At 43.8% G+C, this 288,358-nt stretch overlaps 1 protein-coding gene and 1 pseudogene across 1 annotated transcript; both read right to left on the bottom strand.

Annotated features, from left to right (window-relative positions):
* Positions 1-76,721: 76,721 nt before the first annotated feature.
* CABCOCO1 (ciliary associated calcium binding coiled-coil 1) lies at positions 76,722-267,915 on the bottom strand. Its single transcript, XM_086921774.1, has 8 exons — positions 267,854-267,915; positions 232,833-232,939; positions 212,776-212,945; positions 195,395-195,539; positions 173,558-173,630; positions 135,836-135,967; positions 94,603-94,728; positions 76,722-77,586 (listed from the first exon to the last, which is right to left on the bottom strand). The coding sequence occupies exons 1-8, from the start codon at positions 267,881-267,883 to the stop codon at positions 77,512-77,514; spliced, it is 858 nt and encodes a 285-aa protein (XP_086777900.1). The 5' UTR covers positions 267,884-267,915; the 3' UTR covers positions 76,722-77,511.
* Positions 198,369-200,361, bottom strand: LOC147710975 (cyclin-dependent kinase 11B pseudogene; annotated as a pseudogene).
* Positions 267,916-288,358: the final 20,443 nt, after the last annotated feature.

Here is a 288,358-nt window from a genome sequence, read left to right as displayed (position 1 = left end):
TAATGAGGGGGTAGTACCCACTTGAGGCACTTGGGATCACTCTTGGTGTGCCCATACTCATAACACTCATAGCACTTGGGACAAATTTGCCAGTTTTCTTATCATGCAAGCCTTTCTTCATGTGAGCAGATTGACTTTGGGACCTTTTCCCCTGAGAACTGTTTTGATGGCCTTGAGAGAATTATTTCTTTTATTTCCCCCCTCTTTCTTCTGGTGGGAACCCTGACCAACCTTTTGGGAGTCCCCCATATGCCTCCTTGGACACTTTAGTGCTGACACCGAGGTCTGCCTGCGCAGCAATTGTTTGGGGGTCAGTCAGCTTGGTATCTACCAGGTGTTTCTGCAGCTCTGTAAAACACATATTGAGCATTGGCACCCTCAAAATTAGGTGGTGCAGCCCAGTAAAAGTATCCTCTTTGCTGCCACTAACCCAGGCCTTCAGTGCCAGGATTAATCTAAGAAGTCAACCCATGACTTGTTTGCCAGTTTGTGGCTTTCCCTGAATTTCTGAAGGCACTTCTCAGGTGTCAGCCCAAATGTTGTGCCAAGAATGGCCTTCTTGTAAGCATACTTGGTCTAGTCTTCCATCACAGGTGTAAGGAGTGTGTTCCTGCCCACCATTGCCATGTAGCTCCATGAGCTACCCAACCCTCAGTACTCCTTTAGGACCTTGTGTACCCTCAGAGATACCTCCTATGCTGAGAACCATGTATCTATATCATCTTCCACCACATAACTGGCCAGCAGATCCTTGGGGATGCAGACCCCACCTCTCCATTGGGGGCTGCTTGTATACTGCCCCCAATATTACTGAATTCCACTTGCTTGGCTTTTATATCCAGCTCCTTGAGACTGAGTTCATGAGCCAGCCTCTTGTCTCCCATCCTTAGATTTCCCAGCTCCAGTCTAAGTTTTCTCTCCTTGCAGAAATCATTCAGCTCCCTCATGATTGATAGGTAGTTGAGATACAGGATTAGCCCCATCGTGGCAAGTTATCACATATGCATCAACAAAAAAGTCACATGTCTGTGAAGGTGAGGCAGGAAACAAATTTGGAAAAATTAAGAAATGAGAGAAAAAGGAGATTTTTTGTTTTAATGATTTCAAATATGGGATGGTAGTGTACACAGAATCAATGTATGGCACTTCACAAACACAAGTCCTACAACTATCATTTCCAAAAAGTCACGTTTAAAAACAAACATCCACAGGGTGATGCAGTCAATCATCAGCCTCAATTGCATTGCCTACTCTACCCTAGAATACAGTTTAGAAAGGGCTGGGGCAAGACTTTTTGTGCAGAGTGAGGCTTGGGGTGCAGTCGCCAATGTGAGCATCATGATTAGATACCTGATAGGTCAGATGGGGCAGCTAACAGAACTCCTAAGAGCCTGAAAATATCTACTGAGTGCCCAGAATGACATCCATGGGTCCTGAATTAACTCTGAAGCATCATCTGAGTTTCCTGACTCTACACTTTGGGGTGGTGCAGGATGGCTTCATGTCATTGACTGCAGCTGTGTCCTATATTAGCGCATGTAATTCGAGGTCCAGCACCATGCGCTACAGCCAGGCCCCAGTACCATCTGCACCTTGCAGCTCCGCAGAAAGAGGAACGCTACTGCTCAAGGAGCCACCTGTCTCTGCCCTTTCCCTCTGTTGGAACTCAGGACATCTCAGTGGCCCTGAGAAGGGGTCATTCATCTAGGCCAGTAAAAGTCAAAACCAAAAAATCTACCACCAATTGCTGTCCTAAGGTGAGAGTCTGGACTATTATCCTCATCTATCTTATAGGCACACATTTCCCATATGCTCATGGTCTGTTATCTGGAAAAGGATGGTAAATTGTTAGCAACATGTAATTTCATCCTCCAATAACCACGTTACCTTATTTCTACAAATCATATTGGGTATCAACTAATTGTGAAAAACATTATAAATAAATTCATTGAGGAATAAAAATATTGTGTCTAAGGACCGACTTCTTGTATTGTTTTTGTGAATAACATATTTGGTCACAACCAATACAACCTCCATATTAAAGTTAAAATGTTTGATAATTAATTAGCCAGGACATACATTACACATTTCCTGACAAAAAAATAATGATAGTGAAATTGACATCAGTACAGTGGCGACCGGCATAGCTCGTGGGTGGTGTGGCGGGCAGTTAGCGCAGTGGGGGGTTGCGCGGGAGGGTTGCGTTTATTAAAAAAACGAATAAATGTGCCTTCGCGCTGGGTCTTGCGTCTCTTCCCCTGCTCTTTTCCTTCTCGGACGGAAGCACAGCCAGGCCCCAATGACAAATCACAATGCTGCAATGCAGCATTGCGATTGATAGGCACCCATACTGCCCTGGCCAATGGTTCGATGCTCAACCAGAAAATAGGGGATTGGGCTTGTTCTCCAGGCAGGCTGTAATGCAGCCTGCATGGAGAATGGTGGAAGTGGGCATGACTGGTTTGGGCATCCCGAGAGGGCTGAACTAAACAGTCATTGCACACTTAGGAGTGGGCAAACCACTCCTTCCATGCCCTGCTCCTAGAGCGGAGCAGCCCCGCCGACCCGCAAAGCAGAACAAAGCATAAAATGATAATAACTTAAAGTTATTATTAGTTTAAGCTTCCACTTCACACTGCTTAAAAGCAGTGGGGCGACGCTAAACTGCCATAGCAGAGGAGCTGCAACTGCATCAGTATGTAAAACAATAGCAACTTTGGTTAGTCAAAATAAAAATTACTTTTTATTTTGTAACCGTAAAAAGCCTTGCAAGGTAGAAGGACATGTCTACAGATAGACCATACAGAGTAGACCCAACATTAAAAAGTACAGATCTGAATAGAAAAATAAAATATGACTTCCAATAAAAGGTATGTGAGGATTCCACCTATTGTGAAGTTATAAAGCCAATGTTCAGTGACAGCTGGCCTTCTAAATACAGCAGGAGTACAAATGGTAGTGATCATCAAATACATTGGGCTGTCCTCATGTTTTCACCAGACATTCTGCTCAGACACAGGCATAAGCTACACACATTTCCACAGATAGGCTACATCTAATGACATCAAGTCTGCGTTTTAGGCCTTGAAGCACACAGACAAAACATGCAACCAGTTCTTTTGATAAAACTCGTATACATAAGCATCACTCCATAGTGAGAGGATGTGTACGACTAAATGAGTCACAATCATCCCACCAGGGGTCAGGCAACTTTCACTGTAGATCTTCCCCAAACCTGTATCTCTGCAACAGTCCAGAAAAATATGCCAATAAGTTGTCAGAGCCCCAGCAGACGACAGGATGAAATGAACTAGGAAGGATTAAAAAAAGAAAAACTAACACGTTATTAGTCTAAGATTGTATGGGCAGTTGTTGTTGATAACAACATTTTTACAAGCCAACATAAAAGGCTATACAACACATCTCATCATCAAGCATGGTCATGAATATATTCAATTTCGCAAAAATATAATAGTCTAAATTCGAATACGTTATTCAGTACAAAAAAAAATGCAATCTAAATGGAAATCTGTTGACTAGTAGTCTATATTGTTAAACAGGATATGTCCATAGGGTGGACAAACAAATATCCCATTTATTACAGTCTCTTATCATCAGGCAAATATGTTTTTTTTAGGTTCATGCCTAAGGTCAGTGCCTGCATCCTCATCACTGTCATCTTGCTTACCATACAACTAACATCCCCCTGGGGTCCTACTGGGAATCGTCATCAGGCATGCTTGGTATACTCCTCTACAGGGCACTGTTGTGAAGCTTACAACAAAACAATCTTGCTTGCAAATCTTGCCAGGAAAGTAGATCATACCAGTCTTGTCCAGCCATGTGAACTGGGCCTTCAGGAGCCCACAAATATGCTCCACAGGACCACTCATTCAAACTTGGGCCTCATTGAAGCGTACATTCCCTGGCGTTCTTCGGCTCCTCAGAGGTATTAAAAGCCAGGTATTACTCTGATAACTCTGAAATACATAGTCACAAAAGCAAGCATAAATAAGTTGTTTGGAGGGGTGCATTTATAACAATACAAATGGCATAATCATAATGGCTGAGAATTACCAACAAGACAGACTCTCCTAGGTGCAAGCCTGACATCTGTTGTGTAATCCAGCTGTTCCACAGCATCAGTGAGCCATGTGTGCAATCTGGAAATCTTGCATAGACACCTGTGATGTAGTGACCCGCAATGCCAACCATCAGCAAAATGATGGAGTGGAAATGCTTTATATTGTAGTAAACTTGTGCTCAGTCATGAAGTGGCACCTGTGTAACGTGGGTTCCTTCTATAGCACCTGCAGTATAACAAAAGGTGGTGGCTGGGAGAATTGGTGCGCACAATACAATATTGGTACAAAGTATTTTTTGTGAAAGGTGAGTAAATACTGTCCATGTATCTTGTTTTTTGGTGCTCAGGAGGAGGGAGAGCCACCCGATCTTCCTTGGTTGGAAAAGAAACTTCTCCGCAATACTTGCAAGATCCAACATTTGGCCATTTGAGTGTTGACAAATTCTGGATCTTGCGATATGTATTTAATGAACTAGTACAAAAAGGTTATTTTCTCAATTTTGCAGATTACTGATTCGTTGTCTGGATATAGTACCACCCATTTCTCTTGTGCACATTTGAGATTACTTTTGAGGGTAAGCCCCCTTTCCTTTACAATATGAGGTGGCCATCTATAATTGAAGAAGTATGCAGTGCACATCTAACTATCACCTGTCTTGGGTTTAAAAGGCACTAGTGGTGAACTTGCACTTGTACAAAACAGTTGGCTTTGGCACTATATATTGTCTTACTCTTTTATTTATAATTCTTTACTTGTGCCCCAACACACATTTTCACTCCAGTATTTGAAATAATGACAGGAATCCTTACGGCACAACTTAGGTGATGGACCCTAGTGATTGGATATACTATTATATCCCTCCTTACGCTGACTTACTTGATCTTTCCCCATTCTTTACAATGCCGTTATCTTTGTGTTTCAGCCCTGATGAAGTCTGATGTTAAAATTTAAAATAACAGACAAAACACGTGTTGGCAAGGCAAAGAACTTAACAGACAAACAGCAATGTCAAGTGTTTGGATGCTCAAATAAAGGACAGTGGATACTGTAACCATTACACATCATTGATTCAATGAGTGCTCAGAGATTTTTTTCTAGCCCCTGCAGTATGTTGTATGCCTCACAATCCATAGAACCTGACCTCAACATTGCTCAGTAACATCTGTTAGAAATGCAATGTAGTTATTCATGCGCCCAAGCATTGCATCCAGCAGAAAAAAGGTGATTGAAGCATTCCATTAGTATCACCCACTGTATACTAGAAAAAGTCAGTCAAGTGGAAATGTAACATTACCATAAACTTTGCAATAGGAGTATGGCAGTCTGAAGTCTGGTGTCGAAACAATTAGGAATGCAATTGCTGTTCCAGTGCCTCCATGGTGTTGTTGATCAGCCTGTACTTCTTAATGATATGTCTTTCCTACATGGGCTGTAGTTCTATATATGGTTTTAACACATGGTCATTACATTGACATTTCCCTCTCTGTCTTGCATGAGGTAGATGATGGACATATCTGCAAAATGTAGGTGCAATGTCTAAATGATTTAAGTACACAAAAATTAGATGGACACATTTGTAAAAAATAATTATTTAGCCAAATGTGGAATCGCAGACACACAGACCATGACAACAATATGAGTAATTTAACTGACTTTAGTTACACTCGCTAATATATCATAACCAACCAATGTAACTATATATATTACTAAATAAGTACCTCCAGAATCACACTGAAATACAATGATTAAATATATGTTAAATTAAAAAGCTCACATTTTAACTTTTCAATATTTATGTGTTTTATTGACACATATGCCATTTCAACATTGATATATATTTTAGTTGAAATCTGTCAAAGCTGACAGATATTACACAGCATAGAGGGGAAATCTAGTGATTGTCATGGAGATGTTCTAGTTGCTATTGACAAAAGAAATTACACAGATACTTCTGTCAATAATGTACGAGCAGTCCACCATATTGTCAGTTATACTTGATACTGACAATGATGGTTTTTGTAAACAAACCAAACATTGCTGATATCTGATGTATCCACCATGTAAATGTAAATTGATAAAATGTAAATTGATACTTGTATAGTGCACTACTCACCCGCAAGGGTCTCAAGGCGCTTGTACGAATACCGCTGTGGAACCCATCCTGGCTTTCCCTGTGAGGTGTCCACTCCTGGGCACCCCCAAGGTGGAGGCCAGGCATCCTTAGCGTTGTGGGGGCCGTTGTGGAGATTAAGCAAGCTATTGCCCAGAGTTGCAGAGTGGGACTCCATGATTGGAATAGGCACCGAGGCGAGAATTATCAGGTCCATGGAATTTTGAGCCCAAGACCCACCGAGGCGGGGAATTGAACCCTGGTCCCGGGCTAGACCTCTGCATCAGGGTCTGCCACTCTAACCATTGAGCCACACTTCTCCACTCCATGGATGACAGATTAGTAAAACATGGTTGCACCTAACTTTTCCGGCAGCAGGAGTCCAGCTAGTCCACAGTACAAGTGTCGGTTGACAGAAAATCGGGTAATAATCTTTAAGCCTAAGAGGTCACTTACCCCCTAACCACTATCTGTAGCAGCCCTCCTCTGCTGTTGCTGCTCAGATAAATCTGCTGGATTCTGCCACTCCAGGGGAATCAGATATTAGGGGCCCCTGACCAACCACAACCCCCTATATGGTCCAGCAGAGAGGCAGGTTAGCTAAATACATGCAGTTTTTTCATTTTTGTTGATAAATTGGAATAACTAATATTGTTATTGAACTGACACTCTGCACCTAATGTTTACAATGCACACCCGCTCTGATAAAATTGACACCAACCCTCTTGTCCCTTAATGTAGATTTTATACACAGGATACTGCAACACAAATGTTGTGCATTACTGTGTGTCACATTTTAGTTTGGCAATTTAAAATGATATTTGGGTTACCTGGGAACATTAAAATGAAAGAACCCTGGGTGACGGTCCAGCTTGTCCAAGTCAAAAGACATGCCTTGCGACAGACCCACAGAGAAGTATTATTTGTAATACAGATCTGATCAGTACATTACTATGACAAAATTACTTGAATTTGGTCCACCAGGATTTCTGACATAATCCCCTCCCTCACCACGACTGTTGGAATAACAGCAAAAAAACTCAAAATAAAGGTAAAGAGTAGCTACTCTACCAGATATGTAGAAATATAAAGCACTACTCTGCAGGACAAGTGGTAAGGGCATGCAGGGCATCTGTATGGAATGGGGATACTTGGAGGTCACCCAAGGCAATACTAATCTAAGGGGCACGTTGAGGGATGTGAATGGTGCCGCAAAGCATGTCATGTTTTGCATTGAATGTGAGGACGAGGCGGGTTGCATTAGTTATTTAGGACAAGTCAGTATCTGAGCCAAGGGTGGCTGGCTATTGGAGTAAACTTTGTGACAACCATGGCAGTGGGGACACTTCTGTTGGAAAGAGCACAGTCCACTTGACTTTAAAGAAATAATTCATAAATGTCATTTTGGTGTACGGTGTACTCCATCACATTTTAGATGGAGTACCATCTCCATAAAAACCATAGGTCCCAAGTTAGAGTTTGGCAGAATGGTTACTCCATCACACCATAACGGATATCCCATTCACCTTATTAAGTGCCACAGTATGTAATGCACTTGTAATCGGGATGATGAGAAATCTGTTGTGTTATAACGGAATAATCCTTCTACCAAATAAAAATCAGGTCTAGAGTATGGTAGTTAACAGCATCACATAACATTGAGTGATGTCCTTCATATAGCTGTTGGCTGTCACTGACCCCCCCTATTTCGGTGCATTCTGGCAGTTCGCACCGTTACACAGTTTAGAAAATACTGATCTTATATATAACCCTTTTTTCAGTTTGGTCGCTGAAATACTTTGTGACAAACGTGACAGTTATACTGTCCATATTACAAGTGCCATATGATATACTACACCACACTACAACTGTATTTCATTGGATAGTATATCCGTCACATTAGTCACACAATCACAGTAAGCCAGACACCAACCAGTAAACCATGCCTGCACAATGGGTTCAATGTCAATATTGACAATGCTTTACACATTTTCTGACAGTAGCTTTGCATGTTAACATGCTAGCAATATGTGTACTAACATATGTATCCGTGGGATACTTAGCAAGCACGATTTAAAACCAATAAATAATTTGTTATATATTTTGAACATGTATGTGCTTCTCCATTGCAAAAATGGAGGGTATCCCATACGCTTTATTCCATGTAACATATGAAATAATGCACTTGTAAGGTGGCAGCTGAGCTATCTGCCACTTTACTGATGGAGTATTGCTTCCACCAAACTTGAAACTACACCCTTCATTAATTGGTTCATGAGGCCTAAACTCCTGTGATGCAGGGAAAAGTATTGATAATTCTCAGATCTCTAATAAACATGTGTGTTGCCGCTGTCATGCTATCTAATACTTAGTGACATGTGTAGTATCCTTTGGCCATTACTTGAGAAGATGCTTTTAGTAGACATCAAGGTCCTGGGCAAGTTAATGAGCAGGCTGTTGTCACAAATACAGGCTAGGCTTTTTCACACACACAGGTTTTGTTTGAGGTAAAGTCCATATAGTAATAAAGTGTGATGGCAGATAATTACAAATGTGAATGCATGGCATATGTGAGGAATATACACCAGACAGGGAACATCCCTGTCACTAAAAATAAAAATTCATGTTATTATTATGGACCTGATTTTGAGATTAGCAGATGGGATACTGCTTCACAAACATGGCAGTATCCACATCCAATGCATTATAAGTGTATTACAGTTGCAATATGGTGGACAGGATTTACATGACATTTATGACGGAGTTTCTCATCCATTAAACTCTAAAGATGGCAAAGTGTTTTTGTGTCTCAAACAATTCTGAATATTTTCTAAATGTTAGCTTGCATTAATACTTTTACATAAACCTATTTGGGCTTAATTTAGAGTTTAGCTGATGGGTACTCTGTCACAAACGTGACGGATATCACATCCTCCTTATTACAAGTGCAATAGGATAAAAAGCACATGCATGAGAAAAACTGGAAATTCATCATGTCTCATGAAATTAGGAAGGAGAATATGTCTGCACATTCCAGTCCTTCCAATAATCCAACATGCTTGACTTAGTCCTTGGCATCACACTCCCTAGAGTGTTAACATGCCACAAAAAAGCAAGGGGCTGGGAACTGCACATTTTTTGCAAGCTTTGGCTATAAACAGATTGTAATGCTTTTAAAGTGTCTTAGATAACTGGATAATTTACATTGTTTTCTCAGGCAGCAGCACACAAGGGAACAGGGCAGTCTTGACCCTATATGGGGATTTATTTATGAGCCCCTTGTGCTACCGGCGCGTCACTTTTTGCGATGCTTTGGTTGTGCAGGGGCCTGCTTTATATTTACCAGGCAGCAATAAGCCATTTTCTTTTGCTTAATGCTGCCTTGTAAATATTGTTCCCTTTATCTCAGTTTTCTGCGTTAAAGGGGCGTGCAATGGGTGTTTTGGGGGACGTTCCTGCCCCAGATGTATGAGAATCGTAACTCTGAGGCAGAGCCAAAAAATTACACCTCCCCAGGGGGGGCATAAGTGAGGCACATACAGGAGAAATATCTTTATTTCTCCTAATTTTTTCCTTTTTTTAATATGTGCAGCATCCCTTTCCTGCACAAAAATAATCCTCCCCGTAACATAGGCACCTTTGCATCATGGTGCAAAGGTGCCTGTGTTGGTGAATGGCAGCCCATTGTGCCCCAGTGCAGGGGAAAAGGACAGGAAGGCGCATATCTCTTAGATACAGTGCATTCCTGCCCGTTTCTTTTACAGTAGGGCAATCCAGCAGGAAGGCCTGCGGTGCTGCCCTACGGCAAAAACTCATAAATGAGGCCCAGGGGGTTTTAGGTTTGGCTTGACAGTGCAATTGTCAACTGATATTTTAACCTACACTAATATTATCCTACAGTTCTTTTCTTCAATACAAATACATATTCATTCCCATGTTGTTTATTTGTAATGCTTAACACTGCCAATGCTTGTTTAATCTATTAACACCATGGGCCTCATCTACTTGCACAGCACCGCAAGCCATTTAGCTGCGCTGTGCTTCTCCATTTTCAAAGCACAGGGATGCGTCATATCAACAACAATCGACTCATCCTGGTGCTTTGCCCTGTACTGGCGCACAATTGGCTGCAGTGGGTCAACACAGGCACCCATGCGTCATTTTGCAAGGGGGATGCAGGGATGATCGTTTTTGAGCAGGATGGAACGCCTTCCTGCACAAAAATAATAATTAATGGCACTTTCCTCTTTGTATATGTGCTGCTGAATGCAGCACGCCTAGAAAGAGGAAAACAGGAGGGAAAATAAAAGTATTGCTCCTCGTTGCGCCATTCCTACGTGCACCTTAGGAAGGCGGTTGATTCTGACGTATTCACAGTTTTACAAAATATTGTAAATCTGGAAAAGCGTCAAGTTCCATGGATTTTGCATGGCAACACCCAAAGCAACACCCATGGAACGCCCCCTTCACGTAGAGTAATCTGTGAAAGGGGCCCATATTTACAAGGCCACGAAAAGTCATGCAGGGTGACTTTACGTGTCCTTATAAATATGAGAACCTTATAAATATGCTCGTGCATCAAAAAGAGTAACGCTTTAGCAGCGCAATGGGCTCGTAAATAAGCCCCGATATATTTAAGCTGTTCTCGCCACAGGGACCCTCTGCCTACTTTTATGGAGGCTTGTTAAATGGCATACATATACATCTCCTTTTTTGTACAAATATTACCCCCATGCGATAGGTTCGTCCTAACCACTAAGGCAAACAACTCTGTAAAATGCAAACAAGGCTAATACAATAACGTTCTTTTTGTGTCACGTGTCAGTTAACCGTATTTTTAATATATTGTATGAGCATACTTTTTCTTTCATATGGGGAAACCATACATTGAATCAAATGTGGTTTAAGAATTTTTGTAAGTAAATCATTATGACTTTCACTGTTTCATTTTTATTTCATTCATGTAATATTCATGATTCCTTAAAAGGAGGAACTGTTTCCAAAAACAGTTGTTTACATCTTCCCAAAAATCTCCTTGCATGCTTGCGCTTATTTTAAAACAAGTTGTGAGAGTACATTATTGATGGTGGAGATAAACATAGGCATGGTACTCAAAGCACCTACTTAACGTCCTTCCATATCACTTTCTCCCGACGTCACATCCTGCCCCATCTTGGTAGGATTTGAGAGAAGGGAGGGTTTGTTCTGTTTGCTTGTGACCTGAATATTGGGACAAATGCGTACATTACTCACTGTCATGTCACTTTATATAATACCACTTCTTGCCCATTGCCTGGTGGTATGTGGGTAAGAGCCAGGTTGGCCTGGTTTGACCATTTTTGGTTCCGAAGTGGGGATAGACCATCTACATTACTTCATGCCATTTCACTTCCTAACCTCATTTAAAATCATGTCCCTTAAATTACATGCTGAAATGTGGATATGTTATTGAGGACTAGGCTAACTCTTTGGGACTTGAATGCTTAATTAACTGCCTATGCCACTTGCCTGTTATGCCCATTGTTCGAGATGTCAGTTTCTTTGCATTGTCTGGAGTTTGATGCTTGGAACCAGATGGTGGGCTTGGGTGCTTAAGTAATTTCCTGTGCATTGAATGGTTATGTGTGGGGGTGGAGTGGTTTTAGTACTTGGAATTTAGATGTTAGCTTTAGCTGCTTACATCAATTTGTGTTATGTCAATCATGGTGCAGGCTATGGATTAATGACTGATAAAACTTATTTTTTTAAGTTTAAAGTGAACGTTTATTAAAACAATTTGCAAGATTATGAATTAACAGAACATAAAAAATCATTACAAATATAATCATGAATCATGAAAAAAGAAAGAAAATACAATAAAACACCAGCAGAAAAGACATAAATGATAGCACTACGTAGGACAAATGCAAGATAAGCAGTAAAATATTCCAAGAAATAAAGCATAACATCATAAAATAGAATAAGAATTGGTAACAAAAACTACATCTTGGAGGTTTAGGTACTTCTCCAATTCGGGGTTTATGCGAGCTGGTAGTTTGAGCACATTTATCTGGAAAATGTGTGATTTGGAGCCATTGAAGATCTCTTTTAATAGCCAATAAAACAGGATGTATGTAAGTCCTATCAAGTCTATGGTGATAACATACACCATACCACCAAGCTTGAAAGGAGATTTGAGATCTGTGAAAGGATGAGCACAGGACCAACATTTGGGAGAAAGTGTGTGATCTAATTTATGAAGTCTGACAGGTGTAATAAAAAATCTATTATAGATAAAAAATAATGTTTGTGTTGGGTTATCCGCTCTAGAAGACTTTCTTATTTTAGACCAAATCTTATTCCAAATGGAAGTGGGAAAAGTTGATTGTAAATCTATTTCCCAACACATTTCAACGTCAGTTTTATCTCTATCCCCAGGAATTAGAGTTATATGTTTATATATTTGAGATGCAGAAGAAAGTGTATCTAATAACTTGCGAAGAGGAGAAGGAGAAAATGAGGGTATTTGTTCGGCAGAACGTGTGTGATATGTAACTTGTGTTACTGAGTTGAGTAAACTATATTTATTTTCATATGATGTCGGAAGTGAAAAAAGAGTTTGGGCTTCAGCAAAGGGAAGACTGGAGCCATCTTGATATAGTTGAGATACTTGTTTTAATCCTTTAGAATGCCGGTCTTTCCAAACAATAACTTAGATATTGATCTCAATCAAAACATTATACCAATTAGAAGAGGTTAAATATGTCTTCCTATATATTTTGAAGGACATCACAATGGGAGATGGAATTCTGCACGTATTCTTGAAATTTGGAGGAAAAAGACATTCCAACAAAGAAAAGGGAGTGAAACAGGATTTCTCTAAAACAGCCCATAAAGGTATAGGTATATTACCGTTTTCTTGTAATAAAAAAGCTGAGTGCTTAAGACAGAATGCCTGGTAATATTTGATGAAGTCTGGAAAATTAACACCACCCAAAAGTTTTGGTTTTTTAAGTTTACGAAATATAAAATAAGATAACTGGAACTAACATCATCTTGATGGAATCAAGACGACCACACCAGGATAAAAATAAGGGATTCTAATGAGAGGTAAGATCAGTTAATGTTACAGATAAAGAGTTCAAGTTCAAAGTGATAGAATTTTTAAAGGAGTCGGAGAACAATAATCCAAGATATTTAATTATTTAAAGTTAGATTCCAATGAAAAGAAGCTACACTGAAATCAGCGTGGAAACATAACTTATTTAAGGGACAAATTTCACGTTTATCTTCATATAGGGGGTCATTAGGATCGCGGACGGACTTGAGTCCGTCCGCGACCCCTGAGTAGGAGGGAACATCCGCATGGGCTGCGGCGTTCCCTCGGTGCAAATTAGGATGTGACCGCCAGGGTGGCGGTCACATCCTCTATTTTTAACATTGCGGCGGGTGGGGCTTCAAGCTGCACCCGCAGCAATGTTAAAAATGCACGCATTGCATTTGAATGTAGAAAGTGGCAGGCACCGCCCATAGGTACCCCCCATGTGCACCCCCCACCCCCCCTTCATCTAGGGGGCCCGCAATGGGCCCCCGCAGTGAAGTTACACATGCTTTTCCACGGCGGAAAAGCCGCCGCGGAAAAGCATGTTTCCAAGCCCATCCCAATCTGGCTGACGGTGTCTGAGAGACACCGTCACCATATTAGTGCTTTTCCGCCGCGGTTGTAAGCCAACCGCGGAGGAAAAGCTGCGGACGGAAACCAGGACCCACCAGCCATCCTAATGTGGCGGTGGGTCTTGGTGGGTCCGCAGAGGATTTTCCGCATCCTCTAGGCCGGCGGTGGCTTCCGCCGGCCCGGAGGATGCGGAAAATCCTCCATCCTAATCAGCCCCTTAATGTGTACCCCGAAACCTTTTCAAAATGATCTACTTCTAATAAAAAAGGCAGGTAAAGATGATTGGGGGTGAGACATAAATAACATAATAAGCTGAAATTTTAAGTTGAGAATTTCCATATGAAAAGCCTTTAATGTGGGGGTTAGAAGAAATCTTTATTAAAAAGGTTTCTAAGGCAAGAATAAATAATAAAAGGGAAGGAGGCAACCCTGATGTGCCCTCTATGTAGAGAGGGATCACTGACATAATATTGATTACAATAATATAGAATTACCAAAATATCAAGGAAAAAATATAGAATACAAAAAAATCGAATTCATATCTACAAACAGGTAAGTACAAAAATATTGAATCAAAAATAATGTTTTAAAAAATATAGTTAGTCAAAATATCAATTTTTTTTAAATGTCTTAAAAAAGTAATTTAAAATTGATAAATTAATAAATATTTTTAACTAAAACATACTTAAAAATACTTAAATAACCTTAAAATTATTAAATAATTAATTTATATATATATATATATATATATATATATATATATATATATATATATATATATATATATATATATATATATATATATATATATATATATATATAATATTAATAAAAAATATACAATATTTTTACCGTAGGATAGCGGGAGGGTAAAATTTACTATTACCACTCCAGTGAGTGCAACAGTGGGGAAAATGTTGGATAGCGTAGGGGTAAAAATTACTATTCCCACTCCAGTGAGTGCAACAGTAGGGAAAGCTTTGGATAGCGTAGGGGTAAAAATTACTATTACCACTCCAGAGAGCGCAACAGTAAGGAAAGCGTTGGATAGCGTAGGGGTAAAAATTACTATTCCCACTCCAGAGAGTGCAACAGTAGGGAAAGCGTTGGATAGCGTAGGGGTAAATATGACTATTGCCACTCCAGAGAGTGCAACAGTAGGGAAAGCGTTGGATAGCGTAGGGGTAAAAATTACTATTCCCACTCCAGAGAGTGCAACAGTAGGGAAAACGTTGGATAGCCTAGGGGTAAAAATGACTATTCCCACTCCAGAGAGTGCAACAGTAGGGAAAGTGTTGGACAGCCTAGGGGTAAAAATTACTATTCCCACTCTAGTGAGTTTAACAGTAGGGAAACTAAAGATTTAATATATTAATAAAAATAAATTAAATACAGACCTGGGGATCTGGGTTCGAGTCTCGGTAATAAAGCCAAAACCTCCTGTGATTCTGGGTAAATCACTTAATCTCCCCGTGCCTAAAATTAATGTGTTACAAAAGGGGGTGGTGATGGACGGAACATCTGAATCAATCAAACACACACACCCAGTCAAAAGATCTGGGTTTAATCCATCACTGTTCTTTAGCCCACTCTGCCACCCCAGTTCAGACATGGCTATATGCAAATCAGTCTGACCCTGTGCCTCATGGGAACAGTCCAGCCCGAACTGCCAAGCCATGTCTTCCCTGGACCGGAAACAAGCTTCCGAGGACCGGTTTCTGGCATTCCAGCCGTCTTCAGCCCGGCTTGCTTGAATCTAGTGGCAAAGTGAGCAAGGGACTCACGGCTGAGCATACCCTGCCACACTTATGGCAGCCAAAAGTGGTACAAAAGGGGGTGGTGATGGACGGAACATCTGAATCAATCAAACACTCACACCCAGTCAAAAGATCGGTGATGGATTAAACCCAGATCTTTTGACTGGGTGTGAGTGTTTGATTGATTTAGGAATACTAAATCTAAAGTGACAGGGGCATGATCTGAGATCAATATAGATCCTATATCAGATTTAACAACTCTCTGAGTAAGTATGTTGGAAATAAAAATATAATCTAGTCTAGATTGAGAAAAATGTACAGGGGAAAAGAAAGTAGATTCTTGAAGACTGGGGTTACATAATCTCCAAGCATCGATAAGAGATCGTTGGGAAAGAGTTGATGTAAATTGTAAATGTATGTGAGAGAGTATGAATTTGGATTTAGAGTGTCTATCTAAGAGAGGATAAAGAACCATGTTACAGTCGCCACCTACAATCAAATAATCATCAAATTAGATAATACTCCTGGCCAAAAAGACTTATCAGGTGTAGTAGGTGCATATGAATTAAAAATCATTACTGGAATCTTATCAACAAGCAAGGAAACGGAGACCCATCTACCAGCACAGTCTATATCTTGAGAAAGCATTTGTATATGACGACGCTTGTGGCATAAGATAGCCACCCCATTACGTTTTCCAGACCCTGGCGATGCAAAGATGGTTTAACTTAGCAATTTCTTTATCAACAATGTGTATTTCTTGCAACAAAACAATATCTCCTTTTAAAGAAGAAAGATGAGATAAACCCTTTGACGCTTAATAGGAGATCCTAAACCTTTAACATTCCAGGAAATGATTCTTATAGTAATTTATCACAAAACATTAACTTAAGAACATTAACATATATGAAAATAACTGGAACTGGTGCATTATCTGAGCAATAAGAAAAGTAGCATAACAGATCATTTTGAAACAGTAAGAATAAATTACAAAGACTTGCAAATAGGAAAACGAAAAGAAATAACGAATATAAGTTAAAGTAGAAATAAATTGGAAAAGGAATAATATACATATTGCTGTTTTTTTTAAAACACCAGATTAAGGAGAGAATAGACGAGACGTATAGAGGTAATTGATAAGAAAGAATAAAGGAAGAGAGAGAGTAAAGGAAAAAGAGAAAAGTTAGAGGAAAACCATACAAGGAAGAGGATCATATAAACAAAAAGATACTAAAACCATATACGAGATACAAAAAAATGACATACCAAAATCACACACAAAAGTTGAGGGTGGTGGAGCCACAAGGGGGATGGCACATCAACCGGAACTCCACTGACGAGAATAGGAGAAAATATCACCAAACGGACAGATAATCACACGAATGAACAAGAGGGAGTTGAACCTGATGAGAAAAAAATAAAGTAGATTATATATAAAATAGCAAATGCATTATAAAAGCCAACAACCAAAGCATTTTACCCAAGCGAAAAGACATAGCAACATTAAACACCAAAACTTGAAACGTCCATGTCTTCCTGTCTGCAATTTTCCAAAAATTGTTGAAGCAGGCGGGGATCTTCATATGTTGTAGTCTTATTTTTATATGTGACTTTAAAGATATAGGGATGAATAAGGCCAAATCTGGCATTGATATCACGTAATGTTGGCGTCATGTCCAAAAATTGCTTCCTTCTATCTGCTGTGGCTTTGGCACAATCCTGTGAGAAGAAAAGATTCGTACCTTGCCAAGAAATTCTACCTTTGGTCTTTGCTGCTTGAAAAACTCCCAGCAAATCTGTATATTCCAAAAAGTATAGTATCACTCCTCATAGTTTAGCTGATGAACTTGACGAGTGTGAGACATGACGCAAGCGATGAACGCGTTGGATATTCAAAAGTGGAGAGTTAGGAATGTCTAACAGTCATGGGAGGAAAGATTGAAAGAAGGAGAGCGGGTTGGTACTTTCAAGTCCCTTTATCAAGCAGTAATGAGAAGATTATTACGCCTGTTGCGATTTTCAAGGTTTTCAACCTGTTTCTGAAGATTTGAGATTTGCGACTGCATTGATGAAACTTGAAACACAGTAGACTGGAATTAATCCACTTTATTCTCCAATTGAACCACTCTACCTTCTATATTAGACCATTTGTCATCTAATTGCTGAAGACGTAAATTGGACTCCTCCATTTAAGGTTTAAGCACTCACATTTCTTCCAAGATTAACTCAATTGAAATAGGAGGAGGAGATATTGTTGGTGAAGGAGGATCCTGTTTGACTATCTTCACAGGCGATTGTGTCGAAGTGCCTGGTAGCATTGATAATGTCTTATGAGTGGGTAACGGAATATTAGAAACAGGTGGATTTGAAGAAATCTGACCAGAATCCACCATATTATCCTGAAGCAAACTGAAAGGATTATAGTCTGCCACCTGTGTAGAAGACATTGCTTTAGAACGCTGAGCAGACTTTGTCTTCCCCATACATGAAGGTTACATAGTAGTGAAAGCCAAGAATTTAAGGGGGAGAGTTGTGGTATAGTAAGTATCTTTACAAGAATTGTCAAGGAATATCAATATCTAACGCATTCCAAAAGTCAATGGAGAAAAGTATTGAGAACACATTAAAAACACCCTCATTAAAAATTATGAAAATACTGTAACAAAACATGTGTTTCTTATGTCTAGAATCATGTTGCCTCATTCTGTGAGGAGATTTCCCGCTCACGGCAAAAACAAAATGGCGGAAGTGAGTTTCAAAACCCTTGTGTCAGCACATAAAAGATAATAATACAATGCTGCTTACCGCAGGACCCCCACAAGTAGTTTCAAATGATGGACGGCATATTCATGGAGGCAGTAGTTCTCTGCCGAGCCATTCGTCATGGCGTTGAGCGCCGAAAAAGGAAAGAAGACTCCCATCCCGTTTCGGAGCTCATGAGAGAGCGGCCATTCCGCTCGGCGTCCAAGCCAGGCCCCCCAATTGATGACACTTATGATTAAGTGAGCTAAATCCTGGATTACAATGCAAGAATTAACCCAGAAGGAGGGGCATGTCCAACATATTTAACACCCTACCGACTTTTCAGTTAGATGAAGGATATCACAATATACGCCTGGTGCTGCAGTTTGTATCTTCATTTTCTTGCATGCAACACTAAACCAATACATTATCTTTGATAATATTTAGTTTTTCCCATATTATTCTGATTTTTATTGATGGCGCTTTTCAGCAGAGTTTGTGTTGTGTCAATCTTGAAAGTACAGGGTCTTATTTACAAGATTTTGCCGAAAGGGAGTGCTGCTGGCCTACCTGCAGTGCTGCCCTACGGCAAAAGAAAAGGACAGGAATGCACCATACCTATCAGATATGGTGCAATCCTATCCTTTTACCCTTTGCTGGAGCACAATGGGTTGCCATGCGCCAATGGCATGGTGCAAGGGTGCCAGCATTGCAGGGATTTTTGTGCCGGAAGGTAAACGTTTGTGCACAAAAACAATTATAAGAGGCTTTTTCCTCTTTCTATGTGTGCTGCTGAGTGCAGCACACATGGGCACGCCCCTTTAATGCAGAAAACTGTGTTAAAGGGAACGATATTTACAAGGCAGCATTAAGCCAACCAAAGTGGCTTAGTGCTGCCTGGTAAATATGGAGAAGACCTCTGCGCCACTGGAGGGTCTCAAAAAGTGACGCTCCGGTGACGCAGCCTCATTGTTAATGAGGCCCGTAGACTTTGAGATTGTTGCTGCCGGTTCTTGATCTGCTCTCTATCACTCTGAGTTTTAGCTGCTTTAGTACTTTTCATTTGTTGTTTTCTCTAAACACTTCCTCAGTATCACAACATTTCAGTTAGACATGCTTGTACATTTCAAAACACAAGTCATAGATTATTGTGATAGCAGGTGGGTATCTACAGCTGCTAATTAAAAATATATGAAAAGGGATTTATGATGACTGTCTAGCATATGATTTAGAAATGTTGGAATTTATTTTGGAGGTTTACAAGGACAGAGATATTATCGGTTAAAGATTTCTAGCTCCCTATTCTATGTGATGGTGTGCTTGTTTCTGAGGTTCTGATTATACCCTGCTCTTCATATAAGCCATGACTATGGCAGAAGACCTCTAGTACGCCAATACTCTTGCCTCTAGTCTGAACCATGTCATTTAAATATGACACTCTACCTACAATCCTGACCTTTTTGATACCTCTTACTCATGCTCTCAATATCACACCAATACTGGCAGCAAAAAGAGTACTCATAGTTTCTGTTCTTCTATTGACTTGATTTTTGTAGTTAATACTGATAAGAAGGCCCATCACTTTAGTCTGAAATAAGGCCTTTAAGGAGCATAAGGTTGCAATGGATCCAGTGACTTGTGTTACTTTGGAATATAAACTAAAGCCTAGAATAGTTTGAGATGGGATCATTAAATATCACACGCCTATGGATGATGAAAGTCTCAGAGTGCAATGAGTGCAAAAAGTGTAATTATAAGGTTTGTCTGTTGTGAAAAAAGAAAATGATGATGCAACAGTAGAGACATATGCTGAATATCTGCAAGGAAAAGGTGAACTGGGTGGCTCACAAGGGTCAATTGAGCCAGTAAAGCATACAATTCAGAATTATGAAAAGATTTTGATTCTCTGCATGCAGCAATGTGAAGTCCGGAATTTGACAAAAAAAATTACAAAATGAGTGTCTTCGGAAAGCTACAAATTGAGATACAAGTGGTATCCCGACAAGGCAATTGTCTCTACAAAACTAATCCATTTGCGGCTCTTCCATTGAGTTTTTTGTTTTTCTTATCAGCATTTAAGTGGGGCTTCCCTCTCTGCATGAACACACCTCACAAACACTTGCCTTCTGCCACATAATTCTGAAGAAAGTTGCCTCTTTTAGTAAGAAAGGTAGTCCCCCATATGTCCTGGAAAATGCACTGGGAACTACATCCTGACTAGATAGTAATTTCAGGTGATCTACTGGCATTCTTCTGCCATATATAGAAAGATTCCTGAGGTTACTTTGATTGTCATTGGTGGCTGCTTCAATTCCTGCTTAGAAATGTACTCTTCAGCCTCCATTATGATTCATGTTTCCATTTGAGCATAATTGTCCTTATGTTTTTTTTCCTATCCATGAACCTTCTCAGGTGTATGCATGGAAAACTGTGCTACACACAGTTTATCTGGTATACTCAAAGAAAAAACAGGTGACATTTACTGAGAGATCTTATTCCTTTGTGGAACTCTCCATTACGGAGAAATCTACATAGAGGGAATGGGTTCCACTGTGCAAACAAACATGTTTTTCTCATTGAGGAAATTATTTTCCCTGTGAAGAAACCACTTTCCAGATCTGGGAGTGATCCGTGGCCCTCCACACCCTGGCAGAGGAGTTACATATGTCCAATGCTGCAGTGCATTTAAGACTCTTTTAAGACCCTTTCGATGGTGGAAATGGGTGGGAAAGGAGTTTGGGAATGCTCACAAACATATTTGATTGTGGGCATTCCAAACTGCAAGGGCAAAATGTGCCTTGGACCACCTACTTACCATCCCTTAAGTGGTATTTGCAGCTGCAGAGATCTTTTCACATAAGGGAGAGATATCTGCCCCATAAATGAGTTTACACTCCTGGAATGGGAACAGCTGGGACTCCAAGTGGTAGGGGATTTGTACATGGAAGGGGATTGATGCCCTTTCAGACGATACAGGAAAGGTATGGTCTCCCTGAGGGTAGCTTTTTAACACACGCAGCAGTCACAGCCACAATTCAGAAGCACTGGAAAGGTGGACAGATGGAACCGGCGACCACTATGGCCTGCCAATACGTTGTGATGGCTGCGGGTACCATTAAGGCCGTCACGTGCCTTCAATCTCGGATGTTACACAAGGGGCCTGCGCCCGTTGGCCGACCTGAAATTAAAATGGGAAACAAGTATAGGCCGCGTCATACCTGATGCGACGTGGGGCCACATTCTTAAGAGAGCTTGGAAGGGAAGTCGTAATGCACGATTTCAACAGGTACATTCTTCATATTACACCGAGCCTACCTGACCCCGGGGAAGATTAGGAAATATTTCCAGGTCCAGGACGCGGCGTGCCCTAGATGTTTGGAGCTGGATGTGGAGCTGGAGCATTTGCTGTGGGACTGTCCGAATATGGGGCGATATTGGGCGGATGTGGGAGACCTCCTAAATGCCGTAACGGACAGACAATTAGAATACGATATGGCAACTTGTTTGTTGCACTGGTTCCCGCATACAGCTAAGACTAAAATAACTAGCAAGTTTATTGACCTGGGGCTATTTCTGGCTAAGCGAGAAATAACTTGACACTGGAAATCAAGGGAAGGTCCATCAAGCAAGCGCTGGCGCACGGAGTTGTGTAAATGGGCTAGTGGTGAGAGTGTCATTAGATTTCGCCAGGCTAAGCGAGTAGCTAATGAAAAGGTTCTGGAGATGGCGAGAGCTTGGGAGGCACTGGTTCAGGCTCTGAGGGATTTACAAACGGAAGAAGGGGACTCATAAGTGATATTCGTGCATGTGATCATTGCTCAGTAACTACCATTGTAAATATTGGTCTATATAGCGGATATTGTGTTGTACTAAGTGAATCTGTAATGAGCCCACACCAACGATAAAAGGGGGGGATCCAAGGGGAGTTGGGTGTAAAGCATGGAGACATATTTGATGGAAGTGGATGATGTGATAACCATTTCAGATTGTATGACGGAAAATTTTAATAAAATATGTTTAAAATAAATAAAATAAATGAGTTTACACCTGCCAAGGGTCTCTGCCGGGTTTATTTGTATGAATTCACTGCAGTTAAAAAAGATAACTTTGGCCATAGGTTTATGACCAAATGTATCTTTGTGAATAATCACCTCTAGCATTCATTTTGTATTCCTGTTTTCCACGTATTTGTCTTTGAATAGAAAGATAAGTAAATTATGTCATCATTCATTCTCTCTTAACTGCTGAGAAAGCTATTCTTATAGTGTTATTATTTACTGGTATAATAGTCTATGTTTTAAACTACATAATTTATGTTCGAGTGTGCCAGAACTTAGGTGAAGTTAAAATATTCTTGTGTGGGAAGTTTACCTCCCCTTTCTCATGATCCTTGTTAGGCCTGGCGTGTTTCCCCTGTCTTTTTGCTTCTGACCTCCTGGTTTTAGTTGTACTCTGGATATAGTTTTTGCTGGTTTAGTGTTTCTGCACACTTTAATACTGCTGATCAGTACTAAAGTGCTCCTACTGTAAATTGTGGTTATGGATGGTGTTTCCATAATTCTCTGATTCACTACTAAGTCCCTAGTACAGGGAACTGTGTGTGCCCAGGGCCTGTAAATCAAATTCTACTAGTGGGCCTGCAGCACTTGTGGTGCCACGCACACAAGTAGCTTTTCAAAGGTGTCTCAGACTTGTGCACCAATAATGTAAATGTAATGTAAATTGATACTTGTGTAGCGCACTACTCACCCGCAAGGGTCTCAAGGCGCTTGTACGAATACCGCTGTGGAACCCGTCCTGGCTTTCCCTGTGAGGCGTCCACTCCTGGGCACCCCCAGGGTGAAGGCCAGGCATCCTTAGCGTTTGGGGGGGCCGTTGTGGAGATTAAGCAAGCTATTGCCCAGAGTTGCAGAGTGGGACTCCATGACTGGAATAGGCACCGAGGCGAGAATTATCAGGTCCGTGGAAATTTTGAGCCCAAGACCCGCCGAGGCGGGGAATTGAACCCTGGTCCCAGGCTAGACCTCTGCATCAGGGTCTGCCACTCTAACCATTGAGCCACACTTCTCCAATAATCAGGCCGTTCCATTCCCTTTTCTTACATCTAGTCACTCCTAAGGTAGGCCCATGGGCAGGGTGCCATGTATGCAAAAGGTGGGACATGTAGTGGTGTACCTTTGCATCCTAATAGTGAAATACTGTGCTATTCGTTTTCACCGTTGAAAGCCTATCTCTCCCATAGGTTAACATGGAAGTTGCTTGGTAACAATTTACCAAGGTATCTTGCCAGTGTGAGCTGATGGAAAAATGGAGTTTAGTATGCCGGAACTCAGGATTTAATTAGTAAACATAAGTTTTATATTGTGTGTTTGAAAATACCACTTTGGAAAGTAGACACTTTCTTGCTTAACTATCCTGTGTGCCTCAACCTTTGGTGTATTCCCTGTGTGGGTTTAGAGTGACAGTGAAGAAATAGAAACCTTCTAAGGGGTTCACTGATACGCCTGGTCCTTTAACCCAACAAATAAGAAATTGTCACGGAAGCTGTAATATAAATCAATGCATTTATTAACCTCACATGAGGGAGACTGCGTCATGCGGTACCCTCAGGCCACTGTAGGAGCCAGTCTAAGGAGTACAGAGTATAGGGGCCTTATCTATGCATAGATTACATATTCAGCATGAAACCAAGGGGAGGTCCTGGCACATACAAGCATGGTTTTATTACTAATATGGGTATACAAAATTTGCTTTCTCAATAAAGTGGAAGGGGAGACCAAACTGAACACATCAGGAAGAATAGCCTGCTAGTTCTATACTAGGAGAAGGTGCATTCTTCCAGCTAGGCCTTTCTGAGCATGTGCAGGGCTCTGGAAGAGGGAGAAAGCACATGGCGAGCACATGGCTAAATAAAATGGCTGCCAAGAATAAAATGGCTTCCAGCTCATGCTAACAGCGACTCCTGCAATCACTTACAGATGGTTTTAGCATGAGCTAAAGACATTCCTATGATCTAGTAGGATCATAAAAAATATTTTGCACATTTATTCTCATAAATTCATCAATATCCTAATTCATTCCTAGGTGGGCATTTTTCTTTCTAAACATTTCAGTAAGCGGGTATATATAAGGTATAAGCAGGAGTACAAAGGGAACAGAGCATTGGGTCATACAGATAGCAGGAGAGAGTAATGACTATTATCACAAACAGAACTATCAATATTTTTCCAGCCCTAAGCAAAAAGCAAATCCTAAAACGATCTAGACCAATTCTATGTAAAAAAACAGTGTTCCTTTTATAAGGGCTAGAGTATCAATCATTATAGTCAAGAAAGGGCAAAGTCACATTTGTCAACTGCTCAGAAGAATGTCTTTCTCGCAGAAAAAACATTATTCCTAATACAAATATTAAAGCAGTCAGACATATTATTACAAAAACAATCCTGGCTCCAGGGGACCAGGAGGACCACACAGGGCCATAGGAATTGGGATGAGGAGCCGCAAAGGGCTGCTCCTCCTCAAAAATGGGACGACTAAAGGGGTACATTACTAACAAAAAGAAGTCCTTGGGAAATTGAAGCTGCTGTACAACCAACCAAAGAGGAGTCTTCTCCCTGTGTCCATTTGTGCCTCACAGGCAGGCTCTTGTTGTTCCCAAGGTGGAGCTGCACAACTCGCAACTCAGGAATCATGGCCCAGTTTGAGAAAAAAAAGTCTTTCTTTCAGGATAGGACAATCACCCCCCCCCCCCCCCACCCTACCCCACCAGTGCAAATGCCCTCAACTATTCACTAACCTGTCCAGTGTCTCAGGCAGTGCACCAGTTTTATTCACTTTGATCTAACAGGCACAAAGGGCACAGCACCTGTACCCTGAACTCAAGTCCTTCCCTAACTCCTGTATTGCTCTGCTGGTGCACTGCTCTTTTGTTGGGGCCAAAGATTATATCCAGTATGCCCAGGCACTCTTGATCAACAAATAAAGGTGCAAACTTTTCATTCACTTTGGGACCAGGATCCAGGGGCCTGATGCTAGGGTCACCTCAAGCAAAAGCCTCCTTGCCGTTCTGGTCGGTCTGTGATTCTCCCAGCTGGGCATCAAAAACTTGATCCACGACTTCTCCTTTCTGATTTGTGACCCCGTCTTTCGCCCAAGACAGAGGCAGGGTTACACACTTCACATCCCAGTGCTTCCGCCTACACTGAGGTCCTAGTTGTCAGCAACGCCTGTGCTGGTTACCTTCACCTTGGCTTCAAGCTGGACTGGTGCTGACTCCCCAGGCTGAATCTGACGTCCGGGCCCCTCTGGCAATGGTTGTAAGGCAGCAAAGCAACTGCCTGCACAGCGACCCAAGGGCACTGCATGCTGCACCGCTACACTTCACACATATTGTAAATACATTGTTTATTTATTTATACAGTGTCTCCATTTCATTTATATCAGAAATTAAAAAATCATTTAATATTATGATTAATTTACATTTTTTGTATAGTATTTTCTTGGCATTTAAACAATTCCATACATTCAACAATGGCATGATAAATTATGAATCTCATTCATAAATCAATTGCCACCATTATCAATGCATGTGTAGCTTCATAGGCTGACACCAGTAAACCATTATACAGTTTGGCATCTCACAACATCTAAGAACTTACAATGGTAAAAAAAAAAAACATAGATTCCCCTCCCAACTAAACTCCTTTTATCATCCCATTTCCTGAGCTAACCAACCCAAACTTCTGAGATTCTTGGGGCTTCCCCTTTCTACAGTTTTCACAAACACCTGAAGACAGTCCAATTTAATGCAGACATTATTTGCCTTGAAAAGACCCAGGGCTCTCAACTTTGTTAGATAGTCCTGCTCCAGTGGCAAAGAGATACATCAATGCACCAAAGGGTTCAACATTTTCTCAAATGTCTTGATGGTTTGTTGACTATGATGTATGATCTTTTCAAGGGCCACAGTTTGCCATGAGTCTGCTATCTACAGTGCAAAGACAAAGAGATGAACGACGGAGCGCTGAAACGTTTCAGACACTCATCCCCAGTCACAGATCTGGGTTGAATCCATCATGGTTCTTTAGCTCACTTCGCCACCCCAGTTCAGACACAGCTATATGCAAATCAGTCTTGACTCTGTGCCTTATGGGAACAGTCCAGCCCGAACTGCCAAGCCATGTCTTCCCTGGACCGAAAACAAGCATCCTGGGACAGGTTTCTGGGTAACACCCTTCAGCAGCCAGGCTAGCTTGAATCCAGTGGCAAAGTGAGCAAGGGACCCACGTCTGGGCATACCCCGCCAACTTAGGGTGAACAAAGCAAACACACAGAGATGATGGACGGAGCACTGAAACTTTTCAGACACTCATCCCCAGTCTCAGATGTAGGTTGAATTAATCATCGTTCTATAGCTAACTTCGCCACCGCAGTTCAGACACAGCTATATGAAAATCAGTTTTGACCCTGTGCCTCATGGGAACAGTCCAGCCTGAACTACCAAGCCATGTCTACCCTGGACCGGAAACCAGCATCCTGGGACAGATTTCGGGCTAACAGCCCTCATCAGCCAGGCTAGTTTGAATCCAGTGGCAATTTGTGCTGCATTTCTCTATAGATAGTTATCGATTTGGACTCATTGCCCTTATTGCTGCTTTTAACTATTGAGCTTCTATGGGCTTATACAGTTCCTCTCGCCAATTCTGGGGAATATTTATGTCTAGAGCTTGGTCCAGAAATGTACTCATTTCACTTTTAGCTGTCAATGCGGCTATAAAGACTCGATTTTACAAAGGTATCTCACATCACCTTTTCTTCCTTTGTGGGGCTGGCTGCTGTCTTAATTACTGCTATATAGGATTTCGCTCTTTGGTCTCTGAGTCGAATAGCTAAAAGTCTGTCTGCATTATTACCCCTCATACAAGGAGACTGCTTCAATTTGAGAAGCTTAAACTTTGCTTTCTCATTTCACAATACTTGGAGTTGGCCTTTTTTTGTGGTTATATCTTTAACCAGCTGAGCAAAGGAGAGCTCTTGTGTTTCTTTCCTAATTTGCTTTATTAATTTGGATTCTACTAGGAGGTTATATGGACAGTCTCTATGTGAAACTGCTAAGGGTATGACACTTATTGAACCTTTAAATGCATCCCAATGGGTAGGTAAATTTGGTATCGCAGGGATCATTTCTGGCCACATAATTTCGTATGCCTTTCCTATGTGCCTCAGTATGAGCCAGGTCCATGAAAAATAGCATCTGCATCTTCCATCTTAGGTATATGACTATAGCTTCATTGGCATCTTCTCCCATGCAGTTTGGAACAGATCTGTAATGACACAAGTGACAATATTTGATTCTTTCATATCCTGTTGAAGGTTTCTAATGCAAATATTTTACCGGTGTAATCTATTTTCTAAGTACTTATTTATTTCAAAGGTTTTATAGAGCGCGAATATGACCTGACAGGGTATCAGAGCGTTGTACATGTAATCAAACCATAAAAGAAGTTAAGCAGACATAGGGTGATCAACATAGGTATAAGGAGACAAAGTAAAACATGGTGAAGAGGTAGATCTGGGCTGTAAAGCATGAGCTAAAAGTTAGTTTGGTAACTTCAAGTCTATAGTTGCAGGCAGCTTTTCAGGAACAGCCCTTTGAGTTAATTTTTTAATGAGGCGATAGAGGAGTCAGCTCTGATTTCCGGGAGAAGAGCGTTCAAAATTCTTGGATCAAGGCCGGAGAAGGCGCGGTTCTAAGTTTTCTTCATCTTGAATTTATGCAATTTCAGTAGTGGAGTGTTTGAGCTTCAGACCAGATAGTTCGGGGTTTTTGCCAGGTAATTTGGAGTGCTATAATGAAGCGCTTTGTGCATCAGGCAGACTAGTTTGAACTGCATCCTTGCTTCAATAGTGAGCCAATTAAGTTGAGTTAGATCTGGTGAGACATGATCTTGTTTTCTTGATCCGATGATGGTTCTGGCCACTGAGTTCAACGTAGCCCTAAGGGGGGGCCAGTCAGGCTTTAAGAAGCCCGCCAGGGTTGCAATTCCTTAGCCGAGGCGGGAGATGACTAGGAATTGTAATGCTAAATGCATGTCATCCGTCAGCAAAAAAGGTTGAGTTTCCTTAAGGTGTTGAGTTGGTAATTGGCTCCTCTGGTGGTTGCACCAATGTGGTTTTGCATATTCAGGTGTTTCTCCAGAGTTGTGCCTAAAGACTTAGCGGAGTCCACAACATGAAGAGCGTAGTTCAGCGCTGTTAGTAGTTTGAACCAGTCTTGAATGAGTGCAGAGGGATTTTGGGGAGCAATCGGGAGTAATTCAGTCTTGAGAGTATTAACCATAAGTGGCCAGATGTAATGCCATTTTTGCATGTGCAAACAGGTTTGCGAACCCGTTTGTGGAAAAAACAGCATTGGGAATGTACAAACCATATTTTGTGAGTAGCAATTTTTGCGACTCGCAAAATAGGGTTTTGCGACCCGCTATTAAGAAGGGGCGTTCCCAGGGACCAATACCTGCCCCATGTACCTTTAAGGAAAAGGGCTGCATAAAAGAAACTGCTTTATTTAAAAGCAGTCCCAGACATGATGGTCTGCTGATCCCAGCAGGCTACCATCCCTGGGAGGGCCTGCCATTCCCAATGGGGTCGCAAATTGTGAGAGGCTCATTAATATTCATGATCCTCTCAATTTTGGACCCCATTGGGGATCACTAACAGTGTGAAATACACTGTTGTACATTGGAAATAGCACCTCGCAAATTTCGAGTCGCCAAAAACTTGCAAAGTACGAGACTCTATTTTCACAGCCGTACATCTGGCCCAAGGTGATTATGACTTAGCCAATGTTGGGTTTTCAGCAGAGCAGAGTTAAGAGTTTTGATATCATCTGGTGATGAGATTTGTAGGTATAATTTAGTGTTGTCGGCATACATGTGGTATTGAATGTTTGTGCAGTTCAGAATTTCGGTGAGGGGTTCCATGAGTAGGTTAAAAAATGTGGGTGAGAGGTTGGATCCTTGGGACACTCCAATTGGTGCCGGCATACTGTTAGATAGAAAGTGGCTGATTTTGATTCTTTGTGTTCTGTTGTGAAGGAATGAGGCAGACCAAGTTGAAACTGGGCTGGATAGCCCCATCCTTTTTTCGAGGAGATAAATTAAGTTATCATGTTTCACCATGTTGAATGCCAATGAGATACCGAGATGTATGAGAATGCAGAGTTTGTTCTGGTCAAGTAATCTCAAGGCGTCTTCTACGATGCGCAATCAGGGCAGTTTTGGTACGGTGTCCAGATTTGGAACCTGATTTGAATAAGTCCAGGAGGTGAAACTGTTCTAAGTGATTAGAGAGTTGTTTGTGAATGCATTTCTCAAGTAGCTTCGGTAAGGTCATGCTATTGTCCGGAAGATGTTGGGAACAGATAGTACTGCTAAGCTGTTAGGATCAGATAGGCTTCTTTAGGATGGGAAAGACTTGTCCTATTTTGAGGCAGTCAGGAGTCAGGCCCTGCATGACAGATTTGTGGCCAATCTTAGACCGGAATGGGAGCACAGAGGATCTGAGCTCTATGAGGCACTTGGCGGGCAGCGGATTATTGAAATGACTTGAAGGTTTCAGGAAGTTTGTAATTTTGAATAGTTTGTCAACATCTGGTAGTGAGAAGATGTTCCACACCGCATTAATTTTTTGGAGTATACTTCATGTATCCTGAGATAGGGGAACTCATTATGGGTAGACATGGAGAGGGAGTAGGTTGGGCTGGGAAATGTGTGATTGGTATGGTGAGTTGTAGTTCTAGCTCAATTTTTCTTGTTTTGTCTCTGAAGTGTGTAGAGAAGTCCTCACCACTGGGGAGTGAGTTGTTAGCTGAAGAGAGCTATTTGCTTAAGTGCTTTGCTTGTTGTTTGATTATTTCAAAGAGTTTTAGGGTCTGTTTTTGGCATTGGCAAGTTGTGAATTAAAGTGATTGGCTTTGATGCAATTAATGTGCTTGTGTAACACACTTCTTGTCTTCCTCATCTGCCTGAGGTGCATTATGGAGGGAGAGTTTATCCATGATCTCTCTGCTACCCTTAGTTTGTGTCCGCCAGCCTCGCCCTCGCCCTCGCCGACGTCCCACAAATCCAGCGTACCACCTCCGGAGGCAGATCCTTCTCCTTCCTCGCTGACAAGACCTGGAACACCCTCCCCACCCACCAGCGGCAGACCCAGGACCTGCTCACCTTCAGGAAGCTCCTCAAGACCTGGTTCTTTGAGCAGTAGCAGCAGCCACCCCCACCCTCAGCACCTTGAGACACTCATGAGTAAGTAGTGCGCTTTACCAGTTCTGTGATTGATTGATTGATTGATTGATTGATTGTCCTTCATTGTTAGAGGGATATTGCAAGATTGGTGAACGAGTCAATCAGAAACTGTGAGGGGTTTTCATTATAGGATTGTATCGGAGCAAGGACGTTAAGAGTTTTCACCATTGGGCTCTCCGTTAGTGAAGAAGATTAGGTCATTAACAACAATACCCTTGGAAGTGCAAAAGTATGCATCCAAGATAAGCGTTTCAGGGTGTAGTTTGAGTAGGTCATGTTTGAAGTTCTTTGCAGCATTTTTCGATAGATTAGTGGGCAGACAATTTTAAAAGTATTAAGGTCCACCTGCGACAACAGGTTGTTGTTGGGGCAGGAATTATTTGGAGCCATGCTGGAAAGGGAAGCAAATGATGAGATACGTGTGAAATTTTGAGTTTGAGGATAGCATTTGTCCAGGACTACTATAACAAGGCCTACTGTACTTCCGTAGCAAAGGGTTGCATTTCAGTCAGAGTAAAAGTAAATTCCATAATTAGAAGTATCCTTTGCTCAAGGTTCATCTTTATGGGGTCTAATCCCATAAAACGTCGGGAAAGTAGTGTGGGACTTAAATGTGCAGCATTGAATTGGTCAGATTGTGTGTGTTAGAAAAAGAACCTGGGACTGGGATGAACAAAGGAGGAGACAACATTACTAGATGGCTGCTCAATTTATGCAGCCTAGAACAGTCCTACCTTTCTTTTGACGAAGTGGTTTGATTCCCATAGCCCTGCTTTGCTTTCAGTGCTTGAGTTCTAGAACCAGTCTTGAGTCTGTTTCAGAGGAGCTGGATTGGTGCCATTTTGAGAGGTGAGGCCTTCGATTCAGGCTGTGAGAGAAAGACCCATCCAAAATGGCCTCTGACCCTTATTGGAAAAACAGTAGTGGTCTTTGGGCCAGATGTACTGCCGATTTTGTATGCGCACATGGGTTTGTGAACCCGTTTGCAAATGCAAAAACAGCATGGGCCATGTGCAAAGCCTATTTAGCGAGTCGCAATGTATTTGCAACTCGCTAAATAGGTTTGCGACTTGCTATTAGGAAGGGGCGTTCCCTTCCTAATAGCGAGCACAAGCCTATGTATGAATGTTTTGCGTCCACAATTGCGGGCGCAAAACACTCGCAAATTACCACCCTCTTCAAGAGGGTCATAATGCCCTTGCAAATTCAAGGGAAAATATTTTTAAGGGCAGGCAGTGGTCCCAGGGACCAGTACCTGCCCTTACAAAATGAAACAAAAACATTTCATTTAAAAAAAAAAGGCATCCCATATTCCCATATATTGTGGAGAAGTGTGGCTCAGGGGTTAGAGGCGGCAGACCCGGAAGCTGAGATCGGCCCTGGACCAGGGTTCAATTCCCCGCCTCGACGGGGGTTGGGCTCAATAATTCCACAGACTCGATAATTCTCGCTCCGGTGCCTACTCGACTCATGGGTTCACACTCTGCGACTCTGGGCAATAGCTTGCTTAATCTCCACAACGGCCCCTCGCGGAGGGATGCCTGGCTTTCACCTTGTGGATACCCTGCCGGGGCTGTCTCACAGGGGAATACCAGGACGGGTTCCCTAAGCAAGCGCATAGATGCCTGCGATGTGGGCGATTTGCGCTATATAAATACATGCACATTTACATTTACATTTACATTTACATTTACATGCACATTTACATTTACATTTACATTTACATTCCTTTAAGGAAAACGGGCTGCATAAAAAAAAATACTGCTTTATTTAAAAGCAGTCCCAGACATGGTGGTCTGCTAAGCCCAGTAGGCCACCATAACTGGGAGTGCCTGCCGTTCACAATGGGGTCGCAAATTGCGAGAGGCTCATTAATATTCATGAGCCTCTCAATTTGCGACCCTATTGGGAATCGCATACTGTGTGATACACACTGTTGTACATTCCAAATAGTGCCTCGCAAATTGCAAGTTGCACAAAACTCGCAATTTGCGAGGCACTTTATGCTCTCTGCCCCATTTCTTGTCTTTGTCCCTTGCACGTATTGCTTTCTACCTTTATCTATTAGAATGCCCCATCTCAGAATCGCTCATGTTGAAAATCCTGTGGGAGCAGCCAAGATGGTCACTCCAATGGGAGGGGGGAACCAAGATGAACCAACTGATGGGGGAAGGATGCCATTCCGTAGCACCAACAGGCGTGGTCTAGACTTTGTTAGCTAGGATGGCGACTGCCTGGATCTCATGTCGTGAAATGAGGACCACAAATAGATCATCTATAATGCCACCCCATGGTTTCCTGTGTACCTATTCATTATTATGGGGAAGATGGAGGAATATTTCCCTTCAGTCACCTCCATCAGGTCCACAGCGCTCCACTATCCCTTGCAACTCGCAAGGTCTCCAGTCTGATAGCCTTCAATAGGCAAGTTCTATGGGTCTAAGCCTTAACACAAAGATTGGAGATGCTCTCCCCTCATAATTCTCAACAGTCTGTGCTACTGATTTTCTTACAATCAGCTGCAGAGGCCACTAGCTCACAAATGTGCCTGTGGGAGTGAATTTGTTGTTTTCTAGGTACCTCAATGCAGTTGGGCCTCGCCATGATGTTCACTACTCTCTTTGCACGCCATGCCATGTGGGCTGATAACGCTTCACAGTTTAGTTTGTTTGCCCACCACCATCATTGGGGAGGCTGCAGTTCGCTCTCTGCCAATCGTGTCAAGCTTCCTCCTCTTTCCCATCTTCAAGCACAGTCTGTGCAACTGCCTTTCATATTTTGTTTGTGGCTCATCAATGCTTTCTGGCAGTTTCGGCCCTTATTCGAAGATGGGAGGCAGAGCTCAACATGCTGCTGTCACCATCTTCGGCTGGAGTCTAATATTTATAATCATTTTCTTCAATGAAGTATAAACAAAACAGAAATTATTTGTATATGTATTAATACAATATCAAGATAAAAATATATAATGTTTATTGTTTTAATTCATTGAAATGTTGATTTAGTATTGTACTTACTAGCCATTATTTCTCAAGAAATTGTTCTGAATGTAAGGTTACAAATTAATATTCCAGACCAAAAACATTAATAAAAGTGTATATCGTTGGGTATGAGAGGTGCAATTATACCACTCTAACTCTAAATCCCCCAAAATTGGGTAAAGAGAAATATTTGGAGAAGTAAGATTTATTATTTTAATTCCAGTCAAACAAACTCTTGGGAAAGTACATTGTTATCAGGAGAAAATATAATATTATTTCAACTCCAGGTCCCCAAACTATAGGCAAATTGCCAAATTTTGTTAAGATTTATTATTGAACATTGTGGAAAGTATTTTAAGGGAAGGTGGTGGGGTCAAACTATACTACTTCAACTCCAAATTCCAAATAATAAGGAAAGTGTGTTACTTCAAGAGGTATGATTTTTTGGGGAAAGTGTATAAGTATGTTTCATTCTAACTACAAAAACGATGCACATTGGGAAAGTGCATAGGTTGCAAGGGAAAGAGTTTAGATTAGCAAACACGGTACGCTGTATGCCAAGCTCTTGGTCTGCTTAGTTCCTGTAGAGATGGGCAGACCATAATATTTCCGTTGATGGAGTACTCATTGGCTCTGTTGATGGAAACCTTCCTCTTTATTGCTCAACAAAGTTGAAACTGTTGAAGAAAGAGCATTATACCACCCGGTCATTTTAGACTAGATGGTGTAATGTCCTTTTTGTTTGCCAGGCTGCTACAAAAAGCCTGGATGTGAGTAGCAGAAATAAACAATACTGATTTTTACACCATGGGCGAAAACTTGCAAAGTGTGAGAGTCATTTGTTTTTTGTTTTCCCAAAAACAAATATCCCTTTTGGGAGCATGTTTTTAGAAAAACATTTTTTTTAAAGATTTGGTGGAATGCCATTAAAATGTATGTCAGCTGTCCGCCAAACTCTTTGTACCATGAAATGAACCACCATGACAACATTTCCCTTCAAGGTACAGAGGTGACCACTGGGCTGGCAGTTATCTCTAAATTTGATGGGTGGTACTCCATCAGTATGGATACATTGATGGACTAAGTAATCAGTTTGTCAGACCTAAAATCAGGCCCATACCACTCTAACACAAGTCCAATGAGCATAGGGGAAGGAGTATAACGATGAGGGTAGGCTTGGATACTATTCTAATTCCAAACCCCTGAACACGGGGAAAACTGCATAATGTGAGGGTGAGAATTACTACTCGAACTCCAGTTCATCAGACATTATAAATCAGGAATATAGTAACATAAGTAGGTTATTGTAACTCCACACCATCAAACACTTGGGAAAATGCATAATGTTAAGGGGTTTGATGTACTATTCTAAATCCGGTCAAAAAAACAGTAATGCAAGTGTTTTAATTTGAGGGAATTGGGGAACAATACTATTCTAACCCATAACATTTTTGCACTTTTAAAACAAAAAAAAATTGAGACACAAATATACTATTTTTTGTTAAAAAGCAGAAACTCCAAAGATGTTATAAAGCAATATTTAAAAGAAAGGACACAAGTCAAAACAATATAACACATTAAATATACTAAAAACAGTGCTTATTTTACTAAAAATACCTACACTAGGAAATCTACCAACATTTTTTTAAATTAATTTGAATAATTAAAACACAGCTCCCAATCAAAACCTGGCCAGTAAAGGCCTCTCCTAGGTATTTGCAATAGGTTAATAGGGTGCCATCCCATCAGTTGGTTTTAACATATAGAAACAACTAACAGAGGCTTTTACAAACTCCAAGATGTCTCCGTATTTTGGCTTCTTGACATTAGATCGAGCTTTCAATTCAAAAACTCAAGGTTTGGCGAATAGCTCTGGTCTCCTAAAGGTTTTACACATATGTTTAATATATTTAATCTATGAAAAACCATTTCACTCATAGTCTTTATTTTTTTGCCCTGTTTAACTTTGTGACTAGATGCACCCAACCTGAATACCACAATAAAATAGGTGAACATGATTTGGGTCTTCCAAATAACCCGGACCAAATTTGATATAGAAAAGACTTCTACAGAACTTATTTTCCTTTATTTCACATGTGAGAAGGCTGAGTGACCCTAAACACCCACCCAACAACAGACTCTTGAAAGATGCCTAGTCCAAAGATTAGCAGCCTTATTCATGAAGGCTAAATCGGCTCGCAAAGGGCCGAATTCTGAGAATCCGGCCCTTTGCGAGTGCGATTTTTGCATTTGGGATTCAGCATCCCAAATGCAAAAATCGGTAATTGCTAAATCGCTAAATTGCGAGGAATTACATTTAAGGAATCTCTATTTGAGATTCCTTAAATGCAATTCATGAAGCATTTGAAAATTGCGAAAATGCAATTTTGGGCCGCTATTTACCGAGAGGTCAGACCTCTCGGTAAATAGCAAAAACTTAGAAAAATGCTTTTGAAAGCATTTTTCTAAGTTGCATGTTGCACACACACATGTCCTTTGGACATGTGTGTGCGCAACACCTGTTTCAATTTGCATTTAAGGGGTGCTACAGGGTGTCCTTTGGACACCCCTGGCACCCTTTAAATCGCTATCTTATTTGCGAGTAGCAAATTGCTAATCGCAAATAAGGAATACTCCCCATGCATTCCTATGGGCCTTTTGGCCCATAGGAATGCATGGGGAGTTATTCCTTATTTGCGATTAGCAATTAGCTAATCGCAAATAAGGAATCAGTGGGAATCGCAATTATTATTGCGATTCCTACATGATTACCGTTTTGCGAGTCTCAAATAGCGATTCCTTATGATTCGCTATTTGAGCCTCGCAAAACGGCCCGATCATGAATCAGGCTGTTACTCCCCATTCTGGTTAAAAAATAAATTAAATACAGCCCCATGTGGCTGAATGAATGTAAGTTTTCTAGAGCAAGGTAGATCTTCTTATTATCAAACAATGACAAGTAAGAAAAAGATAAACCTTCCTCTAATAGCTGACTCTAATAAATGTTCTTATTCTGAAAGGCTTTGTGAACATAGGGCCTGCTTACGTGTTTGGCGGTGAGGCAGGGGGTGGCCATGCAAGTGCCCCTCTGCCAAAACTGTAGTCAGACTACCCACTGGATCAAGAGTTGAATCCTGGTGGGTGGTGCTGTGACAGGGGTTCCATGGCGGAGACTTTCTAAGGCCCAACAGAGAGTCTTTAGAAAGGCACCACAATGGGAGCACCACAGCACGTCCCTGCATGGCATAGTCTGTGAAGTCCATGTCGTGAAGGAACAGGGTGTGCATACATTCAAAGGGGGGCACACCATGCGCCCCCCTGCATGCACCCACAGGTGCTGAGTCAACAGGGGGCTCTTTAGGGACCCCTTTGTTTCCTCACTGCCACACTTTTCATGACGGTGAGGAAACCCATAATATGCTTGACAGTGCCTCAGAGGCACCGCTAAGCATATTGCCTACCTCCAACTGCTGCGTCACCGCTGAGGATCTAGGATCCTCGGCGGTTGCAGCGGTCCTTTAATAGTCTGACCGTCAAACTCGTAATAGGGCCTTCAGACCAATAGTTTGGTTGTACCTGCACCACCAACGCAGCTATGGCAGTCCATAGGATCGCCGTAGTTGTAATCAGTCCCACATTCATGATAAATGTCTTCAAAATTGTTGATGTCTAAATCGAAATTGTTTGAGAAGGACACATGTCTCTCAAGCAACTTATTTAGCCCATTTGTGGTGAAGGACATGAATACTGCATCATCTGCTATAAGAGAAGCAGGATTGCCTCGTTCCCAATTCTTGGGGTGTGATGCATTCCCTTAACAATGACTTCAAGCCATTAGTATATAGAATGACTAAAATCCTCTGCCCAGGTTGAAAATACTTGAACCCTCGCCAGACTTCTCTTGATATAGAAGACCCAAGTGCAAACACCGAAAACTATGGTTTAAATCCAGACACTGCTCAGACTGTAAAACTTGCTGAGTCCGCGTCAGAGGCTACAAACTTGCATGTACAATGGAAATTATGGAATATTTCCAGTCCTGCATTGCTGATTCCTCCAACTCTACAATAGAAGCTTTTCCATATCAACAAGGAACTGTCATCTGCCAGTGCCCTAAAAAAAAATTCTGCTCTTCCATCTGATAACAAAATGTCATGCTTCAGCAATACAACTAGTTCTCTAAAACTCTGAATAACGGATACAAGCAATCACCCAACAGAACATTACCATCCCACTCCCTTCCAGCCAGAGGAGGCACTCTATGAGAATATGAGTCTGTAATAGAATCCGAAGTCAGGAACATCCAGTTCACACTCAAGATGACCTCTCTGTTGTGGAACATTACCAACACCAAAGACATCAAGCATGCACTCCCACTGTTATTATCAAATATGCCCAACCTAATAAATTGTTATTTAGCAAGTGCGGAAATGGCTCAGTCCTTCAAGCATGCTAACATTACTCTTTTTGCAAAGAAATAAATGGTGGATCCTGCTGTCCTAGCCAACTACAGGCTTATCTAGAGTCTTGCTTTTGTTACTAATGTCCTTGATACTGTTGTCTCATGCCAGTTCTCCTCTCATCTGGAGTCCAAGTGCCTCCTCAGAGACTTTACACGTGTATTTAGGATTCAAACACATAGGTGAGCGCCCATTTCCACAGTGACAATAGTCCGCATTTGCACTGATATTATTTAATATATTTCCACCTTCGAAACTGAAGACCAGCAGCTTTTCATTGATTGACGGGATATCTTGACTGGTATTGGTGGTACCGGTTTGGTGTGGTTCTTTCTCTTCCTGAATGATTTGAGTAAAATTAGATCACTTCCTCTCAGCAACTGCCGACATGCTCCATGGTGTTCCTTAATGCACTGCCATGTCATCTATCTTATCCAATGCCTATATGCCCCCCTTAGCAGTCATCTTTGTGGTTGGGTACCAAATATACGTTGGTGACAACCAGCTCCACCTAAAGCTGGCAACCTTCCCAAGTGATCCTATTGTTGCTCTAGTACAACAACTGACTGTGCCTTAATGGAAAAGACCGAAATTTGTCTTTGTGGCTTTGTCAGCCCATCCCCTCTCACCATCCATCAGCCAATGATTAGGTCTCCCACGTGCCTCCGTGAACCAAGCATGCAAAATTGGTGTGATCTTTAATAGAGATCTCTCATTCTCCCAACAGATAAATGCTGTCTTCAAAACCACATTGCTCTAACTTCACTAACTGAAAGGGATCCTGCTGCTACTACCCTGCTTACAGAAAGCAAGGCCATGCCCCGTCTGCCCGACTGTAATGCCTCCATACATCCCTCGGCGGGGTCCAATAAGTGCAAAAATACGCTGCTCGACTTGTGTTTAACCTCAAACATAATGACCATGTTAATCCTGCTCTCAGATGCCTCTACTGATTTCCTCTGAATGAAATAACTTCATTTATAATTCTCCACATTGTTCACAAGACACTAAATTATAGCACTGCTAGCTACACTGTCAGACTATTTATTCCTTTTCAACCACACAGTTTGTCATCAGGGCACTTACCTCTGTAAATAGCCTACTCACTTAAGACTTGAGAAAGACTACTTCAAATTTGGGAAATCTGTGAAGATACATCTTTCCACCATGGCATGCCCCCAAGAAGTTGCACACTTAGCTTGAAACACTCTGCAAGTCAAACACCCAAAATCGATCTGTTAGTAACACCCAGGCTCTGGGTAGCTGCACAAACACAGCTTTGGCATTTCAGTGGGACACTATGACATTGAAGTTGAAGGACCATTGGATGTTCCATCTACTGCTGGCTTCTGCAAGTCCGCCCTTTTGCTCCTTGAGTTCTTTGGGGCCCCTTTTGGTGGTTTGCAGAGCGTTATAATACCATAAAGCCCTGTTTGCCTGTTTGCGGGGCCACTTACTCACCGGACACCATACCCTGCCGCCACAAGGTCCAGCCGCCAGCATTGCCATTCCGGGACTTCAATACCCGGCAGTACCAGCGGCAAGCGTGGCACGCACGCCGCCCACTACCACAGCAAGCGCCAGGAGGCGCTCATAAGGACTACAGGGCTCCGGTGGAGCGGGAGCCCTGTTTGCCTGTTTGCGGGGCCACTTACTCACCGGACACCATACCCTGCCGCCACAGAGTCCAGGCGCCAGCACCGCCATTCTGGGACTTCAATACCCGGCAGTACCAGTGGCAACCGCGGCGCGCACGCCGCCCACGATCCCAGCAAGTGCCAGGAGGGGCTTCTAAGGACTACAGGGCTCCCGCGTCGCGGGATGCGCGCGGGCAGCACCGGGCGAAGCCCGGGCCAAGGGCGGGCCCGTCTGAGCCCGTCCAGGACCGTCCGAGGCCAGGCTGGGCCACCCCCCTGACATTGCCACCATAAACCAGCCGGCCCCTGCAGTGGTGAGTGGGGTTTCGACTGTATTTATCTTATGTCTGGGGAAAATAACATTATGGGCAAACGAAACCCAACCGCCGCAGTACGTAACACCACGTCTATTGACACCATTCTGGAAAGGGCGATGGATATAGTCAGCACCGAGATTGAGCTGACTGAGAGGTGCCTGTCGCTGGGCTTAACAAAACCTCATTCTGCCGAACAAAATGAGAATATCAATGCTAGTGACTGCCAATTAATGACACACAGTGGCCCACATTTAATAACTGGAGAAAATACTGGAGAAAACACACTAGGCGCTGGGGAACTTGGGCACACAGGGGCAACAGTAGACTCTGAATCCGGGAGCTGCCCAACCGACACCTTAGCATCAGCAACCACAACCATATCCCCTAACCCAGAAATATGTGGAGCAAAAAGAAAAAGGAAGACACCGAAATCAGTCTGCTCCAAACGGAAACAACCTCCACGTTTGAACTTCCAGCATACTACACTAAATACATGGATTCAGGGCCCAAAAACCCCAGTTGCCCTAATCCCTGGCAGTGACCCAATACACTCAGCTTCATTGGAAATTTTAAATAACTCTGTACATACTCAGACGGAACCTATACAGACTTCTTTTTCTAATTTCACACTAGGGGACACTGCTATTGACATTATTATAGACACACTGTATGATCGGGTTAAAGTGCTTGTGGATAAAAAGCTTGCAAATCTATGGAAGCGTTTAGATCGCTTGGAATCCCTAACAACTACTAGGGCAAAATCCCCCAGTAATGAACCCAAACAGTTTTCCCAACTGGGCAGCTCTCAGGACAAATCAGCCCAGAGTGAGCTACAATCATCCCTAACCTCAAAAGCAGCCTCTTGTTTCTTGTGATGTTAATAGTAAAACTAGAGATACGATTCCTTTAAAATCACACACTGACCCTGTTAATATTCAAAATATAATTTCTTCTGTTTTATCATATCCCCAAATTGATGCTCATGCCATCTCCACAGCCTGTAAGAGTGCTGCTGGCATTAATAATAGTGGGCATGTCGAGACAAATAAGGATGTTTTAAGTCTACCCCCAGTGTCCTGTCCATATGTCCTGATTCTTGCAGGGGTACCCCCATTAGAGACGAACAAATCTGAGTCCTGGGAACAATTACAAAATAAAAGTGTGGATTGGTTGGCCAAATATAAAGGGTATAGGAGGTCTGATATATATGATATTCTAATGGTACAAAGGGTGGGCTGGGTTGGACCTGCGAGAAAATCTATTTGGGCGATTGTATTGTTATCAATTTCCACCGACCGAGCCTTGTTAGAGCAATACTGGCAGCAAGAGAGATTAACTGCCCCCTACCTACAAACATCTGTACACTACCCCTTGGCTTTTTTTATAGACCATCATTCGAACAGCAATCATTAATCGTCCCGTCCTTCCAGTCGACTTTGAATTTGAATTTAAAAGAATTTATAAAGCGCGCATACACCATGCGGTTTCTTGGCGCTGGGGGATACTAGTGCCAGGAGTACAGAGGGCTAGGGAGAGAAGGCTTGCTGGAACGGAAAGGTTTTAAGAGCCCTACGAAACTCCATATAGGTTCTCTGCCATTTCCGATCTTGATTCCCTCGATTGACCTTTAATTGAACCTCAATTGACTGAACTACCCCTATGGCACCTATGGAGACCATCCCAGTTAATAACGAACCTGTGGGTGAAACTAGCCTTGTTAATGATCGCCCCGATTCATTATTACAGGTCCTGAGCTGGAATGTGGCCTGATTGGCTTCTCAATTAAATCTCGATGAATGGGTTAACATGGTTAATAAATACGACATCCTTATGTTCCAGGAGACTTGGGCAACTAAAGAGCTATATCTTGAAGAATATGAATGTTTTAATACTATCTACCCCCATCCCAAGCAGGGTAGACCCCCAGGTGGCCTATCGACGTGGGTTAGTATTGCATCGGGTGGCAGCGTGAAACCAATTCCCACCAAAAATGCCAATTTTCAAGCTTTGATATGTTCAAGGGGGGTTTTCTATTTGCTTTATTAATTTCTATAAAAATGATTTTCTAACCACACCCAACGCAAACTTTGTCAATCTTTTCAATTTTATTTTAGATATGGATAAATTGCTGGGAAAGCAAAGATTGGCAGGGATATGTTTGGGGGGTGATTTTAATGCGAAGATTGCAGGAGGAAATACCCTGAATCCCATCCAACATATCTCAATCAACCCGTGCAAAAGGGGGTATGAATTAATAGATCATTTATCAAATAGCAGCTTTCTAAATGTTATAGACATTGCAGCCGTAAAGAATGAGGATAGTCCAATACCCACTTATAGAGGTCTTGGCCGAGCCTCAACTACAGACTATGTTTTTATATCAGCTTTATTAGAAGACCATTTAGCTGCGGCAGAGGTTAAAGCATCCATCTTTGGGGATCATAATCCAATCTTAGTCTCTTTTAGGGTTGCCCTTAGACCCGCCTTTAGAAAGGAGCCAGGGTCCGATAACATAGAATCATCGACAGACAACCTAAGAGTTAAATGGAAAGGCATGGACTGCCCTAGGGTGTTTCAAATGATGGTAAAAACCTATTCATCACTTTGTGAGACTTGCCTCATGTTGGTCAATCCTAACCCAGAGGCAGTTTCTGCTGTTGTCCTACTATGTGCAGGCATTAAAAAAATTGATCTTGAGACCTGTAGTTCCACCCAAGTCCGACCCTAGGTGGTTTAACACTTGTTCTAGGGCAAATAGGGAACTCAGAGTCACCCTATGATCTTCCCCGAGAGATTCTAACCTTATTAGATCATTAAAGTATACTTATAAAAAAGCAGTGAAGTATAGGCAAGATGTGATTTTAAAAGAGCACTGGAGTAACAATACAAATGGATTTGGTCAGCCGCCAAGTCACTGAGAGCGTTTGGCAATACACTTACCCCGATAAGCTGTAATATATCAAGTGAAGCGTGGGAAGCTCACTTTTCAAAAATATATGCTGCTTCATCTCAGTGTGAAGATACTTTTGACAACCCCGCTGCTGCCCAAATCCAAATTTCTTTATCTGAAGTTGAGGATGCAATTAATCAGCGCCTGGGCAATAAAGCCCCGGGCCCGGACGGGCTACCAATCGATCTTATAAAAGGCCAGAGTTCTGGGCCCCGTTGCTACTCAATGTTTTTAATAATCTGACAACAACTAAAATCCCCAATACTTGGTCTACATCTGTATTTGTTCCCATTTTTAAAAAGGGGGACAGATCCAACCCGAGCTACTACAGGCCAATCTCTCTAATTGATAACACTCTTAAGATATTGGGGAGGGTCTTATTTAATAAAATCTGAACTTGGGCAGAGGAAGAAAATATACTAAACAAATGTCAGCTGGGCTTCCGAAGTCATTTTGGAAAGGTGGAGCAGTGTCTTAATCTAAATTTAATTATAGGAAAATATACCATCGCTCCACACTGCCCCCTTTACCTAGCATTTATGGATCTTACCTCCGCTTTTGATTTTGTTAATAGATCTCGGCTCTGGCAACGCCTTTTAGATTATTGGTTGAATAAAGACTTGGTGTATTTTTTAGCATACCTGAACAGGGATTTAAGGGCTAGGGTGAGAATAAGCACGAACGGGGCAGTCTCAGGGGACATAGTGGTCAGAAGAGGCGTTAGACAAGGGTGTGTTCTTGCTCCACTCTTGTTTATTTTCCTATCAATGAGTTACATAATGCGCTGTCTGACCCAACTACAGATGTCCCAATGATTAATGGTAATAAACTGCCTGCCCTATTATATGCAGATGGTGCAGTTTTAATGGGACGTACACCCAATGCTCTGCAAATTTTAGTTCGGGGTTTTGTAGTTTTTATGAATAGTTTGGATCTTTGTACAAATTTTAAGAAATCCTTTTTAATGTGCTGCAGCCCCAAAAACGCCCTATTAATGTCATTATCTCGGGATCAGATACCCTGTTACGCACCCATACTTTCCCGTACTTGGGTTTACAATTTTCAGAAGATGGGTCCTGGGCACCTCATTTGGCTTATGGACGGACCAAATTTCTGAAAGCTGTCAATTCGATAATAAGCTTCCCTCGACCGAAAAGAATCGAGGTAATATTGCCCCTACTTAAAATCTATAAGACACAATGTGTACCAATTATGACTTATGGTGCTGAAATTTGGGGGTATATAAACCTGAAAAGTGGTCAGGCTGAAGAAAATATATTTTGCAGGAGAATTTTGGGGCTACCAATTTCATCATCTACTTTTGCCTGCCATAATGAGTTAAAACTATCTTACTTAGAGGATTATATTAGGTCCCGCCCTGTCATGTTTTGGCTGAAGGTCTGGCAAAACCCAGCAGCTTCGCTAACAAGGGAGATCATAGTAGACTGCGTAAAATGTGACAGGGGAGGTGACATACCGTGGCTCGCAGAAGTACAGGCACATCTGACAAGAGTCAATCTTGGTCATATTTTTCATAAATTAGACCAACTGGATGGAATTGATAAACACGCATTTACAATGCAACGGTCTCGCCTTTGCCAAAGTTAGAGCTATTGGCATTGTAAATGACAACATTTTTATTTATGTGTTGGTTTTGAAAGAAGATAAATAAATGGCATTGCCATTTACAATGTCAATAGCTTAATCCCTCGCAAATGCGAGGCCTATTGGATTTGCACCCCCACTCACACACACAGAGAGCCACACACACAGAGCCCCCACACACACACAGAGCCCCCCCACACACAGAGCCCCCCCACACACACACAGAGCCCCCCCACACATACACACACAGAGCCCCTCCCCACACACAGAGAGAGCTCCCCCCACACACACAGAGAGCTCCCCCCACACACACACACAGAGCTCCCCCCCACACACACAGAGAGCTCCCCCCCACACACACACAGAGCCCCCCCACACACACACACAGAGCCCCACACACAGAGCCCCCCCACACACACACACAGAGCCCCCACACACACAAAGAGAGCCCCCCCCACACACACAGAGAGCCACACACACACACACACAGAGCCACACACACACAGAGCCAATCAGTGAACCCCTGAAGCCCAATGCTTCAGGGGTTCACACGTAAATCAGGAGCATGAGTTTACTCAATCACCCACTTTATTTAAAGGACTGACGAATTCGCAGTTCTTTGCCAGCTGTCCCTCAGAGGAGGTAATTGTCATCAGCAAAAGGCGTCAGGGAAAATATCCCGCGATTTAACGTGTGGAAAATATAAGCCTTACAACCAAAACAAATCTGATAGGATCCTGCGGTGGGGGTGTGGGGTGTTCAAATCACAAAGATCTGCATTCCGAGAAACAATATTTTAAACTAGGCAAACTCTGAGAAACAAAACAGTTTAATTCAGCCATTTACCAAATGAAAATCCTATGCAAATAAGAAGCCACTGTATTCAAAATTCTTACTGGCCATAACAGCTCTGATGAATAAGACTCTAAAGAAAGAGTGAACCACTTCAGATTACAAAAGCTTCGTGCAATATGATTGAAGCAGTCAAAGGGCAATTTCTGGACACGCCAGCGTCTAATAGTTGAATGCAAAGATAACTCCATACATAGAAGCTATGGACCAAACTGAAACATGAAAGGGTCCAATCAGATCTTTGACCTGTCACCCAGGAGAATTCAAAGATGGTTGATGCAAGACTATACACGACAGATATGAAAAACGCATTGATAATTTGAGCTATCAATGTTTCGCCTCGTCCATCACCAGTTTCTGAACCCCCCTGAAATCCATACTTGTTCCTTTTAACAAAGATTTGATAGTAAGTAGTGCGTTTGTTATGTAAATGCGAATGAATGCTATTTATAAATGTATTGTTGGTTTGTTTACATAAACAATCCCCAATTCACCCCTTCAAAATATTTTGAAGTAAGGTAACAGACATCCGAATCCTGAGTCCAAGATGCAATGTGTTCTCTAGTGTAATATTTTGGTGACCTCTAGTCAAATAAAGATGCTCTGAACACGAAGCTGTAGAGAATGCGGACTGTTAGTTTCCCGCAAACTTAAAATTAAGATGATAAAAAGTGAGCTTGAGACCGACAGGCACCACAGATGCCAAGTAGTTCTATCACGCGTGACAGTCTTTTGCTTATCAGCAGTAGTAGCATATCGGAACGTACAGCCAATAGCTGCAACAGAAACAAAGATATGAGTCCTACTATCCAAGGTACTCGTGGATAACGCAACAGCTCTGTTTAATGGAGTTGTGCGTGACAGAAAGGGGTAACTTCGCAGAGCAAAGTAGAAAACGCACAGTGATATATTATCCTGGTAACTGCAGAAGGGAACAACTGAACATTTAAATCACCCAAGAAACATGACAAACCGCACATGCGCGGTGGAACTATATAGCTCACCGTAACTGATTGAAATTACATAAAGAAGCAACAACTGTTGCTACAAAGACAACAGGGCGTCAGACTCTTGGAATGTCCTGCCTGCATGCCAACCTCATCCCTCCAGTACCTGCTACCGGCTGCCCCCGGCGGGGGCAGTTGAGCCAGCGGGGTGGGATCTTCAGGTGGGACATGCTGCTGGAGCTGAGCTCCTTGCCACTTTGTGCCGGCAGCTCGGTCTCCCCTCTAAGAGTCTATGTCAGGTCTCGTGCCTCGCTAGTGTGCGTGGTCTCGTGCCTTAGCTTAAGGCCCCCTCTGTCAGTGGGCGCCAGTCAGACTCGCAGTGTTCGCTTCATTCACAGTGGGACTCAGATCCAGCCACAAAAACAAACACGCCAAACTCTCAGCGTGCACCACGGCCGGCGACAGCTTCCAGCTCCAGAGCCGCCGCTTCCGGGCGAGACTCACAGACAGCTGAAGGAAGGGGGGAGACGTCTCTGCAGTGCTGTCTAGCTCGTGTGGACACCCGCACCCCGCTGCAAGGACTACTCTACTGATTCGTTTATATCCTCGGCCACTTCAAATAACGCTCTTTAAATTTGACAAGGTTACAGCGAGCTGCTTAAAGAGTAATAAAACAGCCTATATAAAAGTCAGCAGGGGGTTTTGTAGAATACCGTCCTCAGTGCTTAGTTTCTAAAATATTAAGTGCAGGTGCTCAAATTTTTGTAGGAGGCCACACCCACGTCCTCGGATCCACCCACTTCCTCTCCTGGCTCCACCCTCTTCCTCTCTTGGCTCCACCAACTTTCGCCACTGGTTCCACCCGTCTATTTCCCGGATTCCAAAGTGGTCTTGGCTAACAATTAAAGACTGGCAGAGGAAGGAGTTGCCCATGACACTACCAGTTGGCAGCTCACCACTTCCAAAACCACTCCCCCACACTCAGTTAACCCCTTGTATGCTTGTGACGGAACTGCTCCGTCACAAGCCACGGGTGAGCTGTGCTTGTGAAGGAACGGTTCCGTCACGGCCCGCTCGGCGCGCCTGCTTGGCGCTGATTTCGCGCCTGCGCGGCGCATTCCATTGAGCGGGCGCGTTCGTGACGGAACCGTTCCGTCACAAGCATAGCTCACCCGCGAGCCGTGACGGAGCGGTTCCGTCACAAGCACGTGACCACCGCGTGGCCGCCCTACCCCCTTAGCGCTGCGGCGGAATAGCCGCCGCAGCGAAGAGGTTAAGCACACCAATGTATTTGAGCCTGCTCCTCAGGAAGGTGAAACTCCAGTGACGACTACCTGTTTAGTCTATGTAGTAGCATTATGGTACGGCACGGTTGGTGAGCTGTCCTGAATAGTGGCCAATTGGACCCACAATGAGTGGTACCTTTAGCCAGTACAACCAGGTTCTTAGTGCTGAAGCAACAATGCACAGAAAAATAAGGGTCTTGAAGCCTCGCTCCTTGCATACTGTATTGTAGCTAGAAGCTCTGTGGGGGCTCTAGGCAAACAGCACCATTTGCTGTTCAATGCTCAGTGCAGTAAGAGTCAGTTCTTAACTGAGGGAGTAACAGTAGCTGCAGCCGACTCTAAGCAGCAGGATATTTAGGGTTCTTTAAAGAGCAGTTACGGTGCTATGGAATCTACAACAGTACCGCAGACAGTAGAATGAGACCAGGAATGTCCTAAGGGGTCTAGGAAATCGAGTTTAAAGCCTCTAGTAAAGCCAGCCTTGGGATGAGCAAAGACACTCCCCCATGTGTACAGCCAAAGCGCTGCAGAAAAAAATGCATGCTGCATACGGCTCAGTCTCTGTTCAGGCTGTATTCCTGGCATTCTATTGCAGTGATTCCCCACCACCCCATTAAACTACGGGCAAATAACCTCCCCTCCTGCAGATCTGTTGATGCAACCTGCTCACCGATTTTCTGGTACCCCACATTTTAAGAAGAAGACTCAAGCGTTTCTTAAGCCAACACTGGCTCCAGTTGCAATGTCTTAAGATGCAGCATTGTGAAATTAATATTTACTGTTACAATGCATACCTTGAGGAACACTGTGACAGCTAACTGAACAGATTCCAAAGACACCTGCCTTTGCTTGTGCATTCTCTTTTTTTTATAATTTCGTAGCACAAAAGGATAGAAATATTACAATTAATAACCACCGCATGGAATCCCTCCCTCGTGGTAGCATTTCATTCCATTAGGCCCATCTATCCAACAGAGAAGGGCATCAACCATCGCATTTGCGGCACCCCAACAAGAGCAGACACCCACGAACTGCTAGGGTACACTCTCTGCAAATGAGACCACAGAGACAGGAAAGGTAACAGAAACGGAGTGCAGATGTTGCTGACTCAAAAGATATTTGGGAAACTAAAAAAACGATAGAGTGCAGTTTCAAAACAATATGCCAGCATTAGTGACTTACCATGACGTTGGCGGCTACAACCATTGGGTCGTCACACACGGATTCAGTGAGTCTACAAAGCATTCAAATTGCTTATTTTGCTAAATAAGCTTTTATCGTGTGGGGCCCACAGCTACTGTTCTTCCGTCACTGCTGCTGGCTTTTTACTTTAAAAAAAGATTTTGGTGCAAAAGTTAAAAGCCAGAAGCATTGGAGGAAGAGTTGCAACCACGGGCCCCACACTATAAAACGTTCTTTAGCATAAAAATACATTAGAAGCTTACATTGCTGACAAAAATAGCACTGGTGAAAAGGGCTTACTTACTGGCACTGAGGAAGTCCAGCCTTTTTATTAGTTTTAAGTAATGTGAGAGGGAGAAGACCTGCATGCTGATTGCCTCCGTCGTCAGATAATAATTAAGGCGGCAACTGCGCAGTATCCTGAGCAGGCCACGGGCCGAGAGTGAAAACACTTCTGATTGGTCTGATTAGTGCCACAAACATGATGATTTGACAAGGAGGGACGGGGTCAGGCTACTAATATATTTTGCAATCATTTATTGGTAGTGCACTATGCTAGCGAGCTACCAATGAATAACTGCAAAATTTAAATGGGGTGTTACAGTGTTGGTGACCTACGCCGAGGCAGGGAATCACCAGCTTTAGTTTCTGACGGTAATGTTCTTAGTTTCTGACGGTAATGTTCTGTGTGTGGATCATATTTAGGTATGCGGCCGAGCAGCTGTATTCATGTGCGATATTATCTGCTCTTCATGGGGATGTGGGACTGGAACAGTGGCAGTACTCAGAGCAGTGCGCAGCCAATAAAAGTATGAATCATTCAAAGCAAGTCAGGTCCCGGGCCGGCAGCCAATCACAGCGCGGCCCGGGGAATGACGTCACGGGGGTGTCCCGGGCGGCAGATTCGGGGGCGTGTTTTTCGTGCTCTTCCCTTACCATTGGCTGGAAGGTAAAATTCCAGCCAATGGGAAGAGGAGAGAGCGGGACTTAAAAAAAAAGACACGGAAACGCCTCCGAATCGCGTTCCGACGGGGAAATAGTCCATTTATGGAGCTAGCCAATGGAAGACAGAGGCGGGACTAAGCCCCACACTGTAGGAACATAAGATTTCGCTGGGCGGAGCTAGTGCTCCGGCCCAGGCGAAACCTAAAAAGATTGTCCGCAAAGCTCTATATAAATACTATGAGGACACAAGATACGCACAGGAACACACCAAAGTATCCATGGCTCAATATATATCAATTGCAGAAGAAGGTGGGCCTTCCACTTGTGTACCCGCTAGGTTTCTTTTAGGAGATATTACTAGTTGGGAGCGAAGCCTTCTTTTCCACCTTAGAGCCGGTACAATAAAATACTTGTTATGTTTTCCCAACATTGAGGATCAGGCTTGCCCCTGTGGCAATGTAGGAATGCAGTCTATGTTGCATTTCCTGTTTTTCTGCACTTTTTATCAAAAGTATAGTATGCAGCTATTGATCCCATTTTTTAGGGTTAATGGAACAACAGATTTTAAGGTTGCATACAGAATTATTCTCCAGCTTAATGGTGAGGATTTAACATATTGAGTTTGCACTGTTTAAAAAATGGCTATCCGTTCACGTTCCTCCATGAATTCTTGAATGATGGATTAGGAAGCACTACATGCACTTTTTGATTTTATACTCAAACGGGGTAATACGTGATCCGAGCAACATCCGGACGTATAGAGCACCATGTATGAAATTTTATTAGTTTGTCTTTTTGCTGCTAAATGGCTATCCGTTCGCGTTCCTCCATGAATTCTAGAATGATGGATTAGGAAGCACTACATGCACTTTTTGATTTTATACTCAAACGGGGTAATACGTGATCCGAGCAACATCCGGACGTATAGAGCACAATGTATGAAATTTAATTTGTTTGTCTTTTTGCTGCTATTTTTCTTAGTTTAATTTGCACTTAGCACACTGGCACTTTCACTCATGACGTTGCTATTTTAATAATCTCGTGTGACTATTAAATTGTCTTATGTGGTTTATATTCTTAATAGAAGCTGAGGGTTTTTAATGTGATCCAATAATTTGCCCATCTTTGCTGCTATCTTTTGAAATGTTTGCACTTTGCACTTTGGCACTTTAATATTGAAGCTGCTATTGAGGATTTGTGATATTTCTGCAATGATTTTATTGAATTGTTTTTATAGTTGAGCTCTGTTTTTTAAAATTTCGAGATGAGGGACTAATGTAAATGCTTATGATTAACTATGAGAAATGTCTGTCTGTACTTTTATGGATAGAGCATATCCGAATAAAGATCAATGAAACTGAAACTGAATACCATAAAGAAAAGGTAAAATGTGTTTATGTGTAATCTTAAAATCATGTAAGCATTCCAGGTTACATCAATGTTTTAAACTGTGCCTGGGAACTCGGTGGAGCCTCTTACCAATATAGGGAGAAGTGCAAAAGTGTTGAGGAAGACTGTTAATGTTTAGGGCCTAGCTGCATCATCTCATTCTTACAAGAAAGTGTTAAGTCCATTATTGTCTAATCAATGTGCTATGTTAATCATAGTAAAATTCATAATCCCTAATGGAATGTAAGACCCTCAGTACTAATCAGATGGAAAAATGGTCTAGTATAAATATCCAACTGCAGGGTAGATAGTGTTGTAAGGAACTTGGTGGTTAAATTCGATGCTGGGCTCACTGTTGAATCTCAGAAAAAATCACAGTCTAGTTCATGTTTTCTGACTATGAGATCCATGAGACGTATGATGCATTTTATTCCCTTGGCACATAAACAACTATTGTTCACGCCTTGATCACTTCTAAACTGGATCTGTATGTCAGGCTTCCTTCATTTCTGGTTCAGGTCTTCAGATCATTCAAAATGCTGCTGTCCGATTGGTCCTGAAATTCCCACCCTGGTGCACGATCTCAAGTCACTTGCATCAGCTTCATTGATTACCGTTTATTAGAAGGGTGCAGTTCAAGGCCCTCACTTTTTTCTTTCAAGATTTTTAACCCAAGGGTACATCTCTGTATTAGGCGCCAGTTCAAGCTGTCCTCCCAGGAGTGCCCCCTTCATTTCAAAAACCTTAAATTGTTTCAAACCCTCCCGTTGTTAAATCCAGAAGAGGGGCCGTTCCTTTGCCTACCTGACATCCAGATTGTTCAATGCTTTACCTCTGGCCTTGAAAAGTTGTCCATCTTAAGTGGGTTTCAGGAAAAAGCTAAAAACACTTCTTTTGACTCGGCAATAACCCTTTCTTAACCCCTTCCAGGCTGATGACAGCTGGGCTCGTCATGGCGTAGCCTCCTCGCACGCTGATGACGAGCCCAGCTCGTCACGTAACATGCGATTATAGAATTCTCAGCGTGCGAGCGGAATTCCGCTAGCGCGCATGAGGTTAAGCTTGCTTTTGCCTGGACAAGGTGGAACATCTTTTTGCGATCGCCAGGACACCTATTAGGTAGCTGTGTGCTTTACAAATGTATTGTATTATAGTGCTCACCCACGAGCTTACTAAACTCAACTTTTTGGAGTACACTCACCACCTGATACTGGGCAGGACTTTGTGTAGAGGGCTATTAAATAAATAAGCATTTACGTGCCTATTTAATGGGAAGCACTCACAAGCCTACATAATGTCTCATGTGAAGCATCTCTTGAGTTGCAGAAAGCCAGGATAGGCTTGTGGGTAGGCTGGTTGAAGAATGTAATCCCAGGTGTAGCATTACCAAGAAATGTATAGGTTACCTTTCGATAAGGAAGTAGAGCAATAGGCTTAGAAGGGTTTGCTTAGGTTATTTGTCTGCACGAGGAAAGCTTGCACTGTTCTTGCTGTAAATGCTCGGTATTTTAGTGAAGATTGAGACAACCAGTACTCTAAAATATGACCACCAGTATTGGCTTTGTCACTGCTTGTAATGTGATATCGTCAGTGTTTTGGAAAAAAAACATATTTTTTGCATTTGGTGGGATGGTTTTCACTCCTACGTGCTTCATTTTTTTTTACTCTCCAATGCTTTCATTTTTTGTTCTTTTTTTTATGCCATGCTTTGTGAGGCATTTGGCTCCAAGGCACATATTTCGAACTACTTGATGTATCTATTCTCTTGTTATCGGGTTCTCTCATCCTTCTGAAAAGCACTTTTGTGTAGCCTTGCAGGCACTAAAGACTGAAATATTAATAATAACAATCCATATCTAAAATAAAACATGTGATTTACACACTCCAGATGACATCACTCCGGCCTGGAAGACACAGACGCACTATAGAAGAATCAGTCAATAGGCCATTTTTCCACTTCAGCATATTGATACATGTTTTAGCACACTGTTACTAAGTCAGATGTTTATGCTTCATTGTTTCTGACAAATTAAGAGTTGATATATTTCCAGATGGGAAAGTACAGATGAGTACTTTCGATTGGTTGTCATTCTAAATTCGAAGAAGTATTATTGACAGTTTTATAAACATTTAAATGTTTTAATCCAAGTAAATCATTCTCTCAATCCTTTCAAAAACAAAAAAAAAATCCCTTTGACATGTTTTGCTTTCGAAGTAAATATATGTTCTTTAAAGATTTAATACTTTCCAAACACAAATTGGAAACAGCAGAGTGCTTTGCGGAAGAGTTTAATGTTTCAGTGAAGACATCTGCACACAAGAAACCTTACCAATCCTTTTCGAACAAATTGCCAAAACAATGAAGCAGAATCACATTAAAATATATAGTTAAAAAAAAGCAATAGAATTGTGAATGATAAATCAACAATATTAAATTTATAGAAATAATTCAGGGACAGGAACAGTACTTTTTCTAACCCCTGAGCACCGGTACGATTCCACTATCTGCACTATTAATACTTGCGCCCAAGAGTACAACATAGATTATTGATTTTAGTTATTTGTGTTTGTTAGCACCTTGAGCAAAAATGCTACATCAGTGAGTGAAACTCAATTCATGGTTTCATTAAGTGTGTATGCCTGAATTAGATGCGAGAGTGTGCTAACTATGAAAAATACAGCCAAAACATAATTATGCGCCGGGGCACAACGGGCGTTTGCCCCAACTTTCTGCACCCAGGGGCACTTTGAGATTAGAGAAGGGGCTGCAAATTCTTGTGCATCCCTTTATGTAGTAATACAGATAGAGCAGGAGCACATAGAATACCAGTCCTATCTTTAACCCCATAGCTGCGGGCCTAATTCTCCCGCGGCGCGGGAGTGAGGGGGGCCGCGAGCGGCGCCCGGTGCTGATGACGAGCTCGGCTCGTCATGCAGCACGGTGGCGCTGTGCTGATGACGAGCTGAGCTCATCATGGCCACGGCCACTCAATGGAACGCCCAGCACAGCAGGGTAATTATCCTCGCATGGGCGTTCCGCGGAGGCCATGACGAGTTCAGCTCGCCATCAGCACAGCGCCACCGTGCTGCATGACGAGCTGAGCTCGTCATCAGCACGGAAAAGGCTAGAGGGTGTTCCCTCATTTGCATGAGGACATGGCCCCACTCAAATGAGGGAACCAATTTGCCTCTGCGCTGTATTACTGGCATGGGTGCAGAGGCAATTCAATTCAATATGTTTATTAAGAATTTGGATCTCTAATGAGGTCCACTTAAGACATACATAGATAGACATATTAAAAATACCAACAATATTTACAGAAAACACTTCAATAAAAACCATTATATCTATGTCACTACACAGTTTTGTACAGATTAGTTCATCTTAAAGATATCTGAATTTTTCAAAATCAGCTCTGGAGGCTCCTTCAGGCAGCACAGGGAGCCCCGCAGTAAAGAAATACAAATGTTTGCACTGTAGGAAGGGAATACAGAATAGAAAAACATAATTATTGTAACAGAGAGCAAAGTTACAACAATTTGATAAGCATTTTTATCCCAGCAGTTAACAAAAACTATTAAAATCTAATAGTTATCCCACTATAACACCCTCACAATAAATCCCAAATGAATAAGGAAAATCAAGTGGCAGCAGTGAATTTATGAGCCAGGTAGGATTCTGTAAAACTAATAACATACCAAACCAACTGCTTATTTTCCCTGGTTACGAAAATGTTGGCATAAAGTAGCAGCTTCATATAACAATTTTTAAATAAAGTACATCATATAGCAGCAACAACATAGCAGCAATCATATAGTTAAAACCTATACTGTAGCAGCAAAAGACAAAATCATGTTAAATTATGTGCAATTTAGAAAATATCATACCATAGCAGCATCATATAAGAACATATTTGATAAAAAGTGCATCATAAAGCAGAAAAGTCTTTCCCTTTAACAACATATTTAAAAACAGATTAAAAAAAACCAGTTATGTGTGAACAGCAATGAGATAACAGCAGTCACAAGTGCAAATTTTACGCAGGTGAGAAATAGACTCAGATGGACGATGAAAACATAAGAGCTTGGGACTTTAGGGGTATATTATGAGAAAGCAAATTAAATGCACAACCAACCATACACTAAGAACAATTATGAAAGTTTCAAATATGTTTATAAACTCCTAGAAAAAGTTAAAGAGTTTTATACACACCGTTTCATTTTTTGGAAAAAGCAAGAATTCTCAAGTTGATGATACGTTATTGATGACATTCTGTATAAACATTGGTCGAAGCCACTTGAATCGAAGTGAAGACAGAGCTGGGCATACAAACAAGATATGATCAAAATTCTGGGTGCCCTGATTACAGAAGTTACAGTTTTTTCACCTTTCCTGTTAAGCGGCCAATCTGTGGTTAAATCATTTAATGGTAAAAGGTTCATGCAAGGAAGGGTAAGCCACCGGCGAATACAGTGGCTTAGATTCCAGGAAAGATACTTCTGGGGAACTCTCGAGGAAGATGCCTTAACTATTATTTCCAATCTGACCCTTGTTCTACAGATATTAACATCTCTCTCGTGGCTAACTATGCCACTTGAAATCTTTAAGAAAGATTTCAAGTGGCACACAACATGACAACGTTGTTGATATACCTTCGCCTTATAAAAATAAGGCGAAGGTATATCGACAACGTTGTCATGTTGTAGAGGGGAACGTCCCAAAAACTAGAACAGTTAGGTGTATGGTTAAATGAAAGGAACCCCAACATCCAGTTCACTCTCAACTCAAGCAATGTGGAAATGAACTTTCTTGACATAATGGTGATACATGTTGAAGGAAAAAGGTATACTTCCTTATATACTAAAGAAACAGACAGAAACACGCTGTTACACTTCCCGAGCTTTCACCAAAGAAATTTGTCAATTCTTAAGAATAAGACAAAACTGTTAAAAGAAAGATTACTTCTCCAATGCAAAAATCCTTTTTGGAAAACCTGGTAGAACGAAATTACCCCCAGAAAATTGATGAAAGCGAGCAATGATAAGTGCGTGGTAAACACCAAGAGAGTCCCTGCTAATATCAAGAGAAAAAGTGAAAGAAACGCCCCTAGTATGTGTGACAACTTTCTCTGGCTACACCAATGAAATATAAAAAATCGTGAAAAGAAACTGGCAATGCGTCAAAAGGTTGGAACCCTTTAAGGAACCACCGATTTTCGCTCTCAAAAAAAACAAAAGCATCAAAGACCACTTAGTGTGGGCAAATACAAAAAAGAAAAAGCACCAATCGAGATTGCAGTCCATGTTATCACTACCACCAGATAAAGGCCACCACAGGTGCGGAAGTTGTAATTCGTGCAGCAGCACCATTGAAGGTAGTGTATTTAACTATGGAAGTAAAAACATCAGACATGACAAATTTACGAATTGTAACCACGAATGTGGCGTACTGCGTAAACTGCCCTTGCCAACTAGCACACGTAGGCAAAACCACTCAGCCAATAAAAACTTGATTCACACAACATAAGTCACGCATTAAATGCAAGGTAAAAACTGCACCCATGGTAAAACACTGTATAGAAAAGAATCATGCACCGCATGAGATGAAGTGGACAGTGCTGAAACATATAAAAGGCCGAATGATAGACGCTATTCTGGATAACTTTGAAGGAAAGTACATCCTGAAATTAGGCACTATGGAAAATGGACTTAATGAGCTTTCTGAAATTATGCATTGCGCCTATTTCTCTTCATGCAAAGCAAAAGATTGGGAGTAGCCAATTATTCATGAAGCAAAAGCCCAACTTCCCAAGCAGTGTTCTCCATAAACTGTTAAAAAAAGGCTTGATCAAAAAAAAAAAAGACCTGTTTATCAGCCGGTAGCCTTGACAACCAGGACTCCGTAAGTCAGGCATAGAAACTTCCCTAAACCAGACATCTAAGAGGCAGTGGCGTGACGACAAGAACGTGAAGACAGCCTCAAGAAGAATATAATTGGCCCTCAATTAACACGTGACCAACACGGAAGCCGGATGCCGAAAACAGAGCGCCGGAGAACATAACGCTGAAAACCAATTAATCAATCAATCAAGAAATTTGTATAGCGCGCTACTCACCCGGCGGGTCTCAAGGCGCTTGGGGGAGAGGGGTCCGCTACTGCTCGAATAGCCAGGTCTTGAGTTGCTTCCTGAAGGAGAGGTGGTCTTGGGTCAGACGGAGGTGGATGGGGAGGGAGTTCCAAGTCTTGGCCGCCAGGTAGGAGAAGGATCTTCCTCCCATGGTGGTTCTTCGGATGCGTGGAATGGCGGCAAGGGCGTGGCTGGTTGATCGCAGCTGTCGGGTGGGAGTGTAGAAGGTCAGGCGGTCGTTGAGGTACCTGGGGCCCAGGTCGTGGAGGGCCTTGTGTGCGTGGGTGAGGAGACGGAATGTGATTCTCTTGCTGACGGGGAGCCAGTGCAGGTCTCTTAGGTGTCCGGAGATGTGGTTGTGTCGGGGGATGTCCAGGATGAGTCGTGCGGAGGCGTTCTGGATGCGTTGGAGTCTTTTCTGCAGTTTGGCTGTGGTTCCGGTGTAGAGGGTGTTTCCGTAGTCCAGTCGGCTGGTGACGAGTGCCTGGGTGACCGTCTTCCTGGTTTCGGTGGGGATCCATCGGAAGATCTTACGGAACATGCGTAGGATGTTGAAACACGATGATGAGACGGCGTTGACTTGTCTGGTCATCAAGAGGGAGGAATCCAGGATGAAGCCCAGGTTGCGTGCGTGGTCCGTTGGTTTTAGTACGCTGCCTAGGGCCGGGGGCCACCAGGAGTCGTCTTAGGCAGAGGGTGCTGATCCAAGGATGAGGACTTCCGTCTTGTCTGAGTTCAGTTTCAGGCGGCTGTTCTTCATCCACTCGGCTACTTCTTTCATCCCTTCGTGTAGGTTGATTCTGGCGGTAGCGGGGTCGTTGGTGAGGGAGAGGATCAGCTGGGTGTCGTCGGCGTAGGAGATGATGTTGAGGTTGTGTTGGAGTGCGATGGCTGCGAGGGGGCTCATGTAGACGTTGAAGAGGGTGGGGCTGAGTGATGATCCTTGTGGTACGCCGCAGATGACTTTGGTGGCCTCGGATCTGAACGGGGGGAGGCGGACTCTCTGGGTTCTTCCGGCGAGGAACGAGATGATCCACTCCAATGCCTTCTCTTGGATTCCGACGTTGGTCAGGCGTTGTACTAGGGTGCGGTGGCAGACAGTATTGAACGCTGCGGAGAGGTCCAGGAGGATGAGGGCCGCTGTTTCCCCGTTGTCGAGCAGGGTTCGGATGTCGTCAGTGGCTGCGATGAGGGCGGACTCCGTGCTGTGGTTGGCACGGAAGCCGGACTGTGAGTGGTCGAGGGACCCGTTAGCCTTGAGGAAGGCGGCAAGCTGTCTGTTGACTGTCTTCTCGATGACTTTGGCAGGAAACGGGAGGAGCGAGGTGAGGCGGTAGTTCTTGAGGTCGGTGGGGTCTGCTGATGGTTTCTTCAGGAGGGCGCTGAGTTCGGCATGTTTCCAGCTCTCCAGGAAGGTGGCGGTGTTGAAGGAGCAGTTGATGATGTCCCGGAGTTGGGGTGCGATGACGGAGTCGGCCTTGTTGAAGACGTGGTGGGGGCATGGGTCGGTTGGTGATCCAGAGTGGATGGTGTTCATCGTGTGGATGGTGTCTTCGGTGCTGATTGGGGTCCAGGCGCGGAGGGTGGTGGTGGGGGGTGTTGGTTCTGTGGTTAGGTGCGTGGTCTGTTCGCCGAAGCTGTTGTGTATGTCTGCGATCTTGCTGTGGAAGAACGAGGCGAGTGAGTCGCAGAGGTTCTGTGAGGGGGTGATGTTGTTGTTTCCGGCGCTGGGGTTGGATAGCTCTTTGACGATGCTGAAGAGTTCCTTGCTGTTGTGTGCGTTGTTGTCTAGTCGATCCTTGAATGCGGACTTCTTGGTGGTGTGGATCAGCTGGTGGTGTTTGCGGGTGGCGTGCTTGAGGCGGTCATGTTGTCTGTGGTCGGGTTTTTTTGCCAGGCTTTCTTGAGGGTACGGCAGTTCTTCTTGGAGTTCTTGAGGTCGTCGTTGAACCAGGAGGCAGTCTTGCTTCCGGGCCTGTTGGGATGGTTTTTCAGGGGTGCGAGGTCGTCAGCGCAGTTGGTGATCCACTGTGTGAGGTTGATGGCTGCTTGGTTGATCTGGCGGGAGGGTTCTGGTTCAGTGATGTGGTGAGCTGGTCGGTGATCTTGTTCCAGCTCCTGCAGGGAACCTGTTGCGGGAGGTGGTGAGTCATGGTCTTTCTGAAGCTGAAGTGGACGCAGCTGTGGTCTGTCCAGTGGAGTATGGTGGAGTGGCTGAAAGAGACGTACTTGCTGGATGAGAAGATTGGGTCAAGCGTGTGTCTGGCATAGTGGGTGGGGGTGGTCACCAGTTGCTTGAGTCCGAGGTTGGCGAGGTTGTCCAGCAGGGTGGTGGTGTTGTTGTCGTTGTTGTTCTCCAGGTGGAAGTTGAGGTCCCCTAGGAGAATGTAGTCGGCGGAGGGGAGGGCGTGTGGGTCGATGAAGTCTGCGATGTCTTTGCTGAAATGTGTGCGGGGTCCTGGAGGCCTGTAGATGAGGGTGCCTCTGAGTGTGGTCTTGGGGTCGGTGTGTATCTGGAAGTGAAGATGTTCAGCGGCTGAAAGGGTGTCGTCGGAGTTGGTCGTGATGCGGATGGTGTTCTTGTGGACGATGGCGATGCCTCCTCCTGTCTGGTTGATGCGGTCCCTTCGGGTGATCTTGTAGCCGTCCGGGATGGCTATGGCGAAGTCGGGCGCTGAGGAGGCGTTCATCAATGTTTCCGTGAGGAAGGCGACGTCCGGCGATGTGGTGTCGAGTAGGTTCCATAGTTCCACGGCATGTCTGTGGACGGAGCGGGTGTTGAGCAGGATGCACCTCAGGTGGTTGCTGTTGGTACTCGGCTTGGCGGGTGCGGGAGCGGCTTACCTTCGGATGCAGGAGAACTTGCAAGATTGGCAGGTGAAGGGTCCGTGGGTGCGTCCTGGGGTGGCTCGGTGGCAGCCGGGGATCCGGCCGGTGTTGAGTGCACTGAGGGTGGCGGCGTCGTACGTCCGGCGGGTGGGATGGCATCTTCCGGGGCCAGGGGGTCTGGCGCTGGGCGCGGTCCAGGCGTGGACGGGCGCAGACGGGCTTGCCTTTGGCTTTGCCTTCGACGTGCACGCGTGGACTCTGCCATAAATGGGAGGTGGGAGCGGGGTGGCGAATGGGAGAGGGTCAAGGAAACCAGTAGGAGTGGGGGCGGGCCGCGGGGGAGCAGCGGCAGGGAGCGGGGTGGGCAGCGGGCCAGAAGAGCTAGGGCAGACGGCAGCTACTAGGTAATAAACAGGGGTTCTGCCCAAATTACCCTCCCATACCTGGGCAAGGAGCATCATAGAGATGAAAAAGTAGAAAAAGTGGTACTGAGGAACCAATAAAGCATGGGCTACAAGATACAGTTTATTATCCTGTTTTTACAGTTATTTCTGTCGTCATTAAATGATATAATTTAAGAAGGACAATGTTATGAGTCATAAGACAAGGTGGCCAAAATATATACAATATACAAAAAGACAAAAAGACCTATAAATGCAATATATACATTATATATACAACAGTGTGTACCCTAAACAAAAAGAAAAAAGAAGAACACATCAATTTTCTGTAAATACCCACTCCGCAATTTGAGTGGAGTATCACAACCAAGGTAGTCCTTATAGCGCGTAAGTTATTATTTCTTATAATCATAAACGAAGTAATGATTATTCAAGGCGCCTAATATTAATCACAAAATATACAATGTGGTAGGACTCCTTAAGCAGATGTCGACGCAGTTGCGGTCGCGTTTCCGCCAACAGTTTCTTGTGGCATCATCAGGACAAGGGTACTTTAAAGGCTCACGTGGTCCCCACCAAGCAGGGGACACAACGGGCAGAAGGCAGCAGCAGGGGGCAGAGCACAAAAGGACAACAGAGCAAAACAGTACAATTGGGGCAATACTACGACGAGCACAAAAGGGCAACAGAACAAAACAGTACAGTTGGGCAGTACCATGGCGAGCACAAAAGGGCAACAGAACAAAACAGTACAATTGGGGCAGTAATATGGCGATACTACCAACCACAGCGGGGGCACAATCAGGTCAGCGGTACAGCGATTCGAGCGGCGGCGGCAGCAGGGGACCGGGTGACTTCCTGGAGGGGCCACGTGGCGGGTAGAGCGACCGGCACTGACGAGGTTGAACCAGGACAGAAGTGTCAAAGCGCGAACTTCAGGAATTGAAGACTGGATCTGAGGGTAGACACATGACTTCACCCCTTCTTTGCGCCCACAGAAATCAAGTACACACAACAGGGACAACAGCAACTGAACAAAAGAAACATCTTCCAGAGCCCAATAGAAAAGTAGGTTCCAGTTGACAGCAGGTAGGAGCACAGCATATGGCTGTTGTAAAAACAGTGTTGCAAAAACAGTGTCCTTCTCATAATTTAATTTAGAATCCAAACCTAATTATTCCTTTTTTTAAATATTTCACAGAAAAAATCCCAGCCCTGAGGAAGAACTTCCTAGAATCCTCCTGGTCCCCACACAACAGACAAAACACGTCGGCAAACCCTCCTCTCACTCCCCTACCTCATAAGGCCAAGAATATCGCCATACGCAATTGGAAAATAAATCATTAATTCACCAGTTTAGCCAACAAACAGTGGTGTAAACCAAGACAAGACATATAAAGGCGTTCTCTGACCTTTAACCCTTTTCTTTGGACCAGGTATTGATTTAGTATCGAGGACAAGTAGACAATATCCCGATACACGAGAACAATGTAGTAGGACAAGTTGATTTCAATACATTGTTCAAGAATAAGTGTTATGATCTATATGATTTATGCACTGTATATATTTACTGCACTTTTAATATGTATGAATACGTAATGTATAGTTAAAAACGCATGTATTTCAACCAAGATACTAATATAATGAAATAATTATGAATTAAAAAAATCTGTTTGTAAATGAAATGCTTGAATTGAATATTGACTATGCTTTAAATTGATTATCTTTTGATTTGCATGTTGACCCACAAAAAGAGTGGTTATGGGAAATCCAGTTTATTAGTTGAACAGCAAAGTAAGTAAGAGTTTCTCCCTACTATTGGAAGAATATGTTTTGATTTTATGGTCATAGAGATATTTTTCAAACTTAATGCAATGCAAAATATAGGCATTGCGACCGCTGTGGTGGCGGTGGCATCCTAATGCCTACTGCGGGACCGCCAACAGCCTGTCGGGTGATCCCATATGCGACAGGGTGGCAGGTGGACAAAAGTCCGCCCGCCATTCTAATCGGGCCCTTAGTACTTAGAAATCCAGGGCAGGTATTATATAATGTTTTATGTGCCAGGGACAACACCTTGAGCATGACCCTTTTTCTTACAGGAAGGCAGTGTAGCTTAATCAGTTCATTAAAAAATGATTGATGGTAGGAATGAATAATATCAGTAAGGCAGTAGCATTCTGTACTACCAACCTATTTAAGGACACATGATTAGTACTCAATTAAAGGGCGTTGTGGGAATCGCAGCAAGATGGGATCAGGACTAAGACAAAAGATTTCTGCAAGGAAAAGAGATAAAAGGAAAGGTTTTCCTGAGAATCTTAATCATATTCAAATTGGGGGTGGGTGGAACTTGTGGAATTTTATTCAGTGGAATTTCACAGAGTTGCAAAAAACTCTGCGAGATTCTGTGGAGTTCCGACACTGGGCAGAAATAGGCACGTCGCACTGCTCAAGCTGTGATTAAGCGTCGGAAGCGCATTCGGTGTTGAAAAATCAGAGCAAACAGCACCACGCCATGCACCATAGAGCATACCTACTCTAGTTGTTTTTGCTTCCACTCGAGTAGATTTCCTACTCGAACAGGAGCCTTCTGATCATGAATGGTCATGGCAACCTGTGTTGGAAAGATCTTGTCGGATGTCCTCCTAGAGTATTGAACATCGTGCTAGGGGACACCAAATCTCACTTGCTAGTGCCAACTCAGGGCCTAATTACGAAAGCTGTCGGACTGCAATCGATTGTTCATCAGTTGCAGTCCGACCGCCATCTGCTGCTGCAGTCTGACAGACGCATTACAAAGCATGCAGTTAGAGGTAGCAGTCAGAGGAACTGGCCGACGCCTTCATCGGAAACTCCTCATAATTCCTTAACCACATGGCTGCTAGGCGTTTTCCCGTCCTGCGCTAAAAAAACAAAAATCCCATAAATCATGACGAGCTGGCCTTGTCATCCGCGCACGGCAGGTAAGCGCCATGACGAGCCCAGCTCGTCATTAGCTTCGAAGGGGTTAATGACGGCGGCTTCGCTGTCAGATTATGATGTTGGTTTCCGAGCAGGGACCCTTCTCCTCTGACCTTCAGCATTTGGGCCTCCTAAGCATTCCTGAACCATGCGGTGCCTGCCTCTCGGTGCAGGGATGTCAAGGGGGGCACCGTAGGTGCCCAGCAGGCCCTACTACGGAGGGCCAGTAGTGAAGGAGGCCTTGCTAGTGGCTCCCAAAGACACTCTTTGACAGCCTTTTCATGTCAGAAAAGCTGACATGAAATGGCTGTCAGAAAGTGCCATCATAGTCCGGACAGCGGAGCCGAGCTTGCCTCCCCCGTCATTAAGGGATTATGCTGGCTTCTTGAGCCTGTTGGAACCGATTCGCAATCCCCCACCTGGTTTCGTACTGACCGCCGTTATCCTTATACGGCGGTTAGAATGAAAGCTACAATGTCAGGCCCATAATTAGACATTTTTGGTAAACTCTTCAATTCCAAAGGGCAGCTGACTACTTCTTTTGTTTTGCTAAAAGATAAGGACACAGACCAGTGAGGCGGATAGTATATATCTTTAAAAGCAAAAGTCTGTCTGTTGGTACGTTGGAGCTGGTGTGTAAGGGTACGAAGATGCCAGCCCCATACAAAAGATTGAAAATACATTTTTATTCACACTCTTGGCTCTTTTACAATCTTCACTTACCATTCCTTTTTTTCAGGCTGAGGAGGCCCTTGGTTTTGTGGAGGACTTTATCAGACTGCTATCTCTGTTACTGTGGCTAAGAACGTGGAGAAATCTGGCATACCATTTCACCAGAGCTGTGATATCGCACTGCCTCACTCTGGACAGTGTTTCCATTATTACCTTGCTGATATATGTTACGAAAACATTTAGGCGGTCATTGCGATGCCGGTGAGCGCGCCACCGGCAGCCTGTCAGTGGTGAATTCACCGCCATTGCAAAGCACTTTTCTGCCCTCCATATTATGATGGCAGGCGGTGTGCATGTCCGCCAGGGGTACGCACCAGGTAATCGTTATGACTGCCTAGCAGGCACCGTCCCTCATATTATGATGCTGCATCCCCGCCAGCCTGTGTATGGCGGTTCAACTGCATTCACAGGCTGGTGGGGATGTACTTTGGGGGTCCTTTGCAGGCCCCCCTTGTGCTGGGGGACTTACGTTTTGCACTGGGGTTCACCTACGGTACCCCCCAACATTTCCCTGCACCAGGTGGCAGCCACCACATGGTGCCTGCCACGTAGTGCAGGGAAATGCAAACAGTACATTTCAAACATTGTGGCAGGTGCTGCAGCCAGCAGCAACTGACACAATGTAAGAGATACAGGATGCAACTGCAAACAGGGTGGTTGCATCGTGATCTCAAATGCGGGACCCCAACGATTGGCGGACAGATCGTAATGAGCCCCTTAGTGTCCTAGGGGGCCCAGATCTGTATCTAAATCTGGGGAACGCATGGTGGAATTATACCTGTTTGGTAGTAACTCCTACCCCATAGGTTTACATATAACTCATCTCAAATGAATGGGACAGATTTCTCTTCATGAGGCTGCATTTCAATCTTTTTCATTTTTTTCTGGTCTTTCACACTCAAGGGTAGTCCACAACCCTTTCCCCATACCCCTGTGATGACAAGTCTAGACATAGCACAATGCACTTTATGTTATTCTGTACTCATTACACTACCCATCGAAAACACTTCATGATTCCACTGTTAAGCAGGATCAATATTATATCACATAAGGAAGCCTTTCTCTTTTTACACCAACTAGGTAGCCTGAGGTGTTTTATGCTGTGATCAATTTCATCAAATGCTCACTAATTACTAGAAAGAGATACTAATGAGTGCCACTGCTTTATTGAGGTTTTCATATTGCTTCTATCGCTTACTTTATCTATGATAAAGTAGTTTCTGAACATGTCATTTTATTGTGATATTAACTTTAATGCTCATTTCTTTTTACTCTTTTGTTATTTTCGGATTTATACTTTTAGGGCTATTATTCCAGCCGGATAAAGTTTGTTTGATTGTTTGACTCGAATGACCAAAGTAGCAAATATCACAATATCATTAAACATAATTCCCAAATTCCTTGCTGATATGGCTCGCATAGGAAGAGTATCAACCTTCATGGGCCACCAAGATTTTTGATCACTTAAATGAGTCTTTGCCAAAAAGAAGAACCACAGTCATTTCCGCATTTAATTTAAGACAGTTATTCTTCATTGTGAAACTGACTTCATGCATGCAAAGTTCCTGAAAGTTAGAAGCTTCTAACTGAGTATTGTCACAGAGGTTAGCAATTATCTGGGTGTCATCTGCCTATGAAAAGTTTGAAAGGCCAAAAGACCTAATCAGATCAGCAAGAGGTGAATCATAAAGATTAAAAAGGGTAGGACTTAGCTTTGGGGGACCCTGCAAAGCAGAGAGAAAGGTTTGATGTAATCTGCCCACAGACAACTGTCCAGGGCTTCATCCTTGATCCCTAGCTGCATTAGATGGGTCACTAGCATGTAATGGCAGAAGGTATCAAATGTTGCCCAGAGATCAATAAGAAAATATGAACAGCAGAACTGCTGCTGTCTACATTAAGGGCCGATTACGATGCAGCTTGCTTCCTTTCCGACCGCCTCATTATGATAGAAGAGGTCGAAAAGGAAACCGGCTGGTCATTCTGGCTGGCATCTCATGGGCTCGGAGAGCCTGCCTGCCAGTCCGGCATGTAATCTCAAGGGTGGGCCTTTCTGCCCTTGAGATTATGATGACGGTTTTTGGCACTGTCCAACATTTAAACCATGTCGGAAAGCGTCTTTTGGGGGCCCCTAGCAGGGCCCTCCATGGGAGGCGGCCTCCGGATGGAGGCCGACGGTGGACCTATGGTGCCCTCTTTCTGATCCCTGCACCTTGTGGCAGGCACCTTGAGGAGCCTGCCACGAGGTGCATGGATGAACCACACCTCTCATTTCACTATGGGAGCATGCATTACAGCTGGTTTACAGCTGGATTTCATGCTGCCATAGTGAAATTTAGGAATGCGACCGAACACCATCCTAATGACCGGGTGTCGGGTGGAAGTGATTCCGCCCAACATCATAATGACTTCCTAAGTCTGATCCCATCTGCGGAAACTGCTAGTGCCATTTCTGTGTTGTGACCACTTCTGATGCCAGATTATTATATGTCCAGAAGATCCTGGATATCCAGAAACACTATCAATTCTCAGGTCCATATGAAGTGGACTGGTAATATTTGGGGGTTTTAGGATTAGCATGTGTTTTTCAAATTGAAGGGATAACTGTAGCTTCCTTCCAAGCCCCAGGAAATACACCCAAATCAGTTTATCGCATTGAATAATGCAGTAAGATGTTTGGAGGTAATATCAAGAACATGCTGCAGAATTCTGAGAGGAGGGATCAGTGGGAGCCCCAGATTTTGTGGGAACAACATGTTCCTTTACTTGCTGCTTCATAAGGTGAGAAACTTCTGCAGGACACAAATATTAGGTTTCTTTACCAACAGTTTGGAACAGAAATTCGAGTCTAATGGACAGGCCAAATGAAATTGCTTATAAATTACATTTAAGTGTTTGAAAATGTATCTCTCTCGGTAGGGTCACCCCAAATATTTTGCCGTCCTCCTCCTCTTTTTTAACCTCATTTTTGTTGGCTTAAGGACTCTGAGCACTTTGCCACTGCTAACCAGTGCTAAAGTGCATTAGCTCTATTCTCTTAACATGGTAACATCGGCTCATACCCATTGGCCTTTTTAATTTATTTATAGTCCCTCGTAATGTGCATTTCATGTGCCCAGGTCCTGTAAATAAAATGCTACCAGTGGTCCAGCAGCACTGATTGATTGTGCCACCCACCTAAGTAGCCCCTTAGCCATGTCTCGGTGTGCAAGTGTAGAGTCTGTGTGGGCAGTTTTAAACTTCCATGTCAACCTGGCAAGTTAAACATCTTGCCAGGCCTAAATCTTCCTTTTTAATACATATTTCAACCGTATGGTTGGTCCTAGACAGCCCAGGGGCAGAGTGCTGCGTATGTACGAATTAGGATATGTATCTTTAAGTTTTAAATGTCCTGGTAGTGAGAAACTCCAAAATTTGTTTGTCCCATAGGATAACATTGGGATTGTCTTATTGCATTTTATAAGTGTAATTTCTACTTGGGAAGAGATAAGACACCCAAGTCTGGTGTCTCTGGAATCACAATATAAAATCACAACTTATGGTGAAGTCAGATTTTAAATTGCAATTCTAAAAATGCCACTTGCACTGTCATTTTCATATTTTAGCCATTTGGTGCCTGCTGCCTGGCTCTGATCACTGTATGGGTTGAATGACAGCTGAACTTTGTGTATTCCCTTAAGACAGTCTAATACAAAGGGAGCTTAGGTATGACTTGATAGGGCATCCTGGGAGGATGGGATGGAGGGAAGAACCGGGCACAGCCTTGCACTTACACTTGAATAGGCTGTATCCTGTCTCCACACAAAGGGCTGCATACTCCCCTGTAATGAGTCTGGAGCCAGGGTAGGAAGAGAGGACCTCTATACACTTCAAATACCCTCTTTGTGTTCTCCTCCACTTTAAAGGTACAACTGGGTATAAGTACTAGACCTCTGACACCATTATTTCAGTACACTTCTGGACCTGTGGCCACTCTGCCAGGAAAAAGAACTGTTGTGCTGCTAAAGGACTGCCACTCTGTTGAACTGCTGTTTGCCAGACTCCTGCCTTGATGTGTTGTCCTGCTGACTGCTGCTCTCTCTTACCTGGGTGGGAAGGACTGGACCTGCATCACTTAAACACAGAGCGACTCCAAGGGCTAGCTGACTGGCCTCCTGATCTGAAGTCTCAGGGACATAACAGACTTCCAACCAACCTGCTACAATACTTGGACTCTACAGCTTGTGAGTCTGTATAGCCAAGTGGTGCCACCCAAGTCCTAACCCCTTGATAGTATGCCTAGGTGTTTGCTCCAGCATAACTGACTCATCCTCTGCAGCAAGAGCAATATCGATGCATCAACGCTGTTGCGGGAACGGGCTCAGTGCATCGCACTCGGAACCAGAGCATTGTGTTCTTGGCCGCCGCTTCAGAGCCAACACATCGCCCCACAGCATGTAGAAGATCAACGCATCACCTCTACGGTATGGACAAACCCGGTACATTGCCTTTGGAACTTCCACATCATGGAACCGGAGTAATGCCATCGGAACCTTTGCACTGCCGCCTTTGCGTGGAGAAATTAAACACATCACTCCGACTGTGTGGGAAACCCCGACATATACCTCAACTGCATCTCTCATCTTTGTCAATGCAAACCAGGGATCAAAGAGCTTTTGTTCTGTGGGCAAAACTGTGTCACTGTATCTGACCCATGCGCCATCACGGTTGACCTGAACTCCTGACTTTGTCCTGGTCAGGTACAACCAGATATCAGATTTAAGCTCTTACTGCTTCTAAGCGCTTTTTTTACATTTATTCTTTAAACATTCATATCTAAAATTCTACTTATGGGTTCTTGTCATTTTGTCTTGTTTTGTTTATTACATTAAGTTCTATTTTTCCAACCTGGTGTGGATTCATTTTGTGTGGTATTTTCACTCTTTTACTGTTTGAAGTGTTGCACAAAAACTTTACACACTGCCTCTATGTTAAGCTTGACTGCTCTGTACAAAGCTACCAGAGGGATAGCAAAGGTTAATTTAGGATTTCCTGACCCTAACCTTGACTGGGACTGTGGCTGCTTTCTGACTAAGTGTTACACCCCCAATCAACAAACAACCCAATTTCTAACAGTATGAAAAATAATTGGATTGTCACAGGGGTCTATGCCCTAATGGTTCCAGTCTTCTGGCCATTCCCCTCGTTCGCCAAGACCCTTGCCAATACAAGCCAACCTCAAGCTCCTGCCACAACCAAATATATTTGGACATCCCACTCAAACTCTCATGGCTTGCACCAAGGGATACGATTGAACAAGTCCAAAAAGAGGTGCCTCCTACGCAGATCCTCCCTCACGCGATGGACAGTCGCACATGATGGTGCAGTAAGGACAGGCCTGACAGCGTCAAACCAAGTCTTCTACAGAATGTCCTACATGCCCGGACCACCCTACATGCAAAATTGAGGTGGACCAGAAGCACCTGCACCTCCTTGACCTTAACTTTTGCCTTCTCTAGCATTGCATTCAACACCAATTGCGTATACAGTTTTATGTCTGGCGGCAAATGTGCATCCATGACCCCAGAGTCTAGCTCTATCCCCAAGAATGAAAGCCTTGTCTGTAGACCTACTGGTTTCTCTGGTGCCAAAGGAACCCTAATGTCCTCCATGAGCTCTTAAAAACTTACCAGCAAGCTCTGGCAGTTCACAGAGCAAGTGTTGGTGACAAAAAAGAAGTCATCCAGGCAGTTTGTCACCCGTGCAGGATGTAATCATCCATTGTAGAAATTAGCTAAATTACAGAGCGCATGAAATAGAACATACTAAGGGGAGGGCTTTATCCACATACAATTGGCCTTCAAATTGAATACCCAGCTACTGCAAATCCTCTTGGTGCACCGGCAACAATCGAAATGCAGATTTTATGTCACACTTCCGCGTCTACCCCCACCCGCTCCACCTGCGTCATTGCCACTTCCACCGACAAATACCAGACTGAAGCTAAATCTTCAGCTATCAAATCAATAACCCCTACTGCAAAATTACTGAGTCCTCTTTGGTAGGATAAGACCGAAGCCACTTTTTCCATCAGATCCTTGTGCACCCCTTTCACCCCTGTAAGACTCTAATGTGGTTTGAGGGGTGCCTGAGCTCACCTAATTCTTCTGCCACTGGTCTTTGTATTACCCTGTATAGGTCCCTTGCTGGCTCCTGGTGTTGCCATAACAATGCACAAACACGTGTCTCCCTGGCAACTTTGTGCATTCATGCCTGTATTCTTTAAAGCACAGCCCTTTGTTGAAATCCCAAAAGCCCCATTGTTCCTGCCTGATTCTTTGTTGTGGAACCCACTCTTCCTTGGGTGGGGTGGACCTGAAAGAGCCGGTAGAGTATAGGTAGGCCACTGGCCGCAAATGTTGTCTTGCCAAATTCTGCTGCACCCTTGATGGGCTGCCTAGTCTGTTTCCCTCCATTTTTCCTCCGCATCAAGTGTCATGTGTGCCCTGTATTCATCATCATATTGGGCCCACACATACCCCCTAACTGTGATTTGCACTTTGCGTATGACATCCATGTACTTAAACAGGGCCACACTCCATTCAGGATACTTTACGTAGTATTAACTGCTGTAAATTAAAAAAGCAGTCCATACAGTTCCCTTATTGTCATAGGCACCAGTGGGCATTTTCCCAGTTCATATTCTTCTTTAGCCTTCATTGGCCCTCAATTCTCTGTGTAACAACTTAAACATTTTGACATACTTGCCCTTCCAAATACTTTCTTTGGTGGACAACTTAAGATGCACTCCTAAAGGTTTGGCTACCCCTATATAGGAGACTTTTTTTATCTTCAGCTCCTTGCTGTCTTTATCCTCTGCCTTACCTTTTGTCCCTTTCTTGTTCCCAGTGTCTGTTACTGTAACCTTGCCCTTCTCTCACTACTGCTCACCTGCTGCCGCCGCCCCATGGGTTATCTGCAGTCTTCACTATCACACCCTGAGTTCTTTTTATATCTGTGTCAGTGCCGACCCCTGTATCCTTCAAATACTTCCCCTGTTGTAGTCTTGCATTGTCCTAACCCATACGCACCAATCATACACCCCAGCTGACACCATTATCGGGGGTGTTCCTGCGGCTCATACATACTTACCTTGCGTTAAAGCATGCTGTCTTGCCAGTAAAGATCTTCTGTCTTCCAACCAGTTGTCGTTAGCTCTTGCCGGTACCATGGGCGAGGCCTGTAATACACTCATCAGACATTGATTGACAAAAACCCCCAGCTGATTGCATTGCAACTTGTTGCCACCACGTCTATTCCATGTCATCCGGATCATCACTGTCCACAATCCCGCTCTCCTCAAGACTCTCCTTCACATTAACCAGTTCCATACAATCCACCAATTCATGCATCCATTCAATGTGTGTTGGAGCCACTACCTCCTGTGGCACATTGGGCCCCATCATGGGGTAACCGCCTGCCATCTCCTGAGGGGCTGTGACAAGCCCTCCCAGCCATTCCTTCACTGCAGGCTGCTGTGACCCATGGATTCTGTCACCAGACGATGTTCTGCCCTTGTCCGCCGTCTACCCGGACGAGGCCTCATTTGATTTTTGGGTCAGCCAAGGCCGGGTCCCTCGAGGCCACCTGCCCGACCTCTCTGCACCATGCCTTCTCTTCACCTCGGGGTGGATGAGCCGCACTGTGCTCTCTAGAGTCTGCGTACGTCCTGCAACCTGTAAAAAGGGGATAGGTCTAGTGTGTTTGACCCCTGAGCCCCGACAATCTGAGCTTTGCCACCAAACTCCCTACTATCCTGCTTGTGCCTGCTATGATGCACTCTGTCCTGAACTCCCCCTTCCAATCCTGAAATGTAAAGGCTCAATGCACCTGCTGGCAATCCCCACCTCAACCTCAGACTCCTTTGGGTGCCTGTTCTAACCCTCCCCCTGACTCCCACAGGAGTACATTCATCCTCACTCCATTCCAACATTGCGGCCACTCTCTGCGATCCTGGACACTTTTTCGCTGCTGTGGGGACAACCGGAAGAGAAACCGTCTGCAGCCCTCCTTGATCCCCAACCTCCTTCCTTTACTGCAATTTCCTCGTCTGCCATGGCAACCCCTCAGGCCACTGCGTCGTAAGGCCTATGTACCCAGTCTCGCATTCCTAGGGACCAGGCCCCAGTCCCCTGGCTTTCCAACTGCAGATGCAACCTGCCTCTTACAGACCACATTCGAGGGGCCAGCCATCTCCTTAAGCTCCAGCCCCATTGCTTCCTCCTGATCCAAGGCACCTCCAAGATCGTCCTGGACACTCCCATGCCCCACTGGGGTCCCCAAGATTACCTCCTTGGCCTGCACCATCCAAAACAGGGCATGATGCCCCTCCCCCTCTTGCCTGTCGGGCTGTTTGATGGCTTAGATATCCCCTAATGCGTGCCCTCCTCCTCCAGGCCTTGTGCGGCTCTCCGGCTGTCTTGTCCAGCCCACCATCATCACACAATCACCTGTTGGCCGCATTCCCTAGCGGGGAGCCATTTGCACTACCCCAACTGTTTTTTCCTTGCCAATCATGCTCTGCGGCCTCACCCCCATACCGTCCTGCCCTCTCCTAGGCTTTGGGGCTGCTCTGCGCACCCGCAAGTGGCCCCGCATGCTTGCCTGGACTCCGACACGGGCTCCTGCATGCCCACTCTGATGTCCACAGGGTGGAAAGCAAACCAATACAGGCATGGCTACCTCGTCCGACAAGCTCCATGCCAGCCAGCCTGGTGCATTTGCTGCTCCTCCACTAACATTAAGAGCCAGGCATCCTGTCTCCTCCAACAAATGAAGCACCTGCCTTACTTTTTCTTTGGCCATACTAAATCGAAATGCTCACTGCGACACGATGGCCAAACCAGAAAAATCTCCTCAACTATTTTACTGAGCAGCCACCATGAACACATATCACAAAATGGTGGGAGGCAGCACAAAATGTACCCCTAGATATCCTTGGGCTACATCCGCTACCGGATGTAGCCCACACAGTGCCCAGTCCTCTAGACTGCACTGCTTCCCCCAAAACCCATGGGGAACAGACCACCCTTTGGTCGGCTGTCCCTCAAACCACTAGTACGAAATACTTATCACACCTTTGGCTTCTCAGTCAGTTGGCAGGAAAACTGAGCCAAAAATGATTACCCCCACTTTCTTACATTTTTCAATGAGCAAGTAACCCCCAACAACACTCTGTAGGGTCCAGCTGGTTTGGCATACCATGACAGGGTTAACATAATTCATGAGACCTCCTTCAGTACCCATGCCTTTCTATCTTATTTCCAAAACAGTTGCTCAAGAGAGAACCTGATCTACATCTAAGACCTCGCAGAGGAAAATGTACATCATTGCTTCTCTTGCTGTAATTCGTGTTGGATGATTACAGTCCACCTCATTCAAAGATAAGCAGTCGCCACTAATAATGGGGTCTCCAACATTCCATTTAACCTCTTCATGTGACTGGTCTCACTGAAGTTGCAAGTGTTGTGCAGAGTTGGGGAAGGCAACTAAAGCTCCAGTCTGGTTTAGGCTCAATGACTGTCGCTGGCTTGGCCCTTAACCATGGACAAAGGCAAACCTAAATAGAACTGAAACAAGTCTCCCAAGCACTACCTTTGTCTTTCCCTGTGGCAGTTTTAAAACACACAAAATGGTAGGCACAGACAGCGCAGAGCTCACTGAGCAAAATTTAAAATGGTTCTTATTTGCTAGATGTGTGTATCTGCAGCTGAACTAAGCTGCAATTAGCATGTGTCTTTCACAGCGAAGCCCTGCAGGAAGCCAGTGTGCCCTTTGTCTTGCTAAACAATGGTGCTCTCCCACTCCTTCTTTACTGTTATGTTATGGGAAGGCTTAACGTCGTTCAAAAAAGACGATTTGACATTTTATACATATATTGAGTCAGAGACTAATAGCATGTGATACTTGAATTTATCAAACATACTTTTTCCTTTTTTTTACTTTTAAGAAATAAGTGAGCACAAAGCATTGTCTTAAGGTGGTAAAGGAACAGACAAGGAGATACTCATCCATTAGCTGAATGGTGCAATGTTTACCCAGGAAACCTGAATTCAGATCAGTTTCCTCTGACCACATTGTGTGAGCCTATGTAAATCAATTTACTTCACTGTACCTCATTTTAATTCTATGTCAAATCTGAAACCACCTGGAAGAATTTCTATTCATTGTGTTTGCTATATGAAACACACACTTACCTATGGTTCACTAAGCAATAAAGTCAGTGGCAGCTAGTGACATTTGAAAGTGTTGAGGTGTGAAAGCAAATACAACACACAGCTGGAGGTGCCCAATGCACTTTGTTTGCATACACAATGTCACCAACAAGACAGCTCGTATTAAGTTCTCAGCTTTAAGTATCTTGTAAAAACGAGCAGCTTTTGAAGTTGGTCATTGAACATGGAGCGGTTCTGAAAAGGCAGTGCTGGGATGTAAAAATAAGGAAAATATCACAACTACACCCTACAGGTGAATTGTATGGGCTGATTCAGCAAATGCCTATGGCACCCTTTTTTACTTATATTTCATGATCACCGAAATAAAACATGCCTTGACAAAATCAACAAATCTGGCTACTTGCTAAGCATATGTGATTCTTCATTGATTGATAGCATGTCAGAGCCTGATAGATTTATGTTTGCGGTTGCGTGGGTAAGTTAATGGGCGAATGTGAGAATGAGACGTTGGTTGGGTGAAGGGATGAGCTGGTAATTGAGTACATAGTAACTGGATGAATGACTAAGTGACTGAATGGAAGAATAAGAGGATGAGTGCATGGATGATGGTTGAATACATGATGAATGTCTGGATCACTGGATGGGTACATGCATGGCTGAGTGAGTGAGTGTAGGGATCGATAGAGACAAATTGCTCCAGTTGTACAAGCTACAGCATCAGACAGCCATAATAATGTAATAAAAATGATGCTAAGAATTACTAATATTAGGCCACTTCGAGAATTACACGGAATCTGGGCACTAATGTTCCACGATTGCCCACAAAATGTGTTAACTAAATACCGTCAATATTACAGTTCACCAATTACACCTGTGACGGGCACCATCAGGTCAAGCATGCCTATAATGTGTTCTAATATATGTGTAGCAGTATTTTTATATATCAGGTCCTCAGCACAACAGACCTAAGCATGAAACCTGTATGACATGGAGCATCTTAGAGCCTATAAACGGATACAGGGGGCACAATGATGATACGTAAGGCACAGACTCACACATTTTGTCCCCACTCTCAGTTTACTGTCAGCTAAACTATTTAGTCAGTCCATTACAGTGAGGCAAAAAGTGATGGAAGACGGATCCGTAGTGCTCTTGCCAGGCAGCCTCAAACAGAAGTTGTGTTTTCACACAGGCTCCGCCCTCATGAGCTAAAATGAGTAACAGTAAGACCTGTTCATTAAAGCGCTTAGAAACAGTGAAAGTGCTGCGCGAAGCGCCATGTTACGCATTTCTTCTTTTTATTATTAGCAGGATCATACCATACCTCAAAATGTTCGATTCCACTCCAGTCACTTACTTACTATGATGGTGTCCATTCTGACTGCAGTCTGTACTCAGCCAACAAACCTAACAAACCATGGTTTCAGCACAAGAGCAGCGCCAGGACTGGGTGAAGTAGGCTAAATAAGCGCTCCTTTTGAGGTTGGGGGCCTGTGTTTCCAAACTGTTTGGCTGTTTAAAACTGCTTGGATTAGTGCAGTCATAAGTGCGCATGTTGGGCTGGCAGTGAAGAGACCCAGCCAATCCGACATGCGCACCTTAAGTTTCATACAAATCAAGTCATTTCCGATGCTGCTGTCAATCAGCAGGAATAGACCCACCCACTCACTCGCACTCGAGCTGAAACAGCGGCACAATATTAATCATGGTAAAGTCATCATGGCCAGCATTTTATTAATTTGCTTTTGCTGCCTGCTGCTTTTGCAGCAGGTGGGGCAAAGCTCCTCCGCCCTACAGGAGGAACTGCCGCTGAATAAAGTTACTCCAAGTACAAGAAAAAAATATGGACAATTTATGAAGTTCAAATGACAGATTGGAAGCTCTTGGTTCACTCACGGCAGCGTTTTCAGGGCACTGAAGGAGGGAATATGAACATGCTTAAAAACAATTATTTTTAACAGATGTCAATGAAGTGATTTACTGTAATGTACTAAAGTGAGAGGAGATAAAGAAATAACCTATTTTTAATCAGAAAGAGACGTCAAGTTTCTACAGAACCTCTGCTGTACCATTTATATGGCAAATCTTTATCTGGCTTGACTACAGTTTTGGTTCAGTCGAGCCAAGCCAGACCCCAATGTCGGACTTCCTTGTGAATAACATGGCTTACCCAATTCTAGTTCAGGTTTCATCCCTGGGTATTATAAACAAATTAAGATTGCAAAAAATGACGACAACTGAAAGCATTCAAATATATGTAAATGACATGCTCACTTTATTTACTCGTTACATGGCATTTCAAACTAACCACATACAAACAATATTCACAAATGCACTAAAACAGAGACTTTGGAAAGGCTTTAGGTTCTTAAAAAATAACAAAATAAATACATGTTAAACAAATGGCAACTGGGATGCATGGGGTGAAAATATGTATTACAAATTTGAGTTCACTAATGGCAGACTGATTGTAACTGCACACAACTCTATTTTAATTTATACTACTGGGAGCATGATATGCAACGACTGAATTCCCAGATCATGGCCTTTTCTTAGTCACAAGGCGTTCCTTCCTACCATTAGAGGAGAGGGACATTGTTCTAGCGTTCTACAAATGTTCACTCTCTTGTGTTCACATCTGTGTAATTAGTATTTCGTATAACTCTTCCCATGATCCTCTTAGCAAATAAAAAAATCGCAAACCAACTCATATTTCTGGTTTTCTTACTGCTGCCAAAACGACAAAATCAATTTTAAAATATTCTATCTCGTTTCGGTTGTGTATTCCCTGGCCAAAACAAATGCCATCCGATTTTCATTCATGCAAACTTAATATGACCGCATTCAACATATTTATTCCCAGTAAAATAAGCACAGCTGTAGCCAGAGTGCAAATCATAAATATTTAAATCATTCTTTGACGTCCGAAAAACAAAGCAGAGTCTATTTTTTCACGTGTTCAAAATAGTCTCAGAACATTACTGTAATTTACTATTAATGTTTCCTGCGTATCACATCAATGGAACCACTTTTCCAGCGCTTTCACGGCTTTTTCAGTTTTTCTATTCTCACAGTGTAGGCCTCTTCCTGCATCCGCAGCTTTTCATTTATCTCGGTCTGCGAGAACAATCATAGAGCAGTGGTTATGAAAGGGTTATCTCGTTTTGCACATTGTGTTTGTGGCAGTGACATAAGTGTAGCACAGCAAACCAGCCACTATCATGCACACACCTTCCTGTTCTGCCGACATTGGGCTGCCCCAGACTTCTTTCTTGAGATAGCACGTTCTCTTACGTGTCTACACGCATGGAGCGCCTGACGTACACAGGAAGTTGTACTGGAGGCAACCAGTTATTGTTGGCTTTGCGGGCAGAGATAACAGTGCTAATCGAAATTCCAAAACAGAAATTGATCACTGACACCTAATCAGAAACACAACTTTGCGATGCTATCTTTTACGTAATTTCCTTTTGCTTCAAAGGGTGGCGTTTTCCATATAATCTGTGAAAAAGTACTCAAGATTAAACACTGTTCGGGCTGAAGTGCATCTTTTAAAAACTGTAAATTATTGATGGCCATAGCTTTACATCTTAACAAACTTACCTTTTTAAAAAAAAAAGAAATAAGGGGTTTGTCGCCAACAGGTCAACGTGATGCCCAAAAAAGCATATGTTTGTAAGTAATGCAGAAATGTATGAACCTTTGGCAATATGAAGCTAGAGGTTGGCATGTAATAATATTTATATTATATCACCTATGTCTTGTTATAGTAATGCTATTGCATGAGTAAACAGTATTTATCAGCCAATGTAATTAAACCAAGCCCCTTGACATATCAGATCTATTTACAGTAAGGTAAGCCAATTGTATTCAGTAGGCATAACACTGATGGTGTTTTCAGAAGTGCAAGAGAATATTTATGAATCAAATTGTCTAGTCACACACTTGCGTTGTACATTTTAAACAGTGAATGTTGGCTCGTAACAGTATGGTGTTTGTCATGCAAGTTCCCCCCACCACGAAATTCAGGGAGGACTTGGCCAGGCCTAGAGATTGTTTCTCCAGGTAACCCATGATCTACCACTTCTGGGAGCTCAATAAAATGTCAAATACTCTATCTGATTTTCATAGGGTAGCGAGGATGAGTGTTAGAGCTGATATCCTTGGCGTGGTTTCCCCGCCCAACCTTTTGCCTTCACCCTCCTTTGCCGAATTAGTTTTTGTTGGCCTTAGGAATCTCCACACTTTTCCATTGCTAACCAGTGCAAAAGTGCTTGTGGTCTCTCCTCTAAACATGGTAACAATTGGCTTACACCCAATTGGCACATTTAATTTACTAGTCCCTACAACAGTGACAATACATGTACCCAGAGCATGTAAATTAAATGTTACTAATGGGTCTACAGGACTCATTCTGCCACCTATTTAAGTAGCCCTTCAAAACATGTCTCAGACCTGCCATTTCAGCCTGTGTGCAGTTACTATGTCAAAAACAGAAAAGAAACGTGGGTCTACGCCTCGTGACCCAGCCCCTCAGTCACTCAACTACACCAGTCAATAATACTTGATGCACCTGACTAGACAGTCAGATCTACCTAACATGGTAAGAAACAGTCACTTAGTTTTGTCCATTTGGATTAGACCTCCAGGCACCCGACAGCACCTGCACGAGTGCGGGATCGTGACCCCTCATAGACAAAAGATTGTGACCCAAGAAGCTGACATGCTTCAAAGAATTGTGATCTGATATAGCCCCTGACAGAAGACACATGAAACCCCTTGGGCCTCGTCATGATGATCTCCACAGCAGACTACCATGTGGCATGGATCCTGGGAGAGGGAGCCAACGACCATGGACAGAGGCTGCAATGTCAAGCACTGATGTCTTTCCGATCTGAAGGTCAAAGACAGTTTCAGCTCCCGGATCAGATTCCCCCAACACCCTTTGGACAACACACGCTCTGGAGCGCAAGCTAGCACTGCTCCCCTTGATGGCAACTACGGGTCCCTTAGACTCTGCAAGCTTCCCCCACACTCCTCAAACTCCTCATGCCTCTCCACCTCAGGTGGCTGCTGATCTTAACAAACACACTCCTCTGCACAGTGTGATGATGGTGTACTTCCCAACCAACAATGATTTCTACCCATTTCCAGCGCACCCAGTCCGGTCCTTACAATTGCATGGAAACTGTGCAATCTTGTGTGCCCCTGAGATCTCATTTACAGGAAACTGGAACAAGATCTCCGACAATCAGCTCACTGCTACCCTCAGCAGTTCCACCCCAACCGCCACGGATGATTACCCAACTACCGCCGTCAGAACCCTGCACAATTGGATCACCGACTGCACCCAACACTATTACCTCCCTCAAGAAAACTACAAGCACACATGCCAAGAGAGCCAGCTGGTTCTCCACCAAACTTAGAGAATCCAGAAGAACCTGCAGATGCCTCAAAAAGATATGGAGGAAGTCCAAAACCACCGCAGACCATGACAACTTCAAAGCAGCCCACCACAAGCTCATCAAAAACACAAGGAAGAAGGCACTCCAGGACATAATCTCCGCCCATGCACACCACAGTAAGGAACTTTTGCGGCATCTTCAAAGAGTTCACCTAACCCAACAGTGAGACAAATGACACCCACCCCCTCCCAGGACCTCTGCGACAGACTCAGCTCCTTATTCCACCACAAAATCAAGACCATCCACGACAACTTTGACAATGACAACCAATAAGCTCAAACTACACCCCCCACTCCCTACACCACACAGCCAACACTTTACAGGTGGACCGCACTCACAATCAAAGACACCCTGAAGACTATGAAGTCAACCCGCTGCGGGGCTCCCACGGACCCCTGCCCCCACCACATCTACCACAGAGCAGCCGACATCATCGACCCTTAGCTTCGATGAATCAGCAACCGCTCCTTCGAGACTGTCTTCTTCCCTGATGACTGGAAACATGCCAAGGTCAGCCCTCTCCTTAAAAAACCTCAGTGGAACCCACTGACCTAAAAAGCATCAAACCCATCTCCTTACTCCCGTACCCAGCAAAAGTCATTGAAAGAGCCGACAACAGCCAGCTCACCTCCTTCATTGAAGACAACAACATCCTCAACACCTCCCAATCTGGCTTCAGGAAAGACCACAGCATCGAAATTGCCCTTCTTGCCGCTACTGTGGACACCCGCTCCCTCCTCCAAAGAGGAGAGATGGTGCCCTCATCCTCCTGGACCTCTCCGCAGCCTTCGACACAGTCAAGTCAAGTCAAATCAAGTCAAAAGATTATGTTTATTTAGATAAAAATCTTTAAACAAGTGTAAGGGCATAGCTACATGATTAAAAATGTTCTACAAAAAGATAATAAAAGTAATTATAGATAACAATATTCCACTATAGTTTAGAAGAAGACTTACACACACTTTATACATCTCTTATAAAACAATTATTAAAAACAACCTTTTCTTTTCTCTTAGACAAGTTTATATAGTTTAAATATTTTAAAATGTCTTTAAATTACTCCTGGCTATTTTGGGGACTCTGGACAACTTTTATGTATTTCCCTAAAGCAATGGCAATTTCAATTGAGGGCATTTCTGTTAAGAGGTTGACCGCTTGTGCCCTTGTTCTTTTAGCATATTTTAGAAATATTGGGCGTAGCCACATTTTACGCTCTTTTAATATTGTTAGGCAGTCAAGAATGATATGCATCAAATCTCCTTTGGTGCCCAAATTACACCAACAACACCCTTTGTGATCTAGCATTTTTAAATTAAAGTCTTTATTTATTAACCACAGATTGATCCCAATTCGCATCCTTAATATCTCCTGTCTATACCAGCGATTTGGTAGAATGTCTAAGTAGGGGAACTAGTTTCCCATTGACCATGAGTGCATCATAAATTCTACTGATTTTTTCTTTGCAAGGTATCCCATGTCAGTCTTTCTGGATACTTCTTGCCCATTAATTTTCAGATCACTCTTAGTACACACTATTTGTTGGGTCTTTTGGCACATCTCCACCTTTAGCCCTTCACAAGCCTGCATCATTCTTTCCCTACAAGCTTTTGCCCATTTTAGATCACTGGTTTCGATCTCTTTCCTACACCACTGTGCAATTTTTTGCCCATTTGTATTTTCGAATCGTTTCCAGAATCTAATTAACGCAACTTGTACTTCTACCCCCCAAGACGTAGTTCCTATTTCTATTTCTATTGCTTGGACCATTGAGGATTGGGGTAGGGATAAAAGGCTTTGCAGGCATTTCCCTTCCTCTAGGTCCCAGACTCCTTTACCGCTCAAATGAAGGATTTCTGCGCCATAGAGGATTTGTGGGGGTATCATTGCATTAAAGGTTTTTAATAATGGACGGTGTGACATATCCCCATACACCCGATTAAACATTTTTAATCCACAGATTGATGTATGTGCTTTTGCTTTTTGGGCTTCCAGATGAGTATGCCAGTTTAATGTTTTATCGAACCATATACCTAGGTAACGATATTCGTTAACCGTTTCCAGTTTAAGATCACCTAAAAACCAATTAAACTTAGTTGCCTTTTTACCAAAGCATAACATTTTCGTCATGTCTAAGTTTACTATTAAAAATTTCCTAACACAATATTCATTAAAAGATTTAAGCTTTCTTTGGAGGCCTATCTCTGTCTGGTCTATTATTACCAAGTCGTCTACATATAAAATGCAGGGCACCTTTTTTCCGTCCATTCTGGGGCTTGCACTACCCTCAACTTCTAAACAGGCGGGTAGATCTGACAGGAATATGGAGAATAGCTGTGGGGCCAAAACACAGCCCTGTCTCAGGCCGTTTGCAATTGGTATTTTTTGTGTTAATGACCCCTCAGTGTCTCTGATTACCTGAGCCCAATTGCCTCGGTGTAATTCTTTTATTATTGTCAAAAGGTCTTTAGGGATATTTCTCTTTGTGAGAGTTTCCCACAGGCAGTCCCGATCTACTGAGTCAAACGCTGCTCGGAAGTCAAGGAAACAGCAGCACAGCTTGCCGTTTTGTTCCGTTGACTTCCTTGCCATTGCCCATAGTGCGAAACCGTGATCTATCGTGGAGTGCCCCTCTCAGAATCCTCCCTGTTCAGTGGGTACAATTGAAAACTCCTCGACCCACGTGTTTAGTCGGTTTAGCACAATTTTTGAGAATACCTTCTCTCCTACATCTAGAAGGTTAATCAGTCTGTAATTTTGTGGTATGTCCATGCTGCCTTTTTTATGGATTGGCCTGATTACTGCGCCTTTCCAGTTCGGCGGCATTATGCCTTTTAGAAGTATTACACGAAACATCTGGGCAAAGAATCTTGCCCACCACTTTATCTCTGATTTTAATATTATTGCGGGAAGATTATCGGGGCCTGCCGCACAAGTTAGTTTCAATTCTCTTATTATGTTTTCCACTTGCTGTTCATTGAAATCTAATCAGGGTTGGGGCTCTGTGTACCCTTGGGAATCTCGTGCCCTATACAGTTCCCTTAGGTATTCCTCCCAAGCCGCCTCGCTAACAGCGCATTTCATTTCTCCATCAGTTGGACCAGACGCTGCTTTTATCATTTTCCAGAATTGCCTCAGGTTTTTATCTTCAATTGATACTAGCAAGTTTAACCAACATTTCTCTTTATATAATCTTTTTGCATCAGAGACCATTTTTTTTAAATCAATTTTCAACTTGTTGAAATATTGTTCTCTCTCTTGGGTGAAATTTTTCCTTTGACTTCTTTGCACTGCCCGTATCTCCCTTTTTTTAGATTGGCAATCACTAGAGAACCATTTCACTCGACTAACCGGGGTTTTTGCACTTTTTCTTTTATCTTTTTTTAATTCTATTCTTAAGCACTGAACTACTTGGGCTAACTTCTCTATATACCATTCCAAGCCCCTACTCCCAAAATCTTCTGGTTCGGTTTTCTGCTGAAAGGCCTTAAATTTTTCCTGATACTCCTCCGTTAGTCTTGTCGTCACACGTTTGGGGTACTCAACTTCTAGTCCAATCACTTTATCTCTATATACCTTTCTCCCCCCTAGTATTGTTAGATGCAGTGGAGTGTGGTCACTAATTTCGCTTTGATATATCCTAAATTCCTGTACTAGGTGAAAGTTCCAGGCTAACATAAACATGTAGTCAATCGGGCATTTCTGTGAGCCTAGTTTAAAGGTCTTCCCTGCCGGGCAGTCTGTTTTAATTCTGCCATTTAGGCAGAGAAGACCCCTTTCTCCTAGAAATTTTATTAACTCTATATCCTGTTTCGAGGGATCGCATACTGGGAAACTGGCATAGTTTATTCAATAAACATCCAATAAATCTCTATTCCAGATATCAACCTTCTTAGGGTATAACTTATGATTGAAATCCCCCATGATTATCAATACATCTGAGACATATTTGTTTAATAAAAAGTCAATATCCTTTTTGAAATTTTCTACCTCGATAGCATACTCTGCAACATTGTCCCCCTGCATATAAACATTTATAACAATCAGCATTTTATGTTTCTTTCCCGATGTCAATAGTTCTAGTCTACAAGCCAATAGCCATTTACATTTCGTTTTTATGGGTGTTACTTCTCTTATTACTTTTGTTGAAACAAGGGTCATTATCCCCTCAGATGGTCGACCAAATCTTTTTCCCCGTGCTAGTCGGTTTAATTGTATGTAGCCCTCGATGAATGGGGTTTAGTCGCATATCCAAGTCTCTTGTAGGCAGGCAATTTCCATTTTATTTACTACTTCCTTTATATGCTCTTGTTTTATCCCATTGCCAAAGCCGTTTATGTTCCATGTCAAGAGACTTAGGGGTCCATTAGGATGTCGGGTGGATTGCCTCCGCCAGGGTAGCGGTGGCCACCGCCACCGTGGTGGAGGCAATCTGCCCGACATCCTTCCCTGCATTCCCCCCCGCCATATTACGATGGCGGAGGGGACCGGAGTGGTGGGAAACACCGCCCGCCTGTTTCCCGCCCCGGTCGCCTTGCGGCCAGGGCGGAAAAGGGATAACATGGTGGCGGTGTCTATCAGACACCACCAGCCATATTATAATGGGCATTTTTTAATGCCTTTTTCGTGGCGGCAATGCCGCCACGGAAAGGCATGCGGTCTTCACTCTGGGGGCCCCCTGTGGGCCCCCAGAGTGAAGTACAGTTGGGGGATGCACATGGGGGGTACCTGTGGTATCCCCCTTCATTGTCATTTGCAAAGCGGCAGGCACCGCGCGGTGCCTGCTGCTTTGCAAATGAAAATGTGAAAGTGCATTTTCAGCATTGTGGCGAGTGGTGCAGAGAGCACCGCCCGCCACAATGCTGAAAATACAGGATGTGCCCGCCACTGTGGGAGGCACATCCTAATGGCACCCCCGGGACCCCCGCCCTTGTGGCGGCCGGTCCCGATTTATGATAGGATGACGGGCGGGCAAAGTCCGCCCGTTATCCTAATGGACCCCTTAGACTCTACGACACCCCCATCCTATTCTACCTCGCTTAGACCACCATCTTCAATCCTTCCCTCAGTGTATTTCTCAGAGGATTCTCCTACGTAACTGCTTTGGCTCCAGTTATCCCATGAGTCATCCTTTCATGTATTATTTACCACTATGTTCAGGCAGCTGACATCTTCTTCATTATCTCTTGATAACTTCACTTGTCTCCTCCCTAGACCTGCATGGCACTTCAGGAAGCTACTTCCTGAGGGGCCATTTAATTCTCTTTCTGGTATTATCCTTATTCCTACTTGAGTTATCTCCCTAGATGCTTTTATTATTGCCATTTTTACCAGGTCTGAGTGAAGTAAAACTTTTGTTGTTTCCTTGCCATTTTTATTCTTTGTGAAGCCCACCTGCCTCAGATCTTTTGTACCGATCCCATTCAGGCTACTACATTTGGCAAAGGAAATCAAAATCAGTTCCCTGTTTAGTGGATTCATTTTTCTCAGTTTCTTTCCCCTTTGACCTGCTTGTACCGATTCCAGATATACCCATTTATTGTTCTCCACCTCTTGTGATATCTCTGTTTCTGGCTTTATCTGACTATTCTTTGGTCTCCTAGGGGGTCTCATTTTACTTCCCACTCCTACTAGAGCTTGCAGTTGTGAGTTGTCTAGTCTTTGATTGAGGTGGGGTTGTTCTCCTGAGGATGCATACACTCTCTCATTGGCAAAATGGATTTTTGAGGGTTTCTCATTTAGACCCTTACTACTCTGGCTCTTCCTTGGTACCTTTGGAGTGTTTGTTGTTTTAATCCCTGATTGCGGGGATCCAATCGGTACATAGGTCAGAGTAGAGGCATTTAAGCTCAGTTGTACCTCATTCTCTGGTTTCTTCCCTTTTCTCTTTATTGTTCTATGAGGGGCCCGCTTCTTACTTGCCCTGTTTTTTGTGGATACCCTCACATATTCACGGCGCCTTTTTATTAGCATTGAGTATTTGGAGATATATACATTTTCTACTGCCTCAGCAGGTTCATTTGCTATACTTTGTTCTGTGGGCTGGGGGGTAACTGCTGGTCTTATCATATTTGGCATTTGGCTCTTACTCCCCCCCAACTCCTCTTCAATCTTTTTTAAGTACAGTTTTTGTGCTTTTAAAACTCCATTGTTCAATAATGTTACTTCTAAGATTCCTTGCAATGTTTTCTGTAACATCAAAAGTATGTCCTTCATGGAGGATGTAGGTGTTGCGAAGAGATCCGAATCCTGTGGATTGTTTCTTTCTGAAGTAACTTGACTTCCAGTTCTTACTGCGTCCTGCTGGGTTATATTTTTTGGGCCAATTGGATCCTGAAAAGCTTGGTCGGGTGCTGCCCCCCATACAGGACTTGGGCTCTGACTTTCATTCCCCATATGCCCTTCATTCTCTGAAGTTTGTTGTGAAAACATTTTCGGGGATGATGAAAGACGAGGTGCTGCTATTTGGAGATTTTTGCTCAGACGGGTAAGGTTTATCAATATGGGGTCCCCCGTTTCTTCTTCAATCTCTTCTTCTCTTGGTCCTCACATATCCTTCCCTATCAGGCTCTCCTCCTCAGCCCCCGTGTTTTCTCCGTTTACGGCATCCTCATTTTCCAGATTTATTATTGGCGTCTCTGTAGCTTTGTAGTGTTTTCCTACAAAGTCCTTTATAGATCTAGAGGCTATCGCACTATCTTTCCGATTGGATGTTGAGGTGCGGGACCTGTTTGGCGGCCCTTTTTATTACTTTCCTCTTCTTTCGTTGTCCCATACTAATGTTCGTGACGGAAACCTGACTTTCTTGGCTCTCTTCCAAGGTCCTAGACCCCTCCGTTAACTCACTCCTCTCTGGGCTTTCTTCGGGAGCTTCTTTACGTGATTTTTGCCTTCTTTTCGGGGCCATCTTTCTTCAGTAATAGTATTTTTACTCAGGCGTTGTCGCAGTTATTCCCTATATAGTCCTAGTTCACAATGTTATATCGTTGGTTGTGGTTTATTGTTATCAGGGTGTTGGATTTACTATATATATACTACACCATTCCCTTATACATTCACTTACCTCTGTTGTGCCTCTTGTCTGCCAGCCTGCCGTGCCGTCCTTTTTGTGCACTTTTCCTTAGCAACTCCCGGATACGCTTTTCCTTGGGCTCCGGGCTCTTGGCAATTCACCTCCTTTGCGCAATGTTGATGAACTCAGGATTTGCCCAGGGCGAAATTGCCCTCAGTACTGCCCTTGGCTCCTAGGCTCCTCGGGCGCCTTCTTGCTGTTATGCACCGATGCCGCCCCCTCCTGCTGTACCGCTACTACACGCCGGATTAGGTCGGGCTGCGCAGGCAGTTCTCTGCAGGTTCCGAGTGGGCTCTGTGCTTTTTAGAAACTTGGGCGGGTTTTTTTAAGCTGACTTTCAGGTTTCCACCGTGGGCTTCATTTGTGGTCTTGTAGCCGTTATACTTGCGGTCTCCTCCATGGCTTGTCCACGGCTATCGCAGTGATCCGCTGCTCTGTGCTCGATTCTCCGTCCTGCGTCCTCACGCTTGCTGGGCTGGCTAGGCTTGGCTAGGCGACAACAGAGTCTCACCACGGAAAGGAACCACACCACACCCTAGCCCGCAGACTTCATGATGCAGGAATCTGGAACAAGGACCTCGACTGGATCCTCTTATTCCTCTCCGGCAGAAAGCAGCAGGTCCCCCCTTTCTCTCGGATCCCACATGGACCACCTGCAGAGTTTCCCAATGATCCTCCATCAGCCCCACCCTGTTCCACATCTACATGGCCCGCTTGCTCCCACTGTCAGATCCCAAGGACTCAACATTGTATCTTACACAGATGACACCCAACCCATCCTCTCCCTATCCAACAAACCCAACATCTCCAAACACAACTTAAAAGAAGGAAGGAAGCCTTCGCCAGGTGGATGAAGAACTGCTGCCTACAACTGAACACGGACAAACTCAAATTACTCATCATGGGCCCACACCTGATGCCTGGAACAACACCTGGTGGGCCCCCGGCAGCCCACCCTCACCACAAACCATGCAAGCAACCTCAGCATCCTTCTGGACTCTGGACTCAAAGTGGACAGCCAAATCAACGCTGTCTCTTCCCCTGTTTCCTACCCTACCACTTCTATGAAAGACCTTGAATTGAATCCCCCTCGGACACAGGAAAACCGTCACCCACGCCCTCATCAGTAGCTGACTGGACTACGGCAACGTTGTCTATGCCGATATGAACAAGAACCTCACCAGCAACCTCCAGAACATTCAGAACGCCTGTACCAGGCTAGTCCTCAACCTACCACACCACTGCCTCACAACCCAACACCTGCAGACACTACATTGGCTCCTCATCGAGAAGAGACTCACCTTCAAGCTTCAACCCACGCCCACAAAGTCCTATACAACATTGGACCGGGCTACCTGACCACCGCCTCTCATTCCACGCACCCCAATGATCCTTTTGCTCAACCCAGATCTCCCTCCCTTTGGTGACGCGCATCAAGAAGACCAGAGTAGGAGGTCGCTCCTTCTCCTTCCATGCGGCCAAGGCATGGAACACCCTCCCACTCCAACTCCCATAGACGCCAACACTCCCCAAGCTCACAAAAAACCTCAAGAACTGGCTCTTCGACAGATCGCCATGAACATCCAGCAGCTGCGCCTCACTCCCCCAGTGCCTTGAGACCCTTTCGGGTCAGTAGTTAAACTTAACAAACCTATGACTGATTGATTGAAACCAGCAAACTGGCCCTTGGAGAGTACTTCGGGACCTACGCCACGACAGTTGGCACTTAGCTGCAGGCCAGCAATGTTAAGGAAAAATCCACCAAGTGACTGAGATATTTAAAAGTTTGGTTGGGGGTGCACGTAATAAGAAGGAGTCCAGAAAGAATAATGTTTGTATGCAAAAAATATCTTATTTATTTAAATTTTCTCTTTTCAAAAAGTTCCACATTTGTCAACAAACATCAGCCAACGCATTTCTCTCCCTCAAGGGAAGGGGAGCTTCCTCAGGGCAAATAAATTCATAACGTTCCTTCAAAATTGAGAATACTTGAAATATATTGGAAGTATAACCAGGCGATCTGTTCTGTGCCCGGAATGAGTTGATGTCAGTCAGCCGAAGTCTTGGCTTAGTAATTTAATTAGGCATCAGGCCGTGCAGAGGTGCATATTCAATCTCAGGCAACGGTTTGTGTAGTAGCGTATGGGTACCGTGCCAACACGGGACCCATACGCTACTACACGTTGTTCGTGCTCGGTAGACTTGTGATCCGGAAACTCGGTTCGTATATATGGGACCGGGCCAAGACAACACATGTACGCATAGGAAGAATTACGAGGCGGCATTTTGCTGGATCCCTTGAAACCAAGGACTGACCTTCCTGAAATCCTTTATGCTGCCAGTAATTTACAGAAGAGTGACCCTCAATTAAAGGAATCCACAAACCGTTGCCTGAGATTGAATATGCATCTCTGCACGACCTGATGCCTAATTAAATTACTAAGCCAAGACTGCGGCTGACTGACATCAACTCATTCCGGGCACAGAACAAATCGTCTGGTTATACTTCCAATATATTTCAAGTATTCTCAATTTTGAAGGAACGTTATAAATTTATTTGCCCTGAGGAAGCTCCCCTTGAGGGAGAGAAACGTGTTGGCTGATGTTTGTTGACAAATGTGGAACTTTTTGAAAAGAGAAAATTTGAATAAATAAAATATTTTTTGCATACAAACATTATTCTTTCTGGACTCCTTCTTATTATGTGCACCCCCAACCAAACTTTTAAATATCTCAGTGATCTGGAGCTCTGTTGCGTCACTCAGCAGCTGACGCAGGGGTTGTTTGCACGAAATTCATTAATTATTGTTGAACTGGGACTAAGGTGCGGCATCTGAAAACCCGCTGCTGCTTTTTTGCTCTTTGTGGATAAATCCACCAAGTGATAGTCCCATTTCTGGGGCACGCCAAGCCAAGGCAACCACAAGTCTGCGGATAAACCAGTTGCAGTCCCTCCTGCCCTATGGATCCTATATGCCAATATCCCAACGTTAAACCAGCGTAGTATGTTTCCAAATCCAACAGTGTCTCTGACTTCTGAGGCCAGAGCTGAAGAAGGTAAGGATGCCAGAAGAACACAAATTAAGGCAGTAGAAGTGTATCAGAATGTTGTCTACTTTACTGCAGCAAAAGGAGACTACATCCTGTAGATCCTCTTTCCACCGGTCCCCAACTCCAACTGAGTAAACTGAAGTTGTCAACGATGGAGAAGGAACACAGAACCTGGAGCTCAATACAAGAGGAAACAGTGCACGAGACCAATCATTACAAAGAGCAGGCATTATGAACATTAGAGGAGATAGACAACAGACTATCTTTACAACAGCCCCAGAAGTTACATCCGCGAAGGCCTTTGAAGATCCATCCTACCCCGGGAGGTTAGATCATTATCTTTAGTGGGGCCAAGACTCTGCACCTTGGAATGCAGGTGCCAATTCAACCCCCACGTAAGCATCCCAGAAAGGCTGCTCAGAGTCAGAGGTCTGCAGTTTCCCATGTGCCCCTAGTTTATGGCCTTCAATCAGGAAGGCACAGATGTAGCTGTCCCCTTGTACCCAGATGTGAATTGGAGACAGGCCGAAAAGCACACAGAGCCACAGGCAACAAAATGCCCACTTTCCCAAAGGTGACATTTCCACACACATGATGTTGGGTCCACTCGCACTACTAGAGAAGATTCGCCATTACGAACTCATTGATATCAAACACGATACTGCTGCTATTCTGCCCGTAGGAAATACTGCTCAATGGCCTTTCCCTACATTCCGCCATGCTAATACAATGTGAGAAGCAGGCCTGTCATACCAAGCACACCACCCAGAACCATTCACGACCTTTACATGTAACGCACACACACACATGCCCTACCTCTTCCCAAAATCACACCCTGTCACCAGGGAAAACTCCGATATAGCAAGAGGCATGCAGAACCTTGGCACATAGCTTTTTAAATGCCAACCCAAGTAACAGTAACCTGTGCACACAAACCCCACCAGGGCAAACCTGTGGCACAAACGATGAGCAACCTCTCTGGATGCACAGCCAATCATGCAGGCCCATGGATGAACATTCTGGATACATGCCCTGGGTACATGCCTTACCCCTTGACAAGGGACTTACAGCTAACTTGAATCAGCCAGTCATGTATGATGAGCACAGCCCTTTGGCACTGAACTGCAGTGTGAACTACACTCAATGTCCTAAGGCTAGCATCCAGAGCAGCGGAAAACTAAGAAGGATAAAAGCAAAACGTCAAGTGAAAGCACCTTAGGAATGGCCGTTTCCAACACCTTGCAATTGGTGTTTTCAGGACATATGCTCCCTTAACCGCAGGGGCACAAATGGCTCTCTCATCCATACAGTAACCTTGAAGCCTGTCATTAGGAGTGTGAAGGATCCCCTAATAGGGTTATACCATCGCCAAAAAAGAACAGGGCCTCTGGACATGGATAACTCCTTTTGTGCTGATGTACTTTTGAGTGCTCCATAGCACTTTACACACCATTACCAAGACCCTACTTAACTTCTAAGCAACTGGGTTAGCTGGAAGTGGTGTGATATGCTATAGCTATAGTCACCAAATTGGATTCCTTACAGGTTATGAAATATCTGTTGTTGCCCTGGAGTTCCTGGCACCTTGATACAGGTTTTACTCAAACTAACCCTCTAGAATGATACCCTTTTGCACTGACCAAGCTCTATCATTTGGAAAGGGAGCCTTTCTGCCCATCTGGTGCATTAGGTCTGAATGACTACCCTCCCTTCAGTGAATTTTCATTTTCCCCGAAACATAAGTATAGATTCAACATCACCTCTGCTAACATGCAAGAAAAATATGTAGAGGGTAACTTACCAACGCAGTGTGTAGGGTAATATTTTTCTTAAAACTATCTATTTCGAACATTGTTTCCCCCAGGTGTGACCAAGGTATGATTTCATTATCTTGAAAGAATCTGAACTCCTGCTTTCTTAAACAATGTGTGAAAAATATGCAGTGATGTATTAAGTGAAATGAGCGTTCTGATAATGAGTTCTGCCTCCCTGGTTACACAGTTGCACTTTGGAATAATCAGGAGGGAATATCACAATACTTTAATATCAAAGCCAAAATATTGAGGAGCAAAATATCCAAAGATAAGTATAGATTTACCATTCTTAAACCTAAATCTAGGTCCTTCGAAAATATATATTTCGTCCAAGTACAAATATGTGGAGTCAGGGCCGGTGCTAGGCATGAGCAGCATGGGCAGATGCTAAGGGTATTGTCCTCGGCCCACCAACATGGAACCTAATGCCAGTGTCCCTCTTTATCTGGGCCTTGCCCCTGAGCTCCAGCACTGTGAGGACTAGGGGCTGGGTACTTCTCTCTGTTCCTCACATGCATGTTAGTCCCAGCCCCCTGATACACCTCTGTAAACAAAACGGTGTCCATAGAAATCATTTTTGATTTATATTGTAGGATTATTTGAGAAGAAATTCCGCTTGGGTACATTGCTGATCCAGGTTGAATTTTTCAGGATGACATTTTTAAACATGGAGAATGTGTTGCAGTGATGATGTAATATTTTAGGAACCATGAGAACTATATTTTTCATTTTGGTGTCAAAACATAGGTTTTGGGGGTCAAGTAGTCTTATAGAGACAGAAAATAACTCCTCAGAGCATCCCTTCCATCATTTTCTAAAATGGCAGCTATAATACAGGAAGAAGAGACATACATAGAATTGAAAAAAATAATATTTTTTAAACCTTTTATGTATACACCAAACAAAGTTTATGATTTGAATATAGAAACATTAATTTATCACTCCTGTTTTAGATACATCTTCATAGTTTACTTTATTTATTTGTCTCGGCAATCGCTCGTGGTATGTTTGCAGAATGATGAACATTTGAGAAGAGAATATTGACAGGGACATCTTTTTTTAGCACATGTCTTACAAGTACATGTACGGGTAAATTCTGTAGGTTTTAGCACCTCAGCAATATATTCCCTTCCAAATTAACACGGATCATTCTCTACATAAGCATTATCCAAAACATTTACACATCTTCTCTTCAAGTAGAATGCTCTTTTAATGTGCCCACGCACAGAATATGACTTTGGTGGAAGGTCACTTAGCAGAACTGATCTCTTCAACTCACTGTACCGAAGATCGTCAAATGTATGACAGTCAAAACTCATTTTTAGACTACTTTCCGCTTGATTTGCGCTATATAAATACCGCATACACATATACGTGTCTAATGTACTAATCTGGAAAAAGTTTTTTTACATTTGATTGAACTTATAAGTTGTGACTAATATAATGTATTTCTATTTAATTGGGTCCTCACACATTCCCTTTCTGCCCTAGAATCGGCAATGTGTGGAGTTCAGTAAAAAAAATCTATACATCCTTTTCCCTACAATACTAAGATATAACAATCCACACCTAGCGACCATTTTAATAATATTTTTATTATAAAACGGGGGATTGAATTTTAAGTTCTATTGTCAACTCTGTTTCATAGAAGAAATATGTTTTTTCAAAGTTTTTAACAGTTGCTTGGTTTGTAAGTCTTCGAGCTCACAATGCCATGTGCCCTCCCTAACAGCTGGAACTGTTGTTTAATCTGGCCCGGAGCAGCGTTGCTTGGTCTTTGATAAACTAGATATTAATTACTGTTATAACTCTTTTCCAAGCGGGAGAGCGATCATTCTAGGAGGTTGCAAAACCCCTTCTCCGCACGCAGCAACATAACCCTGTCGACAACGATCAATATAACATTTAATCTGAGCGAATATGTTTTCTTCAGTGTGTAGGGAATATTTTGTCTAGTACTAAATGTGATTTTAGCATTATAACGTTTTCATTCTTTTTTTTTCTTTTCCTACAGTCGTGAAAAGTATGTTTCCTATAGCTCCTCCAAACATAAACATGCATTGCTGTCCTTTGGCCAGGAGTAGCCAGAAAGACTATTTCAGGAAATAGAGTCGAGTTCCCACAATGGGTATGTGTGTCCTACAACATCCATTTTAAAGTGTTCTCCAATTTATCTCGGGTCTCATCTAAAACATTTCAGAAATCCCGCTCTCATCCGCTTAAGCTCACACACCTCCCTCTCACTTGCTGGGCCCAGTGAGCTTGATCAATGCACAGGTTAGGCATTTAAGGCCTCAGGCAGATGTTTTTCGTAACCCTATATGAAAACTATTGCAACAGTCACACTGCGGCATGCAGCGTGCGTCGTCTCACACTATGAATAAACGAAACTGACATTTACTAGGTAGATAATCCCCCCAAGTGCTAAAAATGTTTTATAAACAAGAACTTTACTGTGCATGAACTAAACACAAAGCTGAAAATATAATTTTATAACTGTTGCATTTGCAAATCTGAGTGTTAAATAATGGTGAATAGATATATATTTTAAAAAAGTGCAAACGCTTGGATCTTAAGGTGTAAATAATGAAAGAATTGTCACTCAAAAGGTGTTTTTAGCATGCTTTAAACAAAGTAAAGTTCGAGCTGGTAAAAATGCGTCCTTAGTTGAAATACTTGCAACCAGCACATTATCATGATGTGAATGAATTGTATAATCTACTACCAAAATTACCTCAAGATTCCCAATAACTTCCTTTGTCACTTGGCCCAGGGCCGACTTTACATCTTCGAGTGTGAATCCAGCAAGAGGATCAATTTCTTCAGCTGCTTTTTGAGTTTCTACATAAATCTGACTTTCCTAAGAACAGAAATCAAACACATCAAAAAAGAGCATTATTGTTTAACATTATTTATGATGTGTCCTGGAAATAATAATGTAGACATTTTCTATTAATCATAATGGTATGAATGAAACAGAAACACAAATATAGTTCCGTCACATTTTCTGAATAGGTAAATGATGATAATCTGTTCAAAAGTAAACATCAGAACAGCAGTACCTACAGAGTAAAGAATGGGCCATGCCAAATTGGCACTGAGCACTACATGTAGAATTGGGACATGAGCTGTACGCAGAAGAACTCCCCACAGTAACTACAGGGCATGGGGCCTGACAATAGGCCATTGTCTTTAGCCATGCTCGGTAACAATCAAACATGCCCCGGTTACTTACCGGTAATCTTCATTACTCCGAGTATAGTCTTCCTCGCCACATGACTTACATAGTGAGCTTCAGCTCCACGACAGAACCCTCCAAAGTAAAAAAAGCCTCCCACCCCTCCCAACATGGCCGACCAGTCACCCCTGACCTCTATAAGAGGCGGGCCGGCCCAACCAACAGCCTGAACCACCAAGCAAACAATGAAGCCGATAGTCAGACAGGGAGGGGGGGAGGGAACTCATGTGGCGAGGAAGACTATACTCGGAGTAATGAAGATTACCGGTAAGTAGCCGGGGCATTACCTCCTCGTTAGTCTTCCTCGCCACATGACTTACATAGTGAGCAAATACCCAAGCCAGAAGGCTTCATTGACCACAAGAAGAACAACACCACACGGTGATGCAGAAAAACCAACACAAGGTTTATTCAGTACAAATGAAAAGAAAACAGGAATTCCAGCAAACCTGAATCAAGAAACAAAGAAAAGGCCATCAAGGAGTCACAGCTCCCGCACTCAGAACGGCCCCAGTGAAGTCCCCAGGGACAGAACCACCCAAGACCATGCGATAGTGTTCCATGAACATGTGGGGGGACGACCACGTCGCCGCCCGACAAATCTCAGTGGAGACACCCTTGAAGGAAGCCCAGGACACAGACACACTCCTAGTGGAACGACCCTGGACCCCCGCCGGTGCCACCGAACCCAGCGAAGCATAGGAAAGTATGATAGCCTGTTTAAGCCAGCGACTCAAGGTGGAAAGAGAGGGCTTGTGGCCAGAATGAACGGGACCGAAAGTCACGAACAGGCTATCACACCGGGAAAGGGAAGACGTGCGCTCAAGATAAACCAAAACAGCACGCCGGACATCCAGCAAGGACAAGGAAGGATCCGTGTCGGGAGGGAAAGAAGGCAATGACACCTCCCGAGACCGGTTCACCAAGGAAGGAACCTTGGGAAGAAAACGGGGGTCATGACGGAGAAGCAACCTGTCAGGCAAAACCCGCAAGAAGGGAGGGGAGCGGAGGAACGAACCCAGCTCGCCCATCCGCCCGGCAGACAAAACGGCCACCAGGAAAACCACCTTAAAGGTGAGAAACCGCATAGCCACCGAGGCCAGGGGTTCAAAGGGGGGACCCTGAAGGGCTCGCAGAACGAGAGGGAGATCCCAAGGGGGAGACAGGCAGAGCGTCCGAGGGCGACGGAGAAAACAACTCCGGAGCAAACGAGCCACCAGGGAATCCAGCCCGTCGAAATCCGGACTGCGGAAGGCCCGCAAGGCCGCCCACTGGGCCCTTAGGGAAGAAGGGGCTAATCCCAAGGAAAACCCCTCAGCCAGAAAATCCAAGACCCGCAAGGGATCCACGGAGGCGGGGTCAGCACCTTGTAGACCGCACCAACGCGAGAAAGAAGCCCAGAGCCGGGCATAGGAGGACAAGGTGGAAGACCTGCGGGAGCCCTGCAGCAAATCCACCACTCCAGAAGAACAACCCCGAGCAAGCAGTGTCACCCGCTCAAGAGCCAGGCCTGCAGATGGAGCCGGCGCAACACCGACTCCGGGAGCGGGGGGCCCTTCAAAGGAAAGGGAAGATCCGGGATCGGCCAGTAGGCCTGAGCCGCCAGCTCGCAAAGGAGAGGGTACCAAGGGCAGCGGACCCAGCCGGGAACCACCAGAAGCACCCTGGCTCTGTCCAAGCGAACCTTGCAGAGGACCCGAGGGATCAGGGGGAACGGGGGAAATGCGTACAGAAGACAGGAGGGCCAAGTGAATGACAGAATCCACACCCCCGTACCCGGGAGGAGAGAGCAGAACTTGGGCAGGAGGGCCGATTCCCCATCCGCGAACAGATCCACCAGCAGCAGAACGAAGCGAGACACCAGGCGTTGAAACACCACGGAGTCAGGGAGAGACAAGGCAACGATGGAAAGATCCGACTCAGTCGATCCGCCTTCACATTGTCGGACCCCGGGAGATAGACAGCCCGAAGAGACAGGACCGACGACTCCGCCCAAGACAACAACTCCTGAGTCAGCAACCAAAGGGAGCGAACCCTGCACCCCCCCTGATGGTTGACATAGCTCCTCAAAACCTGGTTGTCTGTCCTGACCAAGACATGGTGACCCCGTAGAGAAGGAGCAAAATGACGGCAGGCCAGGAGGACAGCCTTCAACTCCCGATAGTTCGAGGAGCAGCGCGACTGTAGGAGATCCCAACGACCCTGAATCGACCCGCGCCCAAGGTCGCCCCCCAGCCGAGGAGACTGGCATCGGTCGTGACCACCCTGAACGGGGATACCAAGAAGGGAAGACCCTCGGAGAGGTGAGACTCCACCAACCACCAACCCAACTCCGAACGAAGCTGAGGGGAGACCGGGACTAGGAACTCGTAATCCTCCGAGCAGGGATCCCAGAAGGATAGCAGATGGTTGACCAGGGGATAAAGGTGGAGGCAAGCCCAGGGGAGCACATTTATGGTCGCCGACATCAGTCCCTGAACTCGTAGCCAGAGGTGAACCGGGGCAGAACCCCGAGCCAGAAGGGACCTCAGATCCCGCCACAAAGTGTCCCGGCGACCTAGAGGCAAGAACACCTTCCCCAGCACCATGTCCAGACGACCCCCAATGAAGGCCAAGTCCTGAGTGGGTGACAGATGTGACTTCCGCTCGTTGATCAGGAAGCCGTGGGAGGAGAGGACCTGGCAGACACGTCCGACGTGCAGCATCCCCTTGGAAAAAGAAGAGGCAGAGATTAAACAATCGTCCAGGTACGGAAAAACCCTGATCCCCTCCTGGTGAAGAATACCCACCGGGGAGCCAGGATCTTAGTAAATACCCTCGGGGCAGATGACAAGCCAAACGGAAGTACCTGGAACTGATAGTGGGAACCTCCAACGCAGAACCTGAGGAAGGACTGAGAAACCGGATGGACCGGGACATGGAGGTAGGCGTCGAGGAGATCCAGCGAAGCCACCACCTCGCCCTGTACCAGAAGAGGCTGAATCTCCTGCAGAGAGATCATTTTGAATTTAGTATGTGGAATATAAGAATACAACCATTTCAAATCCAACACAGGTCGGAAATCCCCAGACACCTTTCTCACCAGAAAAAGGATGGAGTAGACGCCCGAACCCCTCTGAGAGGGAGGGACAGGGCGGATGGCCCGCTTGGCAAGTAAGTCCTGAACTCCGGCCAGCAAGGCCCGTCTCTTGACCAGGGAGGAAGGCAGGGGCGTAGCGAGGAAAAAATCCGGAGGAGGCGAGGAGAAGGAGATGGAGAATCCCTCCTTCACAATCCGAAGGGCCCAAAGATCCGTGACAGACTCCTCCCAGGCCGGGACGAAGTGGCGGAGACGTCCCCCCACAGGGAACACCCCGGAGGGAGACGGCTGGTAGTCAAGATTTTGGGGCGGCAGCAGCCGCAGCAGGCTGAGACCGGGATTTGTTGAAGTAAGGGGCGCCCCGGCCGCGACCCCTCCCACGAAAGGGCGCGCCGCCCTTACCCCTGGATGACGAGGAGAAAATCCGGCTGCGACCCGGGAAGCGGGCCCCAGACGACTTGATGGGAGCCAGCAACTTGCGGTCCTCAGCAGACTTCTTAATCATAACCTCCAGAGGAGGGCCAAACAGCTTAGCCCCAGAAAACGGAATCTTCATGAGCAGAGCCTTCTGGGCCGCCTCCTACTTCCAATGCCGCAGCCAGATCTGACGCCGGGCCTGTATCGCCGCACCCCCAGCGGCAGCTGCCGCACCCAGAGTGTCAAAGGAGATGTCCGACAGGAGGCGCGTCTGCTGTTCCATCAAGGCAAGCGTCGGGACAACATCAGCCCCCTGATCCAGGAGCTCACCCAGGGACTGGAAGTCCTTCAACAAAGACTGCACCATGCAAGACAAATAGGCTGAGGCCCTGATGGTGAAATTAGCCGCAGCATAAGAACGCTTAGCAGCAGCCTCCACGCGCTTGTCCACAGGGTCAGAGGGGGAGGCGTCCTCCGAAATGATGGAACCCTGGGAAGACAGACCCACCACCAGAGAGTCCACCTTCACCGTCTGAGGGAAATCTGTAGTGAACTCAGCAACAGCATAACGGCGAGACAAAAACCGAGGGAAGGACTGTTTGTCCACATCCATCCACTCCCCCTCAATGACCTTCTTAACTGATGCATGCAGAGGAAGGGAGACAGGAGCCTTGCGTTGATACTGCACAAAGAAATCATCGGAGACATCCTCCGCCGCAGGAGGAGGGAAAGCCAAGTTCTCCTTGATGTGGGAAAGGACCTCACGAAGCTCCGGACCCTGGATGTAACGTCCATGGAGATCCTCCTCCTCCCCCTCCGCATCAGAACCAGGCGTGGGGTCCCTGCGAGGACGTTTAGGCGAGGGAGGGCCCTGGGCATCACGCTGCGCAAGGGCATCAGCCACCGCAGACTGAATCATTAATTGAAGGGAATGTGCAGTAAAGGGCATCGCAGACACGGAGTCAGAGACCTGCCCCCCCGTGACCGAATCCTGCTCCATCCTCCAGAGTAACACACCACCACTCTCGAAGAAAGCGGAGAAACTCAGGGGCACACAGGACGCCGGGAAATTAAATAGGCAGCCGGGGAGCCCAGCTGGCGGTGATTACAAAACAAACAAACCGCGCTAGGCGCGAAACCCCGCCCACAAGGGGCGGGAGGCGCCTGGGCCAATCCCAGCGCGTCATTGAGCCGTGGCCCGAAGCCCAGAAATCACCCTCACCGGCGGCAGCGACCAGCGCCGCCAAACGAGCACCAGGACCCTTCCCGGGGCACGAGCGGGCGATGGCAGCACCAGCAACGCCCCAGCGGACCGCCCTAAAGAACTGCGTTAAGAAAGCGCCCGCCCGCAGCTATCGCCCTTCCAGCCCCGAGAGGGTGTTTGTGCATCGGCATACATGCGTAAGCACGAAGGAGGCCGGGTCCGCTCCCCTGTACAGCCCAAAGCCAGGGAACGGCGGCCGCCCCACGCCAGGGGCCCAAAAGCAACTGAAGCCCCTGTAAAACAAAACAGGGAAACCCCCAGCGCCGGACACCAGAGCCCGCAAGGGGCGTGTCCTAACGACCGGAAACATACGAGGGTACACCACCCCACATTCCCGGCCGCCCCCCCCCCCCTACACCCCTGGCACGCCTCAGGCAGCACCCAACCGGCCCCACAGGATCGGGGGAAGGAAGGGGGGGGGGGGGGAATTTAAGTCCCAGGTCCCAGGGTCCGCTAAGGCAGGACCTCCAACCCAAAACCCAAGGATCAGCTAGAGCAGGTCCAACCTTACCTTTACAGCGCCTCTGGAGAGAATCGCGCAGAACAAAAAAAACAGGCTGTTGGTTGGGCCGGCCCGCCTCTTATAGAGGTCAGGGGTGACTGGTCGGCCATGTTGGGAGGGGGTGGGAGGCTTTTTTTACTTTGGAGGGTTCTGTCGTGGAGCTGAAGCTCACTGTGTAAGTCATGTGGCGAGGAAGACTAACGAGGAGGTAATAGGTGTTTCAATCAGTGTATAGGAAATGTTACATGAGACAGATGACTAAAAGGTGTAGGAGTCACATGTCATCCATACTGGTGGACAGTATAGTTTAATTGTGCTTGGTCTGTAGAAGCACACACACAGAATTTAAACACTGTGATTGGGGGTTCTCTTTAGTAATCAGAAAGGATTTCTATCCAATTGAACCCTTTTCCAACATTAGAATAAAAAATAGAATGGAGAAAAAATAACGCTCTAATCTATACCTGGCAGTTTGCATGCAGCTCTTTGATGGCAGTTAATAGCTCACTGTTCTATGTTAGATTATAAGGTATAAACTGCAAGTAACAAAAGGATCTCTCAGACAAAAGCAGAAACCCTCTGACCTATTTATATTATATGCACTTAGTGATCTGAATGGTGCACGGTCTTTGCAGCAGGCATATTAACCCTATGGACTACCTTACCATTAGTCAACACTTCCACTAGACAAAAAATCCAATCTCTCTTTAGGAAAAACATTCATCACTGGAGTTATCTTGACATTCATATTGTTGCCTGAAAATCCTTTAAATAGGTTGTTAGCCCCTCCCTTCCTTCGTCCTGATGAAGACCCTCATGCAAGGACTTCATTGATTCCTGCCTTACTTGGGGTCGAAACGTCGACACACTCCCCGGTTTATGACACAGCCTCTCCTTACCCACTATTCCTGTATAATATGGACAATGGGGCATGTGTACTATGAAATATTGGTTTGAACTGTGACCGTTTTGTTATATATCTCTCATTGAATCTGTACTAACGTTTGATATATACGTGTTTTTATTGTCACTATCCCCTACCTACACCTCCCTCACAACTTCACGTCCTCCTTACCCCCAGGGGCACTAATGCAACCGCATTGCTTGACATTATATTTGTTGTTTTTCCCTATAATGTGAATAAAACATTATAGACACATTTTGTTTCAATTGATTTAATTAATTGGTTGTGATTACTCGTACCCCTCCGCAACTGGGACCCCTTTCCTCTTAATGAAAATTCTGGAGGGCAGGAACGAGGCAGCAGGTGCTTTTCAAACCATAAAAAACTTGAAAACAGGACGCCCCACCTGAAGTCAGCGCCCAGTGTGGTCGCAACGCCCTAGAGCTGACCCTAGCAGTAGTTACAGGGTAGACTCTGCAGGTGCTGAAATAGAACATGACTCTCAGTTTTGCTCTGTGCAAAGGCACCTTGCTAGCTTTACTAACTGGGTACAGCCTGCGGCCATGCTCAGTGAGCCCTGAGCACAGAGGCACTGCTTTGTGCAGACACGCATTCAGTACCCATAAAGTCTTACAGGATGTGCACAATGGGCATGGCAGAAGGGAGTAACCTGAAGCCATGTCCTGTAGGCAGTGACTACAGGTCACAGCTTTGAGTTATTCCTTGACCTTAGTACTCCTACCTATTTTCATTTTCACAATGCTCGGAAAATCTGAAAATCTTTTTTTGTGTGCTTTAGCGCCGGGATGCCCAAGGGTAGCTGCGCGCTATATAAGATTTTAAATAAATAAATAAAAATAAAATTTAGCATGGTTGGTAAAATATGTTCCCTTATTTTAAACAAGGTTGTTCATCACCACTAAAGGCACTCCCAGACCACTTACTGTTAGGTGGTTGTGGCTAGCATGCCATTCGTATGGGCATCTCCAACATTGTTTTCATATCAAGATTCAGAAATCCAAGATGGCTGCTGGAGCAAAAATGTTCAGCTTCTCTCAGCCACTTACAGACGTATATCAGATTAAAATGTGAGTTATGAAAGCATTAAGCAACAACTACAGAGTCACTTTTGCAGTCTCGGTAATAGACCTAAGGTTTGTGATCCAATCACTGCCAACTGCACTTTGAAAAGAACAGCTTTTCCAAGCGAATTACCCCAAAATAAATATGTAATACAAAAAATGGAGGATGGGTAACGTAATATGGTCCTATATTGCCTTCTAGGGGCTCTTGTGACATTTACAAACAACTCGACCCTCAGCCCTATGGTTTATTATACCACCAGAACCCCTAAATACAATATTGCACCATATTGTGTAGTTGCCCACTAATGTTCAATGTGTATTACAGGGCTAAACCTTTTATTAAATGTTTGCCAGCGATTTCAAAGTTCATATTTCACAGAAAAGAGGTGTTCACTGTAAATTATTTTCCATACTTTGCTGGGCTGAATTTGTTGGCAGGATATTTAGGTTCCTTTAACAAATATAAAAAATGTACGAATGATTAACACAGCATTTCATCTTCGTTTCAGTGCTTGTAAAAAAACACTTTCATAATGACAGTACTGTGAACCAGTGGCGGCTCCTGGAGGGAGTCATGCAGGGCGGGGGAGGGACAAGGTGGGGGGTAGTAAACTCTGGCATACGGCCGTACGGAGTTAGATAAATAAATAAAGCAAATTAAATTGCGCATGCTGCAACACCAAATGGCGTAGGCCGTATGCTGGAGTTTATTACCCCCCCACCCTGCCACTCCCCTGCCCCACAGCCCCACAGCACTCCCTCCAGGAGCCGCCACTCGTGCTGTCCTCACCAAATTATTCTGTAGCATTAAATGTGGTCAATCCTATAACCCTTAGAACCAGGGTAGTAAAAACAAGTCGAACAGTAGGTTCAGTCAGGGAAGGGAAAAGAGCCATAGGTAAGTGAAAAGTATAGATATATACAGATGATTAAATAACACAATAAATATCCACAGCCAGAAAAATAATTTTTCCAGGGGTGCAGCGTCATTCTCTGCTCATTCCTGCTCAGGGGGTTAGACCACTCAGGGATCCCCCCAAGCCCTTGTTTCCTTCTAGCTGACGGTACCAGCTGCATTCTTTTATGTTTGGACATGCAGTGTCCAGTTAACCCTTTCCATGCGGCCGCGATTCCCCTGGTGTGCTGTAAACAACACGAACAGGGGCGGGCCGTGACGAACCCCAGCCGTCATCAGCACACGAGCACCGTAGTGCATGACGGCTGGGGTTCGTCATCAGCATGGAAGGGGTTAATTGAGGTCCATTGCTAGTGCTTTCCTTTAACCTCACCCTGTTGGTGGATGGTACAGTTTTTCTAAAATGCCAGGTAAGTTTTCTAATGTGTTTTAGCTAATTGAATCAGCTTTTGTGTTTAATTTCACCCTAATGCTCCATATTGTGATGTTTATTTAGGCACTCCTCCTTGTCCTTGATGGTGAGTCTTGTGCCATTTTTTTGCCTCCATACTCAGGTAGTTTTGTTTTGCCTGGTCTAGTTTCTCGATTTGGTTTGAAGGTGTCGTTTGTCTCACCTTCGTTTCAATTCCCTAAACCCCTATAGGTGTTGTCTGTGTCTCTGGCTGGGACTTTTCTCCATACATCTAATTGTGATTATTTTATCAGAAATCTCTAGGTAAGCATTATTTAGGACTGGGTTTTGTGTCTGTAAGCTCTGTCCGTTTTTCTTGTACCTGAAACAGGTATAATGTGGCGCAGGGCTTTACAAGGTGACTGATGTAAGAAGAATTGATGATCTGACACGTTGCTAGTTGGCATATAGTAGATTTATTGCAGCACAGAAATAATCAGGTCTGTCACCCATCTGGCCAAAGCTCTAACTGCCACTCCATAGAACACACAGAGGCATCATAGGCAGAACCCACAGACAATCCAGAAGATTAACATAGAAGAAAGGCTAAGCACTATACAACATATCTCCCCCCCTTAGACAACAAAAGAAAATAAAACAAAAACACAAGAAACAAAAGAACAAAAAGACCCTCAATGAATATAATCATCCAAATAAACTGGAGGGTGACGGGAACAAGGACTCCTCAGACTGATACCTGAAGGAGCAGAATGAACAGGAACAGAATCAAGGGTAGAACCACCATCTTCACAAAAAGAAGTGGAAGCATCACCACTACCCACCTCCCCCCGTACAGCAGACGGAGAAGAAACATTAGATTCACACTGAGAAGATAACATGTATCCATTACAGTTCTTGTCACAGACACTTGAAAAATCCCCTCGAGAAACAACTCCACGCTTTTGATAAACCGCCACCCTCCTGTAATTCCACTTTTCCCCATTATCAAGAAGCACAAAATGGGCAAAAGCTTTCTTAACACCAAAAGGACCCCTAAATTTGGTAAGACCTTTAGCACACCGACCAGGCTTAACCTTGACAAGGTCACCCACTGAGATTGGTAAAGAAGTCAAGTTAGGTGAAGAAGATTGATTATCCAAACCTCTTAACCACGCAGGAGTCAACCTCGAAACAGGAGGACGACCTCGCATCAACTCGAAAGGAGACTTTTCCCCCTGTTTGTGAGGAGTTGAGCGATAGGCCCACACAAGCTCCTGAACACGCTCATTCGAAAAACACCCACTCGCAACAAACATCTGGATCACACCTTTCACTAAACGATTCACTCTCTCACACAAACCATTGCTCTCTGGATTGTAAAGACACGTGCGATGATGTTCAATACCACACTCGCGCACAAAGGAAGTCATTTTCGCAGAAGTTAATTGAGTGCCATTGTCAGTAATCAGCACAGACGGGAAACCTTCATCTACAAAGACAGCCTTTAGAAAACTGATAGTGGAATCGGTAGTGATCTCTCTCATAAAGCGAACAGTTAACCACTTAGTAAAGCATTCAATAACAACAACGGCAAAACGCTGATTAGAGGGTAATTCATTCATTGGACCAATGAAGTCTAAGCAGATACTGTGCCAAGGCAAATCCTTAAAAGAAATACTTCCAATCAAATGAGAACCCACAACCTTCAGACGTTTCTCTCCCTCCTTACAAAAACTACACTTAACCACACAATCCACAGCATCAGAGTCAATCAAAGGCCACCAGAAATTCTCCTTCACACGTCGTTGGGTGAGGGTCTGCCCCAAATGACCCTCGTGAGCCAGATTAAGGATCCTACCCCTCAAAGAACTAGGAGGAACAAAACGATCACCTCTCATCAACACACTCTTACCATACAGAGACAACTCACTCAAGACCCTAAGAAAGGGCCTAACCGGAGGCTCAACAGTACTCTCCCTTCTCGCCCCTTTATCAACAAGATCGACAACAGCTTTTAGGACAGTATCCTCCTCCATGCCTTTTGACCACTCCTCAGCTGAAAAGGAACCCTCCCCCAAGAATAAAACATCTTGTAAGGAAGCAACCGCAGCATCATCCCGCACATCATCCAAAGAATCTTGCCCTTTAATAGACCGCACAGGAAGACGAGATAAACAATCCGCCTGAATATTCCTCCAACCATGTACAAACTCCACTTCAAATTGATAGTCCTGCAAACGAGATGCTAATCTGGCCAACCTGGGTGACCCCTTCCCCGTTCCCCCAGGTGCCAAGACATTGAGCAGGGGCTTGTGGCATTACAAAGGATAAATTGCGATCCCCACAAATAAGTTCTAAAATAATTTACCCCCCACGCAGCCGCAAGAGCCTCCTGTTCAATCACAGAATAGTTTGACTCAGATACAGTCAACGGTCTAGACGCAAAGGCAATGGTTTTCTCCACACCAGCATGCTTTTGGAGAAGAACCGCACCAAGATCAATTCCACTCGCATCTACCATCAGAATAGGGGAGTGCTTAGTATCAAACGGAGTAAGTACATTCGCAGATTTGAGTTCAGCCTTAATCTCATTAAAACAAGAATCTTTGGCCTCGTTCTTCGTCGAAAAAGTGGAGGCCATATACAGGTCGTTTGCTCTGCCTTTTGTCAGGGAAATTAACACTGCCCCTCTGGTTTCTAAATCCCTGCTAGCTATTCCAGGTCCCACCCAAGAGGAGTTTATAACTCTGACGATTAAAGTTAAATCTGGTTCTCCGGATGATCCCATGAGACCCATGCAATTGCGCGATTTCGCCGATTGCTGTTACCCGGCGATGCAGAGCTTAATTGATCTATCTTTTAGAACTGGTAGTGTTCCTACTGCTTGGAAGCAGGCTACTATTATACCAATCCTTAAAAAACCTTCTCTTGATCCTTCCAAATCAGAGCATTACCGACCTATTTCCCTCCTTCCTTGGATGGCTAAAATAGCCGAAGCTCACGCCAATAGGATTTTATCCTCCCACCTGCAAGAAGCAAACATACTGGACAACTCCCAGAATGGGTTTAGAGCCGGCCACAGTACCGAGACTGCCCTCTTGGCTGTGGTGGAACACATCAGAAAAATATTAGACCAAGGTCAGACGGCGGCACTGATCCTATTGGATCTAAGTGCCGCTTTCGACACGGTCTCTCACCAGATCCTTCCACATCGCCTCGTGGAGGCAGGAGTCGGAGAGCAAGCACTTGAATGGTTTCGATCATTTCTTACGGATCGAACCTTTAAAGTTTCTACACCTCCCTATATCTCTGCCCCACGCCTCATTCTGCAGGGAGTCCCACAGGGTTCGGCTCTTAGCCCCACCCTTTTTAATTTGTATGTTGCACCGCTGGCGCAGGTGGCTGCCAGTTTTGGTCTCACAATGGTGTCATACGCCGATGACACACAGTTGGCTGTGTCACTTAATGGTGATTCCAACATGAACGCCTCCACCTTTCAGGCAGCCCTCAAAGCTGTGGCCGGCTGGATGGCGAATAATCGCTTACAACTTAACGCCACCAAGACGGAGGTCATTATCTTCGGAAGGGATAGCAGGCTCTGGGGAAACCAATGGTGGCCTTCTGAACTGGGTCCTGCTCCCACTCCTGTAGCCGAAGTCAGAAATCTGGGCGTATGGCTTGATGATAAACTGTCTTTTATTCCTCACATCAAGCGTGTCGCTGGAACCTGTTTTGGCGCTTTACAGTGTCTGCGGCCTTTTTTTAAATTCTTTGACGCTGACACCAGGCAGATCATAGTCGAAGCCTTGGTGTTGACCAGATTGGACTATGCCAGCTCCCTGTTTCTGGGTGTGAATCAAGCTGAGCTAGCCCGCCTTCAGCGGGTACAAAACGCGGCGGCCAGGATGCTGGTCGGCCTTCCTAAATTTGTCTCTGCTCGCCGTACTATTCATGACCTCCACTGGCTTCCAGTAGGCAAAATAATTAAGTTTAAGGCTTTGTGCCTTACTTTTAAAATTCTCAATTTGGCCTCCCCTCCTATTCTCACCCAGACTATTCTCCACTATGTCCCCTCAAGAGCCCTTCGGTCTGCAGGGTCCAACCTAGCCATTATTCCTCGCTTTAAAAAGTCCAGAATGGGTGGACGTTCTTTTTCGGTGATGGCGGCTACACTATGGAATTCTTTGCCTGCATCACTTCGTCCCATCCCAGATCTGTTTCAGTTTAGGAAACTACTAAAAACTCATCTATTCTCCTCTGCCTAGCTTCAGTGTTACTTGGTCCTTTCTGCTGTGTTGTGTGTTTCATCTCCAAAAAAGCGCCGGGACGCCTCTTGGCTGCGGCATCTGAGCGCTATACAAAATAAAATAACATAACATAACATAACAAACTTAGCATAGAACTCAATTAGTCCCATAAAGGACCTGAGCTGCTCCTTGTCAGCTGGAGGAGGAGCTAACTCAATAGCCTCCAACAAGTTTTTCTTCGGCTTAACGCCCTCAGCAGAGAGACAAAAACCTAAGTATTCGACTTCTTTAACTAAAAACGCACACTTCTCTCGACGCAAAGTGAGTCCAGCATCAACCACCCTGCGTAAAACACTTTGTAGGACACTGTTGTGCTCCTCCAGTGAATCGCCAAAAATTAGGATATCATCCTGAAAGTATATTACTTTGTCTAAACCCTTAAACACTTCCGTAACCATTCTCTGGAACACGCTTGCAGCTGAAATTAGCCCAAACGGTAATCTTGTGAATTGAAAGGTCCCTTCACCAGTAAAGAAGGCTGTCAGATGTTTTGAACTTTCTTCCAGTCGAATCTGGTGATATGCATGTTTCAAATCTAACTTACTGAAAAATTTCGCCCCCTTGAGAGTGGAAACTAATTCACCAATATTTGGTAACGGAAACACATCAGCCACTACACACTTGTTCAAAGAACGCAGATCCACACAGAACCTAATTTTATTATCAGGCTTCTGCGAAATTACCACAGGGGAAATCCATGGAGAAGCTTCCACAGGCTCTATAATACCCCCTTGCAGCATTTCTTCCAGAACAGATTTTACTTCTTTACGCAAAGCAAAAGGCATCCTCCTAGCCTTGTGCTGAACGGGAATACTGCCCTCTTTCAACACAATTCTATGTGAATACCCCTGCAATTCGCCTAACTGTTCTCTAAAAACATGATTATAACTAGCAAGTATATCATCCACAGTGAAATTGTCCACAACCAAAACAGGTTCCTCCGCTCTTGGATTTACAACAATGTGCAGATCATATTGATGTGAACGTCCCAAAATGGCAGGGCCATCTACAGACACATATACTTTACCCCAAATGGATCTGTTCTTAAAGACAATTTTGCCTTCAAAGTATCCAAGAAGGTCAATTTTTTCACCCTGGTAACCAGAGGGAAAAATGTCACAGACCTCGAGACACCTATCACCCCACACATCCTTCAACAAAGACGCAGGAATGATGGTCCATTTTGACCCAGTGTCAACCATCAAATTGATACACTTGTCATCAATCACAAACTCAGCTTTAGGAATCCGCTCTCTTTTCTCAAGACAGGAACATACTGAATCACACAAAACAAGAACTTTATTCACATCTCGTTTTAGCTCACCAAACTCATTCACAACAGTTACTCTTGGGTTAGTCTTGTTTTTGCACATCTTCGCAAAATGACCTAATTTGCCACAGCGTATGCACTCTTTGTTATTCGCAAAACAAAACTTTGCGTCAGACGCATGCGAATAGCTGCCACATCTGGAACACATTTTTGATTGTGACTTGCTAAAGGGCTGTTAAGAGATATTTTTCTTTTGAAGAACATAACCTTTTTTTCTCACAATAGCAATATCAGGCGCTTCACTATCACTATTATCACTATTAAAAACTTTGTGTGAGACCTCTGCAACTTTTGGATCTAAACCACTCTTTTGTAGTTCTTTCATACACTTCTCACTCTCCTCAACTACTTTGGCTAATTCAATCGCCACCTTTAAAGTGGGGTTTTTAGCCGCCCACAAACGTTTTTGTATTTTGCGATTGTTAGCTTGTACAATAAGTTGATCTCTAATGAGTTCATCTGTCATTTGCCCAAAGTTACACTTCACAGATAACTCACACAAACGCGCAACAAAATCGTCAATACTCTCATCCTCAAGTTGTTTGTTCTTATAGAATTTGTATCTTTGCAGAACCAGATTTTCTTCTTTCCCAAATCTAGTCTCAAGTCTTGTAACCGCCTCCTTAAACTCATCCAGAGGAGACTGTGAACCAGAGGGTAAAACTTGCAGTAAAAATTTAAATAAACGTTGTCCTTCCTTCCCCAAAGTTGTCATTAGAAGAGCCTTTTTCCTTTTTGGCGAAAAATCTTCTCCGTCTAAAGCTTCTATATAGTTGTTGAACATCACAATCCAATCCTCCCAGGCAGTGGATGGATTCCCAGGTTCACTTAGAAATTGTGGAGGAAGAGCCACATTGACCAGCTGTGCCATGGTTATAATTCAACTAAGAACCAATGTCCAAGTGAAGAAACACAATTGTGTACTCTAAAAACTGAATGACACGTTTATCACGCCTGAACAGCTCTTTAACAACTAAGTAGAAAACGCTAGATAAGCGCTAGTAGTAAAGTACAAGTTGGTTTCAATAAAGCGCTAATGTCAGGGTAGCAAATTTCACCAAAGCGCTAATGTCAAAGTATTAACTTTTCGCCTTGCATTAAAGAATGACAGGTCAATTTTCCACAAATAGCGCAAAATAAAACGCACGTTTACTTGTTCTCACGTTTAAAATTCGAGTTTGACAGAGCTCAGACTGATGGTCGTTTTGAACGCGACCATTGAAAGCCGATATGCTTTCCGCAAAATGGCCGTCAGCGTCAGACGTCACTCAGGTCACACGTCTGACCTCATGCCTGCGACGCCTCCACACGCACTAGAAATCTGCTTGTCTGGTAGCTAGGCAACTCGAAGGATTCCAGGAATAGTGCGTCATCTGTAAGACCTCCTCCGTTGCCCAGGAGATGAAAGAGTCAACAAACTCACCACTACAGAGTTGATCTGTGGTTGACGTCACCTCCTTGAGCCAACGGCGACACTGAGAAGGAAACAAATGGTCAAAATTCAGCTCTGTTTTCTTTTTCTGGGTGCCGCTCGACAGCAAAAGCAGCAGGAAGTCTCACACTGTAAATGCTTGTCACGCCGGATTCGCTGGGGGAACAGAACACTGCTCTTCTGTTAAATCTGACGCCGCTGCAGTTCCCAAATCTCAAACGATGGCCAGAAACATCCACAAACCAAGTCGCCAAATGATGTAAGTAGAATTGATGATCTGACACGTTGCTAGTTGGCATATAGTAGATTTATTGCAGCACAGAAATAAGCAGGTCTGTCACCCATCTGGACAGACAATCCAGAAGATTAACATAGAAGAAAGGCTAAGCACTATACAACAGTGACGCATCTGCCTAGATGCATCACTGCATAAATATGGCGTAACGTGGCGCATTGTCTACGCCACTGCGCATCACAAAAAGTGACGCAACAGCAGTGCAAAAGTGTTGCAAAGCCTTCATGAATAAAACCCTATGTATGGGAAGCAAATTTGTTTGAAGGGTGGATCACAAGTCATTAGTTTATCTCTTGTTCCCTGAGGGAGGTTGGAATTCGACAGTATGTATTGCTAGACTTACCTTGAGACTACAGGAGTATAGTTTCAGAACAGATTGCGCCCCAGTGAAGAAAAATGTGGCATCTGATATTTTGTCACAGTTGGCATGCCAGCAGGATGATATGTGTGTCACAGGGGAATGTGATATGATTGCTACTATTAAGGATATAGTGACAAAGGAATTTGAGGCTATTTCAGAAAAACTCTGGAAGGAGAGTTAATGGACAGACGAAGTATGGCAAGCTACAAAAAGATGGGTTTTGGAGGGGTGGCTCAAGAGGAGAGAAGTCAAACCAGAGTGGGTAAGGTAGCGGAGGAATTGGAAGTTAAGGGTGATTTATTGTTTAAAGGCGGGAAATGTGATCCCCAGAAGGGGTACAGGACAGCTGGGTCATAAGGGACATCCTGGTTTGTCTGCCTTGAAACAACTGGTGTTGTATTTACTTTTGGTGGCCTGGAATGAATAGAATGATAGAGAGAATGTAAGGTGTGCTCTAGCTGTGAATTTTTTTTGAAAGTCAGTACAACTCCATTAAAAAGTGTACAAATAGTAGCTTTTGACATATCTGGGGCATTCAATTCTCTTCCCATGGACACTTGATTTGCTTCAGTCTTAATAGACTATTATTCTAAATGACCAGACGTGTAGTTTGTGACACAGGGAAGGCTGCTCGTCTATTTAGGTTACACACAATGGAGTTCAACTCACGTCTTTAGAAATGGAATCATTTCTCGTGCATTGTAACATCAAACATGTGACCCCTGCATTATATAAATAGTATGAAAACATTCAAGTGGAGAGGTGAAACTGTGTGTTAAAAGGATATGTGGTCAGGGACATGTTAATGATCTTGGGGGTCATGAGCGAAACATATTTTTGGGGCCTATGTTCGTGTCAGCTTTGAATTTATGATCCAATTTTAGCTTTCATGCCCTCTTTGACAAGTTCACCAACAGTGCACAGACACACTTGTCCAAATTCTAAATGTTTTTATGTCTAATATTCAGGGATAGTGATGCGTGTTTTCAATATTGTAACACAGCAGCAGCTCACTAATATTACTACAAATAGTCTCTGTAACCCCCTCCCATTTCTCATAATTGAGGTCCTGTTTTATTCTAAAAGAAACTTTTTTATGGATGTTGCATTAAACATAAACACATAATGTTTCTGCCAAATGTATGTAATAGCATCTCAGAAAGAAAGAGTGGAGGAGATTGTGCACACCTCTCATTGTCTAACTTCTCTATGAGCCTGGCTGGCTTGGGATAAATATGACTAAAGTGGCCAAAATATTGAAGTCAACTTGGACTAAAACATGCACTGCTGGTGACCTCTAGTCACGAAATTGTACAACCCAGTCAAGTTAGTTTTCTTACATTCTTTTCTTTTTATTAGCATTATTTCTGGTCATTATAATGCATAACAGTTTCTTTGGGGGGCTTTTGCTAATCACTTGGGGGGCGTGCTTACCACCACCAAACTGCTTTCGGGACCCCTGCTGGCGGCCCTGTTGCCGCGAAACCTGTTTGCTGCCCTGTTCTCCCTCCCGCCGCCGCAGCATACCATCTAGCGGCCGCCGGGTGGAGGGAGAAGACTACACCGCCCGGGATCCTTTGCGGCCGCTGCCGCTAATCCTGCGCCCGGATGCGCATAAAAGAACCGTGAGCCCCGGTGGAGCGGGTAGCGCCGGGCTAAGCCCGGGCAAAGGGCGGGCCCTCTACGGCCCTCAGAGGCTGGAGGAGGACGTGACGGGCCACCTCCCTTGCCCCTTCTACATCACTGAGGTTATGAGTCTTTGACCCCTTCCTACACACTTGTTCCGAAAACTTTCAAATATCCATAGATTGTCTTGTTGTCCTGCAATATTCTAACATTAGTAAACCCCATCATGACTCGTAAGGGGACTTCCAAGAAACCTATCAGCCAGAGAGGCTCACGTCCTGGATCACAAGATCATGGTAGGTCACCTCCGCCCACCGCTAACACGAATGAATCTTGCCAGATTACAGATAGCACACCCACCAAGCAATCTCCCGAACTAAAGAATGGCACAGCACAAAACCTCTCGCTGCTGGACGAGTTAAATTCTCTTTGCAAAACTAGGTATGCCACTGTAGAAGATAGAAATGAAATCATAAGTTCCCCACCTTGCCCCGCAAAAAGAGCCAGTATATCAACTCCAATTGTCAGCCCACTGGAACACCTTTCATTACCCAAAAAAGCAAATATGCAAAATATAGTACTTCCCCAGCTCTCATCCAGTAAAAGGAAGTGGGATGGGGTTAATCCCATAGGGAACCAACCCAAACTACAAAAACTGTGCTCTAGCCCTCCATCAACTGTAATTAATTCCCCCCTAAATTCGGAGGAAAAATTAGACCCACCAGTACCTCCTTTCAACTTGATTTTCCGGTCTCAGATCGAACAACTGGTTAGATCAATCATTTCTCCGATGATTGAAAAAATTACCACTCTAGAGGATAGGCTGCTGGGAATACAGAAAAGTATCAAGGCCAACTTACGTCCCATTGAAAAAATCGTAACATCTAACTGTTCCCACCCATTTGGTACAATCGAAGTGCCAATGCCACCTGTAAAAAACAGTAAGGATCAAACTCATCCTCCAGTCTCTAACTCACCATCCCCTATTGCCCCTAAAGTCCACTCCAAACCTGGTCTATCACAATACACTGCAACTAGAGTGGAGCCCTATCAAACAACTCATATACAGCTACCCCCGGAGGCTGCACCTTTCGTATGTGTCCTTGCGGGAGTTCCAGCACTCAAACACGGAAAAACCGAATGGGAACAAGACCTACTAAATAAAGTCACGTACTGGCTAAGTAAAAATAGGCCCTTGCCTTTAGACCCTGACGGTACAATCATGACTGTTAGAAGGGTGGGCTGGTTAGGTCCCTTACAAAAAGACATTGACGGCGACCTGGTTCTAATAAGATTTAGAAGTAGACTAATTGTTCCCTACCTCCAAACCTTGCATCCCCGAGAAGGTGACGGCCCTATATCCATCTGGGACCTACACGACTTTTATCCAAGCATGGCATTCATTCATCGACTAAGACCAAAGGCAGAGACAATTTACTCGAGGGGTAGAACCATTTGCGCATTGAGAGGCAGTGGCCTTTCCGCCTTCAATCACCCCGTAACAATGCACATTGGCCACAAGTATGGAATACTATGAATTGTCATATGGAACTAAGGAACTTACTCCCACAGTTTGGATAAATATTTTAATTTTATTTTTTATTCTTCTTTTTTTATTTTTTAGATATTTTGTGTTTCTGTATGTACGTTTTTAAGATTGTTTTAACTGTACGCTTTCATGATTTTTAAACTAAAATCGAATAAAGCTAAGAATTGAATTGAATTGAATTGAGTTTCTTTGGGAATAGTAAATCAATCACTTTGCCGTCATCAACTTATATCAAAATACACTTTGTTACAATATAAGGTAAAGAACACAAATAATATTTTAAATAATGTTAACATCATTCAATTCTGACACCCAATGCATTTCGGGACTGATGTCCCTTCATCACGGGCAAACCTGTGGGGAACAAATATATAACGAAATCAAACATATGCATGTGCAGAATATCCATGTGTAAAATGTGGTTCCAAGATACTTTCAAGAAATTTTTGGGCAACTATTTAACAACTTATTCTTATTTCCCCATGATGTCCTTGTGAATGCCTGATTCACAATGCATGATTCAAAGCAAGATAGCCTTTCTTTTAACTTTTTTTAATATATAAAAAAAACAACAAAAAACATAGCAACATTGACATAGTGTGTCGAGTTGAGGGAACAAATTAATGAATATGCATATCTTCATCAGAAAAATAACAGAGGTTTAACCTACTAGACAATTTAGGATTTTACATCAATGGAGGAAGAATGAAAAAACATTAGGAAGGAGAGAAAAGGAAAAATAGTTTTAATGCGAAAGCCAATGCTCGATGGGGGCCCAAATCTTAGATGCCTCTTGACGCCTCCTTCTCCCCCTCAGCAGATACACTGAAGATTCCAAATTATGCCTAGCCAACATCCTAGCTTTCCAGTGATCAAAGGTAGGAACCTCGAGACTTAGCCACTGTGAAGTTATACATAACCGAATTGCCATTGCAATAAACAAAAAGGCTCAAACAAATCTTGTTATTTCAATACCACGTGAATATTCACAACCCATTATAATATTATAATCAACTCAGGAGAGATGTTAACCGGGATTTCAAGCACCTGATTAATGAAAAAATTAAAACCTCAATGTCGTTCAGAAAAATACGCAAGTTAGGACATGAATAGAACATATGAATTGCATCAGCTGCAAAAAACTTACATCTAGAACAGGAATCCCCCTTACCACCCCCCCAACTAGCAATCTTAGCCGGTATGATATAGGTTGAACATAGCCATGTAACTTTGCGTACGCAAAGTACCCGAAACTAAAACATAGCTGGCTAGTTCAAGTGGCTGTTTCAAGTCCAGTATTGGAATTCCGAATTTCTCCGCCCACTTGACAGTGTGAATATCCAAATCGTCAGGAAGATCTGACAGAAGATACTGATAAATAGCACCTATTCTAGCTCCTTTCTTGATCAGTTCAACTAAAGTAATCTTTTCATACAATCTAGGATTACTACTATAATTTCTATCCAAGAAGCTCCTAACCTGCAGATATTTAAAAAAAATCATTAGAATGCAAATGAAACTTGTCTTTTAGGAAGGAAAAAGAGGCCAGTTGACCATCATGACCCAGATCACCGATATCTTTTAAACCCGCAGAGTACCATTTAAATGTTACAGCGTGCTGAAATATCGGTGGTAACACACCCACAGCACTTAGCGGAGTATAACAATTAATCTTTGGAACAGCCATACGGAGACAAATTTTCTGCCTAATAGAGAACAGAGCCCAACTAACCTTGATTTTTTTTTTTTTTAAATAACTTGGCTTTAACACACGGGTTAAAACACCCTTAGCAGCATCGCCTAGGGCGGGATCGTAAATAGATGGACTAATAGTTAAGGGAATATCTACCCTATCGCCCATCAATGGTGAGCCAAAATGTTGAAGCATGGCAGCCCAATAGTAATATAAGAGATTAGGAATGGCCCAGCCCCCCCTCTCCCTAGGGAGACAGGTCCATTTTGCAGCTCTTCTAACACGGCGATAGCCCCATAGAAACCGCTGACAAATTCTCTCCGCCCTAACCAATGTTGTCTGCGGGATCAAAAGAGGAATTGACCTAAAAAAATATAAAAACTTTGGGAGGATTAACATTTTCAGAACATTGCAGCGCCCAAAGAGTGACAAATGAAGATGGTCTAGCCTCTCGAGCTTAGTACGAAGAGAGTCAATAACAGGAAGATAATTTAAGTCCTGAATCTTCTCAACCACGGGAGAGATTTGAACCCCAAGATAGGTAGCTTCAGTTGCAATAGATACCTGCAAGGAAGGCATACCTGATGACTGAATAACTTGAGTTTTTGCAATATTAAGCTTATATACAGACATAGCCCCAAATTGAAAGGCCAGATTTTCTAAAGCCTGAAAGGTGGGCCCGACATCATCAGTTAGAACAACAATATCATCGGCATACGCCAATGCCTTATATTCTACCCCATGAACCCTAAATGGTGAGATATCCTGACACGCTTCAATCATATTGAGAAAAGGCTCAATAAACAGGGCAAATGGCAGGGGCGAGCAGGGGCAACCTTGTCTGGTTCCCCTGCTGATGGTAAAGCACCCTGACTCTTGCCCTGAAATGCAGCTTGTCGCAACTGGAGAGATATAAAGCGCCTGGAGAGCCTGAATAAACTCGGAACAAAACCCCTTCCAGCACAGCACGGCCCACAGCAACCCTCAGGAGACCCTGTCAAATGCCTTCTTGGCGTTCAACAGAATCATCCCGAGGGGGGAACCCGTGGCCTGCGCGAAATCCAAGAGAGCTAATACGCGCTGGACATGATCGGTTGTATCCCTGCTTGGAATGAATCCATGTTGGCGTAATGAGACCAAAGGAACTATGAAGCGCGCTAATCTAAAAGCAAGGATAATGGAGTAAATTTTACTATCGGTGTTGATAAGTGATATTGCCCGATAAGAAAAGGGATTCAGCTCATCTTTACCTTTCTTTTTAAATAATAAAACCGTGGTCTGTCTCCAAGAGTCAGGAATAGCATCGGCCTGTGCGGCCCTAAATACAGCAAGCAAATCCTGTCTAAACACTGCCGAAAAGGTCTTTTAAAATTCTAAATGAATGAGATCAGGCCCAGCGGCCTTACCATCAGCCAAAGATTTAATTGCAGCTTCCGCCTCTTCCCAAGTAATGGGTGCAGAAAGTACCTCATTTTGTTTTAATGTTATCCTCGAGGTATCTATAGCGTGCAAAAAATCATCCACACCATCCTGATTCTGAATGACATTGGACTCCTCGGTATAGAGATTAGCATAAAATTAAAAAAAACATCCATTACACCCGACGGGGTCTCCTGGATACAGCGCTGCTGACCCATAACCTGGACAATATGGTTTGCGGCATTCTTTTGCTGAAATCTCTTGGCTAAGACCTTACCCGAATTTTCAGCAAATTCATACATCAAAGTTCGAAATTGGGCGTATTTAGCCGCCAAATCTCGACAGAAAAACTCCAGCAATTTAGATTTTAATATGGCAACCGCCTTCTGGCTCTGGGAGATCTCACAACCTAACCGAATGTTGGTACTTAACTCCAGCTCTGTCAAGTGTAGCTCCTCTAACCAACTTTTAGTCTGCACCTGTATGATCTTCCAGCAATGGGCAGTAAAATTTTTCGTTCCTCCGCGCAGCTTTAAATGCGTCCCAGACTACGCAATCCAAGGCAGTCCCCCTGTTAATATCCATGAACTCTGAAATCCAGCACCCCATGTGGTCCTGATATAGTTGATCTAAAAGGAGCTTCCTCTCAAATGTCCAAGACCTAAGTTGTTTAATGGGGCGATCCCAAGGAAACTCTACCACTAAAGCATTATGATCTGATAAGATCCTTGGCACCACCACTATATTTGCCATCCCCGCATACTGATCAGACAAAAAAACATAATCAAGACGAACCATTTTGTTATGCGGGATAGAATAAAAGGTATACCCATCCTTATCTTGATAAGGGTAGTGCCGAAGGTCTATCAGACCATGTTCAACAATTAAAGTTTGGAGAACCTTGAACACACAGGGTTTCCTACCTACGTAATTATGCTCAGTTATCAGATTAAATTGACTAGCTAAATTGATATTAAAATCCCCACAGAACATCATTGGGTGCGGCCATTCTGCTATTTCGATGTTAATATTTCTGACAACCTCAGGGTCATCCAGGTTAGGGCCGTAAATTGTACAGACCGATAAGGGGGCGGTTATTTATCATTATCTCAGCAATCACCCACCTGCCCGCGTTGTCCTCTTTAACTCTCTTAAGACAACCAACCCCCTTCTTCAGCAGAATAGCCACTCCCCTGATCATCGAGGTCTGCCGAGAGCAAGCCACTAATTCGTAACCGGGCAGTCTTAAGAGCCTGCGATTGCTTCATGGAATGTGGGTCTCCTGTAGACACAATATATCAACTCGCAACATTTGCAAAATCTTATACAACATTCCCCGTTTTTTCCCATCATTTAGCCCACAAATATTCCATGAACCAAGACGCAATCTATTCTGCCCCATTCAAAAACAGATTTATGTCACCCTCTCCCTGATCCAAAATCACAATAACCATAATAATCATCCTAGTAATCCTAAATATAGCATAGCAAATTCTCCACATGATAGCATAATACACATTCCCCTCACTCGACCACCCAGCTTAAACAGCAAACCAGCCCCAAAACACCCCCCACCACCAAACCCTTACCCCAGCCAAAACCCACCCCCCGCCCCCGCCCAACCCCTCACCCCCTTGTAGAGCAACAGGACCGTATTTCTTGTGATGGTTTAGGTTGGTGATCACCCCCATTCCCCTGCATCCTAGACCCCTCTGCTAACAAGAGGCTGACCCTGATCCCTAGACCAAACCAGAAACCGAAAACTAAGAGCTGAGAGCTAAGACAGTATGATCAGATCAGCCTATTCTGCTACAACCCATCTTTAAGGGCCCCTCCCTACAATAGCCAGCCATATAGAACAATTTTAATTAGATGGAATCCAGAAACTCCTTTGCCTGTATCTCCAAGAGAAAATACTTTGTTTGAGCTTTAAAGATTACTTTCAGCTTGGATGGGAAAAGTAAAAAAGCCTGAGCGCCCTTGGCCTGAAACAAGGTTATTAACTGACGAAGCTGCCACCTTTGTTCCACTGTTGCCGGACAAAAATCAGGCCGTACAAAAAATTGGCAACCCTTCCCCAACCTCCTCTTATCTGGTCTAGCAAGATCATACATTTTCTCTCGGGCCGGAAAGTTATTGAAGCAAATCAAGATTGCTCATGGCAGAGTAGCAGTTGTGCCAGAGGTCCGGGAGACTGCCTTTTCTTAAACGTAAACCGATGCTCCCGCTGTATTTCCAAACGCCAGTCCCACTGCGTGACCTCTGGAATAGTTCTACTACAAACTGCCTGACATCTTCACGTTCTTTGCCTTCATCAATTCCTAGAATTCTCAAGTTATTTCTTCTGGCCCTGTTTTCCAAATCAGTCTACTTCAAGAGCATGTCCTCCCGCTGCTCTTTGATCACATTCGTCAATCCCTTCTGAGCCGCTACTGCATCTTCAAAAACAGAGATTTGCTCCTCAGCCTCTCCAATCCTGGAAGCAATGTCCGAACAAGTTTTCGCAACCCTGCTGATTGAGTTTTGCATTCTGCGACAGGCCCCTTGTGTACGCGCATTCCCCTGACGTGCCTCCTCCCGGTGTGAGATTATCGTTTGATGAATTGTAGATAAAGTCACTTCTTCCGAGGGTTCCATGAAAGGGTCTGTGAGACTGGCAGAGTTAACAACATTCCTTGGAGTAATCTGGCCCGGAATTACTGAAATAGAGCCTGAGTCACTCGCTGTTAACTGCTTTAAATTTAGGAATCTTATGGACAGTACTGAGACCCCCAGATGCTGTCTCATCCTTAGATGCCTCACTTAAGCACCAATCACCAGACTCACTGTCATAATCTGACCATTCTAACTCAGCCCCCCTTATCTGCCGAGGAAACAGAGTGATCTGACATGGAATAAAACTTGTCAGTAGCTTCAGTACCCTCGGACTCCTTGTGTCAGCAATGACTTCCGTAGAAGAATTAATCAAGTCAAACGATGATAACTTAGATTTTAATTCGCAGTTGGGTAAGTAATAGTTGACTGAACTACAGTTCCCAGAATGCATTGGCCAGAAGGAGTAAAAACATTAGGGCTCCCATCACTCATTATCAATGGCAGTGATGTCCCAGGCATACTCCCTGCTGCATCCATCCCTGGATTATCATTAAGACTGAGATCTGCTGTTAACATGGTTACATGAGTTATAGAAAGATCCAGTGAGATATTCAACCTGCCACTGCAAATACCATCATCACTACTGAGAATTGACCTGGAGGTTAGCTGTGGCTGTAGGTAAGCTAGGGCTTCCTCCCCCTCCTTCAAAACACAATGTTTTACCACTTTTGTAGGATCCAGCTGTTTCTCACCCACTCTCGCAGCGCTGACCTCCGGGAGCACTTTCTCTTTCAGGGACCACTGATGAAATAACTCCAGGAGTGTCCTCCCACCTCTCTGCACCAATGCTGAGGCAGAAGCCGATCTCGTCGTCTCATCAGCCCCCCTGGAGCAGCCAAGCTGTCCTTTCCCTCAGGATCACCGGGAGAAACATTACGTGAAGCGCCGCGGGTTTTCGCAGCTATTGAAGCTGCCTTCGGTACCGTCTTTGGAGCCATACTAAAAGCGGCAGGGATTCCGAGACACAGCACAGAGTCAATTGGACGAGTCCGCCCAGATGAACGCGGACAGGAGCAGGAGCCAGAGGCGGTACGCGCCCACACCCAGGAGAGCTTCGCGGTAAGTCCCGCTTTCACTTATTTGATTCTACAAATCAACGCCATACACCAGTGGGAAATAATATAGTGATAGTTATATAGCTGTTGTTTCACATCCAAGCATTTTTAGGAAGCCGATACAAAACCAAGGCATAAGGCAGGAGCAGAACGAACAACCAGGGGGGTGTAGTACTCCTGGGGAATGTCGGCAGTAGCCTACTCAGCCGAGGCCACAGCCGTCATCTTTTGCCCCGCAAGATAGCCTTTCAATAGTGAAAAACTAAATTGGCAGTATTTCACTAACAGGAAATGTTACCCACACCGGTGCATACCTTTCAAATACACTGCATCCTGTCCCTTGGGCCTTCTATAGGGGTGTCCTAGGTGTATGAAAAGAGAAGGGTAAGGCCTGGTGGTTGTCCCAACATGGATGGGAATGGTGATATAGATGCCAGGTAGCCTACATGTAATTTGTTAGTTGAGGCAGAGTTTGCAAATAGGGTTCGATGTTCTGAGTGGTGCACTTAGTTTATTGGGACCATGGGCCAGGGCAATACTTGACTGCTGGCTCCAATAAAGAAGGCCAGGGTTCATGCTGCTCCAAACTCTTGGTGTGTGGGCTGCAACGCTTTGTACTTATTCTGTGGAGTAGATGCATGGGTAAGTTGCAGTGGGTGATGGGCACAACATCAGGATATTGCTGAGAGATTTCTGGGTTCCCTCTCTGTGGAATCTGGTACCTCTGCCCTGGGACCAGAAACTCAGCGTTGCTTTGAGTTGTTTTTGTGAAGAGACTGTGATTGGGATTTACTTGGTGAAGTTTAAGGGTTCTGTTGATATCGGTGATGTCTCAGGCTTCAGCTCTCCAATGGGCCAATGGGGGTGGAGATGTAAAGGCACAATTTATGTGTCATTTAAAGAAATATTGTCTATGGTGGTCTCTCAAACTTCCCTTTGCATTTGTCTTTAATCCCTTTCCACTTACAATGCGTGGGGAGACTTCTTTTTAACTAATTCCAGTTATCGATTTTAAAGGTTTAATGAGATTTCAATTATACAGTTCATGATGGTTGTCTCTGAAGATTACGCTGTATCAATGTGGTGTGTGATTTTCACTTCCAGATGCACTGTACAACAAACATTTTTGGAAACGTTGCTTTGGAAATGACCCCCAAACAAAGAAGTGTGGGGTTGCGCTCCCAATTTAGTTTTGATCAGAACTTCACAACGTTTAGAGGAAATCTTCACATCTTCAAACAGACCTTTCCATAAATCTCCATTTGGATTTCTTTCTGAAGCCCATGCAATTTTTTATTTTTTTATAACAATGCAGACTTTAGCCAAATCACAGTCTGTTTTTGGCCCTGAATAAAAATTGGAGAACCAGTTGAAAAGATAATTGATTCATAACGTTTATACTTGCTTAGTTACCTATGTTTAGGAGTGAAATCATGAACAAGATCTCTTTACACATTTTCAGATTTCAGCACTCTACTTTCTCTCCATTTCAAGGGTGTAGTGGCAACGATCTCAACGCTTCTGTTGGGATGGGTGAATACGATGTCAATGAATGTCATGATATGTGCAGGTCAGACAAAGGCAATATCAGTATATGCAATGTGAACGTATGCCACAGCCTGTGCCCACATAACCTTGACAATGCCCGTCAATGCAATGTCAATTTATACTGTAACTTGTGTCCATACAGCAGCGCAGGCATCAGCAATAATGATACCAATGTATGTCATAATCCAAGCTTATACCATAATATTATTGTTGCCACTAAGAACAATGTCAATATACATTCAGACCAAAGCAAACATACTTTTGACTACATCAGTAAGAGCAATATCAATGTTCAAGATGACTGTATGCACAATGTTAGTAATGTCGATAATAATTATACCAGTGTCTGCCATATTATTCTTAGGAGTTCCAATGAACTCACATCATTGCTGTTAGATTCACCGAAGATGACCTCCCCATCAACCCTGTGTCAGAGATATGTGGTCAAGCAGGTACTGCGACCCATGCCCACACTTATTGAGTAATAAGTCACAGGAGGCACAGGGCCCCATCAGCTGTTGGTCCCCAATGCAGGTTGTCTGACCATGCCATGGGGAAGACAGTTTGACTAGGGAGCAGGACGGCCCCCACTATCGCATAAAACCAGGGCGTACCACTGATCAAAAGGACCCCACTCTCCAATGTCTTTCAGGCCTAATCCAAATGCGGGCCCGCCTATAGTTTCAAAACTGGTTGAATGCTCCGGTAATGGAAGCAAGACCTTCTAGGCATTTGAGGAAGAGGGTTGAAAGAACTCAAGAGCTCCACGGGTCTCACATCAATCCAGCACTGAGTCAGTAGATACATCCACCAGCGAGAAGCTATATAAGTTTGCTTATTCATCATGCAATAAGCCCCCAACTGCACCCCAGACTCCCCTCTGGGGGCAGAGCATTGGGTTCTGTCTTCCTCTCTGCCAAAACGCTTTCAAAACCTACTGAGGCTAACCCATTGGATCACACCTTGTAGGAAGCAATAGATACGTAACATCCAGGGTCCAGGGAAGAGGGGAGCGGTGGGAGGTAGAAGATCTCACAGATAACCTTCTCAGCCGCGTCTGGGGTAGGGAGGTGGGCAAGTCAACCATGCTTAGCTGGTTAAAATGACACTCAATGGGCCCCAGGAAGCAGCACCCAGAGAAGTAGATGGCCCGATTCCAGCCATTGCCGCATTCAAGCCACAGGGTCCATAGAACTGCGTCCCAGAGATGTTTCCTCAAAGCCTTAGAAAAAAGCCCAGCTCACAGGCCCCATTGCGCCAGAAAGTCCCACCAAGTTCTTTTACACCACCGCCAACAGGACCTTTGACTCTTGCAGAGGAGACACTACAAGCAAACATAGACCCAGACATGTTTCCCACTGAAGGTCCACAACAAAGGGTCCACGCACGACCTTCCAACCATCTCCAGTATCGTTTTAGAAGTGGAAATGCCCGAGAAAAAGGGACCAGCCCACCAGGACCCACACAAAAGAGCCCAAAGGTTCTCAATCCTTCCAGAAGAAGGGCAGAACCCAGGAATTCAGCCAAACTAGAGAAACCTCATTCTGTGGCACGTGCAAAGACCTAAGGGGCACAAATGTGCCAACGAAAACTTAAAACCCAAAAAGTAAACATCAGCTTCTCCTCACAATCGCACACAGCCTAGATAGGTCAAAAGGACACCTCAGCACCCACCTAGAACATTTCGCTCTGAATAGATTAGCCTGCAGAGAAAATAATGTCCTTGCTGTAGAAAGGAGAGGGGGACTCATAATGAGATCCGCATTAAAATTAGTTTAAAAATCCCCAGTCGGGGGGGCATGGCCAAGTAAGATGGCGGAGCGGACGTGATCCTGCTCAGCTCCGCGCCCGCCTAATTGTTTAATAGCCTTACTTGTGCTCTAGGGATGTAGTTTTCTGCATTCTTGATGATGTTGTTGGAGCCGGGAGAGGGCTACGGAGACTGACGGTGTGGCGAGCTGGTGGAGCTCACGGGCTCCAGGCGCCATTTTGTGGCTGCTTGGATTGAGAGTGCTGCGCGGAAGTTTGCACGCCGGATTGCTTCGGGGGGCCCCGTGCTAGCATCGAGGGGGGGCCCTCGCGGAGTCGCTGCCGTCTGATCAGTCGCCGTCACAATAGAAAACCACAGGCGGAGGACCCGGGCCGGTACTGGCGACGCATATGTTGCGGCACTACATCAACTTTGGCGGGGGGCAGCGGCGGAGGGACGCTTCTTGGGCCCTTGGTCTATTGCGGTTGTGGGGCGGCGCTCCCCACTGCTTTCACGGCAGACCCGGTGGGGTGCGTCTCCCCGCGCACTTGAGCTGTCCCGCTCCAGTGCCTGACTTTAAGATGGCGGCGATGGAGATCCTGAGGCCGGCGGCGTCCGTCTGGGAAGCGTGGCGGAGTTGAGGATGGTGGAGAGCCAGACTAGTGAGCTCTGCCAAGGAGTATACTGGATGATCTGGAGTGGTTTTCAGGCTTCAGGGGGGATCCCTTAGCAACTCGTTCCAGCTTTGGGGGCATTTGGGAAGGCATCCCAGGCATTAGACATTGCGAGCTGATCTCCTGGGCCGGATTGGAAACCCGTCCTGCTCATTGCTGGGTTTGGTTACCGCGCAGGTCAGAGGAGGGGACCTTATGCCTCCTAAGAAGCACACCAACAAGGTATCTCAATACTTTAAGGCCCATGAGAAATCAGATCCATTGGGGGATGCCGCACACCCACCTGAGATGGCGCTTACACAAGAGGACCTGGTGGCTACCCTTCGAGACTTTAAAGTGGAGCTCTGTCGTGAGTTTAAACAAGACTTGCAAACATCTGTTGACCAACTGAAGGCCGATCTCCCGGAAAAGCTCACTACGCTGCGCTAGGATGTGGATGCAGTGGGGTCCAGAATACTGGAGGTGGAGGGGCAAACACAGCAGTTGGTGGCAACCCAGTCCACAATGCAGGAACAACAACAGGCCCTTCGCCCTCAGCTTCAGTAGGCCATACTCAAAGCAGAGGATTTGGAGAACAGGTCCCGGAGGGAGAATATCAGGATACGGAATCTGGAGGAGGGGTGGAGGGACCAGACCTGGAAGCCTTTGTTTCTGGGCTCTTAGCGTAGATTTTCGCGCCTCAAAATCAAGATAGAGAGAGCTCACCGTGTGGGAACACTTCAGGCGGGGAGTCACAAGCGCCCTCGAGATGTCCTGGTCAAGCTGCATTCCTTTAAGGTGAAAGAAGCTATCCTCTTGGCCTCCAGGAAACTGAAGGAGGTGTCCTTCCAGGGCTATGGTTGTTCTCTCTATCAGGACTTGGCGTCGACAACCCTGGCCCGGCAACAGGCGTTGCGTCCTATCACAGCGAAACTGCAGGAGGACAAGATTCGCTATCGGTGGTCCTTCCCCTTCGGACTCATTTTTTAGTATGGCAACAAAACTCACCACATCTCCAAGCTGGTGGAGGGACTGCGGGTGTTGGGTCTCCCGCTTCCAGAGGAGTCCGCCGACACGGGATCCAAGGCGCCGGCGGGATCATCGCGGAGTGACCCCAATCCTTGGCGCACCGTCACTAGGAACCGTTGAGGTCCCTTGGTCTGCTCCTGGTCTGCTCCTGGTTTGCTGTGTGTTTCTCGACCCTTCCCGATGGACTTTGAGGTTGCTGGCCTGCTGGCTGACTGGGTCATTGGAGGGCACCCCAGCAGGGTTGGGCCACACTAGACTTGCCGATCAAGGCCTTCTTCACTTTGCAACTGGATTTGTCTCATTGCCGGGGACTCGGGCGGCCTCCCGACCTCCTTTACTTGCCCTCGGGACTGCTTGGTCTCCTTTCACCCTCGGGGAGAGCTTCCCCACTGCTGCCTGTTCATCTTGTAGCTCTGCAAATACTTCAAAGTGCATTGGACGATGGTGGTGTCATGCCTGGGCCCGGCGGTGGGCGAGGCGACGGGATAGCTACTGAGCGCAGCATCATCAGACTAAGGACACTGAGGTTTTTATTTTCTTGGTTGTCTGCCATTCTACTGTTCTCTAGTTATTCTTGGCATTTTGATCGGGGGCACGGGCCTTGTCCGTGACACCCATTATTCTTCCCTATGTGTATGGGGAAGGTTTAGGCCGGACGCCCTCGGGCCTTACCGTGGGGTTGGGGAGGTGGAAGGGAGGGTTTCGGAGGGGGGAGAGGGTATCTGGTGGTGACTGTGCATCTCGTGTTCTTTTTGTTGTGAGACTGGCTTCCAACCCTTTAGAGATACGGGGGTGGCGGAGGTCCGAAGTGGTGGTACTAGTCAGGTGCCCTGTGTGGGGAGGTGTGGGCGGCGGGACGGAGATCTCTACAGCAATCCGGGGAGGGGGCCCTTCTTTCTTGATGGTTAACATTGTTTCTTGGAATATTAAGGGGCTGAACTCCCCACAGAAAAATCAACAAATTTGGAAGTATTTGAATGATCACAAATTTGAGGTGGTGGCCTCTAGGTTGCGTCGCAGAAATTACCCGATGATTTATACGTCCGCCGCCAGAACGAAACACAATGGGGTGGCACTAATTTTTCATGTTTCTGCGAATTTCCAACTTGAATCTTACAAATCAGATAAGGAGGGGAGGCTGTTGTTAGTCAAGGGCCGCTTGAGGGGTAAGCTATGCACCATTGTTTCATTATGGCGCCCCACTCAGGGCAATCTGCATTCCTTTCACATACTCTTGACCAGATTGGGCGGTTTGCGGAGGGTCCTATTATGCTTTTGGGGGATTTTACGCTCACGTGGCAGGGGTCTCTAGATAGCTCCCGTTCGACCAGGGCAGCCACTAACACCTTTTCGAGAAGCCTAAGACAGAAAGTCCTTGACCTGGGGTTACTTGATGCCTGGCGTTCCCTACATCCCAACACCAAAGACTACACACATTTTTCACATGTCCATAGGATATATTCCAGAATTGATTACATTTTTATTAGTCAATCCCTGCTGGGGGCGCTCCAGGCTGCCCAGATCCTCCCGATATCAGTGTCCGACCATAGTTTGATCACTTTGGGCCTTCAATGGAGTGGGACCTCCCCTATAACACCTCGGTGGTATTTCCCCCTAACCCTGACTAGGGAACCGGCGGCCATGGATGACCTCAAAACGGCTATAGCTGATTTTTTCCTTCATATTGATCCGCAGGATACCTCCCCCCAAAACACCTGGGATGCCTTCAAAGCTAATGATTCGTGGGAAGTGCATCCAACTTAATTCAAATTTAAACAAACAAAGTACGAGGGAAAGGGAGGCTCTGGAGAGGGAATTGAAAGTAGCGGAACAGGCCCATAAAGCAAACCCAGGCCGAGCCCTCCAGAAGCAACTTGCTGCTCTCAGGGGAAAACTGTGAGCCATATACTCTAACTGGGTGGAGTTCACCCTGTTAAAACTTTGTCAAGCCTCTTTCACACAGGGCAACAAGGTGGGCCCGCACCGAGCACACCGACTTAGGGTACAAAGGAAGAGAGACTTCATCGGGGGGGATTTTGGACCGACAGGGTCACCTCACGCATTCCGATTCCGCTAAAGCCAACATATTCAGGGAATTTTATAGTGAGCTCTATCAGGGCACCACCCCGGACACGGTGCTGCAACAACGATTCTTAGATGACCTTGCCCTTCCGCAACTGTCGATAACGTCAGCGGCAGAGTTAGACTCCCCCATCACTCCTGAGGAGGTTGGTGTGGCCATCTCGAAACTCAAATTGCATAAAGTCCCGGGTCCTGATGGCCTTATGGCTCACTTCTACAGATGTTTCTCGACAGAGCTCAATCCTCATCTTACGGCTCTATTTCAGGCCATTGCCTCTGACGGGTGGGTTTGTAGTTCAATGGCGGAAGCTGTGATTACGGTGATCCCAAAGGCGGGGAAGGACCCACAACTCTGCGGCTTCTATAGACCCATTGCACTTCTCAATCTGGACGCCAAGCTGTGCTCTGCAATTCTGGCAGCGCGTCTGGAATCTTTCATGCCGGCACTGATTCATCCTGATCAGTCGGGATTTATAAAGGGCAGGCAAACACATGATAACATCAGGCGTACGGTACACCTGATTGAGAAGGTTACGAGATTCTGCATTCCCGCGGTTCTGGTGGGCCTCAACGCGGAGAAGGCCTTTGACCGGGTGGACTGGCCTTTCCTATTTTTAACCCTGTGGAAATTTGGGTTCGGGGACCCTTTTATCAACATGGTGAAAGCCAACTATCACCATCCTACTTCCCGCGTGTTGGTTAACCACTGCTCCTCATCCCCCCTTGCTTTGAGTAGAGGTACCCGTCAGGGGTGTCCCCTCTCACCTCTTATGCTCGCCCTGAGTATCGAACCTCTAGCGTTTAGTTTTCGAATTGAGGAGGAGATCCGGGGCATCCCCTTTGGCAGAGATGTGCATAAGGTGTCATTGTTTAACGATGACATTCTCCTCACGCTTGAAGATCCGGCCCGTTTGTTGCCAGCAGTGCACAGGGAACTACGAAACTTTGAACAATTCGCTTGCTTTAAGATAAATTACATGAAATCAATCATACTTAATCCCACCCTCTCCTCTGCTGAGGTTTCCCGTTTGAAGCCTCTGACGTCTTTCCAATGGGCTAAGCACTCTTTGCTTTACCTGGGAGTACGCCTCACAGCTAAATTGAGTGATCTCTACAAGCTGAACTATCCACCCTTAATGTCGCAATACCAGCAAGATTTTAAACAGTGGCCGCTTCTTTACCTTTCTCGGATGGGGCGAATCAACGTCATAAAAATGACGGTTCTACCAAAAATGTTATACTTGTTTCAGGCGTTCCCTATTAAGCTGGAGGGGACTCTGCTGCCGAACCTCTGCACCCTGGTCACCAAATTCATTTGGCAAGGGGGAAGGGCGCGACTACCCAATCACGTTCTCCACGTTAGCGTGTCCACGGTGGTTTAGCCCTACCTAACTTCACCCTATATTACTAGGTGGCCCAGTTGCAGGAAGTACACAAATGGTCAGCCAGGGAATCCGATAAGCATTGGCTTCACATGGACGGCTCTGTGGTGGGGAGGTATATCTGGGATGTACTGTGGAAGCCTAGAAAGGATCGCCCTCCCAATGCTTATCTCAGCACACCCACCCGTACAACCTTGTCCACGTGGGACAAGGTTACCAAGAGAGCGGGGTGGACCTCTTTCCCTTCCCCATACACGCCCATTCATTTCAACCCAGATTTTCCCCCGGCATTACATGAGGGGCCCTTCAATAATTGGAGAAGGGGAGACTGCCTTAAAATCGCAGACTTATTTCGCTACGGAGAGGTTTTATCGTTCGCTGGATGTAGGAAAGAATTTGCGCTTCCACAGAGTGAGCAATACCACTACTTGCAGCTCAAACACTGGGTTTTGACACCTTCTATTCAGGAAGCGGCCACTAGAGAGCTTACAGATATAGAGAAGTTTTTAACTCTTAGGGTGGGTTCTTTGAAGGGGGCCATTTTGGCTATCTACGCTATGTTACTCTGCATGGCCTACCCCCCTCGAGCATGATATATGTCCTTCTGGGAGCACGTTTTGGGGAGGGACGTTACGGATGGGGAATGGTCTCATCTTTGGAGGGATACTTTTAAACATAATAGGTCACTGGCACTTCGAGAAGCCCACTATAAACCCTTATACGATTGGTATCTATACCCTACAAAGCTTCGTCGTATCTTCCCTGACACGTCAGACCTCTGTTTGAGGGGATGTGGGCTCCAAGGGGACTTTAGGCATATATGGTGGGATTGTCCTATGATTCGGCCCTTTTGGGAGGAGATCCTTTCTCATATCAAAGACATATTGGGCTACCCGATACCAACCTCCATTGACTTTACCCTCCTTGGCCTCCGAGATCCCCTTCTGGCCAGGCAAACTAAGGCTGAAAAAGCAATCTTGTGGACATTCCTGGGGTGGCCAAACTCACCTTGGCAGCTGCATGGAAGATCATATCCTTGGAGCACCTGGCGGACACTTTCCAGAATGATTATGAAGACTTTGTGTTTCGTTGGGAACCCCTGGTGACCTCTTTGTCTTGCGGTCTCCCCTCAGCGGTCTGTCCACCGACAGTACGGGACATGCACCTCTTCCAACTATAGACGCTCTCACCTTGCTCCGTTGGCCCCAAGGGGCTCCTTAGTTTGACTATGGGTAGGCTGAATCTCACCCTTATTAATCACCAATAGTTTATGCTGATTTTGAAGTACTATCTTCATTCTGTTTGTTTTGTTATCATTTAGTCACCACCGGGTGGGGAGGGGGAGGGGGTGGGGGAACTTGTTTGATTGGGGTATGGGGTATTATATGTTCTTGAAACAGGCTTTATCCATTCTTTACTGGACTGTGACCGGCAGGGGTGTTATGCGAAGCTGAACCCACCATAGCTATTGGTATTGCAACCCTAGGATTTACACATCCCTTTGTGCCCTTGTGGGTGCTGTCTTTTGTATGTGAAATGGTTTGATGCTTAATAAAAAGACAAATTTGAAAAAAATAAAACCCCCACTCATCCCCAAAATTCTCACCGAAATTAGTTAAAAAACCTCACCAATACCATCAATAACTCTATCACCTCAATCCAATCCCGGTAGGAAAATTTGCGCCCCAGCAAATCCTTATAGCCCAGAGTAAAACCATGAAGCGGGATTGTTTCACAGTTGAAACAGGAATGTTCCAATAAATTGCCTAACAAATGTATTTTTCCAAGTTAACCTACGACCTACAGCTCTTACCCTACATGTCAGTGATTGAACTGTAAGTGTGCCAACATTGCCGCAGCCTGCCGTTCCTCTAATAAGGACTCACAAAAGAATTTCTGAAGACCAGTCGCTCAAGCCCTTCAGAATTTAATTCACTTTGTACCTTAGTTTTTAAGAGACACTCCTTTGGCACCGCACCAACACAGAAAACACCCTTGGGTGCCCATACAACAGCCACCTGACACCTGACCACAGACAACGACCAATAAAGACATTCCTTCATTCTACAAATTTGCCCTAAGTTACATTCCCTTATATTTTTGTACATGCTCTCCTTAGCCGGGATGCTTTTAAGCCCCTCTAAGGCCAAAAAGTACATGATTTTGTAAGCTCTACTTCTACATTCTTGCGACACATGTGCAAAGACCTCTCTCACCTCATAAAAAAACACCCACACTGAATCAAACGGTAGTATTCCTCATGCACTACACAGTGCACTCCTACACAACACCTGGTACCAACATATGCCCGAGATAAGCACACAAACTACAAATACATCACCCGGTATGAAACCAACTCCACTGTACTATATCTCTTCACTGGGTTGAGTGACATCCAATCCGAGCTAGACAGGATGCGCAGAAAGGGCACCATAGGGGAGGGCACTGTTGGGCCCTGGGACATTGTAGAGAAAAGGTTCTTGGAGGTAGCACGACCATCCTGCCAATGCACAAATACTTCCACTCCTGCCTCCTTCTGCAGTCCCAGGGTGACCCTTAACATCTCTGGGGCAACCCTCTTTAACGATCAATGGACCCCGGACATGGAATTCCAGTGCAGCGTTGCTCATCTTAATCACGCAGGGAAATGAGTCCCATGGGATGGGGTCCAATGCCAGCATAAACAATCTGCGCCAGAAAATCTGCAAAAGCAAGATGAATAGGTACACCTAGTTGGAGGGTAAGGGACAACCCCTCATTGTACAGTAACTTACATTGTACTCTTTATGTTTCAGAGGCAACAGAACCATACAGTTGGGCATTGGGGCATGATATTGTATGTACAAGACCTGCAATTGGACACCTCCATGCTGATGGATGTCTATTGGCAATGCGGTGACCTTGCCTATACCTACCTCATCCCTGGATGGCAGGGCCTCTGCACCCTCGTGACCATATACCCCAACCCTGGTCATCCCTGGAGAAGGTCTCTCTTTTGGTTGTCTTAACATCCGTTACAGAAGAGAACAAGTCTCTTGTATCAGGACCAAAGTAGAAGAACTGCTGATTGTTTTGACTGGGATTAGTACAAGGACATTCCAGAAGAATTCAGACTGTTCAGAGAAGCTCAAGTAAAGGCTGGAGGGTCAATACCCTTCTTCACCATGCAAACAAAAGCCAACGCCCGCTGGTTACAAATAACTAGATAGGAGCTGATGCGAATGATCAATAATAGTTATTCCAGCCTAAATGCTATCAAGGAAGACCTGTGAGCCATTGACCTTATGGTGATGCAACATCGGTACATATTGGACTTGATGACCGCAATGGAGAGTGGGGTGTGCGCCAAGATTGGTGCTTCCTGTTCTACGTTTACCCCCTGAAACAATATGAACAATAAGACTCTAGCCAGTGCCATCCAAAAACCTCTATAATCTACAAGCCGATACGAAGATGGAGGGAGGTGCACCGGAGCAGGACTGGTTGCACAGTATCTTTTCGTGGACCCCTTGTGTGTGTCCAAGCTACTAGCATTTGTGATGCCTATTCTCCCTGCTGTACTTGTCTTATGTGGTTTCCTACATGTAGGGGATTCTTGATGTAAAAAAGTAGTCCTCAAATCGGGTAGTATGCACTTAGTAACCGAAAAAGCATCCGACACACACACACTTTAAAATAACATAACTGCCATGACACACAAGGAGGATAGAGTAGTTGATGGCTCAACTAGAGGGGGGAATGTTGGAATGGGTAATTACAATTTCAATGAATGTTATGATATGGGGAAACATCCTAAACAACGATGTATTAATAACGACTCACCTCAACAACGAAGTCCAAACAACGATTAATCATGATCAACGAAGTCCAGAACAACGAAGTCCTGAACCACGACTCTCTGCATTGCACGTCACTTCCCCCTCACCCCCCACTGCTGCTTTGGCTCAGCCCCCCCAGACTGCTCATGTCACTCTTCTCCGCCCCAACCCCTTCATTACAATTAGAAGCGGAAGTGAGGCGAACTGACGGGCAACAAAATCTGAAAAGGAATGACAATTTGAACTCTGCCCCCTGGCACAATGTGTGGCATATTTCTTCTCTTCGCCTCACTCATGGAGTTGGACGTGTTGCCTCCTGTCTCGCAGACTCCGAGCAGCGCAGGGATGAAGCCAGCCCACATCCTGTATTGTAGCACGACTCCCACCCCCAAATTGACACTTGAATAGAGATATCTGGATGACGGGTATGAAGAACATGGGGAAGCAGCCAGCCATCCTCCTGTCAGCATGGTAATCGATATAATTAAATAGATATTGTTGATGTTTCGTATTTAAATACATTTAAATATTTTAGAATAATATCATTTAAAAAAATATAGAATAATTTGGAGTTCGTCAGGTTTTAAAAAATATGAGGATATATTAAAATATACGTTGAATAAATTAAGAAATGGTTACCGAGCAATTTAAAAATATTTAAAGGACGTATTGTTATTACAATACTGCCATCTATTGGCCAGTCACAAGGGGATTCTTTTCGTGGTTTAGGAAGTAGATGTAAAAAAAAGTAGTGGTTTAGCATAGCTCGTTGTAAAGCTTTCGTGGTTCTGGAAGTCGTGGTTTTGGGAGTAGTTGTTTAGACATACTATGATATGTGCTGGCCCAACAATGGCAATATAAGTAAATGCAATGTGACCGAATGTCACTTCCAAAGCTCACATAACTTTGACAATGCACGTCAATGTAAAGTAAACGTATACCGTACCTTTTCCACACTCAGTGCCCCGACATTAGCAATAATGACACCAATGTATAACATAATCCATGGTTGTATAATATTATTATTGTTGCCAATAAGAGCAATGCCAGTGTACGTTCAGACCAAAGCAAACATACCTTTGACAACACAAGTAAGAACAATGTCAATGTGCAAGATAACAACTGTATGCACACTGTTTGTAATGTCGATAACAATTATACTAGTGGCTGCCATATTACTCTTTGGAGTTCAAATGAAATCACCTCATTTCTGTTGGATTCACTCGAAGGTGACCTCCCCATCAACTCAGAGTCAGAGATAAGTGGTCAGGCAGGTCCTGCAACCCATGCTCATGCTTATTAAGTAATGGGTCACCGGTGGGATCATCATAAATTACAAGCAAACCCGCACCTAGAGAAAACCCTGCTACAGATAGATAGTTGCACCACAAATAATTCAGAGGTTATCCAATTACCAACCCAATAAAAACTATTTGGCTACAGGCTTACATTCTCCAGAAATACCACAAAACTAGATACCATATGTAGATCCGTACACTCAACCAATTAGAACACAACATGTGCACCACATGTAGAAATCACATACCTCTCACACCAGACATCGGGATATAAACACACTGGCCCACATTAGCTCTCCCCAAGGTCAAAAGCCATCTGTGTCCAGATACCCACATGTAACTGATTTATGACTGAGATGCTTTTGAAGAATGCAGAGAACATTTTATTGTACCTCTGAACTGTATAAATTGACGGCCAAAACTTTGTACATCGAGAAATTTTTAGCAGACGTATTCTGTCCATGCCCTTCCATCCACAGCATTTAATTAAACTAACTTGTTCGTGTTTTACCAAATGCCTCTTGTATTTTCATTTATTTAAGATAAATTCCTATCTGAGCAACACTTCCATTTGCCTGGTATTATCTAAGTAATATCTCTTTACACATTTACAGATTTAGGTACACTACTTTCTCTCCATATAAAGGGTTAGTGGGAGCCATTCCAGCCCTTCCACATTTGTAGGTTCTGAGCTTATTTTAGTAGAGTAAATTAATACAGTGAATATACATACACCCAGTAACTTAAAAGGTACAGAAACCCCAAAAAATTAAACACTTTTTAAAAATTATTTATTCAAATGTAACTACTGCAACCAGTGGTGTTGCCATGCTTAATTAAGGTAGAAAGCAAACATATTCAAAATCAGAGTATCAAAATAAAATCTTACCTCTCCTTCTGGACTTTCTATTGGTGATGGAGGTTCTGGTGCTATGAACATCGAATATATTTCATAAGATATACCTTCCTCTAATGGAGCTGGATAAGCGGTGTCTGCTGCTTGGACAACTTCAATGACTTGCTGTATGAAAGAAACATATTGTGAATGTTATAAAATATTACTTAATGTTGTGTATATATATATGTATATATATATGTATATGTATATACATATATATGTGTGTATATATATATATATATATATATATATATATATATATATATATATATATATATATATATATATATATATATATATATATATATACATGTTAGTTAAGTTAAGATTTTACACACACACAACCATAGAAATTTAACAGTTAAAATTATCTCAAGTAACTCATGCTCTAAGGTGACTATAACTTGGCCTTCCACTTGCACAGTTCTCTCATGAAAAATGTCACTGTAAATGTTGCAGTCATATTATCAATGATGTCATAAAAGGTGTCATGAAAGATATAATATTTGAGATAATTAGCAGGGCATGGCTAGGGAGCGAGTTGTGGTTACCTTTCAGCATGAGTTATGGTTACTTGAGATAACTATAGCTGCTGAATTTCTTTGGTTTTGTGTGTGTAAAATCTGCACCTAACTATAATGTCCCTGTAGCCTTTGGCTTTTTTAGCATATGTCTATATTTTTTTTGTATTTATTTGAAAAGTTTTATTTAGCGTTGGCTAGATCCGGATGTATCAGAGCGCTTCACATGAGGATATTGGTTACAAAAAGAACAGTGTTACATGGTTACATTAGTTTCTAGATCATAACATAGCATAAAGAAAGACACTTTTAAATAAGTACATCTGTTGGTAGAGCAAAAAGTAAAAATAGAAAAACAAGTCCTGAGAAGCACAGATGGTAGAGGGGGAAAAGCAAGGGGGTAGAAATACGTAACAGGTCTAGGTAGTCCAGTCATTGCGTAGAGAATTTCCGTGGGTACAAAGAAAGTTAGAGAAAGTAAGTCGAACAGACCTGGAGGCTCAGAGGGAGTCAAAAAAGGGCAAATCATCAATCTGGCGGAAAAGGGCACTGACCTGTGGCAAGCATTCGCAAGATAGAGGTCCACGAACAAAGACCCCATAAACAAGATGGCGGGGATGCGTGTAGAACTAAAAAAACGAATAAAAAGCCTGCAATAAAAAAGCTCCCCAAAAGCAGAGGTGAATGGGGAAGGCAGGAGTCGGTTCATGAGGGAGGAAAAGGTATAGAGTCGCAGGTCGCTCTCAGGGTCCTCCAAGTCCGGGGAAGTCATCACGGGCATAAAGGAAACTGTCCCAGAAGAGGAAGGCAGAAGCTGAGCCAGGAGGGAAAGCAACTCGGGGAAAAAGGAAAGCAGGCTCAATGGAGAAATACAGCAGCATCGTGAAGTGGCCTATTGCTGCTTTCACATCAATTTTACATTCCTGTGCAGCGGGACACCAGTAAACCGCATCTCAGGTCAGGAAGAGTCAGGCGACGGCCGGAGGAGAGAGAGATCCTCCACCACGTCCCCAGCAACCATTGGGGAAGAAAAAGGATGAACGTTTTTTAAGTTATATTTCCTAACTATAACTTCCTTGTACCCTTTATTTTTTTCAGTGAACATCTACGGTTTTAATGCCATTTCCTAACTATAACGTCCCTGTAAAAAAAAAATTTTTAGTGTCACTGTTTCTTTTAGGACACATTGTACTGTAATTTGACCCATGAGTTCAATTTACTAATATCAATTTTCACATGTTTATAAATACATTTTATTCCCACATTCATTCTTGTTATATAGTTTAAAACAAAAAATTAAAGTAAGATAACTTATGTTGTCTTTCTATATGTGCAATGCACCAAGCCTTTCTATTTTGTACATTAATTTTATGGATCTGCTGATCCGTTGTGAATCCTCTGACAAATAATGGGTCTGCCAGTATATAGTGCACACATTCAATACGTAAAACAACAACACATTTAATACAATCATATGCTATTGCAATTTCTTTAAGTGTATCACTGCCTGTGTGTGGGTGCGTGAGTGGCTGTGTGAGTGACTGTGTGGGTGTGTGAGTGGCTATATGGGTATGTGAGTGAGTGCCTGTATGGGTGTGTGAGTAGGTGTGTGAGTGTCTTTGTCAGTCTGTGAGTAGCTTTCAGAGTGACTGTATGGGTGTGTGAGTAGTTGTGTGGGTGTATAAATGGGTTAACTGGGCAATGCTTAGAGTAGTAATACGGAGGGTTAGTAAATGAATGATACGTCAACATACGATCGACTAATGGATTATTATGAACCAGGGTTATATACAATGTATGAATTTTAAAATTACTTTTATTTGATTATTTGTAGTGACCCCTGACGAAGGGCACTGTGATGCCTGAAATGCATTGGGTTTTATTGGAATAAACACTGCCACTGATGAACTACGCTTTTGTCGTGTTCCTACACGAGGCCATTGCGGCACAGTTTGAACAATAGAAGATTTAGAAAATTGGCGTTTACTTCCTGATGGGGACTTACACTTGAAAGAAAATGATTAAAATTATGGATATTGCACGAAAATATAACAACAAAAAATCAGATTAATTATACGACAATGATTGCCAACGCGGCAGATTTGGCAGTGCGTTTGGTTGGGGCGACATGCGCCTCATTCCCTCTATTCATGTTTACCAGGGTGTTACTTGGGCAAGACACCCTCACCAAGCTAGCACGCTCCTAAAGAAAAACTCTTGGTTTAAATATGTTGAAATGCGAGTGCATCCCATACCATTTCAAATAGTATACTTTACCATTGCCCAGCCCATGGGATAGCACCCACCTATAACACGCATTTGCCTTGTTGAAGATTATAACGATTTTCCCACCAGGTTGCAACAAACATTCATGTTCATTTGAAAAGTCTGTGTTTATTTCATTTGTTTTAGGAGATAACATTTGAGAAATACTGCTGTATATGCTTGTTACACGTTTAAGGGTTTGCAATAATACCACTTTTGTTGACTGCCGAGACTGAGCATTATGTGAATTGTAGTGCGCTGACTCTGACGCATAGCATTTGAAAGTTAACGTAAGGGTGGGCGAGGTTAATTAATGTACCAGCTGTGAAAGATTTAAAAGCTCAAACAAACGTGCAACGCACTTCGACTTCCTGTAACGGTGAGACGAAGGAAAGGTTGCTAAAGACTTGTGGCAGGTAGGAGCACTGGAATGAAAGATTTAATAGTTTAGAATGCTTCAGATAAAGCTTAATTTGACGAATTTGATGAAAGTGAGTAACGGAATACTACCTAAATACGAGTGATTACACAGCGGGTTGTATTAGGACAACGTAGGGGTTTTAACTGTTTGGTTAACTGGGCAATGCTTAGAGTAGTAATACGGAGGGTTAGTAAATGAATGATACGTCAACATACGATCGACTAATGAATTATTATGAACCAGGGTTATATACAATGTATGAATTTTAAAATTACTTTTATTTGATTATTTGTAGTGACCCCTGACGAAGGGCACTGTGATGCCTGAAATGCATTGGGTTTTATTGGAATAAACACTGCCACTTGTGGTTCTGTGGTACTGTAACTCTGAGGGTTTGTGGGTTTGTAGATTCTGAACCCGTTCAAAGAAGGTCGTCGGATATAGACGATTTTGGTGTCAGCGGACCGTAAATCACGAGTGCGGTGTGTACGAGTGTTTTCGTCATAACCGATCAATGAGAACACTACGTATTCAGGGATTTTGGTTTGAACCCTCGGGTTCCATTTTGTGTGCGGCAGCCATTTTGTGTGGTTGCCCTCACATAGGCCGATGACTATGGCCGAACGAGTCTTTGGGACACGTACACCTTAGCTGACTTTTGTGTGACCTGGCCGAACTGACTCCCTTGCCCGAGGCTGACCTCATTGAGCCAGTTGCTTGTTAAGCAGCTGGTCAGATAAAGATCAAAGAGCAGGACATTTCTGAGTTTATGGTACATGCACAAACCCTTCTATCTTGCTTCTCATCTGCTTCTGTTCCTTCCTTTATGGCTTAATCATTGATTTGGGTTGAGGTCTTTATGATGGGTTTGTCCGGCCTGATCGAACAGGAATATTGGAATTTGCTTGGTCATTTCTGGTGGGCTGGACAACGGAAAGTGGGATTGTCTTCATGCGATATGTTTGAAATGTAACAGTTTCATTGGTCAGTTTGTATGTAATTGATGCTAGCCAGGAATGTGATTTTTGGCATAAAAGACGATGCTCCGCTCTATGAATTTGTGCAGTCTCTAGCGAACCACCCGTGTTGTGCTTCGTAGACCTCTGTTCCTGGTTGCAGCCAATAAATTTGGGTCTTTGACGTCATCAAGAAGTTTCCCGTGTCTCTGTTTGCCGAGGCAGGGGAATCCGAAGACATCGGGCGTTATCCCTGGCGCCGCTGGGTTCTAAAACCCGGTTCTTCGGTTGGCGCCCAACGTGGGGCGACTTCAGCGGTACCTGTCCAAGCCCGAAGATCGTGAGGAGCTTCGTGTGAAAATTCTGGAGGAAGGCCTGCCACTTCATCGACCACTGTATGTTGTTGTGGTCCGAAAGTCTTTAATGCGAGGTTCCACGCTTTCCGACAGCTACGAAGGACTGCTGCCCTGACTGTCGCCCTGTCTTGGAGCCATCAGACGATTTGTAGAGCGAGACAATAGACGGGTCTTCTGGTGACGCCATCGACATTTCAGTTAAGTATGAGTGGAGCGTCTCCCAGTCCTTAGTTTTGTTTGGGTATCCTTCGGGATCGCTTTGATTTGGTACCTGCAGGCCTCAAAGCTGAGGGACTCGTGTATTCACGAGACTATCGCTTTGAGATTTCCCTTGAAGTTTGAAGCTAGACTAGTGAGCGAAGATGCCTGGTCTCAGCAGACTTGGAAAGATATTTGGTTTTGGTTGTACTAGGGATTCCCGGTTGGAGGATTTGTGTCCGGTTCCTCCGATTGGAACTCCGACCTATGAGCTCTACGTAAAACATGGAGTGGGCCCCATCGCGTATAATGAAATATGGGTTAAATATACTAGGAAAGACGGTGTCCTACAGTGGCCCCGTTATGGTAGCTTTGAAACAGAGATTTTAGACAATCTCGAAGTTAAACTGTTCAAGAAGAAATCCCGGCCGGCGATGTTTGACTCTTTCCGCATATGGCGAAAGGAAGCCAAACAGAAAGAAATTAAGTTAGCGGAGAAAAATAAACGAGAACGAGGTATGTCAATGGTGCAAGCTGCTATACAGTTTAGGGATAGTGAAGAACAAGAGAGCGAACAGATGCTTAGGCAGCGTAAGCTAGCGGTAGATAAGTGCTACCCAGCTTTGCCACCTCAACAGCAAGAAGAAAAGAAAGATCTTGTGAAAGATCCTTTAATGTCGCATCTATTGAGTTCGCCACCCCCTTATGCACAGAATGCTACGGCACCGCCACAAGTTGTAGTTGCGCAACCTCCGGTTGCTTTGCCACCTGTGATTCCTCAACAGCCAGCTCCTCTTCCGTTGGCTCCTATTCCTTTGGTGCAGCCTTCTCAAAGGCCGCCGCCTTTGCTACCTCCTTCGTCTGCTACTCTTACGCCTGTCTTGTTTACTCCTCCTGTTACTGTTCCATCTTTGGTTTCCTCTCATTCTGCTCCGTCTCCTGTTCTTTTGTCACCTTCTCCTTCTGCTCGACAAAGAATGACTGTTGCGGTTGCTAGTATCTTTTCTCCTCTGTTGGATTCATTGGGTATGTCTCCTGTTGTCGAGCGTAGGCAATCGCGTAGTCAGTTGCCTGATGCTAATGAACGAATGGTGTTAGATCACTTAGCGCGTAAATGGGTTTCGTATCTTTCGCACTATGATCTTGAGGGTGTTATGGATGTTTTCCATCAATGGGAAGCACCGAAACAAAGATATGCATTTGATATGATGTGTTCTTTCCTTCGTGAACAATGGGAAGATAGTGAGGTAGGACAAACTCCGCCTGAGTTGTACCGTATATGTTCTGAGTTTGCGAAAGGGACTGTTGAGGGTCTCGAGGTTGAGAAAGCAGTTGGGACGTTGTTGTCGTTTAGGAGTGAATCTCCGTGTCGAGAAAGGCGCGACAATATCCGATGCGTGAGGTTCCTCCAGTTTGGAGACCAGGTGATTCAAATACTGCTCCACCTATTATTGCACACTTTCAGTGTGTCTGGGTACATGTTCCTTGGAAGCTTGCTGAAGTTTTAACCCATAAGCAGACTTTGCCTGATCCGCGCAAAAATCCAGCAGGGTATTATAAGGAGCTATCTCAAACTGCGGATTCATGTATTATGAATCTGGCTGATATAGATATGTTGTTTGGGAATGTTGTTCCACAACTTATTTGGGGAAAGATTCGTCATTCGGATCATGCGCAGGAACTAGGTGATACGTGGAACAATCTTAGAGCTGCAGATGATAGACAAGTAGGTGGTGCTAAGCCTGAAGATATAATTGCTGAACTACCTGGTAGGATTATTGATTATATGAAGACGTTAATGCCTGCTTTGCGTGTTCATTGGGACAAGTTGTCTGCGTGTAAGCAGAAGAAAGACAAAACTGTGTCCGACTTTTTCACGTGGTTCGAAGAGACCTTTGTAGACCACAGTGGTCAGGACATGAGTACAAAAGGTGGTCAAAGGTTGTTCGTTGACAAGTTTGTTCATAATTTGCTTCCAGAATTGTGCAATAAGTTGAAGGATTCAGAGAGTGCTTGGGCTGTTTCTACGTTAGCGCAGATTTTGGCTACTGCCCAGTACTATGAAAATAGGAACAAGGATGAGATAGAGAAAGCGGATAGGAAGACTAAGGAATTGAAGACTAAAGTTCTTCTACAGCAAGGTTATCCGCCCCGTAATAATCAGCGCGATTATCAGCAACTTCAGCAATATCAGAGAAACTCGCAAAGGTTCGAGTCTTCTCAACAGCGTTTTCCTGTAGGTCCTAATCAGTGTGCATATTGAAAAGAAGAGGGTCATTTCAAGAGTAGTTGTCCGGTTTTGTTACAGCGCACAAATGGTGCTTCTGGTGTGAGGTCGAGGTGTTCAACAAGCTCCTAGAGGTAGAGGTCGTGGTCAGAATACGCGTTCTTTGCCTCCACAGAATTCTATGAATAGCTTTTATCAGCAGAATGGTGCGTCTGGTAGGACGCCAAAGTATTATGCGGACGATTACTATGTCGAAGGTGAGGATATGTTATGTTATGTTATGTTATGTTATGTTTTGTTATATTAATTTATTATGCGCACAGATACTCCAGCCAAGGAGCGTCCTGGCGCAGAGACAAGGTAGAATATAACACAACAGGAGAGTGAAAAACATAAAAGCAGCTAAAACAGGAATGTTTTTATGGCCCTCCGGAAGGTCAAGAGGTCCTCCATCAGGCGGATTTCAACAGGAAGGGAGTTCCATGCTGACGCGGCCTTTACGCTGAACGAGCGGCCTCCCATGCGACTGAGCCTGAATCTGGGGACCACAGCAAGGGCCAAGCCCTGGGAACGGAGGGTACGGGTGGGAACGTAAAAGGAGAGACAGCTAGATAAGATTTCCGGGCCTATACCTCTCAGAATCTTAAAGGCAAGGCACAGAACCTTAAAGAGGATGCGCTTCCTTACAGGGAGCCAATGTGGGAAACGAAGTACACCTGCCACCGAGCTGAATCTGGGCAGTCCGACAATCGCCCTCGCCGCAGCATTCTGAACCCGCTGCAGACGGGTTAGTTCGGCCTGGTTGGCCCCAGCCAGAAGAGAGCTGGCGTAATCCAGGCGGGAGATGATAGTTGCCTGGATCACCAGCTGCCTGGTCGGGGCGTCGAAGAACTTGAGAACAGGTCTCAAGCCCCTTAGCAGTCCAAAACAACAGGCCGCGTTTTTTTTGGTGTGCCCTACAAAAGAGAGGCCCGCATCCAGCCAGACCCCCAGGTTTTTTACCTCCGATACCGGGGTCGGAGTGGGTCCCAGCTCTGAGGGCCACCATTGGTCACCCCACAACTCCACTCCCTTATCGACAACCATCACCTCCGTCTTTGTGGCATTGAGCTGGAGATAGTTGCCTGTCAACCAGCTAGCCACCGCCTTCAGTCCAGACTGAAACCTGGGGGCCTCAATCTCCGCATCCCCGCTGAGAGTAACCGCCAGCTGTGTGTCGTCGGCATATGAGACCAGAGTTAGGCCCCACTGCCTAGCGACATCAGCCAGCGGTCTCACGTAAAGGTTGAACAACGTGGGACTCAGCGAGGACCCTTGCGGAACCCCCATGGCCAGCGGTCGAAAATTGTACTTGAAGGGAGGGATGGCAACACAGAAGGAGCGGTCATCTAGAAAGGAGCAGAACCATTGCAACACCTGGCCGCCAATGCCAGTCTCCTCAAGCCGATGCAGGAGGATGCTGTGGTCTACCGTGTCAAAGGCGGCGCTAAGGTCTAATAATATGAGCGCCGCCGTTTGACCAGCATCCAACCTTGCACGGAGATGTTCCACCATCACAAGTAACGCGGTCTCTGTGCTGTGACCGGCACGAAATCCGTTTTGTGTGGGGTCAAGGGCGTTGGTCCGTACAAGATGTTCAGACAGGGCCAGATTGACATAGGCCTCTGTAATCTTGGCTGGCCAGGGTAGCAACGAGATGGGGCGATAACTTTCGGGCTTGGACGGGTCCAGTGAGGGATTTTTGATAATTGGGGACACCACAGCTTGCTTCCACTTAGCTGGAACTACTCCCGTTTCCAAGGAAAGGTTGACAAGGGAACATACCGCTGCACGTCCCAAAAAAGCCTGATCTCGAAAGAGAGCAGGCCTTACTGGATCAGATGGAGAACCAGATTTGACTTGTAACGCAAGTTTGTCAAACCCGTCCACGGTGAGGGGGGGGAAGACAAGCAGAGTGGTCTGATGATGGGTCCCACTGGTGCTTTCCCGACCGGACCCTATGCTAGGGAATGTCCGATAGATGGCTTGAACTTTCCCCAGGAAATAAGAGGCAAGGGATTCACAGTGGGAAAGGGAGCTTACGGTCGTAGAGGTAGGCCGCTTTGCCATAAGATCTTTTACGGCCTTAAAAATGGCTTTCGACGGATTAGTACTGTTCCGGAATTCTGCGGCATAAAAAGCCGCTCGAGCTTGACAGATAGCCCGATGGTAGAGCTTGACGGACCTGGCATATGCAGCTTTTAAATCAGCCCCATAGGTCTTCCTCCAGGCCCTCTCAGCCCGTCTACAGGCACCCTGGATGGTAATGGTAATGATTGCTAGGACAGCCATATACAAAGAGAGGGAGTTGTTTCAGTTCCAGTAGATCAGAGTGGACCCTATGTTGAAGTGATTGCATCAGGTGTGTCAGAGCCTTTTCTGTTGGATACTGGTGCTGTGAAGAGTTTTATCATGCACTCTAAACTCCCTGGTACACCTTTGTCTGGCTTGAAGAATGTTTCAGTAGGTTTTTCTGGCGCCCCGGTTACGAATCCAATTTCTAGTCCGTTGTCTATTTCTGTTGGACCTTATGAATTCGAAGCACCCCTCATTCTGACGACTGGTTGTGGTGAGAACTTGTTGGGATTGGACTTGTTAAAAAGATTGTTTGCGACGTTATATTGTTCTCCGTCAGGAGTACATCTTACATTGGGAAAGAGAGTGATCTCTCCGATGTATTTATCTAAGGATCGACTTCCACCTGAATTGTCTTCTCTCCCTGATTCTCTTTGGGCTACTGGTCCGAACGATGTGGGTCTTTTAGAGATTCCGCCATATGTTGTGACGTTGAAAGCAAATGCTAGATTACCACGCATTCCACAATATCGCATCTCTAGTGATGGTGAAAGGGCACTTTTGGCGATCATCTATGATCTGATTGAGAAGGGTGTGATTGAGGAAACGAGAGGTAATGTGTGTAATAGTCCGGTTTTGCCTGTTCTGAAGAAAACTGATTCTTTACAGCCTCCTGTATATAGGTTTGTGATCGATCTCCGCGAGGTGAATAAGATTGTAGTTCCACAATTTCCTGTTGTACCTGATATCACCGCTTTACTGACTGTGATCCCGGCTACAGCCACGTGGTTTTCGGTGATTGACTTCAAGAATGCCTTCTTCAGCATCCTGATTGCCGTGGAAAGTAGAGATATCTTTGGCTTCTCTTTAGGAGGACGAAGCTTCCGCTTTAAGCACGCTCCTCAAGGCTATTGTGAGAGTCCATCGATCTATAGTCAAGCTTTGAAGACGCAAGTTGATTTGTTGGTTTTACCTGATGGTGCTGCTCTTATTCAGTACGTCGACGATCTGTTAGTTGCTGCTGACAATGAAGAGATCTGTAGAGAGGCTACTTTGTCATTGTTACGTCATCTGTCTGATTTCCATCATAAGGTTTCTCTTTCGAAGTTGCAATATTGTCGACAAGAAGTTACCTACTTAGGTCACCTCTTATCGAAGGAGGGAAGGAAACTGACCCCAGACAGAATTCAAGCTATTGCGAAAATGAGTGTGCCTACGACACAGAAAGAAGTGTGTGCTTTCTTAGGTATTACGTCGTACTGTAGACAGTGGATCCCTAATTTTTCATTGCTTGCGAAACCTTTGATAGCTCTTACGGTTAAGGATACTCCTAATCTTATTCCTTGTACTGACGAATGTCAAAAGAGCTTTTCAGAATTACGTGATGCGCTGTGTTCGGCTCCTGTGTTGGGTACCCCCGACTACAGTAAGCCTTTCACATTGTATGTCCACGAGAGAGAGGGATGCGCATTGTCAGTTTTGACTCAACAATTTGGTGATAAGCAGCGTCCATGTGCTTATTTTTCATCGACTTTGGATCCGGTAGCTAGAGCGTTGCCGAGTTGTTTGAGAGCTACAGCGGCAGCGGCTGTTTCGATTCGACAGTCTGCTGGTTTAGTGATGGATAATACACTGATTGTGATGGTTCCACATGCAGTGGATACCTTGTTGAATCGTACCAAGACACAGCACTTAACTAGTGCTCGGTTGTCGGGTTACGAATTGACCTTGTTAGCGAGTCATGTGCATATAAAGAGATGCAACACGTTGAATCCAGCCACGTAGTTGCCAATTTCAATTGAGCCGATATCGAGCAGCATGATTGTTTCCTTAGAACTGAGGAAGAAACGAAAGGGAGGATAGATCTTAGGGATACTCCTCTTCCAGAATGTGATGGTACCCTGTGGGTTGATGGTTCGTGCTTCAAGCTTCCAAATGGTGATACGACTGCGGCATATGCTGTTACGACTTTGCATACGATTGTTGAAGCTGCACGTATCCCACATAATTCAGCGCAAGCAGCAGAGTTGATTGCATTAACGAGAGCGTGTGTGTTGGCGAAAGGAAAACGAGTGACTGTGTATACTGACAGCCAGTATGCATTTGGTATGGCTCATAGTTTTGGACGTTTATGGAGAGAGCGTGGGATCCTGACTTCGCATGGGACCAAGAACCAGCCTGGTCAGTTGGTGAATGAACTTCTTGAATCACTTACTTTGCCATTGCAAGTAGCGATTGTGTAATGCAGTGTGCATAAGAAAGTTACGGATGATGTTGGTCATGGTAATGCGTTTGCAGATGAAGTCGCGAAAGAAACTGCGAGAAATGTGATGAGTCGAATGTATGTTGCAGGTCCGGCGAGATGGGTTCCAGATGGAAGTATGTGTGAAGATACGATTGAGAGTGTGAAATCCATCCAAGCTGAAGCTACAGAGAAAGAGTTGAATGAATGGAGAGAGAGCAAGGGTAAATTGGATTCGAATGGTTGTTGGATTGATTTGTCAGAGCATCAGAGATGGTTGTTACCCGATGCGTATGTACTTCCACTGGTTACAATGGCTCATGGATTGGCTCATATCAGCGTGAAAGGGATTTGCAAGTTGTTGGCTCCGGTATGGCAGAATGCTGGAATTCCTAAGTGTGCAGAGAATTTGGTTAAGAACTGTATGGTGTGTTTGATGTACAATCCTGGTAAGGGAATTCCAACTCCAGCTGGTCATTTTGCTCCGCCAACGTATCCGTTTGAGGCTTTGCAGCTAGATTTCATCCACATGGAGAGGTGCAACAACCTAAAGTATGTGTTAGTGGTTGTTTGCTCTTTTTCTAGATGGGTGGAAGCCTACCCTTTAAAGGACAATACTGCCTTGTCCACAGCGAAAGCCCTTATTAAGGAGTTCTTCCCTAGGTACGGTTTGCCGAGAATGATCTTGAGTGACAATGGAATGAATTTGTGGGTCAAGTGATGAAGAGAGTATGTGATGGGTTAGGTATCCGGCAGAAGTTTCACGCTGCAAATCACCCCCAATCAGCTGGTCTAGTCGAGTGCTATAATGGCACCCTAAAATTGAAGTTAGCCAAAATTCAAGTGAGCTCTGGTTTACAATGGCCAGATGCCCTGCCTCTAGCCCTTTTGTCCACTAGAATGACTGTGCATTCACGAATGGGTTTGAGTCCATACGAGGTAGTGTTTGGTCGCCCAGCAAACATTTGGGGAGTGCCGAGGCTGACAAAATTTAGTGAAATAGAACATCCTGTGTTGCTTGACTACCTGTACGAATTGACGGCTAAATTGCGTGTTTTGCGTCAACAGGTTCACGATTCATTGCCACAAGCTTCTGCAGATCCAGGGCACGCCATTGAACTTGGCGCGTGGGTGCTCGTGAAGAATTTTCAGCGAACCAAGAACGAGCAGCCCCGGTGGACAGGACCTTACCTGGTGTTGTTATCTACCCATTCTGCAGTACGAGTGCACGGTAAAAAGAACTGGATCCACGGCGTACATGGCAAAAGGGCCCCTTTGCCTCTGCCGTACAACCGGTGGGTTCAGAAAGTACTTCCTGATTCTGAGACTGAGACCATGCCTCGTTTTCTGCCATTCATCGATGCCCGTTTGATTGGGACGAACAGTGAGAAAGAAAGTGACGATCTTCTCCAAGAAGCTGTGCCTCCATTGAACCGTTTGAACACTGTTGAACCTGAGCTCCTGTTCCGTGAACAGACATTGCCTGCCAAAGACCATTATAATTTGCGACCGAGAGTCGCGGGACAAATAAAAATATACATTTTTATGATTTTTGCAGGTTAACTCTCCTCCGAGGAACTACTTTGATTTTTGTTTTTCGAACCACCATCCGGGTTCAGCTGTAGGGTCGCGGTTGCCGAAGTCTTTGGAGTGCAAGCCGAAGACGTTAGGTCGACGGTTCTGGTTGGCCTAAGGGAGTTGCCCTGGGCTGACAGAAGCATTCCTTAGCATAGAACACCCTACCACCGCGAGCAGCAAATTAGAAAGGATGGAGTTTTTCGAGATGGAGAGACCTGTTGAGAGAATAAGCTTTAAGAGCAAAATCTGTAAATTGATGACCCGAAAAAGTTTTTTAATATTGTGTTTATTTATGTTGCTTAGCTTAATGATGTTTTTAATTGGATATATGACATTCTCTTTTCAAGTGACGTTCATGCCCACTACGCAACCTATACCTCCTCCTACTATTTCTTCTCATTCTTTTCACCCTCTGCCCGAACATGAAATCGTTAGAAGACTGGAATTTGCTAACAATTCCTTTGTTCAACTCCTGCACCAACACCAGCTAGGCATGAACACGACAAATTGTTGGGTTTGTGGCCTAATGCCCCATACGACCGATAAAGGTATTCCTTACCTGGTTTTGCCTTTTAGCTACAATGGTTCTATTTGGGCGTATAGAACGATGTTCATTTATGCTCATGGTGTCTATCCCCAACGTTCCGTGAAAGATAGTCCGAAGACTAGTGCTCTGGTCAAGGGCATAGTCAACATGATTAGAGAAATTAGTTTGTATGAGACTATCCCGAGAGATGAGACACAAGCATACATTGGTTGGAACGTTACTGGATATGGAGTTAGTCTGAGTGTTAACCAGCGAGCGAAAAGTTCTCCACTGATTTGGATAGTGCCCCATCAGGGTCATTATTGTCTGCAAGGTAATGGCAAGAATCCTAGAGCTCAGTTAGGGAAGAGTGTCTGCACTGAGACTTATGTATTTGCATCTCAGACTTCCCCAGCGTTCCTAGCAGCTAAGGGTACCTATTTCATCTGTTACGATAAAGCTTACACATGGTTGCCCCCTGACTTCTCGGGAACATGTTTTGTTTTGTTTCTGTTGCCTCCCACTTTTACAGCTGCGGCAGATTACCATAAGACGAGAGTTGCTAGAGGTGTCTTCAGTAAGGAAGATACCGCAGGGCAAGAGTTGGGAGATTTCTTTAAGGGTTTTCTGCCGTTCTGGGGACCTATGGCCAACAGCAGGAACATTCGCCAGTTGACGAGAGTGGTTGAGCCCACCATAGTCGAAACTGCCGGTGCCCTTAGTAACTTGACTGCTGAGCTCCAGTCGGATCGACTTATGACACTTCAGAATAGAGTTGCTCTTGATGTCATACTTGCAGACAGAGGTGGAGTGTGTAAACTGATTCAATCGAGCTGCTGCGTTTTCATTCCAGACAACGCTCCGACAGTCTTCCAGGCCATTTCCAGGCTACATAAGATCTCCGAGTCTGTACATATAGACGAGGGAGATTGGTTGTTGATGGGATGGTTTTGGGGATTGATATCCACGTGGGGATGGAAGATTCTGATGGTCATTGGGATGATCTTAGCTATCCTTTTCCTGTTCTGTCTCTGTGTACAGTGTGCTCCTGCTATAAGTGGCCTCTGTGCTACTTCGTGTGCGAGGAGACCTGTCCAGAGAGAGTTGCTAAGTACTAGGATGATGCTACAGCAACATCTTGATGATCTGATGAATATAGACCTGGATTCAGATTGACATGGGTTTGGGTTTATTGCCTATGTAAGGGCAAAAGGAGGGTCTGTGGTTCTGTGGTACTGTAACTCTGAGGGTTTGTGGGTCTGTAGATTCTGAACCCGTTCAATGAAGGTCGTCGGATATAGACGATTTTGGTATCAGCGGACCGTAAATCACGAGTGCGGTGTGTACGAGTGTTTTCGTCATAACCGATCAATGAGAACACTACGTATTCAGGGATTTCATTTGAACCCTCGGGTTCCATTTTGTGTGCGGCAGCCATTTTGTATGGTTGCCCTCACATAGGCCGATGACTATGGCCGAACGAGTCTTTGGGACACGTACACCTTAGCTGACTTTTGTGTGACCTGGCCGAACTGACTCCCTTGCCCGAGGCTGACCTCGTTGAGCCAGTTCCTTGTTAAGCAGCTGGTCAGATAAATATCAAAGAGCAGGACATTTCTGAGTTCATGGTACATGCACACACCCTTCTATCTTGCTTCTCATCTGCTTCTGTTCCTTCCTTTATGGCTTAATCATTGATTTGGGTTGAGGTCTTTATGATGGGTTTGTCCGGCCTGATCGAACAGGAATATTGGAATTTGCTTGGTTATTTCTGGTGGGCTGGACAACGGAAAGTGGGATTGTCGCCATGCGATATGTTTGAAATGTCACAGTTTCTTTGGTCAGTTTGTATGTAATTGATGCTAGCCAGGAATGCGATTTTTGGCATAAAAGACGATGCTCTGCTCTATGAATTTGTGCAGTCTCTAGCGAACCACCCGTGTTATGCTTCGTAGACCTCTGTTCCTGGTTGCAGCCAATAAATTTGGGGCTTTGACGTCATCAAGAAGTGTCCCGTGTCTCTGTTTGCCGAGGCAGGGGAATCCGAAGACATCGGGCGTTATCCCTGGCGCCGCTGGGTTCTAAAACCCGGTTCTTCACACTGATGAACTACGCTTTTGTCCTGTTCCTACAAGAGGCCATTGCGGCACAGTTTGAACAATAGAAGATTTTGAAAATTAGCGTTTACTTCCTGATGGGGATTTACACTTGAAAGAAAATGATAAAAATTATGGATATTGCACGAAGATATAACAACAAAAAATCGGATCAATTATACGACAATGATTGCCAACGCGGCAGATTTGGCAGTGCGTTTGGTTGGGGCGACATGCGCCTCATTCCCTCTATTCGCCCTTTGCATGAAGACAGGACTCAGCCTACTATAGTGCACGTAGGACTGTGCCCGGCACCACCCTCCCATTCTGCCAATAATGGCCCATTCAGGCACACCTAAGTTCTCTAATGTGTATTGTTGTCTACGAGTAATACACACAGCCCACTGCCAACTATATCCTGTCATGTGACCTATAGACAGGCTGCAAGCAGTAAATGGCTAAGGCAGGAGAATTCCAACATTCTAAAATTGGCATCTTCAACATAAGAGAGGATTGAAGGCAAAAAGTTAGGGGATAAACCATTCCAAAGATGCCAGGTCTAACAATATTCATATTAAGAAAAATTAGTACAGGGAAAAATACATTCGGTAATCAAACCCACTTAAATATGTTCAACATTGCCAAAGAGCTGTAAGCTCCTCACACCAGAGCAAATTACTTTCAACCTTGCACAGTGCAGTCCTATTTACTCCACAAATGTTTCAATAACAAATTACAAATGATCAGAAAAATTTCTAAGGGCCAAATGCATCAAACTGTGCATTTGTTATTCCTAAATTGCGATTTTTAAGAAAGTGCAATTTAGGAATCGCAAATGCTTATGCATGTAGGAATTGCAAAACAATTTGTGATTCCTACACATTCCTTATTTGAGACTCGCAAATTGCGATTCGCAAATAAGGAATTACTTCCCATTTATGCCTATGGGCCTAGAGACCCATAGGAATAGATACTCACAAATTGCGCATGCAATTTCAAGGGTGCAAGGGTGCCAAAAGGACACTCTGATGCACCCCTGAAATTTTAATTTTAACACATTTATTTATTTATTTATTTTTAATATTTCTAAAGCGCTGCTTATACCCGTAGGCGTCTTGGCGCTGTAAGCCAGTTATTTGTGAATGACTCTAAGCATGAATGATTATTGGGTGAACAACCAGGTTTTCAAGAGCTTACAGAATTGAAGGAGGGTGGGGCTTTGCTTGATGTTGAGTGGCAGGGTATTCCATAACTTGGGGGCGGCTACCAGAAAGCGGCGATCGCCCCAGGTAACAGTTTTGGTACGGGGGGTGACTAATTGGTTAAGAGTGGCTGACCTTAGGGCTCTGGAGGGTTTGTGCATTTGTAATTGGTCTCTTAAAAACTGGGGGCCTTGGTTGTTAAGTGCCTTGAATACAATACATAGAGATTTGAATTGGATTCTTTTCTGCACAGTGAGCCAGTGAAAGTCCTTTATGCTGTTGGAAATGGATTCGAATTTGGTTTTGCCAGCGAGCAGGCGTGCTGCCGCGTTTTGAATGGTCTGCAGTTTGGTAATGACTCTAGATTGAGCATTTAGAAAGAGACCATTACAGTAGTCCAGGGAGGACAAAACAAGAGAGGTGACCAGTGTCTTGATGGCTGATTCAGGAAGAAAAGGGTGTATTTTCCTGATCATCTTAAGCTTTAGGTGTGCCGAAGACACCGTTTTATTGGCATGGTCCATAAAATTTAGGGCATCATCAAAGATGATGCCAAGGTTCCTGACTTTGGTAGCAGGCGTAGGAGGCATTCCGAAGGTCTCAGGCCACCAGCTTGAAGGCCATGCTGGCAGGAGTGTTCCAAAAATGAGTACCTCTGTTTTGTCAGAATTCAACTTTAAACAATTGGTTGACATCCAGTCTCCTATATCTAAGAGTCCTTTCTTGAATTGTTCGGCCACTTGATCTCCATCCCCTTTGATTGCCAACACTAGTTGGGTATCATCGGCGTAGGAGGTTAGGCTCATCCCATGTGCTTTGATGGTTTTAGCAAGGTCCGACACGTAGATATTAAACAGTGTCGAGCTCAGGGATGAGCCTTGAGGGACGCCGCATGGGGCTGAGAGTTGGGCCGATTGAAAGGGTCCTAGGATGACAGCCTGCGTTCTTTTGGCAAGAAAGGACGCAATTAGGTTTTTGGCGGTGTGACAAATTCCAAAACCCTCGACCCGGTCGACCAAGATGGTGTGGTCGACCGTGTCGAAGGCTGCGGATAGGTCTAGCAAAACTAGAATGGCTGTGCCCCCCTGGTCCCTGATTACCCTGATATCGTCAGCAGCCTTGATCAGGGCTGTCTCTGTCCCATGGAATTTCCTAAATCCGAACTGGGTATTATCTAAGAGCTGATGTTTTTCTATAAAGTCGGAGATCTGGGAATTCATTGTTTTTTCGATCACTTTCGCCATGAAAGGGAGGCTTGCAATGGGACGATAGTTTTTTAACTCACTTTTATCAAGGGATGGTTTTTTTAACAGGGGTTTTAGTAATGTATTTTTAAGGGGGTCTGGATAGTTGCCTGATAAAGAATGGAGTTGCAGACCTGGGTGACCACTGGAATGATATCCTCCATTACCGGCCGGAGTACTGAGAGTGGACAGGGGTCCAGAGGTGATCCTGATTTGATGGAGGACAATGTGGCTTTTATTTGATCTGGGGTGACTGGTTGAAAACTGGGAAATATGTTAGCTGGGGGCGGGGTGGGGAGACTGCCTGTGCGCGAGGGTGGGTTGGCAGCAAAAGCCTGGTAAATATCATCTACTTTAGTGTAGAAAAAGGAGGCAAGAGCATCACATAACGATTGCGATGGAGGGGGAGTAAGATCAGGGGCGTTACCTGATAGTACTTTGGTGATTTGAAACAGTTGTCTGCTGGAATTTTTGGCGTTCTTGATTTGGTCGCTATAATAGTCCTTTTTTGCTTTTGTTATCATGGCTTTATAGAGAGCCAGTGCTTCTTTGTAAATGATTTTACTGTCTGTATCATAATCCTTTCTCCATTGTCGTTCCTTATTGCGATTTGTTTGTTTTTGTGCCCTTAATTTGTCGTTATACCAAGGGGCGGTTGGTTTAAATCTGTTACTGGACCGTTCTTTAGTAGGGGCTGATTGGTTCGTAGCCTGGCCCACCCAGGTGTAAAACTGCTGGAGAGCTGAATTGGGCTCTGGGGACAGTGTGGGACGGGTAAGTTCCAGTGTTAGTTTTAATTGGTCATGGTTCATGTTTTTCCAATCTTTGAAGGGTTGTTTGGGCGTAGGGAGTGGTCTGTTGCCGCACTGGTTGTGCGTAATTAGTTTTGCGAAAATGACGTAGTGGTCCGTCCAGGGCATGGGCAAGATGTTTGTTATTTGCATGCCTTCAAGATTAGAGAAAATAGGGTCCAAAATGTGGCCCGCTTGGTGGGTGGGGGACATGACACGTTGTTTCAGTCCTAGAGTTTCCAGATCGGAAATAAGGGTGGCAGAGTCAGTTAAGTGAATAAGATCTAGGTGAAAATTTAAATCGCCTAGGATTGTAAAAGCACTTTCTGTGGCTACAGATTCCATCATGGAATTAATACTGGATAGGAATGCCGTTTTGGATCCTGGGGGTCGATATATCAGAATCCCCTTAAAATTAAACTGGGGAGAAAAGTTAATGGCAAATTGCATAGCTTCACACGAGTTAGATGGAATGGGGGTTATTCTGACAGGGTAGGAGTCTCTGGTTATTATGGCCAGTCCACCTCCTCTTTGTTTGGGCCTATCCTGACAATAGGCTTTATATCCATCTGGCACTGCGATAGCCAGATCAGGTTGTGAGGTACCGTCAGTCCAGGTTTCTGTAAGAAATAGTGCATCTAATTTAAAATCAGTAATGAGATCGAAAACCTCCTGCCTATGCTTTCCAAGAGAGCGTGCATTGATGAGAGCTATAGATATACTGACTTCTTCCTCCTGGGTATTAGTTGCAGAAATGGAGTTAGAAAGAGGAGGAATAGTGTAATTGCAATGAGGACATGGAATCACGAGATTCTTGTGGATCTCTAAGAGATTAATATCTAAACAACTAGCACTAACGTGTGGCCTGAGAGCAAGAAGACTTTGGTTAGAGTACTTTATGACGGCTTCTGGCCTTTGTGAGACAGGGGTTGTGGCCCTAGGCCCGGTCCCGGCGCGGACGGGCGCAGACGGGCTTGCCTCTGGCGCGCCTCTGGCGCGCCCGCTGCGCCCGCCCGCTGCGCGGACGGGGTGTACCTCCTGTCTTATACATCCTGGGGGCGGAAAAGGTGTCTGGTTTCCTTTCCCGGTTCTTGCACTTGTTACTGTGGCAGTGCCCCGCTCTTAAAAGGAAAGCTGTGGCTCGATGGATAGTGTATTGCCTTTTGTGGCGCCTGCTCTCACAGGCCTGGGTTCGAGTCCTGCCTTTGCTGTGACCGTGTCCCCCAGTGATTATTTTTCATGCGTTGTATTTATTTCGAATTTTACGCACATTGCACTGATGCATGATTTTCGTTTCTTTTTATTGTGCCTGCACATCCCTGTCGCTTGGTGACTGGTTTCCATTCCCAGTTCCAGCACTCGTTTCTTGTAGCAGTGCCTCACTCTTTTGGAGGAGCTTTAGCTCAATGGGTGGTTTCCCTTCGGTGGCGCCAGCTCTCACGGGCCAGGGTTCAGGTTATACCTATTCAGGGGCCGTGTCCCCGGGTGTTGCTTTTTCAATAGTGGTATTTATTTCGTTTTTTCCACATTTTGTACTGTTACGTTGTTTGCGTTTCATTTCGTTATTTTCTACATTGGATATCCTTGTCGCTATGTGTCTGGTTTCCATTCCCGGTTCCAGCGCTCAGCGTTCCGTGTCTCTGTGCTCTGTCCTGCCCCCAGATGTCGGGTCAGTTCCTGCCGATTAGGTGTTGATTTGGGGTCTTTGTGCAACTCTTCTCTTCTGTTCTCAGTCGTTGGGCATGGTCGGGGCTGATGCCTGGATGGGACTCCACCTGGCATTGCCTGGTGCTGTCGACATGGTGGTTCTCAGTTCCTCTTGTGGGGCTGTGTTTTTGGCCATTGTGTGCCCTCCGCGGTAGTTCCTGGTCGGTCCTGCTTGGCCTTTGGGTTTTCCAGGGGCTGTGGGCGCCTGCTTGTTGTGGGCGGTCCTCTGTTTGCTCCTTTTCTTTCTTCTCGGGCTGCTTCTGTGGTCTCCGGGTTGGCTTTTGGCTTCTGCTCCTATTGTTTCAGTCTGTTTGTTTTTTCTTCCGAGGGCCTTGGCGGTGGTTTCTTCTCCTCCTCCTCCTGCTCCATTGCTCGCCGGGCGTCCCTTGTGCCCTCTTCTTCGTGTGTGGTTCACGTACTCAGCGGGTGCTCATGGGGCGTGTTCGCTTCGGCTGCCTCCTGAGGGCTCTGGGGTTGCCAGTTTGCCAGTTGTGTGCGATGTGGTATTCCCCACACGCTCCCGTGCACATGTTGTGGCTGGTGTTCCCTGGTGGTGTTTAGCTGTTCCTCGCTGGGATGGCAGGTTGTGCATATGTGTATGGTGGATTTAACCCCAGTCCTCTTGTCCTGGGTTGTATGCGTGTCGTTGTTCTGCTTTCTGTCCGCCTTCTGTGCTCTCTTTGGCTCTGGTTCCCGGCATTCCTGGCTGATGGGTCTGATTCCTTGCTGCAGAGCAGTTCTCTGCGGGGGCCTCAGGATGGTTGCCTGGCTCCTCCTTGGGATCTTGCCTTGGACCTGCGGGCTCTGCGGGGTCTTCTCTTTGGGCCTCTTCCGTTTCTGGGACAGTCGTTCCTCACCTTCAAGTTGATTTTCTTGAAGGTAAGCCCTGCCTCGGAGGGTCTTGGGCTCAATATTCCACGGGCCTGATAGTTCTCGCCTCTGTGCCTATTCTTAGAAAGGGTACAGGGGTTCGGTGCCCCTCTCTGGTGGGGTGTGCGTTCTTCCCTGTTTTGTTGCGGGGTGGCTTTTTGGCGGTCTCGCTGGACCTTCTGTGTTGTGCTGCCTTGGTGGGGCCTTCCTCGGGTCGTGTTTTGTTCTGGCCCTTCCTTCGTTCTTTTTGCCCCCGGCCCTTCCCGCTCTGTCTCCTGGTACGGCTGGGTTCCTCCTTTCCGTGTGTTGGTGTTGCCTTCCTGGGGGCATGCTTGGGTTCCCGGTCTGTGCTGGGTCGGTGGGTTTCCCTGTGGGCGTTTTTCCCATCTGGCTTCCATTTGCCTGTCCTTGGCTTCTCTGGGGTGTTCCCCTGCCTTGCTGGGGCTTGTTGGTTGCCTTTCTTTTGGGTTTGTCCCCTGCCTCATGCTCCGGGGTGTGTGCGGGGTTCGCCCGTGTTGACCTTTGGCGCATTGGTGCTGTCCTTGCCTGGGTCACTTTTTGGCTCCGGCCTTTCTGGCCCTGTACGCTCTTGTTCTCGTCGGGTCGGGCGATTTTTGTGCCTGATTCAGGGGTCTCCTGGGTCCGTCTGGTCCTGTCTGCTTCCTTTGGGTCTCAGGTTTTGGCTCTTCAGCCTTCTCGTCCGGGCTCCCGGCTTTGTGCTTCCTGGGTTTCTGGGCTTGTTTGGCCTGGCCAGGGTTTTTTTGTCCAGTTGGTGGTGCTCCCCTGTGTGCGTCTCCGTCTGCTTCGGCGGTAGTTGGCTTGGACCCTGCTGCTCTTGGTCCTTGTTTTGCCTCTTGGGGCGCGGGTCTTGAGTCCTGCCCCTGCCTTCTCTTTTCCTTGCTGGTTTTTGTTTCTGGTTTGGGGTCCCGGGTCCTGTTGGCTCCCTGGGTGTCTTGTCTTGGCTCGGACTCGTCTTCGCCCTGCCCTTCTGTTCTTCACGCCTTTGGTGTGTTGCTGCCGCGCTTCTGTGCCAGTCAGTTCTTCTTTGTCTCGCTGGGCTGGGCCTGGTTGTGGGCTGGCTGTCTGTATGGCTGCCTGGGTGCTCTCTTCGGCGGCTCTCTCCCTTCTTGTGTTTCTTCCTGGGCCGGTTTGCTTTGTCCCTGTGCGGGGTGTTTCCGTGCCTGTCCGGTTGGCTGTTTCTGCCTCTTCTCCTCCCTTCTGGCCGTGGGCGGGCCTGTGGGTTTTCAGTTTTTCTCCTTTGACTGGCTCCTCCGGGTCTCTTTGGTGTCGTTTCCGGCTCCTTCCTGGGTTCATTTTCCCTGGTGCCTGCCTGGATTCTCTCCTTGGAGTCGCGGTCCCTTCCAGGGGTCCTTTGTGTGACGGGGGTTTGTCCCCCTTCTGTTTCTTTTCGGCACCCTTTTCCGTTTTTCCGGCTCTTGCCTCTCTGTTGGGTGGCTCTGGTGCCGCTTCCCAGTTTTTCTGGTTCGGCTCTCTCGCGGTTTGTGGTCGCCCTTGCGGTTTTGCTGTGTTGGACGGACTGGTTGCCGCTTTCTGCTAGTGATTCTTTTTGTTGGGTCGCTGTGGTGGGGATGCCCTCTGTTGCTTCGGTTCCTCTCTTTGGGCTTTTGCTCCCCTCTCGCTTTGTGCTGCCTGTTGGGCTGCCCTGGTGTGTTGGTCAGCCTGCACTTTTCTGTTCTGGCCCTGGTAGCTGTTGCCCTTTTGGCTCCGTGCGGTCCGGTGCCTATCTCTGCCTTCCTTCGGTTGGGGCGGTTTTCCTGGCGGCACTTGGTGTCTCTGGGGTCTGGTTTGTTTTTCAGCCTTCCCCGTGTCTTCGGTCCTGGATTGGTTCTCCTACTCGTGGTTGCCTCTCTCCTGGGCGGTCCTTCCACTCGTACTGTTGGGTTTGCCTTCTTTCGTGGGCATCCCCTTCTGGTCTGTTGGTTTCTTGTGAGTTTTCCATGAAGCCGCTTGGCTTTGGTATGTGCTCACTATGTAAGTCATGTGGCGAGGAAGACTAACAAGGAGGTAATGCCCCGGTTACTTACCCGTAATCTCCATTACTCCGAGTATAGTCTTCCTCGCCACATGAGTTCCCATCCCTCCCTCCCTGTCTGGCTCTCGGCTTCATGTTTGTGCTTGGTTGTTTCAGGCTGATGGGTTGGGCCGGCCCGCCTCTTATAGAGGTCAGGTGGTAATGGGTCGGCCATCTTGGGAAGGGATGGGAGGCTAACTTTTTGCTTTGGAGGGTTCTGGTGTGGAGCTGAAGCTCACTATGTAAGTCATGTGGCGAGGAAGACTAACGAGGAGGTAATGTGCTTTCTGCACCCTAATGCCCTAAAGTATACTTCTTATGTAATTATCAAATACTGATGGATAATTTAAGTATCCCACTACCTTCCCCACCTCTTCATCTAGCCTCGAATCGTTGATGTCATTTACTTTTGTTTGTTGCACCCTATTGTTCGAAGGGTGGGCACAGACATGGGTCTTATACTCAGTGTGTCACCAGACTGAAGCTGCAACCCACTGCTGACGTCTATGCAGTTTGAAACAACCCTGGGGGTTGCTTGCATTTCCATAATTAGACTGATAGAGATACCTTCAGCTTTCTAGAATAATCACAAAAACACTGACAACTGTACTCAAATTCTATTGGCCTGCCTGCATTGACCCAGCCGAACATACATTTGAAAGGAGCAGAAATAGTTTTTTTAAGATGTGACTGAAGGGAGACACATTATAAACATTTTGGAAATTAAATTAAAAAAAGTGAACAGAACATTCACTGCAGTGCACATAACTATGTTGCTTTGGACTGTAATACGATATAGACGAACAGATGTGGGGTTTGAGATTAAAATTAGCCAAAGGTAAGATTGTTTTGCCTTTTCGAGGCTCTCTTGAAGGGTTATTTCCCACTCATGCCATTAAAACAAAACACTCCAAATTTAAAGAGAAAACCATTACAACATACCAAGATGTTTCAAAAGACAAACGAAACAACACAAACTAGCCGTAACAAGGTGGTCTGCAAAATATAAATAAAAAGCAGTTTTATGACCCCAGGCTTTCTGAAGCTTTGCTTTACTAATGGAAATATAACATCTAAAAATGCGGAGGATACACAACAAACAACAATTGATAACGAAAATAGACCAGAAAATTATAGTAAAAGGATGAAGCGTGTATTATAATTACATTCAACCACTAAAACAATTTCTCTTAAAAAATATGTCAACATTTTTCGGTAAACAAAACGCAGAAGCCCATCAGAAAACCCACTGTGGAACTATTTAATATGCTCAGAATTTCATCTTGGGAATCAAAGTGCGATAATTCATTAACTTAACATTAGATTTCCATAACAAAATGCATTCTAAAAACTTGTGTTTACAAAATGCTTCTGTTCAAAGAACCATTTTAAATGAAATTACCCGTACTTTGGTGTTAAGCCGGTGCATAAATAATTTTAGAAATGAAAAACCGCATCGTTTAGACATAGAGATAGTGACAATTGCAATGTAAGTGCACACTTGCTCGTAAAACTAACATTTCAACTTAAGTTATTGCATGTTGAAATGGTTTCAGCAAAATCAGCTGTAATTTTTGAATTTCAGGAGCAATAAAGGCTCCAATAATTCAAGAGTCCCACTGCCGCAGCAGAATTACTCTGCAGGGCGCTGCCTTTATGAATTGATTTGATTCGCCCTCACATTCTAACGTTTATAAGATTTCGCCAACTGTTACCTGAAGCAGATAAAATGAGTTATATAAATCAATGGCCGACAAAAAGAATAAAACCTTTCACTTGAAACATTTTTAATAGTGAAGTTCTGTACCCAAAGGGAAGGTTCAGGTGCCATACACACATTTTCTACAACAGACTTTCATTTAATCTTCTATGCTGTTAAATGTTGCCATAATATTTATATGCATAATTAAGACACAAAGGTGTACATGCTTCAAACCTTTACAGTAAAGTGCACACAAACTCACACGCTCATCTACGTGATTTTGGCGTAGGGCAGAAATGCACCGTATGTATGCAATGCAGTGCATTTCTGTCCTTTCTCCCTGCGCTGCCTCAGTTTCAGCAGCCTAGTGTCATTGTAGGCATCCTTGCACCATGGTGCCTTCATTGCATGCAGGATTGTTTTTGTGTAGGAAGGGGCACCTTCCTAAACAAACAAAAAAAATTCCAAGAGGCGTTTTCCTCTTTTAGAAAGAGGAAAAAACGGGGAGACATAAGGATATTTCTCTTCGTTACGCCTCACATCGGGAGGCGTTAGGATATGGCGCTTCCCCAAGTTTACATGATTTTGTCAATCTGGGACAGTGTCAAAATCCATGGATGTTGCATGGGAAAACCCAATGCAATGCCCATGGAACGCCGGCTGCAGAGTAAGGCGACGTAGCAATATGCTCTGCGTTGCCTTACTCAAGACTTATGAGGCCACTCAAAGTTATGCAGGGTTGCTATGTGTGGCTTGATAAATCTGATTTAGAACTCTGCGTTATGCTTGTACCACTTTATGTGGTGCTAAAGTGACGCACAGCTCTCATGAATAAGCCCTTCTGTGTTTTTGATAAGACTGTCTAACCTTAACCTTTACTTGTAGGCCACTGGGATGATGTGGGAATGGAAGCTCAAATTATAAAGCAAGGTTGACTGAATTCTGCAACAGGAAATTAAAATTATGAGGCATAATGTGGTGCATTCTGTGGCACTAATATTTAGCTATTGGGTCATTTTAACACATTAATATTGCATACAGAAAAGATTTGCCCCATTAGTACACATTTAACACCTGAGACTAGCAAATGAGCTACTTAGTGGTGACCCATTATTCTTAACTAAGGGTGGGTCTGCCATTGTGTGACATCACATGTGGCATTTGTTTCAGTAACTTTTGATCAGAGCTTGGAATATTTATTGTAGCAATCAGCAAATTAAATATGCAGCAGATAAGGATTCAGCTGGCAAATGTGCCTGCCAAATAAAATAATTCCAGTGGCACTGTTTATGATATGTTTCAGAGCTGTCTGTGTATAGTACATTGCAGTATTGTCAGAGTTCGAGTGCCTTCATGGACTGTTCTCCAAGATTAAGCACATTATGACTGGCTATGCATATTTTTATACATATCATTAGAAGCAGCGTTTCAGGTAAATGTATATTTATGTTAGAGAGGTTTGCATCAATGCTTCATAGATCATTTTAAGGTATTATTGGCAATGAGTCGGTTTTGTTGTCTCTTCATTATTGGAGGTGAAATATGGATTAATACTCAACAAGAAATTAGGTCAATATTGGAGGCGCCGCTTTGAAAGCTTTCTTTATTGAATAACGGTAGGAAAATGAGAAACTTAACTGAATTACATTTCCCAATGAGAACACGGGAAAAGAGAACCAATAAGGAGATGTCTGTAGTCAGCCAAGCATGTAGGAGATGATTTATAAGCGCCAGCTACTGCTTTCATATTTCTTCTTTGCTTTTATTAACAGTATTAGTATTATTTTCTGTGCGCGGAAGTGGATCACTGGCTGAAACAAGCTTTTTGGTGATCCATTTACCAAAATCAGAAAAAATCAGGAAAAATGCAGCCAATATTCCTCAGTGGATAACAGACAATCACTGGCTACAGACAGCCCCTCCGAATAGCTGTGGAAAATTTGTAATATACGTTGACAAAAAACACAATCAATTTGACTATTTTTTTTCGGTGGATAATTTTACTTTCCTTTTTTGTCTGACAGCTATGGATAGGCAGCATGAGTACACATTCTTTTCTGATTATTTAGTTTTGTTGTATTTATGTCTTTATTGAATTTTCAATATAAAAAAGAAACAAATTGCCATTTTCAATCTGCGTATAGGAACAATTAATCAGAAAAAAATATCAATGATTTAAATTTTATATTAAAGAAAATAGCAAAAAAAGATAAATAAATAATACTAACATCATGTGTTTTTTAGTAGGGATGGACAATCATTTCCGCTGCACCTGCGGAGGTCACGGAGTTTTGCCCACTCCGTGTTACACTTGTAACGGCGAGTCCTCGCAAAACTCCGCCACCCACCCAGTAGCAGAGTCTTTTCCTGAGCGCATGCGAGAATTGGCGTCACCTAGCGCTAGGATGACAGTTGTTACCATTCACGGTGAAAAAGCTGCAGTGCATGTAGAAAATGTACTGGAGCTGCAACAAATTAGCAGTGCCTTATTGCACACTGTGTGGTGCCTTTTGCAGCACGAAACAAGCTGAGTCAAATTAAACGTCAAATGTTGTATGATGTCACATCCATTTAACCCTGACATTTTGGTGAATTGACGTCCATGGGTGGCCACACATACAGCAGAGATGAAAGCAGCAGAGGAGTGTGTCCCTTGGTGAGGGCCACTCATCGCCTTCTGTTCCTCTATTGATTGCTGCCAACCACCTCCAACAAAGACTGTCCTTAGAGAGGGATTTGCAAATTTTACAGCCTTATTAGAGTTTGATGGACACAGCACTTTTCCAAAAATGTGGTGGAATACCCTATCTACCAAACTTGAGTACTCCTTTCTATTTAGTGTCCAGAGAAACAGTTTCCAATGGGGGAGAACACCTAGCTCTGCCAGCGGAAAAATGTTGTCTGATGGCCCGACTGACATTGGGCTGTTAGTCAATGGACATCAGACAATGGTGTGGAGGTACTGATATCATTTTGTCTTGTATATAAAAATGGTCTGTTGTATAAGATTCGTTATCAATTACCAAAAATAATATTAGCGCAAATGCTTTAGAATTTGGAAATGCAGAATAATGCAGAAATAAATCACACAACATGTAGGCCTGAATAACATAATTATTAGATAAAAATGTATTTCATAGTCATTGATACCAATACATCATATGATCAAACAATAAGGTGGTCCATATGTGCTAAGTGAGAAGGTGCTTGTGCAGTACGTCAGAAAAAAAAACAGGTGACTGTACATATACAAAAACAAGAACACAAAAAAGTTCAGATGCTTAGATGGGCCTGCTCACTAGATCCAATTTTTCGATCTCTCATAAATGGCTAAATTTTTCAAAAACAAATTGTGTGTTTTATAGAAAAACAAGCTTATAGCATTTTTTTACTTACAAACATTGTACTATATGTAAACAGGCAAACACTTCAGCTAAAGTGAATTTTTGCTAAATTCAAACGCATATTATTGCACACGCATTTTAAAACTTGAAATGTCTGTAAGACTGCCACCATGCTCAGGTTTCAACACTGTGAAGGGCTCTTACTGCCGTTAAGGAAGCAGATGTTGTTTTTTGAAGGCCATGAATAACATCGGAATGTTTATTTAGCCAGGACTTAGCCGCTAGTTATTCACGGTTTGAACTTTGCATTTCAGAATAGTGTTTTACAGGGTTACAAAAATAAGGTTCATTATTTTGTATCACAGGGAGACATTTCAATTGCGGTTTTCCTCTCTTTAAGCATTTTTTGTAAGCATATTCTTGGTTCTGCTGCTAAATAATGATTGTCCTTTTAAAAAAAAAAAAGTGGTGCGAAAATCTGTCATGTTTTAAGTTATGCTTCTGTGCTTAGGCTCATAAATGAATGCGTCTAAAAATGATAGGCAAGAGATGCAGTTTGCTTTTATATGTGGAATTATGAAAAATTATTGGGTTTAGTAAAAATAATTATTAATTATGAAAAATAATTATTAAAAATAAGTGCTTCTAAATTTGTTTTTTAATATTTATAAAGTTTAATTCTCATACTATGACCTCCTAGCATTAAAATTTAATTTAAGTTGTGTTTTACTGCATAATCAGGACATTTGCATGTTTATTTTCACTTGGCGCAGGCGTAAAAACTCATTTTTCTAAGGAATTACATGAGATATGTCTAATGTCCAACCTTTGCAATCTGTAAAGAACATTCTGAGGATGATTAATAAGTAATGTGATTGTAGGATCTTTATTTTTAAGTGCCCCAGATATCAAAGTCGAAATTGAGTTAAATAGACGTTTAAACAGCATTCTTGCCGTTTACAATAGCTTTAAAGTGTCTCAGGCTTCAGTAAATGCATACATTTGTGTATAATACAAACTTGCAGATTGTTACCATTTGAGGTTGCTTTTCATAGCTCAGTGAGCCAATGTGCCCTGTGCAGAGGTTTGTGTTCAATATCAGGGTTGAAGGTTCTAACTTTAGCTGGACCTACTGAGACGTTCATCCATTTGAGGTTGATGCAATGAGTACCATTGTATGGGTGGTAGCAAACATTTGCTCTAAAGCTGGTATGTTATGTTATTATGTTCTGCGAATTATTCACAGAAAATATTTTAATAATCTAAGAATAAATACATTTTAGCCCCTAAAAGAAGTCATTTATATAACATGTGTTTTTCAATAGGGTTGATTATTGCAGGTTAGAACGAGTTAGGAAGGCTTTTTGTCTTTGTCAGCGTCGGAGTGAGGGAAAAGAGAAGGGGGCTGAGGAGCGTGGAGCGCGCAAGTCAGATTTTGACCTTAAGGTCAGTGAGATGGGGGTTTAGAAGTAAGTGAAAACAGATGGAGAAATCACTTCTTGGAAAAGCTTCTCTGACAAACAGAAATTAAAGCTTGCACATTGCGAGGCTTTCATGTCGACATCTGCAGCCTATTACATTAGGGCTTTGTCTCTGAGAAGTGCATTTCGGACCAGCCTTGCAAAAATAGCAGGGCCTTAAAGGGGGTTGGCGCATGGGACACACAGAGTGTCTGTGAAAGAGTTTTATTTTTGGACAGTTGAAATTAAGGTGATTTAGCATGTTTACAAAAGATGGTTGGTTACAGTTGATATTTTGTGTGTTATGTGCAGTGTCAGCAGTATGTTGAAAATAAGATGTGTTTTTCATTATGACTTCTTTGAAAAGAAATGTTCGTGCATTTTTTCATGATTTTGCATTTTATCCTTTTATAAATTGTTCCTGCTGGTCCGGTGTGTCAGAAGAGACACAGTAAGTTGTATTTGACAGCTGATCTCCACTGACTGGTGATCTGCTGTCAAAAGTGAGGAAAGTAAAAGAAAGTAATTTTGGTGTAATTTCGATTTTAAGCCTGACAAATTAAGCAGGCCAGAATATTGGGTTTTGGGCTGCAGGTTCACAGTGCATAAAGTGCATGCAATGGTGTTTTGTGTCACCGCTTATTTACATATGCTATTGTACTTTGTCTACGCTTTTTGTGCTTGATATGCAGCGCGTATATCTGATGACTTGGCATGTGTGTGTTTTTTTTTATCTTATGCATTTTTTTGTTTTATGTTGCTGCTTTTGATACTATTACAAGTTCCCCTGTGTTGTGAAGGGATTTTTCATGACGATGCATATCGCTGCACAACAGTTTGGTAAATTTGCGCTGATATTAAATTTTCACAGATATGATTTTTCATGCTGTGAACAAGACAGACAACACTTCATCAGTGTATGTCAAATTTGGCTATATAATATTGAAGAAAAATAAAAGAGATATACAGGATCAAATTGTGTCACCTGCAGTTAGTCATGTTACTGCCCTTTCCCTTAAGGAACAGGCAGCCCTAGATTTATGTCTCCTTGATTGGACCTAAGGATGAAATTATAGATTTGTGGCTCTTGCTAAAGGTGACCGATACTTTTCATTTTTTCCCTTGAAGAAGGAACTGGACCATTAGCTGAGATTACGGTACATGGTGTAGGGGCCAGCGGTAGAGTTAAAATTTGTGTACTACTGTGACTTTTGTGTATCATCCATACTCTTGGTATTATGTCACAAACTTGACTATCACTCGAGTAATTTCTTGTTCTCCCTATACATTTTTCTTTTGCTGCTTCTCCCCTGACTGATGTTGCATTGTGCCTAGTTATTGGCGATTTTAGGTGTGTCCTACTCCTATTTTCCCTTTTCCGTATTCCTTTCACCAGTCAGCTCATTTATTATAATTGGTGTATTGTTCAGGTTCACACTTCCAGACTGCAGTGATGTACCAGGGACCCCCATATTATGTATAATTCTCTTTTGTATGACCAGACTGGTTTTCAAGAGTTTTCTTTAGGCCTACTTTGATGTTTTCCAGTCCGACTGTCAGGGTAGTGATAGACTGGTTAACTGACTTAATATTATAGTAAGACAAGTTTTCCATCTCAATAGGAGATACCTTATGCTTATTATTTTTTTAATATGACAAATTCAATGTCTATTCTAATTTGGTTTTCAGTTTCTCTTTTTTTCTGCTGCTTTAATTTTTGATAGACCAGATGAGTTTTAATAATGAAAATACCATGACTCTCTAGTTCTTGTCTTTTTGTTTCTACATTTTGATCATTAGCCTTTGTATTGCATAGTGCACCTGATGCACAATTATTACAAAGTAGGTAACTACATGTCCCTGATAATCTGTATTATGTGATTTTTCTTTTGAGATGTTCTAGATAAGGAATTTAGGAACACTTAGACTTAATCATTGAGAAAAAATGTTTACCCCATTAGACGATGTCACTATGTGTGAGGACATCCATTCATATAGAATTCTCATGTAGTTATCTACCCTTTGATGGTAGAGGATATGCTCTCATATGGAAACCCAATTGAAGAGGCTAGAGTCACTGTTTTGCCTACTGCCTTTGTCTTTGTATTCTATGAGAATGATAGTGTATTTTAGATCACATAGTCCCATTCCGTATGGCCACTCCTTTGAAGATTGCAGGCCACCTGTTTGCAGTCCCCTTGTTAAATATATTGAACTGTTTTTGTACTAAATTGATGGAAACTAACAACTGTGTCACATTTCCTACATCACTAGGTTCTGCGGGATCTTCCAGAGTCAAAGGAAGAATGATACCCTGCAGAACGGTGATCAAGACGAATCCTAACTCCTATCAATGATAGCTACAGATGAGAGGCGGACACAGTTCCAGCACCCAGAAAGTAGCAAGGCGCCAGCACGCCATCAATGGTATCTTCAAAGCATTGTGCTTGCTTTATCAGAAGGCGTTGAACATCAGAGAAAAAGGAGGATCTGGTTTTGCCACAGAACCAGAGTTTCAGTGCAAAAGAGCAAAAGCTACCTGTCATGTGCTGGTAACCTCTGACAGTGTGCAGTCCCTTGAGCCCTTGGCCTGAGTTTTGGCCACACACTACCCTTTTTTCCTTTGCTCCAACGGAAGGGCAGTGCACCGGAGGATGCAAGATTGACAAAAGGCACTACATTATGGTGCCCATGAAAGAGCAGCCTGAGCGTCCTCTGACACTGAATAATGAGTGTTGGAGCCTGAGAATGTAGACCCGGGTCTGCATGAGATGATCTATGCCCATGACCAATGAACAGCACATTATTTGTAGTGTCTGCCGCAGAGGAGAGACACTGGTGCACTGCCTTGAGACATTGAGACTTTCGAGTGAGCTGTGAGTGTTTGCCAGTAGGGCACTCCAACTAAGCAGTACTATTTTCATGAAGAGGACAGAATCGAGAGGCCCAATGCAGAAGAAGACAATGGAAGCAGATTTGATGGACGATAGAAGCCTGCCAGAGAGGCTTTGAACGGACTTTGGGCACAGTTGCACAAGCGATTCCAGTGCAATTGTATAAAGTAAATATTAATTAAGTTCTCATTTGACTGAACTGCCATGGAAGAGGAAGTGGCTCCGCCTCTAGCATCCAAAAATGGTCCACCAGAAGTGAGTCTTTGTGCTACTATGTGTGTTCAGAGACCTGTCCCGAGAGAAGTAGAGAATAATAAGATGATGTTACAGCAACACCTTGACGACCTAATGAATATCGATATAGACTTAGATTCAGATTAACATGAGTCTTAGGTTATTGCCTACGTAATGGCAAAAGGAGGGCCTGAGGTTCTGTAATTCTCGAGACTGACTCCATTTTATATTGTGCCACCATTTTGTGTTGCCCTCACGTAGGCCTGTGAAGGTAGCCTGGCGAACAAAGTGGCCTGGCCTTCTTAGTCCATGTATACATTAACTAAGGTTTTTTTTTGACTCTGAAATGAACTGTAAGAAACTGACCTCTTCACCTGAAACTGACCTCGCAAAGCCAATTTCCCTGATCGATCTTTGTCTGAGATTGCCAATCAATGTTCAGGACATCGTTAACTTTTAGTTTCCTTGCACATGCCTTATCTTGTTCATCATCTGTTACTGTTTCTTTTTATGTTTCTTCATTACATGGGTTATGCTTTCAATTATAGGTTTGTCCGGCTTTTGGAGGTTGAATTTGGGACATTCTTAATGATTAACTTTTGGGTTTGGGATACTGTACATGTAATCATGCCATGCCCTGCAGTGCCATCTAAATCAGATTAACCTTTGTGAACTATGTAATTATAATGTTTTGCTGATATCCTGCTCAAACCCCAAAGGCTACTCACCTGATGACCCTCCAGATTTTCCATTTGTTTAGGAATGTAATTGGTACAACTCCCTTCCATGCCTGGGGCAGGATAAAGAGTATATAACACGTGAAGTAAGACCATTCTAACGGACTGCCTCATTCAGTTGCTAAGGCTTCTATGTGACGTAGTCTCACTCATTTGAGGTTAATAAAAATGTACTTTTATATTCCAGCTTCTGTGTCAAGTTCTTTGTGAGTTTTAAAAGGACTAAGTATCAGTGGAACCCCTGAGAAGTGGATTTTTGTTTCTACAAGCCAGGTAAGAAAAGGATCTCCCTTCCCCCCACATCTAACCAAACGGATGCGGGGGATGCACAACAGGGCATTATCCTTTGAACGTAGACTTCTGGCGGGAGTATAAGCTTTACCTCTTTGTTGAAGATACCTAGGGCTATTTCACTTTAAAGCCTTGTAAGTGAGGCAGCATATCTTGAAAATGCTCCTTTTTATACTGTTAGCCAATGCTGAGTTCTCAATGAAGGGGCTGATGGGGTGCCCAATGGAAGATTAAGGTTAAGTCTGGCTGCCGTGTTTTGCACCACCTGTAGTTAAGCAACCAGTAGAGCATTCTGGTAGTCTAGCCTGCTTACTACCGGGGGCTTGGACTAATGTTCTTCTGGCAGAAATGAGAAAATAGGGAAATATTCTGCGTAAAAGGTGCATATTAAGGAAGCTCATGCCCGTTGTAGAGGTAATCTGATCTTTCATAAAGACAGTCTGGTCTCTTTTTATGCCAAGATTCTTCACTGATGGTTTAGGAGACGGGCAGATCCTAGTTGAGAGGGTCACCATTCGCTTGACCACAAAAAGATAGCTTTGCCAAACAGCAGGATCTTGATCTTATCTGTGTTCATATTTAGGCATTTGTCAGTTATACAAAAGGAAATGGCCAGCATTCCCTTTGCAAAGCGATCTTTGTTAAAAACTAGATCAGAATCAAAAGTGAAGGTCAGCCGAGTATCATCAGAATAAGCTATTATTCCAAAGCCGAAAAGCTCAATCATCTTGGTAAGGGGTGCCATATATATTAAACAAAGTGGGGCTTAAGCATGAACCCTGTTGTACTCCCTTGTCTAGATGAATCTTGAAGGAGGTATAGGGGCCGAGAATGATTGTTTGGAATCTGTCATCCAAGAAGTTGAATAACCATTTGAGAGCGGTCTCCTGACCGCCTATCTCATTCATTCTCTTCCTTGGCAAATAATGGGAAACAATATCAAAAGCTGTGGAGAGATCCAGCAGCAGGAGTGTGGAGTATGGAGTGAGAGTCTCAATGATTCCGTGACTGCCAGTAGGGTCGTTTCCATGATATGGCCAGGTCTAAAACCGGGCTGCAAAGAGCCCAGAAGTTGATTCTTTTCAAGGTAGGATTTTAGTTGGTTGTTAATTAGGCCTTCTAGCAGTAAGGGGCAGCAGGGATATCAGACGGTAATTCGATAAAATGATAGGATCCAGGTTAGCTTTTTTTAGGATCGGTAGGACATGCGCAACTTTCCATTCAGAGGGAATTGTGTCCATTTCCACTGAACAATTGAATATAGCTTGGATGGCCAGAGCAAGATGTTTAGATAGTAAAGCAATCACTTTGAGCGGGAAGGTACCAAGGGGGGACCTGATTTCACTGAGCCTAGGGACCTCTGGGCCTCCTCCAGAGAGAAGGTTCAAACCGGATTAGTGAGGGTGTCCCAGCTCTTTCCGTATTTGTCGTATTACTGGTAACACAAGGGCCATCATGGGCAGGGTATTTAAGTTTAAATAAATCTGTGAGATTTTCTCTTGAAAAAAATGTGACAAGAGAGTCACACAATTCATGTAACACTAAGGAAGGCTGCGCGCACACCTGAGGGCTCGTAAACTCATTAATAATATTAAAAAACGCTTTAGGTGCAATCATTATTTAATCATTAAATAATAAGCAGGTGGGTCAGTGACTGTGGAGTGCTGAACTTTCCATTGAGCAAAAGTGACCACTGAGTATTGTGTGGATTTCTTTGATAGTGAGTGCAAAACAGTGGAGATATCATCAGCTGCTAGCGTGGTATCTCCAGAGATGTTTATGGCAATCAAAATTGACCACAAACATTAACTGCAAAATAAAAAGATCAATGTCATATTTCATAAGGGAAGTCCCAGAAGTTGAAGGATGCTGTATTCCTTTCTCATTTTAGGGGTTGATTCGCCGGATGACCGATGAATCGAGAACCACCTTGTATACATATATTCCCTCCCACAGTGCAACACGGAAGAGTAGGTCAAGCAGTTGTGAGATTCCTTGCTGAATACAACATGGCTTTTCCTAATGATATTTCTTTTAACTCAGACAATGTTGCTTACATTCTCCAAGCATAAAATACTCATCAAATGTATACTCAAACACTACACATAACATGCTTGGCTAATATGCTGAGCCATCTTGGGAAGTTGTTCCTTTAGTCAAGCTAAATTCCTCCTGATATATTTCCCACAATGCATTGCATGGCTCATAATAGACAGTGAATACAAAACAAAACACGTTCAACTGAATGAAATTATGAATGACACCTGACCTTTGCAATACCCTGTGGCATTCTTGGTTCCTGCTGTAGAGTACCACTGCAAGCAATTCGACAACAATTTGCACCTCAGCAAGTTGTGTCTGACTCCTTGAAAAACCTTTAGAGGCTTCTCAGTAGTAACAACAACTGCATAAATGTTTAACTGGACATAGTGACAGACTATTCTAAGCATAATGGGCCATTTCTAGAGTCAGATACCATTGGCTATAAAGGTGCATGATTTCCTAGAGAATCTTCATATGTTCTTCACTGCACTCTTTCTGGGACATTGATGCAGGGGTTAAGTTAACAGTCAATTACATGAAACAGATCATGGCACAGCTCAACGAGGAATTGGGTAAGCCCCTATGACTAATGCACAACTATGTGTGGCATTGCTAAAGCATAGTTGTCCTATTCAATTCTGCAAGGTTTGGCATCCTATCCTAGAACAACAGTGCATATATGGCCCTGCTTTTATCATGGTTCCTGATGCAGAGGCTCACCTGCACTTTCGACATGTTTGTCTTGAGGCTGGTCAATCATCAATTTTGAGGGAAACTGACACTGACCTCTTGGGTCCAATACAGTGTGTGAGTGTATGATGAGTTCACCTGAGCTGAATGATCATTCTATCTATACATTTATTTTTGTCAGCTAAGCATTGTTCCATTACAAAGCTATCCATCCGTAAGCGGGGATTTTACACTAGACCATGTAGCAGGTCATTGGATTGGAATCAAGCTTTTCTGTCGTGTTTTAACAATTATTCAAATGCAGAGATGAAAACAAGGCACCACACATTCATTTAATAAAGTCTTGGTTTATAGATTAAATGTTTTACATACTCTGCTAAAATAGTGTCTTTTAGGCTAGCACTGAAAACTATGACAAATTACTCATTGTTATTGAAAGAACATTTGTGAACCCATGCTACCATTTTTTGCCTATATGGGGAATTCAGGCCACAATTTCGCTCCGTTTGTCTTCTATTTCAAACACGTTTTCCTTCTACTTTGGCTTTTCTAATGCATCGTAGTATCTGATACATAAGGAATAACATGCATTATTTACATTTGATTATTTTTTGCACAAGCGCTATTTTGGTGGTGAATGAAAATAAATTAAAAATGACTACCAGCAATCGTTGCATTTTTTAGTTAACATCCGTTAATATTTCTATTATTATTTATTATTTCTATAACAGTATTTATTATTGTATACATACCTCGGTTCCAACCACAAGTTCATCCCTGGAAGAGCTCACCATGCATTCATACAGTTTATAGTGCTGAAAAAGGCTGCAAAATTACAAATGCATTTGTGTATCATTTATATTTTTATTATAAAATATTTTACATTTTTTTGAAGAGAAAAGGAGTGTCAGCACTTATCTTCAAAGTGGCTGAAAGTAAAGAAACTAGAGCTTTAGACAATAGTTAAAACAATGAATAATAACATTAAATATATATCAAAGGCATGCACATTTTAATAAATATAGAGTATATTTCAGCTTGGAACAAACCCAAAATGCAGGTAATAATGGCAGTCGCCATTACACAGCAAATAAAAAAGAGTAAGGGATTAAAATGCATACGTGGAGCGTTGACATAGATAAAGGAGTGTGAGTGAATGGAACCTATTAGTATTTAAATATAGAAAAAAAGGCAGTTATACCAAACGTACTCAACGTGATTGAAGAAGTCCCTGCAAATTTGCATTTACTTTTAAGAAAACGTGCTGCATTCTTTTTTTCTATAACGCACATTGTTATATATGCCTCTTTTAGTTGCTGCTGCTCATCATAAAAAGGTAAAGAGACATTAAGAGCAGGAGGATGGCTCATACTGTAACAGGTGGGTGTTCAGTTTCTCGCTAAGAGTAACCACAAAAGGCGAACAATATTGTCAGAGTGTTCCTGGAAAATTGCTTTTAAAACAGAAGAATGTCAATCTCCTCGGATCACAAAGATTTCTTTTGAAACAGGTACAATTTCTAATCGAGTGGAATATGTCTTAGTTGAAAGCATTTGTACATTTTGTGGTACAATTCAGCTCGTCAGTGAAATTCCCAGAAAGACACACGAATAATAATTATCCAGCCTTGGCATAAAATAGATAATCCACAGAAAGTCTGAAAGTGATTATTTAATGAACTCATTTATAATAAACCAGAATTCAAGAAGCGGAAAAAAGGAAAATGCATTGTTGGAAATATGCAGTTTTTGCATTGTCACCCCACATTTTTCGTCGTTTGCTGGAGCCTATACTTTTGTTGACTTTAGAACAATGTGCATTTTACCCCTAATGACCAGTAGAAAAGTGCCAGAGCTCCCCCTTTTAAACATGGTTGTATTGGCATACTACTAATTGGCATATTTAACTATATTATAACGCCCTAGTGTATGGTACAAAGTGTATCAAGGGCCTGGAAGTTAAATGCCACCAGTGGTCTGAAGCACCTATAGTGGCATCCCCTACAGTAGCAGTGCAATCATGTTTTCAGGTCTACCCTTGTAGCTTAACCATAAGACTGTAAAAAACTGAAATCCCACCTGTCAAAATAAACAATTTTGACTAGTAAAACCTCCTCTTTAAATATTCATAAGTCACCCCTGTAGTGTTTTGCGAGCATCAACGGCGGAACTCTTTTTGCTCCTGATGGACTCCTTTGAGTTTCAAAGTGGAATGCATTGAGGCTGGTTTAAAATGTTGAGTATGCAGTTACACACAGACAAATAAAGACATGTAATACTAAGCTATGTGTGTGGTGTAGCCATTGGCATGTACCGAGGCTGGGCAGGATGCTACAAATGGCGATGAGATAGGGGATACTTAACCCGAAGATCGGCAGTGCTCTCCTAGAGTGTTTGCCCTGGTCCAAGCAAATTGCTTCATGGATGTGGAGTCAAATTGCAGCTCTAGCTGCTGAGGAGCAGTTGAAAATAATGAAAGCATTGCAGAGAATCTACATGTTGAAAGGAGAGAACCTGCACATCAGGACATACATAAAGGTACCGCACTGCTGCGCAAGATAAAGTTATACTGTATTCGGAGTTTTAAATATTTGGAATGGTTCACCATAGAACTTTTTATCCAGATGCAGAGAACTCAAATTTTTTAATAAAAGAGAGGATTAAAAGGAATACCTGTCTGTACGCATTTCCTTATTGACTCTGGATAAGAAGTTCCATGGTGCACCATTGCACATATTCAAAACTTCTGTTTGCATTTGCAATTGTACCAAACGACAGCAGGTGCAGGAATTGTTGTGCACATATTTGGATAGAACGAAATAGAACAGTGCGGCTTTGAAAGTCCGCTGTTGTTGTGCTTGATTGATGGTATACGGAGTGTTCGCTTTTGTGAAGGTGCTTCAAAGAAGTGGATTTTGAAAGAATCGATTTATTAGGTCCAAGATAATCAACCCTTGAGCAATGATCCAGCACCTTGAGCAGTCATCCACCTTCTGCCCCTGGGATTCCACAATCTAGACCCCAATGGAGGTGGCACCATGATGTTGCAAGGATGCTAGGATGCAACATTAATGCGGACAGCAGATACAACCAGGTTTTCAAAGAGAAGCCATTGATAATCAAAAATCGCAAAAAAACGCTGCAGGAGCACTGCAAGCCGGAGATCAACCTCCCTCTAATAATAACTACAAAGAAAACTGAGAACAAATATTATGATCCAAAAATACCCCAACAAAACAGTCTAGGGCCATAATGAAAATCATGCACAAATGTAATCCTTCCTCCAGACTGGTTTATATTTGATGTGTTCCGCTCTGTGCAGCTCTTATTTGACATTAGATCATCAATTGGGATACAACTGGATTTGTCTTTCAATCACTTTTTCCATTCCAACCTGTTATATAAAGTTACTCTGCGTATGTTCCATTTTTTACCATCCTACACCCACACACTGTTACCAAACACCTTTACCACTTGTTTCGGTTTAGACCTTTTTGACAAACTTGTTTTCTGAATTCTCATGAGCGAAGTCCTCACCCAGTCGCCCACCTTAAATCTATGTACCTTCCCTTTAACTATCATTGTGCCTGCACACATACATTTTCTGATAATCTTGAACTCGGCGAGCGAAAACTTTTTTCCTGCACACTTCGACATGGACTTGTCCATCCAGGCTGGTGTCACTAAAGTGCATGCTTTCCACCCTTTGAGAAGGACAAAATAGGTTTCTCTTGTGGCAGAATTCGGCGTATTCCGATAACTCCACAACATTTCTTTAACTGCACTGTTACAGTCTTCTCCACATCCCTCAGCTAATTGTACACACTCTTAACATATGGTTGAACCTTTCTACAAAATAATTCTCCCTAGGATTATAAATAGCAGCAGTAATATGAGACACCCCTGACTTAGACAAATAGTTCTGAAATTCATTGCCAATTAATTGTGGCCCATTACTAGTTATTGTGCACTCTGGATATCTTTCCCTGTGGAACACCTCTTCCCAGAAGCTTAAAATGGCAGATGACTTGATCTCTCTTACAAACGCTACTTCTAGCCACTTGGAAAAATAATCAACAAGGACAATAGCATATCTGTCTTCTACCCATTACACAAAAAGGCCCACAAATGTCCATTGTCACTCTTTGCCACGGTCTTTCTGGCATTATAGTGGGTGATATGGGGGACTCTTCAGACTTATGGGACTTGTCGCTACATATGCATGCCACACAATTACATACAGACCTCTCAATATCCTTGTCCATGCCTGGCCACCGAAGGTCACTTCTAGCTCTTCTCTTCATGCCAGGCATACCACTGTCTCCCTTGTGCAATATATCCAACAACCTGGTGCTCAGGCCTAATGGTACAACCAATCTGTCAACTCTTCTAAGGATGCCATCCACCACTGATAACTCAGCCCACACAATGCTGTATCCTACATACTCCCTCTTCATAGCCAAGCACTGCCTAGAATCATTGACCAATTCTGACATCTTGTGCTCCATGTCATCTTCTAACATGGCTTGCCTTCATTCTTACAAGCACACTGCACCTCCACACTTTTTGTCCATACTTGCTACCAACCATTCTTCTTTATCATCGTCCTCGTTACCTTCTTCCATTTTTTGAAATGGTAAGCACAAAAGGAAATCAGCATTTACATTCTTGCACCCAGGAACATATACCAATTGAAAATCATACTCCTGAAGATGGTAAACACATTTTACAATTCTAGGTGTGGCTCTGCCAGCACCCTTAGTAGTACAAATATCTATAAGGGGGTCTGTGATCAGATCTTAACTTGAGCGTGGTTGCCCACAAATATGTTTTAAGATAGCTGCCGCCCCACCAGCAAAACAACGCTTCCTCCTCTATGACAGAATATGTACCTTCTGCCCCCTTGAGAGTACGTGAGGCAAATGCAACAACACTTTCACTTCCATCCTTCCTTTGCATTAATAATGCCCCTAACCCATACACACTGGCATCAACCACCACAATAGTCTTGTCACTAGTATCAAAAGGTTTAAGAACCACTGACTTCACTATGTCAGACTTAATGTTGTCGAAAAGCAGTTGACAATCATTAGACCAAACAAAATGGACACCTGTTTTCAATAAGGCTCTTAAACTGTGTACCTTGTCAGCAAAATGTGAGATAAATTTCGAATAATATTTCGCTAATGCTAAAAAGGAGTGCAATTGTTCTTTATTAGAAGGAGATAAAGCATTCTCAATAGCGTTTATTCTTTGGTCTGGCATCTTCACCTGACAGTGTATGTTCCAAATAACCAACCTGCAATACATCAAATTTGCACTTATCTGCACTTACAGTCAATCCTGTATCTTGTAATCTCTTCAAAGCATCATTCAAGATTCTATCATGAGTATTCAATCAATTTGGGATTGTAATTGTATGACTTAATATGCAGTAGGTTTTATCTTCTCTGCCTTTCAGTATAGATTGTGAATCATATTTATTATGTACTCATGAATTAATAAATGTGTTAAATTTATGGTTTATATATTATATGTGATTGGAGAGTCTGTAAATTTGTATGGTTGGATCCTACTCTCAACAAAAAAAAAACAATTGTATTTGCTTCCGCACCTCATACCAAAACGTCATCTTGAAACACCCTAACGTTCACAATGTTTTTTAGAATACTGGACATGAGCCTCTAAAACACAGCTGAAGTGGACGCTAAGCCAAATGGCATACATAGGAATTGGAACGTTTCCTCCGGTGTTACAAATGATTTCAAATGCTTAGAATCCAGATGACGTATAAAGACGTGTAATATTAAGCTCTGTGTGTGGTGTAGTCATTGGTAGGTACCCAGGCTGGAGAGGACACTACAACACCCAGTGGCAGCTAGCATCAACAGGGAGGGAGGACAGGCGTGCGCATGTGAATTTTTTTTTTTTTATTTAAAGTTACCTGAACGCGGCGTGACGTCCTCCTATAGGCCTCTTCTCTCCACTGAAACTGAAAGCAGGAACTCCCTTGACCATTCAGGGCACTGCTCTCATGCAGCATGAGAGCGGCGTCCTAATTGGAGGTAACGGCCTCACTCGGCGCGCCACAGCGGTGTTGAGGCTTTGGCTTGCTCTTGCCCAGCTGTCTTAAAGGAGCTGGGTTAGAGCTGTTTAAAATGTGTGGCTGACCATCTCAAGAGAGCAGGCTGGCCCGAAAAACAGTTCCATACCAGCCCACCCTCCTCCCTGCTGAATGACATAATGCTGTCACCCAGCAGTGGCCCCGCCCACGTCCTGATGCTCTGTTTGGGTTGGAGAATAACAATAAAATGGTAATAAATTGCCATTGTATTTATCAGATGTTTGAGGGGATTTTAAGCGGGGTGGCGCTCCTCCACTCCAAAGTAGAAGCCGCCCCTGACAGCACCTATGAAGGTTTTGCGGCCCACAAGGCAGGGTGCATGGTATTTAAAAGTAAGACATGTAGAAATTTAACGTTCTAGACCATTCCACCGCCTTTGACACGTTTCACATCGTACTCTCGCAGCCAGACTGTACAACGTGGTAATACAAGGAGCCGCCCTTGACTGGATCCAATCCTTCCTCTCCAGCATAACCCAGAGGATCCGTCTCCCTCCTCTCCAAACCCACGGAAATCAACTGCGAGTACCCAAGGGATCATTACTCAGCCCCACGCTCTTCCACATCTACATGGCCCCTCGCCTCCATTGTCAGACAGCATGGGCTCAGCATCGTATCCTATGCCGACAACACCCAGCTCATCCTCTTGCTTATGAAGAATCCCGAAGACACCAGACTCTGTTTTCAGGAAGGTATGAAGAGCATGGCAGCCTGGATGAAGCTAAATTCAGAGAAGACCGAGGTCCTCGTCCTCGGGCCTGCACCTCCGCCTGGGACAACACCTGATGCCCCTCTGCCCTCGGGATCCCACCCACCCCTACAGTCCACGCTCAGAACCTCTGCATCATCCTTGACTCCTCCCTTTCCATGAACTGCCAGATCAATGCCGTCGCCTCCACTAGTTTCAACTGCCTTTGCATCCTCCGTAAGACTTTCAAATGGATCCCTCCGACTGCAGAAGGACCGTCACCCAAGCACCATTACCAGCAGACTGGACTACGGCAACGCCTTCCACGCCGGAATCAACAAAACTCTTCTGCACCGACTCCAGACCATCTAGAACGCAGCAGCCAGACTCATCCTCGGGACACTGTGCGATTAGCACATGACCCAACACCTATGAGGCCTCCACTGGCTCCCCGTCGAGAAGAGGGTCACTATCAAACTCCTCACCCATGCCTACAAATCCCTGCACAACATTATAACCAAATACCTCAACGAGAGAGAATCCTTACGCGTACCCAAGAGGAACCTCCGCTCCGCCAACCTCGCCCTGGCAGAGGTCCCCTGCATCCGCAGAAACAGAACTGGCGGGAGAGCTTTCTCCTACATCACATCTAAAACCTGGAATGAGCTCCCTGTGAACATCAAATGCTCCCCGACCCTGCACACGTCAGGAAGGACCTCAAGACCTGGCTCTTTGACTAATCCGGAACCGCACCCCCACCCCAGCGCCTTGAGACCCTCACCCCGTGAGTAGCACGCTATATAAACCCCCTGATTGATTGATTGATTAATTGAATATGTAGGGTGAGGGCTATGGCATCCTTTGTGACACTAAACTATAGAATCCTGCTTGAGTCTCAAATCCTGCTTGACAGGTTTACTGGGTTGACATATAACACTGGGGGTGCACTTAAAAGGGAGAGAACTGGATGCCAAAACAATTCATTTGAATCCAATGTCTGGTTGCGGAAGGATGTTGTTTTTGTCCTACCAGACTTCATTCACTGGGCTTGTTGTGGGTACAGAGACTGCTCCAAACTGGATTTCAGTATTAAATGTGAGAGGACACAAGGATTTCCATAGTATACTCCCCACACACACACCTGGCCTTTAGAATCCAGGTTTAGTGTGGCAGAAGACTTTCGCCACAGTGAAAATACCCACACATTGCATTTTGGGTGTGTTTGCAGTAAGACAAAGAGGAACTACTGAAAAAGTGGGTAGGGTTTGTCTCAAAAAACTTTACCTTATTGATTTGGAAGGGGTCAGGAGTCACCCCATCCTCTAGCTTGGGGCTGGCCTAAATATGGAATTTCCAGGCACCCACATCAGAACACTTCTTGGATCTACAGAAGACCAGAAGAGGACTGTACCTGCTATCTGTGACATGAGGAGACATGAAGAACTAGACCTACTCCCTCTTGCACCCAGGACAACGAAATGGACTCAAAGCGTAAGTTGCCTTACCTCCTAACAAGCTACAGGAAGACAACAAAGTGCAAGAGGCTTTTTCATGGAAGTACTCAGCTCACCAGTGGCAACCTGGACTGGACCCTGCTCTTTCCCTCCGCCTGACACCTTGTGAGTCTCTAAGGGCATGATTACAATACCGGTGGGTCCAACACTGACGGCTCATTGGTGTCGGACTGTTGGACCCGGGCCTTTATGGCTGGTTCACCCCTGAACTTTTTGCTTTTGATGGCGACCTGGTGTTCATGATTTCTGGCTTGGCGCACTTTTTCCCTGGGTCCCAGAGTGAAAGTGCGTGCGTGTAGTATGGCTGGCCTGCCCTCCCATAGGAATGCATGGGGAATGTGTGTGTCCCTGGTAGTTCCTGATGCGTGGGGAGTGCAGGCTCGAGTTTGGTATGTGTAAACTCGTGAGAGTGAATGCTGCAAGATGGTGTCTGCGGCATGTGTGTGTCTAGTTGGGAAGTGCTACTTCTGGACATTGAGATATGTGTGCAGTGAGGGTGCTGGAGCGTGATTGGCTGGAGCTGGCTGGCATGCCAGGCTCCAGGAAGTCTGGATGGGTCTGCCCGGTGGTGAGTGGGAGATTAGCATGAGTGATGTGTGGGAGGAGTGTACCTGTGTCCTGGATGGGCTGGGTTTTCCCCACACAATGCTGGCTCCGCCCCCCTGTGGTGTGTCTAACGACCCTAGCCTCCCCAGTGAATGAAATGGGTGGTTGGCCCATCAAGAGTGCTCCAGAACCAGTTGCAACTGGTTTCTCCCCCACCCTGCACCTACAGACAAAGGATTTCAGTGTATAAAAATGGGGCTGTGTCCCCACTGAATTTGTTCTCTTCTAGGATCTTGAGGGGGCTGCTGCTGCTGCTGGGGCCAGGAGGAACCGCCACTTGGACTGCCTCCCTGCCTGGAGGGCCAGTGAGCTGGCCCCTGGCCCAGCCTTGCCCCCCTGCCTACCTAAGGACCTTTGCTGGAACTCTGCCCTGCTGAGGGCAGCTGGAAGCGCTGTGCTTGTGTTCCAAGCGCCTGGGAGCGCTTTGGACTTTCCCTAGTGCCGGGAAGCGCCTCGCTTTGCCTTTAGCGCTTGAGAGCGCTTTATTGTCGGTCCTAGCGCTGGGGAGCGCTCTTGTGCACAGCCGGTGCCCACCCGGCATTTGGCCGCCTGATCTGCCGATTCGCGGCGCGTAGCGAGTGCCACCTCGCTTCATTGTTAAATTATCGAGCCGGTGCCCACCCGGCATTGCCCCGTACTTTACTACTGTAAATACCTCGAGGGAGCCCACTCCTCGGGTACTGGGAGCCCGCCTGCCTACCTGGAACGGGCCGCCACGCTGCCCGCGACGACCCGGAAGTATCTGGCCGACCGGCCAATTGCAGCGCGGCCCCTGAGAGGCCGACCGGAAGTCCCGCCTGCAACCAGGCAAGCGAGGAGAGAGAGGCGCCGCCGGCGGGGCTCCGAGGAAGAGGAGCCCCGCGCTGCAAGCGAGGAGAGCCGGCAGTGTTCCTGCCCCCGCAGCACCAGCGAAGTACCGGTGAGTGCGGGGACAGGGTCCTTTGTTCCTCGAGCGGCCCCGATTGGCAGAGGGCCGCTCCAACGCTGCTCCATTCGTGTGTGGAGCCCTGAGAGGGCTCCGGGGGCATTTCCGCATTCGAGTCTCCCGAGGAGAGACTCCCACGAACGGCCGCATTTTGTGCTTTAGAGCCCCAGAAAGGCTCAGGGGCATTGCGTGTTTCGAGCCCAGCGAGGCTCCAACGACGGCCAGTCTTGTGTAGAGCCCTGAGAGGGCTCAGGGGGCATTTCTTCAGTGCGAGAGCCGCGAAGGCTCCCAGAGGGGACAACCAGCTGTCCAGAGTCTGCGAGGCTCCCCCATTGCCTTTGGTCCCATTGTTGTTCCTGAGCCTGCGAGGCTCCAACGTGGTGCATCATATTTAACAACTGTCCAGCACTTAGTGGACAGTTGCTACGTTTAGGCTGGGTGTACTTTTTGGCTTATTACAGCCTGCCCTGACTTTGGGACACAGGGACTGCCACAGGTCGTGGCTCATGGGAAGTTTTGCGCAATTGCTTGTGCTCGCACCGCTGAATGTGTTCTGAAGCATCATGTGTCTTTCCTTGCATACACCGCTGAATGTAGGTACTGCATCATGTGTTTTCTTGTGCTCGCACCTCTGAATGTGTTTGGATCCATCATGTGTTTTCCTTCCCTACACCGCTGAATGTTAATGCATCATGTGTACTGTTCCTATGCTTATACCCCTAGATGTTGGTGATTCCTAGGTGGTTGCTTTTCTCCTAGTACAGGTGTTGCTAGTTGAGGTCTTTTGTTCCCTGCGCAATAGTTGCCTAAGGTGGTTAGGGTTGCGTAGGAGGTTCTGATGCTCTACCAGTAAATACTGGTTGTGTGTTAATTTGTGATACACGTTCTATTTTGATTCTAAAAGTATTCTATGTGCTAATTACTATTCCTAAAAAGTGATGATTCCTGACAGTGGTCCAGGTGGCCCTGTCTTGTAAATATCCCCCTTGTAAATTCTGCCCGTGCCTGTTGGCACAGTGTAACCAAATGTATGTTTTATCTAATGTGTTTTTGATATAATACAAAGGCTATTTTTATATAACCTTGTGTGGAGTTTCCTTTGTGGTGGGCCTTGGGTGTTGTTGCTGGGTGCGCGCGCAAACACTTAACCTACATAGCCTCCAAGTTTAGCCTTGACTGCTCGCGCCACGTTACCTAGAGGGCGAGAGAGGGGTTATCTTGGTGTGTGACTCCCTTGCCCTGACCCTTAGAAATGGCGATCCCTGACTGACCTAGACGCGAGTCTTGGCCGGCCAGGGTCCCGTTTCTAACATTGGTGGCAGGCGGTGAGGATCCGGATTTGTGTTTGCGTTGTACTGCAGTGGCAACAGGCCACACTACAAAGCTCTGCATTTTAGATAATTACATGTTGGGGATTATTGTCCTTTGAAGTTCTAGTATTTCTTTTTCCAAAGAGTGTCCAGTACATTTGTCCCCTGCCCTGCTCCCAGAGTTTGGTACCTGTGTCACGTGTGGTCAGGTTGAGAAATCAGGGGTGGTAAAAACTGCCTTACCGGTCCGAGGGGGGGGTGTGCGTGGATGAATGGTGTGTTGCCTGGACAGATTAGTGTGAGTTCTCTTTAGTAGGGAGCTTGCTGAAATACTTTGAACCGTGTGCTCTTGCTTCAGCTCTGACAGTTAAGTCCCCTGTGTTGCACATGTCTGTGAGCATCCTGTCAAGATGGAATCTCCTTTTAACCTTTGTAGCCTGTTTAAGTACAGTATGCATGAGTTGGTACGGTTATGTAAGGAGAGAGACATCCCAGTGAGTGAGTCAGACACCCAGTCCAAGCTTAGGGATAACATGATCCTGTGGCAGAAGAGTGACTGGGAGCGTGAGCACAGTGAGAGGGAGAGGGCCTGGACCGCACACCATGAGGGTGGTGGGTCTGAGGGGAGCCCTGAAGAGTCTGATGTGGAGAGTGAGGATGACAGTGGATGGGCGCCAGCAGAGAGCGAGTACCCCCTAGATAGGGAGTCCCTTGCTGGGTCCAGTGTCAGATGTAGCACCCCATCCCTTTCCCTGTCCCCAGAGGAGTGGGTGGATAGGAGAGAAGAGAGGGAGCACCAGTTGGCCATGGAGAAGCTCAGGTTAGAGCATGCCAGAGAGATGGCGCAGCTGGGTGTGAATGAGCGGACTGCAGAGGCTGAGAGGGCCTTGGCCAGGGAGAAGATAGCCCTAGAGGGTAGGTTATCCCCTGACCGCAGTCATAGTTTTCTGGATTCCCCAGGGAGGGTTGGATCCAGTGGTGGCAGCAAGAGAGAGTTTGGTGCAGGAAGTGCCATGCCCCGTTTCCAAAGAGTGGTACCTTGTTCCCGAGAGGACACATACAGGTTGAAGTTCAGGAGCAGTAGGAGACTGCCTCACCAGGATTGGGGAGATTATGTGGATGATTGCCATGATGCACTGATTGATTGGTTAGAGGTTCATGGGGAACCTGATTTTGATGGACTACTCAACCTTGTTATCAGAGAGCAGTTGCTCAATTGTTTTGTGCCAGAGTTGCGCAAACACCTGTCAAGAGGTGACTATGTGAGTCCTTGGGACATTGCAAAGGAAGCAGACCGCTGGGAAGGTGCCAGTGGTTCTGACACGTCATGGGTGAGTGAACCCGAGAGTAGTGGGTTAGGTATCTTCCAGACCAGTGTGGTGGAAGAGGCTCAGAGGAGCCCAGCTAGGTCCCAGTGTAGCGAGAGGGGTGAAGGGGCTCACGTCTTGGCTCAGTGGAGCAAGAGTGAGTGGGGGACTGAGTGTTCCCAGGTGCCCGAAACCCAGTCTCAGAACCTGGATGGTTTCTTGAGGGAACACCAGGTTAGGGATCTAGGCTGTCCTGTTAGACGCCTTGAGGGTGATCCCCTAGTGTCTAGAGAACCTGGAGTATCTTTAAATAGTGTTCCAGTGGTTCTAGTGTCCGGCAGTGCCACTCCAGTGGGGGGGGCACGGAAGTCCGAAGTGAGGAGTGATTGGGGGAGTTCCCCAGTGGGAGAACCAGTGGGTCAGGGACTACCCAGTTGGGCGAAGTTCCCGTTTAGTGACCATGGTGACACCACTTCTGTTCTGGGGGATCTTCCCGCACTGTCAGGTGGACAGGAGGCGGGAGATCTGCGCCAGACAGACAGTCACGCAGCACATGAGTCATGTGTTAGCCTCAGGGGGATGGTGAGTGAGTCCCCAGAAGTCCTGGAGTGCCAGGCAATTATCCCGCCTAGAGGTTTAGACCGAAGGTTGGGAGGGCAGGTTCAGGATCGGCCTGACCTGAAGGGTGGGACTTCTGTAACCAGAGTCCTAGCCAGTGCTTCTTCCAGGGGTACCTCTCCAGTTGGGAGGGTGCAGAACTCTGGAAGGGGGTGCAGAGGGTGGGAGAGCCCGCCTCTGACCCCGGCGCAACCCGAGGGGTTAAACCCTGGGTTGGAATGGCGTTCTAGGTGTACACCTCGCAGGAGGTGGAGGAACCCTAGAAGACGAGGTAAGGGGAGGAAAGCCTTCTCTGAGACTCCTGGTCCGCCTGAGGTTGTAGACCCTAGGCTGGAGAACCAGTGGCAGTCTAGCCCTGTCTTGCAGACAGGAAGAGTGGAGAGTGGCTACTATGTGCCAGGGGTTACTACCCCCCACTCGGTGAGTAGGCAGGAACCAGTGGTACCTGGGTGGCCTAGGGCCTGGTCCTGGCCGGGGACAGCTGAGGAGTACCAGTGGGGTAGCCCAGTTGTTCCAGATGGTGGTTTGAGAAGGAATCCCAGGGGTTCACAGTGGCGTGGAACAGGACGGTGTCCCGGCAGTGGCGGGCCCGTGTCCTTGTTCTTTCGCCCAAAGCAGGGAAGCCCATCACGGTGGTGATCGGTCTACCCTGCGTTTTGGCTGGAAGGGGGTTGTGTTGGACCCGGGCCTTTATGGCTGGTTCACCCCTGAACTTTTTGCTTTTGATGGCGACCTGGTGTTCATGATTTCTGGCTTGGCGCACTTTTTCCCTGGGTCCCAGAGTGAAAGTGCGTGCGTGTAGTATGGCTGGCCTGCCCTCCCATAGGAATGCATGGGGAATGTGTGTGTCCCTGGTAGTTCCTGATGCGTGGGGAGTGCAGGCTCGAGTTTGGTATGTGTAAACTCGTGAGAGTGAATGCTGCAAGATGGTGTCTGCGGCATGTGTGTGTCTAGTTGGGAAGTGCTACTTCTGGACATTGAGATATGTGTGCAGTGAGGGTGCTGGAGCGTGATTGGCTGGAGCTGGCTGGCATGCCAGGCTCCAGGAAGTCTGGATGGGTCTGCCCGGTGGTGAGTGGGAGATTAGCATGAGTGATGTGTGGGAGGAGTGTACATGTGTCCTGGATGGGCTGGGTTTTCCCCACACAATGCTGGCTCCGCCCCCCTGTGGTGTGTCTAACGACCCTAGCCTCCCCAGTGAATGAAATGGGTGGTTGGCCCATCAAGAGTGCTCCAGAACAAGTTGCAACTGGTTTCTCCCCCACCCTGCACCTACAGACAAAGGATTTCAGTGTATAAAAATGGGGCTGTGTCCCCACTGAATTTGTTCTCTTCTAGGATCTTGAGGGGGCTGCTGCTGCTGCTGGGGCCAGGAGGAACCGCCACCTGGACTGCCTCCCTGCCTGGAGGGCCAGTGAGCTGGCCCCTGGCCCAGCCTTGCCCCCCTGCCTAACTAAGGACCTTTGCTGGAACTCTGCCCTGCTGAGGGCAGCTGGAAGCGCTGTGCTTGTGTTCCCAGCGCCTGGGAGCGCTTTGGACTTTCCCTAGTGCCGGGAAGCGCCTCGCTTTGCCTTTAGCGCTTGAGAGCGCTTTATTGTCGGTCCTAGCGCTGGGGAGCGCTCTTGTGCACAGCCGGTGCCCACCCGGCATTTGGCCGCCTGATCTGCCGATTCGCGGCGCGTAGCGAGTGCCACCTCGCTTCATTGTTAAATTATCGAGCCGGTGCCCACCCGGCATTGCCCCGTACTTTACTACTGTAAATACCTCGAGGGAGCCCATTCCTTGGGTACTGGGAGCCCGCCTGCCTACCTGGAACGGGCCGCCGCGCTGCCCGCGACGACCCGGAAGTATCTGGCCGACCGGCCAATCGCAGCGCGGCCCCTGAGAGGCCGACCGGAAGTCCCGCCTGCAACCAGGCAAGCGAGGAGAGAGAGGCGCCGCCGGCGGGGCTCCGAGGAAGAGGAGCCCCGCGCTGCAAGCGAGGAGAGCCGGCAGTGTTCCTGCCCCCGCAGCACCAGCGAAGTACCGGTGAGTGCGGGGACAGGGTCCTTTGTTCCTCGAGCGGCCCCGATTGGCAGAGGGCCGCTCCAACGCTGCTCCATTCGTGTGTGGAGCCCTGAGAGGGCTCCAGGGGCATTTCCGCATTCGAGTCTCCCGAGGAGAGACTCCCACGAACGGCCGCATTTTGTGCTTTAGAGCCCCAGAAAGGCTCAGGGGCATTGCGTGTTTCGAGCCCAGCGAGGCTCCAACGACGGCCAGTCTTGTGTAGAGCCCTGAGAGGGCTCAGGGGGCATTTCTTCAGTGCGAGAGCCGCGAAGGCTCCCAGAGGGGACAACCAGCTGTCCAGAGTCTGCGAGGCTCCCCCATTGCCTTTGGTCCCATTGTTGTTCCTGAGCCTGCGAGGCTCCAACGTGGTGCATCATATTTAACAACTGTCCAGCACTTAGTGGACAGTTGCTACGTTTAGGCTGGGTGTACTTTTTGGCTTATTACAGCCTGCCCTGACTTTGGGACACAGGGACTGCCACAGGTTGTGGCTCATGGGAAGTTTTGCGCAATTGCTTGTGCTCGCACCGCTGAATGTGTTCTGAAGCATCATGTGTCTTTCCTTGCATACACCGCTGAATGTAGGTACTGCATCATGTGTTTTCTTGTGCTCGCACCTCTGAATGTGTTTGGATCCATCATGTGTTTTCCTTCCCTACACCGCTGAATGTTAATGCATCATGTGTACTGTTCCTATGCTTATACCCCTAGATGTTGGTGATTCCTAGGTGGTTGCTTTTCTCCTAGTACAGGTGTTGCTAGTTGAGGTCTTTTGTTCCCTGCGCAATAGTTGCCTAAGGTGGTTAGGGTTGCGTAGGAGGTTCTGATGCTCTACCAGTAAATACTGGTTGTGTGTTAATTTGTGATACACGTTCTATTTTGATTCTAAAAGTATTCTATGTGCTAATTACTATTCCTAAAAAGTGATGATTCCTGACAGTGGTCCAGGTGGCCCTGTCTTGTAAATATCCCCCTTGTAAATTCTGCCCGTGCCTGTTGGCACAGTGTAACCAAATGTATGTTTTATCTAATGTGTTTTTGATATAATACAAAGGCTATTTTTATATAACCTTGTGTGGAGTTTCCTTTGTGGTGGGCCTTGGGTGTTGTTGCTGGGTGCGCGCGCAAACACTTAACCTACATAGCCTCCAAGTTTAGCCTTGACTGCTCGCGCCACGTTACCTAGAGGGCGAGAGAGGGGTTATCTTGGTGTGTGACTCCCTTGCCCTGACCCTTAGAAATGGCGATCCCTGACTGACCTAGACGCGAGTCTTGGCCGGCCAGGGTCCCGTTTCTAACACGGACCCACCGACATCTGCCCCTGCAGTCTGCCCGTGGCATTGCAATGCGGCGGTTGGAACCATCTGGTGGAGGAGCCGCCGCTGCACTCCTGACGGGCTCATGAAGCCCGTTGGTGCTTTGAAGGGTAAGTAATCCCTACAATGAGGGCACCGCCATAGGGATTACAATGTCCCTTTCCACCTGTCCTTTCATGGCGGTTCACCTGCCATGAAAGGCAGGAGGAAGGTGACTTTGAGGGCCCCTAGCAGTGCCCCTTCTCCTCTGGCCCTCCACAATGGAGTCTTAGGGGGCTCCTATGGTGCCCCCGCTAAACATCTCTGGATCATGTGGCAGGCACCGCATAATGCCTGCCACACAGGGCAGAGATGTTTTTAATGTGTTTATTTTCTATTGGGGTGTGTGCTGCAGGCCGCAGCACATGCCGCAATGAATAATATCCACATTACAACCGCTGTGAAGGCAGTCACATTGTAATCAGGGCAGCAGCAACTCCGACTTCTAGTCAGGCGGTCCTGCTTCCGCTACGGCACTGTAATCAGATCCCAAGTAACTTCCATGGGACCTTTTCAAGTGTACTCTGGTGGGAGTTTGAGACTTAAAAGTCTAAGGGCAAGATGTACATAGAGCTGGTTGCAAAATACTGATCACAATTCGCAGGAAGTATTTTTCCGATCAGTATTTTATTTTGCGAACTGACCTATGTATTATAAGGTCGGTTCGGGAAAACTATTCCTAGTTGGTTACAATTCGACCTACCAATAATAATGGGGTAGGTCAAATTCTGACCCTCTAGGAAACACCACCATAACAGGGATGGTGACCTGCTGAAGTCAGCAGACCACCATATGTGTGATGACTTTTAAATAAAGCCACATTTTTTACTGAAAAGGTTACTCATTTTCCTTAAAGGAACATGGGTTGCTTTAATAAAAATATAAATAAAAAGTATAATTAACTTTTGTGAAGAGTAAGCAGTGGCTAGTCCATAAAATCACTTCCTACTCCTAAACACTTTTTTTTCAACATTCCCAAAGGGAAAGGGGTTCCTTCCAGCCCCTTCCCGTTGAATGCGTTACCATACATTTCAGCCCAGACTGGCCCTGCTTGGCAGGCGGTGTGTAGGGAATCGGGATGGCCCTTAGCTGGTGGAGTGTGTGGGTGGCGCTTGGCTGGCGGTGTGCGTGGATATTGCTTGGCTGACTGTGTGCATTGATAGCATATGGCTGGAAGTGTGCGAGGATGGTGCTTGGCTAGCGGTGTGAATGGATGGCGATTTGCTGGCCATGTGAGTAAATGGCACTTGGCTGGTGGTGTGTGAGGATGGTGGAGTGCATGTACTGACTCTTGGCTGGCGGTGTGGCTTGCATGGATCCCCCAGCGTTTACTTACCCAGAATTCCCAGCAAAACTCTGATTTACATAAAAAGTCACATTTTCCTCACATGTCTGTGTGGGTAAGTCGTAGGATCACTATGAAGACACAAATTTCTTAATACCCATTATTCCCATTGGTCTCTAGGGAAAAATGATACCTCACTTGTGTGGGTGCCAAAAGTAGTGTCAGCCTAAAAACATAGAAACAAACTGCCCTTTTGGACCTGCTTTGGGCCCCCCTCAATCTCTACACATTTTTAGCCCGTCCATGTCATAGGCACTTGGCCCATCCACACAAGTAAGGTATCACTTTTATAGGAAGACGGAGTTGAACGCTGAATGGTAGGAAATTTGTGCTGTGCGGTGATCCCACAACTTTCCCACACAGCTATTAGAGGAAATGATGATTTTTTAGCTAAATTTGAGGTTTGCAGCGAAATGGTCAGTTTTCACTGTAAAAATGTGGTGTATCCACGTTGCGTTTTGGCCCGTTTCCTGTCACGGGCACTAGGCCTACTAGACAAATCAGTTACCATTTTTATTGGGAGACTTTGGGGAATGCAGGTGGGTGGAATTTTGTGGATCCATGCAGATTCTGGAACTTTGCAACACAGAAATGTGAGGAAAATGTTTTTATACATAGTTTGAGGTTTGCAAGGGGTTCTGTTTAACAGAACCTGGTGAGAGCCATACAAGTCACCCTATCCTGGATTCCTCTGGGTGTATAGTTTTTAGAAATGTATAGGTTTGCTAGGTTTCCCTATGTGCTGGACGAGCTAGGGTTCAAAATGCACAGCTAGAAACTTTGCAAAAAAAGGGTAAGTTTCAAATGTGGTGTGTCCACATTGCATTTTGGCCCGTTACCTGTCGCGGGCACTAGGCCTGCCCACACAAGTGAGGTACCATTTGTATCAGGAGACTTTGAGGAATGAGGGGGTGCATGGAATTTTGTGGATCCACACAGATGCCAGAACTTTCCGTCACAGAAATGTGAGGAAAATGTTTTTTTTACAAAGTTTGAGGTTTGCAAGGGATTCTGGGTAACAGAAGCTAGTTTGCAGAGTGGTGGAAAATGGGGCGAGGCCTCTGACCACCTCTCAGCAGTCCCACTGTGTGGGGCTTACTGGAGGTAACAGGTGAGCTAGTTGGCCCCTAACGACCCTCAGCAGCGAAGGGACTTCATTCCCCAACCAAGAGAGCAGCAGGAGGCGCATTTGCAGAGTAGTGGAGAAAGGGAGTGGAGCCTCCGGTGAGCTGTTGGCTTTGTTTTTTTGTTTTTTTTAAGAAGGGGGCTGTGTTGATCCCCTTCCCTTTCACCCTTTTGGGCCACGGGGACCCCATCCCCTAGGGCTTGACCCATTTTTGAAAAGTTTATTACATTAAAAAGGCTGCTGGGGTGCCAAGTCCCCCTCCTGAGGCTGATTTCGGCCTGGGGACCCCACCCCCGGGGCTAGGCCTATGTTTATATTTTTTTTTAAAAAGGGAGGGGCCCGGGGCTTGGCCATTTCTTTTATTTCAAGGGAGGGTGTTTGTGTGGCTCACCTCCCCAGGCCGATTTCAGCCTGGGGACCCCATCCCCCTGGGCCCAGACATTTTTAAAAATAAAATAAACAAGGGCACCACCCTCCTGGGCCATCTTCAGCCCCAGGGACCCCATCCCCAGAAAATAAAGTTCTGTAATTCTGCCAGAGTCCAATGATTGCTGCTACAGGGTAGTCAAATAACCCCCTTGCTTTGACCATAAGGTTGTTACATCCGTCTCTTTCCAGTAGGACAGGAGAGTGGTTTCAAAAAAGTAGGACATTTCAGAGGTTTTTTTTTCCCAGCAGACATACAAGGACAAAAAAGAAAGAAAAAAATATATCAATTTGAAAGTTCGTAATATCGATTTTAAAAATATAGAAGTCATTAATATTGTTTGCAAACATATAGTTCAAAATAATCCCCCATAGTATACAAGACGTGAGACTAGGCCTACTCAGCAAGGAGGAGCCAACATGGCCAGTTCTAGCCAACTACACTCTGCATGTGTTGATTGTTGGACCTGAGGCCAGCTGAAGTTTCCTTAGTACGGAGACTTAAAAGAAGGGATTTTAGCACATATTTTATTGTCAATAATTAACCCAGTGATTTATGAATGGGACCAATCTGAGTTAAATACGAAGTGAGGAGAAATTTTCAAGACAGGTTTATATTAATGGATGGGACCACACCATGGGAAAAAACTCTTGTGGTGTGGAGGCCATTTCTTTTATATTTTTCAAAAATATACTCCCTTATTGGGTGTTTTTTTTTACATGTAAAACTTTCACAAATGTTGATGGCTGGCCGTCATGTTTGACAGGGCCATCTGTCAAACTGTTTCAACATTAACAGGAATCACTGTGATGACGGTTCCTGCCAATGTACGGAGATGTCAGTGGGGCAGGTAGACATCTCTCAATTTGGCAGTCAAACTAAAGGCACGGTTGTGGACATAAAGTCCTCTGCCACCCAGTCTGCTGTTACTCCATCAACCAAACCATAAATTAGTCTTTGCTGAGCTTAATTGTGGGGGGGACTTAGCTCATGCAGTTCCTAGCTTGTATTGGAAGGCTTTTAAAGTTGTTCAGTCTGATGACATGAGAGTCTCACATAAAATTTACCAACATCAGCATATTGGTGTATGTTGATTGTCTTTTCCTGGATCATTATTTTGAGTCGTTCCACATAAAGAATGAATAAATACGGAGACTGAATGAATCTTTGAGGAACACTCATTCATCCGTAATGTGGGAGCTTTTAATAAGTTAATCTTTAGAAAGTTGAATCTTGTTAACAGGAACTATAAGAACCATTTCACGACTTCTCCCTTTATTCCAACTATGGAAGACAGGATGGTGAGAAGTATTTTATGGTCAACAGTGCCAAAAGTGGCTAACACATCAAAAGTGACCAGCAAGAAAGGCAAGGCATGAAATGATGTAATACATAGCTTGAAGAATACCATATAGTATTTATTGCATCAATGCTATATTTGATCAGAGTCAAGATTGGAAAACAGCAATTAGAATATACGTGTAAGGAGTTGTAATGAGACAGATTGATCCATTTACCTAAGAAGGTTCACTTAGAGGGACATGATCTATCCAGAATTAAGTAATAATGGGAATTTATTTTTTTGAAGGATGAATTAACAGTTTTGAGAATTTGCATGACTATTTCTTGAGTGCAATAATGTATTCATTTTAATGGGATGGGTCATCTGTTTAGATTGGTGTCTTCAAGCTTATTAAAAACTGACAATTTAGTAGTGATCTTTATGATATTACTGGAAAGATTGACATCAATTAGAGTTTTTTATAATCAGTTTTGAATTTTTAATAACCCTCTAGGAGAAGTTGGAAATAGGTGAGATAATAGCTGGTGAGTGTGGAATGCTAGCTTTCGAATAGGGTTGACGTAGTGTTTTATGTTTTGGAACAACATTTTGGGGTGGCTTGATGCTCAATTGATATGTTTTGTCCTTTTGTGTTTTTCTTTGTAGTTTTAATGCTTGTTGTGATTCTTCAGTTTCAAGGTTTCGCCATGCTTTTTTATAATCCAAGTTATCTTTTTGGTTGGTTCTGTGTGTACCTGAGGTTGAAGGTTTATTTTGTTTTTGAAGTGGTCCCTTTCAAATTATACTGTTTAGAGTGACTGATTTAAAATAGTTCAAGAGATCTGCTGATGGCATGTTCTAAAACAATGGGTCTGAATTTGCTGAGAATTCAACAATGGAAATGTCTCATTTGTCAATTATGGTTCATAATTGTTAATTGGTTTTGTTTGACCACTTCTGACTCGCTTCAGAGGAGAAGTGCATTAAGTAAGAGAGTGGTGATCAGAACTGTTCATTTTGATTGAGTTTTCAAGGATAAAGAGATCTGGGAGAGTTATAATTAGGGGATCATATTTTCATTATTGTTGGTCAAGAATGATGTGAGTTAGAGAGGTGATGAAATGAGCAGAATTCTGATAGACTGGAAGCATTTCTATAATTAATAAAATTCAATTTAATGTTAAAGACTTCGAAGATGAGATTCCTAGAACAGTGAATAGCGCAGAAGAGATGAGATCACTGAAGTTCAGTGGACAAAGAAGAGGAATTGTCCTGGATGGCAGTAGATAATGTGGCAGCAGACGTTTGTATTAAATTTATGCTTGATTGCTATTGATAGCAGTTCAAAGGAGGGAAAGAAAGCGGAATCTGCTACATATTGTTCTCATGCATGGTTGCAAACCCCCTTCCATTTGTTAGGTCTGCTTTTTTAACTGCTAGGTGAAGTATGCTGTAGTTGTATGTTGACAAAATGCAATTCGAGCAGTTATGTAAACATCATACAAGTCCCTGACTCTACCAAATATCAGGAAATAAAATAGAAAAATGGTTGTAATAATTGTTTATCTTTAATGAAATAATACATTGCTGAACTTTAATAAACAGCATACTAGAATCAGGAGATTTACCAACATTTTATGTTTTTATTGACTTTGTGTTTGTCTATCTCAATGCCTAGTGACACTTTTAGCTGTTTATTTCACTCTCTGTTACTGTATTGCATCTATCAGGATCCAACTCAAGAGATTTCTATCCCAGAAAAGCAATAATGTGCTTGAGGCGAACTAAAATCGATGAATTGCTTGTCAGCCACTATGGATATTTTGTTGTAGAAAATCTGTTTATTTTTTCTAAATGATGAAACAATGTCTTGTGATTGTGCTTGCATTTTAAAACTGAGGATGTAAGACAATCATACCTGCTCTTTAGATAGGTTATTACATCCTTTGCTTGGTCAATGGTGAGAACGTCAAGTTCGTGTTCTTTTTCAGGTGTTGACTGCCCTACTCCAACCATTGCTCTTGCAAGTTCTATTATGTTGTCTTCTAATGACATTTTCTTTGCTGTAATGATATACATTTATGTGAGTGGAAATACGTTCTCTTTTATTCTTCAGAGTTCAAACAAAGCAGTAGAAATGAATACAATAAGAGAACCCAAGAGTTTTTATGATACTCTAGAGAGAAAATATTCTATTTGAGGTAAAGAGGTGAATGTATAGATATGATAGCACTTTGTTGTGACTGTAAGATTGCAGGTAAATGGTAACAAAGAGGTTGTAATAAACATACACCACTAAGCCATGGCATCCTTCAATTTTATTTAATCTAATAGCCACCAAATCCTATCCTCCAGCGTACCACATTCAAATACCTCATAGCATGCTGTCATGTAGTTCCTACCATTCCATAGGGCCTGCGCATTGTTCCGACAACATAAACTAAGGGCTTGGTGTCAATACTGATTCCAGACACCCCTGCAGGAATTGTTGGCCTATAGAACAGCTAGCTCTCAGTGCCACCATAAGCTCCCCTAACCTACTAGAGAAAGAATCGTTTCTGGCAACCACTGAACATGACAACCCTCACTCCTCAGTAATCATGGAAACAGTACAGAACCTTTTGCTCAGTCACTAGTGCTCACTTATTCCAGAGAAATATACAGAGAATACACAGTCCGATGTTTTAATTAATATTTATTGAACCAATGTTATTCTTACATAAAATATGCATGCTGCAATAATTAGTAGACAAAAGTAGATAAACGTGATTACAAGCACCATGAGCCTAAATAGTAGATATAGTTCTACCGTGGTGCTAAACAATTGTATATATGCAGGCATATAAACAAGACAGTAATCTAGCGTACTCCTAATATGTGAACCTTACTCTAAGTGTACCTAGAGTGTATGTAGGTGTAAAGCCAAGAAACCCCCAAGGGATGATCCAACCCCATTACCTGATGAGATGGAGTGAAGGAACCTGTCTGGATCACGAACTGGACACCCCTCACAAGATGACCTCCTCAACTAATCTATCTGGATGCTTATCTTTTATAATAGAAAGCAGACTTGCAATGTACACGTAGATTAGTGATGTTGTGAATATGTATATAGCCCTTTCGCCCCGTGGATGAAGATAATGATGACATTTGTACATAGTAAGGAACGAGTGCTTGTACATGATGTTCAGGGTGTTGTAATAATGTTGTGTGAAGCTAGATGTTAAAACAAGTTTAGTTTCAGGAAAACTAATCCAACATTGTCGTGCGTGCAAATGTATGCTAAAGGCCACAGCTTGGAAATGTTATTTGTGAGGACAATGTAAGAAATGAGCTGCTTCGCTACATGGGCCTAATCTGGGAACATAATACCCACTCCTCATAGTAACCCTTTCGCCGCAGCGGGAATTCCGCCGCGGCACGGGCAGGGCTAGGGGGTGGGCATGGTGCTCCAGTACTTATGACGGCTCCACGCCATCATGAGTCATGGACGGCGTGTGCATATGACGGCGTGGAGCCGTCATGACCCCGCCCACTCACTAATTCACACGCACAGGCGGGGAATTAGTGCGGCGTGGGCGGAGCGGCAGTTGCATGAGGGCTCCACGCCATCATGAGCACATGCCGCCCGTGACTCATGACGGCGTGGAGCTGTCATGAGCACGGAAGCGGTTAAGGGTTGATATCTAAAAAGCCAGCAGGCAGTTTTAAAAACGTTTAAAAACTACTCTTTGAAAGCATCTAAAAGCGGACTTCCCAATAAAATATGGCAAAAGTTTTATAAGTCATATTATTATTCGAGATACCAAGCACTCAGAAACCCATGGTGTCTACAAAAAAACAGTTTTGGCACATTTTGTTTAAAAAGAGACCAAATTGTTCCTATACGGAATAAGTCAATTGTGTATGTGTTCCAAGTGGTAGAAGCAATATTGTTGTTCACCACATTTCTATTTATTTTAAAGGTTTAATATAGCGCTGGCTAGACCCGGAGGTATCAAAGCGCTTTACATGAACATCAGATCAATACTTACAGGTTACATCGTTACAAAGGTTACACAGTTATTAGGGCATGGCAACATAGTTACTTGTAAGGTTGAGATAAACAATAAGCACAAATACGTAAGGGGAAAAACAGGCAAGGGGAAAGATTCAGGGGAGTGGGTAGGAGCTGGGGAAGTAGACAGATAAAGAAGGCGGGAAAGAGGAGGGGAGGGTGAAGGCACCGCATGGAAAGAGGAGGGGAAGGGCGACGGGGACACAAACTGGTAGATGAGTCAAAGCAACGTCCAAAGATCAGTAAGCTGTGATGCCAGGGGAAGTGGTATAATTTCCCCATCTCTGTTGCGAGAGGCTCCCTTTACGCAGTGGGCTCTCTCAGAGGGGTCCCTGAGACTCCAAGGCCTACATACTAGATCATTCCCCAAGAAGGGGAGAGGGAGTGCTTTGGCAAGGGGTGCCATACCATACCTGAACTGTGAGTGGCTCCCTTGGCGCAGTGGACTCTCTCAGCGAGTTCGCTGAGACTCCAGAGTATAAATATTGGATCTTTCCATAACAAGGGGAGAAGGAGTGCTTAGTTCAAGGGCACAAAAGGACAGGGGGCTAGGCGGTGTAGCAGGCAAGGGGAGAGATTCAGGGGAGAGTGGATAGGAGCTAGGACCTAGGGAGGTAGACAAAGGGAGAAAGAGTACTAAATGGGAACAAATTTAATTAATTAATTATTATATAGCACTGGCTAGACCCGAAGGAATCAGAGTGCTTTACATGAGGAACAATCACAGCTCGTCTTTATTCTTTGCAGAGAAGGATATTTCTCTTAAACACTCTCCACCTCAACAATTTAGCTCTGTCTGTTGAAATCGGGCAAACAATCTTCCAAATTCTTGACCTTAGCAATTGACTGTATCAAGCCCACCCTCTGGAGGCAGGGGGCTTGTTCCACGCTTCACCCGCTGCTGTTCACTCTTTGCATGCCACATGGGAAACATAGATGGCTCAATTGGCTTGGGAGACTCTTTGAACTACTCATGCTTTAGGCCATCTTCTGCAGTGATTCGTCTTGCTGGACAGTAAGTCAGGAACTTGTTCATGAGATCAAATCCTTGGTCTGACAGCAATGCTCCAAACCGTTTGCAAAAGTTGTTGTAGAGATACTCTGTGAAGGTCATCTTCTTGATAGCAGGCAGCTTGTTATAGCCTGGCCAAATCTTCTCACTCGGGGTACCCAAGTCCTTGAACATTTTTATTAATTTGGTCAAATTCTGACTTCCCAGGGAACAGTGGCTTCTGTGTAAGCAGTTCCCCAAAGATACAGCCCACTGACCACAAGTCTATGACTGTGGAGTATTCCTTTGCTCCCAGTAATAACTCTGGAGCTCTGTACCACAGTGTTACCTCCACTGGAGTGTAGGGGTTCAAAGGAGATCCATACTCTCGAGCTAACCTGAAATCACCAACTTTTAAAATTCCTGCATGGCTGAGGAGGCTTACGGTCTTGAGATCTCTGTGGAGTATCCAGTTGTCATGAAGAAGCTTAACCCCTCATAATAGCTGGATGATCAGTGTCTTCACTTCACCTGGTAAGAAAGGCTACTTCATCGTCTCCATCAAGCTCCTGAGGTCATGCTCAAAACAATGTAGATCTTGTCCATGTTGCTACCAACTACAATTTCCCTAACAGTAACAATATTTGGATTTTGCGCTTTCAGAATGGTGTTTATTTCTCGCAAGGAAGTAATCGGAAAGCCTTCCTTCTATTTTTCCATTTTTAACCGCTTGAGAGCCACAATTTCATCTGTTTTCTTGTCTTTTGCCCAATAGACCACACCGTATGTGCCCTCTTCAATTCTTTTCAGACACTGAAATTCTTCCACACTACGACAGCCCTGAAGATCAGGGAGGTACTTGGGTAGTTGCTGCTTCAGCTCCAACGGAGATAATGCTGGTGAGTCAGGGACAAAGTCTACTTCTGTCAGAATATTTGAACGAGGGGTGTCATCACCAATATCGTCATTGTCTTCCCCTTCCCTGGTCTCACCAAAATCATTGTCAAACCTTGACAACTTGACGGTGATTTCCATTTTCTCGCTCGTCATCATCAGTCATCTCTTCATCACTGACTTCTTCTGCAGATGGGTTGGACATTTCAGAATTACTTCCCATCTCTTCCTCCTCCTCCTCTTCCTCTTCTTCTTCTTCCTCTTCCTCCTCCTTATCTTCAGATCCTTCACTGGTGGTTTCCTCTTCCCCCTCAGATCTGGACGCTGATCCGGGCTTCTTGATGTCTCCTGTATCAAAACGAGGCTTCACCTGTTGCAAAGGGCTTCGACTGCGATAGTTTATCTTTACTTTGTCTCCTGGTCCAGGTTCCTCCCTTGATGTTCTATGGTGACTGGCAACTTCTCCTCGCATTTCTCGCTCCTGTTCTTTTTGCTGCTCCCTGGCTTTCTTGTCCCTCTCCCACTTCCTCTCCACAGACGTTCCCTGAGATGCACCTCGTAGCATGTTCATGGAGCAAAGGTGTTTCCATCCAGCTACCACAACAGCAGCTGAGGGAGGTATTGTGTCCCACAAGTTGTCTGCAGAGGCGTTGTTCACAACACAAGGAGGTGAAGCATCCCAGGGTGGTTCTAAGAATGTGTTAATCATCAATGGAATACGCTGGGGACAGCTATACGCATGGGCCTTTAAGGAGTTCATAAGTACTTCAATGTCCGGTAGTGCAAGCAATTCTGATCCAAGACATATATCCAGGACACCTTCTTGGATGCAAAGCGTGCCGCAGAAGACAGGTTGAGTGCAGTCAAGCCAGACCGGCCTGAACGACAAGAACCAGTACTCATTCAGGCCTTGAAGCCAAGGTGTGCTGAAGCAGTGTATCATGAGCTCACAGCAACACAGCATAACAGTACCATCTACATTCTGAGCAGTACTCGGACACCCATTGCAGAGCAGGTAGAATAAAATCAGTATTCCCTCCACAAGTAGCAGAACAAGCGGGAGCCCTCCAAAAACGCTTCCCAACATGGAGTGTATGACAGATGGCGTAGCTCTGAATATCATCTGAAAGGTGCTAACCAAACCAGAACTGAGACATTTAAAAATTGCACTATTCCTTTTGTATCAGACATGTTAAAGATACGATGGACCAGCTCCTAAAATGCAGCGGGAAGTTCGTGCGGAGTAGTGTCAGTATCTCAGACGTGAACCTTGCAACATGGAGATCAAACGTCTCTTTGGATGAAGTTAAGGTCACATCCTTCTGTAAAAACATTGCTTTCAGTTTGCTCAGGGAGTTAAATTTTATTTTGGGAAACATTTATCGAAAGCCATAGGGCTGCCTCCCTAACTGTAGGGGCAGGTGGAAACAGTACTTGTGTACAACCAATGACTATGGAATTAACTGTCACTAGAAAAGCCATGCCCGGTTTCATTCCACATCAACCTTGATCATTCAGCATTAAATAGCTCCAATTCGAGAGCAGCCTGAACACAGGATGAATCACAGCAGCTGGGGCACCCTTCAGATAGCAAGACAAGTTCACTATTGAAGCGTTGCATGCTCCAATGGGAGAAATGTCCTTCCAAACCAAGGAACCGCTTAATGCGTCTTCACATTCAAAGCCACTAAGAAAAACTTCTGTGTCCTCGTTCCTGCCTCTAAATCTGAACTGCAATTCCAATACTTGTGTACATATCCTTCCCTTAGCACTTCATATCTGCCTACCTGCTTGTATTGGAGACAATATTGGAATTGAAAGATCGTGACTGGTAGGGTGATGTAACCATGAGTTATCCAGTGGATGGTGTCTTAGCCATGGTGAAATTTAAGAATTTTTTAATGTGCAACATGGTAATTTCAAAAACAAACAGATAATCCAGGGTCTGATCTGCCAGCAGCCTGCTAGAGGAAAAGATAACTGGACACCTCTTTCATTAAGAGTAAACCACAAGAGAAACATGAAGAATTATAGAGTGAAGAAACCCTTGCAAATGGTTGGATTCCCATCATTCACCAACGTGATCATTATCATCATTTGGGTATCCATCCTACCTTCCACTTACCCATTTGATCATAGAGGAATTGAGTGGGTTGTATCCTGAATAAAGGAGTTCTGTAGGAAAAGAAGTATATGTGGAAATGATTCTCCCTATGACGTTGACGCCATTTTGTAGTCTTGTTTAACGTACGCAGTGAGCGACAAGCTGTTCCAAATTAGTTTCAGCTGTGACTAACCGCCTATGCAAAAGACCGACTGAACTCCCTACATGTCACCTCCATCTTCAGCTCGATTGAGCAGCTGGCAGATCAGACCCCAGATTATCTGTTTGTATAATCCATGAGAGGTCTATAAAATCCCTTGGACCCTGTATCACCTTTGTGTTTTTCAACATGGTAATTTCACATCTCTAAGCGCCATTGTCATCTGTCTTTCTCTAAGTTCGTATGCTGAAAACAGATTTGTACTGTTGATGTAACACCCTGGCACGTGGCCAAAATATAAGGATTGTAAGGTCCAGCTCAATATTACTATTGACCGTAATTGTGACCGTCCATGCTGTAATATAGACATGTCTTGTTGTATTATGTCAATTGCGGAACACACTATGTTGCTTAGTGAGGGCATTCTGGATTATAAAGTGGTCATACCATTGTCAACCACAGCCAAACCGTTTCTAAATTAACCCTATCAATCTCACACAAGCTCTCTCAGCAGCTTCCTTTTGAGAAACATTCCATAGCGAATTGTATATTCCATACAAAAAGCACATTTGATGTGGGTTCCGAGGACCTAGTAAAAAATCTATAAGATCCATTTCATCAGAAAGAAGGGACAAGTGTTGTTTCACCTGGGAGAGTGTTGCGGTCTTTAGCCAATCTAGGCATAACTTCCCAATACTATATGACGTCACGATTCCGGAGTGTTCTGCCTATACATATGTTTGATAAGGCCTATTGATCCAAAACCCTTTACTGTTCCCCAGTAATCTAGATTGACACCCATTTGTGTCCACAGGCCAACCAACCAACCCTTACAATTGGGATCTGAAGAATTGAAATACCCAATACTTTTCATGGTGTCTAGTGTATCCTGACTAAAGTGTGTAAAGTGCTGCCAATTCTCAAAATGTGAGAATGTGGGAATACGAGGTGTGTTCAAATCCTTTGTTTTTGCTATACCTAGATATGAATTTTGTTGCACTGTCTTGTTCAGGAAAATAATTTGGTGTGGTATGAGGCATACTTTAAATAAGGCCTCTGTCCCCTGAACCTGCCAATCTTTTGTCCCCCAGATCGATTTTGTGTCTATTGTGTCTTAACAAAAGTCAAAACCCTGTGTAGACAGTTGGGAAATAAAGGAAGCAGAGTATATCAGCTTTTTGTTTGTTAGCATATTTTACTTTGCAGGTGTATGTGCAAGCCTATAGTAGTATGAAGCTAGGTTTGATGTTTCAAAGCCTGAAAAATAAGCAAACTTCTGTGCAAAAGTCTTTGAACTACCTTTCGGCGATGTTGGGCAGTGTTCCCATTGTATGTAATTATAAACAGCTTGTAGGATGCTGGCTTTATGTAAAAAATGGTGACTGTAATGCTGGTAACAGAACATGTCTCCAAAATTACTTGTACCATCATACAATTTATTGTTTGAAAATGCAGCTGATTGCTCTAAATCTGAAAGCAAATTATGCACAGCTTCAGTGTCCCAATCATCAGACAAAGTATCAGAGGTGATTATGTAATTTAAAGAAATTTTGAACAAATAAGGAATTTCCAAAAGTTCAGTAGGACCATATACATCATACAATACCCTGCCCCATACAATTCCTTCAGGAACGGGAACCACTGTAATGTTCACCAGGAACAATGCTCTTAGTTCACGATGTGATGATGCATGTAGCTTAATAACTAAGGGCCGGATGTAGGTAATAGGGAAACACCAAATTCTAAATACCGAATTTTACCGATTTGGTATTTAGAAATCGGTATTTCAGATGTACGTAAGCATTCGGTAAAAAATACGGAATTCTTAATATTCGTTATTACCGAATCGGTAATTGAGATTCGGTAATAACGAATACCTACCCATTCATTCCTATGGGCTTGAAGGCACATAGGAATGAATGTGAAGACATTCGGTATTACTGATTCGGTATTACCGAATCGGTAATACCGGGAGGTATTTCAAGGGTGCCAAAGGACACCCTGTTGCACCCCTGAAATGTGCATGTGTGCACATGTGGCACACATGCATGCCCTAAAGGCATGCATGTGTGCCACATGGCACATAAAAAAATGCAAGAAAGTGCTTTTTTAAAGGAATTCCATAATTACCACCAACTTGAAGTTGGTGGTAATTACCGATTCCTTAAGGCTCAAAAGCACTCTTTTATGTGCTTTCTACATTGCATTTAAGGAATCGGTATTACCGATTCCTTAAATGCAAGGCCAATTAGAAATTGTTATTAAGGAATCGGTATTTACTGATTCCTTAATACCGAATCCTTCCCTACATCTGGAATGGCTAAATACCGGTCGGTAACGGTGAAATTTACCCAATTTCACTGTTACCGACCGGTATTTTTCCACCTACATCGGGCCTTAAGTTCACAAGTTGTACTGCAGAGCGTACTGGGAGAAAGCATCCTTTCAGAAGTAGGAAAAAGACAGTTACTATACCAATCCAAAGTACCAGGGAATCGTGAGCCAATTGTAATCCATGGATGTATCCAGGGAACAACGAAGTAAGTCGTTTTCAGACAAAGATAAAAAGCAAATACTCGAAGCTTGAAAGGGAGAGGTGGTATCGCCAGCTCAGGCTCACTTGGATCCGATGAGAAATCATCATGATGCACGAAGTAGCCAGACACCATCCGGTCTAGTCTTGGCAGCTCAGCAGATTTTGTAGAACTGAGAGATGACGTGATCTGTGGCATGTTGACATAGACGTCGTCAATTTTTTAATTGAAATTTCTGTACTTGTTGACTGTACAGTTGTAGTGGTTTCAATAGGGAAAAGCATCATCTCATTTTCGTTGACAGCTTCTCTTTGAAAAGTGAAATCTTCTGACGTCATTAAAGCTTCCATCTGAACTTCCTGTATGGTAGCGAGAGGAGTGCGGCAGCTACCCAGGAGCCCACATGGCCTACTGTTGAGAATTGGCCACAAAGTGTGGTTTGATCAGATCAATTGAGACAAACCTTTTTATCTCGATGGCCAGCAAGAGGCATAAGAAGGATAGTTCTGGTTCCTTCGCCAGCTACAACAGGTACAGGCGCTCTGTAAGATGGCCCAAATTCTTTTTTGTCCATGATTTTCTCTCTGACCAGGTCCCCAATCTCCTGGACCCAGGCAGGTCTTGCCATTACCGTTTTCACTTCCCCAGTTGTGACACACTTTACTTGGACATTGCTGTGCAGAGCGCTGTATTCCTTTAGGTCCTGGCAAACATCCAAACGATCATTGATGTGAAATGGTGTTTTAGCCGCCACTGTACTGACACTGCTCAGGTCCTTACTAGGGGTGGGCGAAATTTGTGTAGTCGCGCTACGCAAAGCTCCGCGAAACGGTAAAGAATCTCCGTGTGCATGCAGAGTTTCGCAAACATGCGGAATTGCTTGTTCCGCCCGTTCGCGATGCTTTTTTCCTGTTCACGAACGCTGTTTGTGTCCTCAGGGGGAAATATCTTGCGAACGCGCATTTTGAAAGCGCGAACGAGCAAAACATTCTGCGAATGGTGGAATCTTTGGCGATTGCGCGTTTTTCACAGAACGAGAAATTACCCAAATTCCGCAAGCAGAACGGAATTTACCACCCAGGCCTAATACTTACCCTAAACAGGAGCTCTTGCCAGGGATTTTCTCGGCATGTTGTTAAGTCCCCTCTGGACCCCATATAGTTGATTGACCCAACTGCCATCCAAGCCTAATAACCTTGCTGTTAAGGACTGATTTAAGTCACAGGTTTTCCTCTCGACTACCGAATTCTCAGGATGATAGGGGGAGGAGTACAGCAAGTTCACACCCAGACTTCCCATGGCTTCTTTGTAAGCCCGAGAGCTAAAAGCAGGGCCTTGGTCGGAATGTAGTGTGCCAATTGCAAATGTCCAGATAAAGACTGGCAAATCCTTTATAACAGTTTGAGCTTCAGTCAAGTGCTAGGGCCAAACCCACAAGAATCTAGAGCATGAATCCACTGCCACCAAGATGTACTTGTAAGCCCCGTCAGAGTGTAAGGGGATGCAGTAATTCAAATAGACACATGCGAGAAGTTTGTGTGAGATCAATAAAGGTGTTTGTGATGGACATGCTAAAGTGGTGCCCTTCATCTCCTGGCAGATGTCACATTTGAGGACAAAGTCCTTGGTCTGTTTAGGTAGGCCCAGCCACCAATAGCGCTGTTTTAGTAAGTGAACTGTAGCAGTGATACCTGCATGTGCTGAACCCAGACCCTCAGGTGCAGCTAGTATTAATCCCAATCTGTGACCAGTGTTTGGTATTACTCTATCGCGCACTCCTGGAATTTGAGCATACAGAATGTTTTGCGCATCAATTTTGTAGGAGTACTTGAGTGTAAAGCCTTTCGGCAGGGCTGAGCTGTTGCTTGAGGCTTTGACAGCTATCATAGCTGCTCTGTCCATTCCCATGCTAGAGCGATTTATTGCATCAATGGCAGCAGTACGCACTGCTGTCTTGGCGGCCTCATCCACCATTTAATTCCCTTCAACATGAACCAGCTGTGCCATACAGTCTCCCAGAGCCTGTGTGTGTGTTTTTCCAGAAAAAATCTTCCCGTCCTGCATGCGCCCTTTTTTAATTGTGCATGCTTCGGAATATTGCTGTTTCATTTCTGAGGCGGGCTTGGCAGATCAATCGATATAAATGATACATTCATATCTATGTAAAGGCATTATTTCCTTCGGTAAAGGATATTTTTTTTTTGTACTGCAGGAATGCTTGTGTTTGTAATGTAGAATCAAATCTGTAATCTACTTCTCTTGCAGTGAGAGAGTTAGCCCATTGAATCCATTGTGGATGCAGTGCTTTAGCATTTGGAATGCTTGCCTTCGTAAGAGTCTCTAGGGCCGGTACTGGGATTATGACAATTTTGTGTTTCCCCTGTGCCAGTGTTCTCTCTCTCTCTCTCTCAATGTATTTTTTCTGATGGTGCAAAACGCATTTCAGTGTTTGTGTGCAAATCTGATTTGTATGCAAAAGGTACTCTATCACCTTCATTATTAGTAATCTAGGTGTACCCGGTTGGTCCAGCAACTACACGGATCACCAGATTAGTCGTGATGACACTTGTGTGTAAATGTTTGGAAGCTATCATGTCAGCTTGCATGCAATGTAGGATATCAGTATGTTCCTGTGTCCAATGGTGTACTGAAAAAGCAGGTCTAATTAAGTTGTAGAAAGGGTTTACCCCTTCTGTGTAATCCAAAATGTGTGTCCTGCCACAATTCAATAATCCTAAAATGGATTGTAGTCTTTTCAGAGTCATTGGAGGTTAGAGCAGTGCACATTTTTCTAAAAACTGTGCCGCCAGGCTTTTGCCTTCACTTGACAACTCGCAACCTGGGAAAAGGACACTGAGGTGGGCCATTTTATATATTTTTTTAATGTATTTTGTAACCGAGGTGAGCAAACTCAAGTATTAGGTGGTTCAATCTGGCGAAGTGTTCCATTAATGCATCGTCGTCGAATATATATCATCTACATAGGACAATGTCCCCTCATCAAACATTTTAAGTAACTCTGTTACCATGGCTGAAAACAGCCTGGGGCTGTTCCTATACCCCTTGGGTAATCAACAAAATTGGCTTGAGAACCTAGCGCTGAGAATGCTGTCAAATATCTGCTTCCAGGCACTATAATCTGGCTGAAAAATCCATTTGAGATGTTTAGTGTTGGTTTGGACTTTTTCCGCACAATGTTATTAATTAATTAATTCTGTACTGCAAATGTGTGTGTGGATACATTCAAATGTCTGTAGTCTAAGAGTAGACAATATGAATTATCAGGTTTCATTACGGGAAACAAAATATTTATTCATAGGTGGGGTGTAATTCTCAATCACACCCTGGTATTCAAGTTGATCTAGGATCTCCCTGACATGTTTTTATGCCTCATGTTTAATTGTGTATGGAAAAACCAACGTTTGCATTTACTCTGGGCAGGAATTTGCATGAACTAATTTCAACACCCAAGACAATTGATACGACTCAGTACAAGGGTACGCAACGTTTCTTCAACTGTACTAATTGCAAACATATCTCATTAGGACAGTACTTAACACACCCCCACACAGGCAAGAGCATACATCTTCATCACACATCAGATTGCAATACAGCAAATGTTGTTTACTGCTTGAAATGTCCATGCGGACTAGCTTATGCCGGGAAGACTGAACGGAAGTTCAAGACCAGATTGACGGAACACAAAAGCAACATCAGGACTAACAACAGGAATTCCAGTACTGCATCACACTGGTATGAGGCTAGACATACCATTTCTCAACTACGAGGTCAGATAATTGAAGTGGTCAAAAATCTGGAGGGTATACATAATCGCAAACGATTACTACAGCGGGAGAATCACTGGATCGAATTTTTAGGAACAATTTCCCCCAAAGGGTTAAATGACCGTGTAGATTACAGTTGTTATTTATGAGTATTGACTGCGTAACATCTTGTCCCTCTAGACACTTAGTTCATACATTAAGATCACCAACAGGGGTCCACCTGACAGATACTCCCCTTATGATATTGTCCTACATACCAGATATGCAAGTGCATTGATCATAACAGGCGGTTTCCTTTATCCATGTGTTTTATAAAAATGTATAATCACTGTCTGTGACATATACTGATTTGCACCCACTCTATTTAATGTGACATATTCAAACATGATATATTTTGTAGGACGTTTTTCATCAATATGAAATGTAAATATATCGGGTAGAAATTTCATATGTGCATATTTTTTTCATTGATCATCGTGTGTAATTGTAATTATGACCATGTGCAAACCATTACGTGTCACTACACACACACTCCACTCTACATAAACATGCCATAGATTTCCATGTGTTTATTTCAGTCAGCAGGGTATATACACGTAAGACCACTAACCCCTTCATTTACACGCTATACCGCAACTATTTACGGATCTAAGTGATTATTACGTTTTCAGCATGGATACTCTCAAGTCTGTCTTCGTGTACACATTCAAACGAGCTTCGGCATGTCCGTCATCGTTTTCTATTGCAAATCACCATGGCAGCAACTCAGTGTCTACTGTCCCCTGTTTATTTCCAATGTATCAGTCCTACTTCTATGGGCATGATTCTGACCATCGCGTTTCACTCTGTAACAGGACTGACTGAACCCCACACGTACAGCGTCGTTTCCAGAGACTCCCGGTAAGCCAGCATGCTCGCATTACGCGGTTATCTTGCTCGTTTATGGGCCTTAAAATACATAAACTCACGCAGCATTATTATTATTGCTAGAGTTCCTGTCCACATCAGGACTCGGTGTTCTAGTACCGCATTTTCATGATTCGGTAAGCATTGCTCGTTCCCGAGCTCCGTTTTATTCTTCTCTACACTGTGGCACATTAACGGTATTACAATTATGCCCATTGCCGTTTGAACCCGGACTCTTTTCCCTCCATGTGGTTAACATTGGTAGGAATCTCTCTTTAGCACTCTTATGCCATATCGTATTCTTACCGGATACTACGTCACATATAAACATCTACACCACATGTCCGACGTCCCCATGTTATTACTGTGAAGGGAAGAGAGGACATATAACAAGGCTCAACAAGTGAGCGTTTTTACAGACAGCACTAATTTAACATCAGTATCTAAAGTCACATTAGTTTCTGATACTTCGCATGAGCATAAACACATGGTACACAAGGCTGGTTTTGGTACACAAGGCTGGTTTTGACTTTACTGTACACCATAACACGGAGGTGTTTTTGTACAATGTAACAGTGATACAAGTTATAATTCTGACATGATCTGTTGTTGAATTTAGATTCTTCTACAATCAGTAATATAATAATGCATATATTTTGTTTGTTACAGATTTACCCCTGACGAAGGGACATTTGGTCCCGAAATGCATTGGGTTTATTTATGATTTCTGGTTGAGCTAAATGGCAAATGATTGGATTACAAGAATTTATTTGTGGAATACGATTTATATGATCTATTATGAAATATGATGTTATAATATTTGAAATTCATTTGATTGTGGACATTGCATAATGATTCAAATACAGCAATGATCAAAATACAATGTTTTGCATCAATGGTGTAAAGAATTTTTTAAGTGTAATTTACAAGTAAGGTTTCATTTGAGGTAGTTACTACCATAAGGGCACAGTGCCACCCACACGCAGGACTTCTGTTCTGTTTCACTTATCTAATTGTGTATTGCCTCTGAGGTTTAGGAATTGATTTTAATAAGATTTCATGATAAGGTGACTCATCATCCCACCCAACATGGTTGCAGTAAAGTGCAGGAGCTAACGCTAGTGCCCACTCCTGCGCGTATGAATTTTTAACTGATTGTGGTACGAAGTCAGATAAAGCAGGTAAAATAACTTCTTCTCACATTGGACAATACATTACAAACTCAGGTGGCAAGTTCCTTTTCAGCTAGAAGAATGTTATAACTGTAGGCCTGGTTCTCCCAAAAGGGACCCCTTATTTTCCTGGGTATGCCCCCCTACATTTGGAGTGCTACTTCCTATATAAACAATGTGGGACACTCACCTCATATCAGGTGTTTCCACGGTGATGTGCTCACTCAGCGCTACTACACCTAGAATGTCTATCAGGTTCTGGCGCTCTATGGTGACTTCAGCTCCGCTGTCCAGCATCATCACTGCCCATTCCCCGTTCCGTAACAGATTCCTCAGTATCCTAGGCATTTAGAGTTTTAATCCTGGCTACCTTCTTTTTTTAAATTAATGTTTTGAAGTCTTTGTTTTTTTTGTCCTGGTTTATGATGTAATTCAAATTTTGATATGTCTCCCTTTTCCGCTTGACTAGCTCTTCTGATCTGTACTCTGGTCGTCCTTCTCTAATCGAATGCTTTTCGGATGCATCCTGAAAGGAACAAGATGAACGTGTATCAGTATCCTGATACCTAGCAAGCTTTCTAATATTGTCACAGTTTTGCAAGTTATATCTCCGGTCCGTCTGTTCATGAGACCCACCCGTGACTGTTTTTTGTTTAGTTTATTATTTTATCATCCCATTTCTTCTTTGAAGAATCGGGTGCTTGCTTAGAGTTTTCTCTTTCAGAGCTACTCTTTACGATTGGTTTCCCAGGTTTGGCTCCCAGATTATCTTTGCCTAGAGAGGCATATGTATCTTCAAAAATCTTATGTTATTCACGCTCCTACTGTGTGGGAGTGAATTCTCTCAGGCGTTGGCATATGTCCATCGCTGCTGCCTCCCCTCTAATGTTAGATACCTTGGCAAGATTGCCCATCAGTTTCATTCCCAGATCTAAGGCTGACTCTGACCCGTACTCATTCTGAATCTGTTTCAGTACATCTGGTATGACTGCTATTGAAGGGGTACGATGTGTTCTGGTGTATACAGCAGCAACAACTGTACTCCAAGTGGCACAATCCTCCAACTGAGGAGCCATCCCCATCAGCAAGCAATTTGTCAGCATTCTGTGTTTTCCTGTGGGACTGTATGGAGATAAACAGCTTCAAGCTGTGCTGTTTTTCATGCTATCCAGAACAGGATTTTCTCCTGGCTGGTGGGAACTTTTCCCATGATGTTTTTTATTTTCTGTGTAATACCTGATTTAGCTATGTGTGGTTGTGTAGCCTGAGCATCTCCCACAGGTTGGACTGTCTATGTTTCCATTATATATTGAGTAAGATTTCTGTAAATTTTTACTAGAGCTCTGAAAAGTTAAGGCAGTAACTTCTGGATGCCTTGTGCATGATGGTAAGACCAGCCAAGACTCTCTGTCTCTGCTGAGCGGACTGAGTCTCACATGTTCTGTTGTATAGGGTAGCGCGCCTTTATCCAGTTAATGTGCTCTTGGTATGTTAATGGGACTTATAAGCCCACGAATGGAAAATACTCATCAGGTGGTTCATTTTCAATGCATTCATGAATAACCTTGTGTGTTTATCTACAGGCAGGAATTTAACCCAATAATAGAAAACCTCTGTCCTGAATGCTTCATGTGCCTCAACCACAAAGGTAACATCTCCACCTTTTGCTGGGAGGCCATGCTGTAATAATTTCAAGGGGACTGCCTCTCTGCAATTTTCTGAAATAGTTAGTTGAACTAACTGGTCCCCAACGTCCTCATCCAGTTGTTCTGCCATTGTTAAAGCAGTAGTATTTAGTCAAATTGTTATAGAGATATGGTGTGCACAGTGTGGGAACCTTTAATCCTCTAAGCTTGATTAACTTTCAGCCAATACATAGAGTAGGCCTACTCAACTGAGACAGATTTGTTTCCCTTCTCACTACGGACATCTCTGGTTAAAATGTGAGTAGGGGTCTCTGAGAAAGCACAACTGAGCTACTCATGTTTGACCCCTAAATAAGAGTCTAACCAACACTGGTGGCGCCATGTCATGTAGTTCCTACCAATCCCTATGATCTGCACATTGTTCAGACAACATAAACTAAGAGATTGGTGTCAAGACTGATTCCAGTCACACCCGCAGGATATGCTGGCCTATAGACCAGCTAGCTCACAGTGTCACCGTAAGCCCCCCTAACCTACCTGGAAGTGAATGGTTTCTGGCAACCACTGAAAATGACAACGCTCATTCTTCAGTAATCATGGAAACAGTGGAGAACCTTTCTCTCAGTCACTCATGCTCACTTATTCTGAGAGAAAGATACAAAGAATACACAGTAGGACATTTTCAATAATAGTTATTGAACTAAAATCATTCTGGCTTAAAGTACATGTGCTGCAATGATTAATAGACAGAAGCAAATAAACATGATTACAAGCACGAAGAGCGTAGAGTCGATATAGTTCTACCATGGTGCAAAAAAATTGTATAAATGCAGGAATATAAACAAGACAGTAATGTAGCATACTCTTACTATGCGAACCCTACTCTAAGTGTACAGAGAGTGTGTGTAGGTGTAAAGCCAAGAATCCCCCCAAAGGACGATCCAACCCCATTAACTGTAATTTATTCATATATATATATATATATATATATCAGTACACCTGTACCATATTTGGGTCCCAGGTGCATTTGTATTTTGTTGAATTACTTACTTTCCAGGTTTGCCATCAAGGAATGCAATAGGTTCATGAAACCACATAGTTGTGGGGGAGCAAATTTCATGTCCTTGGCCCACCAGAATCCCGAGACATAGTAATCCAGCAGTACTGCTTCATACAAATTATACAGCGGTTCCTTAAATTTCATGAATTCTTCCAGTATCCTAAAGGAAAAAAAGTTAAATATTAGAACAGTTTGTTTCTCAAATTTACATTGAGTTGGAGATGGAGAGGGACAAGGAGTTCTAAAGTTTGGTGGCTGCCACAGAAAAGGACTGACCGCCCCATCTGGTTCTGTGAAATCTAGGATAAAACTTTCTGTGAGGAAAATCTCAAGGTCCTCCCCAAAGTGTACCATTGAAACATGGTGTGTAAATGTGATGAGCCTTTGCTATGCATAGCCTTTTATACTATATTCAGGACCTTGAAGGAAAGGCGCTGCCTGATGGGGAGCCAGTGCAAGGCTCGAATCTCTTCCCTGGCCGACTGTTACTTTGGGATGTTAAGAATCAACCTAGCAGCTGCGCATGCTATGGCGCATGCATCAACAACTGCCACAACATATTTAAGGAACAAAAATCAATGGGCCTTATTACGATAATGGCAAATATAAATTATTTGATCAAAGCTATTGATTACCTTTCCTCTAATTTTTACAAAACAACCCTAATTATGGTTGACACCAAAAAGGGCATTTTATTTAGTTTGATTTGATTTTTTTGTTATAAAGCACGAACTATTGCCCAAAGGCATCTAGCCTCTAGTAGCCTGATAGTAGAGGTGCTTGGCCGAAAAAAGGAGTTACATATACATCCTATAACTTATTACAGATGAATACCTATAGAGAAAAAAGCCATATTTTGAGGTCCTTCCTGAATAGGAGCAGCTCTGAGGGATTTTTCAAATGTGCGGGAAGGATGTGCCACAATTTAGCTGTAGTGGTAATACAACTTCTGCATCCCCAGTTTGATAACCAAAATGTAGGAACCTCAACAAGGTTGGCGGTGGAGGAGCGAAAAGTTCTAGATGGAGCATGCCAGTGGAACCAATGTTTTAAGTACTCCGATCCAGAGTTCTGCAAGACCCTGAATGCATTACACAAGGCTTTAAAATCTATACATTTCTTCACAGGGAGCCAGTGGTGGGAGACAAGTGCTTGTTTGGCAGACTGATGCCTGGGAATCCCTACCAAAAGTCGAGACGTGGAATTCTGGAAAACATGTAACTTACTAAGAAGTCCTTTCTGCAGACTGACAAATAGGGCATTGCAGTAGTCTAATTTACAAAGAATAAATGCACAGACCACTGTTTTTTTAAACATTGTTAGGTATAAATGGGAAGACTTTCCTGAGCATTTTTAGGGTGTAAAAAATGGAGGAAGTGGTGGCATTAAGAAGGTGCTTAAGGATAGAGCCATATTGAAGATTATTCCCAGATTTATTTGCTTTTGTAAAAAGTATTGGGAACATGCCAAGTTCTCAGGGCCACCAATTAGGATGTCGAAAATAAGTTGTTTGGGACAAAAAGTAGGACATGGTCTTAACCAATAACGGGCAGTTCTCCGACATCCACCCACTGATATGTTACTTACAGCTATGAAAACTGGCTGCTGTATCCTGAATGTTATTGGTTACTGAGATGACGATCTGGGTGTCATCTGCGTAAGACAACATAGCAAAGCTGAAAGACTTAATGAGGCTTGCCGGGGAGGTAACATATAAGTAAAAAATAGTAGGGCTGAGCGAAGAACCTTGAGGAACACCGCACGGTATGCTAAAGGGAAGTGAACCAAATTTGCCGGGTTAAATTGATTGCTCTCATTCAAGTAGCAAATATTTCAGTGGTCTGTGCATTTATTCTTTGCAAATTAGACTACTGCAATGCCCTATTTGTCAGTCTGCAGAAAGGACTTCTTAGTAAGTTACATGTTTTCCAGAATTCCACGTCTCGACTTTTGGTAGGGATTCCCAGGCATCAGTCTGCCAAACAAGCACTTGTCTCCCACCACTGGCTCCCTATGAAGAAATGTATAGATTTTAAAGCCTTGTGTAATGCTTTCAGGGTCTTGCAGAACTCTGGATCGGAGTACTTAAAACATTGGTTCCACTGGCATGCTCCATCTAGAACTTTTCGCTCCTCCACCGCCAACCTTGTTGAGGTTCCTATATTTTGGTTATCAAACTGGGGATGCAGAAGTTGTATTACCACTACAGCTAAATTGTGGCACATCCTTCCCGCACATTTGAAAAATTCCTCAGAGCTGCTCCTATTCAGGAAGGACCACAAAATATGGCTTTTTTCTCTATAGGAATTCATCTGTAATATTTTATAGGATGTATATGTAACTCCTTGTTTCGGCCAAGCACCTCTACTATCAGGCTACTAGAGCCTAGATGCCTTTGGGCAATAGTTCGTGCTTTATAACAAAAAAATCAAATCACACTAAATAAAATGCCCTTTTTGGTGTCAACCATAATTAGGGTTGTTTTGTAAAAATTAGAGGAAAGGTAATCAATAGCTTCGATCAAATAATTTATATTTGCCATTATCTATCTACCTGTTAAAAAACATTTAGGTCTCTGTGTATCACATTTTAAGCGACCTTAGTGAGGTGATTGGCTAGAACGCAGGCAAATAATTTATAATCTGTTTTAAAGAGGCTTATCACTCTATATGCCCCTGTTTCTGTGGGAATGTTGCCTTTTTCTTAGCAAGGTAATACAGTTTGCCTCAAAAAATTAATTAGGAAAAGAACTTTCCACTATTATTTCATTATTAAATATACAGAACACTTTTTTGAATTGTGATACAAACTGTTTAAAAAATGGTACAGGCAGAGCATCATTGCTGCTTGCCTACTCATTGTTGTGACTAGATGGCTCAAGCAGCAATGCAGATATAGGTTTAATTGACATTTGAGTTTTCTTGAATGATATTGTGGGTAGATGGTCCAAATATTGTAAAATGTGAGTTTTGGCCTCTTTACTATCTGCTTGATAGAGTGTCTTATCATCGCTAAAACAAATGTGCCTATGCTTGTTGACCATAGATTAGTTATTGAGTAACAGGATCTGTAATGATCTTCATAAAATTGTGATTAGTTTAGACCTTTGCAGCAGAAGCTAATATTTTAACAATATGTTCATTCTCCTCATAGGGATGTTGGTCTGTAGCTCTATTATCTGTGCTCTTTTGTAAAAAAAATCTTTTAATGTTTGATGTGATTTTCCCATCTCAATTTATCTTTAGTTGATTCTGTACTTAATAACTGGAATCCTGCTATTCCAATGTTGGTCTGTATCTGCGTTATTTGTGATTGTCTATCCTTGTATAATGACCAAAAATAAGCAAAGGTTCATCCATGTAAAGTAGCTTCGAAGTCTTTCCAAGTAATAGACAAACTCAAAGTGCTTAGATTTATTCGTAAAAATAAATTAATAAAAATTGATGCAGGGCAAATTTCATCTGACAATAAACACTTATTCAAAGTGGTCCCCTTGGAGTGATGCTGAGAGCAGCTGAGAGAGCGGCCGCAACCACTCCCCCTCACATCCCCTTCCCTCTGACGTCAGATGCCAGCAACTGCAGAGAAGCCGCGAAGCTGCTGCCACCGCCGCCGCCGTCAAAATCGATGTCCCGGAGCCGCGGTGCTTTGAAAACCGGCTTCTTTGTCTCCTCGGCGATCAGGCTGACTCCCAGCAACCAGTGGCCTGCAATTTGGTTGGAGAATGAGAGGATTTGTATTTTTCCCCTGTTTATTATTATTTTTTTTGTTTGTTTTTGCGCTCCTAGGCTTGTTCTGCATGTGGAGCCAGCAGTGCAGCTGAAAAGTGAAGACTTTGGGGCTGTCTGGCTGCAAGGACTCTTCCTGCGCTAGGGACATTTGGTTTTGGTCTGATTTTGCGGGTGCTGATCGTTGCAGGCCCTGCAGACCTTGGGCATGAGGATTGGAAATTGTTTTCCGCGGACTCCAGGTTTCTCACCAAATAGGGGTAAGTGAAGATTTTCTCCTTACTCACCTTGGTTGAGGGTCGCTGGGAAGGCCCCATAAAGTTCCTTAAGTAAATTGGATAGCAAGTTTGTTCAGCGACTGGCAGAGGAGCTTCGCGAGCAGTACACTATGCGAAAACCTAATAAAGGAGCTAAAGGGATCGTGTAGTCTGAGTCTCTGGATCTGGGTCAAAAAGCAAAAAAAACTAGTAGGTCAGGCTGTGGCACAGTCAAACCACGCAGCCGCATTCAGAAAAGACCTTCCTCTTCTATCAGAATTTGCCAAGATGGCATGCGCTGAGGCCACTAAACAAGACCACCGCGAAGTAGTTCTGGCGGATCTGGACTCCTCCATCAGCCCCTCAAAGGGGGATTCACCAATCTCTGCTACTTTGACTAAATGAACTTTGACACCTGCGGGATAGTGGGGGATTCTACAGAAGTTAGAAAGTATCCTTTTTTTTAAGGCTACACACGGAGGGTCCTCGGTCGAAGTAGAGCAGGAGACGGAGGGGAACGCCCTTCTTTTCGTGGATAATTCTTTGGATTTCGGCCCAGAAACTGTAAATTCAGAGACTGGCAGTCATCTGCCCCTCCCTTCCATCCTTAGGCATGTTAAATCCACCAGTTGGAGGAGGGCCCATGGAGTACTCTACGCTGGCGCCCCCTGAAGTGTCCATTTTGACTTAATCAGAGGATCCTGTGCGGGTTGACTCAGAGGGATCCCAGGTGGAGGTCACGCCTAACGTAAATCAGAGTAAACCTCCTCTAGGCAGTAACTCCTTTACTATGCAATGGGACACGAAGAGTCTTCTTAGTTTAAATGTTGAAGAAATTTGTGAGTTAAAAACCTCCGAATCTACTGAGATCGCAGCAATCCACGCCTGATTGACAAAGATTGAGGGAACTATGGCTCAGATCCCGGTACGGCTCTCGGAGGCCGAGACCAGGATTTCTCAATTGGAGGATCAAGTGTCATCTATGAACCCCAACGTTGCCACCATTCAGTCCCAGAGAACCAAGCTGGAATTTTAATTGGAGGAGTTAGAAAACTATTCCAGGTGCTCAAATCTTCGAATCCTGGGCATCCGGGAGGGCATTGAGGGTCAGCAGATGCTGCAATGGATTGACTCATTTATCAAGAAAAATGTCATCCCGGAATTTGATGGTGATCTGACTATAATGAGAGCCCATTGTGTTCCAGCACACCTCCCACCTAATGCTAATTTTCCACAGACTATCTTGGTCAACTTCTGGGACTTTAGGGTCAAGGAACAGATCTAATCAAGAGCCATTAAACAGAGAAAGTTTTCCTCAGCAGAACTGCCTCTATGTCATATCTTTTCAGACATGTCAGCCTCCGCAGCAAAAAGGCGGAAATAATTTGTCAAAATGTTGCACTTGTTTAAGGCACAAGGAGCCCAAGCTGATAGCTCAGCAGAGTAAGCTGAAGGTGTTAGTTAAGGGTAAATTTCACATCTTCTGCAGTGTGCCAGATGCACAGGAGTTATTACAACAGATCTCTATGGAAAAATCCTAATGGCGCTAAAGTAGATTTCAGCTAGGCGGTTCGGGGGAACCCCTTTTTCTATATTTTATTTTTGGAAAGCAAAGAATCACTTGTTCCTAGAGGAGTACTATTGTGTATTATTGTGTATTCTAGGTTGGGTTCTTTTTTGTTGTTGTATTTTTTCCCTCTTTTTCAAGATATTCTCATGCTGTTATAATGCTGTTAAAATATGGCTTTTTCCATTCAATAAGGGAAGGGTAGGGAAGGGTGGGGGGAGGGCTGTCTAGCTGCACTAGGCACCAAGTCATTGTGCCAGTAAAAGGGTGGGTGGGTGGGATAGGTTGTCTGGTTCTGAGCAGGGGCGCTCATCTGCACGGGCGACAATAGGTCACAGGGGTGGAAAGGGAGAATGGGGGAAAAATGAAATCCATATTAGAAGTTTACATTCATCCGCTCATTGTTATGGGAAAGAAAAAAAGGAGGGCCTGTCCTCTCCGCTATATTTAGGTTGGAAGCCTTTTTCTGAGTTTGTAAAAGGGATATCATTTGAGATTGCAGACATTCAGAAATGTGTTCTGTCCACATAATGGGAAATAAGTAAATACTTAAAGTGGTTTTGTTTAATGTGAATGGTCTTAATAACAAGCAGAAAATGTGGGCCATTGAGGCCTGGATTAAAACAGAGAATTCCTCTACCATTCTATTACAAGAGACCCATATCCTAGCCGGGAAAATCTCAGATTTTGCAATGTTTAGATCCTGGGCAGCCTATAGGGTTTTTCCGCATCCTCAGTAGCACAAGGGGGACGGCGATCTTTCTTAGTAAACAATTTCTGGCTGAGGTGGTTAATTTTGCAAGTGATCAAAGTGGTAGATGGTGCTGGGTCACCTGTAATGTAGATCATCATCCTTTAACACTTGCTAGTTTATATGCCCCAGTAGAGGACAATCCCTTCCCATATGAGGAACTTTTTCAATCATTAAGCCAAGTCCCAGGAAATTTGAATGTGGGGGGGCGGATTTTAACTTGTTAATGAGCCCCAAGATCGATTCCTCATCCAACTAAAAAAACAGTTAAAACGAAAAACTCTTGAAACTGTACATAGCTATAGCTCAATGCTTGATATTATTGACCCTTAGCGAAATGCTTTTACTACGGAAATTGCTTACACCTGCTTCTCAGGGAGATTTCACACTTTTTCACGTATTAATTAGGTCTCGCGCCTAGCATTGCAGGGCGCAGCATGAGACATTTAGTACCTGAAAAACAGGGTTTGGGAAGCTGACCGAGGAATGGCACACGCTTGTGTGTGTGCTTTTCCTTTTGTTGTATCCGATTGGCCTTTGCATGCGTCCTTTTGTAAAAGACTGCACACAATTGGCCAAAGACACCAATAGGCCATGTGGTTTCAATTATCGTGCCCAGACACGGTCGCAATAATTGAAAGCACATGGCTCGCAGTGGCGCGCACCACTCGCGGGCTTCTTTGTTTTTCAAGCGGAAATGAAAGCAAATGCTTTCCCTGCCGCTTGTTTTTTAAGCGATCGCGAAAGTGAAAGCGATTGCTTTCCCTGCCGCTTGTTTCAATAGCGATCACTTTCGCGATCGATTTCAGTCCCGCTTGCCTCTGCCGGAGAGCCCCCTTGTGAAAGATGCTTTAGTACCTGTCATCCTTCTAAATGAGCGGTCCCCTTAATTCCATCCGTAATGTAGAAGGTCCTCCTAATATGACCGACTTCGTGATGTGAAGGTGCTCCCTAATGTGAGAGTTCCCCAACTCTGATAGATTCTGCTCCGATCCGTCTCGGAGTCAGGGGTGTCAGAAAGGCTTCTGTGCAGTCTCTCAAGCTCCCCTCAGTGCGCGACAGGCAGACGGCGAGACTGAGAGCCCCCGAGCCTCTGCTTCGCACTGAAGGAGAGGCCATCGGACTCAGGGGATTGCGCACAGGGGTTTGTGGTGTCAAGTGTTCCTTGGAGGCGGTCAGCGCTACTAATTCTGTGTAGAGGAAAAGGTGAAAACTGGCTTCATTATTTTATTCACCTGCACCCCTGAATTATGATGTTTGGGCGAAGTAGGGAATGAAATTTATTGTTTTCCATAGACCCTATTATAGTACTGGTTCAAACATTGTACTTTGAGCAGGTACTTCCATTTACTCACTCGCTTTCAGATGTTACCACTGCGTGTAGTGGCCCTTTCTTTCGCCACTTCAGAGAAAATATTCTGCGTGTGGGTTTTTCAACGGAGGCTGTTCAGGAACTCCTGCTCGGGGCACGTACTGTAACTAGAGCAGCGGCAGGAGGACTGCAGTGCGAACCAGGCAGTCATCCTGCCTTCTTCGTAAATATTTTATGAGAGGCTCATCCAGATATCATGATAACTTAGCTATCAGATGGGGCCCGTAAGGCTGCAGTGCCAGTTGCTACCATCTACCAGAATGTTTCCCCAGGCAGGAAAGAACAGTGCCATTAGGAGAGAGACTAACCAACCCAAGATATACACTTTGAAAAAAATATATATTTATTTGAAAACATTAGTTCTCTGTGTTCTGCGTCAGCACCACTGGGCAACAACATGTTCTGATAAAGTTAAGATATTGAGGCTTTGCTATTCACCGAGTTTTCACACGTTTTTTTTGATGTGCTCGGAATGCTGCGGTAAATAGAAAGACAAGCACCTCCTGACGTTAGTATTTCAGCATCCTTCGCCTATCTCCAGGACCACTAGAATCATGTGTTAGGGTTTCCAAATTATGCGTCATGAAAAGGCAAATTATACCACGCAATGCGCAACATTTTGTGATAGTATTTCTTCATTATTTTGCTATTTTTACAGATGGTACCACTGCATGAGCAAATATTTCACCTCATTAACAACCATTTAACAGACAAATATAGCAATAGGCAACTGATGTAGACCCGTTTACCTTTGGAACAGGCCTTCGACTGTGCGAGAAGACATGTTGCTATGTGTTGCAATGCATAGGAAGACAAAAGGTAGTGGTGTTCCCCTATGAGGAATATCCGCACAATCACAATGGGAGTGTATAAAAGTTTTTTGTTACAGGACAAAAAAGTGTAAAATTAATATGATAATATTACCGGAGTGCAACAAAAACCCACGTCACTCACTACCAGGGGTGACCAAATGTTAAGTAAGCAAACTCAACATATGCATATAGGAAAAAACTAGGTCAAGCGTGCACCATCCTATGTTGTAATAATAAAGCAGTCACATTAGTTTTAAACAAACATTATACAGTCCAGTCCAATATTGGAATCGCAAGAAGTTTTTTGTTCGAGACAGGAAGAACAAATCAGTATACTTAAAGTTTGGAAATCTTCATTCCGTCTATTAAAAAATGCATCACAATGGAGACAGCCGACACGTGTTACGTTAGTACTTAATAAGTACCATAACTTCCTCAAGGTTGATAAGAATCAGAGCAGGCTAAACGGAACTTGTCTGAATTATACTATGCTAAAAGTGATACTCTTTTCCAGCAGGAAAGGCAAAAGATTAATGAAGAAAGCAATTATACTGGGAGATTTTTGGCATGGCAGGCTAGGGAACGGGCTGCAAAGAACCAGATATCAGCATTGAGATGCCCCATCTCCAGTTCTCGTACTGAGGATCAGGGAGAAATAGGTGATATCATGGTTCAACATTATAAGAACATTTATGGCCAACAGTTACCAATTGATATATTGTCATTGGAGGATTTTCTCCAGGAATATGAATTTCCTGGGCTAGTGGAGGAGGATAAAGGGCGCATGGTAAGTCCTTTACAAAAGATGAGTTAGGGGAGGTCATTAAAAATCTCCCAAATGGTAAAGCTTGCGGCCCGGATGGTCTGCCAGCCGAATTTTTTAAAATGTTTTTGGGTGTAATTGGGGACTTTCTATTATTAGTTATAAAATCAATTTTAGAGGGTGGGCCAATTCCTCTGTCATTTAGAGAAAGAAGTGTAGTCAGTCAGTCAAAACACTTTATTCGATTACTTAAAATCATAAAAGACGTGTAGTCAGCTTTTAAAAAAAAAGGTATAAATAGTGAAGATCCCAATTCATATCGCCCCATTACGCTTTTAAACTCAGACTATAAAATAATAACCAAACTTTTAGCTAATCGTTTTAATGGAATTGCTTCATATTTAATTCACCATGATCAAAATGGTTTTATTGCCGGAAGACAACTTGGCACGAACACGCACTTTTTAGTGGAGGCACTTGACTATTTTGATATCCAGAAGATACCAGCACTAGTGCTTTTTTTAGACGACAAAAAGGCGTTTGATCTGGTGATCTGGGAACCTTTATGTGTATCCTGGGCAGATTCGGTATCCCCTTTAAATTTACGGGGCTGGTTGAGAAGTTATACTTGAATGCCGAGGCTAACATTATTAATAACGCTGCTAGGGCAGGCCAAGTAAAAGTTAAAAGGGGAACCAGACAGGAATGTCCGTTATCCCCGGTGCTATTTGCCTTTTTTATTGAGCCCCTTGCGATAGTTATTAGGAATACCATGCTGCCAAATTTGGACAAAATAAAATGATATGCTGATGACATTATGCTTATTATAAAGCCAGAGAAGGAAGTGCAGGTAAAGGCCTTCCAGATTTTTGAATGTTACGAAGCATTTGGAGGGTATAAAATTAATTTTTTTTTAAACTGAAATATTACTCTGAGGTGGCGGGGCATCTAGGGATCTGCACCCAGATATCATCTCATGTTTAAACACAAATCCGAAGAGGTATCTAGGGGGTTTACTTTTCACCATTGATCTCGGATTTATATGATTTAAATTTTGTTCCATTATTAAAAAAAGTTCAAGATCTGTTTACCCGATGGTATTCACTCCCATTATCTATTCTAGGCAGGGTGGCTTTGATTAAAATGTCAGTGCTTCCACTTTTTAGCTTTCTCTTTTCAGCAATTCCATGTGATTTAGTTAATTCCTTTTTTATGAAATTAGAGTCTATGTTTACATCATTTCTTTGGGGCAAGAAGGTCCCCCGAATTGACTGAGCACTTTATATGAGGAGCGGGCAGAGGGAGGATTAGCTCTCCCTAATTTGAAGGAATATTACTATGCATATTTTGCACAATATATGTCTAGATTTAAGCAGGAATTACATTCGGGTTTTTTTGTAATTTTTTTAATCAATTTCAATCTTAAGGAAAATCAGATCCACTGCCCACTATCAATTTTTAGATCTCCTAAATTAGTATGTTATAAGGGCTTGCATTGGTTTTATCATGAAGGTCAGGCTTTCTATAGAAGATACTCTATTTCAGCAATTAATAGTTCAACTTCAATAGCGGGTCTTTTTGCCTCTGCAGGAACTAAAGACTTGTCTACAATTATTCAAAATTGGACTAAGGCAGGGTTCCAGAAACTTTTTGGATTTCCTGCAGAATGATAGATGGTTAAACATAAGCGAAATGTCTTGACTAGTTCCCCGTCATTTTCTTCTCCTGGGGTCATATAATGCTCTTAGGAAGTTTTTCAGTAATCTGGACTGGGCCCAGATTATCAATCAGAAAAGTTTAGTTCATGATTTATTAGAAGATACGGATTTAAAGAAACCTGGGGAATGGAAAAAACGCCTAGCCTCAATCAAAGGCTATAACTAAATGGAAAAATATGAGGCGCTGGAAATCAACGCAAATGTTTGGTCTACAATTAATACATTTTATTTTAGCACGGTCAGAGGGGCTAATTGGCAGAGGATGTTATTCTTCAGCAAGTGGCTTCTGTATAGAACTCCTAGCTTTATAGCTAAGGCTTATCCAAACCAATTGGGCAGTGTTTTTGGTGCCACAGTGACCCTTCTGCCAATGGGACGCATATAATATTACAGTCCCCTCTGATCCAGAAATTCTGGATCTACATTTTTGATTATTTAGCAACAGAATGCATATTAACAACTGGCCCCAATGCTCCGTTGATAGTGCTTGGTTATGTTCCAGACCTTAGCCTACCAGACAAAACGATTAAACTTTTATATACCGGAATGACTGTCACCAGATAACTTCTACTTCAAGATGGCGATCGGATTTAATACCATCAGAACAGGAATGGGTCAGGAAAATGGCACAGGTTAAAAGAAGTGAACAAGCGTATGCCGTTCACTTCTTTTGACCTCAAAAAGTTCGAGAAGATTTGGGCTGAGTTTTTTAATGGTGATGCTTAATCTGCAGAATCATTATCCAAGCTTTCATTGGTGGTATCCTGACTTTAATGATCTTTAGGGGTGGAAAAAAAGTAGTTGCACTATATTTCGTTTAGAATAGATGTTGCGATCTTAGTAAATTATATAGGATCAAGTTATATTGTTTATATATGTTTTAACTTGGTTCATATTTTAGGAATGTAAGAACTAAGGATCTGTTTAAATTGTTAGTAATATGTGGCATTGGACTTTGTTTTAAGATGATATGTGTCTCGTTGGATCGAAAACGCAGTTGTTTTCTAATTTATTTTTTGATTTGTCAGCTTGTTGAATTCCCGATTAGGTATTCTATGTTAAATTATTTGTTTTGCTAATCCTGCTAATCTGATGCTATTGATGAATTTTGATGAATGAATATTAAGATGCTATTTTTTTAATATATGGATTTCAATAAAAAAAATTAAAAAACACTTATTAAAAGACCATATGGGGTAGATGATTGTATATTTACTATTATTTTGAGTTAAATAATCAAACGGTCTAAAAAATAATTTATTAGCATCTCTCATTTGCCCCTTTTAGTCTGATTGGACAGAAGAAAAAATATAGTTGAATGGACGTATCCTAATGTTTGGAGAAGCAAGAATATTGCCTCAGTGTGGGTTTTCCAGACATCCAGAGCTAAATAGGGCCATACTCGTCCTTTAGACACAAAGTTATTTTGGAGGTTCTAGTCGTAAGCTGTTGGTTATCTTTTCGAAAGCAATTGAGTATGATGATTTCGAAAACATTACAGTCATCTCCTATTAAGACTGGACCAGCTGTGGATGTTGAAGAGAATAAGGGTCATCTACAATCTGTACGTAGTAACTAATGTATATTTAGTGTTCAAAATTAAAGCTGTGACTATTATCACATTCTCCCTGATGTGCAGCCCTAGGATCAAGACAAATGTGTTGATGCCACCAGATTTAAGTTTTTTGTTTTTTTTAAATCTCTTGATGAAAAATAATATTAGGCTTAAGATCTTATAGCCATATAAATAATGCCTTATATTTACTAGCATATGGAGACCATTGATTCAGCATAAGATGATCTTTATGAGCAGTATCTGAAATTACTATATACCAAATGCTGCTCGGTAAGAAAATTGGTTCCTATCCATTTTGTTACATTTCCCTCCCTTTTGTGCCCCTTCCCACCCTAGAGCCAACCCAATTTTATATTCACTTAATGCAATCCTATGGGGCATTGGCTGCTTAAGACACTCAATAGCTACCCTGTTGTGACATGGTACTATTTAATAGTACCTAAGCTTCTTTTGATTAACACCGCCCCTTCACCACACCCACAAATTTCATGTAACATCTATTACATCAATAATTTATTACATTGTTATCCCAACTTAATAATAACACATGTTGACTTATATGATCTGAAATCTTTAGACATAAGATGGGCACCAAAGTTGTGTTCTCCCTTCAAATTCTGCACAAGATTCAAATTTCATACCAGGTTAATATCAACCTGTTAAACATTTGGAGATATAAGTTTAGATGAATCTGATCCAGAAAGCTTTGGGCATCTTTGGTGCTGGTGAAACATTACATTTTCATCTACGCAGCACTTTCAATTTTGCTTGTTGAGTAATAGTAGCTTGAGCCCCAGCCTTTGTAAATAGAGGAATTATGGATCTCCTCTATGCTCATTGTAAACTGAGTAACATTTTCATCAAGTGCGCCTAGTTGACTCTTTAACTGTGAAGCCATATCATTTTGAGACTGCTTTATCTCTTTAATAATGTTCAAAATATTCTCCAGAATCGCTGAATTTTGTTTGATTCTTGACTACTTGAAGGGTAAATTGCACAGCTGCAGTGGATACTTGTGATTCTAGTTGTTGTGCATTTAAGCCATCAGTCTCTGTGGCTGCTCATGATTTATGGATAATTTCTGGGCTCAAATGTTTTTGATTAAATTATTGATTGGCTAAGGACATAGGACACGTAAATGTAAGTCTTTAGAAACAACAGTCTCAAGTTACACAGGGGGAATGGTAGTTAGTATGATTTTATTTGTGTTCAATATTGCACCACGTGTTGCAAGTTGCTGGCCAGTATCTCATCTATTCAGCCCTGTACAGAGATGATCAGAAAGAAACCTGCTAAACAGTTTTTAAAGAATTGGGCTATATTAGAGATACTTCTAAAGTTTGCATATTACCAGACATTTCAGTATCTTCAATACTGACATGTTGCTGCTAGATCCATAATATTTGCACTAAATGTTGTAAGATCTTGCAGCTGTAAAAGAGTGTAACCCAATAATATCTGTAGAGAGATGTAATCCCCCTAACTCTTTATGAAATCAGAAGAGATATTTTCAATAAGTAAATTTAGTTGTTTAAATCTATTTTCTCTCTTGTTTACCCCAAGATTTTCAAGATTAACTTTCAGTTCCAGAGAGGTAGCATGTCTATTGGGGGTATTTCTTTAATGTTGCTGTCTGGGCTCGTTTCAATTTGCAAGAGGTTCTTTGAAGCCGGAAATTGATTGATACGTTTTACTAATGGTGCTCTAGACCCACCCACCAATCGGAAAAAGAATGTAAGAACATTTCCTCTCTTATAGTGGCAAATTAGTATGACCCCACTCCCAGCTCCTTTTACCGCCTGGGAAATTTTCAAACAAATCTTTTCAAGTCTTCTCTAGGTGCTCTAAGCAACCTAACACTTGTTCAGCAATGATGAATAGATGCCTGAGTAGAGTTTGTAATAACTGCTGCAGTTAGTAGCAACAGTGGCCGTACCCACACACTTAGAACCATGCACCTTGACCTTGAACTGAAGGGCCTATCTTAGGGGTGACTTATAGGTTTAAAGTTCAGTGCCTGGCATATAAGCAAAAACGTATATCTAAAGTGAAAGGTGCATGCACCGTTTCACAAAGACTGCGATAGCAGCTCTGCAGACACAGTTTGCAGGGACTCCCGTGGATGCGTTAATACATGCTGCAGCCCAAGGGAGACCCCTGGTATACCAATGCCCTGGGTACCTCAGTACCATATACTAGGGATTAGAGTGGTACCCAGTATGCCAATTGTGGGGTGCAAAAAGTACTTATCATCAAATTTAGAGGAGACACCTTTTGACCTTTGAAGTAGGAATTCTTTAAAGGATTGTCTTTGCAATGCACAAGTTTTTTTCCTGCCTGTTCTTGGCTCCAGACACACTCCAGGTGGGTGGAGACAGCATTGTGAGAGACCAGACACAGCCCTATTCAGGTGTAGGTGACAACTCCTCAAACCACTGTAGGACAAAAGGCCCATCAGCCTGGTGATGGGCCATCAGGATATGCTGGGCACTCCACAACTCCCTTTGCACGGCTATCTAGAGTGAGTGCACAAACAGGCCCCTGTCAGTCTAATCCAGATGCTAATTCCACAGGCAGGCAGAGGCGCAGGATGGTTAAACAAGAAAATGCCCACTTTCTAATAGTAGAAAACAAAACGTGTGGATCCCTCATACCATAGATGCATCCACTATTTTATAGAGGCTTCAGAGTGGTTCCGTACCTCTCAATGACAACAATGGTTAAAGGTTTTACTCTACTTCTTATTTTAATATAGAGAAATCCTCTCACTAGTATATCACACTTACTTGCATATAGGTGTCAGACTCCCAAATAACATTAAATGTACACATTAACTTTAAAATGGAAAGGAAACAAGAAAATGGTACATTCAAAAACACATAAGACAAATTGTTCTTTGTGGGCTGTTACGTCTGATATGTCACCCAAATTATATTCATACAAAAATACAAGACATCAAATCAAATGAATAAAGACTTAAAACCACCAAGACCAATACAAAGTCTCACATAATTTGTCTGTGCATACAGTAAAATGTGTTTTAAATTTTTTCCAAAATACCACAACATACGTAATCGTACAACATATAAAGTGCTGTTATTACCCAAATTAGAAACATTTAATTAAAGTATCCCATATACATTTCCCATATATATTGAAATTTACAGTCACACTGATATGTTTGTATCTACAGGGGCATATATATTATCACCCTCTTTCGTACGGTCCATCAGGTACCAAAAATGGCCCATGATGGGTCCGTCAACACCCAATTCTTGCCTGCTTGTCTTCAATGTTATACGGGTGGACTCTGGGTAAATCAATTCACATGACAGCTCCCTGGTCTATATATGTAGCTATCCAAACTGCTGTTCCCCGTGCAGTGTCCTTACTCTCAATGCTGTTGCTTCACTTGGACATCGGTTTTTGTATTTCCTGATTTACCCAGAGGCCACCCGAATTACATTGAAGACGAGCAAACAAGAATTGGGTGTTGACAAACCCACCCCCCAACGGCACCTCAATTAAGGGGTGCCAGGCTACAAATGGAGGACACAAGCCTCCAAAGAGAACGGTAGTTTATGAAAGTATCAAGTATATTTATCAACATCTACGAGGGGATATGTACTGAACCAAGTTATGTTTCCCCCATCTTTAAGCCCTAAAAAAGACCTTCATTAAAATGACAGGCCCTCCTAGAAGGTTGAAACGCATTAGCAAAATGTATGAATTGAAGGGCACCCAGCATCTTTGAAATTTGAATAAAACATCATGGAAAAGAATGAGAGGATTGATGACTCTTAACTTAATACTCATTTAAAACCACTGTTGTGTGTCAGTGTGTGTCACGAGAGATCGCAAGAGTCGAGGAGTGAGTCGAGGAGCAGAGGCGCAGCAGGCAGCAAGCGAGTAAACGAGAGCGTCTCTCCCACTCCCGTTACCTGCCTCAACTCAGCCGCAGTTGTAATCCGCCATCACCGCCGCGCATGCAAGGGGAAAGCCTGCGCCGCGGAAGGCAGCTGGGAAACGAGCCGCGAGCTGCAGGGAGAAGCGCGGTGCGGTGCTCTGCGGTGTAGGGCGGGGCACTGGTGGAGGCTGTTGTGGTCAGCGTTTGCGAGCAGTGCCGTCCCGAAATGCCAGGACCGCTGCAGCCGCTGCAGACGCCCTCTAGCTCGCCTGCCACCCCCGTTACCACTATTGGAACGCCGCCGACGCCGCTGGGAGAGTGACTGCGGCCGGAGCTTGTCCCAAGAACGGCAAGAAATACCCAGCTGTGGCAGCATATTGTGAAAATCATAACCTCTGCATTCCTTCCCGTCCATCTACTGCTATTGCCACATTATTGCTTGGCCTGAGTGGACCCCTGGAGTAACTGACGCAGTCCAGAGCGCCGAGCACTCAGCTCCGGGCGGAGTCCAGAGCAGCCTCTCCACTTACACACCTGGAGGTGAGGTTGTGGCATTTGAACCTAGGGTTGGAGGGAGGGGAGCAGGGTCAGAGGGCAATACAGGGACACACAGGGCACGTGGGAGCGCGGCTGCCGATAGAGGTGGCCGCTGAGTAAGAGCCAGGGGGTGACCGGGAGGCAGCTTGACTAGGTCTTGCTGACCCGAGGTTCTCCCTTTGAGCTCCGCTTGCCGCATCCTTTACCATTACCACTGTTGTGTGTCCCAATCCCATAGGGCCATTTTTGGTACTTGACGGGCCGTACGAAAGATGGTGATGATATATATCTTAGAGAGACAAACATATCACTGTGATAGTAAATTTCAATATATACGGAATACCTTAATTATATGTTTCTAGTTTGGTTAATAACACCACTTTATATGTTGGACACTTACGTTTGTTGTTGTTTTGCTTGAAACATTTAAAAACACATGTTACTGTATGTACGGAGAAGTTATGTAAGACTTTGTACTGGTATTGGTGGTTTTAAGTCTTTATTTATGTGAATTGGTGAATAGTATTTTTGTATTAATATAATTTGGGTGATGTAACCCACAGAGAACAAGTTGTCTTATGTATTTCGAATATACCTTTTTCTTGTTTTCTTTTTATTTTAACGTTAATCTGTACATTTAATGTTATTTGGAAGTCTAAGACCTATATGCAAGTAAGTGTGATATACTAGTGAGAGGATTTTTCTATATTAAAATAAGAATTAGAGTAAAACCTTTCGCCATTGTAGGCATTGAGAGGTACGGAACCACTATGTAGCCTCTTTAAAATAGTGGATGCATCTATGGTATGGGGGGTCCCCATGTTTTGTTTTCTATTCTGAATGAACCCGACCCTGATTACTTCAACAGGATCGCTCCCCTTATACGATACATACACTTTCTAAAAGCGGCATTTTCAAACATGCAATTTAAAACCTTTACTAATAGATGTTTTTTAAATTCTGAGCTCAGAGAGACAAAACTCCAAATCTCTAGCTGTTTCCAATTGAAAGGTGCACTTGTAAAACATTACATGGCAGCTCCAATGATAACCTATGGGCGAGCTAGTCTTGCACTAGTAAAAAAAAAAAGGCACATGTAAAACACACCAGTACATGTCCTACCTTTCACATACACTGTACCCTGCCGATAGGGTTAACTTGGGTCTGCCTTAGGGATTCCTTACATGTAGTAAAATGGAAGGTAAGGGCCTGGCAAGGGGGTACACTTGAGAGGTCGACATGGCAGTTTAAAAGTGCAATAACAGATGCTGCAATTGAGGTCCTAAGACAAGTTTACATGGCTACTCATGTGGGTGGTACAACCAGTGCTGCAGGCCCAGTAGTAGCATTTAATTTACAGGCCCTGGACACAGTGGCATAGCAAAGTCAGGTAGTACCCTGTGGTGAAAATTTCTTGTCACCTCCAGCTTGACAAAATGGCAAAAATACCCCGTTTTGTCACCCCCCTCAGTGATAACACCAAGGCCCACCCGCCCGCACCCACTGCACCTCCCTTTCTACGTCACTGCCTGGGCACACATACTGCACTTTACTAGGGCTTTACCAGTAAATCAAATATTCCAATCATGGAGAACCAATCAGAATTACAATTTACACAGAGACTATATACACTTTAGCAGTGGGATAATGCCAAGAGTCCTAAAGCCAACAAAAACAAGGTCAGACAAATAGGAGGCAAAAGACAAAAGGTGGGGGATAAACCTGCAAAAATGGCTAGGTACAACAATAATATTGTTATAACTACAGTTTTTATTATTGCTATCATTATTATTATCATCATTGATTTGATGACGAATAGTAGCTATTCACCAAAGCTGAGCATTTTGTTAAAATTAATTAATGTGTAACGTCTAATTACCTGCTGCACTTTCATTGCATTGTGTGGTTTTACAAATTTGCTGTGCTTGTATAAGTACATTTGCATTGTCTGAGGGGAGAATGCTTGCAATAAGTCTAACCACATGTTCATTCACTTAGGGTAGCATTCCAGCACATTGTTCTTTTGCCCAGCATGCCACCTCAGTTGTAACACAGCCCTATGAAATTCAGTCCTGACCCTGCTCCATAAAAAAAAAAAAACAGCCCTGCCCGAACTGCTAGACCAGGTCCACCCTGAGCTAGAACACAAGCAGCGCAAGACCAGTTTTGCCATAATTGGGGCTCTTCAGTCATGTGTAGCTTGGTTTCAGTGACACAGTGAGCACGGGCCCCACGTCTGGGCTTACCCTTGGCTACATAGGGCATTACATAAAACACACAAAAGGTGATGCCACGTCCTCCCAGGACTGGAACACAAGCAATCCTGCATTACTTGTTTTCCAGTTTGAAAATAAACTTTTCTTTTTAAAGGCATACCGTTGTAGGAAAATGGACTGCCTTTAAAAACAAATGATGTATTTAAAAGCAATCACAGACATGGTACTCTGCTGACCTCAGCAGAGCACCATCCCTTTGATGCCAGCTAATCGTAATGGGTCGCAATTTTATCTTACCTCATTACAATTAATAAGGTAGCTAGAATTGCAGCCCACAATGATTCTGTATTTTAGAAACCAACCTAATAATACATACATACCTACTTGTGTCTTTCATTTGGTATGTGGGCGGAACTAAGTGCCATATGTATCAACACATTTCCCCATAGACACAGAATGGGCAAAACCCTTTTGATACATCCGGCCCTAAGTCTTATATCAGTGTAGGCACTGTCTTTGTATCAGTGTGGTGTCTGGGCGGCATGTCCCTGAGTACCACTATGTAAATCTCCAGTGTTCACAATGTTGTCTTATGAGGTTGTAGTCTCACTTTTAGGAAAGGAGTTTGGGATATTTGCGCGGATGGGATTAGAATACTTCGCAGCGTTTTGAATGAAATTCTTTAGGAAATTTCAGCTTAAATTGAAAAAGTTCCTATTTAATGTCTAATGCCCCATGTGAGTTTTTGTCATATTTTGCTTTACAAAAGGGAAAGGGGGTTAGCAGAAGACGCAGATAGATTGCCCAGCATGCCTACCATTACATTGTAGAAAAGGTACATACGTTTGAACTTCATCCACATTCTGTTCTAAAAGCATATTCATTTGTGGCACAGAAAATATAATTTCATCTGGAGAATCTTCGTTTTCGTCTGATGGGACTTCATCTTCCTGCAACTGAAAATGATTCAATTTGAGTATTAGCTAATAATCGAAAACAGGCTTGACATTTGCTGACAAGAGAACGCGTAATTGCTCCATCAGAGAAATAAATGTTTACATTTCCAGTGGATTTCACATACATGCTTCAATATTTTATGTACTAATTATGCAAAAGTGTGCCCTTAATAGCGTGATAATCTACAGATGTAAAGCCTTACACATAATATCTTACATCTAATGTTCTAATCTTGCGACATATGAGACAAATCAAATACGAATAAGATAGAAAACACAATTCAAGAGGGATCTATTTGAATAATGCAAAAAGGAACATAATAAATGAGCATAAAAACATAAAGCTTAATACAACTCATCAGAAACACAGGGAATAATACTAAACCACTACAGGACTCAAAGTTACCTTCACGTTTTTACTAATGTTATTGTATGTACGTATATGGTACTTCTGTAGCGGAAACATAACTAAAGAAAGGCAGAGGCGAGCTGTACATGGACAAAGACAAGCATAAAGTCAACGAGTAACAGGAAAGGAAATAGAGTTGTGGACAGTTAATATATTGTGATCAGGGCTGGCTTTAGGACTATGCAACCGCAGCCAGCCGCGGCCGGTGGTGAGAGTACCTGCCGGGCGATGAAGTGGGGAGGGGGAGGGGCAGGGAGGAGGGTTGTAATGTATGGATTACGGAGTTTAACAGGTAAGTAAACATATAAATAAATAAAACGAATTTCGTTGCGGGCACTGCATCACATTTGGTGATGCAGTGACTGAGCAGGGGCAGGCACTGTGTATAGATATTACATATGGGTTTGAAACTGAAAGCACCTGCTGCAGAGTTCCTTGCGTGTCCAGCAGTTTTCAGGCAACCATACAAATCTCAAGATAACTCTAGTGATTTATTTTCCTACTGTAGAGAGAATGGAGTTTGTCTAGTAACAGTTTGATTCATCATAAAGTAGAGCAGGCGGTTAATGTGCCGGCAGCAAAGAGCGTGTACAATGTAGATCAAAGAACTGTATCTTAGATGGAAAACTCAGTAGGTTACTGGATTTGTCACAGAGCTCCTTTTGTTACTTGCAGTTCATAAGTTACTATTCTAATACAGGACATTGAGCTATGAACTGTCATCAAAGAGCTACATGGAAGCTGCATGGTATTCATTTGAACGTTATATTTTCCCAAGTCCTTCATTACCATAATGTTGCTAAAAAAGGTTTGTTACGGTAGTAATAAATTCTTATTAGTAAAGCCAACCCCAACCACTGTGGTACGGTTTAAATCCTGAATTTGTACTTCTCTAGATCAAGTGCTCATAAAACGTACTGCCTACCAGTGGGATTACATGTGATTCCTTCGCCCTGTAATTCTCATTGTGTTATGCAACATTTCCTGTAGACTTATTTACATGTGCATGATTCATTATCTTTCTTCAGAGTGTGTGTGTGCGTGTGTGTAAAGGGCTCTGTCACCCTACACTGGTATGAGTAGCGTTATAAAACAAATGAAATACATGTGAGGGAGGGGCTCTGAGGAGATTAGGGACACTGTTGCAGGGTGGTAGTTAGGGAATCCCTGGAGAATAAAGTCCTTGGTGGGGGCTCCAAAAAAGATTTTCACACCTTTGCTAAAGGCAGCTCTGATTGTGATGTAGCATTCTTTAAAGAGGTGAGTCTTCAACACTTTCCTAAACTGGATCACTGTTGGGGATCTATTGATGGATATGAGGCTGTATTTCCAGATCTTGAATGCATAGATGAAAAGGTCTCCTTTTGGTATTTTTCTTTTTTCACACGTTTTAGTCTACAGTCTGATAGTATCCAGGCTGCAGATGTGCCAAGAACCTCCAGTAATGATGAGCCTGTCTGTAAGATAAGTGAGGGGTGCTGGTTGTGATGGCTTTTTAAATGATACAGCTGGATTTGAAGATGGTGCAGGCCAGCAAGGGGAGCCGATGGAGTGCGATCAGGATGGAGGGGATGTGGTCCTAATTCTTAAGGCCATGGATGGGATTTGCTGCAGTGTGGAGGATGCCCCATAAGGGGGTCCTGTGTGGAATCTGGGAAGCCATGGAGTAAGCATTATCACTATCTCGCTCAATAGTGCGAGGGCTTGAACAGCAGTTCTGAACTTGCTTTCTGGAAGACACTGTTTGACTTTCCTTAAAAGAGAGAGCTAGAACCAGTCCATTCATATTTTTTGGCAATGTGTTCCTTGAGGATGAGGACAGTGTACAAGGGTAATCCAAGTGACTTTTATTCGGTGAATGTTGGGGTTTGAAGCTGCCGTCAAGGTTCATTTCATTTAGTCAGATTTGTTCTGTATCTTATTTGTTGTTCTTGGTAAATAACAGGAATGTTGTCTTGGTTGGGCTGAACTTCAGGTAGGTGCTGCACATCAAGGGCTGGATGATGTGCAATGGGTGTTTGAGGCTTGGGATGTTTAAAGAAGGAGATTTTCAAGAAGAGTTTTGCATCATCGGCAAACTGGTCAATCTTGATGCTGTTATCTGTGAGTAGAGAACAAAGCTGATCATTGTAAAGGTTAAATATTACAGGAGGCGGTACTGAAACCTAGGGGAATGCTCAAGTGATAGGGATCTTTTGCGACCTGCAAATGCCCATGTGACCAAACTGGTGTCCGTTGGAAAGGTAGGAGGAGAAACAGAGAAGGAGATTGTCGGTGAATCCCATTCGAGACTCCAGTGTTGAATGGTTGACTGTGTCAAAGGCAGCTTGGAGGTTCAGTAACATCAGGAGGAAGGGGTTCTGTGGTCAGGACGGCATCATCTATGATGTTTACGGTAAAGGTCTCCATGCTGCAGTGTGATCTGAAGTCAGAACAGTTAAATCTTGATGATGCGGAAGAGGTACTTAAGTGTACTCAAAACTTAAAATGTACAAGTCAGTTCTATGCTGTAAATGATGACAGATGGAAACTTGGGGAAGGGTGATATTCACATGCTTTTTAGTAGTGCCTTACTTTTTTTGAATGGTATTTTGCTGCTGTTTTGAGTCTGGGTAATGTGCCAGAGAGGTTCATGGAGCATGTGCTCTTTCCCTAAACCATGAGATAAAATTGACTAAACCTAATAGAGATGTAACTTTTGGTCAAGCCACAGTACGTTGGCACAAGGAAGTGCACCAAGGGCATAAATGTTAAATGCCATATGCAGTCTATAGTGTGCATTTACACCACTCACCTGTATGCCTGGGAAAACATGATTTCAGGTTCACCATATGGTCTGATTGGCTGCAGCCTAAACACTGCAGTGACATATATTAAAATGAAACTGTTATGTCATAATCAAGTGCCTACTTTTATACATTAGGTAGGGACCCCAAGCGGGCCTTGCAGCCCACAATGTATAAAATGGTGGTATGCTAAATATAAAACTTGTATGTCTGAGCAATGAATAGCTGCAAATTACTACTTTCACTGCCAGAGACGTAGTTTTTTTCCTATGAAATAACTGTAATATCTGTTGCCAGTTGTAATAGTAACTGTAATTGCATGTATATAGTGTTTACAACTCTGATGTTGAAGCAATTTACGCAGGGCAGCACTCTGCTATTGAACCCAAGGTTATTGCTTAATTCAGTGCCATTAGTTACTGTTGGTTATAGGGATTAGTATTTTGAGATCGAGAAAAGGATTCCATGCATTCACTCTAGCTACTTTGCAGTAGATTATATGAATAGGGGTTAGGTGTGATCGTTAGTAGTGACGGGGTATTTTAGTTCATGCACAGAATCAGTGGGGTTAATAGTTGAACTAGAGGAGATTAAGTATTGTTAGGTTGCAGGTGCATGACTTTCAAGGAGATTGTGATGGTTGAAATACATTGATAAAGATCAAGATAAGCATGCATATGACTCAGAGAAAGTCATTCGAGGGAGGAGCCATGAAAAGGATAGAAGAGAATGAGAAGTTCATTTGACAGAAAAAAAGAAAGGTGACAACCAGAGTTTTTCAGTTATGCTCAGTTTTCATGCTGTGTTTTTGAACTATAGAGGATGCTTTTTAAGATAGCATGTAGTTTGAGGAGGCAAAACTGTAGAATGAAACATTATTTACCTAGTGCTATAGTAGGTAGTTTTGGAAGTCACTCTGGTCCTTTTGTTTGCTTAACTGTCCTGAGGCACACAATCCCATGAAAGACTAAATATAACTTAATGTTGTCTTTATTTATAAATGTTTTAGTAATGTAATGATTCAGAAATTCGTTTTCAACCATGCACTGCTCTGTCTAAAGGTGAACAGTCTGTCCATTGCTAGGCTATCATTGTACCACTATTTCAGCAAGGAGAGCTGATCAGCTCAGGGGTTGGAAGTATAAATTAATGGTTTGATGTATATATAGGGAAATCTAGAGAACTTTACTCTGTGCTCAAAGAAGACATTCACATTGAGATCATAATAATGTGAGAAGATTGATGGGTAACTAATGTAAACATTGAAAAAGAGATTCTGCAAGTGCTGGAGTGGAGGTCTCCTGTTAATCATCCTCAAGTATGGCTCACATTTCTAATGACAAGGCAAAGTGGGATCTATTTTTCAGGCCTTTGTTTTGATATTGCATAAGATAGAGCGTGAGAAATGTTTTCCCAAACAGTGGAAGTGTATTACCTGCATTTCTGTGGGTAGAGGGTGGAGATGCAGACACTGGGGGAAGGGTATGGTCACAAAGCTCCCTTTAGAAATTCATGGAGAGGGGTCAGACTGCAGATTTTGTTGTGCAAGGTGAATGGAAGGCTTTGGGTGAGGGACAGCATTTTGCCTTCCCTCATCACACTTTCAGTTGGGCTTATGACTGAAACGTACAGAAAGCTCAGATCTCTCTTTGCCTCAGTTGTGGATGCTCCAAGCTTCCCTGCTGTAAAGAGCATAATTACACAAAAGCTGTGTGATAGAAATGGAGGTCTATAGTTGGAAGTGGTATGCACACTGTTCAAGTAGGGACCCTTCCTTCTAGTCAGGGTAAGGGAGTTACACACCCAAGATAACCCTGCTCACCCACTTGGTAGCTTGGCATGAGCAGTCAGGCTTAACTGAGAGGCAATGTGTAAAGTATTTGTACATAACACACGGAGTAACACAGTGAAAACACTACAAATGGACACCACACCAGTTTAGAAAAATAAATAACCAATCTTTCTCTAAAGAAACAGGACCATAACAACAAAAATCCAGCATACATAACTGAAAATATCACGTTTAAAACGTTCAAGCAATTCTGTCCAAAGAACTCTATGGATGCGGAGGTTTTACACAAAGTACCTTGGATACATCAAAATCCACAAGGAAAAACAACTGCAGAAGACGTAAGCGTAGAAAAACACAGCAATGTGTTGGTTCCTGAGCCCCCGATGAAGCGATGCGTCAGATCTGTGGACACAGAGGAAGTGTTGCATTGCTTCCAGAATGTAAGGGGAAGAGAAATGTAGAAATCTGGTCTGCGGATGAGGAACTTGGTGTACAGGTGCAATGTGTGGAATTGCGGAAGTGCTGGAGTACTAGGTGGCCACAAACAGATGCTGTATCAATTCTTTCAGCCACGGTCCAGTGATGCACCGATTCTTTCAGCCACACAGTAGAGGCAGCGTCGGAGTCAGTGCGGAGGACATGTCGGAGACATGTGCGCCAAACTCGAACAGTTCTTTGGCCAGAAACAGGCTTTGCATCGATTTCTTTGGCTGCACTGTGGCAGTGCATGGAAACTACTTTTGCACGGTGGTGCTGTGTCGAGAAAGTAAGGCAAAACCAAAGGGGCTGATGGATGAAGTATTGAACATTGCAAGCACTCATCCCCAGTCAACTGATCTGGGTTTAATCCATCATCATTCTTTAGCTCACTCCGCCAACCCAGTTGAGGCATGGCCATATGCAAATCAGGCTGACCCTGTTCCTCATGGGAACAGTCCAGCCCGAACTGCCAAGCCATGTCTTTCCGGGACCGGAAACAAGCATCCTGGGACCGGTTTCTGGCTAATCAGCCGTCATCAGCCAGCCTAGCGTGAATCCAGTGGCAAAGTGAGCAAGGGACCCACGTCTGGGCATACCCTGCCAACTTAGGGTGAACAAAGCAAAACCAAAGGGGATGATGGATGGAGTGTTGAACATTGCAAGCACTCACCCCCAGTCAACTGATCTGGGTTTAATCCAGCATCATTCTTTAGCTCACTCCGCCACTCCAGTTTAGACATGGCCATACGCAAATCAGTCTGACCCAGTTCCTCATGGGAACAGTCCAGCCCGAACTTCCAAGCCATGTCTTTCCTGGACCGCAAACAAGCATCCTGGGACTGGTTTCTGGCTAATCAGCCGTCATTACTCAGGCTAGCTTGAATCCAGTGGCACAGTGAGCAAGGGACCCACGTCCGGACATACCTTGCCAACTTAGGGTGAACAAAGCAAAACCAAAGGGGATGATGGACGGAGTGTTGAACATTGCAAGCACTCACCCTCAGTCAACTGATCTGGGTTTAATCCATCATCATTCTTTAGCTCACTTCCGCCACCCCAGTTCAGACATGGCCATATGCAAATCAGTCTGACCCTGTTCCTCATGGGAACAGTCCAGCCAGAACTGCCATGCCATGTCTTCCCTTGACCGGAAACAAGCATCCTGGGACCGGTTTCTCGCTCATTAGCCGTCATCAGCCAGGCTAGCTTGAATCCAGTGGCAAAGTGAGCAATGGACCCACGTCTGGGCATTCCCTGCCACTGGAATCAAGCTATCCTGGCTGATGAGGGCGAAAAGCCCGAAACTGCTACTAGGATGCTTGTTTCCAGTCCAGGGAGTACCTGGCTTGGCAGTTCGACCTGGACTGTTCCCATGGGTCACAGGGTCAAGACTGATTTGTAATGTAAATTGATACTTGTATAGCGCACTACTCACCCGCAAGGGTCTCAAGGCGCTTGTACGAATACTGCTGTGGAACCCATCCTGGCTTTCCCTGTGAGGCGTCCACGCCTGGGCACCCCCAAGGTGGAGGCCAGGCATGCTTAGCGTTGTGGGGGCCGTTGTGGAGATTAAGCAAGCTATTGCCCAGAGTTGCAGAGTGGGACTCCATGATTGGAATAGGCACCGAGGCGAGAATTATCAGGTCTGTGGAATTTTTTTGAGCCCAAGACCCGCCGAGGCAGGGAATTGAACCCTGGTCCCGGGCTAGACCTCTGCATCAGGGTCTGCCGCTCTAACCATTGAGCCACACCTCTTTGCATTTAGCTGGGTTCAAACTGGAATGGCATGGTGAACAAAAAAACGATGGATTTAGGCCCAGATCTCTGTACAGGGGTGAATGTATGACATTGTTCTGAATTCTGTCCATCAACTGTTGTTTTTGCATTTGCCACCCCGAGTGGCACGGGTATGCTCAGACGTGAGTCCCGTGCTCTCCATGGCACTGGAATCAAGCTATCCTGGCTGATGAGGGCTGAAAGCCCGAAACAGGTCCTAGGATCCTTGTTACCAGACGATGGATTTAGGCCCAGATCTGTGGACTGGGGTGAGTGTATGACATTGTTCTGCATTCTGTCCATCAACTGTTGTTTTTGCATGTGTCGAGAAAGTAGGCACTGGAAGGACAATGCGTCCATTTTGCAATCCTTTGCAGCAGGAACAACCTCCAGTGGCCCAGAACTGGAACTTGCATCAATTGCCAGGTCGAAACTCCAAGCAGGGGAGTTCAGGAATGCTGCAGGTGGAGTCTTTGATGGCCCTCACAAGAGGCAAAGGCACACAACACCCTGGAGACCATTGGAAAAGCTGGATTCAAAAGCTTTTTCGAATTGAGAAATGCCGCAGCTATTTAGTATCTGGTGGCCAGCACAAGCGTTAATTTTTTTTTATATCAATGGAAGACTGGGCATGGATGATGGGCATGGTGAATCGAACATCAATCTGTGTATGTGGAAGTAAATTTGGGACTAAGTGATATGGTCGGATAATGAAATACGTTGGATGAATTGACGAGTAATCTGGTTTTGAATGATCACCGTTCATTACAGAAAATAATTACGTTTATTTCCTATGGGTGATCCTTCGAGAGTAGGGAAAAGAAAAACAATGCCGTGTGCTCGGTCTTTTGATTGGCCGCCATATGCAACAGGAAATAATTACTCACACTTCCTGTCAGTTGCGCTTCTAGAATTATCAGTAACGCAGCAGGTGATATAGCGGTACACGTATTGGCTCGTGAGAGCTAGATTTGGGGGCATAATAGAATGCACGACTATGATTGGTGGTCGTCACGAACAGGAAATAATGCAATTCATTGACGGCTGAGGCATGGGAAGCGAGCAAGTGTACTGAAATGCGATTGGTTGACCACACGGGATTAAAGCTAGCGGACCACGGAGGAAGCTTGGAACCGCGATAATGGGAAGAAATTAAATGCATTTCCGGCAAAGGCCGGTAAAACAGGAAACTATAATGGATTGGGATTGGCTGGTTACACTAGGCAAAGATAGTGGACCTCGGAGGGAATGGTTATCTCAGTTGAGGTTTTTTCACGGGAAATCGAGTCGAAAGGTGATTGGTCTGTGGGGCAAATAAAGAAAGAAGGGGCACGGATGATGTTTTACGATGGATTTATCGTACTGGTTGCCACAAGAAGAGGAGGTTGCGAGCTGAATGCTAAGAATAAGGTAAAGGGGGTTGAAATATGAGACGGACATTGTTAATCTAGGGGTGAATAGGTCAGGGAACGTTAATAATGTTTGGATGACTTAAGAAGGTTGCATTGAACGGATTTTGGAGAAACAGCGAGGGACAAGGCTCATTACATATACATTAGGAAAGGTAAGGATGAGGCCATTCTTATAGATTTTGGGGAGTAACTTTACTCAGAATCATAGGTGACTGGGGAAATTTTACTCTGTTACTATAGGTGTAATTGGAATTGAAGGAATTGAACTGGAGTTCGAGCCTAGAATAAACGTTAGTGAACGGAAGTAAGAAACTTTCAGGAGTGATATAGGTGAGCGTATATTGTTAAAATATTGTTAAAATGGGGTCGATAGCAATGGAAGAATTGAATAATTTTGAAGTTGTTTAAGCAACCACATGTATATATTTCCTTAGTAATTCCACTAGGGTGATTCCACCCGGCAGAATTAAATACAACAATTCATCTGGGATACTAAGCACGCAGAAACTACTGACCTTGTTCCATAAATTTAGGTGAGTTGAGTTAGAGTATATGGGGTTCTAATATCAATTGCGATAGTGGCTGTAATAGATATACAGAGGTTATATAAATTTGCACGAATGAATAATTAAAACACAACATGGATTTCTATAATTGTAGGGGAAGTTTCAGTAAGCAAACTGCTGACATATAAGGATTGGTTGAGGATGGTACGATCTACTGGGTCATAAATCGATATGGAATCAATTTTGAGAACACCACAATATTGTTCTAAGGTGAGGATATGTATAAGGATATACAAGTAGTGTGGATAATGACATTAGGTACTGGGTGAATATCCCAAATGTTGGTACATTAAAGAGGGAGGAAGACGTGAAATTAATTTTGCTGTTGTTTAGTGTAAAAATGTTTTAACTATATTGTGACCACCATGAAAGTGTCCGGTAATTCCTTAATTATGTTGATGGAGATTTAGAATGGCATATAGGCAGGCTGTGTTTTGAATATTACTTAGAAGGGAAAGGCATTAGAATGGTATATAGGCAGGAGTAGGAAATATTTGTTTTTTTTGTTGTTCCAACTATGGATTGATTTGGTTGTTATCAGATCATGTTAGTTATGTTTGTTTTTTATATTCTTTACAGCCCTGATGATGTCCCTGAGGGGACGAAACGCGTAGGATGTAGGAGTTGGAAAATAAATGTTGCCTTTGAACAATATCTATGAATGACTGAAAGTTGATTCTTCAATGCAAGTGGATGTTATGAAGAAATGAAAATAAAAAAAGACTGTTGGATGAAATCATGAAGCAAGCCTGCTGGGAATTCTTTTTTCTACATTTGAATAGCTGAAATCGTACTAAAAATTTGTTGTTTATTTGGACACTCCTTGGTTCACATTGTTTACAAAAAGAAACATTTATCTGTCTCACTGTGAGAGACAGAGACCTAACAGCATTTAAATCAGAGAGAATGGCACCCTTGCCCCCCAGGCAAATAATTTAATTAATTAAAGTTGTGCTATCCGCTGGGAACTGGTCCTCCCAGGGGTAGTTTAGAAAGTAGTGGCAAAGCACCACACACTCCAGCGCCTGTGTCATTAGGTGGCCTGTCCTTCTTGGGGGCCGATTCCGAGCCGGTAAAATTACCGTCCGTACGAATCGCATCCGAAGCCGTCTCTGTACGACTCGTAGACACGCCGTACGACCCGACGAGTACGATCCAGACCGGGGTATCTGGACGCGAGTCGTACGGTCCAAGTCAGGTAAGGCGATTCGTACGGAAAAGCGCACAATCACATACACACCGTACGGCGCGTACCCCTCATGATCGCAGGGGTACGACGTGTACCCCTGTGATCATGGGGGGTACGCGCCGTACACCCAGCAAACATGGGGTGCGCGCCGTACACCTAGCGTACATGGGGTACGGTGCGTACCCCATGTACGCTGGGTGTACAGTGCGTACCCCCCATGATCGCATGGGTACACGCCGTACCGCTGCGATCATGGGGGGTACGCGCTGTACCCGGGGGGGGGCGTTCCATACCTGTTTCGTCGCGAACTCTGCTTTTACGGCTGTTTTCAGCTCCCGTAGAAAAAGGGTTGTACGGTGCGTACCCGACACGTATCATACTTGCTGGGTCGTGTAAACCAGCCGCGAATCGTACAGATGTTGCATACAGCGGGTTCCGAGTTAGGCACGTACGGAGATTAGAGTCGTACGGTCTCTGTACAATTCGTACGGAGTCCAGCTCCTGGTATGAATCGTACTTCGTCATACGTACGTGGGACGTTGCAGGGTACGATTCGTACCGGAAAATGCTCCGAACGGCTATTCGGAGCGCTTTTTCCGGATCGGAATCAGCCCCCTAGTGTTCATGGTGTTCCTGTCACCGTTGTCTAAGTCCAGGCAATCATGCCCACTTCATATTATCCCTGCACCCTGTCCCAACCCTCTTACACAGAATTGTGGGACAATCCAATATGGTTTTGTCAAGTTTAATTCTTGCAGAGTTCCTTGGAGGGCCAGAGCTCCACACCTAGCTGATATCACTGCCAGCTACCATTCCACCAAACTTTCAATGGGGAGCCTCTTCTACCATGGCTCCAAATGCTTGGGCTTCTTCCTTTGTTCAGTGGGCTGGGATGTCATAACCCAGATGTTGTGTGTTAGCTAAATGCCAGATGCTGATTTTCCTCCCCAAACCTTCCTTCTCTGGAACTGAGTCAAACATTTATAATTGCACCTTTTGTGTCAAGGGCACAGGAGGGCTTTGTTCCTTCTGCTGGTGAGTAGAGTATTTAAGATCCACGGCAGGAGGACAAAAGGCCGGGAATCTGCTTCTGAGCTGAGCCAGAGAAATATGACAATTCTGGATGACCTATAAGATGTATTGAAACCTGCATTTTCAAACTCGGCGTGCATGTTTCACCACAGTTTAATTGTATAGGCATAAATGGAATAAAACTGTGCGTTAAGGCATATTGCACCTATGTGTATATTACAGGCACACTACAAAAAATCCATTAAACCCTACTGACCTAACTATGAATGCCCACTACTATTATAAGGCCTACCCAAGGTCAGCACCTACCTGGCAGGGTCCTTTCTGCACCAGGCTACCTGTGCACAATTACTGGGCTGAGTGCAACAGGGTAGTCTCACAAGCGTAGTCCAACACATGTCTGCACCCATGTTCACGTGTAAAGTGCACTATACCCTGTATCCTAATTGCATCACGGATTCTTTCTTTTAGAAAGGTGTTGCCTGGTGGCAAACATGTGCAGTCCAATTACCATGTAACTACAGCGAGTGAGACTCGAGTAGTTAGACTCATCCACAGTAGAGGTCCAGAAAAAAGGTGATCAAAAAACAAAAGATCTGAGTGGATGAAATATGCTGAACCCATTTTGCTACAGTGTGACAGTTTAATTCTACAGGCATTGGATCAGAAGCTACCACCTTTCATTGGTTGGTGTACAGGTTAAAAGTTGTTTCCCACCACCAGACCATCACTATACAACTGGATTTGGTAAAGGATCAGGAGAAGAAATATTCAGTCTAGATTTGCCTGTCAAAAGGACTGAGGTGTATCCTGCTGTCTGCATTTGTAAAATGGAATTGCTTTCCAATGTTAAGTTGAGTGGCTTTCTTTTGCTTCAAGGACACAAGAGCTTGAAGAAGGGCTTCAGCATATGACAAGTTGGGAGTAGATAGAATTGGACCCTGTGGGAGCTAGAGCTGAGAGAGTCCAGGCCCAAGGAAACTAGATTGCCCCTGAAGAGATTTCTGGCAACTAAAAAAGTGGCTAAATCAAACATGGGATTACAGAATCTGGCTTTGTCCCACTTGCTGCATTTGGCACTAAAACTGAAAGCTTTTGTGGCAAGGCAGACTTTATGTATCTGACTTTGAAAGACATTTGTCGGCTTCCGCATTCTGTCTCGCTCCAGTGGAGGCGTGTAACTTATAGACAAAAAGACTAGAAGGCTTATTTTTAAAACATGTCACACGTATCATCAATCTCAAAGGGACACACAGCTAGTCACAAGAACACAAAAAAAAACTGATCTACCCACATCACAACATCAGAACACTAAATATATAAACAGTAAAACATTAAGTCTGTCTTAAAAGACGTAAATATACATATATATATATATTCACAAAAAAACAAAAGTTAAAGTGACGTTATAGTTAGGTGCAATAAAAATATCTTCTTTAGTTTAAAAAAACTTTTGAAATTCACTGAAAAAAACAACTGTTAAAGTGACGGTATAGTTAGGTGAATTTCTCATTGGCAACATTAATGTTTAAACAAAAAAAACTAAATTCAGCAGTTATAGTTAGCCACACTAACTATAACTTGTGCCCCGGCCATGCACTGGTTAAGATCTCACTCATGTCATCACTCATGACATGTTTTATGACATCACGGACGATATCTCACTATATATATATATATATATATATATATATATATATATATATATATATATATATATATATATATATATATATATATATATATATATATATATATATATATATATATATATATATATATATATGCATATATACATATATACTGAAAAAAACATAAGTTTCAGACAGGTTATAGTTAGGAATTATCATTTAAAAAACCTTAGAAATTCGCTGAAAAAACCATAGGTTTCAGGGGTGTTATAGTTAGCTGGACATATTACTCATATAAAACCATTGAAATTCCTTCGTTATAGTTAGTTGTACTAAGTATAACTTGTTAGCCCGCAATGCACTGCTGATGATGTCACATATTACATCATTCATGACATGGTCAGTGACATCACTGATGATATCACTGATGACATCTCAAATGACATCATTGATGACATCACTGATGACATCATCCAGTGAATGTGGGTTGGTTTGTTATTTATATAATTATTTTATATATAGGAATCTGCATTGAAGACATAGTGGATGTAGACGTGTCTGGATGGAGGATTTACTACTGTGATTGACTGTGTAAGTGAATAATTTAAAGTGTCTCACTAAATATATGGAATAGTGATTTAACTGCGAATATTTGTTTCACTCTGTGTCTTGTTGTGTAAACATACTGCATAAGTAGGTTACTAGGTATGTGAAACTCTATATTAGTTTTTAATTAGTTAAGAGAGTATTTGTATGAGAGAGTGAATGTGTGTGTAGTTGGACGGATGGTGTGTTACTGCCTAAAGATGTATAACTAGTTGATTAAGTACATATATAAGGTTAAGACTGTATGTGAAAACAGTCGTTTTGGGTGAGTGAATCTCTTTATGGGTGTGTTGATGAGTAAATATATTTCTCAATGATAAATGTGCAACAAAGTAGAAATATAAAAGGCAATGTATGGGACAGTTGTTGTATATAAATAAGTATACCTAAGACTCAGTGATTGCATGAGTGACTGTATGGAAACTGTATACTGGTAATAGTGATTTTATAACACACTAAGTATGAGTTATTATCCATATAAATAAATAAAGTGGTGTTTGTATACGTGTGTTCTATTGATCTCTGTTAGCATGTATGAGTAAATCTATAGGCAAGTGTTTAGATGTGTGTGACGATCTAGGAATCACTGAGTGGGTTTTTAGAAAATTGTATTGGTGTGTCAATGGATTCAAATATGGTACTCTGTATTCTATAGTGGGTGATTAAAGGTTATGCTAGTGTATGATGAGGTGCATCTTATTGTTACGTGGATGATGTCATCAGTGATGTCACTGACCATGTCATGAATGATGTAATATGTGACATCATCAGCAGTGCATTGCGGGCGTGCGAGGTATACTTAGTACAACTAACTATAACGGAGGAATTTCAATGGTTTTGTATGAGTAAAATCTCCAGCTAACTATAACACCCCGGAAACCTATGGTTTTTTAAGTGAATTTCTAATGTTTTTTGAATGATAATTCCTGACTATAACCTGCCTTAAACTTATGGTTTTTCAGTGAATTTCAAATGTTTTTTAAAAGATAATTCCTCAGTATAACCTAATAATTGTATGTTTATTTACCAATATATATTTCTAGTTTTGTAAAAAAAATAATCTGAAATTAGTATATTCCCACATTTATTTTACTGATAAATATGCACTCATGTCTGAAAGACTGACCGTTTTCACTCATGTAAGCACTCTTAGATGATAAACTATACACAACCTTCATATTAAAATGTTCAAGTTTTCTTATACGAGTATATATACTGCTCTTTAAGGCTGTTTACTAAAAGTCTTTTATTGTTTTTACCCTTTTACTTTTAGAACAACAGACCTATTGTCCTATTACTCATCATTGACAGCATTTACAAACGCTCAAAAAATAACCCAATTTCCGTATTTATCCACACTTTAAAATAAAGACAGAGAGGAAAATACTTTTCTGTCTGTATTTATCTGTAAAAATCAATACAAACATAAATCAAGGAGCCCTACTTATAATTTAAGAATATTTTCAACTTAATTAGCAGTAATTAATATATAAGTATGGTAAAAGTATGACGCAGCACCTATAATACCTGACAATAAAGAACAGCGTTCACAGTTCGATTCCAAAGTCCATCAGCATCTTAGCCCACCACTATCTCACTGTAGGTAACACCTTGCTTAATCTTCCCAACGCCCCAACCGCAGGCACACCTTTCCGGTGGTAGCTTTACGCTTTACAAATGCTGGCATTTTTTTTATTAAAAAGCATAGTGATAACAAATATTAATACTTTTTTTTTCGTCTTCTATTGTAAACAATATATTTTTTTTATATCTTCTATTTAGATGTTTTTAATCATGAGAATGCAAAGGACACAGTTGACCGGGTAACACTTTTTAAACTCTCCAACATATGTATTAACTTTTCCCAACACGTGCACAAGTAAAACAGTTAAAACGTGAGCATGTGTAAACTGTAAAATGTGACAACTACATAGGCGGATCCAAATTTTCCTTCCATAGACTACTAAACATCCCAAAACTATATAAACCACACCTATTATACAATTAGTTTCATTTTTGCGAGTTATTTCTGTGTCGCCAATCTGTGAATCAGGTTCCCTTTAATAGCATTGGATTCTTGTTTTGCGTCAACAAACATATTCTGGAGTTGTAAGTGGTTTCATTATGGCATAGTTGATAGTTATAATTTGGGGCTATTTGTCAATATCTAAACATTTATATCTAGAAAACAGTGTTATTGCATGTTTTTCCCTTTTTATCTGTAACGTCAACAGCTTGTTTTCAGAAACAGATAGATTACAACAAACATTGCTCCTTTTCTGGCTCCTTTCAGCCTATATATCGTGACCTTCTATATTATAATATTGACACTGTACTTCGCTTCAGAGGTGTTGGTAACCGGTCGGCGCAGACCCTAAATATTTACAATCAATGTCACCACCTTCCAGTTGTTAGTGTGTTTTCCCCTAGGGATTATATACTGTTAATATGTATATTATAATATTACCAGTTATGCTAATCTCAGTGGAGTTCATGACCCGTCGTCACAAAGAGTAAAGATATATAAGCAACGTCACCAGCTTCTAGTTTTTAGTCTGTTCCCCCCTTTTGATCATATACTGTGAATATATATATTATAATTTTCACAGTCATGATCTCAGAGGAGTTTATGACCTGTCGCCACTAAGATCAAACTTTTTGACCTCCCGGAGAAAAGAAGCTCAGAAAAAAATTACCGCTCAAAAGTATTTTGCTATGGATGTTCTGTTAAATAGATAACTTTATTTTCCTTTTCTTTTTACTGTAACAATGGTATCAATTGTTATATTGTAATAGATTGTCCTATTGTTACAGAAGAAGAATAGGAGATTTTTCGGCTCCATCTGTAATACGGATTAGAAAACATAACAACGTACTTGATCAGATATTTTTTCAGGGAGCATATTTTATGAAATTTCAGAATAAAAAATATAGCTTTCATACATACTTTGTTACTTTAAATATTTGATAAACCCAAAATTTCTGAATGTTATTTTCTAATTTCTATTCTTCTCATTTGCAGTTCCTATTCACCTTCTCCCTAAAGAATATATAGGACCAGTTCTGCATATTAAAATAGTACCATCCTATATATTCTTAACACCTTCCATGCTCATGACGAGCTAAGCTCGTTATGAGGCATGGTTCTCCGGTGCTCATGACGAGCTCAGCTCGTCATGAGCCGTGGAACGCTCACACGCGGGGATAATTCCCCTGCTGTGCTGAGCGTTCCACGGGAACGGGTGCAGCTGTGACGAGCTCAGCTCGTCATGAGCACAGGAGCACTGTGCCTCATGACGAGCTCAGCTCGTCATGAGCATGGGGGCGCTGTGCGCGCCCCCCGCCCCCCAGCACACAGGGTAATTACCCCCCGCAGCGAAGGGGTTATGTGAGTATATGATTTGTTAGTGGAACAGAATGCGACCTCTAAGCACTACGACAGAACATTCCTGAATTTTACAGAATACAAATTTGAAAAATAATAATGGATACATTTCTATGTAATAGGAAGTCACTTGTATTTAACTGTGTTTTACTTGTTCTCCTGACATCAGATAATGTAGTGCGGGAGTGTTTGTTGTAGCACTTCTATTTTACTTTATCTAAAAGTAACTGATGCCCTCTTACATTATCAAGAATATGGGGCAACACTTTTACAAACTATAGCAGAAAAAAGGAGGGTATGATCACGCTTAACTCATATTTTCTGAAATTGCATTTTTAATTTTCACCCCTTTCATATATACAGCATCAGTTTCTGAAGAAAGTTTATTTGTATTTGCTAAATAAAAACTGTTTCAAACATAGTTTGAAATTTTTGCTGCGCAACCACACCTCCCCATCAGAAAAGTAAACACCACATTATAAGTAAATAGTGCTCCTGGGAAGTATCCCACCTGCAAACTTGATTAAAAAAACACCGCAAGACACTGTCATTTTTCCGCCGTGATTTGTATACCACACAGCAATTATATAAATGGCCCTTAAAACATATAAAAACAATTTGTACCTTCATAATCCCTGTCCACCACCTTGTGACCACTGTACAGAGTTAATAGTGTTCCTAACCTCCCCTCTACTACTTTCTTTTCCCATACTCCTTTGGAAGTGCGTAACAAAATCACTGACAACAGTGAACCGTTCCACCCAATAAGGAGCAAACTTGTGCTCGAAACACTTCAGCCAATAAAATGTTCATGTTGATCCGCAGAGAAGGAAAGAATGACTGCCAAATCTTCTACTTTTAATGCTTCATAGCCAATGAACATTAAGCTTAGTAAGGTCCCGCTTGGAACACCTTACCCAATGAAATGTCCCTAATACTCCGGGAAGAGGGAAGAAATCGCTGACAACACTTCTACTTTCAACAGTTTACAGCCAATCCACAATAAGCTTGGGAAAGTCCTCCTTGGAGCACGTTAGCAAATCAGATGTCCCTCCTACTCCGCAGAGCGGAAGTGAATGGCTTGCAACACTTCTACTTTTAATAGTTCGCAACAAACCAACATAAAGCTCAGGAAAGTCCTCCTTACAACATGTAAGCCAATTAGATGTCCTTGCTACTCTCAGGAGCACAAGTGAATTGCAGAAAACACTTCTATTTTCAATAGTTCGCACCCAATGAACATTAAGCTTGTTGTTGGAACACCTTAGCCAATTAAACGTTAAATTTGTTCCACGCACACATACAGAACACGCCGTCCTACATATTAATACATTTCCTGTAACAAATTGACTCTATCCGTAACAAAAGTGAACACTGCCTAATAAATAAACATTATTCCACATTATATGAAAGAAAAGCAGCAATAGGCCGCATTGTTGTTTTCTTGATATAATTTACACAGCCTACTGCACCCCCCTCTGAACTTGAGGGAAGCCCCGGGACTGTGGGGGCCCCAGCGAACCCCTGCTATTATTTTTATTATATTTTCCACTGACTTCTTCTATGACTAACGGTTCCTATAGGAAACTTTAAAACTTCAGCACAGTAACTGTTTCGATTAGCAACATAGTGTGGTGAACTTCTAACCTCAGTGCTCACTTAAGTGTTCCATGAACTGTTACTATGGTAACAGGCAGTAAGCAGTTTGGGGGTAGGGTTGAAAGGTACTGGCTGTACAGAAACCGTTATATATACACCCAGGATCCTCTACATGACAGAAAGGAAAGTAAGACAGAATACTGTGTAGCAGATTTACAAGCCCCTTGAGCCACTTTCGAGTCACTTTTCCCATCTTAAAAATGATGCAACAGTAACACAATGAACTTGTAAATCTGCCCCTATGCACATTACGAGCAAAAGAAGTACACAACTCTTTCAATTCTTTCTTGATCACAATTACACAGTGTTGCTTCACGATTCACAATGCACTTCAAAAAATACTTTGTGCCTATTTAAATGGGAGACAAGATTGTCGACATTACATAACTTAAGGGCATATTTACAAACACACGTTAAAATTGTCGCCGCTTTAACGGCTGCAAACTACAATAAAAACGCCGAAAATGGACTTCAAAATCCTTTGTTATCTTACCGGAAGATTTTCTCAACATTGCTGTTTGCTATGCAACAGTGAGAACCACCCCCCAGAGCAATAAAATAAATGGTTGGAGCGGGATCCAAGGCCCCCCCTGCAAAATTAGAAGTGGAAGGGACTCAACAACCCTCTTAAGCCCCGGGAAATACCACCCCCGGGGCTATGTGTATTGTTGGAGGGAGGCTGCGTGGCCCTCAGCCTGGAGCCCTCAAGGGCCCTGGGGACCTCCACCCCCCAGGGCCGGCTCCTGCAGTGTCCCGGGGTGCCTACCCCCGGGACACTGCTGTTTGCTATGAGAGGGCGGGAGTCTGGCAGCTACCGCCCATAACAAACTTGGACAGAGCACTGAAATCTGTTCTCACTTTCAAAATCCAAACCAGATAACTTTTCCACATGCAAGTTAGCATCCCCCCATGTGGAAAAGCAATGCCGTCTCCCAAAGGACGCTGGAAGCCGGCGGGACCGTGGGGGCATTGTGGCTCCCCCCAGGGTCCCCAACATTTTTATAAGACCCGGGGATTGGGTCCCCAGGGATATTAGAAATTACTGATAGGGGCTATTTTTATGGCAAAATTAAAAGTCACGCACCCAGTGCAGCGCTCAGTGCGGCCCCCTGGTGTGCACGCGCTGGATGCACGACTCATAATCTGGTGCGCAACTCCAGCGCCTTTGGTGCACAACTTCTACACGTTTTGGAGCCGGCATTGCTTTTCCACTTGGGGAGCTACTAACATGCAGCTTCCCATGTGGAAAAGCAATCTGATTTAGATTTTGAAAGAGAGGACAGATTTCCTTGCTATGGGAGGGCCGGATGGACACCCCGGGACAATGCAGGAGCCGGCCCTCCCACAATACATAAAGCCCCGTGGAGTGGTGGTCCCCGGAGCTTTGGAGACCTTGCAGCCCCCTAACCATTTTTTTTGTAGCCCCGGGGTGTAACGGGCCCTTGAGTGCTCGAAGAGGGGGGCCAAGTAGTCCCCCTCCCACAATACATAAAGCCCCAGGAGCTGGTGGTCCCTGTGGCTTTGGGGACCTTGGACCCCTCCCTCCCCATTTTTTTTTAGAACCGGGGGGTGACAATCCCCGGGGCTGGGGGCCTCTCTGGGCCCCCCATAAAATTTTATAATTTTTCCCCCGGTATTTAGCCCCCCGGGGGCTAATTATAAAAAAGCTCTGTTTTATTTTATTTACTTTACGGCAGAGTCTGTACACCCTACACGCACCTGCCGGGTGTTTTAAAAAATAAAATTGGGGGCCCTGGGGGTCCTTCTGGGACCTCCTAAGCAGGTCTAGGGGGTAAGATTATTTCTACCATGCCCCCTTACTACGTTTTGCCCACATACACACGGTAACAACTCACCTAGGGGCACGAGTTCGATGTAGAAGGTCTTTGACTCCTTGGGAAAGTACATGTTCTCCCAACACACGTACACAATGTCCGCTTGAGGCTGCAGCGAGACAATAACGCACAGGCAAACCAGATGGGCTACTACGGCAGGACCTTTATTTAGGAACATCCATGGCAGGGACCAACGGGAAAATGTAGCATGTTGTGTTAATTATTATTTTTCTATTCACTAGTGCTACTACTGATGGTTACAAGACGACCTAAATTCAGCTGTGATTATAACATGCTGTATGATGAAAAGGTTATAATTATTTTAACATTTATTTTAACACATGTTTTTGGTGAAATACGAAAAAATGTAAAATGTTTCTGGAAATAATTCTGAAATAATGCTCGCTCTGGGTGTAAAAAGTGTGAAAAGACTGTTCAATGCAGGTTTAGCCACAATGTAACCATGGCAGCATCTGGATCGAACCTGTACGTTAATTGAATGACACACCCATTTCTCTGTGCATATATATACGTCCTCTACTCAAATGCAGAAGTAGTGAACAAGGCGGCAACGCCGAAACGCGTCTAAGCAGACACTGATCTAAGATTCACGGAGTCAGCGCCTTCTTCAATCGTACGAGTATGGTATGAAAGAATATATATATATATATATATATATATATATATATATATATATATATATATATATATATACATATATATATATATATATATATTCTTTCATACCATACTCGTACGATTGAAGAAGGCGCTGACTCCGTGAATCTTAGATCAGTGTCTGCTTAGACGCGTTTCGGCGTTGCCGCCTTGTTCACTACTTCTGCATTTGAGTAGAGTATGGTATGAAAGAATATATATATATATATATATATATATATATATATATATATATATATATATATATATATATATATATATACATATACATATATATATATATTCTTTCATACCATACTCGTACGATTGAAGAAGGCGCTGACTCCGTGAATCTTAGATCAGTGTCTGCTTAGACGCGTTTCGGCGTTGCCGCCTTGTTCACTACTTCTGCATTTGAGTAGAGGACGTATATATACGAAGCACGAAGTTACAGGTACATGAGAGAATACTCCAACATCTCCGTGCCATCCTACATAGTGATCCGAATTATCCGGTGGCACGCCACTTCAAGCAAGTCCACAATAACAACTTAACTTGTTTGAAATATTTTGTGGTATCAGCAGTCCCCAAACCACGGAGAGGGGGTAACCGAGAAGCCTCGCTGAGGAGATTAGAAACTAAGTTTATCCTAAACTTCGATAGCAAGTGCCCTAACGGTCTGAACAACACCGAAGACATGTACACTTGCTTGTAACTCAGTATTCTGTATGCAGCCCCTTATGAAATAAGATACATATTGTACATCATTGAATTTGAATTTGAATTTATTTGTTTGTGTAAATCGTGTTAACATCATCCGATTTATTGTTTGTGTTCAGATAGTCATATTCATAACCAAACTAGAGACACAAATTGTCCATGGATATATGAATTACAATGACTAGGTATTATCATTTTTTCACCTCACTTTTTGTCACTATGGTAGAGACATTGTATTTTGTCTCGCATTAGTCGAGGTTATGGCTAAAGATGCAAATGCATCTTTCCATTAGGTTTAACACATTTAACACGCAATTTATTATTTCCACTGGGTACTTGTGTTTTGTAGAGTAATCTAGAAAGCAGCTCCTTCATGCACTTAGCCTTGTATATATCCCCCCCCTGTTTTTCACGGAAGTCACAACTCAGAGCATAATATATGCATTTAAGCAGTTGAAACTGTATCATTACACTTTTCAAGTGTATGCGGATTTAACCAGGAATGTGGGCACAATGCCGTAAATGCAACATGTGTTTTTAAAATTATTCAAAGTATAATTCCATTCGGGACTGTTATTATGCTTTAACATTGCAAATGATTTTTCCGATGTATATATTTGGAATTACAGCGTCAAGGTATCACAGAAATGAATTACGCCTTGATGGGACAGCTTAATTATATTGATGAATTATAAATCTTTCAGTATTTTTGCTATGTCCATTCTTTTGTTCTCTGACCATGTGACCTCGGTGGGAAGGGCATTTTATTTAAAAATGGTTCCAATCACACACAGCCTTTATGTGAACAAGGGCGCCTGAGCCCGAAACGCGTCATCTGTCGACTGCTGTTTGGCTAAAATAAACATCTTGCCTGAATCCAGAAGTGGTCCGTGTCTCTTTCTTCGCCGCCGGGGTTCTCTGGTGGAAGTGGAAGGAGTAACCTGTTCGAAATATATATATATATATATATATATCCAACAGAGACTTCCCAGAGCTTCTCATGCACACCAGCCGGTAGTGCTTCAAAGACGGGAAACGGACACCATATATATTCACTGAAAAAACCATAGGTTTCAGGCCTGTTATAGTTAGAAATTAGCATTTAAAAAACCTTACAAATTCACAGAAAAAAACATAGGTTTCATGGGTGTTATAGTTAGCTGGACATTTCACTCGTACAAAACCATAGAAATTCCACCATTATAGTTAGTTCAGATAACTATAACTTGCGCCTCCGGAATGCACTGCTGATGACGTCACAGGACGTGAATGGCAGGAAACACTTCTACTTTCAATGGTTCGCGCCTAATGAACATTAAGCTTGTTGTTGGAACACCTCAATTAATTAAACGTTAATTTTGTTCCGCGCACACATACAGAACACGCCCTCCCAAATATTAATAAATTTCCTGTAACAAAGTAATTCTATCTGTAACAAAAGTGAACACTGCATAATAAATAAACATTATTCCACATTATATTAAAGAAAGGCCGCAATACGACAAATTGTTGTTTTCCCGATATAATTTCCATAACCTACTGCACCCCCCTCCCAACATGGGTGAAGCCCCGGGGCTGCGGAGGCCCCAGTGAGCCCCCGCTATTATTTTTTAAGAAATGCCGCCGGGATAGAGAACACTCCCTAACACATATTAATAAATTTCCTGTAACAAAGTGACTCTATCTGTGATAACAGTGAACCCTGCATAAAAAGTAAACATTATTCCACATTATATTAAAGGAAGAGCACAGTACGATGCATTGTTGTTTTCCCGATATAATTTCCATAGCCTACTGAAACCCCTCCCAACATAAATGAAGCCCTGGGACTGGGGGGGCCCCAGCGAGCCCCCGCTATTATTTTTTTAACAAATACCCCCGGGACCTATTTCCACATCCTACTGAACCCCCTCCTAACATAAGTGAAGCCCCGTAACTGCGGAGGCACCAGCGAGCACCGGCTATTATTTTTTTAACAAATACCCTCTGGACCTATTTCCACAGCCTACTGAACCCCCCTCCCAACATAAGTGAAGCCCAGGGACTTGCGTGCCCCCCGCAAAACATAAATGAAGCCCCGGGGAGATGGAGGTCCCCGGGGCTGCAAGGGGCCCCGCGGGCCCCCGCAATACATTTGCTCCATGCCCCCGGGACCTGGCCTGACCAGGCTTCAGTTGGGGGGGGGGGGGGGGTGGTTTGGGGTTTGTCCAGATTCACGCACCCAGCTCCAATTCAGCCGATTTCTTTTTTTTTAAAGGCTTTCTTTGGCCATAGGGGTCCCTCAGCAGGCCTAGGGGGTCAGGGGGTCTGTACCCTGCCACCTTTTCTTGTTTTTCATCCTTATTTCTCTGTTTTCTTGCAAGATGACTGACAACACTTCCTGGATTGGAGTGTTATATTCAATGAGAGGTTCTTCAGAAATGTGATTTTGGGTCAAATAAACATCTTGATAAGCTTTACCCTACCATATAGGTTTAGAGGGAGATTTGCCCATCTTACCAGCAGTCTCCCTACTTCTTGGCTGATCTTGTTCCAGTTCACCATAGTGACTTCTGCCAATTTTTGCGTATTTATGATACCAAGGTAGTGCCTGCTCGATTTTGCCTGCAATGATTGCTTTAGTTGGTTCCATTCCATGATTTCAGTCTTGTTTCTATTCACCCTCTATCCTGATATGTTCCCAAATGCTTGCGCTTTGGCCATTAATATGGGGATAGCCCATTGCGGATTCTAGGTATAGAGTAAAAGATCATTGGCGCAGAGAGCTAATTTAATCTCAAAGTTTCCATATCTAAAAGGAACGATGGTAGTATCCTTTCTATTCCGTATCGCAAATGGTTTAATATGCATGTTAAACAAAAAAGGAGACAGGAGACATCCCTGTCTTGTACCACGCAATATATTGAACCACTCAGTTAGCTCACCATTTACAAGCACCCTTGCTCTTGGTAGATGATACAAAAGTTGGATGGCCTTTATTATGTTAATAGGAAATAGAAAAATCTCTTTAGGACCTTCCAGAGATATGGACAATGTACCTTGATAAAAGCGAAATTGCCACACTTCAAGGAAGGCTAGGTTGATTTATCTGGGCCTCTAAGGGCTCTCGCATAACTTGGAAAAGATTAAGGAGGAGACTGGAGAAGGGTGGGCTGGCCCTTGCAGATCTAATGACAGATGGTCATGCTTTTTTCTTTAAGAACTGTCGGATGCTCCTAAATAAAGTTGATAGTTCTTTTTTATTTTTTTATTTTTAGATTGTCCTCATACCACCGTGAGCGTCTGCCATCGTGACATTAGATCCCGTTTATCCTGGGCGCCCGGGATCAATGTTCCTGCATACGCTACGGGCCACCAGGCCTGCTTCTTTGTACGAGGCTTGGTGTAATCCTTGGACGATCTTATACCAACCTGTAAAGTTGATAGTTCTACCATAGGAACCCTTTTTGGCGCAATGCTTGGTGAGCTGAGCGTGGGCCAAGATACATTTTTGTATAAGTTTGGAGACCCGAAGTTTTAAAAAAAATAAGACTGAAGATTTTATTGGGAGCTTTGACAGTATGGGTCCTTATTCAGAAAAAATTAGAAATTCACTATTATTCATCTAAGGCCCCAGTTTGGGAGTCACCAGGGACCCCAGAGTGTTTGCATGACTGTCTTAGCCCTCCATTAAGGAATGTGGGTATTTCTTGTCGGGGACATTTGAAGATGGGAACTGAGTTAGTAGGTTAGGACACCTTGAATTTAATTACAGGTGGGCAACTAACCAGGTTCAAATATTACCAGCTCTCTGCGTGGTGGGGAGTCAAGACTGGAATGAGGAGGAGGATGATACCTGGTAGATCAAGCAATAAAAACTGGTATTGTCAAGAAGGAGGTCTCTTTGTGGTATCATACCTTTGTTAACACAGAAGATAACCGGGACAGAGATATTCAGAGGCTCTGGGGATATGAGATGTTGAATATAAATTTGAGGGAAGCTTGGAGGGGTTCCTTTGCAACGCTTAGAGAAACTGTTAAACCTGCCTACTTAAAACGCAATCACCACTTCACTGTCTACAGAGTGTATTGTTCCCCAGCAAGATTAGAAAAACTTTCAGGGATACACTTTGAATGCCCGAGATGTAGAGATCCCGCAGTCAATGATTTTCATATGTTTTTAACATGCCCAGATATTGTGAAGTTTTGGTCTGACGTGTGCAACTTTTTAACTGAAGTCACAGGTATTACAGTGAGGGTAAGCCCCCTCCTGGTGTTCTTTGGAATTTGTCAAGATAATGCTAATGTCATTAGCAGGCTAGATGCAAGATTTATTTTCTATGTAATTCTCTTAGGAAGACGGGAGATTTGTAAATCATGGAAGTCGGATGGCCCACCTCCCTCTCTGAAAGCAAAAAAAGTGTTATATATATATATAAGTAAACAGGACCTATTGTGTGATCCTAGTAGTCAAGAGAAAGTAAGGTTTAGGTTGGTGGATTGGACTAAAAAATCAGAGGTCCAATGATTAAGCCAAGGTTTAGCCGGCGGTCCTGTTCCCCTTTCGTGTTACGGGCACTGCAGGGAAGGGTGGAAATTGAAACGGCTTGTTTCTCTTGAGAGAAATGACTCCAACCTGGCCTAGTTTTTCCAGAGAAGGATGGGAGTAGAGCCAACAAGTGAATTGGTAGAATGAGGACAAAAGAAAAGAGAGGTTCTTCAGACAAACACAGGGAAATGCTTTGGGCACCTGTTTTGCTCCAAGACAACCTTAAGATGGGATGATGGGAGCAACAGTTGCTCAGGTCGTACAAGTAATAAAGTGCCCATTTCGTGCTATGGGCACGGTATATAGATGACCTTTTCATTGTCTGGAAGGGCAGTCAAGATCAGGCTACTATGTTTATCTCCATGTTAAAAGTCAACGAATAAAACCCTAAATTTATAGGAAAAATAAGTGAAACCCATGTAGAGTTTCTAGACACACAAATATTGCTGGTTAACAACAAACTGACATTAAAATTGTATCACAAACAAACTGCAGGTAACATGCTGCTACATGCTGAAAGTAGCCACCCTAGGAACTTGATAAACAGCATCCCATATGGTGAGTTCCCATAGGAATTGTAGCTCTGACCCTGATTGTATGGAAGAAGACCATGTCTGTTAGGTTCAGAAAACAAGGGTATAAAGGTGCGGTCATTGACAATGCATTAAAAGAACAACCGATATAGGTTGAGATGTAAGTTTAGCTCCTAATAATGTGGGGGATAGTCCTGATAAGGCCACTATGACATTCATTACCACTTACAAGGTAATTTCGCAAGAGGTAAGAAAATGTAATTACAAAACAGTGGGATGTTTTGAAAATTGAAACCACTCTTACTGATGTTTTTGCTAATCGCTTGAATGTAACCTATCGGAAAGGGAACGCCCTAAGTGACAGACTATGCAAAAATGAAATAACAAATGTGAAACCAGTAGTAGCTAGCATACAAGTTTTTTTCACCTGCATGACATGGAAAGCGTGCAAATTCAGCACCATTCACCCATCACTAACACCAACAGGAATATTGAAAAACAACTTAAATGCCTATCAAATTTCCGCGACTATGTGCTTACCTGTCCTTGCAAAAAATCTTATGTGGGGAGTACAGTTTTCCGGCAAAATCGCGGGTTTTGGAACATATGCCAGCAATTCAAAACAAGAACAAACAGTACCCGATAGCCAGAACTTTGAGAAGGTCCACAAGAATAACAGGAGTCTCCTTTGTTTCTCTGTGGTTAACCATATCCCTAAAACCATGAGGGGAGGGGACATAATACGAAAACTCCGACAGCTAGAGTTGAAAAACACACTTGCGCTTGATACTAGAGTACCCCAGGGTTTGAACTCTGATGAAGAATTGGCCTGTCATTTAGGGAAGTAAAAGTCATCAAAAAAGTCATCCCAGGTTCATTTGTTAGTATGAGATGTTCTCAGCAATGTGTTATTGTCATGAATATATAGATGTGATTAGTCTCCTAAACTCTGGTCTGTCCTCTTCTTCTTTTTTATTTCTTTTCTTTTCTTTTTTCTTCTCTTTCTTTGGGTGTCATTTGTCTCTTTTCCATTCTTTCCTTTTTCCTTTCCTTTCCTTTCCCTCCGCTTTTTGCTTTAATTTTTTTCTACCTCTTCCTTCCCTTTCTTCTATTTTGTTCAATGTCTTTCCCCTTTTCCATCTCCTACCTGGTGTAACATGAAATACAACTGCTATGGACATGATTATCTTGTTTTTTGTCTTCTAGGATATGCTTTTCAGTTTCAGGTTTTACCCCAAGCAGTGTTACTAGTTTTTAATTGGGAAATCTTTATCTCTTTATTCTTTTGTATAGGAATAGCTAAGAGAGAATATATGTGAAGAGCTGTACACATAGAGAATATAGAAGCAACATTGGGCTAAGTCATTTGATCAGAATGTGGTATTATTATTTGATTTATACTTCTGCCTAATATGAATTAAAGTCAAAGTTAAGATTAAAATCAATTTTAGTCACATGAAACAAGTATAATTCTAGTATATTACCTGTATATGAGACTTTAGAATTGCTGCTCACTTAGGCTTAACTTAGCAGAATTTTTCTGAAAGTTACTTTCCTTATTTCCTTCTTTTCTATAACTATATAACACTAAGGAATGTCGTATTATGAATATTTACCCACTGAGGCACAAATGTTCAATATGTGTACATAAGTACATAGTACATGTGTACAACCAAGGAATTTGAGACTCGCAAATTGCATCGCAATATCAACTCTCAATTTGCAAGTCGCAAATTGGTATGTACAACAGTGTCTGCGACACTGATGGCGATTCACAACGCAAATTGCATGCCTCATGCATATTCAAGCAGTTTTTTTTAATGCAGCATGTTTTCCTTAAAGGAAAACTGGATGCATTTAAATAAAGAAAAATGAAATGTTTCTGTTTCATTTGTTTAAGGGCAGGTAGTGGTCCTTGGGACCACTGCCTGCCCTTAAAAAACATTTTTAGAGCCAGTCACAAAGGGGAAGGGGTACCATGGAGACCCCTCCCCGTTTGCGAGTGGTTTACCAACCTTCTGTAAAGGGTGGTAAACTGCAACTGTTTTGCGACTGCAATTGGGGTCCCAAAACAGTCATACATGGCATTTGGGGTCGCTATTAGGAAGGGAACGCCCCTTCCAAATAGTGAGTTGCAAAACACTATTTTGCGAGTCGCAAATTTTTGCGAGTCGCAAAATAGGGTTTGTACATGGCCAAAAATATTTTTGCATGCACAAAGGGGTCTAAGACCCGTTTGCACATGCAAATATCCGTCATACATCTGGCCCTTAGAGTGTTATGTATTTATATAATTTTTTGTTACTATTGCGAATAATCAGTATTTACTGTATTACAAAAATATTTATTATAACTATAACATAATCTATTATGTTTGAAATACAGAATGTGGCAGAGCTGACAAGATGTTATATTGTGACAGGCACGTATTCTGCAATTACATTATTGCCTTTGAAACCTATTCTAAGATGGCTGACACAATTACCAGTTTCATTATGATCTCATGAGGCATTGTCCATTATCTATGTTGCTTATTTTACGTTTTGTTTTAAATGTGTCGGTAACATGCCTTCCCCACTCGTGATCATGGCGTACAGTTGCCAAAATGCATTGTTTTTTTTGGCAATGGCTAAATACATTTTTTACTGACTTTCTGGCTAAATGAGCTTCTCTGGAGAAGAGTGCATGTAAGCGTTGTTACACTTTCTTTGTGGATTGAATGTGTACAGGGTTCCTCATGACCTGATGCGCACTGATGCCGACAAGTACTGGCATATTTATGAGGATTGTGGTGTGCGGTGCTGATATGTATATATATATACCCAGACGCCGTCCCCCCATTCCATTACGTCTCAATGTGCATTACTATATTGCAGATCAGCCAGCAAACATGCCTCCGATATCTTCGATCTCATCCAACACAAGGACTTAGACATCATCATCCTCACTGAAACTTGGCTAAATCCCTCCTCCACTCCTATCCTATGCCTCCTAGTACCACCCACTCACGACATAATTAGGCTAGACAGAGCTCGGAAGTTGGGTGGTAGCCTAGCCTGTATTCTCAGAAACACAACCTCGATCTCTCAATGTGAATCCTCTACGCCTTCCTCCTGTGAATACCTTTGTCTCAGCATCTCAAGAAAGAACCTACCGATTTGTAAACTTCACACCTTCTACCACCACCCGGGAGACAAACTCCCCTTTATCGGGCAACTAATGGAAATCATCTCCGTCAATGTTGATTCAACTGTGGCCCAAATCTTCCTTGGTGATTTCAACCTCCACTGGTCGAACCCCGAGGACACCGCGGTATCCTGCATAAAAGACCTGACTCAGCACTGTGACCAACCAACCCATACAAAAGAAGAAACCTTAGACCTCATTATCTCAAATGATTAGTCCAAAACCTTGGATTCCATTATCCCATGTGACTGGTCCGACCACCACTGCATCCTCTTTTTTATCAACAGGGAGATGTCGTTGAGGAAGGCTCAACCTACAAAAGTAAAGATCTGGAAAAAGGACCTCAGAACAATAAACTCCACTAAAATAGCTTCCCACTGTAAATCGTCCCTCTCCTCCCTAGCTGACGTGGCCGAAGTGCAGTCACTCACTGACTCCTACAATTCGACCATCTGCAACATGATGGATGACTTCGCTCCAATCCAACAAAAAAATGCCTCATCAAAATTATCCAAACCCTGGTATAATGACAATTTAAATATGAAACGCTGCAACCTGAGATCACTCGAACGTTCCTGGCGATCCAATTCCTCTGTGGACCAATTAAAACTCTTTATAGAGGCTAGGAGCCTTTACAACAAACAAATTAAGAGTGTGAAGGCTGACTATTTCAGACACCAATTGGATCAAGCGGCAAACCACCCCAAGAAACTCTTCGAATTGGTCAAACAGCAATCAGTTGCAGGTTCAAACCACTAGGATCCTGGTGGCAGCTCTCCCTCCTACGATGAACTAGCTGCTTTCTGCACTGAGAAAGCACGACTCATCACCATTGACCTCGCCTCTAAGAAGGCTCTATTGCCTTCCTCCAGTAACAGATCACCTCTTGACCTCTGGAGAAAAAAAATGCAGGTCTACTAACCTGAACATCAAGAACAATGCGTCCTGGAGCACCTTTACCCCATTTAGTGAAAAAGACACCACCAAGATCCTTTATAACATAAACTCATCCAATAACTTCAATGATCCATTGCCATCTTCATAGATATCAAGAATGTTCTTATCCCCACCTGGACAAGGATTATAAACGCTTCACTCTCTCAAGGCATGATCCCCGATTGCCTAAAGACAGCTCAGGTTTCATCTATACTAAAAAAAACAAGCAGACAAGGCTGATCTCAATAACTTCCGTCCTAAGTCACATTTCTTTGTACCTTTTGATCTGTTTGAGCAACAAACAATGAATTAGTTAAAATTGTCAGATTATGCAGCAGATGTTGTATTTTGTGGCAAATATGGCAGAGCCATAATTATATAGAAAACCTTTGCAAACTAGGATATTTTGCCATTCATGTTTTAACTGCCTTTGTGGAAAAAGTGCTAAGAAGTGCTAATGACAGAAACTCCATGGCTCAGAGACAAATGGCTTGTGCTTCCACTTTTAAACGTATTTGGGACATTCTGTGATGTGAACCATATCCCACTTTGGGAATGTATTTTAATGTCAATAACTCAGATTAAACCTTAAATAATCATGTGTATCAATTGATTGAATAAAATAACATAATAAACATGTAACTGATCAGTGAAATGCAAAACAAATACTAAAATTTGGGATGTTTTGCCTCATTCTGGCCACTCCTCCGACTCCGCTCACTGATCAAATTCTCGGGTTGTTCCCCCTCTGATTCCCCGACCATAGTTCCCCTACTTTTTTTCCCTCACTTTGACCACTGATCTGTACCATAATTCCAGTGTCCCTGGGAATAAAGTGCTTTACAAATAATGCCACCGGACTACTGATGAAAACTCTTCAGAGCTTGCAAAGGCTATGGAAAGGTCTACACAGACGATGCAATTGAAATTTCGCAAACTGAGATGGCTGTGTGACATTTTTAGGTCTCGGCTGGCGAAAGCAGTGTGCATGCCCTGCGCTCGTCATACGAGAGCTTCTTGGAATCAATACAGATTCCAAAGCTCTAGGAGGCAGAGTTGAAGTCCCACCCACCTTCCTCATTCGCTGGCATCATCTTCTATGCAAAACGCTGGCTTCTGATCGTAAAGGAGGCCTCTTAGTCCCTCCTTGTTGCCGCCTTGTCTCCTTTTGGCCCCTCCCACCGGGATTGGATCATTTACTGGCGGCGTGACACTCTCTCCTTCATTAGTCCCTCCACACTTTTTTTTCCTCATTCGGCTTTGCAAAAGTCAGCAGCGTGTTTACTTTTGCATCGCGCTTTCACTTAAAGTGAAAGCGCGATGCGAAAATAAACACATGGCTGCCTTTGCGTTAACACGAACAGATACGCCGTATTTCCATAACAACTCAAGCCTGAGAACTGGTATCGAATTTGTTGTTTTGGAAGGCTGTGTCATTTTGGTGCCTCTGAGGGTGCGCGCGGGAAATGTTGCCTCGCTGCGAACTGATTGTGATGTGAATGTTTGATACTTTAGGGGTGATAGTTAATGGTGTCCCTTTTCTATTTCTATTGAGCCTTGTCGTTCTTATCTTCTATGCTCTGCATTCCTGAAAGAGAACTCTTTCTTTGATGTATGCCGAACTTGCATTAGTAAATGATTGGTTCCTTGGTACCGGCTGCGGCGAAGCTGAGCCGCCGTGTGTGCAGGGCGCGGAACTGCCCCTCCCCCCACTGTTTATTCCCAGACGCAGGACATCCCGTGAGGCTGACGGCGCGCCACCGGAGCAGGCGCGGCGGCTGACTGTCCCTCTGTTGTATGCAGGCCAGTCCAAACCCCGGTGCGCCGCACGGGTGGGGACGGTTTTGGGCCCCTGGGAGCCCCTGGGGGCCGATTTTGTTACAGGGCCGATTTAGCTGCAAAATCGGCCCTGTACCAAAATCGTCCGAAACCGGCCCCGGCAAAGAGCTCGGCGGCACCACCAACCCCCTCCCCCCAAGTTGGGAGGGGGGGCCGGCCGAGCACTTTGCCAGGGCCGGTTTGGTTCCCAGTCCGGCCCTGGTTGTGTGCGTTGAGCCTCGCGTCGGTTGGCCTGAGGAGGACAGGACCCCCTCAGCAGGTGCCGGAGCAGAGAGGATGCTGGGATCTCCAAAAGCCTGACCCACCCACAAGCAACGAGAGCTGCAGAGTGCCACGGAGCGTACAGCCCGAGGTCTGCCAACGCTCCCTGGAGGCCTGGGAGCCACCTGTTAGTAGTCTCAGAGGTAGGTCCTCCCCTCTTCTCCCTGCTAGACAATCCCCTTCTCTGTTTCTTCTAAACATCATCTCTTCTGTATGATCGCTTAGTCATCCCAATAGACTCCCCACCCTCAATTCATTGCTATACTTTTCCCTTTTCGATGACAGACCATTCTCCGCTGTTCTTCGTTAGTAGGTTATTTGTATTTAATGCTCTTTTCGTCGAGGTGTATCACCAACCCTATCTCTCTTTTTCTGGTTGACCCGAGTGGGATTCCTCCTTTCATCCTCTGTTTTCCCTGGTGGATTCTACCCTCAATTCAGTTATTGTCTGGTGCTCTGCGGATCTTGTGTCATTGATCTTATCTGGGTGAGGGAGGGCTTTGATCGTTGTAGGCGAAGCAGAATGCAAAAGCAGAATCCTACCACATCTAATGCTTAGAGAGGAAAAGGGGAGGGGATCTTGTTCTTTAAACCGAAAGTGGGGGAGGCGTACCACCCACCGCCACACACATAGGACACCAGGAAGTCGCTTTTCCCTGAAACGCAAGTGACGTCACTGCTAACGCGTTAACTCTTACTGAAGCTGTGATGATCGTAATTAGACCACAATATCAAGCCTTTTGTGACATAAATTTGTATTCTTAACGAAATCTTAGCGAAATGTGCCATGGCTTTACATTAGTCCTTAAGGGGGAAGGGCTGCCAGAGTTCTATACTGTGCACTTTCTGATGTATCTTCATTAATGAATCCAAGATACAGGAAGATGTATTAAATGAAGTTTAATCCAGGAATAAAGATCCCATCCACATACAATGCCAGCACACATCAATTGACTGAAATTAGAACATTCCCATGTCAACATAAGATGACATAACTAATGACGTCCTTAAGATTCTATTAAAGCTGCAATGTTACATATTACACATTCCTCGTTGATTTATCCACTTATGGGATACGTTTTTTTCTCTCTGTGAAATGTAATTAATGTGAAGCCCCCAACCAAACACGGCAAAGACCTTAGTGTATATATATCCATATATACATTTTACTTTTGTAAAATCAGACTTGGATCCACATTTAAACAAGCATTAAAAAGGCAATATGTATCGTCTTTTTTAAGTTAAAGCCATTTGCTTTGCTACACAATACCATTAGCAAAGCAAATGGCTTTAACTGAGACAAAGGCGAGACCTATTGCATTTTCAATGCTTGTTCATAACCGATGGCATAAGAAATTACAGTCCTCATCCTGCATGATATATATCCCACTTGCCCCTTAACAGTATGTTAGGAAACATCGAGCATCTCGTCTGGCTCTGTTAATGGGACAGGTATTCAAGAAAAGAAATCAGTAGTGTGCCTGTAAGGGTAAGAGATGTGGAACGAAATGACACTCTGAACTAGCGACTTTACGGCAAGCTGCAGCACAGCAGGTAAACTCATACAGAACGCAAAGAGGGTGCAATATCACTAACGGCTGTTAAAAATGAGCTGTTAGTCGAACACAAACGAGACGGCAAATTTGCAACAAAGCACAACTTCTAGTACAGTTTATATACCGGCCCGTACCTGACTACTGCTCCTGCTCTTGGTCGCCATGCTTGCAGTTGTTAGCTTGGAGTTGCCTTGGAAACCAAGAGGCGGGCGGGTGAGTGACAGTGGGCGAGCCTGCCATTGGGCAATAGAAGTCACATGATGACAAACTGCGGCCAGTTATTTTTCGCTTTTCGCTTTTAATGGAAATGCGGCTCTGGGTCTTGGAATGAACAGCAAGTTTCTGAAAGCGAAGGAGGATGCATGCCCAGCAGCTGACAAAGGAAACTAATTTGAGGGCAGATTTTACAACTGTTCCGTGCTGTGTGGGCGAACCGTTCTTCCGAAATCGGATATGTTTGTAATCGCTAGCTGTGACTAAACGGGCAGAGAGAGAACTCACCGCCAATTCGAAATAATATTTGCCAGGACGCTTTGGTTGTGAAAGCTGTTATCACCGCATGTTTCTCAGCAAACACAATATTTTCCATTTAAAAACTTGTGCCAAACATGATGATTGTGGTAACAGTATTTCAGTTTAGTAGCGGTGCAAACAATAGACGGAAGAGAGGATGCGGCGTAAGTGTAATGGCCAGAGCTGCTGACTTTGGAACTAAACAGATTCGTGTCTGCTTCTACACAACATACTGTGATTCTAGGCAAATCACTTAACCTCCCCGCCTAACAAATCTTTTTTTTTTTTTTTATGACCTTAAGTTGTACCTTCAGGTCGAGTTTGTGCTGTATAAAATTGCCCCCAAAAAATAAAGGTTATTATAGCCTGGCAGGTTTGGTGTGCCATGAGAGTCCCGTAGCTGCCAAGTTTTCGGATTGCTTATGTATAACGTGTGACATTTTTCATAATTTCAGTGTAATTAAGAGTGACATTCAATTTTAACAACTATGTGTGACACTTTCTTGCGAGCAGGTAAATATATAAATATTGAAGCAGTGAGAAACTCTACGAAGATCTTAAAACTGCTGCACAGCACCAGAAATGGAAGGGAAATAACCTAGTGCCCTTACATAGGAGTGCTGCAGGGAGACTGTGCACGCTGCAGCCAGGCTCCAAAATCTTTTCTTTTTTTTTTTTTCCGTAATTTTTTATTGAAAAGAAGAATTTGTATATACAAGGTACAGTATACAGGGGTACAGACAAAGGAACGCCCCACGGGGGTGGGGGGTGGAGACCTGGCGAGAGTAGTGGCATTACATATTGCTCGTATAATCGGTGATAGTTCTTGTCTCGGCCTCCTGGCCGTCTCCCCCGCCCTTACCGGTTCGGTTGGGCTGCGTATAGTTCGTATGGCCGGTTGTTGATCATGTCTGCGGCCCCTTAACTGTCTGTCCCCACGGCTGCGAGAAAGGAAAGAAAGAAGGTAGAGGAGGAGAATTGTATGGTTGTGTTGTTGGGTGGAGCACAGTGCTCGTGTGCAATTGAGACTGGTCAGGATCTTGACTCGCTCGGGAGGTTTAGCTAAGTCTGAGCGGCTACGGTGGCTTGTGTGAGGACAGGTAGTTGTCCAGGGAGAGCCACATTTCGCTCTTTGTGTGGGTTTTGGATGTATGGTTGGCGGTTATGGTGTCCGCTCCACGTAGGAAGATGACCCAGTTAAACCAGGCCTTGAAGGACGTCTTCCCTGTGTCTTTCCAGTTGTTCAGGACCGTCTTGACCGCCGCCGTGAGTAGGAGGTGAGTCAGGTCTCTGTCCTCTCTGGATTGGATTGTTGGGGCCATGAAGGCTGTGGCTAAGCTGTGGAATTCGAGCTGGAGGGGGATGCCTAGCACGTTGTTTATAAGTTCACTTATTTTGTGGCAGAATTTTTTTACTTTGGGGCAGTGGAAGATTAGGTGGGCCAGATCGCTTCTCTGCCCATTGCAGTTCCAGCAGGTGTCGCTTTCCCGGACTCCGATGGACGCCAGGCGGGCGGGGGTCCAGTACGCGTTGTGTATTAGCCAGAATTTGGTTTGGGCTAGGGTGGTGGTTACTTTCTTGTTCGAGGTTGACGTCCAGAGGTTGGACTTTTCTTTCTTGCTAAGTTTCCTGTCTAGTAGTGATTCCCAGTATGCTGTGGCCTTGTTATTCAGTTTGGAAGTCCCTGGGTTCAGTATTTTGTAAAGGTGAGATGTTTGGTGTCCTGTTTTGTTTAGGCTAGTGGGAGAAGGCTCCATACACGGGTTTGCTGCCTGGAAACTGTCGCTGCAGCCAGGCCCCATTTTCAGGGGGTTTGAGGGAAATAGAGGGGAGTGAGAAAGCTTCATGTACATAGCTGCCAATTTTTCAGCTTGAGTGACATTTCCATGGTTTCGGTGCATGAGTGACACTCAACTGCCAAATGTGTGTCACTTAGTGTAACATTTTCCTGTGAGCAAACCCAAGCAATGAAATTGTGATTCTACCTTTATCTTTTTTACTGGTGACCTGACTTGTAGCCTCGTTATTTTTATAGAGTTCTCCTCACCTCAGTTAGGCTTCCCGCTCGTGCTCTCCTGCCAGGCTATGACTCACTGCTTTCCGCCCCGGTCCACCACAGGTTTTCCCGATTGCGTGGAGGGAGTTAGCGGTGGTGTCTTCTCTTTGCTAACTCACTTCCTGCCTGGCAAAAGCCCAGGGTTAGCAGTCTAGCTGCTTACTTGCCTTCTCTATTTAAAACAATGCTCTTACCCATGTGCAACGGAAACGCACAGCGAACGCACAGCATGCATACGAAAGGCACACCAAACGCCATCTGCACCTGTCCGTGCCCAGCTGTCGCCAGGAGCCGGGACCCCTGCTCCTCCCAACCTAGATAGAAGCCTCAGCCAGAAATACACCTATACTAGTACAAAGGCTCTGGCTCTAAGAAGGGTTGGCACCCCACATTCGCTCCCGAAGGCCTGCCCTATAATGGAAGGACCTTTTGCCTGTAGAGACTGCCAATTCCACAGCTTGGAATTTCAGCAGGCAAAATTTGGAGCTGCCATGGTAGGCAAGGGATACCCTCATGGGGAAACACATTTTCACCCCCCTCACCCTAACCACTCCACCAGTAATCCCAGAGAGAGATGGAACAGCTTCTTGGCCAATGTTAGATCACTGCCCAAGCACTCAACTGATATTTGGGGCTTGCTCTCCTCAGGACATACCGACATTGGTTTTCTAACGGAAACCTGACTCAAACCAAGTTTCACCCCGGCGATTACGATGGCAATCCCTGATGGCTACAGCATCCAAATATTTGATAAGCCGGCTAAGGTCGGTGGAGGCATAGCCATAGTTCACAAGAACTCCATCAAGATTACAACCCTGGAACAATATTGTGTCAATAAATTAGAAATTCGTGTGTTCCAAATCGACTCCCAACCCCATATTGTTGGAAAGGTGCACTTGTCTACCGACCACCAGTTTTTGTTATTAGGAGACTTTAACATACATAGCGAACCCCCTTCTAATGTGGATGCCTTGACACTCTTGGCAGATCTAGCCACCCTAGGGCTGGAAAAGTCAAACACTGGCCCCCACATCTCATCCCGCTAAAACCACCTACAGTCTGCAAAGATAATGACAAAAAAACACGCTGGAACGCTTTGTGAATAGCTTTCCAACAAATGCCTATCTGGCTTCAGATAATATAGATGACTGTCTGGCCAGGTACTACAAGATAGTTGGAACCACCCTAGAACAGTTGGCCCCTGTAAAACCTCATTCAACCAGGACCGGGCGAAAGCAGGCGGCATGGTTCTCCCCCGATTTGCGGAAGGAAAAACGCCTATGCAAAAAACTAGAAAGGCGCTGGCGTCTCTCCCACACCCCAAATGACAAAATAACCTATGTTAGCTCTCTTGCCCTATATCACAATAATCAAAAGAAAGCACGCAAAAGACACATTGAGTCACAACTCAATCAGGCAGGTAAATCTTCTAAAGAACTCTATCCTATCATAAATTCTTTTACTAATCCAAAAGCCTGTCATAACAAGGTAATGCCCTCGCAAGAACTTTGTGACAAACTAGCCAATCATTTTATCAAGAGAATTAAGAACATATAACACAGAATTATTAAGGAGAGGGACCCTCCTAACAACATCTCTACCCCCTTACAGCTTTCTCTCCCACTACACATTCTTTGAACTGCTTCCCTCGACTCTTCATAGATACGGTGGAGTCTCTAATGAAAGCCGTCAAATCAGGGGCCCCCAGGATATTCTACCTTCTAAAATATCCTCCCAACTCTACAAATAGCTGGCACCCACTACTTGCTCCATTCCTAATTCTTCCCTGAATATGGGATCCCTTCCTTCTGAATGGAAGGCTTCCCAGGTAATCCCCATCCAGAAGAAACCTAACGCCCCTCATGATGATATGTCCAACTACCGCCCTATCTCCCTGTTACCTCATCTGTGCAAACTTTTGGAAAAACGCATCAATAAGCATCTCTCAGAGTACATCGAAGTAATAGGCTGCCTAGACCCCTCTCAGTCTGGGTTTCAACCCAAATTTAGTACGGAGTCGGCTCTAATTGCAGTCACAGACAACCTTAGGCACTCCATGGATAATGGGCAAGCAGCATAACTGGTGCTGCTGGATCTGTCAGTGGCATTTGACACGATATCCCATTACATCCTACTCAATAGACTAAGTAACATCGGAGTTCAGGGCTTTGCTTTCCAGTGGTTAGCCAGCTTCTTAACCCATCGCACCCAAACCATCATCCCAAACATTGGAGCTGACTAAAGGTGTCCCTCAGGTATCATGCCTCAGTCCCACTCTATTCAACATTAATGTGGCTCTCCTGGCGAATCTACTAAGGGATCTGGGCTTCACCCCGTCTCATACTCTGACGACACCCAGCTTCTAATGGCGTTTGACAAAAATTCTCACAATACCTAATCAACCTTCGCTGAAGACGTGATAGCCATATCAGCCTGGATGCGGAACAATTTTCTTCAACTAAATACCAGCAAAACAGAGATTATGCTGATTGGAGGAGCGCCCCTACTCTGGTCCCCAGATTGGTGGCCTACTAACCTGGGTGATGTCCTCGTCCTGAAAACAGTGGTAAAAAACCTAGCACTAAATATAGACCAGAAACTAACAATGAAGGAACAAGTTACGACCATTGTGGGCTCTTGCTTACATGCCTTGAGCCTCTGAGAAGGGCTTTTCCTCTTCTCCCCATGACAGTCCAAAAAACTCTCCTTCAGGCACTGGTAATTAGTCACTTAGACTATTGCAATGCTCTCCTGATTTCAGCCAATAATTCTTCTCTTAACAGACTTCAGGTGGTCCAAAACACTGTAGCCCGCTTAGTCTCCAACTCTCCTGCTAGGACTGCCTCTCTGGCACATCTCCAAGGTCTGCACTGGCTACCTTTCTGCACGCGAATTCAATATAAGACCTGTTACATAGTGCATAAGGCAACCCATGGTAATCATGGCCCTAGCTATCTAGCAGATTCGCTATCTACCTTCCAGTACTCTACGATCTAGTTCTAAATCACTCCTCTTGGTGCCCTGTGTTAAGAAATCCCGCATCGGGGGAAATCTTTTTACCATCTGGCCCCCTCCCTGTGGAATTCACTTCCCAGCCACCTCTGGAATTGTGCCGACTATCTTCAATTCTGTAAGCTCTTAAAAACAACACTTTTCGGATTTCCTTCCCCGCTCCTCTTAGCACTCCCACAGCATGGAGATACTCTTCAGGGGTTGATTCGGGCGCTATACAAGACCCTAAATAAATAAATAAATAAAGTGCATGGAAAGAGAACAGTATTAGAAATTACACCCTTTTGATCAACGAGAAGCCCTAAAATAGCTTTCAACTGCTTCAAAACCCTTGAAATGGAAGGTAAAAATACTGATACAAGACTAAGAAGCAAGAAGATATAAAAGTAAAGCACTCATCATAAAATGTCTCACACCCCAATGCTTTTGTCCTAATAATACAGTTAAGTACATGCTGCAGAGATCAAATAAACATAGGGTTGATATTTTGATGTTGTACAAGAATAAGCCAAAACAGCTGGAACATATTTTTACAGTTTATCTGTATAGTTCACAGAAAAAATATAAATAGAAAGCATGTTTAAATGTGTTTCAGGGCTAATACTTAAAGTAAACAAACATAAATTGCATGTTACAAATGAATAAATACGATTTTGTTTCCAGTTAGTATACGTCACGTCCAGGATCCAGGCCTTTGCAGACTTGCTAGGCTAGTGCCTAACAAAATCTTTTCTAAAAACCGGCAATCTCCATCCGCCCGTGGTTCTCTGATCACTCAGGGAACAAAAGAAACTGTTTAGAAACAAGGAAAGAGAATAGCGTAATCGTACACCAAGCAGGAGAAACTCATCTATAAAGAAGCTCTTGTCAAATATGAAACCCTAATCGCACAGGAAAAAAGTAACTATTATGTTGCATAGATTGAAGCTGCGAAACACTCCAACAAGCAACTCTTCCAAGTAGTCTCCGAACTATCTGGCTCCCCACCCACAGCTGCTCCCATCCCCTCTCAGTCATTGTGCGACTCCCTAGCGAACTACTTTTTTGAAAGTAAATTACATCTATTCAAAATTTGCATCTCAGACCAACCCCATAGACCTGCCTTTCATAAATGAAGGCCCTGACCACACGCTAGCACAATTCAAAAACACAACACCAGACCAGATTGTTAACATAATGTCCTCTGTGAAATCCGGATCAGGCAATGATCCTTGCCCGCCTGCTGTGCTTAATAATTTCTCTGAACAAGTGGCACCTGTCTTGGCTAACATTTTTAATGCTATGTTCTCTTCAGGCACCTATCCAACCTCCTGGAAGAAAACCATCCTGAAACCTTTATTAAAAAATTCTAATTTGGACCCAGAAAACACCAAAAATTACAGGCCCATAGCCAGCCTATCATTTCCGGCTAAAATCGTAGAGAAGATAATTAATACCCAACTCTCGAAATTCATAGAGGATCATCATCTTCTAGACAATACTCAGTCTGGTTTCTGGAGAGGGCATGGAACTGAAACCGCTCTTTATAATGCGTCGGAAGACATTAGAATCATCCTGGACCAGGGCGGGTCGGCTGTCCTCATTTTGCTAGACCATTCAGCCGCTTTTGACATGGTCGATCACTTCATCTTGATCTACCGTGCCACTAGAATGGGCATTCAGCTTAAGGCACAAGACCTGCTGTCATCTTTTCACACCTCATGGACCCAGTCGGTAAACTTGGGTACTTTCCATTCTGCCCAACTGGCCCTCCTGTGCGATGTACCACAAGGCTCATCGCTGAGTCCGACGCTCTTCAACATCTATTTGTCGGACTTAGCGAAAATCATTAAATCAAACAGGATGGGCCTTACATCTTATGACGACGATGCACAACTGGTACTGGCAATAAACAACAACGGTGACAAGGTGGCAGCTGCATTCCAAGAGGGCATGCTGACCATCAGTAGCTGGATGGCCAGCAATTGCCTTAAGCTGAACTCTGACAAAACAGAGGTTATGACAATTGGCAACCTGTCCCCGGCCTGGTCTCAGTCCTGGTGGCCTCCTACTCTGGCCGCCACCCCCCCCCCGATTCCAGTCACTAAGGTCAGGAATCTGGGAGTCATATTTGACAATAGATTGACCTTTGCACAGCATGCCAACTCAGTGGTCTTGGCCTCATTTTACAAATTGCAAATGATAAAAACAATCTTACCATTCCTCCCTTTGAATGCCAGAAAAACTCTGGTCAGTACTCTAGTTTTGTCCTCTATAGACTGCTATAACTGGTATTTGCAAACGCACAAAACAAGGTCACTCAAAAGTTACAATCTGTCCAGAACGACACAGTCAGAATGTAATCCAGAACTCCCAAGTTTAAGCCGATCTCTCAGGTCATCAAACAGTATCATTGGCTTTCTGTGAAAAATCGCATTAAATGTAAGGCGCTGTGCATTGATTTAAAGGCCCGCGTAACTTTGCGCCTCAATTTCTAATAAAGGAGTTAGCTATGTACACTCCTAACAGGATGGTTCCTCGCGGCAAAACTGCCACATGGGGCGATAAGCGATTTATCGTCTCCACTGCAGAACTTTGGAATTCACTTCCACTACACATCAGATCATGTCAGTCTTTGCTAACCTTCAGAAAAATTTTCAAAACCTGGTTATTCAACCAATCTCACCTCACCAGCATATGCCGTTGTTCGCAGCGCCGAGACACCCTTAGGTATTTGAGCGCTTTATAAATCTCAAAAATAAAAGAAATAAATAAATAATGAATGGATGCTAATTTTCTCTTGGAAAGGAGCAACCCTAAACAGAATGCATGACTTACCCGAGTGCTGCCATTCCACAGACAGTTTAAAGATGTCTGAGCACACAGCGTGCCACTCACAGGCAGCTCTCCTCAACATTGTCTCGTTCTGGCTGGGGGCAGTTGTCAGTGATTAGGGGACTACCGAATGTTATTTCCCAGCATGCCAGCCTTAAGCAGCAGTGATGCCTTCCTGAAGGGCCAGTAGAATAGCAAAACAGGGGGTGCCAGTCACGCATGCCAAGGACCCTGTGAAGGCCTGTTTATGTGCACACTGAGTGCATTGCCAATTACCTGTTATAGCGACTAGGGGTGGGCAGAATTTGAGTAGGTGCGGTACGCAAAGCTCCCCGAAACAGTAAAAAATCTCCACGAGCATCAGAGTTCCGCGAACATGCGGAATTGCTTGTCCCGCCCATTCGCAATGCTTTTTTCCTGTTCGAGAGTGCTCGGGAGGAAATATCTTGTGCACACGCATTTTGAAAGTGTAAACAAGCAAATCCGCGAAGCAGCAGATTGCGAAATTATGCCCAAATTCTGCAAATTCCTCGAACAGAACAGAATTTACCACCCATGCCTAATAGGGACATGAGCCATACACTCTCTCGATCTGAGGCGGAATAAGAAAGGGAAAGTTTAATTTGTTTGCCACTCATTCATTGGCTATAATGATCCCAGCACAAACTGATGAAAGTTCCGGGGTGGCGCCAGTTGCTGGAGTTGCCGGAATTTACAACCAACAGCGCAAGGAGCCGCCTCCTGGTTCATTCAGTGCTGGCCTCCTGCAGGGTGATTTTCTCACTTAATAGGAATTGTTGTAGGTTGTTGTCTGTGGAACCCTGCCATCTGTAAAAGACAAGTCACTTGAGGCTGTGCCGCGGCTGGCCTGAGAGTGAGACTAGCTGATTGAATGCAGCCAGCCCTCAGGCTGCAGCGCAGTGGATGCCAACTCTAATAAATGATGGTTCATTTGCAAGCAAGGGACACAGCACACAGCACACAGCAAAGCCCTTTTCTCCTTTCCTTGGCAGCAAGTAGCCACTGCAGGCCAACCCCAGACAGCAAACAGCACAGGGGCAGTATTTCTCCTCAGCTTCTCTGGCTCTTCTCCTTGGCAAAGTTTCCTCTTGATTCCCAGAAGTGATCTAAAGTTCTGGGGTCTGGACCCCAATATTTATACTACAAAATCCTTTGTTCTCTGGTAGCAGAGAAGCCATGTGCTTGGTTAAAATAGGTTCTATCCTTTCTGCTGTAGCTTCCTGGCAGATGGCGGAGACAGCATTGTTGCAGGCAGACCAGGCCCATTTAGGTGAAATGAAATCTCCTCCCCCTACCCTAAATACAGCCCAGGTCTATTAGGCCCAGCCCTGACTCATCAGGCTCTCTGGAGCCACTGCTCCTCCCCAGCCCCTGTCATCCAAAAGCTAGACATGCAATACACAAACCAGGCAGAGGCATACTAGATGGCTAAGTAAGAAAATTCCTACTTTCTAAAAGAGGAATTTTCAAACACAGAATGTAAAAACCACTGTCACTAAAAGATGAATTTTAACATTCTGAGTTCAGGCATATCAAACTTTATATTCCTACCTTGTTCCCAGAGGTAGTTATGTTTACAAGATATTATAAACAACTTCCCCATTTTATCCTATGGGAACAGGTAGCCTTGCAATAGTGAAACATGAAATTGGCAGTATTTCAATATCATGACATGCCACAAACAACAGGGCATGTCCTACCTTTCACATACACTGCACCCTGCCCACAAAGGTACATTGGGCCCACCTTAGGGGTGACTAACATGTAAGAAAAGGTAAGGGAATGGCCTGGTAAGTGGGTGCACTTGCCAGGTCTACATGACAGTACCAAACTGCACACAGGCTCTGCAATGGCAGGCCAAAGTTACATTTACAGGCTGCTTATGTGGGTGGCATAATCAGTGCTGCAAGCCCACTAGCAGCATTTGATTTACAGGCCCTGGGCACACACGGTGCACTGTATTAGAGACTGACTAATATATCAAATAACCAATTAATGGAACACCAATCCATAACAACAATGTACAGGGAGAGCATATGCACTTTAGCACTGAATAGAGGTGGTAGTGCCCAGGGATATAAAACCAACAAAAACAGGTCAGAAACAGAAGGCCAAAAAGCTAAAAGTCTGGGGATAAACCTAATGAAAAATCTAGGTCTAATAGGCACCATCCGATATACTTGGGCTGGGGCCGACATAATCCCCATCTTTAAAAAGGGCTCATGCGGCGTGCCAACAAATTATCGTCCAATAAGTCTTACAGACAGTACACAAACACTTTTCAGTAAAGTGATATTAGATAGACTACGGGACTGGCTAGCTGATAATGAGATCTGACACCCCTCCAGGCGGGCTTTAGAGAGTCCACAAGTACAGTTGCTAAAGTGTTCCGTCTTCAAATGTTGTACTGGAAAACAGTTACACTGGGAGGGGGCATATTTTAAGTTGCGTTTGTAGACCTGTGATCTACCTTTGATTTGGTACCAAGATTAAATCTCTGGTAGGTCCTTTCTGAAATGAGAGAGCTAAACTATTTGTTAGACACCATAGTCAGGCTGCATTTTAACAAGAATGCGCAGGTCAAGCACGGCAGAGCAGGAGAGCAAACCAATCCCTTCCGGTTAATTGGAGGAGTCAGGCAGGGGTATGTGTTGGCACCCGTGCTCTTTGCACTCTACATTAATGGCCTCGTTAAATTCCTGGACGAATGTGAAAACCACCCGCCTAGATTAGCAAACATGATGGTTCCCTCCCTCATGTTAGCTGATGATACCTTATTGATCTCCAAAAAACTGATGGGATTCTAGAAGTTTCTGGATCAGTTTGATTGCTTCTGCAGAATAGGGGATTGACAATCAATGTGAGTAAAACTAAGTACATGGTGCTTAATCCTTGGTCTTCGACTACAACACATCTCACTCTAGCAGGGGGTTCATTAGAACACGTGCGTACATTTGTGTATTTGGGCCTCACTCTTACAGAAAACCTGAGGTCTCTAGCTCGCATTACACTGCGACAATTAAAAACCAAACCATTAGTGGGAGGTATTTTAAAGATATCATGCAGTTCACAGTATCACCCTAACCTACCAGTGATTCAAATATATAACCTTAAAGCCCTCGGGACAGCTGCCTATGGTGCCAAGTTGTAGGGGCATCAGGGTAGGACCTCAATGGAATTGGTGAAAAATCACTTTATGTAACAGCTGGTCGATTTATGTGTAAGCACTTCCTCCAGTCCCTGGAACTCTTCCTTTTGGGCTTCTTCTTTGGGACCCCCTCCTGCACCTTCTTCCTCAGTTAAAACACTGGGCATCAAACTTAACAACCATCTCAACCTCCACTCACAAATCAGTTCTGTGGTTTCCTCTTGTTTTCTTGTTCTTCGAACTATCCGCTCTGTTTCTCGTTTTTTTCTCCCCTCGCACTTAAGTTAATCATGTCCGCTCTGGTTATCTCCCGGCTGGACTACGCCAACGCCCTCTACAACGGCATCCCAGCGTATAGCCTGCGGAAACTCCAGCTGGTTCAAAACCAGGCGGCCAGACTGGTGTATAGCCTCCCCCGTTTCCATCACTCTACGCCCCTATTGAAAGCCCTACATTGGCTGCCTGTGAGGGAGCGATCCCTCTTTAAAACCGGATGCATAGTTTTTCAGGCGCGCCAAGGGACTGCCCCTGCCTTTATCTCTTCTTTACTTAAAGAGTATATTCCTGCCCGTGAGCTTCGCTCATCCACCCAATCACTCCTCCAGGTACCTCGGTACAGACGCAAGAAATGGGGCGGAGCCAACTTTTCTTGTCTGGCACCATCCTTTTGGAATTCCCTCCCCGACCACTTGCGACTGGCCACTCAATATTCTTCCTTCCGAAAAGACCTGAAGACCCTCCTTTTTACCCAGGCCTTTCTTAATGTAAACTGATTTTAATCCTGACTCCCCTAATAGTTTTCTGTTTTTACTGCTAAAGTTGCCTCCACAGCGCCAAGAAACCGCATGGTGAATGTTGCGCTATACAAATATTTTAAATTCAAATTCAAATTCAAATTAAATTCAATTCAAATTCCCCCTTTGGCTGGACCTTGGGGCCAGAAATATCTCAGACAAAATGGCATTGCACCCGTACTTTATTGGAGGAGGATTTGGGCCACCCTTGAACTATCTTCTTATTGACATGGGTTATAGGAAATTTTGTCCCAAGTAGGCTCTAGCAGAATTCCATGGCTACAACATGTAAAGGGTGAACTAATCGCCAGTGGCCTTAAGGGTCTTCGGAATGCTCAGGTCCAGGCTGGGGCCATTTCCAAATTACGTATCAAAACTGTATACTGGCAGCACAGAGATAATCGCATACATAGCTAGTTGAGCCATGGATCTGTAACAAATGCTTTTCTCACAGCTTAGGACTCCTTTAAGCTGGAGGACTTCCTGGACTAAATAGAATCCCCTCTAGCCAGGCATCTCTACTTGCAGTTCCAGATTGAACTTTACCCATCCAAGGTGTTACTGCAAAGAGGGAGCACCTACTTTGGGCGACGGCGCTGCAATGCCCGAGCTGTGGGGAACAAAAATAAACCATTGAACACAATATTTTCTTCTGCCAAGCCTACGTGTCCCAAAGGAGGTGTTGGATAATCCCGCTTTTTCAGAATTTGTGAGTTAGGGAACACAGAGAAGCACTCAGGAATCTGACATATGATATATGTAGATTGTCAATCTTTTTAAGTTCAAGAAAAGTTTTATTTGATATCAAAAAGAGAAAGGCAAGGTGTCAATACAAAATACAATGGACATATAAAACAATGAGAGTTACAAGAAATAAAATAAGCATAAAATTGTAAGTAGTTTCAAAAAAAAAATCCGGGCATTGGAATGAAAAAAGGAAAAGGCAGATAAACATTGATCATAAAAGTAAGAGAATACCTAAAAGAAATAGAAAAATAATACAATGAGAAAAAGAGAAATGGAATGTAATGAGCATTTAAGGAGGTTTAAGGACCTCTTGTTGCGAGGGCAGTGGATTAAACGAACGATTGGCACATGTATCCAAGTAAAGCGTGATAGGGAGCCATAAGTCCAGACGTTTTGCAGCCATGGGAGCCGGAAAAACAAAAGCAGTATCAAGTCTATGGTTATGGCAGACATTAAACCACCACGCCTTAAAGGAGACATTGGTAAAGTCTTTCCAGTTTACCGTCATCTGCTGAAATGCAGCGGCCAGTAGCAAGTCAATAATCTGAGGCTTTAAATCAACATTGTCCCAGCAGGGGGAAAGGCTACCTAAGAAAATGTTAATGTAAGAGAAAGGAATACTTGTGTGAAAAATCAAGTTAATTTGAGCCCAAACCTGCAACCAAAAAGCATGAACAGATGTGCACAAAAACAACATATGAAACAAAGTTGCTTGTGGGGAAGAACAGGACCAGCATGTATGAGAAGTGTTAGGGAAGCGCTTGTGGAGGTCAAAAGGTGTAAAGAGAAGTCTGTTATAAATAAAAAACAGGGACTGTGTCAAAGTTGCCGCTCTTGAAGATTTACGTATCTTGGTCCAAATTTTATCCCATAATGAGATTGGCCAGGACGTGGAGAGATCGTGTTCCCAACATTCCTCCACTTTGGATTTGGGCCTAGGAGAGTCAGTAGCATGAAGGTATTTATAAATGGAGGAGGCTTTTGGGGTCTTGCGCAAAAATGAGTGAAGGGAAGAGGCGGGGGTGGGAGAGGCAGGGGGTGGATGTAGCTGAGAGAGTTGATTGTAAGTCGTTAGTGCAGCCTCCCTAAGTAAATGATAATTGCGAGTGAAGGACACAGGTAAGTCATAAAGGGATCGGAGAGTGATGAAAGGCAAGAAAGAAGAAGTAGAGAAGAGTTGAGAGACCCATACCAGCCCTCTTTGATGCCAGGCTTTCCAGAAGAAGGGTTTATTACGAATAAGTAGGGCGGTGTTATGCCAAATGGTGGAGGAAAGGAAATCGGCAATGGTCGCGGGAGGTGAAAGGGATGAAGATAGGAGCAGTTTAGTAGTAAATTTGTGAATTGGGGTGGAAATGGAAGAGGGTTTACGAGAAAAAGAAAGATATTCAGCAAAGGAGAACGGAGAAAGAAGAAAGCGTTCAAATTTAGCCCATAAAGGACAAGAGATACTGGGATCTTGTAGCCAGAAAGAGGCCTGTCGCAACAAGAACTCTTTATGGTAAGCAGGGAAGTTTGGAAAGTTAACTCCACCCTCCGTCTTAGGACGAGTAAGTTGGGCAAGAGACATTCTGGGCTTTTTCTTACTCCAAAGAAAGGACACAAGAATGGAGTTGATTTTTTTGAAAAATTTAGACGGAATAGATACAGGAATATTGGAAATAGTATAGAGGACTATGGGAGACAACATCATTTTAATAGTGTCAAGGCGGCCCCACTAGGACAAGTAGAGAGGATGCCATTTGGACGTCAAGTCCACTAATTTCTGGGTGCATTTGGATAGGCATAGGGAAACAGTATCTGAAATGGTAGGAGTGATGTGCAAGCCGAGGTATTTAATATGAGAGGATTTCCATGTGAAGTTGGAGGCAGTAAAATCAGGTTTAAATGTGAATTTCGTTAAAGGGAGGATCTCACATTTATCATTATTGAGTTTGTAGCCAGATATTTGGGAATATTCGTGTACTTCAGCAAGGAAGGCGGGAATCGAATCAGTGGGGTTAGAAATAAAAAGAAGGATATCATCCGCGTACGCGGCTAACTTAATTTGGAAGTCAGATATTTGAAAGCCTTGGATATTAGGATTTTGACGAAGTCTAGACAGAAAGGGTTCTAAGGCCAAATTAAAAAGAAAAGGAGATAAGGGACACCCTTGACGGACACCTCTACCCAAATCAAAAAAAGGGGATATTTGACCATTGGCACAAACTGCTGCACGCGGATTGGAGTAGAGTAAGGAGATCAGAGAAATAAATTTGGGACCAAAACCAAACCAATGGAGGGTGTGAAAAAGATAGGTCCATTCAACTCTATCGAATGCCTTCTCAGCATCAAGGGCAATGGCCGCAAGGGAATGGGGCAAATGACGGGACTTAGACAAAACATTGAAAAGCAATCTGGTGTTGTCGGTGATAAAACGACCCTTGACAAAGCCTGATTGTTCTTCACCCAGAAGATCCGGGAAAAGAAGATCAAGACGTGCCGCAAGAGATTTCACAAATATTTTATAATCAATGTTAACCAAGGAAATTGGCCTATAATTTTTACAGTACTGAGCATCTTTTCCTTCCTTGGGTATGAGACAGATATGTGCATCAGAAAAAGAGCCCGAAGAAGAGCCCAGGGTGAGGAATGCATCGATGAGGGAATGGAGTTTAGGGATGAGAAGTTTGGAGAAGTGGAGAAAGAATTCAACAGTAAAGCCATCTGGCCCAGGAGCTTTATCTTTCCGGAGATTCTGAAGTGCTGTGAGTAATTCTTGTTGAGAGATATTTAACTCTAAGTGAGAAAGGTCAAGCGGGAAGTGAGTTGGTTTTTGGATACTGGAAAAAAAGCGATCTAATGATTGAGAGGAGGGTTGGGTTTCGGAAGAATATAAGGTATTGTAAAAGACAGAAAATTCAGCAAGAATATCTGAATCTTTGTGTTTAAGAACAGAGTGTGTATCATAGATTGATTCAATATTTAACTTATTATTCTTTACTTTCAAATAGTTAGCAAGTATTTTCCCAGCCTTATTTCTACCCCCATAAAACTTTGCACTTGACTTTAATAAGTATAAAGATGCATCATCTGTAGATTTTTTGTTAAATTTCATTTTGGCATTAATCAAAGCTGTCAAACTGTCCTGCGAATGAGAGGTAAAATAAGAATGCTCCAATTTCTTTTTTTATTTTTTTTATTTTATTTATTGTTTTTTTCCCCCTTTCATCCCGGAGTGGTGGGAAGAGGTAGATCAAGAAAAACATACATCAAACATGAACATATAGAAAAAGATATTATATAAGCATCATAAGGACATATCAATATAAATTAATTAATTAATTTGCAACCCATTTTTCAAATGGTGCCCAGTTCTTAGAGGCGATTAGGCGTCTTCTCTTTCCTCTAAAAGGCTGGACTGAAGTCTCGAGTTTATACCAAGCCAGCATCCTGGCTTTCCAATGACAAAAAGTAGGAGGTTCAGGATTAATCCAAAGCGAAGTAACACACAGTCTGATCATTGCCATAGAAATGAAAAGAAAAGCTTGTAAATGTCTTGTTTTTTCCGGAGCCGTAGAATATTCATAGCCGGTGATTACCATTTCAGCAGTTATTTTAACAGAAGTTTGAGTAATCTGCATGAGAAAAGTTTCAATTTGATTGAAAAAAATAGATAACTCCGGGCAACTAAAAAACATATGAACAGAATCTGCAGAAGGAAATTTACATCTGGCACAGAATGACCCTTTACCCCCGCAAACCACCCCCCATTTAACAAGTTTTAGCGGTGTATAGTAAAGATTGAACATAGACATATAACTTTGAGCTCGGAGGGTGCATGATACCAAAACCGATCTGGCTAATACAAGTGGATATTTTAGGTCAATAATAGGAACTCCAAATTTTGTCGCCCATTTGTCATTCTGATAATTAAGGTCATCAGGAAGTTGGGATAAAAAGTTTTGATATAAATTGCCAATTTTCAATTTCCTTCTGATAGATTCTACTATAACAAGTTTTTGGAACATCATTGGGTGTTGAGGGAGCTTATTATCTAGAAAACTTCTTAATTGAAGATATTTGAAAAAATGGTTAACATGGAATGAAATTTCTCCTTTAAAAACGAAAAGGAAGCTATTTGACCTGAGTCGGAAAGATCACCTATCTCCCTTACACCAAGGGTTATCCAAATATTTGCTACCCCCTCTTGAAAGATCATTGGAAGTACTCTGGAGGCTGTCAATGGGGTATAATACATTATCTTAGAAATGTTGAAATGACGTCGGACTTTTTGCCATATTGAGAATAATGTCCATAGTACCTTGAATTTGTTTTTTTTTAAATAACTAGGTTCGAGTATACGTCTGAGTATCCCTTTTATAGAATCTCCCAAGGATATTGAATATATATCGAAGGAGAAAGATGAGCTGGTAGTTCAGCAGCATCCCCTAAAAGAGGGACAGCAAAATGTTGAATCATGGCTGCCCAGTAATAAAATGTTAGGTTTGGGACTGTCCACCCCCCGCGTTCCTGTGGGAGGCATGTCCATTTAGCGGCCCGTCTTGGTTTACGGTATGACCATAAAAATAGTTGGCATATTCTTTCCGCTTTTTTCAAAATTGGAGGTGGTATTAATAATGGGATAGATCTAAAGAAATATAAAAATTTAGGGAGAACGATCATTTTAAGGATATTAGATCGGCCAAAGAGCGAGAGGTGTAGATGATCGAGACGTTCCAATTTGTTATGAAGTGAGTCAATTGTAGAGGAATAGTTCAAATCTAGGATCTGATCTACATCAGGCGCTATTTGGACCCCAATATATGTTGCAACAGTGGTGATAGGAGCTTGTGAAATGGGCATGGCCATGGATTGTAAAATTTGGGTTTTTGCAATATTTATTTATACCCCGAAATTATACCAAATTGAGCTGCCAGAGTCTCGAGTGCAGGAAAAGATTGTGAGACATTGTCGGTTAATGCTACAATATCATCAGCATATGCCAATGACTTATATTTAATTCCATGCACTGTAACAGGGGTAATGAGATGGGAATTTTCTATCAGGGATAAAAATGGGTCGATAAATAAGGCAAAAAGAAGGGGGGAACAAGGGCAACCTTGCCTGGTACCCCTGCTGATGGAAAAATAATGTGATTCATTAGCAGAAATGCGAATTTTGGCCATTGGAGATATGTATAAAGCTTGTAGAGCTTGGATGAATTCGGGTGCATAGCCCTTCCAGGACAAAACGGACCACAAATACCCCCAGGAGACCCTGTCAAATGCCTTCTCGGCATCCAACAGGATCACCCCGAGGGCGGAGTTTGTGGTCTTTGCCCAATCCAGAAGTGCCACTACTCGCCTGATGTGATCCGTCGTATCCCGACCAGGAATAAACCCGTGTTGGCGAATAGAAACCAATGGGAGAATTGTTTGGTTTAAACGGAAGGCGAGTATCCTTGAATAGATTTTGCTGTCTGTATTAATTAATGCGATCGGACGATATGAAGATGGGTTTAATTCATCCTTACCTTTTTTCCTAAAAAGTACAATAGTCGAGTGTCGCCATGAGTCGGGAATTGACCCAGACTGGGCAAGACGAAAGACTTCTAACATTTGCTGCCTAAATAGATGTGAGAAGGTTTTATAAAATTCAAGATGAATAAGATCTGGTCCTGCAGCTTTGCCATTAGAGAGAAATTTCATGGCGATCAGAACTTCCTCCCAGCTGATAGGTTCGGTGAGGATTTGGTTCTGGTCGTCTGTGACTCTGAGAGTATCCAAGGATTGGAAAAATTGATCTAGCCCAGTTTGTTGCTGTAAAGTTATATTATTTTCTTCCGTATATAAGGTTGTGTAGAAGTCAACAAAAACATCTAAAACACCGACACTTGTATCCTGAATAGTACCAGAACTATCTTTAACCTTAATTATCTGATTGGCTATGGCCTTTTGTCGTAGACGTTTTGCTAAAACCTTACCCGAATTTTCACCGAGTTCATACATGGTAGTTCGAAATTGAAAATATTTAGTAGCTACATCTTTATATAAGGGTTCTAATAAATTAGATTTGGCTATGGCAACTAATTTCATGCTAGCTGTTATGTCTTCTCCCCTACGAATATTAGAGCTTAGATCGAGTTCAGCTTGTTGAAGAGCTGAGAGTCTAGTTTTTAAAGCTCGCTGCTCAGTCTTCCAGCGATAAGAGGCAAATCTTTTGGTTTCGCCGCGTAACGCGGCCTTAAATGTATCCCATACGATGCCGACCGAGGCAGTACCAGTGTTGATTGAAAAAAACTCTAAAATCCATGAGTTAAGTTGTTCTTGATATAGTTTATCAACTAAGAGTTTCCTATCAAATGTCCATGATCTGATCTGATTAATTGGACGATCCCAGGAAAAGCTAAAGAGGATAGGGTTATGATCAGATATAGTCCATGGATTGATTTCAATCTTACCAGACCCAGCAATTGAAAGGGAAGTAAAGACATAATCGATGCGGACCATTTTGCTATGGGGTATCGAATAATAAGTAAAACCCGGTTGGTTTGGATGATGATAGTGCCATATATCCGACAAACCATGCTCAGCCAGGAGAGTCCGTAGTGCCTTATAGACTTGAGGCTTCCGTCCTACATATATATTATGTTTTGTTATATCGAGATGACTGGGAATATTTATATTGAAATCTCCACAAAAAACAATTTCTTAATGTCGAGAAGAAGAGTAGCTGTGAAATTACGAGCAGCCCTCTGCTTTTTTGCTACAAAGCCAATTATGAAATCCCTTGCTGCGGCTTTAAAGGCATCCCAAATGGTGTGCTTGGGGATGGAGGGAGTGTCATTGATTGAAAAAAATTCCTCAGAAAATTCCGTGAAAGATGTAGTGAACTTGGGGTCCAGGAGAAGGGAATTATTAAAACGCCATCGCTTGGGTCCAACTGATTTAGGGAGGATATCAAGTTGAACTAAAGTGAGGGCATGGTCTGAAAGTAGTATCGGACCAATTTCTGCATGAGTAAGGGTTTGGGCAATGTCATGAGTAACAAAAATATAATCAATTTGGGACTGAGAATGATGGCAGGGAGAGTAAAAAGTGTATTCCCGTAAGTCTGGGTTACATAATCGCCAGGCATCAGTGAGCTTATGTTGAGAGATAGCTTGAGAAAAAAGTTTATGCGACTTATTGGGAGCAAAATGGGCTTTGGAATGCCTGTCTAAAAAGGGATCAAGAGGCTGGTTGCAATCTCCCGCTAAAATGAAGTTATTATCAATAAATCTGGTAATATGGCGTGAGAAGGTGTACCAAAAAGTGGGATCACCAGCAGTGGGGGCATAGACATTTAGTAGGGAAATTGGAACATTCTTAATTAAGAGTTTAACAAAAGTCCAACGACCAGCATCATCTGATTCTTGATTAAGCAAAGAGTGAGAGAGATTTTTGTGACATAAGATGGCTACTCCGTTACGCTTACCATCCCCTGGAGAGTAATACACATCACCCACCCAACTTCTCTTTAACTTGACAGATTCTTCAGCAGATAAATGGGT

This window comes from Lissotriton vulgaris, chromosome 5 (genome assembly GCF_964263255.1).
Source record: "Lissotriton vulgaris chromosome 5, aLisVul1.2, whole genome shotgun sequence".
NCBI classification, from domain to species: Eukaryota; Metazoa; Chordata; class Amphibia; order Caudata; family Salamandridae; genus Lissotriton; species Lissotriton vulgaris.
This window is presented reverse-complemented; position numbering and strand designations above follow the sequence as displayed.

Bases quoted from the DNA above. Each gene is read 5' to 3' on its own strand.
- CABCOCO1 (XM_086921774.1), bottom strand. From the start codon at position 267,883: ATGGCGACCAAGAGCAGGAGCAGTAGTCAG. The intron at 173,631-195,394 runs GTATGATTGTCT...GTAATTTTGCAG, and splicing joins ATAACCTATCTAAAGAGCAG to CCTTTTTCAGCACTATAAAC. The intron at 94,729-135,835 runs GTAAGATTTTAT...TTCTGTTCTTAG, and splicing joins TAGAAAGTCCAGAAGGAGAG to GAAAGTCAGATTTATGTAGA.